At 42.6% G+C, this 288,358-nt stretch overlaps 4 protein-coding genes across 14 annotated transcripts; 3 read left to right on the top strand and 1 right to left on the bottom strand.

Annotated features, from left to right (window-relative positions):
• The first annotated feature begins 10,599 nt into the window (after nt 1–10,599).
• Nucleotides 10,600–13,872, top strand: CKS2 (CDC28 protein kinase regulatory subunit 2). The gene is made up of 3 exons (XM_064140523.1): nt 10,600–10,722; nt 12,108–12,235; nt 13,351–13,872. The coding sequence occupies exons 1-3, from the start codon at nt 10,664–10,666 to the stop codon at nt 13,401–13,403; spliced, it is 240 nt and encodes a 79-aa protein (XP_063996593.1). The 5' UTR covers nt 10,600–10,663; the 3' UTR covers nt 13,404–13,872.
• A 1,748-nt stretch (nt 13,873–15,620) lies between these two features.
• On the top strand, nt 15,621–44,348 carry SECISBP2 (SECIS binding protein 2). The gene is made up of 17 exons (XM_064176351.1): nt 15,621–15,684; nt 15,781–15,950; nt 19,945–20,071; nt 20,457–20,680; nt 22,107–22,194; nt 24,273–24,397; nt 26,250–26,408; nt 29,403–29,504; nt 32,903–33,022; nt 34,198–34,330; nt 36,924–37,093; nt 38,951–39,089; nt 39,534–39,663; nt 40,527–40,747; nt 41,508–41,662; nt 42,061–42,253; nt 42,887–44,348. Exons 1-17 carry the CDS (start codon nt 15,621–15,623, stop codon nt 42,994–42,996), a joined length of 2,430 nt encoding a protein of 809 aa, XP_064032421.1. The 3' UTR covers nt 42,997–44,348.
• A 1,088-nt stretch (nt 44,349–45,436) lies between these two features.
• On the bottom strand, nt 45,437–145,790 carry SEMA4D (semaphorin 4D). 11 transcript variants are annotated; one of them, XM_064140520.1, is made up of 20 exons: nt 144,713–144,908; nt 106,271–106,339; nt 87,647–88,038; nt 84,088–84,233; nt 82,842–82,904; nt 79,739–79,837; nt 78,831–78,924; nt 77,347–77,460; nt 75,843–75,994; nt 72,600–72,775; nt 72,339–72,495; nt 70,985–71,207; nt 70,421–70,536; nt 65,520–65,692; nt 65,257–65,300; nt 63,803–64,129; nt 60,985–61,191; nt 48,115–48,324; nt 46,836–46,933; nt 45,437–46,296 (listed from the first exon to the last, which is right to left on the bottom strand). In XM_064140520.1, the coding sequence occupies exons 3-20, from the start codon at nt 87,738–87,740 to the stop codon at nt 46,270–46,272; spliced, it is 2,520 nt and encodes an 839-aa protein (XP_063996590.1). In that variant the 5' UTR covers nt 87,741–88,038; nt 106,271–106,339; nt 144,713–144,908; the 3' UTR covers nt 45,437–46,269. The 11 variants fall into 11 exon arrangements, 9 of the variants coding, with proteins under 9 accessions (XP_063996590.1, XP_063996592.1, XP_063996589.1 ...); XR_010301369.1 differs by lacking the exons at nt 45,437–46,296; nt 46,836–46,933 and adding exons at nt 51,394–51,415; nt 53,916–54,106 and having other exon boundaries at nt 48,247–48,324; XM_064140522.1 differs by lacking the exon at nt 63,803–64,129.
• A 55,366-nt stretch (nt 145,791–201,156) lies between these two features.
• GADD45G (growth arrest and DNA damage inducible gamma) lies at nt 201,157–202,904 on the top strand. The gene is made up of 4 exons (XM_064176518.1): nt 201,157–201,292; nt 201,464–201,565; nt 201,657–201,870; nt 202,233–202,904. Exons 1-4 carry the CDS (start codon nt 201,240–201,242, stop codon nt 202,341–202,343), a joined length of 480 nt encoding a protein of 159 aa, XP_064032588.1. The 5' UTR covers nt 201,157–201,239; the 3' UTR covers nt 202,344–202,904.
• Nucleotides 202,905–288,358: the final 85,454 nt, after the last annotated feature.

Raw genomic sequence — 288,358 nt, forward strand, 5'->3', positions numbered from 1 at the left:
GCTGACCTGAAACAGCTGGGGGTTGGGCGAGATGGAGGGCCAAGGACAAAAGCGGCGCTGCGGCTGCTGGCCTCCCCCCCCTCCTCCTCCCCCCCCTCTAGCCACCTGTGGAGGGCCCGCGGGGCCCCGTTCCCCCCCCGCCCCTTGTTTCTTTTACTGATTTTTTTTCTGCCGGAGTTATCTCCTCTTACGGATTTTTTTTTCCTTGCTAGGAGGCAGCGAAGCCTCGAAGCTGTTTTGACAACACCAGATGTGAGGAGAGAGCTCTTCACTGAGGGACTGATTGGATACTGGAATGGGCTCCCCGGGGAGGTGGTAGAGTCGCCGTCCCTGGTGCCCTGGAGCTGTTCAAGGCAAGGTTGGACGTGGCGCTTGGTGCCATGGTCTGACCTTGAGCCCCGTGGTGAGGGGTTGGACTTGATGACCTATGAGGTCTCTTCCAACCCTGATGGTAATGTGATACTGTGCTACTGCAGACAGATGTCAGACAGTTTATGGAAATGGTAGCAAGAATGACGAGGATGACTTAGGACCATTTTTGCCCCTGTTACAGGCATGGACACGCACAGGTGTATTTTTTTAGTCACCTGATGATAACAGTTTGCATTCCGGATGATAGCTGATAGTTCCTGGCTGGGGTATTTACCATCGCCTTGCTGGTTAATTCCTTTTGCACCCACTGCTCAGTGGCAAAAAGAAAAAGAGGGAGATTGCTAGGACATAGCAGAGATGCCAGTGCCACTGACCATGGGTGGAAACTTATACAGACACGGAAGGCACCAAGCAGGACGGACTAGAACTCAGATGCATTGCCTCTCATAGCAAGGGTGTAGGCACTGAGATCCACATTGCAAGTCACTAACCAGATTCTGGACTAGGAGCAGGGAATGATAGAGCTTGTAGGCTAATGCCAGTCAGCTCCTTCCCCCAATAACAGATAAAGACAGGACTAGTATAGAAGTTTACTGGAACAGCTGCTAATTGCAATGAAATGAGCCTTGTGACAATTCTGACTTTTCTGAGAATACCATGGTATTGTTATCTTCTTGGATTTTCTTTGCTTTTCTTGAAGTTCCTATAGCTGATAGATTCTTAGGGTAAGATAAGTTAAGACTAAGGGTTTGTAGTTTTGGGAACTTAGGACATAAGGATGTCATGGGATGTTTTTCTTGGGTATATTTAGGCATTATTGAAAAGGGGAATATGGGTTAGAGAACAGTAGGATAGCAGAAGAAATCTTTTCCTTTTCGGGATTTTTTTAATCACAGCATACAGACTAGGCCAGTGGATCTGCTGGCCTAGGCAATGGATATGTCTGCATTTGTTCTTGTATCTGCTTGTGTTTGACCATTTATCTTCACAGGCCTTGATGAAGACCAACCTGATTATGACCAACCTGTTTTTTCCTAAAGTGAGCAGAAGTCTTGCTCAGATGGCAGAACTGTGAAAGGACTTGAAAGAAGCACTGACATGATGATTGTATTTGTATGGATCTTTAAGGTTTGGACCATGGCTAATGAATTTGGGTATTTTTATGAGTTTTCAGTGATGTGGTTTAATGGAATAGGTTTGGTTTAACAGCTTTGTAAAGGCCAAGGCCCACTCAAATTGGCATAAGATGGCAATGTGACTTTTTTCTCTTGCAAGGGCCCTGCAAGAGATAAAAAAACATTGCCCTAAATTCTAAAAGCAGATGAAGAACTGTGGGAAAAGGCCTAAGTAGAATAGACTGATAGTAACATCTAGGGCATATCTTTGTATTGTATTTAGAGGTCTGTAGTTCTTAAGCACAATAGTCAGACACAGCTCATAGCTAAGGAGTGTAATGAGAACATCGAGTGAATCCAGAACTATGGGAGTCTGAGAAGAATACTCGACAGCTGAGTGATCTGCAAGTCTGCAGCGTCGACTGCCACACAGAGCCAGCGCAGATGTGGCACACCTGCACTCTCCTGTGACTGTGATGTTCGTCTGCACTTTTGGGTTTCTGAACGAATGACTTACTGTCGCTTGCAGAAATAGCTTTTGGGATTGTTAGCTAAGCTTGGGTTGTTAGCTTGCCAGACTAATGCTACTGATGAAAGCTCTAACAGGTTTATTCCTTTGATTTTAGCACTGTTGATTTGTAGCTGCACCATTCACCCCTGTGTTAAACAGCCTATGATAACTTCCTTAGCAATGAGGGCGGACACTGCGGTTCAAACGACACTGACAAGGCCCACGTTAGACCTTTAGGTGCTTTTGGAACAAACAAGTGGCGTTATGGTGTTAAAGCATCAAGAAGGGGCCGAGGTCATCTGCTGTGGAACAACAGAACTGCTAAGGCACTTCCCACTGGTGTGTTCCTTATTTGTGGTGATAGAGCCTGGCAAGGCATACCAAGAACTTTTATGGAGGTCCATGTTATCTGGGTAAACTGACAATGTTTGCCCCTCATCTTAGTCAGCTCAGGGACCTAGCCCGACACCGATCTAAGTGATCTTTAAAATTGAGTCCTAATTGCAATGACAACGTTCAATTGTTATCCACAGCTGCTCGTGTTGCCTTAGCTGTATTTCTACCAGGAGGAGCAGCTGGAAAAGCATTAGTACAGCTAGAGAGACTCGCGTGTTGGTCAGCAAAACAAGCCAACGTCACCACAAAGGTTTTAGGACAACTATTGGTTGATCAAAATTGCCTTCGTCATGCCCTATTGCAAAATCGAGCAGCCGTTGATTTTCTTTTGCTAGCCCAAGGACACGGCTGCCAGGACTTCGAAGGGATGTGTTGTTTGAATTTATCAGATCATGGTGAGTCCATTCACAAGAGTATAACCTGGTAGAAAGGCCGTATTGACAAGATCGAAAAGGAAACATCGACTTTTGATGACTGGTTGCAGAACCTGTTTGGGACAATCCCGGGGTGGTTAAGCAGCTTATTAGGAGAAGGCTTACAGCTATTTGTTATTTTCATAATAATTCTGCTATGCGCTTGTATTGTCTTTGCTTGCGTTAAGAAGAGCTTAACTAAGGTAGTTAGCCAGGTGTGGGTTGCTCAAAAAGAAAAAGAGGGAATTGTGGAAGAATTTCTCGCCAGTCGAGGACATAAAGTCATAAACATGGGTAACTGGCGCTGAGAACGTCCTTGGTTCCCAGCGGGGCCAGGAAACCGAGATGTAAACAACTGAGCACCCCACACACAGCTGCAGTGGGCAGAGACTAGATAACCTAGGGGGCTGGAGTGGGTGGTCTGGAGGGCTGACCCTTAGAATGTTGTGATAAGTTAACCTATGCACACCTTACATGTAACTCTGGACCCTCTGACTGTAACCAATCTTAAGCTGAGCACGCCTCTTGCTAGAACACATATAAGTCACTGTATCACGGAAATAAAGGGGATTTGACCATCTAACCATATTGGTGAACAAAGAGTCATCTTCCCATAGCGCTCCACCGAACGTGATTCCCAACACACACCAATTAATTTCTCCCCTCTGCCACAATTGGCATAGGTGGCAGAATTCCCCCTACCGTGACAATTGGTCTTGTTGAACCTCATAAGGTTATCTTGTGCCCACCTCTCCAGTCTGTCCAGGTTCCACTGGATGGCATCCCTCCCCTCCAGCATGTCTGCTATACCACATAGCTTGGCGTCATCAGCAAACTTGAAAGTGCACTCAATGCCCCTGTCCATGTCACTGACAAAGACGTTGAACAAGACTGGTCCCAGAACTGATCCCTGAGGGACTCTGCTTGTCATTGGCCTCCACTTGGACATGGACCCATTGACAGCCACTCTTTGGGTGCAACCATCAAGCCAGTTCTTTGTCCATCTTGTGCTTCATCCATCAAACCCAGGTGTCACCAGCTTGGAGACCAGGATGTGGGGCTGGACAGTGTCAAAGACTTTGCTCAGGTCCAGGTAAATGACATCAGTTGCTCATCCCTCATCTATTAATGTTGTGACTTGTTCATAGAAGGCCACCAGGTTTGTCAGGCAGGATTTGTCCTTGGTGAAGCCATGCTGATTGTAGGCAATCATCTCTTCAGTATTCTACTCTCTCAGTAGTGCCTCCAGGAGGATCTGCTCCATGAGCTTACTGGGCACAGAGGTGAGACTGACTTGCCTGTAGTCGCCCAGCTTCTCCTTCCTACCCTTTTTGAAAATGGGAGTTATGTTTCCCCTTTTTCCAGTCAGTGAGGACTTCACCAGACTGCCAGGACTTCTGCAGTATAATAGAGAGGGGTTTAGCAACCTCATCTGCCAGCTCTCTCAGTACCTGCGAGTATCCCATCAGGTCCCATGGACTTGAACACTTTCAGGTTTTTCAGGTGACCACAAACCTGATCTTCACTTAGGATGGGAAGTTCTTCCTTCCTGTCCCTGACATTATCTTCCATGGCTCCAGGAGTGTGGCTGGAGGCCTTTGCAGTGAAGACTGAGGTAAAGAAGTCATTGAGAACCACAGCCTTTTCCATATCACTTGTGGCCATTTTACCTGTTTCCTTTCTGAGGGGGCCCACACCTTCCCTAGTCTTCTTTTTACCATTCATATATCTGTAGAAATTATTGGTGTATATGTGTAAATAGTAGGGAACCATTTAGTGAAGAGGAGAGTGATTATGCTGCCTGCTGGAAAGGGCATATTTGGCCCTTTAATACCTTTATAAAGGTATTAAAAATTAAGACTGAATAGCAGGATGAAGATCAGAATGGGAGGAGGACTACGGAAAACAAGTGGGATCTTTTAGATTATTTTCCTCCCGCATTCTCCCCTCTACCACTCCCGCCACTGACAGCACCTCCCTTGGTGCCAACCTACAGACCTCCTTCTAAACCAGATCCAGGAGCAAAACCAAGACTCAAAAAGGGAGTTAAGAGTGGAATCAAGAAAAGTTACGGTGCTAAAGCTAGAACAGGAGCCAGATGACAGTTCAGAGAGTGAAGGGGAATCACAGGAGGCTACCATGGGAACTACCCTCCTGGAGAAGAGGAGGCTCAGGGGTGACCTCATTACTGTCTACAACTACCTGAAGGGACATTGTAGCCAGGTGGGGGGTGGCCTCTTCTCCCAGGCAACCAGCAACAGAACAAGGGGACACAGTCTCAAGTTGTGCCGGGGTAGGTCTAGGCTGGATGTTAGGAGGAAGTTCTTGCCAGGGAGAGTGATTTGCCATTGGAATGGGCTGCCCAGGGAGGTGGTGGAGGCACCGTCCCTGGAGGTCTTCAAGAAAAGACTGGATAAGGCACTTAGTGCCATGGTCTGGTTGACTGGATAGGTCTAGGTGCTACGTTGGACTGGATGATCTTGGAGGTCTCTTCCAACCTGGCTGATTCTATGATTCTATGATACTACCCAACTATATCCTCTATGGGAGATGCCACTGGGAGGAAATCAAGGGGTAATAGGCTATGTGAATGTTTCTTTGAAGTCCATAGAGGTACAGGCATTCAAGAAAGAGATGGGAAAACTTCTAGATGATCCTCTAGGAGTATTGCAGAGAGGTTTGAGCCGTTTATAGGTCCAAATACTTACACATGGGAAGAAACACAGTCCATCACAGGGATTCTCTTTAACTCAGAAGAGAGACAAATGATTAGAACAGCTGGGATGAGAATTTGGGAGAGGGAGAATCATCAGGGACTCCCAGGGGATCAAAAAATACCACTTGTTAATCCTAATTGAATCACAACCAAGCAGCTGACCAGCAATAAATAGCAAATTATAGAACATTAATAATAAAGGGGAATAAAAAAGGCAGTCCTTTGAGGACAAAGTAGTGCTAAAGCATTTAACACTAATCAAGAAAAAGAAGAATTCCTCATAGCCTGACTAAAGAGATTTAAAAAGTATATGCAACAGTATTCAGAGTTAGACCCCAACTCCCTGGCAGGTGAGGTAGTGTTAAATTTTGTCAGTCACTCCAACTGGGACATCAGACAAAAGTTACAGAAATTGGAAGGGTGGCAGGAAAAAAGTTTACAGGAATTATTAAGAGAAGCACAGAAGGTGTATGTTAGGAGGGATGAGGAAAAGGCAAAGAATAAGGCCAAGATCTTTGTGGAGGCAGTCAGGGAGACCCAGCAGACGGGGCAGCCAGAGAAAGCACAGCTGTATCTAAACAGTGGTAGGAGTGGACCCTGAACGAGGACCACAAATGCGCAGGCTGGGGAATGCTTTTACTGTGGGAAGCAGGGACACCTGAAGAGGGACTGTCTTAAACAACAGCAAGATCTGAAGACATTCCAAGAGGCAGAACAAGATCAGAGGGGTCAGGGGCTCCTCCTCCTGTGGGTAAATGACAAGACCGAGCCCTTGATAGAAGTAAAAATTGGACTCCAGGAGGACAAATTAATTTCTAGTAGATACGGGAGTGGAAAGATCAAGTATTACACAGATATCCCAGGGGTATAAAGAAGGAAAGAAGACTGTAAGGGTAACTGGGGCTAGCGGGGAAGGGTTTGAAGTACCAGTTATTAAAAACATGAAGATCAGGACTGAGGAGACAATCATTATGCAAAATCTACTTTTTGTACCTGAGGCAGGATGTAACTTACTAGGCAGGATCTCCAGATCCAATTGAGAATTGTAGTGGTGCCCACAGAAAAGGAAACGGTAGCGAAACCAGTGAAGTTAACAACTGAAGATGAGAAATGCATAAACCCAGGGGTGTGGGCCACAGATGGTAATTTTGGAAACCTACATATAGAACCAATTAAAATAAGGACCACAGATCCAGACTACCTGATAAGGATAAAGCAGTATCCCATCTGGTCTGAAGGGAGGAGGGGGCTAAAATCTGTAATAGAGAAATTAATCAGGAAAAGAGACCCTAGAACCTTGCATGTCAGTACATAATACACCACACTCCCAGTACGGAAAGGGGATGGCACCCACAGACTGGTACAAGACTTACCTCCTGTAAACTAGAGAACAGTCACCCAGTTCCCGGTAGTGTCAAATCCTTACACTCTGTTGAGTCATGTACTGCTAGAATATACTTGGTATAGTGTGATAGACATAAAGGATGCATTTTGGACTTGTCCATTGGACAAAGAAAGTAGGGATATTTTTGCATTTGAGTGGGAGGATCCAGACATTTGAAGAAAACCACAATTATGTCGGACTGTATTGCCCCAAAGATTTACAGAATCTCCTAATTTACTTCACCAACCCTGGAGAAATTATTGGAAACATTTGAAATATCTGAAAAGGTGGTTCTGGTTCATATGTGGATGATCTGTTGCTAGCAGGAAAGACTCAGGAATCAGTCAAGGAAAATACAATCAGATTGCCAAATTTCCTTGGAGATAGGGGTTTGTGAGTCTCTAAGCAAAGATTGCAGTTCACCAAAAAGGAGGTGAGATCATTTACTGGAAAAGGGATCAAATAAATCAGACCCGCAGCAGTCCTCAGGAATATTAGCCTTTACATCTCCCTGATCAAAAAGGGCATGAGTTTTGGGTTCACTTGAGTATTGTAGCCTGTGGATTTCAGATTATACTCAGCTGGTAAAATTTATGTATGAAAAACTTGCATCCTATACCATTAAATGGACACAGGAGGATGATGAACAGTTTGGTAAAGTAAAAAAGACACTGGTGACAGTGTCAGTCTTAAGCTTGCCAGATTTGAAATGTCCTTTCCAGTTATCTGTAAATATAGAAAAACAAGTGGCATATGGAGCTCTTACTCAAGACCGGGGAGGTCACCACAAGCCTGTGGTATACTTCTCAGAATTATTAGATTCTGGAAGCCGAGCTGGCCCACTTGCCTCCAGGCCATGGCTGCCAGAGTCTTGCTTGTCGAAGAGGCTCGGAAATTGCTTTGGGGAGCATTTTTACAGTATACATGCCACGGAGTGAGAGAAGTATTCTAGAGCAAAAGGTGGAAGGGTTGTAAACTGATGCTAGAATACTGAAATGTGGGGCCATTCTGTTACATAATGGGAAACTGAAATTGGCCATAACCTCAACAATTAATCCTGCCCAATTCTTGTATGCTAGTCTTGAGGGGACAGGAACATTAGAACATGACTGTCTGAGCCTTATACAAATGCAGACCAAGGTCCAGGAGGACTCAGAAGAAACAGAATTAGAAATAGGAGAAAGACTGTTCATAGATGGATTCTCTAGTTGCAAAGAGGGGAAGTGAAACTCAGGGTATCATGTGATAAATGGGCTAAGCATGGAGGTGATCGAGAGCGGGAAACTGACCTCAGCATGGCCAGCCCAAGCACACGAGCTGTATGCACTCTGGAGGGCTTTGGTGTGGCTAATAATAAGGAGGGAACCATTTATATAGATTCAAAATATGCTTATGGAGTGGTCCATAAGTTTGACAAAATCTGGAAAGAGCAAGGATTCATCAGCACCCAGGGGAAGCGCTTGATCCATAGGGAATTAATCAAATGAATAATGGAATCATGGAAGGGGCCTAGTGCGGTAGCTGTAGTACATGTAAAAGGGGATCAAAAGGGGATGGCCTTACAAATAAGGGGAAATATTCTGGCTGATAAGATAGCAAAGGCAGCAGAGGAAATAAAGATATTTGAAGTTAGGAGGGACACAGGGAAACTAACACCATAATCAGAGGTATTTAATCCCACAGAGTTACAAGTAATGAAGGACTTGGGGGCAAGTGAAATTGAAGGAAAGTGGTTTCTCAACGATGGATGGAAAACGGTTCCCAAGTCTGTAGCAAGGCAGACCTTAAAAGTACCTATGAATGCACTCCTTGGGGAAAACAGCCTCTTTGCGATCAATTTTTGAGACATTCTGCATATATTGGAATTTTTTATTTGGTCAAGCAAATTACCCATGACTGTTTGACTTGCCAGAAGGTAAATAAGAAGGCTGTGCGTCAAGTTCTGGTGGGGGAAGGCAGTTAGCCTACGGAACTTTTTAAAAGATCCAGGTGGATTACACCAAATTGCCTCAAGTAAATTGGTGGAAATATCTCCTCGTGATAATGGATCAGGTAACCCACTAGGTGGAAGCGTACCCTACTGCCAGGGCAACTTCCCAGTTTGTGACCAAAATGCTACTGGAACGAACTGTCCCTTGGTTTGGGGTAGTAAGGGAAATCAACTCAGACAGGGGTATGCACGTTACCTCTAAAATTGTAAGTGATTTGACCTCAGCCTTAGGAATTAGATGGGACTATCATACCCCCTGGCACTCTCAAAGTTCAGGACAGGTAGAGAGAATGAATCAGACCTTAAAGCAAACATTGACTAAACTAATGGTAGAGGCACAACTGTCATGAGTAAAGTGCTTTCCCCTGGTCTTACTCAGTATTAGAACACAACCCTGCACAGACACAGGGTTGTCTGCTTATGAGATGCTATATAGGTGACCCTATCTATTCCAGGAAGGAGGTGCCACACTAGAAATGTCAGATACCACCCTAGTTCAGGAAACTGCTAAAAGATTTGGGGAAATGAGGGTTCAAGGGTTGCTAGCTGCATCAGTTCCTTTGGGGTTTAAGATTCATAAGGTTGAACCAGGAGATTGGGTCTCAATAAAAAAGCTGGAAGGAAAGGGCCCTTGTTGGAAAGGGCCATTCCAGGTTCTCTTGACCACCGGGACAGGTCCCACAGGACCGATTTTTTTTTCTTCCTCATCAGAGCAATTTTCAGACAGATGTATTACACAATGACAGACAATACCTGTATTCCTGGAAGCACCACGAAAACAGAAAAGTAGTGTTTAATTCAGAGGCTCAGTAAGGAGGAGGCAGCAGCAGGCCGTAAGCTTGGGGCAGGACAGAGAATGGAGAGAGGAGAGCGCGATCACCTTTTCGGGCAGCGTTCTTAGTTTGCTTGTTTCATCTGGTGGGGCAGCTGCACCAAGAAGCATGCGGGTTCAGGAAAGCACATTTACTTACCTACCGAAAAAGTCCAATACCAAAACTAACGTTAAAATCCCAAAATACTATCAAGCTATTTGTTTTATCATGGCACACTCAAGTGCTGTGCTCTTCAACTGGGTGAGAACGTAAGCGGAAATCCTACCCACAGACCACAGACAGCTCTCAATACACCTATAACCCACGGCTGCACTGTGAGCGATCAGCACATTCAGAGCCCACAGACGCAGCCCGGCGCGAAGCAAGTTTGCAAACCGTACCCAGGTCCTGGGTATGCAGCAATACACAGTGGCATAGAGGCACAGGACACCTTTAATCTACACGTGAAACTTTATTAAGAGATGCCAGAAGGCCTCCGTACTGCGGCTTGCCATGAGCAACCCCCTCGCCACACGCCACCGCACGGCCGGCGCCAATCAGCCAAGCACAGACGCCGAGTACGACCCAGCAACGGCCCTACCGCCTCACGCACAACCGCCCGCAAGCACCGCCCGGCCCAGAAACCACTAGAACAGAGCCCGTGTGCAATAGCCCCGCCCCACCTCTTACGTAACGCACCCCTGCAGCTCTCCGGCATTGGTGGGAGGACTCGCGCTCCGAATCACGCGGCATCTCGCGAGCGTGGCTGCGCGGCACGCGATTGGCTGGCTGGGCCAGGCCAATAAGAATTGATATGTTAAGATTCAAACTGAGGGAGCGCGGAAGTGGACGGTTAGTTTGCTTTGTGCTGCTCTTTCTGTCGCTTCGTAGGTCAGTCGCCGCTCCTGTCGCCGCTGCTCCTATCGCCGCCGTTTCTGTAGTCGCCTTCTCGCCATGGCCAACAAGCAGATCTACTATTCTGACAAGTACTTTGACGAGCAGTACGAGTACCGGTACGAAGCTGTGGGAAGGCGCGAGGGGGGCAGCTAGAGGGGTGAGGAAGTGGCTTGTATTAGCCGGTTTTGAGCGGGGCCGCTTGAGCAGCTACCTCTCCTGGAGGCTGTGTGATGCCTTCAGGGGGTAAAGTCCGCTAGTGTTGTGACTGGCCTTCATGGGCTAGAGGTACTGAAAACCTGTGGAGAGGAGTTGTGCTTCGCCATGTAGTGGGCTTTTACGTAGCTTTCGACGCGTTGCGGGGAGGGGCGGGGGCGGATGTTTCGGATAATGGTCTCGGTGGGTGCTTCCAGGGCCACCGTTCGGTGCCAGCCCCAGCCAGCAAGCGCTGAGCGGAGTAGCTGAGAGGCGGTGGGCGAAGCCTGCTGCGTCTCCGCGACGCATCCGCTGTGGTAGAGGTGGTCGTGGGTAGCACTTCCGGCAGGGATCTCTCTGGCTCTGTTGGCGAAGCCCGGGTAGGCGGCCGCCTTTCGCCGCCCGTTTAGGTAACACCAGCGCTGACTGCGTCGGCTTGGACGCGGAGGCCTGGGGCCGTCCAGAGGGCGCTGACACCTCGATTTCTGCGCTGCTGTGAGCCGCTGGAGAACTCCAAACCTGTGTTCAGAATGCTCTACATGGGTATTAGTGTAAGTGGAGCTCTGAATGTGGATGGACGTATTTTTATTATCAACGCACTAGCTTTGAAAGCAGCTCCGAATGCCATGTTAAAATACAGTACTAAATAAATAAGGTTCATAAAGCCTCCGAGACGGTGCTCCACCTGCTACTTCTCAAAGCTATGCCGTAGCACCAGACAGTTCTGGATTATAATTGACCCTGCTTCAACTTCAGTTCTCTAACGTTACTTGCATGCACCCCTACAAATCAGTGGGCTTTGTCTAGAAATTTTAAGTATCTCTTTGAGCAGCTGATTCCTCAAAATTTCAAAAACAAGACTTGAATGCTTTGCTTTTGATTAAGTGATAGGAGAACCTGCAAATGTGAAGAGAAGGCGGTATGTTGTTCTTCTGACAGACCAGGCTTTTAATTGTTAGTATTCTGTCTTTCCAAACTATCATTGTAGTCGCTGCAAAAAATGTATTGTTGGTTGTGAAATGCCAGCAATCGTGACTTAATAATTATAAAAGCCCACAATTAATTTTCAAATAGCTAAGTATTACAGCAAGTTGCCAAAACACACTTTCATTAAACTGACATGATTAGAACATACGCAAAAAAAATATTTTAGGAAGCAGGTTGAGTATTTCAATACATAGAGGTTTAGTAGACAAAGTAGTTTTAATGGTTTCTGGGGCAGATGACTCACAGTCAAATTAGTGGTATTAACACCCTAGGCAAATTTTGTGGCATATGCATTGTGTGTGTAATAATTAAACCTTCACAGACATGTGATGCTACCAAAAGAACTTTCAAAGCAAGTGCCAAAATCCCATCTAATGTCTGAAGAGGAGTGGAGACGACTTGGTGTTCAGCAGAGTCTTGGCTGGGTTCACTATATGATCCATGAGCCAGGTAAGCATATCTGAACAGAATTAAGGAGAGTCTAAAATATCAAGAGCCTGTTTTTCAGCTGAACTGTGTAGTGCATGGCTGCTTAAGGTGTGGAATCCGTCTGAACTTCACTACTCAATTTTTTAGACTCATTCTTTACCTGCTGGCTATTTTAGCCATTGTCAACAAATGCAACATAATAACCTTCACATTTTCGCAGCCTTGCCCTTGGTATATATGATCAATTGGTAGGCAAAACAAGCCAAACTGGGAATTGTGCATACTTCTGCTTACAAAAACAGGCTTCTTGTGAGCTCTGGAATAATACTGGTTTATTAGTGACTGAACCAAACTTTATGTAGCAGCATGCCTTTAAACCATAGTTCTGACTTGCCTACTTTTTGTACAAAAAATTACTATTTCTGTCTAGATGCCCCTGTAGACTAGGTGCTGTATTAATGCTCTGAAGTGTAGTTTGAGCTCCACCTATCTAGTCTAGTAAAAGCAGCACTTAAAACTACTTTCAGTTAATGGCGTGAAAAGCTCTAGAAACTGTACCAGGTAGGATGTGCTGAAAACCATCATTCAAGGTAACTTACCATTGACAGGCCTCACTGAAAAAAGTATGGAGTTCCAAGAGTGAAGAAACAAGTGAAAAAATTAACCTTCCAGTATTTTGCTTCCCTTTGATACTTTGGAGGTCTTTACAATTAAGTCAAATCAATAGTAATGTAAGCAGCTGTGTACATTGGGGTCTTGATTGTTGATGCTATGATGCTCAAACACTACCAGCGACAGCATCATTAGGCCGTTAGTTTGTTATAGTAGCCTAATGTACAGACAGTACCAATATGAGTAAAAATAGTTTGTGTTTTTTACAGTACTTACTCCCTGTAAATATGATAAGCTTCTGGAATTGCCGTCATTTGGTATAAAACTTTTAGAAGGGCCTGATTGACTGTTGTAAAGTTACTATGAAGTTAGTCTGTTAATACTACATCTGGGACTGTACTTGTGGCCTTCTTAATCACTTTATTGTTTGACAGGGAGCTACAACTATTGTTTGAGTTCTTAAAGAAATTTTTGTAATAAGACTTGGGGGACTGACTGACAATTTCTCAAATTTCTTTCCACAGAACCACATATTCTTCTCTTCCGAAGACCTCTTCCAAAGGATGTGCAGAAATGAACCCTTGTCTCTACATCTTCTAAGTCTTCTGGAACTATCTATATGAGTGTATATATGTTAGTAGTATTCAGTGAATACTTTGAAAATGTACAAAACAGACATCCATACCTGTGCATGAGCTGTATTATTCACAGCAATAAAGCTCAGTCAAAGGCAATTCTAAGTAGGCTAGTATGGTGTTCAAGGAATGAAATTATCATCTTTACTATTGATGTAAGTGCTTATTTGACTTTTCGGTTAATGTTATTGAAGCTTACTTATGTTCTGACTAGTTGATTACTTCTTACCTATCTTTGGTAACTTTTGCACTCTGCTTTTCTGAAGTTAGCTTGTTTAGATGCAATGCCTCCTCTCTTTAGTAGTAGCAGCTAAAATGAAAACTTATTTTTAATGATCTCTAAAACCTACGTGACTAGCACTCTAATTCACTAAATAAAACTGGTTTTGTCTAACATGCTTCAGAAACAAATTGATTTAGTGAACCTATTTTGTTTCTCTTCAAGTTATTTTTCCCTTACAGGCTGAAGTTCCTAATCTGTTTTGAATTGGGAACTGCAGGCAATCTGAAAAGATGGAAGTGTTAGGAAATACTGACTAGCTTCTGACATGCCTGATTTATGGGATTACCTAGTTGATGTAGGTTACAATGGAATGGATTCTTCTGCAATTGCTGCTTGTCATGATATTGATAGGATGGAAGGAATGGCTTAATGCTTCATCAAGAGGCGTTCATAACAGATATTAGGGAAAAAGTCTTGACTGAGAGGGAGCTCAAGCACTGAAACAAGCTCACTGGAGGAGGGGGTAATGGCTTCAAGCCAGTTGGTATTCAAATGGTATGTGGACAACATGTAGAGATAGTTTGAGGTTGTCCTCTGTGAAGTCAGCACTTGGGCCTGATCCATTTGTTAGGTCCCTTCTAACACAGGATGTTTGGTGATGACTCAGTGTGAACTTACCTTAAGTAGACCTTAATATTTCCTAGGAATATTTTTATGCTTGTTTGATTTACTTTGGCAGTACGAGTTTATCTGCAAACTTCAATCTAAAGTTTCAGCCTGCACTTCTTGTCTTTCCTTTTTCTCCTCAGGATTCTAGCCTGATTTGCCTTTGTGTAGAAAGGAGTGGTTTAGAAATTTTGTCAAAGTAAGCAAAGTACTTTTCATGTGACAGAAATACCTGCTGGTTGTAGGACAGTATCAACTCAGTTTCCTTGCCATACTGATAAGCCAGGGCTGACACTGCGAAATGGGTTGGGCCTGGTGTAGAAAGTTACGCACCAGCAAAGACAAGCTACTGCATCGACTTGAGCTGACATGTAATAAATTGCATCAAAATGGTATTTGTAGCTGCTTGGGCCTCTGTGCCAGTAGCCATAGATCAAATTTCTTACAAAGGTGCTGCAGTATATTTGTTCAAGTAACTGTACTGGACCAGTGGGTGTGTAGTTAATTTCAACCAAGTGATCATTGCACTGGAAAAGCCAACAAAGCCAGAACATCTACATGTAGTAGCAAAAACATGCTGCTAAAGTACACGTCTTCTGTGTGTATTGCCTGCTTGTGCTTAGGTCATTACAATTAGAAATAACTAGCCCAGGGAAAATAACCCTCTGTCCTTAGAACGTTGCTAGAGGTGTCTCAGTGTTACTCTAATGGTCTGTAATAGGCTCTTAGCGCTGAAGTGTAGGACCGGAAGTTTTGCCCCTTTAGGCGCCTGCTTGTGATGCAGTGTCCCACTCTAAATCGGTAAAGATCTCGTTGAGATAACTCTTCCCCGGAACCCTGGAGTCCTGGACGGTGTCTTTATGCCCCATTGCCACTGGGGGTCCTTTAAGGGTTTTGTGTGCTGTCATCTGCAAGACCCTGCCTTTGCCCTCGTGTCCCTTCCGCTGGAGCACGAAGATCTGCATATCGCCGAAGGACGGCTCGGTTGGGCTGAAGCTGTGGATGCGCTATGCCTCTTCTCTCAGCTACTCAGCAATACCGCTTACAGGCCATGCCACGGCACGCTCGCTGACGCCTCCGACTCGCAGCCCCAGACGTTGCTGCTCAGATCCCGCCCCGATCTTGGGAGCCTGCGCCGTGGGGGGAGAACGTGGACCCAGCGCTTTCCGCTGTTTCTCGGCGTTAACGTCATCGCGGTGCGCCGCGGCGCCGAGCGCGGGTGTCTGGGAAGCAGGCTGCGCTGGAGGTGGGGTCCTGAGTCGCCTAAGCTATGTCTGCCGAGAGGTGGTCGGGCTCGGGCCGAGGCGGTGAGGTAAGGGCGGCGGAAGCTTCTGGTATTCCCCAGCTCCTCCCGGCCTGTTGCGTAACGGTGCAGAGCCCCGCCCCGCTTGGGAGCCGCGGCTAACCTGTCCTGGTGCGCTGCGCCTCAGGGCCCGCGGCGAGCTGCCTTCTATCCCTCGCGGCAGCGGAGGCCAGGGTCTGCCGGCGCAGACCTGCCGAGCGCTCCGTGGCCCAGCAGCTACCGCGGAGTGGGACGGGGATTTCCTACCGCACCTCCAATCAGCTTTTGGGTCAGAGCAGGAACCGAGGTGTAGCGCAGGTTAGTGCACGGCGAGCCACGGTGCACCGTCACTTGGGAGAGGAAACCCCAGATGTCACCTTTAGTGAGCTTGAGTAGGAAAGCCACAGCTTAAATCAAAGAGTAAATAGTCTGCTGCAAGAACACGTAGCTGTCCCAGTTGCTCTTAAGATGCGTGCGCAAGTTCAAGCAGCATGCATTGCACACGGGCTTAAGTGCTTGTCGGGCTCAGAGGCCTTGAAAGTTAGTAATTGGCTTGGAATCACAGTCTTCCTACGGGACACAACGGTGTGTTTAGTGAGTAAGGTGTTCTCAATAGTTCTTCCAGAATGCTTTATATGAATTACCTTCCAAGCTTATACTTTTCATAGTTGTTCTTGTAATTAATTCTGCCAGTTTCACGTTTTGCATGTCACTGTCGCAGTGGATATTTGGATCAGCCTGGTGAATTCAGAAGCAGAAGAATTTGCATTTAGGCATTTGCAGTTTGGACTGCCAGAACTCCATTGAGTGTTTATGATAAAAATAACTGCTGAGCCACTGGAAGATGTGGGCTGTTCAGTTTGTATGCTCAAACCTTAAAATTACTGTTCAAATATTTTTTAAGACACTTCTGTACCATTCAGTTATTGACAATGGCTTTGACAAGTGGAGAAAAAAAATCCCAGTTTCTGTGTAGTGTGTTAGAATACACAGTCAGCTGTAGCGTGTGTTAGGGTGAGTGAAGATGTGTGATACTGTAATGGCAGTAAATACTTTGAGTCATATTTCAGTATCTGTCTATATGTACATGTCCACGTTAAGTCAGTAGTAATTCAGAGCGAAAAGAGAATTAATAGATTTGAGTTGTGCAAAAAATGCAAAGCTTGTGTAAACTGAGTGTTCATTTCAGACAGGCAACCTTTGAACGCAAATATACGCAGAACCGTTATTGTTTAATCTTCCTGAGTTTGATTTTACAGTAGAGTTAATATGCATTGTGAGTTTTAGCTTGTATTGTTCAATTCTCAAGTGAAAATTCATATATTAATGGTTACTGCAGCTTGAGCAAGTATCTGTCCTTTCACTGACCAACCTTTATAATAACACTATGTTAAAAAAAAAAACTTACTAGAGCAATCACATTTCTCTTAGAATTTCTTGGATTTTTTTCTCTGTCTTCCTCTGTTTCCTTTTGGTGGGGTTTATTGTTTTGTATATTTTGTCAGAAGAAAGGAAACTACCACTTTTCTATGACAGTTAATCTGAGAAGGATGAGTATTTTTCATGTATGCATGTAGCCAAAAACCATTTCATTTCTCAGGGCATCAGTCACAGGTCTCTTGTTTGATGGCAGAGTTTCTCTGTTATTCATTGTGTGCTCCTTGGCCACTTGGCTTTAAAACTAATCACAGCTTTTTAAGTTGGAATCTCCTTCCCCTGTAATCAAATTTGGATCTTGCATGTGGTTTGTGTACAGAATGTGGAAGGAAACAGTAAGGGAACTTTAAATGCACATGTGGAGGAAGAAGGCAGGCCACAGACAATGTTGTGTTTTTGTAGGCTGTGATGGTTAAATGCAGATCATTCCTGACGTAAACTCTGAAGTGTGTTATACTTTTACATGTTACTATAGCATTTAAAGACAGGATTTAGTCTTTAAGGTTTGTCTTTTTGCAATTGTAATACTTGATGTGTTGTTACGCTGTACTTTCTGTTTGTTTCACAAGAGAAAGCCTACTGAAAATACAAAGAATCTTGATAACTCCAACCAGAAATGAGGACTATAACTGCAAAGCTGGCTAGCTTTGAAATTTGGAAGTGGGTACTGTCTGTGGTTTTGAATATTTGCTAAACCACATATTTTCCCTTAACAAAATTAGTTGTTTTTAAAAGCAGCATATAATGGTAAATACTTTAAAGAAGTGACATAGAATAGTTTTCTTTGAAACAGAGATTTCTTCTTAAACAAATTCTTTGTCAGCCAAGGGATGATATGGTAATCTAGGCAACAAGTATATGCTGCAGATCTGCCCCAGGATGACTTGTCTCTTCCTTGATGTCCATTGCATAGTGTTCTCAGAGATCCTGCCTTCTGTGAATACTCCATCTGCTTTTACTCACTTGATGTTGTTTCAAATGTATGTACAGTATCTGGCTCACAATACCATTCTAACAACTCAACATACTGTAATGGTTCGGGAATAGTCAGTGAATCTTCTGAACAAACATATCCAATCAAACAAGAAAGTAAAAATATTTCAAAGGTGAGCAAAATCAAATTAGATTATCCTTTTAAATTGATCTTTCTAAATGTTGGTTGTCTGTTCTTCTGATTATAATGAATGGCATTTAAAGTGGGTGGTAGTAATGTGCCCACCTTCAGATTTCAAAAATGGTAGGGAATTCTACAGACCAAATTAATACAAGTTTTCAAACAGAATTTTTGGAAACAGCTATTAATTTGTGAAATATCATTATTTTTTTCATTATTTGGGCTTGGCAGGAGGAGCAGCAGGTTATTTTTTGAGCCTAGTGGCAGCTTCCATGAACCTGAGTTAAGAGAAACCTGGTGTCTGTGACCAGGAGTCTGTATCTGTCACTGAGAGATTTCCAGGCCCTGCCACAGGTAGAAAACAATCCACAATAGAGTAGGAACTTATGTTGGTATGGAGAGGGAAAAAACGTTTGTATCAGAAATATTCTCTCTCAATCAAAAGCAAAACACGTATTCTGTAAATATATGTAATTTTTGAGCATGCTTGCTTGGGGATAAATTTCCTGAAACTTGGATAACATTTTCAAGCAGAAAATAGACAGTCCTCAAAATATGAAAACTGGGGGGAACAGGGAGAGGAGGGGAGGTATTTTCAACCCATTTCTCTCTCTGGTGAGACATTGTGTCTCTTTGATTTGTAAGGCGTTTGTTGTTTCTATCAGATTCAAGTAGTCTGTTCTCAGTCACATCTTTCTGGTGGGGCTTACTTCCTAGGCAGAGACCTTGCAACTTCATGGTGTAGAGAGGCCTGTATAGAAGAAATTGTAAGGTCGGTGTCCTAGGCACTCATTACTAGACGTAAGATACAGCAGCTGAAGACTTAAAATTAGTAGTCTTCTTGCTGATAATAAAACTAGCCACTGAAGCTGTCTGGGGAGATTACCTCACTGTTAGCACAGGTGATGCAACATGAAGACGCATACTTTAACTTCTGTAAGGAGTTCTGTAATCTTTTTAGAGGCTTGGACTGAGCTGTGTAACTGTTTGACTTTTTTTTGTCACTGTTTCCTGTCTTTGAAGTTTTGTGTGTGAGCTTGTAGAGAAATGATTGATCTTTACAGCTTTGCATTAATTCAATCACATCTCCTAACGCTTTACTTACCAATGTAATTTTGGAAGTCAGGAAATGCCTTGTCCCCCTACTCAAGAAAATATTGTTGTTGCCAGATGAGCTTTGATTTTTGTTCAACATCTTATAATCAGTTAAACTACTTAACCTATGCTCATACTTCATGTGGACGCAAGCCAAATGCTTGTTCTTTGCCTGATACCCTGATTCCTGAGCCCAGCTGTGATGAACTATGTTTCTTGTGAGAACCACAAGGCTTTTGGGACTTCACAGTATAGGTGAATGTTTTTCCTATACTGGGATCATACAGGTGTATCTTTTCTAATTACTTTCTTTGTGTTTTACACAATTTGGGTATTTTGACATCAGACTTTATTCTAGTTTTCTGCATAATACGTAGTTTAGTTGAAAGACTGAAGTACTTTTGAAGATTTTTATCCGTATTGTAGAAGAAGCTGAGTTGTAGAAAATCAGACTGGATGATTTAAGACCATTTAAGAAGGAAGATAAATTACAAATTTCTAACCAGCTATTCCTGGTTATATTGTTACTTGTGGTTATGGTATGCTAACTGTTTATGTTGCATTGACTTGATAGTTAAACTTGAGATGCAGAGGTAGTTAATTGTAACTCAAAACTGATCACTTTACAAAGTAAAAGTAAAATTAGTATGTCACAAATACTTGCAGCAGAGATCAAAAGATGGAGAGAAAAAAACAGACACCAGAAGGCATGATGGAGATGACTCTTCTGTCAGAATTATGAGCAGGACTTTATACCAGACCTCCTCGTGCAGCAGAGGTTCCATGAAACCAGGTACAAATGTGTTGTTTGATCAGAAATGCATCTAATAGACATAAAATGGTTGACTGTGCTGTTGTCTCCTGTTCGTGGCCATATTTCTAAATCTAGAATAATTAAAGAACATGATTTCTTCCTCGTGTGACTTTTTGAAAAGGGATGATGACGTATGTCCTTTTGATGACGAAAAAATTCATACAAACTGATAATTAAATGTTCCCTAAGCAAGCATCTAAATTTAGAGGTACTTCTCAGTTCAGTGTTGTGCATACACATTGGTTGTAATTGCCAGGTTGGTTGTTCTTGATTACCAGAGTTATGTCAGCTAGTGTACTATAAAACATACTTGGACATGGTCATAACCAAGTTTAATTATTTAGCCTTCACATTCTTTATTCAGACAGGTTCAGTAAAACTACAAACGAGAAGTTGACTCAAGCTCCAAAACCAGAATCTTATCCTGTACTCACATTTGAAGCTACTGTTCTGGACTTCGACAAGTCACAGAGTTTGAGAAGAAGTGAGATACTGAATGTACATCATAGGAGTGGACCACTATGTTCAGCAGAAAGAAACATAACGTGCCTTAGCCAACCGCAGATGTCTCGTTTGTTGAAGACAGAGGTTAGCTGATGCTTTCATGTTGAACTCATAAATAGAGGTTTTACACTTCTTTTTATAGAAGGTGGTGTCTCCTCTTTTTTTCCTTTCTCATTGACTTTTTTTTTCCTTCTCAGTGCTGGCAGTAGATAGGGGAAAACATTTATGAGAATTTGGATTGGTATTATTATGATCTAGACTTCTAGCTTACCTGTACAGGCACATACATTCCTGAGTTTTAACAACTTACTTTCTCTCTCACCTCAAAATAATGGTTAGTAGTCATTTATCCAGTAGTTATGACAGGTTAAAAAGAAGAACAATTTAAAAATCTAGAATATTGTACTTAATTGCTTTGTACCCAAGGGAAAAAAAAAAACAAATAAATTTCTAGAGTTCTTGATTTCCTTGGTACCCTGTTTGTTAACTTTTCTGACACATTCAGCAGATAGGCAGTAATTTTGAATGATCCAAACAGCAATGTACTTCCAGTGCTTCTGAGAGGAAAGCTGTCTGTGATGGAATAAGACCTTTTTGCTTTCTGCTGCATGTGTTTCCTTTTTCATTGCTAGTTTGAATTTGATCATGAACTTTGTTTCTAATTGTGATGATTTGGGCTCTTACCCGCCCCCCCACACTTTGTATTTGCCCCAGCTAACTCAGACGGACCCTGGGAATACAGATGAAGCAATTTATTTACAGCTAGCAGAATTTACAAGCAGCTATTACAATATATACAGTTATATACAATTATATACAGACATATACAAAGGATAAACAATACAAAAGCACAACTCCCCTCCCAGAAACCAAGGTCCCCAGGAGGGGCTTTCAAACCACCCCAACACCTTACCCCGGCCCTCTCAACCTTACCCCAGTTCTCAGGAAGAAGAGAGGTGCGGCCAAGAGGTTAGGGAGCAAGGTTAGTAGGAGCAAGGTTAATGAGATGTGACTAGGTCTGAAGGCAAAGGCAGAAGAAGAGACAAAATGGAGAAAAAGTCTTTCTTCTTCCCAGAGTTCTCAGCGTAACTGTGAGAGAAGTTGACATCAATTGTTTTTCATTTCACTGCCTGTTATCTAGTTCTTTTACCAAAACATTCCAGCTTGCTTCTAACTAGCACACTAATGCTCTTGGAAGATTAGAACATTTTATTATTTGTTCTTAGAATGCAATGGCATGGATGCTTTTGTAAAACGTAAGAGGGTGTCTTCTTGCTTGTACAGCAGTGGAAGGACATCCACCTCCGTTTTGTAATGCTCTAGGGTTGAAATGACAGTTCCACTTAGAAGAGCAGTAAAATTCAGGTTACAGAATTACCCACACCTTTATTTGTGCATGCATTGAGGATTTTTTTTCATTTATGTTTTGGGGTTTTTTTATGTTTAGCTCTGTTTAGATGAGTGATTTTAGTCCTTCTTTTTTTGTGACACTTGACTGTCTATTTCACAGGAAGATACCTTTGGAGAAAGCAAAGCTTCATCAAAAACTTTAGCTGACACTACAGCCAGCTTAATGCCCACTTCTCTTGATAGTAGAGGTAAGTGCTCTAGACACAAATTATTTGCCTGTATGTTAACTGCTTGCATCTCGTCAGTTTGGAAAACCGAAGTGTTCTGAGAAGCAGTGGATGTGTTAAGAAGAGAATTAAAGAGTAAACTCACTGTTAAAAAGAAAATAAAAATAATAACCAAACAAAGAAAGCTGTATCCACTTCTTTCAAGTGAGATGAGCAGTTACAGCTCATTCTTACTTAACAGATGTCGTTAGCAGATCAAAACTAGGATTATTTTATTACTCTGTCTCGTTCATGCACAAGGGCATATGTTCCTGTAGTTGCCTCCCATGTTGTTTGAGAGGAGAGAAAGTAATGTGTATTGATTATTGGAAGTCCATTGAGTAGTCTTCAGATATTTTTTCAGGAATGAATGAGAGGTAAGTATCTAGCCAATCTTGATAAACAAATTTGCTTTCAATTACTGGCAGACTAGAGTCTAGCACACACCTAAAAATTATTCTGTGACATATGTTAATTCTTTCAAGTCTGTTAAGCAAAGAAGGATAGCTGTGGACAACTGTGATGCTGGAAGAGTCCCTTGGTTTGTTTTGTTTACCTGTTGTCTGTTTGTGGGGATGAAGAAGTTTGGTTTTGTTATTTTTTAATTTCCACAGACTACCAAGTGGGTAGTTTCAAGTAAATACTTACATTTAACTGAAATATTAAATCCAGAATTGTGTGAGAAAAATGTTCAGAACTTTTGTCACAGAAGTGTCATGTGTGCTGTGCATTGAATTGTCCAAGTGCCTCTTGCCGGATCGACAGTTTGGTCCTTAGCTTCCCACTGACTTCAGCAGATGAATCTGTCTGTTAGAATTCTTTCTGAAGTACCTTGAAGGGCACTTTAAAGATGAAGTTATTCTAGAAAGATTAAAGTCATCTGATAATGCAGTTTTTTGGTTTTTTTCCTAAACCCTGTCCTCAGTTTCAATCTCCCAGAATTAAGTAACAGTTTGTGGTGAGATGGTCTTGGCTGGCATCCTGACTCCCACCCAGGGTGCTCTCTCCCTCTGGTCATTCTCTACCTCCTCAGGAAGAGAAAATTTAAAAAAAAACATTGTGGGTCAAGATAAGGACTGGAGATTGCTCACCAGTGACCCATCTTAATGAACATCAATTTGTTGCCAATTCAAAATAGGGTAGGATGGTGAGAAACAAAAAAGAAATTAAAACCACTTTTCGTCCCCACCTTCTCTTCTTGCTAGGCTTATCTTCGTTCCTGACTCTTCTACCTCCTCCTCCCTGTCCCAAGCATCACAGAGGAACAGGAGTTGCAATCACTTCAAAACATCTCCTCCCATCCACTTCTTCCTCTGCAGGGGTGCAGGGGTCAGCCTACTCCACCATGGTCATCTCCAGGGTCTTCAGGGGAATCTGTCTTCCAGTGCCTGGAGCACCTTCTCTACCTTCATCACTGACCTTGTTGTCTGTAGAGTTTTCCTTCACATTTTTTCTTACCTCTCCCTTTCACAGCTCCTGCTGTGGTTTTTACCTTTTAAGTATATTGTCACACAGTCACCACCTCAGTTACTGAGCAGGCCAGCTGTGTCTGGCTGTTGGTTTGTTTTGGAGTTGATCAAGGCTGTCTCTTTCAAAACTTTGTTATTTCCAAATGCAAATGCTGATGTAGCGTTGCATGTAAAAGCTGTATGAGTGAGAGGGATAAACATTGAAATAAATATTTATGTTTATGTATATAAACATAGCAGAAGTTGTCATCATAAAGAAAAATACCTTAAAAAATGAGCATGGAATTATTTTTATATAGTTAGTGTGACACAATGTAGATTTCCAGTTATAATTCAGTTGGACTAAATATATGTATATAGTGGTGGATAATATATGGAGTAGTTGCAACTCTAGAAACTTACTGGACAAGTGAAATATGTGTGTCATATTTCAGTCCTTTCTCAGAAGGAATATGGCTCTCAGCTGTATCTGCTGATTCTTGATTAATTACTGATCCTTTTTCTTCTGGATATTTGAGAAATGTTGTTTAAACATCTTTGTATTTTACTACTTCTTTTTTTTCTCAATGGCATTTCCTGAAACGCCTGCAGATGGCTCTGCTCAGCCACATGTGTCTTGGGCCATGGTACTTTCACAGCCTCGGAAGAAAATTGTGTCATCACCAGCATCTGAAGGCCCTTCCACAAGCAAAGGGAGGGAAGATAGTGAAGCAAAGGTACTTGAGAATTGTCTGGTCTAAACTAGTTTCTGTCACTGTCGATTGTGTCTCTTTGTGAAAGACCAACATTTTTATAGGCTCTGTACAGTGCCAGCTTCTTATGTAGCTTTTAAGCAGCTAAAAGGAGGTTGTAGTGAGGTGGGTTTCAGTCTCTTCATGCTAGTAATGAATGGTAGGATGAGAGGAAATGGCTTTATGTTGCTCCAGAGGAGGTTCAGTTTGGATGTTAGAAGCAAACTCTTCACTGAAGGAGTTATTAAACACTGAAATAGGCTTCCAGGAAGGTGGTTGAATCACCATCCCTGGAGGTGTTTAAACAGTACATTGATATGGTGCTAAGGGACATGGTTTAGCACCAGACTTGGTAGAGATAGTGAATGGTTGGGCTCAGTGATCTTGAGGAATGATTCTGTGAATTTAACTAATACAAAGTTACCCTGCCCTTATTGCAGTTTTTATTGTCTTGTAGTGAAAAACCACAACAAGATGTCAAATGCACAGTGCTGCTTCAGCAACACAAATGTCCAATTTCTAGGCTGGCCTTTTTTCAAATTCCTGAGCCTCATAATGAGACATGAAACATGGAACTCTTGCATTATGTGGGTAGATATATCCTACTGAAATCTCAGGAGTCTCAATACATTCTGATGACCGTGCAAATTGCTTCAAACTATGAGTTTTTGCAGGAGCTCTGAAATTCTAAGAAATCTTGAATTTTCCTTGCATACTTAGTATCCTAGACTGGATTGGTTAAGATAGCCCCTTAGACATTTAAGTGTGGTCACTTGTGAAGTACAGAAAGAAAACTCCACAACATGCAAAGTGTTATTAGGTAAGACATGTTTAATCAGCGCTGGGTGACAAGGGGAGGTCATCCACCAAAGCCTTTACACACCTTCACCTTGTTCAGGTGAAATGTTTATACTACAAAATCATACATACTCAGTACAGGGGTAGAATTATTGCAGTTCTGGGAATAGATGGAGTTATTACAATCAGTTCCTGGAACTCATTTCCATAATGTCCCCCTTCTTTACATATGCTCATTGCTACCTGGTGATCACCTTTTGGGGCCTTTGGGAGGAAGGCAAAGCTGGTGAAAGGCCTGTGACACAAACCCTATGAGGAGAGGCTGAGGGAGCTGGGGTTGTTTAGCCTGGAGAAGGGAAGACTCAGGGCTGACCTCATTGCTGTCTACAACTACCTGAAGGGGCGTTGTAGCCATGTGGGAGTTGGTCTCTTCTCCCAGACAACCAGCAATAGAACAAGGCCACACAGTCTCAAGTTGTGGCAAGGGAGGTGTAGGCTGGATGTTAGGAGGAAGTTCTTCACAGAGGGAGTGATTTGCCATTGGAATGGGCTGCCCAGGGAGGTGGTGGAGTCGCCATCCCTGGAGGTGTTCAAGAGAAGACTGGATGAGGCACTTAGTTCCATGGTCTAGTTGTCTGGATAGACTGATGTTGGACTGGCTGATCTTGGAGGTCTCTTCCAACCTGGTTGACTCTGTGATTCTGTGATAAGGCCTATGTCTTCCTCAGTCTGACCTCTCTACCTTTTGTCCACCTGGCATCACTTGTGGGTCACATTCTTGGCTGAAGTCTCCAATGTTCTTATCTTTGAATACAGTATTCTTCTTCTCCATGAGAGTGTTTCAAGACCAAATCAATCTTAACCCACCTCCTTTATGATTATCTGATCGATGATGCTTTATATCAATGCTCATACAGTTAATGATTTGACTAGGTTCATAGACTCTATATTCTATATATATCCTTGTCAGTCGCCTTTATTTTGGTAGGTGGTAATGAAGTAAATCAGTTCCTAATGGTCATGCCTTATGATTTCTCAGCAGTCAGAAACAAAAAACAATGCTAGTGAAACTGAGCCTGAGGAAACATCAGAAAAGAAGAAAAAAAAGAAGAAAAAGAAGAAAAAAACGAAATCACCTGCTGATGCAGAAAAACCTCAAAATGAAGCTAGTATAATACAGGAACCGCCAAGGATCGAGGTACTGGGAAGAGGTTTCAGTTACTCTTTTAAATTGTATAAGTGTATTGGAACAGCTAATGTTAACACAAGTTTGTACAAATTTAAGTTCAGCTTCCTTTGGTAGAGAATATTGGTTCAGATCGTTTCACTTGAGGTGTTTGTCAGAAGTCACTGTTAGGGAACAGTTGGGAACATACTGGGTACCATAATGTGCCACAATTTTAAAGTATGTGGTGCTAGTATTACAATTCTTACAATCTCCTATCTGTAAGCAATTTCTGTGTAACATAGTTGTCAGTGTTTACCTCCTGACTACTCCTGGTGACCTTGTTCTCATCTCAAGGCACTTGAAAGATAAGAAAGTTATCAAGAGTAGTCAGCATGGATTTACCAAGTGGAAGTCATGCTTGACTAACCTGATAGCATTTTTTGATGCCATAACTGAATAGGTAGATTCAGGGAAACCTGAATGTAGTCTACCTTGACCTTAGCAAGGCCTCTGACATCGTCTCCATGGTTGGATCACAGGACGTTAGGGGTTAGAAGGGACCCAAAGAGATCATTGAGTCCAATCCCCCTGCCGGAGCAGGACAATACTATCTAACATAGATCACAGAGGAACAGATCCAGACAGGCCTTGAAAGTCTCCACAGAACGAGCCTGTTCCAGTGCTCTGTGACCCTTACAGTAAAGAATTTTCCCCCTTGTGTTGAGGCAGAACATCTTTTGCTGCAACTTAACTCCCGTTGCTCCTTGTCCTATCACAGGGAGCAAGTGAGCAGAGCCTGGCCCCCTGCTCCTGGCCAGCCTTCAGATACTTGTAAACATTTATCAAATCGCCTCTCAGTCTTCTCTTCTCCAGACTAAAAAGCCCCAGGTCCCTCAGTCTCTCCTCATAAGCCATGCCCTCCAGTCATCCTTGTAGTCCTCCGCTGAACCCTCTCCAGCAGATCCCTCTTAAACTGGGGAGCCCAAATCTGAACACAGTACTCAAGAAGAGGTCTCACCCCTAACATCCTGTGATCCCTTCCTGTCGGTTCCCTTCAAGTATTGAAATCAAGGATCTCCAGCTTCTTCCCCTCAAGTGAGCATCCCTATTTTTACTATATGCTGTCATGCATTCTCTGACCTGTGAATGGCTAATCTAAGCAGAAAGAGAATGGCAGGAGTCATAGAAAAAAGTAGGAAGAAAACGAGAATTAAAACAAAAAGGAGAAAAATGGCATAGAACCATTGAATGGTGGGGGACTATTTTCAGATTCTCCTGGTTTGCTGGGAATGCTTTTGTGCTCATCGGTTTGAAAAATAAGTGAAACACACTTATGTGATGCTCTTGAAATAGAAGAGGGAAGAATCATACATCTGGAACTTAGGAGCATACAGGAGGGTTCTGCTACATGCAGCAGCTCACTGGAGCAATGTATTGGATTGCTTACTAAAAGCAATGCTTGCAAAACATGCTCATTGATAGACTGTTAAAGAGCATGAACAGATGCATTTGGGGAAGAATAATCCTGTTTTTCCAAAAACAAGGATAGGCCATGAGCTAGATACGTGCTGTGGAAGGAAAGAATGGAGGCTGCTGTTGATAATCAGGTCAGCCCTGGTAGCACTATTGATCAAACATGCAAACAGTGCTGAGAATTGTGAAGAAAATAGAAAAAAAAAAGAATTATGACAATGCAGAAATCCAGGACATATCCAATCTAAATATAGTTGGATTTTGTTTTCTTGCCTTACCTCAACTCTTTGGAAAAATAGACATATTTGAACTACAAAAAGACAGACCAAAGGTTCCAATAATAACAAAAGATATGAAGCAGTTTCTGTGGGAGGCAAGGCTGAAAAAAATGGGACTTCTCAGTGTGTAAAACAGATGTCTAAGTGGGAATCAGAAGTGACAAGGAAATAAAAGGGAAATTATTTGATCTTTGTCCTGTTTCTGTTTGATGTACTCTAGTTCTTATAGATGATCAGTTAAAAGCAAATATAAAGAGATGTGACACTGAGTGGTAGATTTTAATTACTCGTTTTGCTCTAGGATATTGCAAATGCTAGAAATTTATTTGACTTTGGGAAGTGATGGAACAAATTGAAATAAAAATTACTCTTGTGATAACTATTTAGATACAAAGGTACTACGTCTAGTTTAAGAAGTCCCTAAGCTGGAGGAGTGTGTGAAACATTTTTTCCCTTTCTTACAGTCACTTTTGGGGCATACGTCTAAGCTTCAAAAGTAGTTTGTGAAGTCTTTACAGCTTCCTAGCTTGGACTGTTTACATAAAGTCTTCCAGGCCGCAGAATTGTTAGTGTTTTTACTAGTGGTTTCTCAGAGAGTGGAAGGAGAAACAAGTGAATGAAAACCAAGCTGATGGACCAAGATCATTATGATGGACATAGTGAATATAAGGTGACCAGTGTAAAGCAAGGTTCAACCTGTCTCTACTGAGTTAATCTGGAATTAAATACCCCCTGTTAGTGAAATTTACTGCTGTGTCCAAACATGCATAATCAGTTGAGAAATTTAACCCTCTATTTCCATACTATAATCAAGAGTTATTACTCTCTTCCCTGCCCTTTTTGTTCTTCATCAGTCACATATTTTAAGGGGGAATTGCACACCTGAAGACTATACTGGAAAAAGAGGAAAGTTGTTTTCAAGGCTGTTAAATCACCTGAAAAACACTCTTTCAAGAGTCCTTTATTTCTGGTTGTTTGTATCAGCAGACAGCTGTAACGAGATGCTGTTGGACCTTTTTCTCTTGAAAGCCCTTTCATCTGCAAATGGAATCAGCTGCCGTATAGGCAGCTTAACCGTTGCAGTGCTGTGCAATGCAGTCAGCACCGTGGAGTAGTTGGTGCCCTGCACTTGGCTTCAGAGGTTTTCTGCAGTGAAACAAATTACAGGGAATGTTTAATAAGCAGGGAGAAAGTAGTTTGAATGTAAGAAAGTTAACTTTGAGAATGTAGACTTGCTAGTTCTTACTAAAATAATCTGATTTTTGGTATTTAGGATGCTGAGGAGTTTCCTGATCTGACAGCTGCTTCTGATAAGAGAAACCGACCAGGATCTCAGAAATCATCATTTGCTCCTGCTTTTAGAAAGCACTCTGAAGTAAGTAATCTTACAACACTATGTGAATGTTAAGAAAATAAGCAGGAAAAGACTGTCAGTTTTAGATGAGACTAGAGATGGAATTCTTTTGACTAAATGCAGATGCTTATGATGTGGAGTTCTGTCTGTAGCAATCCCTTTAGGTCCTATCATAGTATCATAGTATCATCAGGGTTGGAAGAGACCTCACAGATCATCAAGTCCAACCCTTTACCACAGAGCTCAAGGCTAGACCATGGCACCAAGTGCCACGTCCAACCTTGCCTTGAAGTGCCCCAGGGACGGCGACTCCACCACCTCCCCGGGCAGCCCATTCCAGTGTCCAATGACTCTCTCAGTGAAGAACTTTCTCCTCACCTCAAGCCTAAATCTCCCCTGGCGCAGCCTAAGGCTGTGTCCTCTCGTTCTGGTGCTGGCCACCTGAGAGAAGAGAGCAACCTCCTCCTGGCCACAACCACCCCTCAGGCAGTTGTAGACAGCAATAAGGTCACCCCTGAGCCTCCTCTTCTCCAGGCTAAACAATCCCAGATCCCTCAGCCTCTCCTCATAGGGCTGTGCTCAAGGCCTCTCCCCAGCCTCGTCGCCCTTCTCTGGACATGCTCAAGCATCTCAACATCCCTTTTAAACTGGGGAGCCCAAAACTGAACACAATACTCAAGGTGTGGTCTAACCAGTGCAGAGTACAGGGGCAGAATGACCTCCCTGCTCCTGCTGACCACACCATTCCTGATGCAGGCCAGGATGCCACTGGCTCTCTTGGCCACCTGGGCACACTGCTGGCTCATGTTCAGGCGGGTATCAATCAGCACCCCCAGATCCCTCTCTGTCTGGCTGCTCTCCAGCCACTCCGACCCCAGCCTGTATCTCTGCATGGGGTTGTTGTGGCCAAAGTGCAGCACCCTGCACTTAGAGCTATTGAACCCCATCCCATTGGACTCTGCCCATCTGTCCAGGCGGTCACGGTCCCGCTGCAGAGCCCTTCTGCCTTCCAACTCAGTCACATCTGCCCCCAGCTTGGTGTCATCTGCAAACTTGCTGATGACTGACTCGATGCCCTCATCCAGATCATCTATGAAGATGTTAAAGAGGATGGGGCCCAGCACAGATCCCTGAGGGACACCACTAGTGACTGGCCGCCAGCTGGATGAGGTGCCATTCACCACCACTCTCTGGGTCCGGCCCTCCAGCCAGTTCCTAACCCAGCACAGTGTTGCCATCCAAGCCATGGGCTGATAGCTTAGCCAGCAGTTTGCTGTGGGGGACAGTGTCAAAGGCCTTGCTGAAGTCCCGATAGACCACATCCACAGGCCTCCCCACATCCACCAAGCGAGTCACCTGATCATAGAAGGAGATCAGGTTAGAAAGGCAGGATCTGCCCTTCCTAAACCCATACTGGCTGGACCTGAGCCCTTTGCCATCCCTTAGATGCGCTCTTATCACCCCCAAGATAACCTGTTCCATCAGTTTCCCTGGCACTGAGGTCAGGCTGACGGGTCTGTAGTTCCCAGGTTCCTCCATCCGACCCTTCTTGTGGATGGGGACCACGTTGGCCATTTTCCAGTCTCCTGGGACCTCTCCGGTGAGCCAGGACTGCTGGAAAATGATGGAGAGCGGCTTGGCCAGCTCAGCTGCCAGCTCTCTCAGCACCCTGGGATGGATCCCATCTGGTCCCATGGACTTGTGGGTGTCCAGATGGCTCAGCAGGTCCTGAACTAATTCCTCATGAATTCCCAGGGGAACACACCGCTCCTCAACCCCATCCCCCAGTTCAAGAGGCCATTCTTCTCCTCCTCCCTCCTTACTGTTGTAAACTGAGGCGAAGAAGGCATTCAGGACCTCAGCCTTTTCTACATCATCAGTTATAGTCCTGTGTGGACAGTGAAGATATTTGGTGTATTCAGTAGATGATTATCATCATGTCAAAGGAGATACTTTTTTTGGTCTCTGAATTAATTGCTGCCTAAATTCTGAGCTTCTAACATAGGCACCAATGTTGTAGAGACTGAAAGCTAGCTGAGATGAATTGTGTTTATGTAGCTATATTTTCCTACAAGTAGTGTTTAATTTTGCATTTAATATTAAGACTCATTTTTTGCCTTTGTTGTTCGTTTATATAATCAAGTTTCAAGGGCATCTGAAGAGTGTAACACTGTGTTCTCAAGCTGGGTAAAGGTTAAGAATTTGAGTGTAATGTCAATTGTAAATATAAGATTGCACTTATTTTCCTAACATAAGTGAAATAAATCCCAAGGATGATGTTAGAAATTTGTTCCATATAGGAATGAATCCAGGGTATCTCAAGGACTGGAGATATGATTGCTCTTGCAAGGCAAATAGCATAAATAATAAAGGTAAAATTCTAGGTTTCAGTTTTTTTGAAACTAGTTTTGCTGCTAGAAATTTTTTGTCCTTGGTTTTGTTTCACTGATTTTTTGTGGTTTTAAACTCAGGATGCAAAGAACCAAATCCTTTGTTTGCTTTGTTTGAGGCATTAAATTGTGTTAGAGGGAGGAGTGAACAGCGAAAGGCATTGTAATGATCAGATCCAATTTGTTACAAAGGAAGTGCATGTCAATTGACAGAAACCTTTCAGATTTGTAGGCGTAAGTGGGACATAACCTCTCCAAGCTTACATAAGTTGTAGAGACATGATTAAGCCACTGCTCTGTAACAAACATTTGGAGGTGAAGCTGCTGATTTTATTTTTTTTTTTCTCTTCCACATCTGAAAAGAATAAGGAAATCATCACTTGGTATATGGCAACCAGTAAATGGTCATCACACTTTTAGAAGGACACCATTAGGTCTTTAAGACTTCTCTTCTTCAGTCTGAATAATCCCAGTTCTGTTGGCCTTTTATCATAGAAGAGATGTTCCAGTCCTCTTATCATTTCTGTGGATCTCCTCTGGACCTATTCTGTAGGGAGGAGAGTCACATCCCTTGGTCTCCTGGCCATGCTACTTTTCCACACAGCCCAGAAGAACTAGCTTTCTGGACTGCGAGCGCATAATTGTGGCTCACATCCAGTTTTTCAACCACCAATATCCCAAAGTCTTTCTCTGCAGGACTGCCTTCAATCTGTTCATTCTACAGCCTGTAGTGATACTGGGTGCTGCCCCAGCCCAGGTCCAAAACCTTGCACTTGACCTTGTTGAACTTCATGAGATTAATGCAAGCCCACTCCTCATGCTAGTCAAAGTTTCTCTGGATGGCATCCTTTCTCTGAAGTCTGTCAGCTGTGCTACCCAGCTATGTCACTCACAAACTTGCTGAGGATGCACTCAATCCCAATGTCTGTGTTCCACTTGAATTTAATACCATCTGCACTTTACCCATCTCCATGTGTCTTTCAAATGTTTCCCTTCCTCCTTGTCACCTTTTGTCTCTAAATTTCAAAGATCCGTCTCCACGAAGAGCCTTGGGATACTCGTTCTTCCACACTGGATGGAGCTCTTAAAGTGGATGGACTGTCAGGGAAGCAAGTTTCATCTTCTATATTAGCAAGAAAGAAAATTCAGGTAAACAAATCAGTATTTGAAAAGATGTTTACAACTCAAAATGGCAAAGTAAGTTACCATATTTAAATAGAAGATTAAACCCAAACTTATCTGCTATTTTATTTGTACTTTGGCATTCATATTCTGGTAAGTTACAAGATCGTCTTGATTAAAAGCACTGCAGCAACTGCTGACCCCCCACTTCAAGATACAGTGTTTAGTTAGAAGTACTCAATTTTCTCTAATGTCTATGAATTTCAGATATCAGGAATTTCTTTCCTCTGTCTGATTTGATCATGACATAAATCCAGTCCAAACTGATTATTTTAAGGAGCTGATAACCACTTAAAAATGGTTCTGCTAGATATTAGAACGTGGCAAGGAGATCCACCTAGCTTGAGGCAAGAAGGAGAAACACAGAGCAACAGTGGGGTCAGCAAGTAGTTCCATGTTGGTTAGTAGGTTCTAGCATATCTCTGATACAAGTTGAGACCCTATTCTCAGGAGGAGGTCACTAATATTTCTTAACCCTACTGTAACAGAATAGCACTAGAATAAGACTTCTAAAAGTAGAAAATCTGAATTGTTTCCTTAGCATGTTTTGCCTTCCCAGTTTGCCCTTTGATAGTCTTTGACTAGGCTATTCATTCGTAATCTTTGCTTTCTGAATCATTAAAGATGGTGCCAAGAGCAGGACACTGCATTTGCTTTCTCTTCAGAGCAAACAGAAAGGTTACTGCTCAGGAGGTGGTGCTTAAGGATGGTGATGCTGATGACCTCTCTTTTTAATAAGACATTGAAGACAATGATACATGTATATTACAATTACATACTCTGAAAGAGTCAGAGTAGTTTTTCTGTACTTTTAACAAAACTTTCAATTTTGTTAAGTCTTTTATTTCTTTTTCAAAGATAGGTGGCAGTCTGACTAGAGTGGGATTCTGACATGAAGCACCTCCCTTATTAAAGACTTTATACTTCATTCCAGTAGCTATTCAAGAGTTACTCGAAGTGTTTCAGATTTTTTGTTTTTCACATTGAAGTTGCTGGATGTTTAAAGATCAGAATACTTCCATTGGATCAAATTGAGAGCATTGTGGATGAAGATGTAGGAGTGTGTGACACGCTATATACACAGTAACAGTCTTTATATTCTGAAATGGAGAGCATTGCTGATTGGTACTGCACTTGTTCAGGAAACACCCAGGAGCAGTGGTAAGAAGAGTCAGATTCCTGTCCAATTGGATTTAGGTGACATGCTGGCAGTCTTGGAACAGAAGCAGCAAACAGAGAAGTCAAAACAGTCTTCTAAGCCTGTGGTGCTTTCAGGTACTGCTTACAGTGAAATCCCCTTTCTTTCAACTTCAATTGTTTTTAAGTATTTAAATGTTGACTGAGGCCTGATTTCTGATCTGTAATGATGTCTGAATACACAGGCAAGAGTACAGTTCACAATACAGAGGAGAAAATACAGGTTCTTTAAAAAAAAAAGGTACAATGCATGACAGTCAGAGTTCTTTGGAGGAGACTTGAAGAAAGAAAATTCTTGAGGACAATGATTTGTAATAGAGTACCTTATGTAGAAACATGAGAGGTGATTGAAATTTACCTTTGATGAAAGTACTCCTGTTTGCAGAGGTTTTGGCATTTACATAAGTTCATGTGTTTTGTTGTGGTCTGAACCTACAGGAAGAGGCTGTGCTGTAACAAAGGCTTTATTAAGCTCCTTTGATACTAGAAATCTTAGAGCTGAACTTGAGAGAAAGAGCCTCTTTGCAAACAGGAAGGTTATATGAGAGTCAATCAGACCGAGCCAGAGGATGAATTCTGCCATGCCTGATAGTTTCAGAATAACTGCTGCTAACAAAATGCTAGATCTTGGTGATAGAGAAAATCTTCCAGACCTTTTGGATGCATAACCAGGGGGAAGACACAAACAGCTCAATGCCCTTTTCATTGTGGGCAAATTGTAGTATTGGCTGTGTTATTGTAGTGTATTTTGCAAAAGGAAGAACAATGTTAGCTAGAATTTAATAATGGTAAATTTTTTCTCATTTCACTAAAGAATTTTTTTGTGACTATTTCAGAGACCTAATAATGAGAGAATGCATCTCACAATATTTGATATCTCAAAATAGCAAGCATCTCTGAGATTTTCCTTCTCTGAGAGGACTTGTAAGATGCTTTTGAAGATTCCTTTTCTGCAATTGATGTTTTTTCATTTGAGGCAGTCAAAATCAACACTGCTGAGATGCTAACAACCAGTGTTATTTCTCCAAAATTATACAGTGCATAGATTGGTGGAGCACAGAGGTGTGGGTCACAGTACCTGTTTTCTGATATTTAATTGCTTATGTCTGAATCTGCTGCAGAAAACAAATTGATGTATCAAGTCCATATCCTGGAAGTATAAGGCAGATGTTACCTCAGCTTTATATTGATTTTTTTCAACATTCAGTGGTATTGGGGGATCATTGTGTAAGCACTTTGGAAGCAGTAAATGAAGATGGCTTAAGACAAGCTAGTTAGAAGTTTTGGGTGTTTTTTTAGGGGAGAGGGGTTGCTGAAGGCACAAAGGTGTCAAGCTCATTCCACTGACACTTAGATCATCCCTTTTTGACTCACTAGTGTGGCCTGGTTTGTATTGCAGGTAACTGAAGTTTGACAAAGTACTTTCACAGTATACAGCAATTCCTCCTGATAGCTAATTGAAAGGGAGAGTGGTTTTCAGGTTGAGAGTTTGTGGTTGTGATGGTTTGGGTGTTCCCCACCCCCACCACACTTTAGAAATACCCAGACTAGACTCAGCCAGATCTGGGAATATGAATGAAGCTATTTATTTACAGCTAGCACAGTATACAAGCAGATATTTACAGTATATACAGTTATATACAGAAATAGACAAGGTAAAAGTAATACAGAAACACAACTCCCCTCCCAGAAACCTGAGTCCCCAGGAGGGGCTCTCAACCACCCCTACACCTTCACCCTGCCCCTCTCAACCTTACCCTAGTCCTAAAGAAGAATAGAGGTTCAGCCAAGAGGTTATGAAGCAAAGTGGGTTAGGCCAAATGGAAGGTGAGGTTAGGGAGTAAGATGTTGCTCAGCCAGCAGCCCAAGGCAGAGTGTGAGAAAATGGTGAGAGTGTTATCTAATGTTTTCCTTTCCTCTTCCCAAACCCCTTAGCGAGACTGAGGGAAGCAGACATTGTTTTCCTTTCACAGCCTATAATCTCACCAAACATTCTCACCAAATCTCACCTATAATCTCACCAAAACATTCTAGCTAGCTTCAAACTAGCAGAGTGGTTTTTAAGGTCCAGATTCAGTAACCTCACAAGTCATCTAAAGTATCTGCTCTAAATTCTCTGCAAAATGTAGGCAGAGATCTCCTAAGCACTGTGCTGGTTAAGCAAAAGAGACTTAGCTGTAGCTTCACTTTACTCATTACCCATCCCTATCTGTAAATGAACTTCATCCAAGTGCATTAAGGTGTAGGTAGGAATAACTGTCCCAAATTATTTTCAATTTAATTTTTGTACATACATAACTGCAGCTCAATATTTATCTTAATACAGTACAAAATCTGTGGAGTAAAAAGTGCTATTACCACGAAGCATGGATATTTCTGAAGGTCTTCTGAGGAGACAGTGTGGTGTGGTCTTGCGCATACCTTGGAGTGCGGTGTTTTGCCACGTCATGCTTTTGAGAGTTCGGAGACAGAGCTTGTGATTCTACTTATAGAATGAAAGTAAAAGACATGCCAGTCTTTTAGGGAGGGTGTCTTTGTGAGACATAGGACTGCCTACTCTTTAGTAGCAAAACAGTGTGGGTACTAGTTTTAATTCAGTCATTAAACTTGCACTGCATGTTAGTTTAGGTGCTTGTTGCAGTTGTTTGATGCAGACTGTTTTTTATCTCAGTTGGTGGTGCCATGCCATTGCTTTCTAAAGAACCTGCTGCAGCCACAAAAAGTCACCGGTTAAACCAAGGAAAGATGCCGCATAACCCTTTGGATTCCAGCGCTCCTTTGGTAAAGAAAGGGAAACAGAGAGAAGTCCCTAAAGCAAAGAGACCGACACCTCTGAAAAAGGTGCTCATGTTTTTAACCTTAAATAGTACAATACAGGATAATGTCACCTCGGTGTTAATTTGTGAGTCTGTTAAATATTTTGGTCTGGAGATCTGCATCTCAGTGTCCACTTACCTAAACTTAATTTTGAATTTCCATGTTTAAAAAAAAGGACTGGGGGCAGGGAAAAGAGAAGAGTGCTGCTAAGGAGCATGTACAAATGCTGCCTGAGGTAGCGTCATTACAAGAGTGTTCATGCTTTTGGTGAACACTTGGTACAGGGGGCAGCCAAGGAAATGTTAATTGGTTTGGAGAAGATATTCTGCTTTACAGAATTGGGGAGAATGGTTTCAACCAGGGTCACATTTAATGTTTCTGTGCTCTTTGAAGCCCAAACTTCAGCTGATTCTGCAGCAGCTAGTGTTAAGTCAGTGTAGAATGATTTAATATGTATTTTTAATTTACTTTTAAAAAGTGATTTCTCTTGTATCTTCCTCCCTCCTTTCCTATTCATGTTGCTTCTTGTTCTGTCTTCTGTATGGAGGGTTTTGAGATGGCACTCCATTGCTAGGTCACTTCTTGATCTAGTGAAGAATAGTGCAGTGGTCATTTTGTGCTGCTTAGTTGAACTTGAGAACTCTGCAGTGTAAACAACAGATGCAGAAACCTCTGGGAGGTGATACTAATTAGTGTGTCTTCTAGCTATTTTATCCTCTTATCTTGAGAAGACAAAGATTGCTTTGTCTGTGTAAAAGTCTGTGTTCTGAGCATGGTAGGAAGCTTATTGTAGTTCTTTGTTCATCTTTGACAAATTTGAATGGAGACATTTACCTTTGCATTTCAGTTCTGTGGTGTAATTAATTAAAAATTTTGGGTAGATAAGCAAAACTGGTGGTCACATATATAATATTTTTTTAGCAGCTGTGAAAGCAGAGAATGAAGATAACTTTCAGGAGGTATTATTGCTTTCACCTACAGTAGCATGTTTGGATCCAACACTTCTGTTCCTGCTGCTCCTTCTCTTCCCTCCCTTCCATGTATCATACAGCTTAGCTATCCATGGTAATTTCTTCTGGTTTTCTTCAACCAGCAAATTCAAAGACAGTGATTTTTTAGAGAGACTCAAGATTTTTAATAAGGGGGCAAGAGTAACTGTGTGTGTATATTTATATACTTATGTACTTGGATATTTGGCTTAATTGCTATGACTTGATGGTCTGAAGAAGACAGTTGAAGAGGGAGGCCTTTTCACACATTTCTCTGCATCAAAGCAATTTGTTTTAACTTTATTTCTTCTCTTATAGTTGATCCCAGTAATTATTTTCTTCACACAGACACTGTTAATCAAGGGGAAAAATTTTCTACATAGATATAGAGAATAAATTCCTTTCTTTTTATGTGCAAAGTCTTTGCACATAATAGCTGTCTTTGAATAATAGCTGTCTACAAGTACCTGAAAGGATGTTGTGGAGGGGCTACTGCTGGTCTCTTCTCACAGATAAATACTGAGGGAGTGGCCTCAAGCTAGATTTAGACTGGACATTAGGAAACATTTTTTTCACAGTAAGAGTGGTCAGGCTTTGGAATGGACTGCACAGGTTGGTGATTGAGTCACCAAGTCTGGATGTGTTTAAAAGTCATTTAGATGTGGCACTTGAGGGTGTGGTTTAAGGGTGGACTTTGTAGAATAGGGATAACAGTTGGACTTGATGATCCTGGGGGTCTTTTCCGAAAAGAATGTTTCTGTGAGTCTGTGATTTCTTTGATAGTGCTAAACTTTATGAATGATGTGTATGTAAACTCTTGGTAAGAGAAACTGCTTTATTACCTGTGTGACATTGAATTGATTTTGAGGTTTTGGTTTGTTGTTTTTTTTAGATTATTCTCAAAGAAAGAGAACAACGAAAACAGCAGCATCTGCTAGAACAGCTGCCACTGCTGAAAAATGGAGATACTAACTGTCACTCTGCAGAAAATATTACTGAAGCTGAAACCCTTGCACAGGATAGTCAAGCAGGTATCTTTTAAGAGAATGCTGTAATACAGTATGTATATGGATATTTGAGAGTGAGTGCACCTAGTGTTTTCAAAAAAGTGCACCAAATACTGCCAAATAAAAACTGTTTCTAGGATTCAGTGTGAGTTACCTACAGTTCACAGGGTGCCAAACCTGATAGTCAACGTAGTTGAGTAATTTGGATCCTGATTACTATTGCACACCTCTACGCTTTTCGGATTTATTGTTGTCAGAATGTGAGTCCCTGCTTCTCTCTGTCTGGCTGTTTGAAAAGATACACATTAGTGAAAACTGAGAGAAAAAAAATGTACAACTTGTGCCCCTACTATGCAGATTGTTATAATACTGAAGTAACAGCTCTTAAAGAAGTACTCGACAAAGTTGTTACTGTCACAATGATTTTTGGTCTCTCTTTTCAATAAAATTTCTTTATTTACGTGGTAGCTGTTTCTGCAACTCAAGTTGCTGAAGGGATTCTGAGCAGCACAGAGATCAAGGAATCTACAGAAATTTGTGTGACTTCAAAGCAGCCAACCTCCAACCTTCCAAAAATCCATAGCAGGAATTTCAGAGAGTAAGTATTGCATTAATATCTGTTTTCCCACAGTATCATTTATGTGGCATTTCTGAAGCGCGATACTTCACTGCATTTTGTGTAATGCTGCAGTGCAGACTGAAAAATCCATGTGGTTTCTTTCACGTATTTTTCTGTTAAGATGACACAGAGAAATTATATCTGTATAGTTTCTACATTGCAGTAATTCTCACTTCAAAAATGTATCTTCCCCAAATGAAAGAGGATCATGAATCCATTAAAGGCTGACAAGGAAAAGGAGCTACTGTTCAAGTACCTTACTTTAAGTAAATGGAATACCAGCCTGATATGTAAGAGGAAAAGGACTACACTTTAATTATTTCCAGTGTGTCCTTTGGTTTTCTGCTGCCAGAGCACATGCAAAAAAATGTAGATGCAGATGACATTTTCATGTTTTGTCTAGGAAGAGAAATAAAAGGAAGATCTTTGGGTTATGTGCAAACACTTTCAGTTTTGTTTAAACAGATGCATGTATGTGTTTCCTTATGAAGAAACAAATCTGCTACTCATTGATTTATATAAAACAAATGCCTTAAGATAAATCCTTCAGTAGGAAAACATAAGTATGTATTTATTGGTGCAAAGTATATAAATAGGTTTATTGTACATCTGTTATGTATTTTTATTATAATATATGGTGGGGAGCTAGATACTACAAGTAACATTTTTCTCTTAAGTTCTCAGCCACTGAAAAGTAAGGAAATTTTTGTTTTCCTATGTATAGCACAGAAAAAAAGACAAAGACGTGGGGTAGAACTGTTTATATTTTACATACTGCATACCCATATGTTGTATATTTGTAACTGTATGGGTTTTAACATGAAAATTGTTCTCTTTCTCAGTTATTGCAGCCAGGTACTTAGTAAAGAAGTTGACAGTTGTGTGACAGATCTTTTAAAAGAGCTGGTTCGTTTCCAAGATCGCTTGTATCAGAAAGATCCAGTAAAGGCCAAGATAAAACGCAGGCTTGTCATGGGTCTTAGAGAAGTTTTGAAACATCTGAAGCTGAAAAAACTGAAGTGCGTCATCATTTCTCCCAACTGTGAAAAGATTCAGTCAAAAGGTGAGTTTTGTTGGTTGGATTTTTTTGGTGTGTTTTTATTTTGTTCTGTTCTTTTGTTTTATTTATAAAAGAAATGTTTAAAAAAAGGCAGACTCAGTATACTGGCAGCAGTGTTATTGCTGTTGGAGGAACTTGCCTGAGTAGTCCTTGAAACACAGTCAAACAAAGATTCTTCCTTCAGATTGTTTAATGCTGTGCATCTGACGTTACCAGCTGAGTCAAGACATTCCTTGGGTGGGGAAAGTTATCTGAAACTAGGATCTGTTTAGTTATTGATTTGCAGTGCAGCTGCACAACAGCTTGCACTGTCACAGATGAGAAGAGTCAAAAATTACTTATGCCAGCTACAAGAAAAGCAGCTGTACCAGTCTCTTATAGGCCACAGAATGATAAGAAGTTGTTGGTGATAGTTTTTAAAAATTATTTATTTTAATTATTGTCATTATTTTCTATTAACTGTTAAATAATTTCTTAGCAGCTGTGTTTTTAATACTAGTTTAGACTATATTACACATAAAACACAGAATAGTAGCAGTTAAAGGATGTTGCTAATGAAGAATTAAGAACAAAAGTTTTCCCTTTAAAAATTGAGATCTCATGTAGTATTGGGATCCATGTATTTTTTTCCTATAAACTCTTGTGATTTCAAAATAAACCCTTAATGTTAGGTTGTTTTCTGTCATCTTTATACAGTACCAGCCCTTTAGTTATAATCCACCTAAACACTGTAATTCATTGCTAATTCTGTTGTCTGCTCCAGGTGGATTGGATGAAACTCTACACAACATTATTGACACTGCTTGTGAACAGAATATTCCCTTTGTTTTTGCCCTTAATCGCAAGTCCTTAGGCCGCTGTGTGAACAAAGCAGTGCCTGTGAGTGTGGTGGGAATTTTTAGCTATGATGGGGCTCAGGTAAGCTGAAATAAGTAGGCTCTTTTTCTTTTTTTTCTTCTTTTCTGTTTAGCTTTCTTTTGTACTCTGACTTCAAGGTTTTGCTTTTGTGTACTTAGTCTCTTTATCCCAGGTCAGTGCCTTATGTGATTGATTTTAGAAATACAACCCTCACCATTGTTCAAAAAAGTAGTTTGACCATCTCTTCCTGACACCCTCTCCACCTAGAGATCTGTTTCAAAAATATTTTTTCAGTAGAATTGGTGGTTTTAAAGATGGTTTGGCTTTCATATCTACTTAGCTGTTCAACTTCTCTTTGTAAACATAGATGTTCTGGATGAAGAATACTTGTTACAGACTTTCATGGAGATGTTAAATCTGTGTGATTTATGCTCTGCTTGTATTTTGTATTTCCATAGGACCATTTTCATAGAATGGTGCAACTGACAACAGAAGCCAGGAAGGCTTACAAAGATATGATAGCAGCTTTAGAGGAGGAAACTGAAGAACCAAGAGAAACCCAACCCAGCATCTTAACCACTGAATGTGAAAAAAAAGGCTTATCAGAAACTGGTCCTTCCAAGGACTCTGATGAAGATGTACCAAATTACAGTGAGTATTTACTAACTTGGATTTGGTTCAATTCTCACCCAAAGTGCTCTTCATTTCCACAATTTTCACTGAAAATGACAACTGACAATTCAGCTATTGGAAAGGGGGCAAAAATCTTTCTTTTCAGTGATTTCCTTCCACTCTTTTTACTTTGTAAGCCTGAGGTCAGGTCTTGCTGAAAAAGTCTTGAGAAAATTCCTCTGTGAAGTCCACTGGTGGCAGGCAGTACTCATTGCTTTGTCCAAGGAAGCTTAACAGAGTTCCTTATTATGTCTGTTTGCTAAGATATCCTTTAAGTCTTTGTGTAGAAGTGCTTACTGTGTAAGTGTGGACATAATTTTTGTGCTGAAGTTTGTTTGAGTTACATCTTCCTGCCCCAAAGCGTTCGTGTTTTGTAAAGGGCTTCCGCTTCTAGACACTCGTTCCTTCAGCTCTGTTCGTAGTGTCACCAGAGAGCAACAGTCACTGGGGATATCAGACAGCTATCCTATCTCAGCACTTGCTTTGAGGAGGAGGTAGAGAGTCAGTGTGGCCTTTTTTCACTGTAAGATTTAATTCAAGTATTAGAGTAACCTGTTTGCTGTGGGTTTTGTTTTGTTGTTCTATATGTGTTTTTATTCTAATATTCTGCAGTTAAAATCTGGAAGAGAAAACTCGAAGAAGAGTACAACCCATATGCACTGGAACTGGAAAAGAATGCAGCTGCTGGCACTGCGATAGTGAATTCAGAAGAGCATCAGTAAACCCAGATCTCGTTCTAGAGGGCTTCTGATTGTTAATTTATTTCTTCTTTTTCTTTTTTTTTCTTTCTTAAGGAGATCCCTAGGAGGAGGATAGCAAAATAATTTTGAGAAATATCTGAAGTCGGCTAAGTTAACTAAGCTGTTCAGAATCTTTTTAAGCGAAGTGCACACTGAAGCACATGAGACACTGGCTCGTGCTCTCCTACATTCTGTGTATTTGGCTGATGACACAGCAAATTTTCTTAGCCATGAACCACTTGAACAGGCTTTGCACAGTGCATTGGTTTTATGGACTACTATTGACTTGTTAATGATAAAACATACCAAAAGAATTTACTAGGAACACAGTTTTATATGGGAGATGATTCTGTGAGCCAGGTTTGGCCTTGTGAGGAGCTGTTTTCTATTTTTCCACTCTTGCTTAAAGAACTTCAACTGTTTTCTAACTGTGGGTTTGGTTTTAGTTTTTTTCATCTAAATAAACCTGCTCAGGTGGGGAGGCTGGCATAAATGTCGCTTTCAGTTAGTAAGAAATTAATTATGGGCAGGTAGCTTAATTAAAACTAATAAGGAAGGCTAAAGTAACACTCAGAAGAGCTAACTGGGAACTTTGCTATTTTATTTTTTGGGGATCCAACAGCAGGGGCAAAGGAGCATAGACTAATAAGGTCTGAAATTCCTGAAGTAAAAGTGTTATGTTTAGACATTTTATAAAGATGATTAAGTTAATGTTTCTGCTGCTACTGAGACTAGTTTGTGATAGGTCCAAGTTTGAAGATACTGAAGGACAGCAAATATGCTGGCCTGCTATTGTATACTTACCTTCTCCAAGCTGACAGACTACTTATTCCTTCAGTTTGGGGTGTCAGTAGATTATATATATATATAAGGTTTTGATCAATCTCAATTTGTACCTATGGTAGGGAAAAAATATCTGACAGGAAATTAAATTTATATCTCAGAAGAAATGAAATTTTAAAACCAAAATGTGCTTGGTGGTGGAGCACCTTAGAGGGGATGTCCTATACAAATACCATTGTTTACAAGTTGCAGACATAATAAGGACAAGCCTAAAGCAAGTAATTGGAAGATGCACATGTAACTTCTGTCAGCTGTTCTGAAAGATGATATAGCTGCCATGTGCTGCTGCCAGCATGTCTGAAATGTGTCTGTAAGAGCCTCACCACGTTTAACATTTGTAGTGCAATACCTGGGAAAGTAGCTGCCTTGTGAAGTTAGAAGTTACATGAAAACTTTCAGTAATTTTTGGATTCAAACAATTTTGTAGAATGTAAATGGTATTAAAATCTGTTACCAATATATTGATTCTATAAAGTATGGTTGTGACATAAGTAATTTCTGTGGGCTTTTAATAATACTTTAAATGTTTTTTTGAGGAAGAATGTTGGTGAGAGAAGCTAGCCTGAAGCTGAAATGCATGGTTACTAGTTATGATGGCAAACTTTTTGTATGAGTTTCTTCTAACGTTAAATCAAAAGTGGGTGAACGATCCCAATGATTAACACTGGGTTTGGCCAGCAGATATCCTTGATTCCTAGTGGTAAGTTGTGATTTATTTGTAGTTGCACCACTTTGATACATATCTAAAAACTCTGATAAACTTAGTCACTGCCTGGAATAGAGACCAGTTGGTGAAAGTCACATTAACAGCTTATTCTGACCGTATTTACTGGTTTGTTTCACTGTAGAAGAGCATGGAACATTCCTCTGGAAAAAATACAGATTGCTCAAAATCTTAGGGAGTGACTTCCTGTTCTTAAAGCATAGTAGAAAGAAAACCCACCAGAAGGGGTCACAGCTGCCTTCACTCATTCTGTTTACACATTTTGTCACAAAGTTGAGCTAAACAAAAAAAAAAAAGTGGCAATCTTTTTTTGTTTTTCACTACTTGCAGCACTTCACTGTACAGACAAGGCAGAGCTCAACTGTACTTATCTTAAACTCTGACCTCAATCTTACAAAAGCCTTAACTTCCCACTCAGCACCACAGAACTAAACTTCAGTCAGCTCCAGATGTGTTGAAGAAGAGGGGCAATTCAAGGGAAGCCTTTTCATAACTGTCCCTTAGTCATAAAGAGAAACACAGTGGGAAAAAAGTTAACTCTGGAAATCAAAGGCACCAGCATTCAGATTGAAAAATGGGGAGAATGGTTTTTGTATAAAAATTCTTACCTGCCACGTGTGACCACATAAGCCTGATACTGAAAACAGACATTCATCTAGGAAAGTCTTTGAAAAAAGGCACTTTCCTCACTATCTGGGAAATAGTCTAATTGGAGTCTTACCAGTTAGGGGATAACTTGGGGATTCCTAGGAGCGGCTATCCCTGTGGATTCAAGCTCTGGTGACTCTTAGTTGGCAGCTGTTGTTGATCTTCAGTTGTTTTCACATTCTTGAAAGTCATTGAGAAGACAGAAAATTTGAATTATGCCTTAGACTTTTATTAGACAGAGAACAAAAATCTAAGCAGCAGTGCAGTAAAAACAAACTTCACTGTGTATTGAGCAGGTGAATTTTTTAGTTTGCAGTTTTTCACTAGGAATAGTCTCAAAATTTATTCAACATTGAATGTTTTGAAACAAGCACAGTTATCTCAAATGTAGAGGAACAGTTCGCAAAAATTAGTCTGCCTTAACTTGGGCTCTCTGTAATCTGTCTGTATTTTGAACATTAGTCAGGAGTTCTTTACTTAGTACAGAATCTTTATTACCAAAGGAAATATGTTTGAACAAATGAGCTTGCTGACATCAGAAAAAGAATGCTCTTCAAAACAATGGGAACAGAGTATAAAGGGTAAACACATTAAAAGAAAATAAATGGGTGTGTTTAAGTGCCTGTAATAAATGTGATCCACATCTTATTCTTCTCTAAATCCCCTGCCAAGATCCTCAAGCCTGAAATGAACTGGTTTGTTTTATGAACTCAGAGCTGAAGCCATATATTGTATTACATTGTTTGAGCAGAACAAGTCCTATTGAGACCACTTTTGTTCTTCATTAAGCTAAAATAACGGGCATCACAAAACCAGAGATGGTTCCAGCATTGGGTGGGTGGCCTCTTGTAGCACATATTGTAGTTGTTCTTTGATGCAATGATAGCCTCTTCACCTCGAGCTTCAGGTCATTCTGAATGTCATTTTTAATGCCAGTGCTAGCACTCACAAATAACTCCTTGAATGCTGTGATACTAGCAGTATGGGATTACTGTAACTTGCATACATTTGTCCTTCTAGCTCATTTGTTGTTCTGTCCATTAGAGGCTGTTCTTGTTACAGGTGTCCTGAAAAGAAGTTCAGAAAGATGTGTTAATACTGCCTTAAATCAAAATGGGGTTTAAAGCTTGCCTGTACTACCTGTTCCATGTGCAATGAGCATGCATCACATCCAAAAGTTATCAAAAGTAATGTTTGATCTAACTGTTAGAGAAAAACATTAAAAGCTAAGTATGTACTGGTTTGGGTTTTTTGAAGGAATGACAGCTTTGATGGACAGCACCATTTAAGAAGTCCAGTAGTCTCTGCAGTCTGATTAGTCTGCAGATGTGAAGTTAATCTGCTGCATCCATCCAGTACACACAGATTTACTGTCTTGAGCAGGACGAGAATTACTGACTGATTAGCAGTTAGTGGACTGAAGGGGTAAGCCGATGTTACTGCGTTGTGTCATAGATTGAGCAGATTTTAGTGATAAGAGGGTCAATGTGCACAGAAACACTGATCATTTTCTTACATAAACACATTCAGTTGAGAAGCCAAGGATTGGTACTACAGCATGTCACACAGAAAATGCTGGGAGATAACCTTTTCCAAAAATTCTTACCCATGTTTTCCTCCAGTTCTGCATCATTTTGTCATGCTCACTGATAGCAGTTCTCCAGGTATAAAATTCTTTGGTCCACCCATTCTGATCAACACTGTCTGAAAAATAAGATGATTGCATAACTGTAATGATGAATTAGGTTGATACCTGCAGTTGTTCATGTAGAGGATTGGGCTAGAAGGAATAAAAAGCCTTCCCTGTCCTTCATTCTGCTCTACTTCCTCTCATGCTATTTGGAAATAAATTGTATACTAGTGGTCATGTCTGTTCTCTGCAGCAAGCTTCGTAGCCTCAGATTCAGTGCCTTTATCTGTGATTCGAGGTCTAGAAGATGCAACCTACAAGTTAGAGTTCAAACCTATCTTAAGAAGAAGAGGGGTGCTCTAGCTAGTTACCAGGCCTGGGTAGAAGAATTACAGAATTCAGTTGACTCTAGTTTGTAATTTCCTGATTTCTCAGTAATGCTTTTTAGTTGGTTACTTAGTTTTCATTCCACTGAGAACTTAAAGAAGGGCTCTTTTACTGCATCTTCAAAGTAACTGGAGTGATGGCAAGACATCTTTTGCTTTTCTCTGTTACTGAAAAAAAGAAGAGTTGAACTCTTCTTGACAAATTAGTATTTGTTATTAACCAGCTAATTAATATTTCCTTTATCATTCCAAGAAAATCTATACTCTTATCATCTTCATTGTTCCTGCTACTTTTTCAAAGACTATTAAGACCTTATCCAGGCCTAAGTTTACAAAAGTAAGTTGCAAATGATGTGTAAGTTGCATCAGTCAGTCGTGGGTACCCAAAAGATCTTGCACAGCTGACGAAATTACCTGACTGACTTTCTGCCCAGTTAGTGTTCAGATGAAGAGGTAGAAACTACCTTCAGCCAACTACAGGTGGTTTACCAATTACCATATTTTTAAAAGTCCTGGGGGGTGGTGGTTTCTCCTTCCTGTCTGCCTGCCTTGTAGTTTAATTTTTTTTCTCAGTTACCCTGTAGAGTACCTGTTTTTTACGTTATTACTCATCTGACACCCAATTTATGTCCATTAGCTTAGCTCTTTTGGTTTCATTTCTAGACTGTAACTGCCAATTTACAGGTTAGGGGTGGAAGGAGGAGTTTTTACAGATGTAAAACTTCTTCATAAACAGCTGGAGTGAATGCTAAGACAATAAGGAAGGGTTACCATCTTCTGATAACACACAAGTTTTATGGGTGAAAATTACAGAGTGTTACTGGTACCAGGGTCAGGCCAAACATGGTGTACGTTCAAAATCAGCCTACCTTTATCTTCCACTGTGATGAGCACTTTGGACATTGTGTTCCCTGCTTTTGAGATGAATGAACATTTATATTCTGTATTTTCTGATACTAAATCTTTCACCCAACTCAGAACATGCACTCTGCCATCAAACAGCATATGAGATTGCTCAGTGATGCATGCCTTCATCCTCTGACCGTTCTTCTCCCAGACAAAATAGGAATCATCTGGACCTGTAAAAATATGAGTCAGCTTATTTTTATAAGAAAATACATGATAAGTCTTTGAAGAGAAAACAAAAGTGTCAGACCTCAGTATTAGTCTCTAAAGCATAGTGTTTGTAATGTTTCTTAGGTTTTTTTAGGTGAAATTCCAAGAAACAAAACCTACTGTGATAAAAAGGAGCTAGCACTGGTAATTTAGCCAGAGTTGTAAATGAGTCCATACAGATACAGGAATTCAGTCTGGATTTTCATAAGGGTGGGAGGGATGTGGGATATGGCAGGTCGAGGGAGGTGATTCTCCCCCTCTACTCTGCTCTGGTGAGACCCCACCTGGAGTACCACATCCAGTTCCGGAGCCCCCATTACAAGAAGGATGTGGATGTGCTGGAGTGTGTCCAGAGAAGGGCCACAGGGGTGGTCAGAGGGCTGGAGCACCTCTCCTTTGAAGACAGACTGAAAAAGTTGGGGCTGTTCAGTCTGGAGAAGAAGAGGGTCCAAGGTGACCTTATTGTGGCCTTCCAGTATCTGAAGGTGGCCTACAAAAAAGCTGGGGAGGGACTTTTTAGGATATCAGGTAGTGACAGGACTAGGGGGAATGGAGCAAAGCTGGAGGTGGGTAGGTTCAGACTGGGCATGAGGAGGAACTTCTTCAGCATGAGAGTGGTGAGACCCTGGAATGGGTTGCCCAAGGAGGTAGTTGAGGCCCCATCCCTGGAGGTGTTTAAGGCCAAGCTGGATGAAGCTGTGACCAGCCTGATCTAGGCTAGGCTGTCCCTGCCCATGGCAGGGGGGTTAGAATTAGATGATCCTTGTGATCCCTTCCCACCCTGACTGATTCTATGATGAACATCAGCACTGTCTGCCTATATATGATACTGTCCTAGAGGTAGACCATGTTGCCTACTGCTGATCAAACTAGCTTCTGTTAAAAAGCTGAAACCTGAGACATAACCTGTGAAAGCTCAAAAACTGAGTATGTCAAAAGGTGCTGGAACTAATAATGAAAGAAGCAAAGTTGGAAAAAGCACAGAACCATTAGTCACAGCAGGCAGTTAGGCAAGACAGAACTTGGAAGAATCTTGGAGAAACAACAAAGAGCAATCTAATCTTTTAGCCTTGTTACTATTATTTGTCTTAACCTGCAAGGACAGATTTTGAATAAATCAGAGATGGACAGTAGCCCAGAGGACAGAACAGCTGTTCCAGAACAGTTTACCAAGGCTGGCTGAAATCTACGTGGCTGTTTCAGAGCCTTTTCATTTAAAAGAAAAGCATCCAGCCAAACTAAGAACTTTGCAGTAATTCTGATGTTTAAAACATGCTTTCTCCCTTGAGGTCCAGGGTCTAGTCTAGCTGTAGCAAGAGAAGATACAAAGAGAAATTCAAGGTAAAAATTATTTTTGCAAGTACGTCTTCAGCAAACAGGTTACTTAGTGTAGATTTCAGCTTTTTACTCTTAAGTGTTGCTGATTGTAAACCAATTTGGCATTTTTCACTAGAAAGACATTTGATTCTAGGTTAGTGTCTTGAAAACTAAATAAAATTGTAGCTAATTGTGCAAGTGGAATGACAGTAGAAAGTAATTGTTTGTGCTGTTCCTGAGCGTGTAGTGTTACATTTGCAACTCCTTGAGCAATACAACTAAAACTACAGAGACACAGACAAACGTTATTTAAGAGTGAATGATAGAGAACACGATTTAGTTAAAGCATGGTGGAGTTTATCTCTGAAACAAAGGGGGAAGAAGGGAAGTGGCACAATCTGAACAAGAATTGACAACACCTCTGAAAGTGGAAGGGACAAGCATGTGCCGAACTGAAAAACAGCTAACATACAGTTACTTCTTAAACTCTTCAGTTTATTGGTGAATGTTCTGCAGTTAACAGGGGACTTGCTGCTAAAATGAAGAGATATCTGGAGCCAGGGACAAATTATTTCAGTAGCCTAATGCTGAAGCTGGAATTTGGACACATGGGAGGAATACTGAGTAAGCACAAGTACAGCAGAAAGATGGAAAGTTCCAAGCTTTGGGGAGTAGAAACCCATTTTGAAAAACACATAATTTGTAATAAGTGCCTTAATAAATCTGTCATGGCATTAATAGAGAAGCAGAATTTAGCAATGCTGTTTGCAAAGGTCAGCCAACTTGGAAAAGACCCAGTATCACCACTGCTGAAGATAAGTAGGAGGAAGAACTGCAGTGGCACAAGCCTCAGGATGAACTTTTCCAAGTGCAGGAGAGCTACTACTGTAGCACTGTAAAGCTAATAGCTACAAGTTCACAATTTTATGTGCAGCCATTCAAGCCATAACAGGAATACAGAACCATTATCTACAACTGAGCTTTGAAGATGCCATTTTTGGGCCAGGCAGGAAGCGGCATGTTTGGTGCAGGAGACTTCCCTAAACCTACTTCAAACACTACATTTACACCAGAGAATCTTGTTTTCTGATGCTGGAGATCAGAGTTGTTCCAGAAACTTGCCAAAAGCTCAGTTTTCACCAAAAGACAAATACAGCAATTTTTCAAGCTGTGGTGTTCCAGGTTGGCCCCTTAAGATGCAGATGGGCAGTTTTACCCACTTTGGTTTTCCAAAGCACTGGAAATCCCCACAGAGAGAATGCTTATCCCCACTCATACAAGTTAGTCCACAGCAAAGCCTGAGTTCGAGTGCTAGTCACGTTCTTTACTAATCGTGTTTTACTATAATTCTCAGTTTTCAGGCACAGTCAGGTCCATTACTTTCTCTACTTTGGCTTCCTTTGCAGGATGTAGCAATTAAAAACCAAACTGACCAAAACAAATCCCAACAACTAACAAAACAACCAACCAATGCACTATGAAAGAGTTTCAACTGGGCAAAAACTTTTACTCACGTCTGTTAAATACAGATTTTTCTACACCTCTATAGAGTGAGGTAAATCCATGCTCAGATATAATGGCTTAGAGAAGTGGGGTTTGTTTTTTTTTTTTTGAAGATAGGTGCAAACATACATTCTGCATTTTCTATAACACAAATTGATGACATCTAGTGGAAACTTAGAAATTAATGTTTTTAACACATTTGATCTACTTACTTTGGCATCCGTTTTGGGAAAGCTTGAAAGATTTAAAAAAAGCCATCTTACTAAAAAGGTAACAGCATTTAGGCAGAGAATTCAACAACACAGCAGCATAAATACACAGTGGCTACGTTTAAGCAGCAAGGAAAGGCATTTCAGTGAACTTTGAAAACATCAATTGCAGTAAATACATTAACTTCACCACCTTGATGGTTTTACTGGGAGAAAGGTTAACAATTGTAAAAAGTAGAACTCTGGCTGCCCTCTCTGAACTGCTTTTCCATTTTCTCTGTGTTGCATAATTTCCAGTGTCTGTGAACGCTTGAAACTCTCGCACAGATTGCGTTTTCAGTGCCTTTCCCTTCAGCACTTCGAATGACATGACACTGGCCAGGTAGCTTGCACTGGCCTACACCGTCAGGCAGGTCTGCACAAACCCTGTGTTCAACAGCCAGATGATTCTGCCTCAAGATTTTCCTCAAAGACAAACTTCAGCAGCCAGAGACAGCATTAAAAACTTAAAACCACTGGAGCTGCTTGTGAACTGACACCCACAGTGTAACTGCATTTACTGAACTTTTGGTGTACATTTCATCTTGGGTTAAATACATCCATAAATACATTAATCCAGATTTAAAAGAACTCAAGTAAACGGCTACAGATCCAGAGCAGCATGCTGATGTGCCCTGATGGACTACAAAATTAAGTGTTTGCTGTATACGCATCAAATCCTAATAGATCCATGGCTTTCAGGAAAGCTTGGAGATACTAATTTAAACACAAGAGATCATGGATTAAGTAGAGCTCACTGACATAAGGCTGGAGGTGGGGAGCCAGAGGGAGTGGTAGCTAAGCTAGCTCTTTTTGGCAGACTTGGAGAGCTGCGTAGACCCAGTGAAGGTGTATAATGAAACAAATGCTACCCCAGTGCTGCTGGTTCTTTATGTGGTTCTTGAAGGACAACATTAAAACAAGGCTTCCCTATGAATTATTCAGAGAGACACTTCCAAAGGCAGGAGATTACTTGTGTAAAAGCAGAAATTTATCAGCAAGCCTAACCCTCTTAAAGCTTTCCCTAGCTAAGCTAACCTCTGAAAGTTGACAGCAAATTGAAATCCAATGAAGGCAACTGACAGGTATTCCACAGAGAAATTGCAGCAGGATAACAAATAGCCTTTTGCAGGGATTTCTGTAATGTAGACAGAAAGCTCCTACCATAGGCAAGCTGCAGTAACAGGAAGTTTCAGGGGAAATTCCCTGTACTCGCAGTACACATTTAAACAACAACAACAACAAATCAGAACCCTTCCAAAGGCTGATAACATGCAGTAAGTATTAAAAAAAATCCATTTGGATTTAATGCTTGCTGTCAAGCTTACCAGCCAAAGCAGTAAGCTCTGCTACTGAACCAAACATCCTAGCTTGCAGAAAGGCAAGATCATAGAGGGAGCTGTCATCCCTCAGCAGGGATTAAGTTTTAAAAAGAGTATAATCTGAGTGCTGAAAGATTATTTTAAATTGGAGATCAGAGTTAGCACAGGAAGAGGTTAGTCAGCCGTTAATATGTGAAATGGCCAGCGCCACCCAGCGCGGGAAGGACATTTAAGATTTAAGGCAGTCAGGAGGGTAACACATTGGAAAAGTGAGGGGGGAAAAAAATCCTTCACTTGCTTGTCAGTTAATGAGATGAGCATCTGCAGAGTTCTGAAAATAATGTGCTAGGTGAATAGCCTGCATCAGGTAATTGGAAGGGGTTGTAGTGTTGATTTTGGTGGTCAGTTGTCTGGTTTTGAGTAGGGGCAACGTATTCTATATTGTAGTAAACAAAATAGAAATAGCTTCATGACAATTAAAAAAAAAGGCAACCAGCCAACCAAGCAAAAACTCCAAAACCAAACAGAGAAAACACCAAAAAAAAAAAAACCACTTTAAAAAGCCAAGGTAAACAGGGCTGTTGGAATTCCAACAGAGAGCATTACTTTGAATACTAAATAATTCATACTGAGTAATGCACAGTACAGTACTTCAAAACATGGTGCCTTTATTACAACCTTACTCATTCATTTGTGTACCATCAACTGCACAAGCTGATCCAGCCTTATGAAGGCAGAAAGTGCTTCCTGTAAAATGAAAGCCACACAGAAGCTAAGGTAGTCTGTCACCAGAGAAGGCAACACACAGCACATGCAGATGAAAGTAGGGCACAGCATCTGCCGCCTCAGAATGGAATTTAAAAGCGGATTGGGAAAATGGCTGATTTGCCTGTGAGATGAAAATGCAATTCACAATTGTCCACACTTCCCAGCATGAAGACAGGCAGTGGATATTTTGTGTCAAGGTCTAAGAAAAGGGTTTTGCAGTTGGAACCCTGATAGTCAGCTGTGAAGAGTGACTGACTGAAGCACTAGCAAGCCAGGACTAGGGACTGGCAGGAAAGAAAAAGAAGTTGGGTTTACTGACGTTTTTGTGCCTCCTATCAGCTAACGAGGCTGTCATGGTAATTATTAAAATCAAACAATAAATATTGGAGAATGTACCTTAGGGAGTAACATGCTTTCCAGAAATCAGTCCTGCTCTCCAGCCAGTAAAAGCCACTGCTTTTACTCCTTTGTTTGCCAAATAGATCGACCAGAAGGGTAACTAACTGGAAGAGATGGCAATGAGATTTTCATCTCCACTGAGGGGACTGTACACAACACAGTGAAGCAGCTCTGGTGAATAATTCCTCCTGAAATAGTTTTAAAAGCTGAGAGTTAGGTTCTGAATCAGTACTCAGCCATGACAATGAGAGGTTAATTATTACAAGTCTACAAGTTATCTCTGTCACAGGGAAGGTAAGAAAATTAAATGCAATTCAGGTAGCAGGGATAACAAGTTCTGAGGAAAAGAGCACCAAGCTGTGGTTATGCTCCAAAGACTGTTGACACCAGCCCAAACCCATTACATCTCAGTAGGCAGAAGTGAGAGTTGGTACTTTTGTACCACTCCAAGCTGAGACATTACTGAATCAGGGCTGCAAATCAGCAGGAAGAAAACAGTTTAAATATTTATGCTGAACTGCATGAAGAAAGGCTAAGCTACAAGGTCATGTAAAGGCTTGTAGGCAAGTGGTGCATAGAAGCGAATGCACACCAAAGGGAGTCTCTTTCCTGAGGAGAGACACGTGCTGAAAAGAGTTCTTGAATTACATTTGGATCTCAAAGACCTCAATGTGAAGCAGACATCTCCTTTCATACATACACAGACATACCATAAAAGCTGCCATGGATTCTGCAGTACTTTTTCTTGCATCCTTACAGCAACCCATATATTAAATTCAAATGATGAATAATGCCTGCTTTGTGACCAAATCAGTGTGTCTCTGCAAGTGGTTCATGGAGTATCAGATTCCATAAGTAAACTGAAATGCTGAACTAAGCAACCAAGCAGCAGAGTTGCTGCTTCAGAGAGGTGCTCCTCCATAGATGTACCAGCCGTTTTCCTTAGTCTCAAGAGACTTTCTGACAAATTATTTCCTCAAAAGGATGACGTAGTCAAACTGCAGATACCAATCAAAATGGTTTAAAACCATGCTGTGAGCCCTCTGCTAACAAATGATGCAGCTGATAAAATTTACCAAGGAGCAGTGACAGGCATATAGTGACACAGCAACAAGCATAGAGATTGAAACGGTTTAGGCACATTACAACAGTAATAATTATTTGCAGCCTGCAACTGTTAGCACTAAGTGAACTGATTTCTTCACTAGGAGAAAAACAAGTGTCTCATGTTTTAAGCATTAATAAATTATCAGACTGCAGCAGAAGAGGTTAGCTGATAGCCTCTTATGGTTCATTGCATGAGAAAAGTCTGAGTGCAGTCAGCTGCATACTGTGCAAGGTAAGATTCCATTAAGCAAGGGAAAAAAGGGTACTGTTGAGGAAAAATTAGTAAGACACTTTTGATTCTGTTCCTCCCTCTTACTCTCCCCTTTTTTAACTTGTGTGGATTATGCTTAAACTGTGTTTACACCAAGCTTATTCTAGGCCTTAAAAGAAAGCAATGTTAAAAAAAAAAAAAGGGGGGGGGGGGGGGGGGGGGGGGAGGTGTTCTTCCTGCACACCTGTCCAGGTATTTCTCAGCTTGCACCAAACTGCACAAGAAATTTCTACTTCAGTTTTTCAAAATATGTTCTTGATGCCTGAAGGCATCCTCTGTGTCCAAGTCCTTACAGAAATGAATTTTCAGTCATCTTAGAGAAATCTCTGCAAAGGAAACTTTCAAATCCAGGATAATGCCAACACTTAACAGAAATGCTTGCTGCTGTTGTTTTCACTTGCAATTAGATGGCCACAACAGTCTCTGACACTGGGCCGGGGTAGGGAGAAAGGGAAGAAAAAGAAGAAGAAAACTAACTTTATAGCAAGATAACTGCAGCGCTAGGATACTGCAGTCTAAAGTAACAAGGACACTGAACACAAAATAGGGCTAAAATACTACCTTGATATTGTAACCTTAAGAATTCCGAGTCCTTTTCTGCTAATATGTTAGTGGAACAACTCTTTTTTCCCCCTGCATCTTCTCTTCTGGAGTAATCTCAAATAATAAAATAAACAGGTGGCATAACAGCAATCAGCAAAAAGGAACAGTTTTATCGTACTAAGGTCTCTCTTAAGTGATAAATGCTCTGTCGGTGCAGAAATCTCTGAAGGAAGTGATGCAAGACGAAAAAGAAACAGTACAAATTAACATCTACTATCAGATTATGGTAGCCAAAGATGCTGAAACAAGGCATAGGCAGATAGCATGAGACAAAACAACAGAGGTCTGTGGAGAGTGGGATATGGAACTGTTTCCCAAGCAGCACACTCTGCATACTTGTACGAGGACAGAGATAACACAACTATGTATTACTAAGCAACCATACTGATTAAAGTCAAGGAAGCATCACCATGTAGATCTTAAAAGGTACCAAATGAAAATGTCAGATATTCTAGAAAGTTGTAAAATATTTGTGCAGTGGATTTACCTGGGGGATGGAGAAATTTTACCTTCTAGGCTACCAGTTAGGCCATTTTCAAGTTTCAAACACTAATGATGTATGTCCACAGACACGGTTTTCAAAATACACTAAAAAAGGCAGGAAGAGGAGAAAAAAAGAAAAACAAAAGGAGGGGGAAATAAAAAACAGGCTGGAAAACTGCAACACAAGTCCGTGTCCATGGAAAATTGTTATTTGGTATCTGTTCTTGTAGGATTAGAACAAAGGAAAACTGAACTCACATTTTAAGATACTGACATACAGTAATTTAAACACTGTGATTAGTAGTCCTAAATATTTTTTTTTTTGTTGTTGTCTAGCACAAAGCTCTTTCCTATGCAGACTTATTTTGCTTCTATGCTTGTCCTGACTAAACTCTTAACATGTTCTACCAGGCCAACCAGCCAGGCCACCCTGAGGCATCATGGGTGATGAAAGCAGTATAAAAAACTTCACCCATGGATGACTTGCAAGCCCACTTTCAGAGAGGAACTTTATTCATTTAGAGAGGTAAGTCAATATCCACCAGATGAGCTCCTTTTCCCAGAGGCAAATCAGAGACATGGTGAGATGTAAAGACTTCTCTGAGCCTTACTGCTGAGAAGTGTTGCACAAGCATTTGGTGACAGCAGACACTCAGGTATCTGGACACAGACGTGGGCAAGGTCTGTTTTGGACTCGGTCTGCAGGCACTGTGTGTCTAACTTTCCTTGGTCAGCAGCAGCACTTTGTATTTCCTCCTGTTAAGGAGGAGGTTGAATCTGGGTTAGAAGCAAATTGTAATGAGGCCAATGCAAAAGTTATCAAATAGTTTATGAAATATATATAATTAAGAGTTCCCTAAACTTCTGTACAGTTGTCACAGAGAGATTCTATTACGTGGTTGGTAAAACTTTTTTTTTTTTTTTTTTTTTCAGAATGTGCATATACAGACAAGATTAAATTTAAATGGTTTAGAAAAGGGTTAGAAAATCTAAACAACCGGAAAGTCTGGCAGCACGAACTGCTCTTTAGAGGTTAAACATAAACTTCCACGAACTTCAGAAGAGAGAGTGAGTTTACTCACTGGGCAGTCTCAATGTTTGTCATCCTCAAGTATATATAGAAGTACAAAGGAGACCACAATACCGTCCCAGCCACATGGTGGCGGTGGGGCTTTGCTGCTTGTGTAGCTCAGGCTGAGCACGGTGGCCGAGGAGACCCAGGGACGCGAGGCAAATCCTCCGTGGCTGTCGGGAGGTCATGGGAGCGGCCAGCCGCCGGGCGCAGGAGCCGGCCCTCGGGCTGGAGCGGCGGGTCCCCGGGTCACCACTTGCTGCTAGGTCGTCGTCACCCAGACTCGGCCAGAGTTAGACCAGGGTTCGGCTGAGCTCAAGTGGGCAGCTGTGTGCCAGTGCAGGGCAAGCCTTCTCCGTCCCTTGGCTCAGTGCGAAAGACAGGCAGGGTTAAGGTCTGCCGTTCGTGGGGAAGGCAAGTCCCCAGCTACACGCTGCAAGGGCACGCAAGGCAAACTGGTAGTGGACAAAACAAAGGCGGCAGCAGCAAACGAAGAAGTTTGCTAGGTTTATAAGCATCCTGGTGAGCGTCGTTGGCCAATAGCAACAGATAAAAAGACCCCTAGAACCAATCCTCAGTTATGTCACCAAGGGAGATGCACATGCGGAGCATCCTGACCTGCGTTTACCAAAGACAAAGCAGGCTGCAAAAGAAGGCCAAATATTGTGTCTTGGTGATAGAGTGAGCAGTGCCAAGGCTTTTGTCTGCTTTCCCGGGGTTCTTCCACCTGGGAAGAGGGGTGGGGAAGCAAGGTGGGTATTCAGGTAGGATTTTAGGACATGTCATGGATATGTATTCTAGGTTTAATTTGGACCTTCCACCACACCCCACACCCTTCCACATGTCTCTCAGTGTAACCTCCAGCTTCTCTCAAAACACTGAAAACACTCCTGATTATTGCCAGTATAGAGTCTTTTGCCATGTAGACATGGGTCCTTTATTGTGCTCCCTTTGGAAACAACACTGGGACAGGCATTGTACATGGGTGTTACCAGATACCCTTCTCAACTGCTCCACAGGATAAAAATCTCCTTCTTTTAAAGTATATTGTTGAATTTGCAGAACTTAGTTCACAGAGTTTTAATGAAGCTGAAAAAAAGAAATCGCTATGTAAATCTCCAGCTTCAGATGAACTGAAGTAGGAGGCTAGAATTCTTAACCCTAAGTCTGAATTTCTCTGGAAAACATATAAAACAGCATTTTGCATTTGTTTCTGATACTCAGGATACTGTAGTATGTCATTCATCTGTTGAAGTCAAGGACACACTGCTCTAGAAGTAGGGGAGAAAGTGTCAGTAAAACATCTTAAAGCAGAGCTAATAACTGCTAGAGGAAACATTCTTCTATATCTAAAAATTCAACGGAGCACAGCTGGGGCATACATCATCAAGACAGGGCTCTCACCTCCACCAGATGGTAGAGTATTTTGTTCAATTTATTTGAAGCCTGCCTTAAATGTCTTTAGAATTATGTAATGGGAAAGAAAAGTTCTATATGAGAAAGAATCTGTGCAATCTAACATTTGTCAGTGCATACCTAGCAAACAGGTCTTTGGAAAAACGTGAAGATGTGAAACTCTTCAGGAAAGTAGGCAGAGAAACAGGTAGGCAGTCAGTGAAGGAAGACATATTCCTTCCTCTTCAAAAACAAGCAAGAGCACTCCCTTCTTGAAACATTTGTTTCCCAGGAAAAACGATTGAAAAGTGGCTGCTTGTGCTGTATCCACTTTAAGTTAACATTGAAATGAGCTAGTTAAAAGGTCCTAAAATACTGTCCTTGGGCAAGCTCTCAGGTTAAAACATGTGGGATGAGTAAGAGATGGGTAAGAACTCGCCAACATCTGATTAGTTTCCAGACAGCTTGAAACAGACATTTACAATTAAAAAAAAAAAAAAAAAGAGTCAGTAATTCTCACAGCATTAAGAAACTTAGTTCCAGGGTTTTGAGCGGATGATGGCAGCAATCAATGTATTTGCATCATACTTTTGCTGATACCATGTCCTTCATGCAGAAAACCAGGTACTGCATTTAGCACTACCACTCCCATTTAACCATTCCACTCCCTGCAAACACATTTAACCTTATTCTTCATAGCTGGGCAAAATAAAAATCCATTACAGCTATGTTTATATGAAGAAATACCAAAATACACTGAAGGAATTTGCATAAATCCAAAGACAGAACTTCCCCTAGTAGTATCTTCTGCTGAGTCAGGATAAACTTGTGTCCTCAGATGCAGGTCTCAGAAGATACAAAAAGATCTACATGAGTCTGGCAGGCTGGTTTCCACGTAGTTATTTTTACCCCCGAGTCAATAGAATCTAGTTGTAACTCTGGCTAAAAGAAGGCCTCACCAACCAGATGTCTTGTCTCCCAAAGGCAGTAAAACTGCCCCTCTCCCATAACACAAAGCCCAGTCCCTCGCTGCTTTCCAGAAGTCAGATATATATCCACAGCTGGCTCACTTTGCCCACTGCATCTCTTGGATGTCTGATTCTTGTTACAGTTTCTTCTAGCTCCCTACCTCCTCAGGAGTGTATTCCACACGCTGAGGACACTGCAATTACAATACTGACATTTTCTGAAATACCAGCATATGTTATATGTATATTGCTGGACAAAAAGAGTGATGTTAGAATCAATTCCAGATGCGCAGTAAAACCATTACCACACATTTTCCCCCCATGGCAGAAAACAAGTTTCTCAGCTGTCTACAGCAACAGTAAAAAAAAAAAAAAAAAAAATTGCTGAAAGTTCTTTTCCAAGCTTAAATGATTCCATAATTCTCTTTGATGAAAGAATCATGATTCTGCTCTTTATTTTTTAGCCACAGAAATAACAACCATGCCTATTAGGCCTACTGTGATAAAGATCTCTGCATTCTGATCTGATTCCACCGACCAATACAAAACAAAGGCACTTCTAAAAACTAACCTCCATCTCTCATCCCTTTTAAGAAATACAGTTACATTTTAAGACCCATTCAGCTCTATCAAATCTCGTTTAGCTTAAACAAACAACTACTATCCAAAGAAAATCTCATAGGACAGATGCTGCACTTCTATAGAAGAGACAGATTTCTCCTTCCATACAACTGAAATAATGTATTCTTCATTAAATGGAAGTTGTCATTACTATAAGTACTTTTAACATTTGAAATAAGGAGCAACTGACCTGATCCAGAGAACACTAAATTCAGTGAAGCAGAGTTTTCAAAAGCTGCATACATACTGACAGCAAAAACGCTTACCTGCTGAAAACCCACACCTCATCATGGTTCAGTGACTCAGTCAGTGTGCAAGTGATCCTATTAAAATCAATTTAGATACTAAGGTAGGCTGCTAGTCAGAGCCTGCACGTGACCCAACAGTGTTCACAGTGCCAGAGTTTTGGTAATGGTGTGCTGATAATACGTCTTGGAATGGTGGTTTTTATTAGGTATCAAAAAACACAGCATATGCAGTATGTGATAACATATATAGATCTTTAATGCAGGAAACACTGGCTTATTCAGTTGTCCTCCAACTTACCTGTGGCTTGGCAGAAGAGGTGAAAGGGTCCTCCAGCACTAACATGCTGTGCCTGGTCACTTAGCAAAGGTGGCAACAATATGACCTTTACAGGGTCTGTGCTAGACGAAACATCAGTCTGGGTACTGGTGGGTGAAGGAGGTGAATCACTTCCCACACAGGACAAAAAGGAGGTACCAGTAGGAGGGAAAGGTATAGGAGATGAGGCTGTGTGACAGAAAAGGACAGGAAAAAAAAAAAAAGAAAGAAAAAGAAAGAGAAAAAGAGGGTACTAAGGAAAAAAGTTGTAAGAAATACGTCACACATTGAAGAAACAATGCAAAAAAGACAAATGAATTCTAGAATGGTAAAATAAGAGAAGTGTCCTTATGCCCCTAGACAGGAGTGCTTTCCTCCTTCACCCATGCTTCTTATTCCACCTTTCTGATCCCTCCCACCCTGAGCTATAACCCATTCAACTAGAGCTGAGGAGAGAATCTGCTTCAACTTCGCTACAGAAGTTTTTGCTTTCCTCCTTCAAAGGAAACCACAAGGAACATTAGTGCTTGCAGTACAGAAAGCGGTGTTATTGCATCAAGTTTCAAGAAAGTCAAGTTTTAATACAATTTATTTTAATATTTATTCTATGTACATAATTAAAAATAGAAAAATAAAACCAAACTGAATCTTATAAAACATAACCTCTTTACACTAAGATGGTCTAAATTATGTTTTTGTGTAAAAGTCCAAGAGAGAAGCAACCGAGGCGTGCTGCTGTTTACCGTTAAAATGTATTCTACTCCTAGCAATAATTACAGAAAGATGCAGTGAGAGGAACAATTCTTCCAGACTGTACCACACAAAACGCTTTTTGACAGACAAACAGTGCTGCTGTGAACCAAGCTGAGAAATAAATGCACATTTTCACTTTGCAGCCATGATTCACATAAACAGTTCAAATAACTGATTGTTTGAGCAGCTCCAGTTTCAGTCTCCAGTTGCATAGGAGATTGGAAGTTGTCATCCAGAATGGGTGACACCGCAAAGATTTGTCACAAAAAGAAGCTGAGTTGTTTCTGAACTGAAAGGGAAAAAAATACATCCTTTTTTTCTTTTGAAAGGCAAGTTCTTCTGATCAGGCTGTATCCTAACAGTCCATTCCAATCAACCACTGGCTGAAGCATCGTAGTTTGCTCTTCTTGATTCTGGTTTTGTTTCCACAGTGCAGAAAAACTTTCTCCATGCGACTGCTGACAGTTGCTTGCCTGTACTGTTTTGTCGAGCAAAACAAACAAAATACGGAAAGAAAACTAAAAGGCAAAAAAAAAATCAGTTTTGTATAGAAAATTAGAATATGACTTTGTCCAGCTTGCTGCTTAATGGGAGGAAACAAAACAAAACCAAAAAAAGGATGGGGAGGGGGAAAAAAAAGAAAAAAAAAAGGAAAATTATTATTATTTCCTCCTTCTTCCCCAGTTACTCCATGGTTTGTACTGATGCTGTTGTACCTAAACTTCTAGAAAGCAGCAAAGAAAAGATACCTTTACGCAAGATTATCCCTGAGTCTTACACAAATCAAGCCAATGCTATCCCCATTATACCTCAAAATCTTACTTAAAATGCGTTAAAAGAAAGAGAAATTAACTTTAGCCAACTAAAGAGACCTAGTGTTCCAAACACAAACCGTAACAGTAATCACTAGAAACAAAGGAAGGGGGGCAAAAAAAAAAAATGTCCCGTCTGGACAAAAGTCTATAATTTACCAATCTGATAAACTAAACTTAATTTCCAATTTGGAATTAAAATGAAACTAGGTCTTTTTTTTTTTTTTTTTTCCTTTTTTGTGGCAGCTAAAAATATGTGCAGGCTGAAGTACTTTTTAAAGCCAACTGAATCATAACGTTACTCTTATCCTATGGAAGAACAGGGCTGAAGAACAAGCAGGTAGCTGTTTACTAGAGTGATGTGCTAATGAGGGGGAAATCTGGAACGAACAAATGGTGATCTGAAACTGGCCATTTACAAAGGGCGGGTGGGGGAGGGACAAAAAAACCACAAGATGCTATGGTCTGCAGACAAGAACATCACTTTCTCTAATCTTGCGAGATCTGAATGCAAATTGGCTTGCTGTACAGCATAAGTATGTATCCCCACTATGGCTCAGCTGTCACACACACACTCTCTGTGCTCAATTAGCTAGCCACAGAACCACAGCTGATTTTCACCAATGAAATGGATGATTGGGTCCTTCAGTCTCCCTCTGCGTCTGAGTCGGCATACTTGAGCTCACACTTGACATCAAAGGGCTTGTCCTTGGCCTCTCGGGATGCCTGCAAATCTGCAGGCTGCAGCTGGCTGCTCCCACAGTCAGGCTCAGTCTCATAGCCAGTGTCATGTGCCGGCTTTGGCTGCTCTCCGCTCTGGTGGCTGACGCTGCCCTGCTCCACCAGTGTCTCCTTCACACTTTGCTCACAATCAGAAAAATCTGACTTTGTTTTCTTCTTACCGAGCAGCATGACAGAGCGGAATTTCAAGCACTGCCCTGGCAAGTACCCTTTGTAACAGTTGTAGGACAGCAGGCACAAGAAAAGAATGAAAAAGAAGAGGAAGAGGAACATCAGCAGGAAGTTATCATTTGACTTGAGGAACATTGTCTTTTCTGGGACTGCATCAGGAATTGAATTGAAGAGCTCTGTGTTAGAGGCTGCACTTGTTAGGACAGCGCCAATGGGCTTTGTTACTACCCTTGCTGTCGTTACTGGTAACATATGAGTAGTTGAGGTTTGAGCAGTAGACCCCTCGGCTGATACTGCAGAGACTTTTGGCACGTCACTATTACCTTCTGTTGGTACAGCTGCTGCAGTGGGGCCCACCGTGGTATGCTGGATCTTTTTCAGTTCCAAAACATGTTTGGCCAGGACTTGAGAGAATTTCTTATTCTTCACTTTTTCTTCTGACAAACACTGATAAACACCACTGTCTCCTTCTGATAAATTGAAGATGAGTAGTGCCTTTTCCAGCAGGCGGTACTTGGGACTCTCCACTCTCAGCACATCGTCTTTGAACTTCCAAACTACCTGTGCCAGATTGGACTTTTGAGAACACTTGAGTTCTGCTGTGCTCCCATGCTTGAAAGTATGCTGTAGGGAATTCTCGCTTACTTTATCTGGAACATCAAAATAAACGTGCAGAACGTCAGCAATGATTCCCATTTGCTCTGCTCTGTACAGCTTCATGAGACTGTCTTAGTGGAAAAGCAAAGACAAAGGCATTCAGACTACCTCACAAGGTTGAGATGACAGCATGCAAAAATCTCAGTGAAATACCAAGCTACAGCTGCATGCAGGATATCAAGACGGACTAAGAGATAGGGCACATCAAGCTGTAAGAGAGCCTCGACTTCAGAGAGAAAAGAGACCATACTGATTCTCAAGGAAGTGTGCATCTGAGGCAAGTCTTTGTTTGGAGACACGATGCTGAATTTAGTACCCCTTTATATGCAATTAATCTTTTTTAAGTAACTTGGCAACTGCAAATTACCTATAAATTGAACAAAGTGTTGTTAATTAACCTAAACTAAAACTCTTTCTAGAAAAATTACCAGCACTTAGGCCACACTCAGTGCAACACTATACATTAACACAAAAAAATAACAACAAACAAAACTGTCACGGTGGACTATGTCTTGCTTGAATTAGAAATAAAACCAAAATACATCAAACTCTGAAGAGGTTTGTTTACTGCAATACAAATCTCCTGTAACACAACTGTTCTGTAAGATCTGCTTGATCTGGTGGTAGCAGCACATACCGTGAAGAAAGGATTTGTGGTTACTTGCCTTAAAGCACTATGGAGGGTACTTCAGCTGCTCTGTATCATGTTACGAGTCCCCCTCTCACCATAAACCCATCATTTTTAGGATCATTTCACCTGATCCAGCAGCAATAACCACACCCTTAGCTGGCCAGGCTCACAGTAGACTGTCAAATGCTGTATCACAGACAGAGGCCTCTGCACTGTAAGTACTTATGGTAAATACTGCGTTCATTCACAAGTCGCTGTTGAGGTGCCCCTGTTCATTTCAGGGGTTTGTGCACTGCACACTGAAATGTACACAAGCACAGACATTTTAAGACAACATGCAAGCCATACAGATGCTTCAAAAGCAGTATCTCATACCTTTTAACAACTAGCTGAATGTCCAGACAATCACAAAAAACAAGCCAAACGAAATATTAACTCTTTCACTACCACACCTAAACATGTGAAATTGCTCTTCAAGGACTGACTCACCAGAACAAGACGATGCATCTCCACCTATGTTCTGAATCCAGTTCCTGTAAAAGGAAGTCCAAGCATTACAACTACTTCCTACAGGCTGCTCATCTTCTCATACTAGGTAAGATTCATCTTAGCTAACTAGCACAAGCAGACAGGTATGGATAGAAAAAAATCCATATCTGAAAGCCTTTCACTAAGAAAACGTCAGTTATCTGTAGGGGCAAGACTGATGCAATACTGAGTGTAACTCTGAGGATATCAAAGGGCAGCATTACCTTTCAATTTCACTTTCTTTAAATATATCAATGCAGGAAGCTTCAAGGGGTTTCCAAGCGCAGTAAGGATCCCTTGCTAGAACACAGTCAACACAAGTGGTGTACTTGTCACAGAACGCCAGAGGAGACTGAACCACTCCAGAATTTGAGCCAGCATAGAGATATCTTCTGCCCTAAAAGACCCCAAGTGAACAAACAGCAGCCAGTCACTTCCACAAGTCTGTACAACCCAATCCAGAACACTCGAAAATTGAAAACAAAGCAGTGTATACATACAGACATGTTGTAAAAACACTGTGATAAGCTTTCAATTCTAGACAGGAAAGGAAACTTATCCTGAAAATATTCAGCAAGGTTGGAATTGCAAAATCACAGTATCACAGTATCACCAAGGTTGGAAGAGACCTCACAGATCATCAAGTCCAACCCTTTACCACAGAGCTCAAGGCTAGACCATGGCACCAAGTGCCACGTCCAACCTTGCCTTGAACTGCCCCAGGGACGGCGACTCCACCACATCCCCAGGCAGCCCATTCCAGTGTCCAATGACTCTCTCAGTGAAGAACTTTCTCCTCACCTCCAGCCTAAATTTCCCCTGGCACAGCCTGAGGCTGTGTCCTCTCATTCTGGTGCTGGCCACCTGAGAGAAGAGAGCAACCTCCTCCTGGCCACAACCACCCCTCAGGTAGTTGTAGACAGCAATAAGGTCACCCCTGAGCCTCCTCTTCTCCAGGCTAAACAATCCCAGCTCCCTCAGCCTCTCCTCGTAGGGCTGTGCTCAAGGCCTCTCACCAGCCTTGTCGCTCTTCTCTGGACACGCTCAAGCATCTCAGTGTCCTTCCTAAACTGGGGGGCCCAGAACTGAACACAGTACTCAAGGTGTGGTCTAACCAGTGCAGAGTACAGGGGCAGAATGACCTCCCTGCTCCTGTTGGCCACACCATTCCTGATGCAGGCCAGGATGCCACTGGCTCTCTTGGTCACCTGGGCACACTGCTGGCTCATGTTCAGGCAGCCAACATCAAACAGCTGTGGGTAACTCAGAGCACACCCCAGAGTGCTCCCCAGGTGAGAAGGCCTCTGCACAAAAAAATTTATTACATTTATTAAAATGTCAAAAGAACAAAAACCTGAAATAGATACAGTTTATAAGAATGGAAATTAACTGTTTCTAAGCATGACTTGTTCCACAAATACAAATGCACTGACAATCTTTGTATGAGGTAGGGCAAGCCTGTGCTGATGACAAGCCTGCTGCAGGCACATGCAAGCTTGAACAGGCAAGGCTTGCAGTATATAAGATCTGCTCCTGGTTAACTCAAAGCAGCCCTGCTGCCTTCAAGCTGTTTTCCCAGCAGAGGTTCTGAAGGCACGTGAGCAGCAGCTTTACAAGAGTCAAAAGCAGCTGCCTACCTGCTACTTGAAGGAGAAACACTGGACAGTATTGAAAAAGAAATGGTACTGGCATGACATGTAGGAAGAGGGGGCCATAAACGCAATGGCTGCTTGGCCCACTCTTGCTGGGGATCCCAAACAAGTCTCACTGAGCATGGAAAGAAAAGACCACACTCCTCCCAAACATCCCTCTCATGAAAGACAAGTAGCTGCCTTATTTCACTCGTTTCAAAGCTCAAGGAAACTGATGTCTAAAGTACACAGTGAATTTATACATCATGGAAAGGCTCAAGAAAGGGGCCTGTGCTGCTACCCAAGATATCGCCAGCAGCTGACTCTCTAGTCCCTTTGAGAGGCTGTGCATACAGAGCTGAACAGCACATCCCATCTTGACAGTGGCCTGGCCCCATCCTGAGCGGAATAACAAGCAAATTTATCAGCAACCTACCATAGCTGCCAAGGCCAAAGAGCCCAAAACAAGTACAGAGTGGTTCCTCCTGTACTGGAGCCATATGGATCTCGGTGTGCAGAAATGTACTTAGGGGTCATGTCTGCAGCGAGACAGCATGACTTCTGGAGAATGCACTTGGCCACAGAGTAACAGCTGCACAGCCAAGACAGACTTTTGGTTGAGAAACATTCTCCAAAGACCTCATGTTTGTGGTGCAAGACTTTTGCCCTTGACATCTGAAACAGTCTCAACAGGACAACTAACAAGGCACCTAAGGGCTGAAATTTGGTTTGGGGCCTGCTGGCATGCTTTCACTAATGAAATAGGAGGTTTTATCATGAGAACTCTGAACAGGTTAGTCTTTTTAATTCAATGATCATGAACAAAGCCTGCCTCAAGCCAACAAATGATGCATTCTGACTAACAGCATTCTCTAGCAGACAGCAAGAGACAAGACCAAACAGAAATTAATTTGGATCCATCTCATATAAACTGCACAGGTAGCTTTCAAGGAAATTCTTGACACTGGAAGATGAAAGGCAAAAGCTGGTCAAAAAAGAATCTGCTAGCACTTTTGGGAAGACAGACTTTGAAAGAGAATCAAGCTTCAAAGGCATACAATTAAATGCAGTCTTTCCCCCTGAAATTTAAGTTAGTGCTGTAATATGCTGCAGTGTTCACAGAAGGAGGTCTGCAGTGTTGGAAACATACAATTTCTTAGGAAAAGCTTCCCATTCTCCTGGAAAAATCTCCCAATGCACCGAGTGCTGCTCATCTCTTCAGGAATCTACTAGCTAGCATCTAAACAACAGTGCAACACAGCACGTCAGTTGTTTCAGTATGGCTCCCAGCTGGCACATCCATGAGTTCAGAGAACGTGCAGCAAGCCGAGCAGACCATTTACAAGAACTCCAAACACGTATTTCAGTCAAGTGGGAGTTATGAAGATTTACTGTAGGCTTATCTGACTCTGCTCACCACCCTCCAAACAAGTGAAGAAATATGGGCAGGGCCTGGAGACTACAGCAATAACATGTTCAGAAAGGATTCTGACTCCAGAGAGATCTGAAGCTTACTATCAGGGTAAAAGCCATTACTCACTTGTGGTTAATCCACTACTATGGGATGCTGCTACACTCATGACAACTCCAACTGACTGTGATTTCTACTCTCATGTCTGAGGATGCAGACATGTTTTCACACTGGAGTGCAGATGTAATCCCTGCTTGAGTGCAGGTACTAAAACCGCACAGGTCTCATGACTCTTGCACCTGACCCAACCTCCATCGCTGAAAAGAACCACTGCTTTTAGGGGAGTGTAAAAGACTGCACTGCTTTAGGTTTAGGTGTTAGTTTTATGTATCAAAAGTTATTCTAGCAACACGGTAATCTTCCTTCACAGAAGATTTAAGCTGTTAGTCTCCACAGTACCAGGCAGGAAGAAGTGTTTTGTTTCAGTCCTAAGCTCTGAGAGAAGTTTCTGTGTGAAAAGACTCTATTTCCTACTCGGGCCCTACCGCACATCTTGCACCATTCCCTTTCAGAATACTCCTGAGGAACTGAGAATGTGGCATCTGGATTCAGAGCAAATAAATTCAGTGCCACTACTTCTACACTAGCCTTGGCAAACAAGTGGATGCTCAAAATGCTAGATCATGATGTGCCTCTAGCATTAGGCTGTGGTGCCTATCCCTGAGTGAACCCACAATCAGAAGAATGGACTTCAGCATATTTATTAGAAGAGTTTGCCACTGTTATCTTCTATCACAGGGCAAATGCTGAAACCTGCTAAAGCAAGGCACTTGAAGTTTTCTTTGCAGATAAAGCAGAAAAGGCTAGCAATCGGTTATACACACACCCCCCCATCAACATACACACACTATAAACTTACACATGCATGCAGGAAGTTGCTAGTGTGATGCATCACAGGAAAATATTACAAACATCTTTACTGAAATCTGAGCATGGGAGTTTTTAATCACTGCCTTTTGTTTGTCAAAAGTATGTTTTCAAGACTTCTTTCTATTGCAAGCATGAAAAGACAAGTAAGGGCAAAAGATGAGCTTCAAAGAATCACAGCATAAATCTCTCCAACTAAGCTGATCATGTTGGCATACAGTTGTATTAAATGTCACACAAAAATAAAAGCTGCTTCTAAGCTATCTTGGCAGTATTCCTAGATCTCTAGCTACAGAGTATTTATATATCACTAGGTAGCTATGGAATGCCAGTACTACTACCAGATATTCCACAACAGTCATTCTTTCCTTAAAAAACTCCAAAGCTTCACTAGTCGAGCAGGTTGATGCTACAAGCCAGTGTAATAATTCACAGACATTCACAGATCCATAGGGCTGAGAAATAGGGTCAGAAGCCTAAGTGGTGTACAAAGTACATGTAATGATTACCCTTCCACTGTCACAAAACCACTCCAGGATTAAACCAAGTGACTGTTTAATAGTGTAGAACAATGCTGGGCTTGGAGCCTGTGGCAAGTCTTTCATCCCTTGGCTGGAGCTCCATCCTGTGCCCTGCTGGGCAGACAGAACGTCACCAGAGATCCTCAATCCTAGCCACACCAACATGACTGTTCTCACAACACACCTAGCATGCAGGAGCCTCTGAGATTTATGGAATTGTGGGTGTCTCTGCTAGACATGACTGTTCTCTCTTCTGAATCCTTCCACAGAACAGAGACAGCACTCCTCTCCCACACCCTCCAGGGTCTTTTTCCTCACAGATTTGAAATGGCTACAAGGGGCCAGGATTTTTACGTGGCTCCTAACCTGAAATCTGGTCTCTCCAAACACATTACAGCTTTTGGCTTCAGCACATGGTATCCAAGTGAAGACCTGCACTGCCCCCACCTTCCCAATACCAACACACCTTCAATAGTTTGCCACCGAGCAAACACACTGAAATGCAGCAAGCAATACGTGGCACAGCACCTGGCTCTGTGCACAGTGACAGTCCTCTTTTGTCACTGCAAAGTGGTGCTAAAATGCTCTGTGGGACAGCAAAATTAGATGAATACTGTGATGTTTATAGCACTTACTTTTTTGGATGAAAGTAAGAGAGTTTGGACTGGCTCAAAATTTGGAAAAAGCTGTGTTTCTTCAATGATATGCATTCCATTTTCATAACTGATAGCCTTGTGCAAGGCTCCTCGATCTGAAACAGCAAGGCAACGTTTTTAGGTAGATTCTTGAAATAAAAAAAAAAAACACCAGGAAAAAAAACTGGACAGTTTCTATTATTTGTCTCAATAATCTGCTTGCTGTTCATCTGAAGATTTCATGCAACTCTGAAAACATTAAACTTCCACCATAAGGAACTCTGAGTAAGAAATAACATTTTTGGACAAATAATGGCCACTTAAGTATTATTTTGTGTGGTTTTGCTGCGCCCACTGCAGTGTCGGGGTTTTTTTTTCCTGCAATACTTTTTCAAAGCATGTAAGATTCTCTACCTAATCATCATGGCCCTTCTTTTTAAATGAAAACAGCAGCTGGTATCAAAACACTGACATATGGAAATCTCGAGAGTTTGTTAGAACATACTTCAGTGCCTTATAATCAGTGCCTCAAGGAGAGAAAAAAAGAAGTTCTACAGAACTCACCTGTGCTGATGAACATAACATCATATATGGTCCCATTGAGTGCTCTCACTCTGTCTACTACAATCTGAGTATACTTCACATCTCGTTTCACTAGTCGAGGTCTGTCTCCCACTGGTGTCACCGAGTCATCCATTAAAGGATGATCTTTAACAAACTGCAATGTTTTGTCTGGTAAATTCAGAGAACTCACATAATTTGAGGCTCTGGCTTCATTGTTTATACACTAGTTGGGGGAAGAACAAATGAAAAAAACAACCAATATAATTGCATAATTTACTTACACAAACTAGAGATAATTAACATCACCTACATGCATCTTCTCTTCTGCAGTTTGGCCTGTAACCATACATTTACATTATACTCATTCTACCAAGGAACATCCCTCAGGTCCTGTAGCGTTTTGGCTTCTGTGATGTACTACCTTTGTTTGGGCCCCAAATACTTTTCATGAAAAATAGTCTTCCTGGGCTGTCATGCTCTTAACTGTTACTTCATCCAGCAGCAGCAAGGTGGTGATGACAGAGAGCATGAAAAATCAAGGAAGTGTGAAAGAGAACCTGCACTGTGAACATTTTCGTTTCCACTGCACTGGACCACAGAATGGCTTGCATTGCAAGGAACCTAGTTACATCCCTCTTGCCATGGGCAGAGTCACCTTCCAGGATAAACCTGCTAAATCCACTGAGACAATGCCATGATTGCTATATTTCTGTTCATCTGAACTAATAAGTATTGTATTACCTTTGTTTGGGCCCCAAATACTTTTCATGAAAAATAGTCTTCCTGGGCTGTCATGCTCTTAACTGTTACCTCATCCAGCAGCAGCAAGAACGTGATGACAGAGAGCATGAAAAATCAAGGAAGTGTGAAAGAGAACCTGCACTGTGAACATTTTCGTTTCCACTGCACTGGACCACAGAATGGCTTGCATTGGAAGGATCTAGTTACAACCCTCTTGCCATGGGCACAGTCACCTTCCAGGATAAACCTGCTAAATCCACTGAGACAATGCCATGATTGCTGTATTTCTGTTCATCTGAACTAATAAGTATTTTGTGTTGCCTCATGCACACTGACATCTATTTCACGGTTGGAAAATTAATAACAAGATAATGAACATAAAAACCCAGCAAGTAACTCCACTACAAACCAAAAACTCCACTTTGATTCCTAAACACAAAGTTCAGGATAATTCACTACGATGTGTTTCTATAAAATTTTTTACAAAAAAGTCTACCCAGATTAGGGCAAACTAAAATTAAGCTTTAGTAGGTTATCTAATGTTTTTCATTTTCTTTACTCCTATGCACTGAAACAATGACTAGCCATTAGATCCAAGATTACAGAAACTTACTGCACCAGGTCGAGGATTAGGAATTTCGCCGTTGTACCGTACCCACTTTGTATGAGACTGCTCTACTGTAGCGCTCTGCATATACTTCCCTTTTGAGAAAACATCTTCTACAGTGGACAGATTGTATGCACACACTGCTGACAACCCCACATTATTCCTGAAAGTTCATAAAAAAGGAAAAAAAATAGGATCATTGTTTCTTGTAATAAATCAACTTAGATGAAAAGTATTTAATCTAAAGAAAGGATACACCACACTTACAGCTGTGGGGTGAAGACTCCATATATCACTGGTTCCTTCAAAGTTGGAGACTTGAGAATAAAAACATCATTGATAATATTGAAAATTAAATTCTTATCAGGGATGGTACAAATCAATCTGGCCTTAAGAAAGGATGTCCACTTTTTCTGCAAGGTCCTTAATCCTCCTTGGTCCCTCTTTTGATGTTAAAAAATAAAGAAAATAAGTGTTTATGAGGAAACTTAGCAGTAGTTCTTTAATGCAAAAATGCTGCTATGAAATATGAAATTACTGATATTTTCTAACATTTAATCTACAGCAACAGCAATAAATGTTAACATATTTACCAACAGTACAGTAAGAAAGACACAGGAAAATTGAGATGGACAATGCACTCTTCAGAATCATAGAATCAACCAGGTTGGACGAGACTTCCAATATCATCTAGCCAACCTAGCACCCAGCCCTAGCCAGTCAACTAGACCATGGCACTAAGTGTCTCATCCAGTCTGTTCTTGAACACCTCCAGGGACGGTGCCTCCACCACCTCCTTGGGCAGCCCATTCCAATGGCAAATCACTCTCTCTGGGAAGAACTTCCTCCTAACATCCAGCCTACATTTCCCCTGGCACAACTTGAGACTGTGTCCCCTTGTTCTATTGCTGGTTGCCTGGGATAAGAAACCAACCCCCACCTGGCTGCAAGTTATGAGAATAAGATAAGCATGAAGGTATCCTATTGTCCCTTCAGATAAGTACCACTTTCTTTGTCTGTGACAGCTAAACTACAATTTAAATTCTAATTTTGCACTTGAACTTGATTGTGTTAATAATTTTATTAGAAGAAATTGAGCAGTTACCACCTTTATTAAGGATTAAGTATCAAGCTTAAATAACTTAATATATGCTGACTAGAAATCTGTCAATGCATTTGGTACTTAAGCTGTATGCAGCTCTATTACTTTCTTTCAAACAGCAGAGCATATTTGAACATTCTTAATATTTCCCATTCATTATCCAATGACAATAACTAAGTATAAATGCTTATAAATTTGCAACCTGTCACAGATTCCTGTTTCAAACACACCGTAGCAATACAGCTATCATTTTGCACCATACTGCACAGTCAATGAATGCACTAGCTGTCAGTGAGACATAGTAAGAAGTCCCTTGTAAACTTGCCTCCAGCTTATTATACCACAAATCTCGCCATCACTCTCTTGTTCTTGATGCTTTGAAATCCACATTGAAATATAAAAACAGTTAAGTCAAAATCAAATATTTCAAGCTCATCTGAATGAAATTATTAGACACATTTCCTGTTGTATGGGGACAAAAAAAAAATCCTCAGGAGACTGATACATTCCACTTTTTTAAAGTTTGTTAAATCAACATTTTTTAATGGAAAAAACTTTTTCAGCAGCAAGATTTTTTTAACTAAAACTCATGAGCAGCCTAACATACTGAGATGTAAACACAGCACACGTGACAGAATCAGGCTGCCGGTGATCACTTTCCTTGAAGCTCTCACAGCTCTAACAGTTTCATGGAGCTCCCACCTGCTATACCACAGTCAAGAGCTATTCTGCTGTGCACACAGCTATAGTTCTGTCTGTTTAGAATCAGAGATTCAACCAGGTTGGAAGAGAACTCCAAGATCATCCAGTCCAACCTAGCACCCAGCCCTAGCCAGTCAACTAGACCATGGTACCAAGTGCCTCATCCAGTCTTTTCTTCAACACCTCCAGGGACAGTGACTCCACTACCTCCCTGGGCAGCCCATTCCAATGCCAATCACTCTCTCTGGCAAGAACTTACTCCTAACATCCAGCCTATACTTCCTCCAGCACAACTTGAGACTGTGTCCCCTTGTTCTATTGGTGGTTGTCTGGGAGAAGAGATCAACCCCCACCTGGCTACAGCCTCCCTTCAGGTAGTTATAGACAGCCATGAGGTTAGCCCTGAGCCTCCTCTTCTCCAGGCTAAACAACCCCAGCTCCCTCAACCTCTCCTCATAGGGTTTGTGTTCCAGGCCCTTCACCAGCCTTGTTGCCCTTCTCTGGACACAATCCAGCACCTCAACATCTCTCTTGAGTTGAGGAGCCCAGAACTGGACACAGTACTCAAGGTGTGGCCTGACCATGCTGAGTACAGGGGAAGAATAACCTCCCTTGTCCTACTGGCCACACTGTTCCTGATGCAGGCCAGGATGCCATTGGCTCTCTTGGCCACCTGGGCACACTGCTGGCTCATCTTCAGCCTACTATCCACCAGAACCCCCAGGTCTCTTTCTTCCTGGCTGCTCTCCAGCCACTCTGTCCCCAGCCTGTAGTGCTGCTTGGGAATGTTGTGGCCAAAGTGCAGAACCCTGCACTTGGCCTTGTTAAATCTCATCCCATTGGCTTCTGCCCACCTATCCAGCCTGTCCAGGTCCCTCTGCAGGGCTCTTCTACCTTCCAACAGATCAACACCTGCTCCTAGCTTAGTGTCATCTGCAAATTTACTGATGCTGAATTCAATCCCCTCATCCAGATCATCAACAAATATGTTGAACAGGACTGGGCCCAGCACTGATCCTTGGGGAACACCACTAGTGACTGGCTGCCAACTGGATGTGGCACCATTCACCACCACTCTCTGGGCTCAGCCCTCCAGCCAGTTCCTGACCCAGCACAGAATGAATCTGTCCAAGCCACAGGCTGCCAGCTTTGCCAGGAGCTTGTTGTGGCAGACCGTGTCAAAGGCTTTGCTGCCTGGGCCTGATCCCTTAGCCATCCTGGAGGTGCTCTGTGATGGCACTCAAGGTGACCTGTTCCATGACCTTGTCTAGCACTGAGGTCAGGCTGACAGGTCTGTCTGTAGTTTTCTGGCTCCTCCTTTCAACCCTTCTTGTGGATGGGTATCACATTGGCCAGCTTCCAGTCTTTGGAGACCTCTCCAGTGAGACAGGACTGTTGATTAATGATGGAGAGTGGCTTTTTTCTGTTACTGGCTTGTGTGATGGTTGGGTTTTTCCACCAAGAAGTGAGAAGAACCTTCGGATGTAGTTAAGTGTTACCACAGTGCAAAATCAAATCAAGCATTCGTTCCTGAAGCCATAATTATGCTTTCTCAGTTCTGGTGAACTGATTGAAACTGATGGTTCACTAAGTTCAACCACTCCCTAGTCCACAATGTTTATTAGTCTACAATAATAAATGCTTTTAAACACAGGTACACATATAGAGAATTCTAGTTGAATTACTTAAATTGCACTATGTCTCACCTTGCACACTCTAGCAATTCTTGGAATCATCAGTTTTCCAACAAATTCATACTCCACAGACACCTCAGTGAAAAAGAAGTATATCTTGTCATCATCTCCATCTGTGCTGTTTTGCTCTGCTCTTATTACATCAGCAAAAACAAAACTGGGCTCTACAGACACAAAGAGAAGAATTTTAAATTATGTATGAGACTACTAATTTTGATTCCCTCAGAAACTCTCTAGAAGCCTTCTTTAGCCCAAACCTCAAACTACATTTACCTGCTCTCCAGTCACTGACCTGCCTACACAGTTTGCTCTTCATAAAAATAGAGAAAAACACCAAACCAACAAATCTTTACATATCTCAATGATCTGATATTTCATTCTTTTAACATTCTTCAGTCCACACTCAAGTGTAGTTTTCTAATAGGCCTAGAGAGGTACATTCCCAAATCTCTCTCACCTTCATTTCAGCCATTAGCTAAAATACTCAAAATGACAGTAGCGTTACAACTTGTACTACAAATCCTAGTATCCTGTACTTGTTTGGACACAATGCATTTTTCACTATCTGCTAACTTCATGATTCTGGTATTTTTTTGTCAGTATGCCAAAAATCACTGAGCATTCACAAAAGTCAGAGACTTTTGAAATTCAGGCACTGAAAGCATGAAGAACCATCAGCAGCTCTATTTGAAAACCTATTAGGAGACCAAAACCATTCTCTTCCTCCTGCATCTTACGTTGAATTATTTCAAGAACAAGTAGATAGAAAATAAACTGTAGGCCTCTAACACCAAGTTGAAACTTGTGTGACTTGCAGCTGGCTTTATTGCCAATGCTGACAGAACTCCTGAAACTTCAAATAAAAACCTCCTGATGGCACACATTAGACAATTGCCTCACACCGCAGGTAAGGTACCTAAACTCTTTGTCCATCTGCTAGTTTGAAGCAGGATAAAATGTTTTGGTGAGAAAAAGTAGATTACAGGCTGTGAAAGGAAAACAATGGTGATGTCTACTCCCCTCAGACTCTTGCTGAACAAGAAACGAAAACATTAGATAACACTCTCGCCATTCACTCTGCCTCGGGCTACTGATTGAGCAACATCTTACTCCCTAACCTCACCTTCCATTTGGCCTAACTCACCTTTGCTTCATAACCTCTTGGCTGAACCTCTGTTCTTCCCTGGGACTGGGGTAAGGTTGAGAGGGGCAGGGGGAAGGTGCAGGGGTGGTTGAGAGCCCCTCCTGGGGACTCAGGTTTCTGGGAGGGGAGTTGTGTTTCTGTATTACCTTTTACCTTTTATATTTCTGTCTATAACTGTATCTACTGTAAATATCTGCTTGTATATTGTGCTGGCTGTAAATAAATAGCTTCATTTATATTCACAGAGCCAGCTGAGACTAGTCTGGGTGATTTCTAAAGTGTGGGGGGGCAGGGAACACCCAAACCATCACAGTCCATGACACTGAAAAAGGAAGAAAGCATTTAGGTGGGCCAGCTCTCATGACTGCTTACCATTAAGCCAAGGTATCGCATACTCCGTTCTCAGAGGACTCTGGTGAGAGTGCCGTGAAATGATAGGTTCGCTTCCCAGGAAATTGTAAGAAGTACCGGAATAAAGCTCCTCATCTTTAACACAAAACCAAGTGTTTTTAGACTTTCTTATGCATTGGATATCGAAAAAAAAGGATGCATGAATACTTTCAGGGGACTATGTAAGCTTAAACTTCCCACCAGAAAAGATAAATAAGGATTTCCTCCAAATCATTCCAGACATGTCTTCTATGTTTACATTTCTGCTGACTGTTCTGAAGTCTGACACTTCCACACTTGGGCTTATAATTGCTTCCACATAAGAAACTGGTAAAAGTCAGTATTCTTTTTGTGGTACTTTAGAACTTAGCATGTAAATCCACATTTTATGTACAAACATGCGATTTTTCTTTAAGAAATGCCACAGAAGTTTTGAATGCAACTATTTTACTGTTTGGCTATGCCATCATTATTCAAGCTCAACTATTAATAATTTAAGAAATAGAGCAGTGTCTGTTCTCACTTCCTGTTTCATGTTATTTTGAGCTTCTCTTTCATGGTCGTGTGACACTAGGGTACAGCCATGAACTCTGCTTTCACCAAATCAAGATCTAGTGGTGACTAACCACACAATAATATAATTGCAATAAATAGCTTACCCCCCTAGTCTGTCTCACATATGCCTTCAGGACAGCTAAAGAAAAAAAAATCTACTTGTGTCTTGTGGTTTAGGCAGAGCCAGCAACTATGCAGCACATGGCTACTTGCTCACTCCTCCCCAGACATTGTCCCAGTAGGTGGGGAAGAAGAAACAAGAGAAAAAGGCAGAACTTCTGTGGTTAAGGAGAGTTCAATGGAACGACACAAAGACAGAAGAAACAACAATAATGACAATACTACTGACAAAATAATATGTGAAACTAGAGATGTAATACACAACTGCTCACCACCCAGAACCCACCACTACTGCCTGCCCCACTTGCTCCACCTGGTCAAATTGTGTGTGCATTCCCTGGCCAGCTCCCCACATGTACACTGGGCATGAGGAGAGTATGGTATTGAATATCCCATAGGCTGGTTTGGTTTGGCTACCTTGGCTGTGGCCCCTGCCCCTTTCTTTTTGAAAATCAACCCTATGGTACTTGAAACCAGGACATTGTTGAATTTTCTGAAGTGACAGTAGCTAAAACTACAAAGGCTAAATAGGTTAAACACACGAAAGTATAGTTTAAAAATTAGTATTTTGAAAGTCAGTTCCAAAACAAACTAGAGTTTTAACTTCTCCTCTTAAGAAATATGCTGAAGTTGACTAAATATGTATTTTGATGTCTCTCTGCATAAACAGTAAAGATGCAAAAAACATGGATGTAATCTACCATTTTGATACCGAGCAACTGGAGAATGACAGCAGGAAAGATTAAATATTTTTAATATATAATAATGAGGTATGTAAAGTCTGAACTCACCAACCATAACAGATGTGTAGCTTTGAGCAGGATCAAATGGACATCTGCCCTTACCATCTTCAGTTTTACCTCCAAGTTCAAACGAAATCAAGTTCTGAGAAAAGTTAAGTGAAAAATACACAAAAAATAGCACTTTTTCTTTCAACCACTTAACTCATGCAAAGGCAACTGAAAAAATTAACAATAAGTAATGGACCACATCATCAGCTTCAAGTATCAAAAGTGCTTCTTGGTAAAATAGTGTGTTTTCAGAAAATCTTATCAAGTCCAGCCGACAGAGAGGAAATTTGATCCTCTGATTTGTGGGACTGGGAGTAGCAAAGAACAGAATACAAAAAGCTAAATCCAGACAGACCTCAAGAAAGAGCACAAAAAAAAAAAAAAAAAAAAAAAAACAAAAAAAAACCAGACAGGAGGAACAGCAGAAAAGTTAACTGATATATGGAAAGAAGCTGTGGCAAAGCCAGGAGCAGAGACATGCAGAGACAGAAATGTAAGACGTTTCAGGGAGATTCTGTAGCAGATGGAAGTCACAAAGAATGTAATTTCACAGGATCACAGGATATCAGGGGTTGGAATGGCCCCAAAGAGATCAAGTCCAACCCCCAGTTTCAATTTCAGCAATTGTTTTTATGCTAACATACATTACATAAATAATTATGAAAGCTATAGAAAAGTGAATCTTTTTAGTTAAACAAGACCAATGAGTAATTCAGTAAGCTTTGAGAAGGGAACAGTACAGTTTACTTCCACATTCATCATTGATCTGGGACAGAGTAAATGCTCCAAATGCTATATAAACCAGCACTGAAATTACAACTGCCTTTCACAATGGCAATAAACATTGCTTAAATTAGCTGCTTTTAAGTAACAGTTGTTACTAGGTCAAAGCATATGTATATTCTTACCAGGTAGTCACATGCTGGCTGAAATGCATTAGTTCCACACACGTAGAGAAAAGTATCATTCAGCTGCTGCAAGACACGCACATAATTGCGACACTCTGTCTGTAACGGAGGATGAGAAAAGTACCAATGTGAGAAACCAAAGCTTCCATGTTCCAACACAAATATCCAGTTAAGAGTTGTGCTGTCGGCTCCTCTGTTGCTGCTACTTATGCTGCATTAGTAAGGCCTACAATCTCCAGGAGCTCTAGTCCTGCAGCACCTCATTTCCTACAGCCAAGTATGTAGTGCACATCTGCTTCAGTACACCTGGGTAGCATGACCAAGCACCATAGGCTTAGCAGGGTGCATCTCAAGTTGTTCCACAAAAGCCCTAGCTCCAAAGACATCTGACTCGTAGCAACAACTAGCAAAACATGAAGTTTTAGACTTTGTCATTCTTTCTAAGTCTAGATGTAAGTCTCTTCTCTTAGAAGAGAAACCTCTAATACCATTCAAAAGCTTTGTCATCTATGTCGGTGCTTTTTTTTTTCAGTTCTATGTACCAATTGCTCTTTCATCCAAGAAAGCTTCTTAATACTTTTTTAGCTGTGAAACAGAACAAGGAGTTTGAGCAAAGCCTAAATAATAACCAAGAAAAACAACCCTAAACACTTAGAGGGAAAGCCTACTATAAACAACATTTCTTAACTCTTGCTGGTACACAGCCAGAGCCAACCACTGTTCCATAAACTAATGAAAGTATATGCACTATCCTTACTCTTCCTTCTTGTAAATCAAACAAGGTATTTCTGTGGCTATACGGTCACTTCAGTTTGGCAGAAAACTGGCAGTGGAAAAGAATAAAACTAGTTTTCTGCCAGATGAGATCCTCAAACAGCTGCATAAATGCTTTTTGTAGGCACTAGGGTGGGGAAGCAAGAAATAGCAGTAGTGGCTTAATACTTAACTGTTTTGAAAGTACTGTACTACACAAAACATCACACCTACAGTGTAAATGTGACTACTAAACAGTAATGGGAACAATTTAAGAAAAGCAGACCTGGCAATGTATGAATCACTAGAGGCAGGATAAAAGAAAAAAAAAGGTAAAGAAGAGAAGTTCATTAGAGATCTGGTAAAGTACTATTTATGAGGTCTAATATCTCTCTAACAACAGTAACCTCTGCAGAGGACTGGTGGAAACACACACACTGCTCACTAAACCGTACACACATGCAAGAAATCCATATCTCATAGTTCACTGTGGTTGTCCATGAATATTATTAGCAACCCCAGTTGAACCTAGGGAGAACAAATAACATTCCTGAACTCCTGAGCATGCAGATAAGGAAGAAATGGCCCAACACACCTGATGTTAGGATAATGCATTGATGATTGTCAGTCAATAGCTGAGCCAAAGCAGAGTGTGCTCACTCCCACCCGCATGAGCCCCATGAAGTTAGGATGTTTGCCAGCCCTAGATGCAGCACCTAGGAGTTTCCAAGGGTGAATCAAATCTTCACAAGCACACAGCAGGATTGATTTCGGTATTCACAGAGCTTGCAGACTTCCATTTACAAAGCTGTGCTACAAGTCCGACTTGATGACCGACTTTGCCCAGCAAACCCTCACCCTACTGTATCACTAAATAAAGTGCACTACATAGCGGTGTCCTGGTAGGGCACAAATCCTGCTGAGCAGGTTTAACCCTGGCTCTCCTCATCCTGTCGTGCGGGGACCGGGAGCGAATAGATGACCAAACAACAAGAGCTTCGCCTCAGTAAAGCCTTGAGGGTCAGGGGGCTTAGCACTTCGTGTCAGGTGTCCTGTGCCTGCGTAGTCAAAGGAGGCAGGAAGCTTTGAATTCATTGTCCAGAACAATGGTGCCAGTGCCTATCGGCCAGTTTGGTTTCAAAATCAAGTATATAAAGGGGGATGATTTAGAAACCGAGCCTTTCTACCCTCTGCTTTTCTACAGTAGCCTTTCTGCACCGTGCCTTTGTCTGCACGGAGCATCTCCTCGTTTGCGGCTCGTTAACAGGCGGCCACCTGTTTGCAGCTCACACTAGTGGCTTAGCAGCATCTCCTTCCTCCTCTGCCTGAAATATTTGTATTTTACCCCGGGATCATCGCGAGTTTGAAAGCATTTTTCATACAGGAGACTTACTCAGGGACCAAAGGCGTCGTGAGTGAATACCAAGACTCCATTGGCATTAGATAGAATTTCTCCTGTTCTCACGTTATTGTTTTCCAAGTTCTGATTGTTTAAACTGTTTCATTCTATGCAATTGCTTCTTGTCGACCGAAAATCTAAAGAACCTCGGGGAATTTTCCCGACTTTTTAATATTAATAATAAAAATGACTATTCACACAGAAACTAAGTCATAATTCATAACCGATTATTAATTTCTGATACAAGCAGGAAAGGTACATTCACAGAGAGACAACCACCTCAAGTAAAGCAACTTAATAGAAGTGGAAATTGAGCACACCAGCCAGAGCACTGGCTGTTGCAAGTAGTCCATGGCTCCCAAAAACAGTGAAGGATCCCTGGTGTTGATCTGCCAGCGCTGCTGAACTGGCAAGAGATCAGACTGCTCAAGTTGCAAGGAGTTGTCTGAGCAGACACTGATCAGGAAGGTGCTGCTGCCAGGGGCACGCCTGCTGAGCACCACATGTAGTTAGTGACAAATGCACTGGTGGAACAGCACTGGTCAATGCCCTAAAGCAAGGCAAGCAAATCTGTCAGTCGTTTTGCAAAACCAAATGTTGTGTAGCAATTATTGCAATAACAAACTGAGATGTGTGCTATCAATTAGCTCAGTGAAATTAATACTGGTGTAGCATCATTTTAATGGCAGAATCTTGTAACATAAGCACACATCAAGGTGTATGCAGATTTCAAATATTCACCAGCAAGAAATAAGGAACTAAAAATAAAACAAGCAAGCAAATAACCAAAAGCCACTAAGCCTGCTGAAGTTTCTAAAGCTCAAGGTAAAGAATTTACGTGACTATCTGAAAATTTTAACTTCATGTAGCTGGAGTCTTTCAAGAGGAGAAATGTTAAAAGTAGAAGTGAAAGGTGTAACATCTTCCTCAAAGTTCAATAGAAGCACATACCTGTTCTGATTTTCCCTTGACTGCACATTTGGCCCTTTTATCTTCTGTGACCTTCCAGTGTAACTAAGTGGGAAAAAAAAAAGCAACAAAAAGGCACATTCAAAGCGCTATACATTCAATGCCAGGTCTGAAAATCTTGCAATAACGCACCAATAAAAGGCAATCCTAAAATTATATGCAAGTGCAAGCCATTTTCAAATAGCTTTCAAAGATTCAAAGCCATTATTTCCTGCTGAAGTGACACTTCTAAATGCATGTGCCTTAAGTGGGGTTGAACTACTGCCATTACCTTTTGAGTTCATAATGACGTTTTCCTCAAATTGCTAATGAGATGTCTATTACCATATTCATTAAGGAAATGCAACTGTTGCTGTTTTAATCACTTTTTAATTTCATTCAAACTTGAAGGAAAAACACTTGGAGGGAAAGGGGGATCAAAGACCAATTCACACTATACAGAGAAGTGTCTGACAGTCAGAACCAGTGTACTGAGGAGCTGGTGAAATTGCCCACTCCCCATGATCAAGTTCTTCATATTTAAAAACTCTATGAGCATCTTCCAAAATATCCAGAACGGGACTCCATGCCACACCTCTAAATGTCAGCCTGTGCTGCTGATGGGATAAGAAGCAGGAGTCTTAGAAGAACTGGAAACAACACAATGTTAGCATATCTCTGCATGGGCTAATCTCCTCCTAGAAGCTAGCTTCAGCACATCCAGGTTACATCTGAAAGCAAGACGGATCAGACATGTCTGTGCCACCACTTGCTGTGCACACACACAGAGAAACACAGAACAGAAACTGAAACAAAAAGGGCAGGACCTTAATTTCTTTTAATGCATGTCTAAAGTCTGCCACTAAAGTTTTGATCCTGTTCTGGATTACGTTACTTTCTGATTCAGGTTAACAGGAGATGGTCCACTCCTGATACAAAAATTTGTGTAAGAACCACCATTACTGATGATACTCAAAGTCCTTCCAGTATAGCATCCCGTCCCAAAGAAGAAAATACCTACAGAGACCTCTAATTATTTGTTTACATCCAACTTCTCACTTATTCGTCTCATCTGACAGCATGTTTTACTCCATAGCATCTTTTAGAAGTAACATAGGTGTAGCCCATATAGAGTATTTTCTTCTTTAGGTACCTACCACCTAAAGTGCAGTGCACTAGTGACCTCAGAAAATCACATCAAACTTGGATGATGATTTGTACATAGAAGAAAATGCATTAAAATGCATACCTCATGCTGCTTCTCAGCAATATTAACTGCATTTAATGCGAAGATCACCTCTCTGGCTCCAACATATAGAACATCCTTGTCTTCACTTAGCAGCAAGGTTGAATAGTTTGACACTTCTGATTCATGAAAATGTATTAGCTGGACCTCTGTTGAAATGAAAGAAAAGACAGTGACTTAGGGTCAAGTCTATGTCTCCTTTTTCTAAGTTGTTTAACAGCTGCTGTTTATCCTGAAAACAACAAAGGTTAGTTTGGACAACCCATACAACAGACAAGATACCCCTCAGAAGCTTGGTTCAGTACAAACAGCAGCTCACATCGTCAACATCTTATCAGTAAGTGCTGAGGGGTGACCTGCTGGGGAGAAGCTCTGTGGAGAAGAACCTGGGAGTCCTGGTATACAAGAAGTTTACCATGAGACAACAATGTGCCCTTGTGGCCAAGAAAGCAAATGGCATCTTAGGATGCATTAAGAGTGTGGTTAGCAGGCTGTGGGAGGTCTTCTTACATCTCTACTCTGCCCTAATGAGGCCTCATGTCAAATACTGTATCCAACTCTGGGCTCCCCAGTTCAATCACAACAAGGAAACACTCAATAGTATCCAGCAAAGAGCCACTAAGATGATTATGGGACTGAACATCTATCATATGAAGAAAGGCTGAAAGAGCTGAGTGCATTTAGCCTGGAGAAGAGCAGACTTGGCGGTGGGAGGAGGTGTCTCATTAATGATTGATAATATCTAAAGGGCAAGTGTCAGGAGGATGGAGGCAGACTATTCTCGATGGTTTCCAGCAACAGGGCAAGGGCCAATGGATAAAAGCCGGAACACAGGAGGTTCCATGTAAACATAAGAAACAAAACATTCATTTTCAGGCTGGCAGAGCACTGGAACAGGTTTGCTAGCGACTTGGAGTCTCCATTCTGGAGGCATTCAAAACCCACTTGGACATGTTCCTGTGTGATTTCTCTAGGTGATCCTGCTCTAGCAGAGCTACTGGACTAAATTATCTTCAGAGGTCACTTCCAACCCCCTACTCTTCTCTGAGCATCAAAATTACTGGTCCCTTCTTTGTTGTTCAAATTGAAATGCTTAAATATTTCCTCTTGTAGTGATCTCTGTAACCTACATCTTCTTTTTTTTTTTTTTCCCACCTGCTAATTCCCTTTTTTCCAACTTTCCATTTTACACACCCACGTTCAGGTCCTTCCTCATCTTTTCCCTTCCACATATCCACCCACTGCAGACAATTATGTTGGCCTCAATGTCCCTGGCAACATCCCCAAACAAGTCTCTCAAAAAATCCTGCACTTTAGAAGACAAATCTTCATAGAGTAGAATCATAGAATCAACCAGGTTGGAAGAGACCTCCAAGATCATCCAGTCCAACCTACCACCCAGCCCTGTCCAATCAACTAGACCATGGCACTAAGTGCCTCATCCACTCTTTTCTTGAGCACCACCAGGGATCGCGACTCCACCACCTCCCTGGGCAGCCCATTCCAATGCCAATCACCCTCTCTGGCAAGAACTTCCTCCTAACATCCAGCCTATACTTCCCCCGGCACAACTTGAGACTGTGTCCCCTTGTTCTGTTGGTGGTTGTCTGGGAGAAGAGACAAACCCCCACCTGGCTACAACGTCCCTTCAGGTAGTTGTAGACAGCAATGAGGTCATCCCTGAGCCTCCTCTTCTCCAGGCTAAACAATCCCAACTCCCTCAGCCTCTCCTCATAGGGTTTGTGTATTACCACAGGAAAAAGAAGACACAGAAGGCAAAAAGGGTCACTACAATGATTTTGAAGTGGAAATCAGAGTCAAAAAACACGTAATAGTGGAAATCAGAGACAACACACATAGTAGAAAGAAATAACATGAAGACACAAGCGCAGTGGAATGAGGAAGCATCCAGACTGGAACAGAGTAGATTGGAGAAAAATGACACAAAATGACTAATATGCAAGAATATTTTTTTCTGCATGCACAACCACAATGGAAAAATGACTGGAAGCCTGTGAGACTATTTTGTGCAAAGGACCGCCACAAGATACAGGCTTTTTAAGATACAGGCAGAGAACAACATATTGTTTCTCCCAATTCTAACATTGGAAATAGCACATTTTCAACAATAATACTTAAGAAACATTCCATTTTAAACTACAGTCTCAAGCATGTGATTTTATAATATTTTAACTGGCAAGAAAATTTTCCCCAAATGGATGAAGTAGCGCATAAAATTCGACATGTTCATTCCTCCACTAATACAAATACCCCCCTCCTATCCGATATAGGCTTCCCATATTTAAATGCAAGAGTCTTTAGCAAACAGAGTCAGAGAGAAATAAGAAGAACAGAAAATAAATTCAATTTATTTTGAGCAATCTGGACGTGGGTCTGCAGTCCATTAGCATAATACCATCAAAACAGCAACTTGCCAGATTTTAACTATTACACAAGACAGGAGCAACACAGTTTAAGCAGGAACTACAAGCCTTGTCTAGACCATTCTTTCTGAAGAGCTACATCAGCAACTCACTAATTGCTATGCCAATAAACAGGAAAAAAACTTCCTGTGTTGATGACACACTCATCTCATAAATCAGCTTGTTGCTACTATCTCTTCCTACACTATGGCTGCTCCATATTTAACACCCTTATTTCAGTCTACCTACTGCCCATATATTTGTTTGTGTTTGGTTACAGCACACTTGGATAAGTAATCACTGCAAATTAGAAGCAAAGGAGGATCCAAACACAAAACCTTTCAAAAGGCATTTCCAAAGAGCACCAAGTAACTACTCTGAGATCCTTCTCTAGAGGTTTGTTTGGGTGGTTTTTTTTTTTTCAGATTCAGGCTAAATTTTAAACAAAAAGCTAAAGGTTCCTCTGATCCCTGTTACTTTTCTAATACAGCTGCTCACAACTAGAATTCTTCTAGTTGCATTAGGATGTTACAGATATTTGCTGCAACTTCAAATGCAGGGAGAATGGTGTTGTGTGGAGCATTGTTTCAACTCTAAGCACCATATAATGCTTTCAGAAGAGGGTCAATTCTGTATCTTCACCTTGTGATTTGTTTAGTGCCCAGGATAGCTTAGTGTCAAAATACATCTTAGTGTGGCAAAAATATGAGAAAATAGTTTACTAGCTGGAGAGGTACATCTTGCTACTATGTTCAAACTTAGAATAAAAACATTTGATCTAAATAAAATGCACGAATTGAGTTTTTCTCTTGAAGCAAGCTTCAGCTGCAAGACTCTTCAGCTGAGAAATTCAGAATTCCTCCTTTAAAAAGCTATGTTTTCATAACTCTTTGAAGGATCTGAATTAACACAGAGCCTGAGTCACTTTAGAATATTCTGGACTCTTTGAAGGATCTGAATTAACCTAGAGTCTGAGTCACTTCAGAATATTCTGGTCCTAAGCACTTCATAATATGTGCAGCACAGCCAGAAACACCTGACCAAGCTGGAAGAAAGCACAGCCTCAACAAGTTCCAGATCCCACAGAAACCCTGAGGCTGTGGTAATGTCCCATATAGCACTAAGATTTCACATCTTACCTCTGTGTTCCCAAGTGATCCTTGGCACCGGGCCAAACGCTACTGCCACATCTAGTAACAAACCCCAAACTGCAAAAAAAGCACACAGAGCCATTTTCAAGGTCCTTGCTCTTCAGAGTTCCTGGGATAACTGCAGCAGATAGTGTGTCTCCAGCAGAAGAAATGCAAACCCCAAGGAGTATTAGAGAGCAGGCATTTCAGACGTTGAGAGCGGTGAGGCAGGCTGGAACAATTGTACGAGTACGTGCTTTTCAGCAGATTACTTCTTCAAGGGAAGGAGCATTTTCCAGGATGCTGCATACAGTGACAGCCCACACTCTCCACAGGCTTGCAGAGCTGCTGAGAAGTGCAACCAAGCACATCCTTCTGTTTCGTTGCAGAAATAAATGGCCCTGTGGAGAGAGGAGGGGAACAAGAAGTGGAAGAGAAAGTAAACTGAGTAATGCCTAAACCAGCATATCGTATGCACAAATCTTGCAATACATCTACAGCTGTAAATCAAACGAAAATTGACCTCTAATAAATTATACAACAAAGGCAACAATCACTAAGTTCAGAAAGCAAAGGACATAATAAGAGCAGCATTAATCTTAAGCATTTTTTTCACAAACCTGCTGCACTTCCCATCCATTGGGAACAAAAGTGTAAATTTTAGAACAGTCTTTTCATGCTATTAATGTGTGGGTAGGGGGAAATACAGCTACAGAAACAATAAGCTAACACACTGCACACAGAAATAAGGGGAGAAAACGCTTCAAAACTAAAACTACTAGACAGTCCTACGAAATTCAGTGTCTCTGAGCCACCCATTAGTCTCAGGTCCAGGAAGGGCTCTGTCCTTAACAGTCAAAAAAAATGATTCATTACTTTCTACACCATCCTCCATCAGTCTCCACTGCTCCCATCTTCCTACAACCAGTCTTAGGTCAAGACTCCTATGTATCTACCAGGAGAAGCGAGTACATTCATCAACAACTAGGTTAGTGCATAAGGATAAGTATTGAGAGGGCTGCACCGTGGCAGGGTGGAGTGGAGAGAAAAGCATCTTGTTCTCTGCGGCAGGGCACTGAAGGTGCTAAAGTTACACTGTGCATCGACTAAGACACTAATGTGACACTGCTAAGAGACACACCACAATTCAAGAAAATCGTTAACAGCTACAGGCTGTCCAGCATGAGAGCAAGGGAGGGTTACAGAACATTTTAGTGACGTTCAAGAGACCTCACAAGTAGAGTTTCAAAAGTAAAAAAGCAAAGGTGAAGCTGCAGCAAGAATGTCGCTAAGCATGAGTGCGATGCTGATAGGCTCCTTGTGAGGGAGAGACCTCAGCTTCAAGCAGGCAAATGCAAGGCACCTCCAAGATCTGCTAATGGACAAATAAGTATCTGATGGACAAACGTATTAGAAGATTTTTCGCCTGCTTTACTAAATGATCACAGGCAAGGTGAAAAAAAAAATAATTTCCTACAGATCTTTTGTCTACTAAGACAAAACCCACACAAAACCAAATCCTGCTGAGGCTGAACCTGTGAATTAAACATTTTTTTCCTCTTTTTTTTTTTTTTTTTCTTTCCATTTTGGTAAACACTTTGAATTAGATCCAACTGTTCATAACGGATCATATAAACAATTTTGTTGTTTAAAGCACCGTTTTTCAGCTAAGCTTACTAGGCTTGTTTGTCTTGAATCCTTCCTCTATGTTGGTACATCATCAGATACAAGCAATTCCTGCAACACGTGAAGAAGTGCCCACTCCTCAGAGATGAAAGGTACCACACACAAACATGTTCTGAGGCAAGTAGCTTCACAGGTAACATTTAGAGAGTGAACAGCAGCAAAATGATGAAGTTCAAAAGCAGTTTAGCAGTTTTATTTTAATGGAAATATTAGGGCAAAACCAGAAATTTGAAGAATTACCTTTGAGCCATTATTTCTATACACTGACAGGCTCGGGCTTTTTTTCATGCCACCTTTTCTTACCAGAAAAGCTCCACATAGTAATCATAGATTCAATCAGATTGGAAGAGACTTCCAAGATCATCCAGTCCAAACTAGCACCCAGCCCTATCCAGTCAACTAGACCACAGAACTGTCTTTTCTTGAACACCTCCAGAGCTGGTGACTCCACCACCTCCCTGGGCAGCCCATTCCAATGGCAAATCACTCTCTCTGGGAAGAACTTCTTCCTCACATCCAGCCTATACTTCCCCCAGCATAACTTGAGACTGTGTCCCCTTGTTCTGTTTCTGGTTGTCTGGGAGAAGAGACCAACCCCCACCTGGCTACAACCTCCCTTCAGGTAGTTATAGACAGCAATGAGGTCACCCCTGAGCCTCCTCTCCTCCAGGCTAAACAACCCCAGCACCCTCAGCCTCTCCTCATAGGACTTGTGTTCCAGGCCTCTCACCAGTTTTGTTGCCCTTCTCTGGACACATTCCAGTACCTCAACACCTCTCTTGAATTGAGGAACCCAGAACTGGACACAGTACTCAAGGTGTGGCCTCTTCATTTTTTATTCAGTACCTTTTCTAACAATAAGAAATCATTTATGTACAGTACCATACAGCAGTGATGTCTCCAGAGCAGAGAGTCCTGTGGATTTACTCCATATTTTAAAATAGGATTAGCCAATCTATGCCCTTGTAAAGAAAAAGCCTGAGTATCTGGCCTACCTTACCTACCCTAGAAAAAACAAGGACAACAAAATCTGAAACAAATTACACCATTTTCTCAATAAGACAAAATGTTTGCTTGGGTTAGTGTCAGTTTTGCTTTGTGGCCATAGTACTGCTCTGGCTGCACAAAGTAGAAATCTGTTGTTCCATTCCCACTGTAGGGGTTTGCAAGAGAGGCCCTTTTTCACATAGTAAGTTTGACTTGTGGGATATTTTTTGTCTAAAATAGTACGTATGAAAAAAAGGGAGTGAGACAGATTATAGTGCAAGATCCATTTTCATTCTCATTTCTGTTCATTTAAATAGAGATGAAAAAGCAGGCAGGACCACGTTCTTTAATTCAGACTTCCATTTAATTACTCTCACCACCACTTCACTTCCCTGTGCTAAAAATTGTCTGATGTAGGTCCTTCACTGACATCCATGGGAACGCCATACATAATAGAATATGAATCGGGTTTTATATAACACAAGGGGTAGAAGTGGGTGAGGAATAAAGGCCCAAACAATAATCTAATTTTCTAATATTCTCAGTTCTGTCAGTGTTCACTGGCTTCAGATTTGAGTGCTCTGCACATCGGGAAAAGTTAGATCTCCTAACGCTGTACACTGTATTCCTTAAAATGCACCACAGTTCTCTCTCAAAGAGAAGAACATGTAAGAAAAAGAAAGGAACCTGGAATGTTCAGCGACATAACTAAACTCTAATTAAAGTGACCACATATCTGCCTTTCTAACCACTGAAAATTTTCTGAGGTGAATTTAAAACAGTAATTTTAATTTAGGCACTCTGCTGCTGCTGCTGCTGCTGATTTTAAATCTATGTATAGTGACAAACTGGAGCACAATAGCGTGTGCACTATTTGCATGAGTTTCCCAAAATGCCTGTATTTACAGTGACTAAAACCAGGACAATTATAGATGAAGAAACAATCAGAGCTCCTGTCATTTTGGCAGAGCACAGCTGGACGTCCAGAGCTGTGAACATTCCCCTTTAAATGCTTAATTTTAGTGCTCAGGGCAAGAAATGGGAAGAGACAAGTTTCTGCTCTCTTAAAGCACAAGAATATCAGAACTGTTAGAAAAATTTCACGCTGTCCAAGTGCCAATAGGGAACACTAGCACAAATTATGAAAGCCAGGAGTTATGAATGGCGTATCTTGACTGTTACAAAAATGGCAATAGGTCTGGCTCACACATTAGTGAGCATCAAAGGAAGGGTGTTCCAGACCACCTTTTAGAAAAAACACAGAATATTAGCCCTGCCATGTGGGAAAATAAAAACAATAGGAAAAGACACTGCCCTCTTTCTCAATCTCCAGGACACAGAGGCAAAGTTCACAGATGTCAATTTAACAATTCTTATCAGTACCACATTAATCTTTTGACAAGTAATAAAAAACAAGCACAAAAGCCCAGAAGTTAGCATCTTCTTCCCCAGTCCCCATGGTAAAGCTGGATTCAAGTGTCTATCCTGTATGTGCAATACTTGCACAAGCCTATCTGAATTCTGGAATGTCAAAGTTAGGAAACACCCAGTTTTGCAACCCTAGTTTTGAAATATTTTTTTTTTTCTCTTCTAATACATACTTAATTGTATTGTGCAACTTCTGAATTCTGCTCAGTGTTACAGAAATTGCTAAATTGAGCTACCTTTATCTTCTCTATGAAGGTTAAAACTGTTAAGAGAATTTCCTGAGCCAGCCTCAGCCAGCAGCACTCTAAATCGGCTCCCTGCAACACCCAAGAAATGACATCTGGCATCACAGCGTACCCAGCCCCTCTGCAGAAAGCCAGACAGGCCTTGGCTCTCATGGCCTAATCCTGTCACGATTCCTCAGGCATACCTAGCACCCACACTGTTTTCCTCCCATTTTACATTGCACTTCATTCTTCTCTCCAGGATTATCTTCTCTTTCAATCCTTCACCTACTCTGTGTTTATGCTCCCATCCATGCTTCTGCCACTCACTCCTCCTCAACACAAGCAGTGTGCAGTTACATGACCACTGGTGATGCAAGCCTCAAGGAGGCAGCCAGACAAAAGACTACATTCCTTTGTTATCAGGTCCTCCTTCTAGCCATAGATACTTCCCTGCCTCTCCATGAAATCACTTTACACACCACTCAGTGTCCAGATACAGCAAAGGAGGGCCTGGCCTTAAGTGAAAACTGAAAGGCATCGTCCATTACCACCACCAGGAGCAAAAAACCACAGCCGGTCTCCTAGGCAGCCTGCCCTGCGATTTTTAGTTTGGGATTTTGGGTTTGCTTCCGGTTTTGGTTTTCTTTTCTTTCACAAAGCATTTGCAAACTTTTAAGTTACTATGATGAGCGATATGAAGCTCTACACCGAGTTAGGCTAATTTATGAGCTAATTGCTTCCTCCAGCAGAAAAAGGAGGAGGGCTGAAGTATTCATCCATCAGAGGACAAAAACTGCAAGTTCTCCCAAAATGACACTCTTCAAAGGCTTCTGAGAGTTTTAACAGATTATAGACCTGGTTCAGTGCTTATTCATTTGGTAACAAAGATTTTAAGGCTTAATATATGAAAAAACAAACAAACAAACAAACAAACAAAAACCACAGAACTCCAACTATGAATTTGCTTAAGCTTCATCTTTTCAATTTGCCCAAAGTTTTCTCTCCAAAACCAGGAAAAAAGAAACAAAACCAAATCAAACAAAAACCCCAAAACCTGGCAATGCTTGTGTTTTAAGTAATCAAAATTGCATAGTAAGAAGTCCACAATTTACCTTTGATGGCTGAGTTTTATTCAAATGAACTATCATTTATTTATTTTAGACTGGTAAGGACAGGCTGACTATATCCTTTGCTTCAGTGATTACCCTTTCAAAACTATGAACATAATGTCATTTTCAGATTGCCTTATGATAAACATAATTTTATCATCTTTTTCTTATTCTACAATACATATAGGCTCACTTTCTGCTGAGGTAAGTTAAAATCTCAAGCTAGCAGACCATTGGCCATGTATGAGTAACGTAAATGTAGAGCATGGAATCATTTACATTTCAAACTGTGACAAAACTACTTTGTAGTTGCCAGGTACTTACAAATTAGATTAATCTTTTTATGGTCATCTGATGTGGTCTTTACCTCCACCACAAAGCCTGCTGAAGGAAGTGCATGAATACTGTCAGAAGACAAAAAAATTGAGGAAACTGAAATTGTCCCAGCTTTAGGCTGTAATCTTCTATAAAGACAGACATTTCTTTCCTGATTCTGCAAGACAAATACACCATCAAGTAACACTCAGGAAACCAATGCTTTAGCTTTAAGCAGAGAAGATTCATAACCTTCAGTGGGATACTTAGAATTACAGATTGGACATTCAAAAAAATCCTTTATGATGAGGGTAGTGGAGCACTGAAACAGTTTGCTCAGGAAGATGGTGGAGGTTGCCTCCCCAGAGACATTAAAGGTCAGGTTTGATGGGGCTCTGAGCAATGTAATGTAGTTGGAGGATGTTCCAGCTTACTGCTGGACTAGATGATCTCTAGTGGCCCCTTCCAACTCCAGTGCATTCCTGTTCTTTAAAAACATGCACTACTTTTGGGCGCCAAAGAAGACAAATTATAATGCTTACCCCCACAGCAAAGGTTACAAGTCAAATAGGAGATTGAAATTCTTGTTTTTCAGATTATTATGGGTAAATTGTTAGAAATACCAGGCTAGACTTCAAATCCAAAGAGCAATGAAAAAGAGCACATGGGTTGCTTCTGCTTGCTTTATCTTTCTTTAAGAAAACTAACTCTGGCCTGGGACAAGTCAGTTTTTGAACTATCAGTGTTTGTAGTCACTCTCACAGGTCCTCAGCATGACTGCATAGAAGCAAAGTAAATATTAATGTCAAACTACATGGATGATCAGAGGGGGTCAACCACAGCTGCAGTGTCACCATGCCCTTCAGCTAACATGGACGTCAAGCTATCCCAAACTGAGAATCCAAGAGCTGCTCAGAGGAGAGAAGTGGGTTTTAAGATTCCTTTCTCCCTCAATGAACTCCCCTAGATATTGAATGTGGGTTGTGATAGTAACACAACACTGTTCAAGAAATAAAGTCCCTGAAATTCCAAACTCATCTTCCCCTACCACTTACACATACTCTCACAATAAAAAGATACTGTTCCGCTTCTCATTTCTTTTTGGGCTCATATGTTTAAGTCAACAATTCAATGACAATGACAATTTCAAGATGCCTACTGGCAACTAGTGGCACTCATGAAAATACCTCTGTTCCTAAATTAACGAGCGTAGGTGATTTAGAAAAAAAGGTAACCTCGGTGTCCAACAACACTGTCAAAGATTCAAATCTCAATGGACTCAAGCCTAGTAGCCCTTCATACATATCTAACATGTAACACAGGAGAATGCAATCTTTAAGTGGTAGATAAAGCATGGGTAAACATATATCATGTTCCCAAGTCAAAAACATCTTTCTGTGAAGTTTCTTGGGGAGCATTCCAGCCTTGAAGCAAAACAGAGTAATAATTGAGCTTATCATTATTTGTTTTGTTTTTCCATAGGTCCCCAGGGTTCCTGCAGTGTATTTATTTTATTAACAGAGACACCTGTAACACAACTACCATGAAGCCACCATAGCCCACTTGTTTAGGGGAGAGAGGTTGCAGAGGTAGGGTGGTACCCCTGTTTTCACCATGTATGCCTGCCGACCCTCAGGCCTCCCTCACACCCTTGGAGCTGGGGAGCTGTCAGAAACATGCCCTTTCTGTGAAGAGATAAGGTCTGAAATCACCTACGTAAACATGAAGGGCATGTTTTGACACGAGAATTATAATAAATCCTCCCTCCTAAAAGTTTGGCTTTCATTTCCCAGATTACCAGGACAGATTGTTTCTGACAGAAACCAGAACTAATACATTTTTATTCAGTAAGTCAAGATCTTGATGCTGCACTTAAAACAAACAAACAAAACAACAACCATATACACAAAAAACCCCCACTCCAAACAGTTAAACCAGTCCTGATAAAATACATGCACACTATGCTCTTTAAAACTCAGTCCATTTCTTCTGTTCTGAGTCCACCAGTAACTACAAAATCATTCAGCGTTTGTATTGCAGCACTAATGATTGATTCTGGTAAAAATTGGGAGACCCTTTCTGTGCTGGTACTGGACATACAAAGAAAGCTCAGAAAGGTTCCACACCAGCCAGCCCCACAAACAAGTACCTGCAATAATTCAAATACTCTCCTGCCATGCTATGCACAAGTTGTGGACATACAGATATTCTGGGTATTTATAACAAAGCATTGCGTGTTCACATTCATTTTGGTATATCCAAGAACAGCAGACCACTCTGAGCCAGTCACAACCAGACACACAGTGCCTTTGTCCCAGTACTATTCTAGGTAACATACCTGTAGACATGCACACTTATAATACTCTTACATCAGTTTGCATTGAGCATATAAACTTCCTACTGTTCACTTATTTACTTTCAGAAGGCTGGGGGATAACGGATGGGGAAGTGTTTTTAAAATGCAAGTCACTCTTGGTCTGATCTGGATTTCATTAAATCAACAGTATGAGCACTACAGTAACAGTGTCACCACAGAGACACTAAATGAACAGTATGAGTATGGGAAGAGGAAGCATAAAGGGGAAAAAAAAAAAAAAAATATATATATATATATATATATAAATCCTTTATTGCACATTTGAAGGTTTCATTCTTGACCCAGAAGATTATAGTGAAAAGCTTACAAGACTGAAGACCCCAAAACAAACAGAACAGACAAAATCACAAGAACAACTCAGTATTGCAAGTCTCCAAGAAAAGGAAACATCTATGGAGGTTTTTTTTCAAAATGCATTGAGGGCTTCTTCTGCCCTCTCCTTCAACGGCTTTGTGGCTGCCAGTACAGCTGCAGATATCAAACAATTGCAATGAATCCACTAAATAAAGTCTTTTGCGATCTTCTGCATCTTTTGCATTATAGAGAAGGGAATCTAGTCTGATTTACTCCACAACGTTTTTTCAACAAGGATTCAGCAGATTCCATGGAAATCTGTCGTCCATCTATGCTGTTACCCATTTGACATTTTTCAGTAGCAACATATAAATGACTTGTAAAAACAATCACCTACTTTTCATTCTGATGGAGAAAACAGAGTAGGTAAACTGAATCACACAACCAGTTACAAAGTTCTCTGTGAACCAGACTTGGCAGTGCTAGATAGTGGTTAGACTAGATGATCTTAAAAGGTCTTTTATGACTGAAACTGATTCTATGATCTTTATGGCTGTAGCGAGTCAATATGTAAGTGGAGAGTTAAAAATTACAAAAATTGCCACTCATATATTGTGGAGTGGTTGCCACAAGAGGCCATCAATCACCAGAGCCACTATTACTAAGCACAATTTTTATATTCCAATGTGCTTCCTTAGCAGCTCACTGCTTGCAAAGATGATCTGTGAGGTCTCTTCCAATCCTGATAATACTGTGATACTGTGTGTGTGTGAAAGGTATAAGAATCCATTTTAGCTGAAAGTACCTAAGGGGAAAACAAAATTCATTTTTGCCTCTGCTGAGAAAGGACTTCTAGCAGCCTGTGGCTTGTACAAGCACATTCATTACAACAAAGCACTTGCATCTAAATATATAGCTACAGTAGGTGTCAAACTGCACACAAAACCCCTTGCAGCAAATTAGCTGATCTGCAGACTTCAGCAGCTCTCAAAGTGACCTGTCATGGAGATTTCTATGTCTCCACAAGTGGCTCCAGGTTTCTGAGCTAGTGTTTGAGGCCACTGGGGATCCAAAGGCCAGGTGGAGCACAAGCTACCTCTTGGCTGGGATTTCTCCCCAGGTTTCCACAGAGGTAGGATGAGGCAAAGACTTCAACACTGCAGGACCTCAGCTCAAGAAATTAGCTCCCAAAGACAGTGCATTTCTTCTCGGTCTGCCCCTTGGGAAGGGGCTATCAGTCATTTGTGTTTGTGGCACAGAAGCACATAGATGTAGGGCCAAGTGCCAGGGCAATCAGGCTCAGGTAAAAAAGATGGTTTGCAAGCAGGGGCTGATTCTTACCCACTGAACACACTGCCACTGGCTGCCAGTCTGGAAAACACCTGTAGGCCACTGTGCACATGAGTAACTACTCACAGCTTGCCAAAATCTATGAATGACATAATTAAACCTTTTAATCCAGCCAAGGCTCAAGCATGAAATTAAAATCCATGCAAGCACTGCAAGTTAGTAGGTATACTTTTGGTGCTCTTGTTTGACCCAAGCCTCACAAACTGATCTTTTAAAGTGAGCACTGCAGAAACTCCCTAACAAACCTTATACACTGTCAGGTTTTAAGAGTGAAAACTGTATTTCAGTGTAAACTTAAGGAGAAAACAAAACTCTGCCTCTTCTGATAAAATTACTTAGGCATGAGGGAGCGTACAGGAACAATGAAAAAAATTACACTGCAAAAATCTCATTATTTTGATGACTGTGAATAAATCCCCAAAGATTAAAGAAAACACTTAGTGGATTATAAATGAAAGACAGCTGGAACATGTTGTGTAGAATAACATGATAGTCACCCTAAGGAAGTTTTTTTATGAAAGAGCCACAATCCTTAGTAAATCTGTTCACATATATTTTATTTATAGTATTTTCTTCTAATAAAATTCCAAAGCACATTAATCTATTAACAAGGTAATTCCTTCGGCATACTGATTACCATCTAGATCAGAAACATTTATTTAATACTCTATTCAGGTGTACTCCTGCTGTCTGTAGGTCCCAGGGATTCTAAATGAGAAAAAGAAAACTAGCTTAGGCACATTTTAATTACTCAGAGGACGTTCTGAGTTTTATGTTTGGAAACTTTTGTGGTATTACAGCACTATTCACTGACTTAACCAAACTACAATCTCCAGATAAGTATCTTGATGATTTCAACTACAGGCATATTTTTGCTAGTTACCTCAAGGGTGCTAGCTTTCTTAGAAAAACTATTTTAAATCATCCTACAGAAGCCACAGGTAAAACCAACATGTAATGAAGGCTATGTACACGGCTCACTGACAGCACCCTAAAAAGGTTCCTATGAATGCTATGTGTGGTTTTAAAATTTTAAAGTAACTATACAGAAAGGTAGGCTAGACCACAAAATTCAAGAACTGTGCATATTATCAGCACTTTAATAATTGGGTATTTGACATGTTAAAGTAATTGCAGCTGACTGCAGCAATTTCTGTATCTCCCACCCTGTCTTGAGGGGTGATGATACCATCTGCTCATCACCCATGCAAGACTTCTGAGGAAAAGTCAAGTAAACAATTACACTAAAGAATTTATAGTGCAAGCCACAAATGCTTTTCCCCCTTTTCTACTTGTGAAGCTTCACTTTTCATAAAAATGTCTTTATTTCACAGATTCCCTAACTTTGTCTAAATATTATGTTAAAGGAAAGGTAGCTTCACCTTCAGTCTGACCTTATGTGCATGAGCTTTAACCTGCAGTAGAGTCCCATGATATACCAGGGTCCAGAACAACAATGCAGGAAAGCCCTTTATTTCTCAGTCATTTTCATTTAACCCAAATTGGGCTGGGAACTTCAGTTAAAATATTACACAAATACCAGCACAACATTATTTTAACTGCATTTTCATCAAAACCACGGTAGCGCTTCTGAATGAAACTCCAGTAAAGACAAAGGGCACCAGCACAACAACTGTGTGAGACCAGGAGCCACAGAGCACATAAAAACCCAGCAAATATCAGCACACTGGCTTAGACAAAGCTTTTTAAGACACAAGTTTCACGACATACATAGTCATCAATGTGCGTTTGCTTAGAGAAGCAGATGTTCTTTCAGAGGCAGCATTAGAATATTTTGATCAATAAACAACACAGTCTTTGAAGAGTAGAGGATATTGGGAGTATCTGCATGCTCAAGCCACTTCTACTTTAGCAAGGTCAGTATGAAGGAGACAATTACTTCTACTCTCACTATGGAAGTATCATACCCTACTATAGCTCTCCTTCTATCAGAAAAGGAGCAATCCAGAAAATGATTCCCTGATGTTAAAACATGCATAAGAAACAACAGCAGATAAGCTTTCAAACCTCCTCTAAATAATGAAAATTAGAATGTAAACTCCCTGTTATTTGGTTAATGTTCCTTAACAGAATGAATGACAAATACTGCAAGAAAATAAACAGAATAAAAACAAACAAAAAACAAACAAACAAACAAACAAAAAACACAACCACACAAAACCTAAAACACACGATAACCCTCCCCAACACACATACAAAACAAACAAGCTAACAAGCAAAAAGCCAAATCCTAAAACTAACAAACAAAAATACACAAAATACACACACACACAAAACCCCAACCCAACATTCCAGGAAGTCTGTAATACAAGCTTTGGGTTAGACATCTCTGTGATGCAAAAGATTATCAGCTGCCAGTTATGTGAGAATGCCTCCTGATACAAAAAGCAGTGAACGAGTGTCACATATTTCCACATTCACTATGGCAATAGAGCAACCCAAAAGTAGTATAGGTCAGCATGCTCTACGATACTACCTAACCCAGTCTGAAGAGTTTAGACCACATCTTCTGTCACTTTTCAACTGTTACTCTAATTTTGTCTCCCCCCCCCCCTTTTTCTTTCCACTTTCTCTGATTCTATACATAACTGAACTTATCACAGTTTACAGCTGAGTCTTGCAGTATTCAGGGAAGTTACCTTAATATTGAGATTACAAAACACGCACTTGCAACTTCACAATGTTCCATATTTCACATTTTTCAATTCTGTCTTGACACTTCTACTTCCCTCTCTTGCCTTACGAAAACTACATAGCCTCCTTAGAAAAAAGATGGGAAATCAGAAGACATGGAAGTGAATCCTTAAAGTATAAAGAAGAAAGTATTTTACCACCATGATGCTGCAGAAAAGCCCTTTTCAGACTATCACGACAATGTAAAATTATGACTGCTACCCACCAGTACCAGACCCTGTAAGCTGCACGCATTCAGTTTGCCCCACTGAATACACAGAACTTTGGAAGTTATACATACCATCAGACACAGTGAACAGCATGCATTTCTCAGGGGCACAAGCAAGACAGCAAAACGCAGATACACCTTTTGAAGAAACCTTTTAAAGTGTGTCAAAAGCACTTCCTTACTTTTATTCTTTCTTTTGCCTCCTGCCCCCCCCCCCCCCCCCCCAAAAAAAAAAAAAAATCGCATTAGGCAGAGAAGCAAGAAAACTATGAGGAAGACTGAAAATCAGCACTTCTCCAATCTGACAGCAAAACATTCTGCAACTTCAATAAAGAGAAGCCTTGGTAGTGTTTACCTGTCCATCCTGTGCTGAGAGAACAGGCAACTGCAGTTCAAGGAGGGAGAGCTGCCTCCCCGGTTTTCTAAGTCACAGTACAGCCTCCCTGAGGCTGCTGAAGTAGGGAATTTGGGCCAAGTTATTCAAAACAGTGGAGAAATAACAAAAATAAAACTGCACTGTGTTTGACTATATGAAATTCAGAAGTTGAACCTTGCAGCAATGTTTACTATTAAAAAAAGAATTAAAAGTCACAGGTGGAATTTACTCATTTTTTGTACAAACAAAACTGTTCAGGTCAAAACCAAAACAAAGCCAAACCAAACCAGGAGAAGCTATAAAAAGGGATTTCCTCAAGCTTTACAACTTATGTAAGGACATGTCCAACTTATAAACACAGGTAAAATCTGCTGTGCTTCTGTGCTATCCTTATCTAACTAATCATGCATTACAACTGCCTTATCATACACACCCATTTAAAACTCTCTCTTCCTCACTCTGGAGTCTAACTGCACAAAGTCGTAACACAATGAGAATGTCATTAGACTGGTTAGGGTGATACTTTTTATATGTTAAAACCATGTAACACACTCAGGCTGCAGGAAATTAATACATTCCTGAATTCTCCTGTATCACGTTGCCGGTTTCACTTGGGGTAAAGAACTACAGCTTCCAGCTAGAACATGGATCATCAATAATAATCTTGATTTGTTTTCTTTTGGATGCAGTGAGAAGATAGCAGCCCTGGTGCCTCCAGCACTTGAACTGTCACTCCACAGAGCTGCTTCTGCTGCTCACTACACACAGCCAGCTTTGGATTTGTTACAAATCGTGCTGGCTAACAGTAGAAAGCTGTACAATTTTTCCTACATCAGGCATACACTAATTTGAAGATAGTGTAGTGAAGCCCCCCTCTGAAATGCCAAGTTTTTTTCCTTGAATAAGAAAAATATGGATTGCATTTGTACGGCAGATACTGGAAGATTTATCATTAAGCACGGTCAGTTATCTTTCGTAAGGTTTGCGTTGATGCCAGCAGCTCCATGCTGATGCTGTTGTTTTTGTAAGCTGCTTTTTCAGCACTAAGTTTCAACACTCATGTTTCCCTACGAGAAATAGAGGTGTATTGAGTATTCCTTCTTCCCTGTCGACCAGTTATGGGATGCACAACGCACAGGAAACCTCCTCAAACTGAAATCAGCTGAATTTTCAAATTTATTTTCATAAAGAACCTGTTACAGGTTAATGATTAAGCACAGCTCAAAAACTCCACTGAAACTATTTTCCTCAGGTCTACACATGTCTATATTAATGGGGGAACAAATGTAGAAACATCTTCATTTTTCCCTGCCCATTCTCACTCAGTATGATCATCAGATGATGAATGACAAGTTTTATTTTCAGGTACAGTAGCAATAGTACCAAGTAGCAAAGTGATTTTCCCTGCACGGACATCAGCAGAGTTTGACATGTTCAGCTCTGACCTGTTCTGTTACCAAGTCACTGCTGCTTCCCTCCTTCCCCTGCGGTACTCCACTTGTAGTATGTGGTAACTCACTCTTCTATCTATACTTTTATTTGTTTACAGCACGTTTAGGCTGTATTTGCAGCACCTAGGTCCTAGGCACAACTGTGGACTGATGAGAGAACATATGAACATCTTACTTTTAAGACACATACCAGAAATTTATAACTGTGCCAGGGTGAAGAGCTTCAAAATTATCCCCTGGATTCCCAAAACAGAGCTGGAAGAAGCAAACTGGGTAACTGCTCTTCTCCATTACATCTACAAGGGCTCCAGCTTGTTTAGGTTCCCTGCCTACATGCTACCTACTTCTGTGTCCCTTGATGTCCATCCACTCCTTCCTCCCAAGCCAAATTTGTGTGGCTGGGCAACCAGTCAGGGAAATCCACTGATCAACTTCCAGAGGTTATAAACAGCTTCGGGGAGGGGGAAGGATAAGGGTAGTTAAAATTCACCCAAAATGCCACCTCCTGTAGCATTGGAGACATGAAGTCTGAGTCTTCCTTTGGGAAAGAAAAAAAAAAAAAAACAACACACCAAAACACACACACACACAAACAAAAACAACCCCACAACACTAACTTGCAGAGTTACTGCTACGCTCATTCTTAGCCCTCCTAGCCTCACTTCAAGAACAAAATAATAAAAAGTAAGGATAGATGAGGGATCTTTGCCTTAAAAAGAATATTCTATAGGACTGATGGCTGTCTTGGGATTAGGAGACAATGTGGAAGTCACCTCTCCTCTAATGCTGCAGAGCGCCTGCCAGCGTATCAAGCTTTCGACAGGGCTGCTTGCTTGAGGAGAGCTGGGAAAGACAAGTCAGAAGTACCTAAGGGTAGGGCTATGTCGCTGACAATAAACGTTCCTCTTTCTGCTGCAGCATCATTATGAAAGCCATTTATTTTATTTTGCCAGTGGCAAGTAACAAACTACAGTCCCTTCTCATCAGCTAAACCCTGGCCACAAAAAAGGTGTTGCCCTGAATTTACTTGCACATTAAAATATACTTGTCTGCTTCCGAAGAACTGTCAAACAACACGTACCATGGGACAACTGCATATCCCAACCAACCCCACACAAACCAGGATATAACAGGTTTAGGGTCAAAATTCAGAATTCACACCACGCTGCAAAGGTCATTCTAAGCACCAGAGAACTCAACAGGAGATTACTCTGTAACAGCACACTGCAATTCAGGTTTTCTTGGCAAGCACCATGGAAACATAGTAAAATAGCCTTATAACTTAAGAAATTGTTTTACCATACCAAAACGACCTAATGCAAACAGGTTCGGAGGCAAGCACTTTAAAAGATTTGAGGGTTTGCTGTATTTAACGTTATGCTAGCTCAGAAGAGAGGTACTTTGTTTCTTCCCCATGTTAAAACACTGCAGCAACCCTGGTGTTTTTGTTGGTTTGTTAGCTGAAAAGCGACACAATCATTTTTCAAAAGAAACGACCAGTGTTTTTCACAGATACTTATGTTCAGATGACTATACTGTTGTTCACTATCCTTAGCTAATTTTTAAACTACGTTGTACAGTCAGGGACTCTGCTCACTTCTGTAACATATACAAAGAAATCATACATACCAGCAACTTTTTTTAGTTAGTGCAGAGCAAAAAAGTTAGCGCAGAACAAAAGCTTCTTACACATAAGTGTTTCATGGCAGAATTTGGTTAGCAGTAATTCAGCAATGACTAACTCCAGAGTTTGAGGCTTATACAAATACAGCAATTTATCACATACTGCTAAATCCACTCTGTGAGGTTGCTGAGTATCAACTGTTGCAGAGCATCAATCATATACGCTCCTGCCTCAATACAACCCTTGTGTTGATAATAACAACACAAAGGTCATTTGACCTTTAGCTTGTAACAGGGTATCAGTTTGTGCCCATACTACTGCCTTCTGTAAGTTCAAAAACACAGGTGCAGATCTTTCAGTACAAGCGCTTCAGATTTCACATTAAATGATGTGTGAGCATGTCAGGAGCAGGATTAACAGAAGCTTTGCTTGCAGAACATTCTTATGAGCATTACTGGGATTTTAACTCCTGCCAAGCCTAAAACCAGCTTTTTCTTAAGCCAAATGAAATGTGGCAGAGAGAATCATTACTGCACTTGATGATTAACTTTTAAGAATCTTGTTTGCACTATCATTAAAGACATTATGAAAGGGAAAGAACTGCACACTACACAGATTCTGCTTCAGTTTCTCAACAAAGCAGATAGATATTGCTGCAAATTTCAAGCCTTAGAACACTAGACTTGAGGGGGTATAGTATTACAGAAAAGCAGACCTGTAAAACTATATGAAAGCACCAGAAGCAAAACAAGATTTATGTGCTTTCTTCAAGGTTTGGAGCTCAACAGCAAAATGCAAAGCCTTCCTCAGAGAAGCTGACCTCCAGATGCATCAGCAGCCATCCACATCTTAAATCAAACACCCTCATCCTAGAGCACTCGAAGCTACTACATTTCAAATGCCACCATGGAACAATTAGATTAAGTTCAGCCATATGCAAAATTTAATTCCAGCCTAGAGATACACCAAAGAATTATATACCAATTATTGTTACTTGTGAACCAGACTCTGTATAGGTGCTCAAGGTCTTAGCTGTTTCCCTGTTCCTCTTGATAACCTGTCGTTGGCATCTAAAGACATGGCATCATCAAAAGATACACAAAACAAAACCAAAACATACTCACAAAACTGACAAAAACAAACAAAACCCACCAAAACAACCAAGAGCATCCTTGCAACAGCTCTATCACTGTTCCGGCTGCATGACCCCAAACAGGCAGAGACAGGACTCAAGAAGATATTGTCAATGTTTAGAATAAACTCTTACAGTGTCCTTCTGCACTTAACAGAGCAAGAAACAAACCAAAACCCCTGTATGGCCTGTAAAATAAATGCATTGCTTAAAAAAATAAAAGGAAGACAAAAATCAAAGCTATTTTTTTTTCTAAATTTAAGTTTCAACTTTTATGCAGCTCATTTGCTTTGTGTTTTTTTTTCAAATCAGGCAGATTTAATACAGTAAAGAAACCAATGATTATTAAGTATTAGTCTCCTTCTCACTCTTCCTTGACACTTTCTCAACTTTATTCCACTTTTCTCTTAAATGAAAGCAAAATTATGTAACAGCAAGGCAAAAGCAATGCCCCAGAACTAAAATGTGAGCTTAACTAGGTAATGTTATTTATTAACAGAGGAGCTTCTCATATACCATCTTCTTTCCAGCAAGCTAGTCTCTAAACTTCTTTTAAGTCTAGAATTCTTTTCTTCATAATGGAGAAACGCTGTTCTTCACATTTCCTGCTCAATGTGCTGAGCTGCACTGAGAATTTAAGCCTACCAGAAAGACGTTTGGTGGCTCTTTAACAGTTTCTGCAAATCTCTTACAAGTCATCCATGCTACTCAGGAGTATATAGACCACAAGCAGCATATCAGTACTCCAGATTAACAACAATTTATTAGCTGTTTTCCTACAGCTCTTGTACCACTAGACACTCAGTGAGAGTCTTCATTATTTTCTGTTGCTAAAAAACCTCTCTCCTGTTGGACTGTTTGCTGATGCTCCTCACTATGACAGATTTTAAACAGCAAGCTTCAAGCCTTCTCCTTAAAGGCTGCAGACATACTTCTGGCAAAAATGCTTACTGTCTTTAACAATAGATTCACTGTTCAGCGACACAAAAGAAATTGCACTACGGTTTACATAAAACAGCCTGAGCAGTCCACAGGCAAGGTCAGCCAACTGCACACCTCAACGTACAACATAAGCTACACCTACTGAACTAAAAACTTTCTCTGAGAAAGCCCAAAGCTATTAGGTGTTCAGGAGATAAAATATTGGTATCAAATTATCTATAGCTTCTCTATCTTTCCAATCTACTTGCTACGGTATATTTTATCATTAGGTCCTTTGAGCCATTGCACTTCAAAGACATATGAGTAGGATATTAATTTTTCTTAATTCCAAAATACCGTGAAAGTTTGGTGGCAAACTCAACATCTAGGTAACAGCAAACACTTATACCATTTTGCTATATTTGACCCTTACCTCAAGACTTCTAGCAGAACAGTCACACTGCAGGGCCTCTCAGATTGTATGAGCTGACATCACTCTTCACTAGGAAAGAAAAACCACCCTTATCTTTTTGTTCACGTGAAACAAAGAATTCAAACGTTAACATTTGGAAACACTGCTCAAAACTAACTGCTTGCAAGACAATGACAAACTAGTGAGAAACAAAAATCTTTGCTAAAGAGTTACATTAGTGTTATAAAGTACACAAGATACTTAATCTGGTTGACATTCACCTAAGTTCACTACGTCACTCCCAATGCACAGTGCATCGAAGACCTCCTATCCACTGCGATTTCCCAGGGTATGTAAACAACTTGCCTCACTCTCCCTACTAGAGGATTTTTGTGGTAACATTTCCTACAAGAGTCCTTCCTCTCTGGTATCAGGTTTTACAAGACATCTCCTGAGAAAGCATCTCCTAAGGAATCTGGTCAGATCCTGGCCCAAGATGAGCTGCTGACTAATAACCTCTCACTGTTTTGTGGGTGATTCCATCTAAGGCCTAGAAGGTCTCAATGGCATTTATGTCCTGTCTAATACTTTGGATATTTCCAGCTCACACAGACATATGCTAGGTTTAACCTTCTTTGACAAATAGCAGTGCAATTGTCAGTTCCACATCTGGGAAAGAGTACAAAAGCCTGGGATCAACCATTACACCTCCAGTGCACATGCCTGGGAAAAGAGCTGCAGAGCAGAGAAACCCACCACCTTACATGGCACACAAAAGCTCCTGTTGAAAGCCAGGCTCAGAAAGCCACGAGAAATGTCACAACAGACTCAGTAGAGCAACAGGACAACAGCTCATACACAAAAAGAGTCTGCTCAGCAGGAAGAACTGAAGAGAGCCTTCTGCAACTTCAGTGGAAAGAATGTGATAGGACTGCCTACTGAGATCCATAGCACTGTAAAAAGTATTTTCCTGTCACTTATAAATATTATAATTTGCACCACATAGTTTGCACTATCTTCAGCTCAAACACCTTAATGCTTATGTCACTCACTAAAGAGTTTTCTTGTACATCTAAACCACTTTCTAAGTTTTCAGGAGGGAAAATAAGTTTAATAAACATTAGGGTTTTTTGCTTTTTAACAGGCTGAGAAGTCAACACAGCCTACAAGGATCTCCCACCATTCACTCTTCTCCTCTGCAAAGATCTCCTAGCCATTCATAGCCCCCCTCCATGCCTCCCTCGGCTCTCTCACCCTAGCAGACACCTCACCATCAAGGTTTTCCAACTGTAGCAACCCAAGGCTGCCACAAAAGTGCTTCACCACTGAAGTGCGCCTTCAGTATTAAGAAGCAAGGTTGGAAAACACCATCAGAATAAGACTGTAATGCTTCATCTTATGCACATGAATACAGTCAGGTTGGAATTACGTGCCTCTTCTCATGGTATCACCCCACCTGGCCTTTAATAGCTTGCATGCAGGCTACCACTGCACCACATACAAAAATATCACAGCAGCAGCAAATATCAAATTTTCCCTCCACCTTGCAGTATGACACACTTTAAGAGGGGTGGGTAAAGTGGCAGGATATCTGCTTCTCTTCTAAAATGGCATCCTCAGACTTCCCCTGTACCCTAAATAAACCCACCTCCTGAGAGGCACAAGTGCAAACAAGGGCCTCAAGCCAGCTCCAACACTCCCACGCTGCCAGAAAAGCCAAAAGTCAGGTGGGCAACTCTCTCCCACTGCCATACAGGATCCTATTTCATTATTTTGACTCCTGCATGAGTGATAAATTTTAAGGCTGACAAGCAACAAGATGCACTGTCTCTCACACATAAAAGCATCCAGCCTAATCTGGGACACCTGCTGTCATCAACAGGCAAAGATGTACTATTTCAAGAAATAAATGCAGGATCATTTGAATCACCTCGCTGCCCTGAAGCAGGCAAAGGCACTGCAAAATCTAGAGCTGGACAGCAGGTCACAGGTGAAAGGCTCATACTGTAATTCTGTACTACTCCGCTCCTTACCCTCAATAGTTTTAAAATGGAAACTAATAAGATTCTAAGAATTTAGAAGTGATTTATTAAAGAAGATGAAGCAAACACTTCAACTGCAGCAGTTACTGCAGCAAACTCTAAAATGTAACCAAACCAAATTCTGTTTTCCTGGACTGATTAAACCTTCAGAGCTTCAGAGTTTCTTCTGTTGGTCTGTCAAACTTAAATGGAAAATGGCAAATAAAAATGCTTAAGGAAAGCATATTATTGTCAAACTCCATTTCAGTAATGTCAGTAGTTCATGGTACAAAAGATTAAATTCTACTGGATTAGTAAGAGTGACACATCACTTTTAGAAAAGCCTGGCTGTGACAATTATATCCACCAGGCTGCAGAAGGGTGATCACCAGTGAGAGGATGAGGCAAGTCTACAGGACTGAAGCATTAGTCAACTCCTGCAAACACTACTATCATCAGGCCAGAGTTTAGACAGCATCCAGTACAGAGATTCAGACTCTTAACCTACGCAGTAGATGATGTTCATCAAGCAGGACATTAAAGAAGTTAGTATAAAAATGCCTCGGTCTTTTCAGGTGGACAGTAAACAGCTCCTTGCTGACTAGCAGAGTTTGTATTCAGCACTAAAGACAACACCGCCACACAAAATGGAATATAATCATGGCTTGCTTCAGCAAGTAATGCACCACATATCAATGACAACAGGGCATTCTGGAGATAAAAAGTAAAAAAAGAAATAATTAAAAAAAACCCCACACATGCCAACAAACCACAACCACAAAAAAACCCACCCAAGCTATTTCAGTGGGAAGCCATCTCAGAGGAATAAGGTGCTCTACCTACAGTACCATCATAATTAAGATCTCATTGAAGGGAAGCAGCAGCAGCACAGGAGGTCAGGGAAGGAAGGAACAGGACAAAACATGAAAACATCTGTCTGCTTTCCTTTGCTGCATGTTAGGAAAGCTCTGGAAACAAAGCAGACTGTAACTCCCAATGAGGATTATTTATACTCCAGTCTTAGTGGGCATTTTATCTTTTTAACGCAGAGGTCACTGCTACGTGTCCAGCTTCAAGGAAGCTGATCACTTACTTCACCAGCACAGACAAATATCACAATCATCAACAAAAGAAGACATTTTCACATGTTGTGTATTATCTGGTCCAAACAAAGACTGATAGGACATGAGAGGCATATCTGCGATCTATCTGCAGATAGTATTTACTCCTTTTGTACGCCTTATAAAGGGTCTATAGCTATGCCAAAAGCTAAACAGCAGGCACAAAATTAACTCCAAGACTGAATTTTTAAAAATTGACTCCAAAAGTGACAATCATTTTTTGCCTTTATGAGAAAAAAAGCTGACATAACCACATTAAACCATTCATTTCTGTGGCAGAACATCCTGGACTTTGCAGCTAGCATTTCACTATGTGAATGGGTAGAAACATCTGCTCACATAAGCTGGTTAAATGTGATTCAGGCCAGATGTCCAAATGATCTAGCAGCCTTTGTTGTGAGATGTTTGCAAAACATCAAAAAAGAATGACAAACAAGTACATAACCAAGTTCCTGTCCAGTGGACGTGCAGTGCCTGGAGTTTAATGAAACTGGTTTCAGTGGCACATATTGCCAAAATTCACTGATGTACCACCAGCTGTAGCTATACCACGTTCAGTTCTTGTTCAATAGAAAGGGAAAATGGGCTTTAAAAGACACGCCTTTTACCATCTCCTCACCCCCTCTGTAGCACTGCTGCAGCCGTCAGCAACAGGGAGACTGAACATACACAATAAATCACAGGGCAGAGAGAAGTGTTCCACTTAGAGTCTGGAAACAGACCCTCAGGTCTTATGTACCTGCAGAAGTCTGTAAAGTTTGTCTTACAGATAGTGGCAGGTATGAGATAACCAAGGCCAGAAGAATATTTACAGTGGATCTGCTAAATAACAGCTCCTCTTAGTGCCACATGGTCCTGGAAAATGCCAAAACAGATAGTATTTTAAAAGCAAGTACCATAGACATATCAAATTTAATTAAACAAAGGACAAAAGAAAGAAAATCAGTGTGAGACTAACAGGAAAAACCTTGGAATGAGGCCAATAACATGCTAGTAACTCATCCTTCCAAATACAAGGTCATTTTCTTCTCTCATTGTGGAATATATTGATTCTAATTAAACACAAGTTTTCCTGCAGCTATAGGAGTTAATATGGTGTCTGGCTCAGACAGTTTCTGCAACACATGAGTACATTACAGATCTATTCCTAAAAGGCAACTTTGGGAAAAACACATCAGCTTGCTCCATTACATGAGCATGTAAATGCGCACGTACAAATCTCTGTGCAACTACTACACAGAAGTATTTCATTCAATATGGCAAAACAAACTACCACCTCAACCATTTTCATAAACAAAGCCATTCTCATCATTGTCATCTCAAACAAATGCACTTTGATGTCACTGTCCCAGATTACCTCCTGGAGGCACCCTAACAGACTGAAGAGCTGAAACCAGTCAAGCAGCTTGGTTGGAACCTAAGTTTTCCCCAGAATACATCATATTCCATAGAGAGGCCTTAACACAGGAGTTCAGACCTATCAGCAAGAGAGGCTCTGTTGCTAAGACATGGTAATATCTAATTCACAACAAAGAGGCATTTCACAGGCAAAAGAATGAATAGATAATAATCAATGCAGATAAAAGCTACCATTACAGCGAGACACTGTCTTCCATGCTATGAAGTCTATTGCCTTCATCCAAACCTCATACATTTGTTTTTCAATTTCAGGGTGGGGGAAGGGTAGGGAGGAAATAGAGCTTAAAGTATCTAATTACAGCTTAGGTCCAAGCAAATGAAAAGCTTGCTTATGCTGTCCATCCTTAACTTTGATCCACACAAGTACAGTGAAACCCTGAGCAAACAGATGCTTGACACGCTTCTGCCGGAAGTCTTTGTATTCCACAGGAAGAAAACTACCTTTTGCCTACCAGGATTCTTTACAAGTCACTTATAACTACAATTAGTCATAAATGTACCTTGTGTTATCAGAAAAGTAAAATGAACAAACAAACATACAAACAAAAAAGAGAACACCCAAACAAAAACCAAACAAAAGATTTCGTGGCAAAGAACAGAACTATATGAAATGTTCAGGGTTGAGGAAAGAACCCTCCTCAGAGCCTCCCCTACCCCAGATATAAAACATATACAGACATTTTAATGATAGAATATTTTGGTTTATGCTCTAATTTGTACCTATCAGTTCACAGAACAGAGGTATCAGTCTGCTGCACCTATTCCCTGAAGGTAAATGGACCAATTGCTTTACATAGAATTGTTGTAAATATATTCTTGCTACCTGCCACACACTTGGGATTGCAATATGAAAACAGCTGCTCTAGTCAATTTTCTTCCAAAAGCAGCAAATGCTCTCCTTACTCCTAAAGAGAATTTAATGAAGCCATATGCTTATGTTTGAGACTGCTCTAAAAACATCCTGCCATTTCTTACACTCCTTTTGACAGTTCAAAGTTTGGCTAGAGTTCCAAGGCTACAACCTTTGCAAAAAAAGCAAAGGAAAAAATAGAAAGAAAAATAGCTGAAAACATTTTGCTCACACATATGCTAGAAAGGCAGAAGAACAATAAACTGCAACACATGTACAAAATGAGAATCTTGCAATGCTTAGTAAGTATTTACAAATGTTATTTGGTAAAGTAAGCAAATCTCAAGTCAAGGAAGCCATCTAAATGATCCACAATTTAAAAATGCCGTAGTGTTACATCATCATAAAAACAGAACCAAGAAATTAAGATCTTATGTCCACTTGGTTTTGAAAAGCACTGTCCAACCCATCTGTAAAACACCAACCTGGAGATACAGATTTAAAGCAACTGCTGCACAGACTACAGGAAAGGGCCGTCATACAGCTTAACTGCCACAAACCTGCAGCAGTCAGTTTCAGCTATCAGAGTGTTGTCTAGTCTTAAGGGACTGTGCTAGTTTGAAGCAAGCTAGAATGTTTTGTCTAGTCTTAAGAGACTGTGCTAGTTTGAAGCAGGCTAGAATGTTTTGTCTAGTCTTAAGAGACTGTGCTAGTTTGAAGCAGGCTAGAATGTTTTGATGAGGAGAACTAGATTACAGGCTGTAAGAGGAAAACAATGGTGATGTCTGCTTCACTCATAGGCTTGCTGAGATGTATAAAAATATCAGTCAAAACATAGATAACACACTCAGCACCACCCTCGCTGGGGCTGCTGGCTGAGCTGCATCTCTCTAACCTCACCCTCCATTTTGGGCTAATCCACTTTTGCTGCCTAACCCCCTGGCCGAACCTCTATTCTTCCTTGGGACTGGAGTAAGGTTGAGAGGGGTAGGGGAAAGGTCTTCAAATTGAGAGCCCCTCCTGGGGACTCAGGTTTCTGGGAGGGGAGTTGTGCTTCTGTATTACCTTTTACCTTGTATATTTCTGTCTTTAACTATATATACTGTAAATAGCTGCTTGTGTATTGTGCTAGCTATAAATAAATAGCTTCATTCATATTTCCAGAGCCAGCTGAGTCTAGTCTGAGTGATTTCTAAAGTAGGGGGGGGTGGGGGGTGGGGAACACCCAAACCATCACAGGGATCTGTGGAGTACGACTGCTGGAGGAGGCTCAACCTGGTGAGAATGAACACTGAGCACTGGTAGGTCACCTACATGAAGCTGGTGCTTTCACACAGAGATACAGAACATACTGAATTTTAACACTGCTGTACTTAAAGGCACATTTCTCCAATATCCCATCTGTTAGCACCCCCACTGGCAGCAGACTTAAAATACGATTTTTCAAGGAGATATACTGCAGCACAGGATTAAATTCTACTGCAACTGGAAGTATAAATATGCATTAAGTGCACTTTTCCAGATGAAGAACACAATTTTGACTCACAATGCAAAGTTCAAAAAGGTAAAAAACTGTTTCACTGTGTTTCCAGGATGACTCTGAAATTAACATCTAGGAGCAGCACAGTTAATCATAGTGTTATGAGCAAGATGGCATCACCAAAACAAACAAACAAAACCCAAACAAGCAGCATAACAAAAAATGTGAAACTTTATTTGCAGGGGTGCAGAACCTACAGACACCAACCAAGAGCACAAGTCTGAATACTTAACATGCATGTATTGGGTTTCGCTGTATCCACAGCAGGTGAACTGAAGGGGAGAAGAATCTCTCCTCTAAACGTTTTTAAATGGCACAGTTTCACAGTTAGAGCCACATCTAACATACTAAGACCGTATATCCAAAATTTCTGTAATCATATGGTGCCCAGCAGAGTTGCAGCAGTAGCACAGGACAAGCAAAAACCAGACTAAAGCTGCAAAAAAAAAAAAAAAAAAAATCCATCAAAATTCCACACCAAAACTTGTGTGAACAGTTGTGCTGCTCTTGCAGCACTGAGTGACAAAGTCTCAGTTCTGCTCTCACATTTCAGAACATTTTCTCAAACAGCTGCTCATTCACAGAGCCAAGACTCTCACAGTATGAAGAAAAATAAAATTCTCAATTTACAGGTTTTCTCAGATTTCTCTAACAGAAACCAATCTTGTGTTTCTATTGATTTAAAACCATGCACTCCAACTCTAACATTTTCACATTCAGAGAGTAACGAAGGCAAGGCTGTCATTTTTAGATTTTGTAGCAAGAAGCAGCAGAAGTAAAAACAGTACTGCAATGGTACTTTGTTTTTGTTTTTTTTTTTCAGTGCTGCCATTCTCCAAAAGCAAGTGTGCTTCTACTGTTACAGGCATAGCTAACTCATCTGAATGTTTCAGATGTGGCTGGCTGACAGAAACAGCTCACAGACTAGGCCAAAGTTGGCAAAATGACTTCATAAGCTCAAAACTCAACATCTATCAGAAGCCATTACAAACTGCACCCATTTCCTTATTCTGCATGTGTTAAGTGACTGAAATATGAAGTTCAACAAAATCAAAACAGAAAGAACCAGAAGGGTGACACAAGTGTTCAAGACACACAGCATCTCTTGTTTCAAGAAGTGAAACCGCCCCATAATTCTAAGGGAAGTGGTCCAAGTATGCTGTTTGCTACACACACTGATTTAAAACACATGAACACACCCCTCTCCTCCTCTGCACTGGCCTGCAGTGTGCCCTGACTGCAAGTTTTGTTAACTGATCCAATTTAGCCTCAGTCTCTGTGTGGTAAGGCACATCTGGCAGACTGATGGCAGGATGGGCTTCGCTGCAAATTATCTGGACACCAGCACTGCAAATGTGTCCAGCATACTGCACCCTCCATTTCATAGAATCAACCAGGTTGGAAGAGACCTCCAAGATCATCCAGTCCAAACTAGCACCCAGCCCTAGCCAGTCAACTAGACCATGGCACCAAGTGCCTCATCCAGTCTTTTCTTAAGCATCTCCAGGGACGGCGACTCCACCACCTCCCTGGGCAGCCCATTCCAATGGCAAATCTCTCTCTCTGGGAAGAATTTCCTCTTAATATCCAGCCTATACTTCCCCCGGCACAACTTGAGACTGTGTCCCCTTGTTCTATTGCTGGTTGCCTGGGACAAGAGACCAACTCCACCTGGCTACAACCTCCCTTCAGGTAGTTGTAGAAAGCAATGAGGTTAGCCCTGAGCCTCCTCTTCTCCAGGCTAAACAACCCCAGCTCCCTCAGCCTCTCCTCATAGGGTTTGTGTTCCAGGCCCCTCACCAGCTTTGTCACCCTTCCCTGGACACGTTCCAGCACCTCAACATCTCTCTTGAATTGAGTGACCCAGAACTGGACACAGTACCTAAGATGTGGCCTGATCAGTGCTGAGCACAGGGGAAGAATAATCCCCTTCATCCTACTGGCCACACTGTTGCTGATAAAGGCCAGGATGCCATTGGCTCTCTTGGCCACCTGGGCACACTGCTGCCTCATCTTCAGCTACTATCTACCAGTATCCCCAGGTCCCTTTCTTCCTGGCTGCTCTCCAGCCACTCTGTCCCCAGCCTGTAGTGCTGCTTGGGGTTGTTGTGGCCAAAGTGCGGAATCCTGCACTTGGCCTTGTTAAATCTCATCCCATTGGTCTCTGCCCACCCATCCAGCCTGTCTAGGTGCCTCTGCAGGGCTCTCCTACCTTCTGAAATAGTTGATAAACACTCCAGGTTTTGGGCCAGAAAACATATGCCTCATTCTCCCCAAAACAGAAGGAAAAGATGGCATTGAAGGTGCTAAAGGTGGCACATAAGTCTGTGCTTGGTAGTCAGTGCATATTGTACCAGTCTAAGCTACACAAGAGGAAAGCTGTTTTTCTCTACCAACAGAGTAAAAAAAATAAACAGTGCTCCTTGAAACACTTCCTTTTTAACCAACAATGCTATCTGGAATGATTATGGCAGGAATCCTTACTACTACTCATTTTAGCACCTCTCAGACCTTACATGTTCTGAAAAACATCCTTCCCTGATATATAAAAACAAGTTAACCAAAACCATATCTTCCAGGCTAGTGCTAGAATCATATCTGCATATGCAAATGTCTTTTCCCCCCATTTCATGTTTGATCCATGTTATTTATCAAGGATTAAAGAGATTGTGAAAAACCAACTGCCTGAAGTTTGCTCAGTCAGAAAAGCCCCAAAGCTTGTTTGAAGTGCATCAGGCAGGAGACAAGAGAATTTCAACAAGTATTACAGCAGTGCATTAATAGAGAAGCAGAGACTTGCCTGCAGAAGACAGGATCTCCTCTCCACCTCCACAACCAGGAAGAGAATGTCATCACTCAAGGGACCAGAAAAATGGGACCAGGCACACAAACAGAAATTTACAGAATTTATACACCTGGCAGGCTGATACCACCTGGAATGATGCTTCAACAGCAGAGAATTTGTAACTTACATACTAGCAAGAGAGATGCAGAAAGCTATGTGTGCTCATCTCCCTGAAAAATGAAGCCACTTTACTTTTATGAGAAGAAACAGAGGCTGTGACGTGTCACTGTTCAGGCAAATCAGTTCCTGAATGTAGGTCACTGTACAGCCAGACAAGTTTTAATACCAGTGCAGGCAAACAAGTAAGACCTCATTTAACTGCAGGTTTTCCAGAAAGGTATGCTTCATCTCTTTTGCTGTGCAGAACTGCAGTTTTGGAAAGCACTGGTATTTTGACAGAAATTCTCCCAACTTCAGAAGACAGACTGGAAGCCACTGTGAATTGCTGCCATAAAACAAAGCATCTCTAATGTGTTCCTCACAAGTTGAGATTTCCATTGATGCACCTGTCTCTTTAATTTGTACATGTTGTGATGGGCTGGGGCTGGGCTGGCCACTGAATGAGTGACAAGATGCTCTTCATTAACTCCTCTCCCTTCCTAAAGGGAAAGGGAAAAGGAGTAAGGGAGAGAAGCTAATCACTAGAGAATAAAACTAAACCTACTTTAATGAAACTACTAACAATAAAATTAAATATATACAAATACATACAATCAGCAATGCTGAACCAAACCTCCCTTATGGCAATTGTGTCACCATCACTAATGATGCTGTGGTCATAGTCCTAAACAACTCAGCAGCCGACAGGAGCCAGATTCAGGAGCTGGATTCTGAAACTGGGTTCAGGAACTCATAGATGTGGATCTAAGGCAGAATGGACATCCTCAGATGACGGCCACTGAAAAAGAGAGCTTGACCCTCGTGATCTCTCAGTGTTATGCCGAATATGACATGTATAGAATGGAATATCTTGCTAGTCAGTTTAGATCACCTAAAATGTCCACTCCTACCTGAAGACGTACTCTTCTGCTCCGCATCCTCAAGTTACTACACAAGTGTCAGCAGTGATCTTGGTACAGTTCTTGGTACTAACTAGAAACATCAAGTATTATCACTACTAAAGGCAGACACTGTCCGGGAAAACATGCCATTAATTTCAGAAAGTGCAGTTACTCAGTAAAAATCTCTGAACAGAATTAATTCCAGATCAAATCAGCACAATGTATGAGGGCACCTTTTGAGTCTTTTGTATATAATTTTCCTTCTAGCATTTGCACGTAAGAGTTGGCGTGAATTCCAATCCATGCTTCTTCGGCTCACAGCACACACAGTATTAACTGTCTCTCAGGGTGCTCTTGTTAACCAAGTGAGAAAGCACTGCTAAACACCAATCTATTTTATTTGCACTCTGTCAACTTGTTTGAGCTCCAAAAGGTGAGAAGCATACAGAAAGGCTGGACTCCATGCACTCTGAGAGCCCCATTTTGATATCAGAAGTCTTGAATAAAGACAAGTGCGAATGCATAAGTCATGCTTCAGTGTGGCACACAGGAACACACTTCAAAAACACTAACTTGAGAATCCCTGAAGCACATTTATCACACAGCTAAAGGCTTCTGATCTGCCACAGCACTGACAACACTTCAAAGCCTCTTACACAAATCTATGAAAAAAAGCAAGATCTGGAGTTCAGATGAGCAAGACTTAACACAGATCATGCCACCCTTGCCTTTTTCGCATCCTACACCTTCTTTCATCCCTTAATCCAGCAGAGTGTGGGCTTCAGCTGCCTCTTAAAGTCTATCTCTGTGGCCATGCAGGCGGGATGCACAGATTCTGTTTTGTTACTCTGCTCCCTCCCCCAGCCTCAATGTGAGCTGCTTACAGAGGATTACAAAATCGTTGAAGGGCAGCTCCCCACAATGCTTCAGTTCTCCTGCTGATGAAAACTGGAAGCCTGAGGCAGGGACATAATGTGTCAAAATGGACAGTAGCAGGATCCAAAAATGACCACTGAGGACAAAGAGAGTCACCTGTGCTGAAGTCTGTTTATTTCTGTCGTTTAACTTCACCAGCTTCAGAACACCAAAAGCTATCTGAGTGCTGTGAGATACAGAAGATAGGCCCCTGAACTACAAGTTTGGCAAGGACAATTTCTACCATAAGTTGGTTTCACTACTTGGATATCACAAAAAATATGAACAAACATTACCTTCATGTTTAAACTTTACTTGTCACATATTGAAGACTGAGAATGTACAGTATCATTTACAAAACTGGTGCACTCAAACTGTCCACATTATAGTTGGACAAGTCTCACAGCCCTCAGCTTGAAGCAACTTCAGTTGGCAAGCAAAGACTGCAAGAACAGCAATAACAACAACAACAACAAAAAATCAACCTGAAAGACATGGTTCTTTGAAGAAAATAATACTTTCATCTCACTCTGCCAAAATTAGACTGGTATTCTCATTTTCAGATGCAAACCTGCTAGAGGAACAGGTAGTGAAGTCAGTAACTAATGGTTGCCCTCTTCAGATCAATGAACAGTGAATGACTGACCATAACAGAGCAGCCACCACGGCAGCAGACAGAAAATATTGCTTTCTACCAAGGCTATAATCAAAGCTTAGAGCTGCTAAGAAGTTAACGTACAACTAAGAGACCTTCACACATGGGTATTTCATTAACCTTTGCTTTTCATGCTATGTACCCCTGAGTAATGGATACAGGATACTTTGTTTTAAAAGGTATATCTCCCTCACTATAAATGTACACCATCCAGAGATCCCAAAGAGAAAATATTACAGTGAATGAATTTATGTAGGTGGGTAGAACTGAGAGGTCTGCATTTTAAAACAGTAAGGGTGGATGATACCTGTGTACTTCCCTGTCAGAAGAGATGGACACTATACTACGGCTGTCACTCCAAAGTAGAGCTTCAGAGCAGATAAACCATAACTCAGTTATTGGTGTGTCAGACTTTTCTGCACCAGAAGGAGAATACCTTGGAGGAGATGTCCTACACTCCGTCCTCTGCAATTCCGTCCTACAACTTGGGGGGAGAGAAGAGATAACCTGACAACCTGTCATCAGGGAGATGATAATCTCTTGCTAGAGAGAGACATGTGGAATTAAAATAACTTTATTCTTTGGTGCCTGCCAAGGAACATGATCTACAACCTCACACTAGGTAACAACTGAAAGTAAGACAGTATTTAAGAAATATTTTTATCAGCTGAAAAGAAAACTGTCACTTCAGTTAAGTCAGATTTACCCCAAGTTTGCTGATACCTCTTTTCATGCTCTAGCTCACCACAGCATGGATCACACCACAGTTTCACTCTTGCTGGACAAACCAGCTGAAGCAGCTCCTGCCCCCACAGTGGTGCTGCTGCTGCTTCATCACTGGTTGGGCTGTACCACCATGAAGCACCACTGATGGCACAGTGTCAAGGCCTCCAAGCATATCCACTACCACTTCTGAAGAGGCTGCACAGGAGCAAGGAGAGGGAGCAGGAATTGGCAAAAGAAGTCTAAACTGGATTTTCTGGCATACACAGGAGCAGCAGTGCACCAACATTGGGAAGTCCAAGCTTCCGTGAATGCAATGACCATTTGCATCACATAAATTATCATCACTGCTACTCTAGAGACAGTTTAATGTTAAAGCAGCAACAGTAGATATCTACATGTACATTCTAGATTTAAAAAAAGTTTCATAATGCACTTTTCAAGCTACATTTTAACAATACAGATAAATTATGGTAGAGAATAAGGCAACTCTGTTTTTACCCATGGTAAAGATTACCACATAGGCAAGCGTACATTAGGAACAACCACCCTGTCTGGCCAAGGGCTCCAGTTCATGCTTCACATGTGTGCTAGTTAGAAGCAAGCTGGAATGTTTTGGTAAAGGAACTTGATAACAGGCAGTGGAATGAAAACATGGTGTCTCCTTCTCTCACAGTCACGCTGAGAACTCTGGGAAGAAGAAAGACTTTTTTCTCCATTTTGTCTTCTTCTTCTGCCTTTGCCTTCAGACCTGGTCACATTTCATTAACCTTGCTCCTACTAACCTTGCTCCCTAACCTCTTGGCTGCACCTCTCTTCTTCCTGAGAACTGGGGTAAGGTTGAGAGGGCAAGGGGAGGTGCTGGGGTGGTTTGAGAGCCCCTCCTGGGGACTCAGGTTTCTGGGAGGGGAGTTGTGCTTTTGTATTGTTTATCCTTTGTATATTTCTGTATATAATTGTATATAACTGTATATATTGTAAATAGCTGCTTGTAAATTCTGCTAGCTGTAAATAAATTGCTTCATCTATATTCCCAGAGGCCGTCTAAGTTAGCTGGGGCAAATACAAAGTGTGGGGGGGCGGGTAAGAGCCCAAACCATCACAACATGCCTCAAGCCACACTGACATCTATTTTATGCAGGAGTAGGAGAGCATGGACACTGGCATTTGTCCCATGATATGGACATGCCACCTGGCTTGGGCCACTGTGTATTCCCCCTACCCTGCCAATACCACTGTCCCACCACAGCTATGCCTAGATTAGCTCCTCACAAGGTCTTTTTCAGAAAGATGCAGCACCTGTGTGCCCCAAGAGTCACTGAAACACAGAGGTAGCTCAAAGCTCAGCATTTGCTGTAATGTGACAGTTGATCCACCCCAAGGGGCAGGCATTCCTATACACCCCAAAATATAGAGAGGTACATACTACACCAGGGTAGGCAGCTCACCTTTGTGCCTGTGGTACAGTGCTAGGACAAATTATCAATATAATGATATCACTGTAAAAACCTGCAGTGCCTTTTCTTATGGGTTTTCATACACATGTGACTAGTATGCATAAATGGCTACCCCGAGGCAGAGGGCGCACTCTTTGCCTGAGTACTACGTACTAGAGAAACCATAACTGTACTTGAGTGGTCTCTGTAAACTCAAAAAGACTCTTCTGTGTAGACTGTCTGGGGGTTGAGAGTTTTAAATACCTGCTTCAGAGACAAAACACACATTGTAAATACGGAACATGTTTGGTTTTGTTTGTTCAAGTACCACAAGATCCTGTTTCCCCAATTTATACTTAGGACTCCTTTTGTATATAAAGAAACATTTTAAGTAGACTGGAGAGCTGGGCACAGAGGAACCAAATGAGGTTCAACAAGGGCAAGTGCAGAGTCCTGCATCTGAGGAGGAATCATAAACTCCACCAGTAGAGGCTGGGAGGTGATCTGCTGGAAAGCAGTCCTGTGGAGAGGGACCTGGAGTCCTGGTGGATAAGAAGTTACCCATGGCACAGCAATGTGTCCTTGTGGCCAAGAACGCAAATGGGATCCTGGGGTGTATTAGGAAGAGTGTGTCCAGCAGATAAAGGGAGGTTCTCCTCCCCCTCTACTCTGCCCTGGTGAGACCTCATCTTGAATACTGTGTTCAGTTTTGGGCTCCCCAGTTTAAGAGGGACAGGGATCTGCTGAAGAGAGTCCAGCGGAGGCCTACATGGATGATTAGGGGACTGGAGGGCATGGCTTATGAGGAGAGGCTGAGGGACCTGGGGCTTTTTAGTCTGGAGAAGAGAAGACCTAGAGGGGATTTGATAAATGTTTCTAAGTATCTGAAGGCTGGCCAGGAGAGGGGAGACAGGCTCTGCTCACTGCTCCCTGTGATAGGACAAGGAGTAATGGGTGCAAGTTGCAGCACAAGAGGTTCCACCTCAACACAAGGGGGAACTTCTTTACTGTAAGGGTCACAGAGCACTGGAACAGGCTTCCCAGAGAGGTTGTGAGGTCTCCTTCTGTGGAGACTTTCAAGGCCTGTCTGGATGTGTTCCTCTGTGATCTGTGTTAGATAGTATTGCCCTGCTCTGGCAGGGGGGTTGGACTCGGTGATCTCCTTGGGTCCCTTCCAACCCCTAACATCCTGTGACTCCCTCATAACATGTGCACAAGATTACAGATTCCCCACCACCACAAATCAAGTTTTGGATTTGTGGACCAGACCCAAGGAGCTGGTTTCTATGTACTCCTGTGGGATAAAGTGCTATATAAAAGCTTTTTATTTCTGCATGTGCATCCCAGAAGGCCTAACCAATGCAAAAGGAAAGGTAGCAGGCTTCTTCAATAGGGGGAGGGCAGGAAGGGATTAACACATTTCATAGGCAGTGTGTGCAAGTGGGGAGGGCTGAGTAACTCAGTGAGAACAATTAAATGCCATTCTTTTGTAAACCTGGTAAGATAGATAAAATACATTTTTCAACAGAAAACCCTACTGGAGTAAGCATCAAAATAAACTGCACTGAGAAACACACTGCATGCCATTAAGAGCTACTGTGAAAGGGACACTTGAGGGTGCATACATACATCTTCCAAGAATCACCACTTAAGCACATTCATTAAGGGTACAAATAGAGGAGCGTATGTTGTCATTGCAAGTCAGCATCATCTGCATGAACAGTTCCACACACTGCTAGCAATGGCTTCCTTCTCCTAAATCAATATATATATATATGCAAAACTTTTCAAGAACTAACCAAGTCTGGTTCCAGGTACAGACCTCCAGACCAATTTAAAAAAACACAATTAGGATCAAAGCAATTGTTCCCTAAACTAGACATCACAGAAAAAAAAAAATGAATACAAGGTTAGTGCTCCACAATTAGGATATTTGCTGCTCATTCTACTTCCCTGATGAATCACAGAATATATGTGTCCACCATGTATTTGTAGACATCATTCATCAGGCCAAGATTAAGCCACAGTTGTCTGGGAAGTCCCAAAGCGATACAAAAAAATAGTAAGACAAATGATAGATAAATCACAGAATCATACAATGGTCTGAGATGGAAGTCACCTCTGAAGGCCATCTCGTCCAACCACCTCTCCAGTCAGGAGGGGGATCCTCCACTAGATCAGGTTGCCCAGAGCTCTGTCAAGCCTCACCTTGAATATTTGCAGAGATGGGGCCACAACCACCTTCCTGGGAAACCTGTTCCAGTGCTCCACTGCCCTCATGGTAAAAAGCCTGTTCCTAATATCCAATCTATGTCTGCTCTTCTCTAGTTTGAAGCCATTGCCCCTTGTCCTATCACTTCAGGCCTCTCTCTCCATGCCTTTTGCAGGTCCCCTTCAGGTACTGGAAGGTTACTACTAGGTCTCTCCGGAGTGTCTTCTTTTCCAGGCTGTATAATAAAGTGACTGCTTCAGTGGATAAGGGATGACCTGTGGATGTGATCTACCTGAACTTCTGCAAGACCTTTAACATGGTCCCACACAACTTCCTGATCATCAAGTTGGAAGGATACGCATTTGATGGGTGAACTGCTCAGTGGATAAGGAATTCACTGGACAGTTGCATCCAGATGGTGGCGCTCAACGGCTTGAAGTCCACATGGAGAGCAGTGACAAGTGGTGTCCCTAAGAGGCCCCCACTGGGACCTGTGCTGTTTGAAATTTTTACCAATGATACAGACAGTAGGATCAGGTGCACCCATCAGAAAGGCTGCAGATGACACCAAGCTGAGTTGTGTTGTCGATACACCAGAGGGATGGGATGTCTACCAGAGGGACCTGTACAAGCTCTCCAGGTGGGCCCAGGTGAGCCTCATGAGGTTCCAACAAGAGTAAGTGCAGGGTCCCATGCCTGGGCTGGAACAATCCTCATTATCAATACAGACTGTGGAATGAGGTGATAGAAAGCAGCCCTGTGGAAAAGAACTTAGGGATGCTGATGAGGAGAAGCTACAGAGGGGTAGACAGCATGAGCTTGCAGCCCAGAAGACAAATTGCATCCTGGGATGCATCAAAAGAAGAGTTGCCAGCAGATCCAGAGAGGCGATTCTACTGCTTTGCTCTGGTGAAACCTCACCTGGATTACTGAGTCCAGGTGTGGAGCCCTCTACACATGAAGGACATAGACCTGAGGAAGCAGGTCCAGAGGAGGACCACAAAGGTGATCAGAGGGTTGGATTGTTCAGTCTGGAGAATGGAAAGCTCCAGGGAGACCTAATAGCAGCCTTCCACTACCTGGGAGAATAGTAGATTTAGATTATTATCTCCACCCCTGGAGATATTCAAGGTGGGCTCCGACAGAGCTCTGGGCAGCCTGATCTAGTTGAGGAGGATAGATAAGGCAGAGGATGTTGGCCTAGAAGACCTGTGGAGAGCACTTCCAACCCAAACTATTTTACAATTCTATGACAATAAACGCAGACTCTCCAGGCAGAGCAATTAACCACTGGAAATAAGGTGACACAGGGGATTTTCAATCACTAAAAACAAAATAAGGAAAGATCTATTTCTAGATGGGTGAAGTGAAAATAGCGGACCGACTCCAAGGTTCAGTACTGTATTTCACCCAGTCATTCCACAGGTCTCAAGGGCTAAGGTAACACCTTTCTTTTTTCCTCAGAGAAGTCATGGATTATTTTTTCATTATCTTTCCATCTCAGGCAAGATGAAGCTCACTACCCTCTGTCTCCAGTAAGAGAGGGAGAAACGAAGGAGCTGTAAAGATATGAGCTGCTGTAACTCTGGCATGATACAAGGCAAATGTTTTCTCAAGTATTTCCACAAGGCAGCTGTAGCTATAAACTCCAGGAGCAGCAGAAGCATGCATGGCTCTGCAGAGCAGCTCCTTCCCAGGGCAGTTGTCCATTCAACTGCCTTTTGTCCCAACTGCTACTCCCTCAGAAAACTTCACAACTGTATGCTCACTAAGTCTTCACAAATATAACTCTGAGAGAGACAAAGATCAAGGTAACCACCAACCAACCTTCTGTCTTGGATGTATTTATTTTCCACCGGGGACAAAAAAAAAAAAAAAAAAAAAATCATCATTATAGCACAGATTTTTCTTGTTATGACTCTGCCCAAACCATTACCAAGCTGGAAGCTAAACCCAAGCATCAGTATATAAATGTGTTTTGGAAACATCTCATCTAGCCACTACAGAGGAAAGCTCTACTCAGTCACCTATTTGAATACTACTTTGAAAAAGATCTCCTTAATTTCTCTTTGACTGCATATATATCTTTGAAAAATTCCACCTAGATTTTTAGAAGTTTCCTTCACACAGCCACATTCCTCTATGTCTTTCCTTAATTGACATGAATCATTTCAGTACTTTTCCATGTTAACTTCTTCAGCCTTGCACAATATAACTACAAAAGTTCTCTCTGCATATTTGTGCGTGTTTAACTGAAAGACGTTTCATGCTAATGCAAATAAAGTGTCTCAGCACACATCTATTCCATGTTACTCTTACATTGTGCTACGCCATTCTCAGTTTCTAGATAAACTCAAGCAGAGTTCAAGTGTAACTTATAAACACTAATTATAACACAGTATCAGTTCTGACACAAATACACCAGCAGAACATCAGCTGAAGGTAAGGCAAAAGGAACTCCACAAATTGCACATGATAATTAAGAGCCTTTAAGAGAAAAGTATTATGGATAAAAATCTGACTGTAGGCCACTGAAGTGATAAACAGTACAATTAAATTAACAGGAAGGTAAAACTTCTGCCTCAAAACACTCTGTTTTCTGATCACACGAAAATTTCCCCTATCTTGACCTTGGATTTGAAGCTGTCTGGGACAGTCTGGAGTGAAAGGAGACCTGCAGTATGTGATTTGTCTACTGTAGCAACATAGTTTGGAGGAACTCTCACATTCCTCTTCATACCATACATCTGTGCCCAAATTATCAGTCCCTAAAAGCATTTATGTTCCTGCTGTCAGACCCTGAAGATGACACATGGGGTGAGGGATATTGAAAATATACTAGCAGAATCCATCACTCTGAAAATCATCTGCCAGAAGAAAGTCAACAGCATGAGCCAGCACAACATAAGGATCTATCTCCCCCTTCCAGTCTTTCTTTCCACAAGACTGCAAATTCCCAAGCAGAGCTGACCACTGATCTAATGTCTGGTGTGGGAGTACTGCTCTTAACATACAGCTAAACATGCCCCGTAGGAGCCTTTCAACCTTAAGTGTCTGAAGGCACAGGAGGTTTCTTCAGGAAACAACTAATCCCTATCAACTAGAAAGATTCACAATACCCAATCAGATGGCAGAGAGCTTAAGCATTCTCCACTCTTGACTCCTTACAGAAATACTTTGTCTGCTTCTGTCACCCACAAATCCAATGCAAGAAGGTAAGTCCTACATTAATTGCTGTAAGATTACTAAGCTTGCAACTAGTAGCTTCTTAAATCAAAGGAACAGGTATAACTTGTTATTTCTTCTAAGTTCTTTATGCATCCTGAGAACGAAATCTTAACTTCAAGCGAACAGGGCCCTTTACGAGTCAGTCCATCACCAGATTTCCAGACAAAGAAAATATGTATTTACATTATTAATAATGCAATTTATTATAATTATATGTATATATTGTGTGCTCTAATATATATTAATAAAGTAGTATAATTTATTTACCAAATTTAGAAAGGTAGAGACTTTTTCGATTGACCACTGCCTTGAACATTTAAAGCAACATTTAATATAACAGGAGAACATGTAATAAGCATGAAAGTCAGACTCTGCACTCATTCCTTTTGTCTTCCAGGCAAATTTAAGCACCATACTTTAGCTTTTTGAAAGTTTTCCTCACAGTTGTTACATTCAAACCACACATTTATGTTGTCCCTGTAAATTAATTTCACCATCTCGATGCTATTGCCCAAAGTCCCACAGGACTCTTAAAAACAAACTTCTTCATTTTTCATTTGGTAAGCTGCAGCTTTCCCAGAACCTGAATAAAATGTTGCACTTCAGCCACAGCAGCCCTCCTCAGGCCTCTTAATTGTTCGCATCTCTGGAAGCTAACGCAACAGGGCAACTTTGTCGGCATTATTTTTACATGCCATTTTAACAGGGAAAGCCAGCATGCACGACTAGCTCCTGTTCTGGCATGCTGTGCTACACACCCCCTTTAGAAGTTCACAGTGCTAAAGCACTGTCGGACTAATCCTAAACATTTGCGATCCATTCAAAAGAGATCGTTAGTTTCAAGACACTTCTTACGGACATTATTTTACACTGATGGAGGTGAAGAGCAACGACCAGAAGGACAACAGCTACTTTGTTCACACAGTAAAACAACGTGAAATTGACAAACTGCACTATGTTAAGTAAGTGGTCCACAAAGCAAGTCAGGAAACTAATCTTTGATTTTTCCCTCTGATGCTCACCCCGTTTCACAGCAGATGCAAACTACTTGGTTAGCCACATTAATAAGAAAAACACAGTCAACTGATACAGATGTGGTAACCAGAAGCCTAATCATCTGGCTTCTGACAGAATACTAGTAAAAGGAAATCCGAATGCTATCCACTCCAAATCTGCAACTACACTTCAACACAAGTTACAGTTTTACCTAAAACCACACTTCCCAGAACAACTCTGTCACTAAAAAGCAGTAATTCTCGCTACACAAACAAAAGCTGCATCATCAAAACCACTTTGCAAATACAAGGGTTTGAAGGTTAAATATGCTTTGTATAAGAAGAGCAAAACAGTGTTAAGGGGCAGGAATTTAACACAAGGACCACTTTTTGGGTTTGCTGCACCACTGGTAGTTTACTCTCTGGAGCAGTGGGCAGTCTCGTGGATCCCTCTGTGAAGTGTTTTTACCACCTCATTTGCGCGTTTGTGTTCATCAGACCAGCAGTCTGAAGCTAGGCTGGGAGAAGAGGCCATGGGCAGAGAAGGCAGAGGCCTCAGAGAAGCTCCCGCAGTAGTAGCCACTGCCACCAGATCAGCAAAGGTTGGTCTGAGTCACTGGCACCTTTGATTCATGGCTTCAAGATGCATGCAAAGCCTAGAGGAAAACTAATTACTACAAAAGTATAAAAGTAAAGACAGAATAGTCTGTACTTCACTAAATTAATTAGCCAGGTCCTAGAAAGAGTTACACAAGACACCAATCACATGGCATCTGATTAACTTAAAAAAATAAGAGAGAAAGGTAAACAGAGAGAGGAAAAAGCATGCACAGGCACATACTTGGACAGAAAACAGGGAGAGCACCACCGACTGCACAGTGAAACACCAAAGACAGTTATTCTAGATCAGAAGCATCAACTTGCTACTCCCTAAGATAACATCATGTGCCAGGTCATTATCACCTCCAGGCCAAACGCTGCTTTACTGCCTGCACCCATCCTGTATTTGCTGCACCCTGACCACCAATTACTCAATCACAACATTTTCAGGAAAAACTCCCTTCTTCACAAAGCTGTTTTCTCCTCAAGAAAGGGATCAGATTTTTTGTCCGTTCCATGGTCTTACTTGCTGTAAAAACCTTGTGTATTTTGCACTCTACATCTTCAGCTCTTATTTTGTCTGCTATCTGCTTATCTCTTCAGATACAACATATACTTCCTTTTTACAGTAGGAAGAGGAAGTGATTTCAAGACATCAAGCCTCAGACCGTATACATAACTAAATAGCTAGCTCCCACATAACAATCCAAGGTGACAAAGATTGATTCTCTCAGTTCACTTTTTCCCAGTGTGACCATTTGATTTTCCTTTCCTAAACAAATTAAAAAAAAAACCAAACCCACACAACAATGAAGAATCAAAAGATTCACCTAAACCTTGACCAAAATAATTACATATTCCAATAGATTAAAATATAATAAAACTGCTAACTGATCATAAGACAAATTTCTACTTAAATTAGTATCTTCTCAAAATGCTCAGATTCTTCCTTTTGTTTCCTCTGTTTCTTATTATACAAAGCATCCATCTCATTAAAATGTAACAGGGTCCTTTCAGTACTTAGTAGAGTCTTGTCATTAAGGATAACCTTTTGAAGCACAAAATTACATCTCCTGATAGGCAGACTTTATTCTTGGTTTACGCTTTCTTTTGCATGTGTTTTGCAAACAAGACTCTACTCATTGTGGGTTTGCCTGGATTTATCCAAGTGAGCTTCAGTGATGCTGAATATCAATCACAGAATTAATCAGGTTCGAAAAGAACTTAGAGATCATCAAGTCCAACCTATCACCTAACAACTTCTAGTTAACTAAACCACGGCGGTACTAAGGGCCTCACCCAGTCTCCTTCTAAACACCTCCAGGGACGGAGACTCCACTACTTCCCCGGACAATGCATTCCAATGGCCAATCACTCTTTCTATGAAGAACTTCTTCCTAATGTCCACCTAAACCTGCCCTGGCCCAGCTTGAGATTGTGTCTTCTTGTTCTGTCACTAATTGCCTGGGAGAAGAGACTGATCCCCACCTGGCTACAACCTCTTTTCGGGTAGCTGTAGAGAGCAGTTGAAGTCTCCTCTGAGCCTCCTTTTCTTCAAGCTACACAACCCCAGCTCCCTCAGACTCTCCTCAAAGGGCTGGTGCAGTCAAATGTGCAAAACCAGAAAAAGCATATACTAGTTATGCCACGCACAGCCTATGTTCTCATTAAAAAAACCACCACCAAAATAGCGTCCACAACGTCAGGATTTCAAAGTAATAACCACAAAACTCAGTAATACATGCTAGGGCACAATCACAACAGAGGTTTGTCCCTGTCCCCACCATCATTTCTGCCTGCCCCTCTGCCCCAATTAATTTTTCTAATTTGAGCATGGCTGTTCAAGAAAAATACACTGACACTTAACTGTCAGTTACTTATATAAATACAGATATACCCCGGATACACTAACACAGATCACTTCAAAATCTGATGTCTTCGGAGTCTTACATCTTCAAAATGGATGTCAATATTCAAACTAGAGCACAGAATAGAGTAGATACCTGTCATATTGCAATAATACTGAAGCACTTGTCTTAGGCATTACTGTTTGCAGAGACTACACGTGTGTATGAGTGAGACACAGAGAGAGAGAACTCTCAAGCTGAAACAAAGCTATTACAGAAATTATGTCTACTCAGAGAAGGAGATCGCTCTCCAACGTACACATAAACATAAGATCATTTACAATTAATCTCTACACAGCCAATATGACTCACAGTCAGTTTAAGAAACCTCAGTCTGATGAGTAATTCAGACAGCTTCATTGTTAGTTACGATGTAATGAAATCAGTCACTCAACAGTGACAACACTACATAAACCTCTCATTTGGAGACTAGATTACATCATTTTACAAGTTAAGGCAATTGTGTTCTGCTACTACTAAATTTTTTCCTATTGTGACAACTAATTTACTTGACAAAGGATCTTTAAATGAGCTTTCAATTTGTGTTGCCTTACAAAATATCTAAAAAATTAATTTCTTACCTACATCTCAGGCTGCATGGCTGTTCTCACAGCTCTCTCACAAGGACCACAGCAAAATGTTGCCTCAAGCAGCTGGCAATGGCCTGAATTTTGTCATCAAGTAATGAGCCTACCACAAAAATAATGACCACACGGCAGCAGCCTGCTGGATATAAATCCCTTTGCTGCTTAAAACTAGATTTTGGATCAATATTAAAACAAAAAACCTTCATCATATTTTTGAAGAGTAGCAAGTATATAAAGCATCTGTGCTGGTCTTATGATAGGATATAAATTAATTATCACTAACTTGTTTTAAATCTAAGCAAACGTGTTGTTTTTTTTTTGTTTGTTTTTTGGTTTTTTTTTTTTTTTAAGAACAAAAACCAGAACACTCAGCTCTGCGCAGTCAGACATAAGCACTAAATGCCTCACCATGCAAACGGTGAAAGCTTTCTAAAGAGACACCGATACTTAAAAGCAACAAAATAAATGCCACATGTTTTTGTACTGCCTCCCTCCCCAGCCTTGCTCACTCTTTCCTCTCCTAAGGCTCCGGCTGAAAATAATTATCTGCCTTGGAAAAGCATCTCAGACAGTGTCACTCTTTAATCAGCAGGAGGACAGTTGAGTGATGTGAAGCATTTCTACCTTGTCCCTGGAGTAATCGCATCATATCCACAAGGCACTACTGCAACACCAAGAACTAAAATGACTTTAAATCTGGGGCTCTCTTTTAATGACAGCCATATTTCAGTAAGGCCACCCTCCAAAAACCTACTTGACACTATTACACCAGCTGCCTGCTAGGACTTAGCTGATCAATACAGCTATCACTAAGGATCAATCAATGCAGCCTTCATGCAAACCTCAGGGTACGAAATCAACTCACAACATGTTTTGTGTACCTAACTACATATGCAGAAGCAATAATCAATTGTGTTATCCTTATATTTATATCACAGCATGAACACAGTTACAAGCAGCAGCAGACTTGCAAGTTCTATGTGCCTTGGCAGAGAAAGAATACCAGTAAAATTACACCGGATTTACAAAATGAGATGAATTTAAGTCTCTGCACAAATGCCTTAGAAAATAAAACTAGATATGCTTTTCTCAATAAAGTGGAGAACCGAGAGGAAAAAAACAAAACAAAACACAACAAACAAATGCTTTGCTAATACACTTTCTATAAGTATACCACAAAGGAAATGTGTGATTGACAGCACTACAAATTTCAGCTTTTGTCAGCAGCACATGAGGTAGTTTCAGTCCAGAACGAAAAAGCAGGATCTAGAATTGGCACAGGTGTCTTTTTTCAAAACAAGTCAGTTTTTCTTCATGCAACGCACATTTACTTGAAAAAGGGAATCTACACATGGCCCTCACCATCCTCAAAGAGCCACCAAAATCACGTTCTTTGTGAGGACAAATAAAATCCTGCAACTGTTTCTCTTTATCAAGCCTTCCATCGCTCCTAACTGCTCCCTTGCTCAGACCTATTGCTGATGCCAGTATTTCCTGCCCCACACCCACTTCATCTTGTAGCTTCCTCAAGCTGTCAGCTACTGCCCCCTTTCTCTCCCCCAAGCATTGGCGAGCCACATTTGTAGCAAGACTTTAAGGAAATAATTTTAATATACAACAGCCAAAGGCACAAGAACTGGATGCAGCAGAACCACACACGTTATTCTCAACCCACTCTTAAAAATTCTGCTGCTTCTCATTCTATGAGGCTCAGTTTATTCTTGTTTCTATCTACGCTGTAAACTTACCAGGGAAAGGGCTGTCTCCCACAGGTGTTTATACACCATAAACTCTTAATACACCAAAGTCCCAGTTGGGGCCCTCAACGTGCTATCAGAATACCACAGCTCCTGTAGCACCTGAGTCCAGTGTATTCTAATTTTTTGCTGGAAATGGAAATCAACAACTGAGAGAGAACGACAAACACTGTTCTTTTCCAACTCTTAAGTCCATCTTCTCCACACAAAGGGAGCTACATGATTTGTCATATTAGACAGTCTCTGACTATTGGGATGAAAGTTTCAGCGACCACCCTCTTCCTGCCAGCAACACTGTTGCCAGGACGCCATTGACTTACTTGGCCACTTGAGCACACCGCTGACTCACCTTTAGTCGACTGTCAACCAATACACTCAGCTCCCTCTTTGAGTCACAGCTTTCCAACCACACATCCCCCACATCTGTAGCTTACCATGGGGTTGCTGTGACTCAGATGCAGGACCTGGCACTTGAGCCTTGGCCCATTGTTCTAACCTGTCCAGACCCGATTGTAAAGCTTCCCTGCTCTCTAGCAGATCAACATGGCCACTCAGCTTGGTGTCATCTGCAAACTTACCGAGGGTGCACTCAACTCCCTCACCCAGATGATTGATAAAGATATGAAAGAGGACAGGCCCCAGTACTAATCCCTGTGAGACACCACTAGAGACTGAGTACCAGTCATATTTAGCTCCATTCACCAGCACTCTTTCACCCCAGCCATGCAGGCAGTTTTTAATCCAATGCATTTAAGTCAAAGAAACCTTTAAATCTCTTCACACAAAGTTTGAAAAATAAGTATAATTAGGTATTTAAAGTAAAGCAAGGATTTTTGAAAGCAGAGAAAGCAGTCCTGGCTTTAGGAGATCCAAAATAAGTGCTATAAAACCTTAAAATGATCAAAGGTACCTCAGAACTAGTTAAATAGATACGGAAGCAAGTTAAATACAGAAAGTTTGACTACACATAAGTTTTGCTCAGTGTTTAAAACATTCAAGTCAGGAAGCAAAGACACTGGATTATTTCAGTAGACAGTGCCAACAGGGAAGGGGAAGTGCTACTGAAAGCCCATGTTTTCAAACAGTTTCCTGTTCACACTGGAACACTTCCTTGATTAATCAATGCATTCCTGTATGATGCACATGTACATGACCCCCACGTACAAAGACAGCCCTTAACAGACACCATTTAAGCTCACAAACAAGTTGTTGACTCTGTAGATAGCCACAACAAAAACCTTAAAGCATTATTAATGACCTTTACTGCTATCACAGTTCCTTCCCTTTTACCATCTTCAGAGTCAGGCTGTTCCACAGACCTTTCAGAGACAGAAAAACCTGAGTGGCAGACCCGGGGCTCTAGACCAGATTGCTCTGTCGTCCTGCCAAGGAGCTGAAAGTTATTTACAGCCAAAGTCCAGAAGCATGCCACAAGTGCAACAAGCACTTAACTTTTTCAATGAACTCCCAATTTCCACTTGCTACAAAAAATTGTTCTAAAACAAGCAAAAGTAGAACTTTAGTCCTGCGAGTAACCCACTGGCTAACAACTGGGGTAACAAGACAGTCTCTGCTGAATTTTGCAGTTTGCCAAGCGTTTTATGAAAGCAAACAGCTTTCACCCTCCCACTCCCTGCCTCTGCCACAAACTCAGGCACTGAAAGTAGTAACACAAATTCAGGACTGTTGCACAAACTGCACAAAGCACAACGGAGCCTGCAGAAACAACAATCATTACAATGCTGGATAGGCCTGCCTGCCTGCCTCTTATTCTGCACACTTAACTCTCTGGCATACATCCCACTGTTGGTTCAGCATAATGAGTCCAGACAATCTGTGCCAATGTGGCTATCTCTAGCACATCATTTGCAAAAAGATTGGATGGCTATGTATGCATTTATTGTAAAGGACAGCATCAGAAAATTCAGGCAGCTAGGAAGCAAATTATTTTGTTCAATCAATGCATTTTCAAACAAAAATAATTGAAGAAATAAGTGCAGTGGCTCAAAATTCTGTATTTTCCCTCTCTGAATGTTAAAAAACTATAGTCAGCATTGTCAGCATCTAAGCAATAAACCTTCATTTTTTTCTTGCTTTCTACAAAGATCTTACTATATGCCAGTATTAGATAGTATGGCCTATAAAATGCTTATGGATTTACTATCAATATTTGATTAATTTTAACCCTCAAAGGGTCCTCTGCTTGTGAAGGGAAAGCACACTCACAGGTGGCAATGTGCAAAGAAACACAGTAAGAGCATATTGCCTGCATAACTAAACACAGAATCTTGCCCAGATAACTAAACACGGCATTTCAGTATTAATATTTTTTTACAATTTTTAAATATATAAAACCTATATAAAAATATAAAATCTTGAAACTCAGTTTTGCACCTCTATACATCTGCCTTTTGTGAAGTTTCAAGTAATACTATCTGGGGCTTGCTTGTTGCTACTCTCAGTAATGGAACAAGACATAAACACTCAACCAAGCTCCTAAACAATTTTTCAGGACCCTAGAAGCATCATTATAATATTAGTTGTAAATTACACAAAAGCAAGCCAATAAATAAGATTTCCTCTCCTCAAGCATTGACTCAACCCACTTTCTGTACAACTGCTATGGCAGTGCTCTCCCATTTCACTGCGGGAGCTAAAGAAAACCTCACATCTTTCTTTCTCTGGAGAGAAAGAAAATTGCCTCAGGAAAGAGGTTTGTGACTTCAGATTTTCACTGACATCATTCTTCCATCACAAGAGAAATGACCACCCTCTTCATAGGTGTAACTGGATACACCAGGTACTCAGGTGGTAAAGCAACTCAATCCAATAGGTGGTCCAGCTTTAAAATGCAGAGTTTGAACTCAGTCTAAAAGCAAAGTTTCACTTTCTGTCAAAAAAAGAGACTGACCCCAAACCCCATCTTTCTGACTCATAAAAGTGTTGGGAAATGCTGTAGCTATTACAGAACTGTTTGACAGTGCTCACATCAGGATGATTTCTGTGTGGTGTTGTCTTTTTAGATTCCAAGCAGGCAACAGTTATTTCTTATTTTCAGAGGGGAGCCAGAAGTACTTACTGATATCACAACAGCTACTGAAAACCATTACCAACCCAAAACTGCATCAATATTCATAGTCAGCCTGGATGGAAAAACTAAAAAAAAAACCAAAACTAAAAAAACTAAAAAAAAAAAAAAAATTCCACTATGCCTTTTATTTTTTCCTCCACTTCTTTTCTTTCTTTTACAGTGGAGGACGTCCTTATAAATATCCCAGCGTTGTAAACTTCCCAGTTGTGTTTGCGTAGTTCTCACAAACTTTTCACAGTAACCAACCAGGTCATTCAGTGTTAGAAACTTTCTTGATAAATGTAAAACATTTGTACAAGAGCAACACGAAGAACCCTTTGTGGTCATAGGTGAAGCACCATTTGAAGTAGCTCATAACAATGGAGTGTGCTCAGCCTTAGAAATTCAGATAGAACAACACTTCTGTAGCAATAAAACTCCCTGGTTTTGACAACCATTGCCAGCCCTGTCTATTTAAACTACCAATTGCCTGCCATTAGGCTTAGCAGTTTCTATACATCTCTTCCTTCTGAAAGAAATTATGATCAAATGCTCATGAAATTCAGCATGCACTGCTAGCTAAACAGCCCTTTACATTTGTCATGTTCTCTCACTGAGTCAGTTATGGCCAGCTACTTCTGCCCTCATCTGTAGTCAATACCAATCAGTCCAAAGCAACCTCAAATTTCAGGTGCCCAAAATAAAGGCATGGAAGATTTCATCCATCCTAAGAGCTCCCACTGTACACCCTGACATTGTTATATCTCTTTTGGTAGCACAACCATGAAGTCCACAAGCAAATTGAGTGAAAGTTTCCTCCATCTCCCCAGGGGTGATTCAAAAATAATGGCAGGTGCCAAACAGAAATAAAAACAAAACAAACATTTGGAAAAATGTAATAGAATCAGTCAATTTGCCTCCCAAATTCCACCACTGAGAAATTCCCCAGAAAACACAACATGATGCATCTGAGCACTAGACACAAGAATACCTAACCTGAATAGAAAACACTCCCTTCACAGCACTAAAACCTGGCCACCATAGCATGAAGTAAAATACTTTCAAGAAGCAGAGAAGGGAGAGATGGAAAGATGTACCAAACACAAACACTCCCTTCCACACAGTTTTCAAGTCATCAGCAAGACTCGGTTTCTGCAGGAACAGCTTGCTCTCCCCACTGGCACAGGGCTTTCATGTATCAGCTATTATACTGCTTAAAAGACTACAATTTATGGTATACCTCAGGTTTCTCCTCTTTAAAAATATTTTTTGTTTGACATGGAATTAGGATTTTTCCTCAAAATCATTTATCGGAGACACACATCTCCTTGCATAATACATTTCAGTATAATCGTGGTTCAAAATACACTAATGTAAATAAAGAGCAACTAAATCCATGATGTCAGTGTGGCTACGATCAAAGTCAGAGACCTGTCTTCGAAACATCACATTCGCCCTGAAATGTCATCTTGAAGTCTACCAAATGGGGATAGGACAGCTGTGCTTCTTATAAAACCTCCACTCTCCAAGGAATGTAAATTAGAGACACTGTTAAAAGATCAAGTTAAAGTGTTACATTTGTAACATTTAAGAGACTTTCTCTTCCTTCTTGTATCTTTAATCAAAGGTTGTAAATGTGTAAGTGACAGCAGTTGCCATGGAAATAAGCAGGCCAAGATCTCTCTGTGGAAACCTCAAAGCTCCCTTCACCACTGAGCACCCGGTAATGACAGGGTCACATTCACACCTTTGACTCCCAAAGCCAATTTATGGAATAGAAATTAGCACAGCTGACTCCATTCACCTTCTGCAGACAAACATTAACTACTCCTGCTCAAGGGATTTTCTGCTGCACTTGCCACTTCCCCGGGACATGCTCCCAGACCTATTTCAGCACCATGCTTCACGCTGCAGCAAACTGATGGTCAACGTGTACAGCCTTCTCAGCAAACACTAAGCAGAAAACAGAGTTAAAAGGCCATCAGATGCTTCAATTGATGAAAAGCATCACTTCATAATCTGTGCAGAAATTTCTTTTTCCAAAGCAATTGATATGTAATAAAACTGCATCCTATTCCAGAAATCTAAGACATAACAATGCAGACATGCAGCAACAGGAATTGAACTCTCATAATAGCCAACAATTAAATTAGAAAACAGAAGACAGGCTCTGAATAATGGTTACTGTTTCCTCTGGTGACTGTCAGTACTAAAGGAGGAAAGAGAAGTTTTCAGAGACTTCAGAGGAATTCCTGAATATAAGCATGTAGCATTCGATGCAAAAGCAATTTATGCACACAGGAGGCCTATTTCAGAGCAGATGCAAGCAGATCTTTTTCTTGTGGGGGTGGGGCAGGGGAATAAAAGGCTAATTCAAACATTTGAGAATGTCTCCTTATCAGCACCTTAATTCTGTGAGCAAATACAAATACACACATTTAATCTATGCAGCCATATGTGTTTGCATGAAATAAGATTTGTGTCACACACTCTCTGCCACTGCACTAATAAATCCCTTAGACATATGAGATTCAAGATATGCAAATATCTGAGATAATTCTAAGTGTATCTGAAGGCAGAACAGTTTCAGTTGTACCCACTCTTATTGAAAATAGCTAGTAAAAAAAATTAACAACATGCTGTGAATGTATACACATGGAGTGGCTGGGCATTTTTTAAATTCTTCAGGGAGACAGAATTGCAGAGAGAGGAAAGCTCTTAAGCCTATGAGGAGTTTCATCTTACATTTATCATATAATCTCCTAGAACTAATTCCTGTGCAGAAGTAGTGAAATTAAAAAGCCATTATATGTCTCACTTGCCTAGCAGATAATCAGGATAACCTTTAAAGGCAGTTCATCAATTTCACTGACGTGGAGCAAAACCTAGTCAGATTCAGAACAGTAAACACACTTGAACAGGGCAAAGCACTATTACAATAGTGCACAAAGCAAACAACTTCACCACAGATTTTTAACAATTCAAATAATTTCAAGAAGAAATAGACGATATTTAAAGTGCCTTCCAACCCAAATCATTCTATAACACCTTAAGTACTGCATCCAATTCTGGGCTTCTCAATTCAAGAGATGTTGAGATACTGGAATGTGTGATTCTATGATTCTAAGGGCAACAAAGCTGGTGAGAGGCCTGGAACACAAACCCTATGAGGAGAGGCTGAGGGAGCTGGGGTTGTTTAACTTGGAGAAGAGGAGGCTCAGGGCTGACCTCACTGCTGTCTACAATCACCTGAAGGGAGGCTGTAGCTACGTGGGGGTTGGTCTCTTCTCCCAGGCAACCAGCAACAGAACAAGGGGACACAGTCTGAAGTTGTGTCGGGGACAGTATAGGCTTGATATTAGGAGGAAGTTCTTCACAGAGTGATTTGCCATTGGAATGGGCTGCCCAGGGAGGTGGTGGAGTCGCCGTCCCTGGAGGTGTTCAAAAGAGACTGGATGGGGCACTTAGTGCCATGGTCTAGTTGATTGCATAGGGCTGGGTGCTAGGTTGGACTGGATGATCCTGCAGGTCTTTTCCAACCTAGTTGATTCTATGAGTAAGGCAGATATTCTCTCATCTAAATTTTAACAGGGGGAAAAATACTACTTTACAGCATAAGACAGATACTTCTTATTGGCTTTGCAGTGCTTGGTGGGTTTTTTTTTTTTTTTTTTTTTTTTTTTTTTGGGTGGGTTTTTCTTTGTTTGGTTTGGACTCTTGGTGGGGAAAGGGGGATATTAGCTCTACCAACCTTTTTTCTTTACACCTAAAGTTTTAATAGACAACTTATTTTCTAACAAATGAACACTTCATGTAGAGCACATCTATAGCCCAACACAGAAGAGGATGCGTGTGTGCATACACATGTATCTCTACTACGTTCTTAGTAATTATGCAATTGCTGAGTGGAAACAGGAATGCCTAATTTCTTCCCTCTAGCCATTTTATGCACTTTTTGTTAAAAGAAACAGAGTCGAGAGAGTGGAAAAACAGCTTTGAGCACAACTTCTATATACAGAAAAAGGCTGTGAGCATGCTGCTGTAAGCAAAGTGACAAACTAAAGCACTACTACCCTGTTACTACTACAATTCTGTTTGTTGTTTTTTGGGTTTTTTTTTTTGAGAGGTCAGGGTAGTAACCTTGTGCAGGGTTCCTGTCCTACAAGCAAACATCTGCAGGCATATTCCCCACTTCAGATATACTCCACTCACACAAAGCCTCTAGCACCATTAAGGCCTTGACTATTTCAACTTTGGTGTGAAGAACACAATTCTTAACATACTCAAAGTACAGATTTGCACACTCAGGTATCTCATGGCCCACACTACAATGCTCAGCATAGTGCAGAGCCTAGCAAGATCCAAGATAGGGCTTATGGAAAAGAGTGATAAATATTTTATTACCTTAGGCTGAGGAAAGATAATTCAAAGGCCTGTCTACGTTCCCACCACTTCGCTAATTATATCAGTACAGCCACTTTCCACAAACTCTCTCTCCTTACATCTCTAGTTGAACAAGAAGAATCTCATCTGGTTTCACTGAACAAGAAACTGGTCTGCTTGTGGTAACAAATGAGGAGTTTGTTTCTTAAATGTGATTAAGGAAATGTCTTCTGAATAAATTCAAGCATTACTGAAGGAGGCAAAAGCACAGAGAAGGGTATCTGTAAAATGTCGTACTGTTACACATTCTTACACATTACTGTAACTCCATCAAACAAACCTGTTCCAAACATCACAAGGCAGAGTCAGGTTTTTCTTTCCTACTGCCATAAGAGGTGACTTTCAAAGCAGGAAGGCACAACAATGCATTTTATTGAGAAAAATTACCTATTTACTGTCCTCACACAAATTCTATGCTAAACAATGTAAGTGACAGCTAGCTCCTGAATATTTCAAACTTTGTAGTTTAAGGATAACAAATCTAATCAAAGCCAAGCACAACATCAATGACCCCATTCAGTTAAGAGAGAAACTCACAGCACAGTGGTTGTTTTGTGTTGTTTGGTTGTTAAAAAAAAAGTCTGCATTGTTTCATTCTCCCAGTACATATCAAATTTACAGAGAGAATTCAATTACAAATCCAAGAACTTTCAGGTTTCTAGGTCTCTTCCCTACATTCTGCACTGTTTTTCCAGTAAAATGACCACATCACATGCATTCTTTCAGTGGAAATGAGAACAAAGATATTAAAAGAAAACTAAAATAGCCTTCCCTTTTCTGTGCAGTTCTTTGTATACACGATAACAAAGCTCATTGAGCATCACTTGTTTATTAAAAAGAAAAATAAATTTAAACTGCAAAACCGAGCATATAGATATTATAAAAAACACCATTTGGAGCAAGAAGAATGTCTGCTTTATACTGAGGGAAGAAGTAACAACTCAGGATAAACTGTTAAAGCCTGCCCTTGAAAACTACTCTTGAACAAAGCAGGAACTATAATCATGTTTCATGCATTTTTTCCCCCTTTTCCTTCCCACTTTGCAATTTGCAATGCATGCAAATCTCTTCAGACCTCGCAGGCCATATTCAAGCATGGGGGAAACCAACCTCCCTCCTCATCTCACCTTGCTGCACTTGTGTCAGACCTGGTTTAGCTTCCAGACACCAGTTGGTCTTTCTCTTGCATACCAGAATATAGGCTAAAAAACTTCTCAAACGTTTCTACTCTCCTGTCTGTTTCCCAGTAGAAGTCTGTCTCTATAAACTTTCCCCCTGCTTTGCATATCCTTTTCTGCCTCCCAGCTCAGTCAAGTAATCAGATGCACTGAGGACGTGAAGACTTTCCAGTCTGCTAATTCCATACATGTCCTAGGCACTTCCATATCAGTGCTCCATCATCTACACATCTATTCAGCATGCACTACCCTGCACAGAAACACACAAATCAAGTTCATCACAAAGCATGATCACCTATTCTCCTCAAATCCACACCATGCCACAGTGTCAAAAGCACTCCTCAGAGTTCTTGCAATGAGGCCAACAGGTACTAATTTTGCAGCACAGTGTTCAATCCTCTTTGGCCTGCCTCATATATAGGCTAATACTAATTTTTTAAGAGGATCAATGCAGAAAATGCCTCATGGATTATGTACATGAACAGAGAGAAAAAGAAACAGGTGGAAGACAGGAAAATGGGTATTACTCCCAGGTTATCAACAAATTTGTTCTAAACTTGACACATAGGCTTCAGTTAAATTTATTTATTGTCCTTAGAAATGCTCTCTCTATCAGCTTATATCTGTAGTCCATTTTGATTAATTTGCCACCTGTTCTGGTTCCCTCTCAGGCACTGTAAAAACATACTCTTGAAAGAAAAGCTGCTGTTTAGCACTTTGAAACACTTGTCAAAATCTCAGAACTGCAGCAGTACAAATAACATGCATGTCTCCTCACAAAAAACAAAAACAGGAAAAGCAGACTGGAGCAGCATCTCCAAAGAGCTCAGCAGGTTCCTGCAACTTTACAGGTAGATAAAAGACAGAATATAAAAGCTCTTTGGCCAGAACACAAATGCAAGACCTTGTTAATCCAGTTCTAGACAGATAGATGCATAACTGCCCCATCCAAGATGGGGAGACATTTGCCTCAAACATGAGGTGCTACTTTTTGATTTTTAGCTGAACAGTTAGAACAGAAAATACAATTTTCATTAATTCATCCAAGAAATGGATGAAATCGTCACATTGGGAGGAAAACAATGAAGAAAGATTCCACCCAGCCTGCAGAGCTACATCAATACAGAGGTGAGTTAATTCTCCAAATGACAGCTAAATTAGCCTCCTTTTGGTTTCCACTTTTTGGTACACTTGTGCTACACTGAAAAGCAACTCCACAATCACTTAACTTTCACAAAATTCAAGACTCCAGTAAAGTAAGTGGGACCTTTCTCATACTTTTCATCAGTATACTCCCACATATCTTCCTAGACACTCAAATACTGGACTGTGTAAAGCCACATGAAGAAGGCTTTATAAACTGCTGCTTTATCATCTGAGAAATGACCAGTTAGACAGGATGGGGAAAGCTCCAGGGAAAGAAAAATCAAATAAAGCAGCCAAAAGTACTTCCTAGCTCCTTGTTTATTATACAGCCTCCCAAATGAGCATACCTTTCTTCAGCTAACTAAATTAATATCACATAAAACAGCTGAGCACTGGGTACAACAAAGAACACCCAAAACTGTTTTAATATTACCATAATAAGGAAGAATCCTAACTCCCATTTTAAACTTCCAACACAGTAATTTATATACAGTTTAAAAAAAAAAAAGAAAAAAAAAAAGAAAAAAAGGTTTCTTTAAAGTAACTCAGGGAAGTTTATGACCTGCTTTGCTTCTTTTTATAGTCACCTTTAAGTCTCCATCCGTATTGTCACATGCCACCTGGAATACATTTACTGCTTTGTGCATTTTTCTAGAATTATAACATTTTGAAAAATTCTCTCAGTAGCATCTGCAAGTAATTAAACCTCAATTTAGTGAGAAGATTAGCAGATCACCACCCATTCATGAATAACACTTCCATGGTCATACACCTCAGCTCATTTAAATTATAGGATAACATGAATATTTACAAGATCCAACACTCAGAAGCACTGAAGGCTTACAAGAAATGTTACCCAAGCTTGGCAATTATGTCTTTCCTTCCCTGTCAATACTCATTCCAAGTTAACTTTGCACAGCAAAAACCATGATAACCTCATCCCTGAGCATTCAGGGAGAATACCTTATTCTCTTATGGGCTATGAAGTCCCTATTGTAATAACTGTGGCTTGAGACTGTTATTCCTGAAGAAAAGTAAAACAAAATATTAGAGGAATTCAGAGATAACATAAAAAACTTGGGAGATTTTCTGTCATATTTATTTCTGATTATTTCAATAAAGTGTCCCACTTTGGAAAGTCATAGAACCAGAGTACAGCATATCTACCTACCAATTCATCCAGTATTGTAAAAATACTCACAAAAATCTGATCTAATGCTAGCAGTTCAGATCAATAATTGATTTTCACATGACTGAGAGACCTCTGCTTACTTCACTGCAGGAAAAATCCAAGAGAACAGATTTTCACATGAAAATGTTCATTGAAAATACACCCTCTAAGATGGCTGGGAGAAAGCAGGAGAGCAGGCGGCACAGCACAATCTCCAACTCCAGCCAAGTGGCCCTGGGGAGATTACAGATCCTCTCAAGAAGCCTCCAGTTTCTCATTAGCAAGAGGCTGCACAAAGCAGGCAACTCTGAAGCTCAGCTGCTCAGAAGGCATGCCAGTGAAAGAAGCACTAGGGGTTCCTTGCAGGACCTCCAAGTGGCATAAACCCATACACTTTTGGCAGAGCACAGCTGCATCCATGCCAGCAGGTTTACAAAAGGTTATCAAGTGGTTAATGTAATAGCTGTTTATACCAAGAGAGGAAAGGGGACTGAATCATAACATTAGCAAGGAGAGGGCAACACAGCACATTAAACAAAGTCTCCAGGCATGCCTCTACTCAGTGTCCAGAAAAATCTATGGATCAGTCTTACAGATTTGAAATAAATGCATTCATCTCAAATGCCTCTTTCACTGTAGAAGGAGCTACTGCCCTCCCCATTAGCACAATGACTTTTGTTTCTTTAATTAAAACAAAAAGTCTACACAAAAATCCAGTTATAAACCCATTTTGGTAGGTATGAGTGCAAGCAGCTTTTGTCAGCATACTCTGTAACAATCTCTGATCACAGGAATCGCTGTGTACACCGAAGTATACACAGTAATTGCCGGGGGTTGGGGGGCGAGGCTGGCGTGTGAATTGTTTCCTCTCTAGGCCAAGAAATCCAGTAGAGAGAAAGAGACTTCATTTGTCAAGCCAGCTCCACAATTACTTCTTTTTAAACTCGATGAACACGCACAGAAACCTATTCCCTTGTCACTCATTTCCCTTCAGTGGAAAAGGGCCACCTGCATCTCGTCTCTACTACCTGCAAGAACAAGTGCCCATTCACAGCCTGCTCCTCCAGACAACACACTGTGCTGATACGTTTCTGCACAGCAGGGAACATGGCACGTACAGTGTCTCACCCTGTATTAGCTACTCCTTCTCTCTCTTAAAATTCCCCTTTCTAACCCAATGTGTAAGACACTCCTATTCTGGCACACCATAGCCGCCACGCACGCTGACCGCATAGACGGGCAGGCAGCAGGGCTTCCTTTAGGTGCACTTCCGTAACCACCTCAGCTTTGCACTCCTAATGGAAGTCATTAACTGTTCTCCAACAAAACCTCTGCGTAGGTATACAAAAGGAGTATGAGATCAGGCGCTGTTTTTGAGCCTGATGGTCATAATAAAAGTCTACAATCTCGTGATAATTACTATAGGAATTTTTAATGTTAAAAAAATAAATAAATAAAGGGAGGGTTTATTCCTGCATTGATACCCAGAGACCACTGGAAATACTCGAGTGTCACAGACTTAATGGTGATGTTTCACATTGTTCACAGCTCTCAATGCAAGAGTTATGCAATAATAAAGGCAGCAGGAAAGTGGAAGGCAGGAAAGCGTTCCAGCACGAAACCAAACAAGAGACATGAAATACCTTTTCAACCTGCAGGATCCATCAGGCTCCCTCTCACAGCAAAGCAGGTCCTGTTCCCTTCCCTACTTACGGCAATCATTTAACAGAAACGAGCCTCAACAATAAACTTTAAATCACTGCATTTATCCACTCCTCCTCCGCTAAACACTGATGCTGCACGGTTTCATATAGGCACAAAACAATGGCAAACAGTTCACTCCGCCACGAAGCAGCAGCAGCCACCCCCTAATAAACTAGCTGGAGGGCAAACAGGCACAGACAGGAAACTAATGTCACCTCACCCATTCCCTGCAAACTCAGCATCTCTCTGCAGACCTGGTTTAAACTCTCCTGACAGATAAAAAATAAAACGCAACCGGCTTCCCAAAAGCAAGCGCCGGCATTGCGTCCTCCTAATCATCGAGTAAAGGACCAGCGGTTCGTGGCTGGCAAGGCACTCCATCAAGTGCCCAGGCACGCTAAGGGTAAACTGTGCTGACACCTGGAAACGACCAGGCCAGCTCCTGGCTGAAAACGCCTCGTATCTGTACCCACCACCCCAAAAGACAGCCGCGACCCCCATCCATCCCGGCCACCACGGCAGGTGCAAGCAGAACCAGCAGCGGGGGCCCAGGCGCTGTGCTCTTGCCCTGGGACGCACCTGCGTAGCCGCCGCGGACTAAATCGGACTGGGGGCAGCCAGAGAACTGCCGCTGGGGTCAGGGGAGCTGGGGACGGTGGGACAAAAAGCGCATTTATAGACCCGTCAGTCCGCGCTCATTTGCTGCAGGAGGCTCCTCCTCTCCGCCCCACTCCAGCCTCGCCGCTCGCGGGGGGTGACACCGCCCGCGCCCCCTTTCCGGAGCCGGCGGCGGGCCCGGCCCCGCCGAGCGTAAGGCCCCGCTCCGCAGGTGTGCCGGCACCGGGCGCCCGCGCTTCCCGGCCCCGGCCCCGGCGCAGACCGAACCCCGCCGCCTTCCCCCACATGGAGACCCTGCCCGCCACCATGGCAGCCCCCGCACCCACCTCGGCGGGAGAAGGCACAACCAGACGCTCGCCCCAGCGACAAACGCCCTGCCTCTGCCTCCGCCTCCACCACCAGCGCCGCCGCCGCCTCCTCCTCCCGCCGCGCCGTCGCCTCCGCCTCCCCTGGCCTCAGACGGTGCGCAGCCCGCCCACCAGTCGTCCCTACCTGCGAGGGTCTGCCAGAGCTCCCCTGGCACTGACCCCAGCCCCCGCCTGCCTCGGCGCCTTCCCTTCAGCAGGCTGTGCCAGCACAGCCCCCTCCTCCCCTCGCCGGCAGGGGCAGGGCGGCGGCAGGAGGAGGAGTTGGTGCTCGTGTGTAACAAGTTTGGGTTGCCCCGCAGTATGGCGGCCGAGAACCGGCGGGGGGCGGGCGTGCGGGGCCGCAGGGCTTGGCCGGACCGGGGCCGCAGCAGCTCGGCGCCAGAAGGCGGGCCTGGGGCGGCTGCCGCCACACCGGCGAAGCTCTGCCAGAGAGGCTGCTCCGCCCTCTTTTCAAGAAACTCCTTTTTCCCCCTCCACTGGCCCCTTCGCAGACCCCGCTAACGGCAGCGCGCCCACAGGGGTAGCGGGGAAGGGTAACGGCTTGGCGGTGCCCATTCGTTGACATCCCTGGTACCAACAAACCGGCTTCACCTCTAACGATTTAGGACTCTTTAGCCTGAGGAGGTGTCGAGGCCCTTCTGCCGAAGCAGATGCGGTGCTCCCGCAATTTAATGAGACGGTGCAGAAGCCGCCTCGCACCTATCGCTGCTGCTCCTTACGTTCCTACTTTCCGGCTCCGACTCCTGTCGGGCGGGATGGATTCGCGCACTGCAGACCGCAAGCAGATCGCATCCGGGATGCAGCCTCTGAACGCCACGGAAATAGGATTTATACTGGAATTGCTATGCCTCGAAGTTCAGGCACAGCACCGCGTAGGTGTCTGCCTGGTAATGTTAAAAGGAGGAGCAGCTGGCAAGGAAAAGAAAATAAGTCAATGATTGCACAGGTCTAATCCGGCATGTTTCTGCTGAGTCACTACTGATGAGTTATTGATTTCCATCGTGTCCATGCATGCCATGCATGAACCAGCACATGGACAACGGGAGTTTATTTTATTTCTTCAGAATATGTGAAATCCAATGTCATTTGATTGTTATAGTTTAACTGGAGTAATCTAAGCAAAAGTGAACAAAATACTTCGTTTATTGAATGCTGCTACTTGCTTTACTATCTGATCTTCTAATTCCAGAATTACAATATGCATATATTGGTACAATAACACAGCAGTCAGTTTCTGATATTTACATTTCACTTTAGCGATAGCTGAGAAATAGTGTCAAAATGAAATTATTGAGGAAATAGAGGCTAGTAACAACACAGTCATGATGATTACCTCAGATGAAGAAAGCTTAAGGCAAAACCTGGCCACCTTGATACTTCAGGGTGTTTGAAGCTAGGGCTTGAAGCAGGATATTAGCACAGCCAGTGAACGGCTTGTTGTTGCCTGGAAACACTGAGTGGAAAATCCACTTCCCCTCATTACATCTTCAAAATGGTGATTTAATTTGGACTGGATTAACACAGGCCCACCAGTGTCCATCACAGATCATAACTTTAGACCCGAGGCAAAAAGAAGCAAGTAGTCATGCTCTCATCTAGGAAGCAAGAACAGAAGGTGCTGAGGACAACGGTTTTATATGAGTGGGGGGACCACGATTTACCCGCATTTTCCAGAAGCATGAAAAAGGATCCAGTGCTGTACTCATGCTGTAAAATTGCTAGTGCAAATAGAGTAGAAGGATAAAAAATTCATATCATATTGCATTTGGGGAATTCTGTAATTTATACCAGCAGAAGAGTAAGCCACATCTCCTCTGGGACTGGTTGCTGGTAGTACTATACCAGTAAAACCTTCCTAGTATAGACAAAACTGTAAGTCCTGATGGATGCAGCTGTAAAATGATACTCCAAGCAAAGAAACAAAGATGCTTTTTTAGTCTCTTTTGCGCTATATGAATCCTTGGCTAGGGCAGTTCTTAGCATAGATTAGGAAAATCACATGGGTTTTTTTTTTCAAGTTTCTCCAAGCAGCCAACAGTCTGCACAAGCTTTCAAAAAAATCAGAGCAGCACAAAGGAACCAGAGCAAGGGCTAGGAGGAGGACAAAATGTACGTTACTTCTGCTGTCTCTATCCAGATTAGATTTTGTGGCCTGTAAAAATTACACTCTTCATTTGTATAGCATAGTTTTCAGTCTGTTCTCTGTAAAACCTGTGGAGTGTTGCAGTCTGGAAGGTCAGAGGTAAACCAAGTAATTCATCTTTGGACCTTGTCAAATACCAGAATCTCAGTCACATTCAGGTTCTTTTTCCAAGCAGAATGTATTACCATCAGGGACTTTCTGAGAAAACAGAAATATCCTAATAAGAAAAGTTCTGGGAACATACGTAGCATAAACTGCACCACTGAAAATTCCTGACAATTCCCATTTTGAGTGATGCCTTTCACAGAATTTAAAAACATGTGTCTTCTGAGGTGCGATAGATGCAAATATGGGAGGTTTTCTGAAGGTCTGTAGCATTGGACTGGATTCCATGTCGCCTAGTGCTCCTCGTGTTAATTTAAACTGAGTTTTCCTTGCTAAAAATTGCTGTTACCTTTCCAATACTACATGCTGCAGCAATGGAATCATATAATGAACAACTATTAGTATATGTGTCCACAGCAATTCCATATGGGTATTCCAAAGACACGCAGGAAAGGTACTTTTAAAAGTCTCTGTTATAAGCATAATAAAGTACACATAATGTAAGCTATGAAATAATGGTATGTAAAAACTGACTCAGTCATAATACCTCTAGTTCAGAAATCATGTTGAGGGATGAATATACACACACATGGATATTTTTAAGTGTAGACAAGCTGTTTCAAACCTGCATTGAGGGAGGGGAAACAAAGAAACAAACAAACAGCAACAACAATAAACCCTAACAGAAAGCTCTGACAACTCACGGTGCTCTTAATCTTGAAGTCCTTAATTAAACTTAGGCAGAAATAACCTGCAAGGTGGAAGACACCAGAGAAGAGTAGGGAGTGAGAGGAGAACTGAGGCTGGTTTGCAAGCCAGGTCTGAGGTTAAGGGCAGATCAGTCCAAGAGTGAGTGAGAGAACAGGTGGTAGGTACTTAGTAAGGCAGTGAAAGGGCAGTGAACATGCCTGAAGGCTTGCAGATGAATATATAATGCAATGAATAGGTCAGTAGCAGAGTGCACAAGTGAATGAATGGTTAAGAGGATAAAAGAAAAACATCTGGGTTGAGTGTGATTTTGTGAAAAATTCTAAACAAAGTCAGAAGTTCCAAGCTATGCTGGTTTGTTGCTATACTACTATGATCACATGGCTTTTTAGATGATTTGCCATTGATACCAATCAGTGCTGGAGCCAAAATAAAATAAAATAAAATAAAATAAAATAAAATAAAATAAAATAAAATAAAATAAAATAAAATAAAATAAAATAAAATAAAATAAAATAAAAGGAAATCTTTCCAGCTAGCAATGGCATGATAAAAATATAGACATTAAATGCATTTTACAGTTGTGACAGTAAGGTTTTGAAGCGTTAATCTTTAAAAATAATCGCACAAATAAAGCATTTAAAAGCACTGTCCAGTAAATTCATGTTAAATGATATTATTAAAATACTAAAATTAACATAGATTTAAAATAATTTACAGTGTAAGGAAATAACATTAACTCTTTATCCAAGCCAACAACATGATGCATAATAGCTCAAAAGTGATTTGTACAAGATCATACAGTAAGTCAGTAGAAGAACAGATAAATAAAACCTTGACCTTTTACTTCTGTATCATCCCCATCAGAGAAAATGCACTGCCTTCACTTTCTCAATTACTTAGAGAAAGGAACTAAATTATAGTAGTCAAGGGGTGTTATCTCCTAACTCTGTGGGTTTGGCTTTTTTTAGTCGGAACACTTCCTATATCATTATGGGTAAACACAGCAATTATGTTGCAAATACACTTAAAGACTTTAAAACTGTCCCTGTATTTACCATGTATCTATTTGTATGTCTAAAACAGATGGAGAGGGAGCTAAGTAGGCACTGCACAGACATCTGCATTTAGATTTTGTAGTGCAGAGGAAGTGCATGGCTGGATAATATAGGAAATGAGAGGCTCTTTTCCATTCTTCTGATATATCTAGTGGCCAAGAGCCTTGTAAAGGCCACAGATAATACTTTCCTTCTTTTAACTTCCTAATCTGTAATAATGGATGTATCAGAGCCACACTGTAGAGTAGCATCTAAGTAACTGGCAAAAGAGTTACCTGTGGCCCAGTCCTCACTGAATCTCACTGCAAAGCTTGTTAAAATGTTTGCTAAAGGGGTGAGGGATGGAGTGTGTTTAGGAAAGGGTGACAAAAACTGTAGGAATTCCCCTCATTCTCACTCTCTGTAAGCGTTCATATTTCACACTGAGAACTCACTAGCAAGTTACATTACCGACCTGCTTTGCTTGTAGACAACATAACAAAAACTATAAACAAACATTTTGTATTAATAGTTTTCAGTTATCATTGTCCAAGTTTGCAGCCTATAAATCTTATTCAAGACAACAAAGTTGCATGCATGGGTACATAATGAAGACTCTAACCATTCAAGTGGTCTTTTCATAGGAATCTGGCATACAAAGATGTAAGATCAACAGTCAGTGAATGATAAAAGACTCTATCCACTCTACATAGTGGAAGAAGTGCATGGGCTAGTGAAGGAGGCATGACATGATTATTAATGAGAAAAATAATAAAAAAGGTGTCAACAGTGCCTTCCTCAAGGGACACGGTCAATGAGGCAACATTAATAATGTAGTATGTGAAGAATTATGAAGAAACTAAGAGTCAGTGTATTGTTTCCATGTTTTCTGAAAAATGCAATTACATTTCCAGAAAAATCAAAGTTAATGAAAAGAAAATGAAGTAATTACCAATCACAATATTTTTTATTACATATTTCTTTTTCACACAAATCAAGAGCCAACTACTTATGTGGATTAAGTATGAAACCAGAAAGGTTACAAAGATATTCTGTTGTTAATGCAATGAAAACAAATGTAGCATTCAACAGTAACTGATTGAGACATTTGTTAACTTTATACTCAGCTTGAAGTGTTCCCGTATGAACATTGTGTTTAATGCCTGTGCTATTACAGTACCTCACGTCTCTCTAGTATTTTCCACAATTATGTTTATGGACCAGTAGCTTCATATGACACTTCACAAATATAAATTAAGAAATGGTGTTATAAGGGGTTTGTATGGTGACAAACTTGACTGTGAAAGTTAATAGCCACAGACCTGTCTACCGTATGTAGCAAGAGAAGAATTTGCCCTTTCGCCATTCAGCATAGCTTCTTAATCTAATTTCTTTCCCCATGTGCCAGTTTATTCAGAGCCAATCACAAGACTGGTCAGATTCTTTGTCTGGTGTGCTAGTTTGAAGCTAGCTAGAATGTTTTGGTGAGAAGAGCTAGGTTACAGGCTGTGAAAGGGAAACGATGGTGATGTCCACTTCACTCATATGCTTGCTGGGAGGTATAAGAGCAAGAATCCAAACACAGATAAGATAGTTGCTCTCTGTCCAGGCTCTGGGCTGCATCTGACTAACCTCACCTTCCATCTCTTTGATTAACCCATCTGCTTCCTAACCCCCCTGGCTGACCCTCCATTCTTCCTTGGGCCCAAGGCAACATATGGAGTAAGGTAGAGAGGGGTGGGAGAAGGTGGAAGGGTGCTTGGGAGCCCCTCCTGGGGACTCAGGTTTCTGGGAGGGTTGTTGTGTTTCTGCGTTACCTTTTACCTTGTAGATTTCTGTATATAACTGTATATACTGTAAATATCTGCTTGTATATTGTGCTAAGATGTAAATATAAGCTTTGTTCAATTTCCAGAGCTGGCTGAGTCTAGTCTGGGTGATTTCTAAAGTGGGATGGGGGGGTGGGGTGGGTTGTGAGGGGGTGGGTAAAACCCAAACCATCACAGACTGGTACCCAGCTCAAACCTGTAGACTCCGAATTTGGACCTCAGTAAGATGAGAATACTGGTTTTTTTTTAAATATATCAAATAATTGCTGATGTTCTTATAGTAGACATCTGCTTCAACTAATGCACAAGCAAAATAACTCCTGTCAGCACTCAGACAACTTCCAACCCACAAAATGAGGCATCAGCAATGGAAATGTGCCATAAATAAAATGTGAAAACAGACTCCTCTCCTTGTGTGCCCTCTTCTTTTATCAGTGTTTTTTGGTTGGTTGGATTGCTTTGATTTTGTTTGACTGGGTTTGGTTGATTGTTGTCAGTGTGCTAGCACCTCTTGTCCTTCTTACTGCAAAGAATACAAAAAACCTGATGTAACTTGCTGCTTGAACTAAGTTGCTCAAATAACCACTCCTTTGCTGAAGCTAAACCAGGTCATGATTCCCCAGAGTGATGTTACAGGGACATTTCTTTCCTCCCCTAGGGTAAAGTTTTCCTTTTCACTGTTTGCTCCTATTAGATTTCTGTTATTTCATATTGAGAACAAAAGCAAAGGATCCAATTGTTTCACTATTATAAATCAAATAAAAGGACATACAGTACAGGAAAAGATGGGATTTTCTAAGATGATATGAGCAATTTGCAACTAACAAAACCCCCTTGGAAACACGGCTCTCTGTTCCAGAGAATAAAAAAGCAAATAAAGGGTGGAATGGGCCAAGTCTTTGACAAGAGGCTCACAAAGACATAAAAGATTAATTTAAGTGTGCAGAAATTGGGAGCATTTTATAGCTATTTCATGGCTTGCACAACAGTGTAAGTGACTAACAGTGCACAACATCAAAATTCATATCTGTATCAGTCTTTCCCCTTGTGGAAAGACCACAAGTGCAAAGGCTTACGGTTACTGCATTTAATCTGCACTGAGTGGTCTGCCTATCTGCAAAATGTATCTCTTAGCTGTCTAAATCATCATCCTATCAAAAGTTGTTTATTCATGTTTCTGCAGAACTGCCAGATCGTACAGAGATTTTTTTTTTTTTTTAAACATAGACGATCAGGAAATAAAACCTTTATTGTAGGTCAAGTTGGGATTTTTTTTTTTTTTTAATATATAATTTGGAAATTCTCCTTTGGTTAACATCAAAACAATTTACAAGGAAGTGGCTTCATTTATTGTGATTAAACGCTTGTTCTGTGCTCAAAATTATGAAGGTGTCTTTAGCCAATTTATTTTTAGCCTGAACAACTTCTTGTTTTGAAACTTTCATTTTTTGTTAATTAACACTGAAAAAAAATGCAATTACAAATGAAGCAATTTGATTAATCATTTGTCCAAAAATTATTTCTATGGAATTTTTGGGGGTTTGAGTTGGTAAGACTATAGAATCTAGGAAAATTTTCTAGGACAAAGTAGGAAGTATCTGAAATTCTTAGTAGTCTTACGGGTAATACAACATGATAGATAGCAAATAATAGAAATAGAAGTCTGATGGTCACTCACATTTGCATCTCATATAATTCCATGTTAATATCATAGAATCACAGAATGTTAGTGGTTGGAAGAGACTTGCAGAGATCCAAAGATCACTGAGTCCAACCCTGCTGCCACAAGCAGGGTCACCTAGGGCAGTCTGAACAGGAACAGACTCAGGCTGCTCTTGAAACTCTGGTGTTGAAAGTCTCCAGAAAAGGAGGCTCCGCAACCTCTGGGCAGCCTGTTTCAGTGCTCTGTCACCCTCACTGTAAAGAAGTTTCTCCTCATGTTGAGGTGAAGCCTTCTATGTTCAAGTTTGTACCTGTTGTTCCTTGTCCTATTTCTGTGCAAAAGTGATTGTCTCTATCCACTTGACACCTACCCCTCACACATTTATAGACATTGATCAGATCTGCTCTCAGTCTTCTCAAGACTAAACAGCCCCAGATCACTCAATCTCTCTTCATAAGGGAGATGTTCAAGTCCCCTCATCATCCTCATGGCTCTTTGTTGGACTCTCTTCAGCAGATCCCTGTCTCTCTTGAACTGGGGAGCCCAGAACTGGGCATGATCCTCCAGGTAAGGTCTCACCAGGGCAGAGTAGAGGGGGTGAAGAACCCCCCTAGACCTGCTGGACACACATTATCTTGGTGTACTCCAGGATACCATTTGCCCTCTTGGCCTCAAGGGCACATTGCTGTCCCACGGTGAACTTGCTGTCTGCTAGGACTCTGAGGTCTTTCTCTGTGAAGCTGCTCTCTAGTAGGGCATCCCCTAACCTATATTAATGCCTGTTGTTATTTCTCCCCAGCTGCAGGAACCTGACCTTGTCTTTATTGAACTTCATAACAGCTTCAATGCCTTCACCCAGCTCTCTAGCCTGTCCAGATCTCACTGGATAGCAGCACAGCCTGACAGACTGTCAGCTGCCACCACCCAGTTTTGTATAATTGGCAAATTTGATCCAACTATGTGGCAAATTACATTAAAGATGTAGAGTGTGTTCACTTAGCACGTTGCCATCCATCAGCTGGGTCATGGTAACTGACGTAATTGTGCTGAGCCTGGCAAAACTGTTGGGTAAAATCTGTTAGCTCTGATCTTGGTTCAACATTCTGCACACCTTTTATATGACATTCAAAGTGGTTTGTTATTCAAACAGCTGGTCCTTTCTTCCCTGTGCATCTTTCTCCTGATGCCTCTCATATGATGGCACACATATGGAAGGCTGTATGGCAGCTCAGATTAAGGAACTGAAATCTGTCTGAAAAATCTTCTTGTCTGAAAATGTAGGTTGATTTCCAGATGGATGCCAAAAGGAGCATGGGAGATATATACTGCATCTTTGGGGTTATTTCCTGGACAGTAGTGGACTGCCTTAAACCTCATTGGTGAGGCACCATGACTCTTTTGAATTCAGTCAGGTGCTTTCAGCTGTAAGGACCTCATGACTAACCTAGAGGGAGGGGTGACATTATTTACTCTTTTCTTTTCATCTGATTAATATTTAAAATTTCTAATTATTCTAGGACAACAGAGGTAAGAAAAAGGCTAAGAAAAATGTCAACAGAGGAATGATGAAGTGTATTTTCAGTTGGTAATCGCTGCTATTTGTTTTGGCTTAGCAATAAAATTAAGTAGAAAAAGAAAAGTCAGCATCTTTAATAAGAAAGAATAAAAAATAACAATGAGAAAAAAAGATCAGGGCTGGGGAGAGGGGGAGGAAAACGGAGAAAACTGTTCACAGGATCACAGGATGTCAGAGATTGAAAGGGACCCAAAGAGATCACCAAGTCCAACACCCCTGCCAGAGCAGGACCATACAACCTCTCTGTGTTAGAAAAATATAGTGACTCAGGAAGGCCTTTTATATAACTCATATTTAAAATATTTTTTCTTGTGCACTGAGATAAATAGAAAGATAAGGAACATTCTGTAATTAGGAACAATAAAGAAAATTCATTCCCAGACTTCCTAGGGTTTTGAGGTTGCTTTCATGGCCCATTGTTTCTGGTTATTATAACTGACTCCAGCGTTAGGGCAGGGTTGGAGTTTCCACCTTCTGGGATTTGTTGTGTGATAAGCCTAGGGATGGGCATTTTAAACCAAAGGTTTTTAGAGTTACTGGTAGTAACTCTACTGTAGGTGTACTCTACTGTAACTGGTAGTGAATACACAACACTGCTTGTGTTGTGTATTCAGTCTGTATCTGTTGTGTACACTCCTTTATTGGAAAAAAATGCACCACCCTATAACAAAGGGTGAGAAATGGTATTTGTTGCTTTCTATGATCATTTTTTCTTTGATCTTGCAGCTAAACAAATAGCTCAGTTAAAGAAAATCTGAACTGGTTTTAGGGATCAGTATCATATCAGCCCTGCCCAGTCACTGTCACAATTTATACAGAACCTCCTGCCTCTTTCCACATGAAATCTCACTGTTATGAGGCATGGTGTGCAGTACTGGGCTCCCTGTCTGTCTCTTGCTTATCAGGTCCAGAGCCCTACCTCATCTATTTGCCTGTGAGTTAATCACTTGAAAATTGTTTTGTGCATAATAACCAAGTGCAGTAGTATGAAATTGATGGATAGTATGAAATTATGAGAAGGCAAGCAGCATCAGAAGAGCCACTCACAATTTTCTATGTGAAGCAAAGGAAGAAACAAGCCAAGCCCAAGTCCAAACATGTTGCTTGCTGTTTTTTTTTTTTTTTTTTTTTTTTTTTTTTCTGAGAACAGCAGGTATTTCACAAATGTTAAGTGACAGGACTTTGTGGCCTACTAGTGGTAGGAAGTCAGGAGCATTCCTATTGTAATTCAGTGATAGTATGCATTTGTACCACCTATCACCAAAGTTTTGTGCGATCTAATTATTTGATACATTTTTAAATGGTATAACCAACTGCTTTTGCAAAGGTTGTATCATGTCGTGGTTGGAGAGTGTTATGGTATACGTTACTGGCTTGAGAGTCTTTTCTTAAATACTTGCTGAGTCTTCCCCAATTGTTTTCTTTTCAATTAATTGGATAGGGCAACTACTAGCAGTATTTTACAGGGCCTCTTTCTGGGCCTTGTAACAGCACTTGCTGATCTCTTTAGCAGAGAATTTACCTTCACGTCTACATTACCCTGGCCAACGGTTTCTGTAGGATAATTTCATCTCTTTTCACCTCTGCTGAGGGGAATGGTGCAAGGCAACCTGCCTCTGTCATACTGAGATTCACAGATGTGAGGGAGACCCTTCTATCCCTCACGGTTGTTACCTTTCTTCCTATTTCTCATGATTTCAGGGCATCATAGCTCCTCTCCTCTTTTGCCAGACCATCAGCAGAGTGCTGTCAGCTCTATGCTGCACCAGAGCATGATGAGTAAAATCCTGCCCTGACACAGAGGAACGAAGTCTCAGGTCAGATTATTTCACCTCTGACAAAAATGACAGATATGGAGGACAACCTGTTCCTCCTGGGCGACCCATCCCTTCTCAGCAGGATTTGCTAAAGTTCCTGCAAAGACAGCTTTCTTCACCAAGGTTTTCCACAGAAAGAAATTACACAAGACAAAGCCATTTTGCAAAAAGTTTTTGCCTTAATTTTGTCAGTTCCTCTTCTGTCCTGTCTGGACTTTATTGATAATTCTTGACTGGTATCCAGACACTTTGCAAGAAACATGTGCAATAAGGACCTTAGCAGAATTTGATCTTCAAAAGACTAGCTAGAGCTCTACCTAGGAAAAAAGAGAGTGATTTTAAAATGTATATTTAAATTCTGACAAATCAGAATAAGATTTTTATCCATGTAATTAGCACTCCTTTTTATGTTTCAGACCAAGGAAATCAAAATAAGAAATCACATAATAATTTTTTCCTGTGTTCTGCAGTCTGCTGTGGTCAGTGACCTACAGGAGGTAGTACATGAAGAATTAAAGGTAGTTTTGGAGTACCAATTAATGATAATTCTAATCTGATGGATTTTAGATATAATCCTTGGTTTAAAGAAAAAGTAAATGCATTGCTGTCACCAATGTATAGAGTAGTAGACTGACAGGAGAGCCCAGGCAACCTGTCCACACACGCTGTCCCCTGAGAACCTTTGTGCAAAATATGGGCCTCTGTGCTTCCCCCTTTCTTCTGTCCTCAGATATGCATTTGACCTTTCCAGGACCAGATGTCTCAAACAACCAAACGCAATAGAGATACTCAATCAATAGGCATGTTTGTTGTGCTTGTTTCATAATCTGAATGGAGGTAGGAGATGCTCTCAAACTCAAAAACTACCTAAATGTATCCATCAACCAGAACTAATTCAGAGTATGAATTAATTAACAAGAAGTAAAAGCTAGAGAAGGGGAAAACCGACATGATTTTTCACCCTTTATTGTATAGTGCTCCTCCCTGTTCTAAGAACAGCTCAAAAGGAGTTGCAGGAACTGTGATTTGCATTGCTTGGTCTTGTATATACATGTTGTTAAACCACTTTCTATCCTCCTTTAGTTACACCCAGTACTGACACTCATTACAAGTGCAGTATTTTGTAAAGCAGTTTAGGAAGCACAGGGCCTTATGTACTAGGGCTTGAACCATAGGTAACAGAACAGCTCATATGACACAGAGCTGCTCACGTCCCTCTCTCTGTTCGTAGATTTTAAGGGTTAAAGATGATCGATCATTTAGTTGCATCCTTTGTATCACCAGAGGCCAGAAGATTACAGCCACGGTTTCCTGCAGCTAGTGCAATTCATAAGCAGCATGTTTCTTTTCCCTGTAGCATAGTACAGGTAATCTTCTTTGGAGACAGTAAAGACTTTGGGATTTGTCTCTCTCCTCCAGGTTTAAAATGAAAATAATATGTTCTACAGCTTGGGAAGCTTGTCCAGCTGGTATTCAAAGTGTATGTAATTGCTTCTCACGATACTCCTTTAATGGAATGGCTGTCAAGTTTTCATGATTATCTGTCCGGCACAGTTCACACACATGAAAGTGTATGCATACCCACTATACGAGACTGCTACTCATCTTACTGTCTTACTTTCAAAGTCCCAGGAAAAACAAACAAACAAACAAACAAACAACAAAACAAAACAGGAAATGCTGTACTGGTTCTTATGGCCTTGTGAAAAAAGGAAGGGGGAAGGAAAAAAAAGATAAAAGAGGGAGAGAGAAGGAAGCTGCATGCAGTAAAATAACGCAGCACAGAGCTCAAGGGAATAATGGTTTTCCCTCTACTCTGCCATGGAGCCTCCGAGTCTGAAAACCAGATACATGTGGGAATCAGATTTCTTTTATGGATGGTAATTTTGCAGGAGTTAGTCTAGCCTAAGCGCTAACCAGCATATATTCAGGATCTCAGTAGCACATGATCTGTTTAAACTGTACAGTGCTCATCTAATGAGCAACTGGCCACTTTTTAAACACACTTGAGAAAATTGTAGCAACCTTCACAACCTTTCACATCTTTCCACTGCAGAACTGCTGTACTGCAAGCCAACGTGCTTTTGCTGAAGGTAGCAATAATCTTAGGCAACTTATACCAGCCACAGTAATGAAATTACATGTCGCAGCTCGGTTCAGCCGGTCAGTGCCCTCAGCATCCATTTGGAGAATAATTTTCCTGAAAGCAGCTGTCCTCAGAGCTTGCTAATGCCAATTCTTGCCTCCTGCTAATCTTTGTAGAAATAAACGCCCTTATCTCCCCTTTCCCACTAGATACAGTATCTCACAAAGCCAAAAGGCTAGTGCTGTAATGGTACTTAAAAAAAAAGAGAAGGCTCTAACCTCAGGCGCAAAAATGCCAGTCAGACTTGAGAGTGGTGAATAAAAAGGAAGGTGCACTGATAAGTCTTTCAGCATGAAGTTACCTTAGGCATGTGGTCACTTGCTGAACCCAGATGTAAATGCATCTTCTCTAATGAAAGCGTTATCACACTCCATAGCTGTTTCGTTGCTAGCCATGCTGGTGATCTCCTGGCACACAGAACACAGTGAATGCTCCCGGAAGAGAAACCTCCCTGAGCATTCCTTTGTATAACGCTGAGTGTTTGGTGACAACCCAAGCCTGAGGCAGCGCTGCTAGTGGGTCTCTCCCCTGAAATTAGCTGTTCATTCCCACTCTCTCCCATGCTCTTTTAAAAGTTGAGGCGTTTTCTCAGGCAGCAAGGCTTCTGGAGTGGTCCTGTCTTCCATGCACACATCCCCCCCCCCCCCCCCACATCAGCTCTCCACCGTTGGAGCAAATGGTGGAGAGGCAAGGGGACCAGGAACACTTTCAGGCAGAGTTGCCACCAAATGCTCCAGCTCATGAAACAGCAACCCAAGTAATTATACTTTTGTCAGCACTTCTCTTGATTTCATGGGTTAGTACAAGGAAGACAGGCCATACTAGAAAGATCAAGGGCTGTAATGACTAAGGAGTTAATTAGGGCGGTCTGAAGCTCTCAGTACCTTCCTGGCTCTTGATGCTGTGCTAGGGATGTGAACAAGGCCATACAGAGAAGGCCGGAAGGTGAAGCTGGCTGTGAAATCAGTGCCCTGCTGATGTTGTGGCGATCAGGGCCCAGAAAAAGATGCTCGCTGAAAAGCTTTCCAGAAAGCCAAAGTCTGCTCCTGTGTTCCTCTGACAGCCCTTCTGCATTACCATGCCGACTCAGCTGCCCTGTTTATGCATTCCTGGGTGCCTTTATCCTGCTCTGCAAGGGCTTGGGTTGCTTCTTATCAAACTAATTTACCATCTTTTAGAAGCTGTTATTCATTAGTAATGCAGTAAAGTTTCCCATGCAGACTTGTAAAAGGAATTGGCACTGACAGCAGTAAATGCTTTATAATATTCACTTCCCAGGAAGCTGGTGTGTCACCCCACTGCCACTTTTCAGAGACATCTTCATTTTTCAAGTGAATTATTGTAGTAAGATGCAGACTGAGCTTTAAAAAAAAAAAAAAAAATCAAAGCCTGATGATAACTATGCTACTCCTCTGGGAACTTCGTGTATGAACGAGCACCACGACAACCTGAGGGAGATGATCTGTGATCAGCATTGTGAGAGAATAGCAGTATTATAATACTACTTACTATCCATGCAGCACCATAAAATGGTGAGAATAACTTGCCCCTGCACAAAGTATGTTGGCATAATTTCCGTTGTCCTCAGCATGCTTGTGTGGATAATTACTGCTTAGACCAGAATTAACATTATAGTAGTCTCTTTTTACTGATTGTCTGTTATGGTCTAGTCTAAAATACTTTCTTTCCTAATTTATTTATAATCATTCTTGATTGGTTTTGCTCCACTTTAAAATAAGTGTTCTGCCTTACTCCATCTTCATTACTTCATACAGTGGCAAGCTTCTGTCCTACATGTGCACTGTAAACACACAGCAACTCCTAGCCTGGCTATCCAGTCCCCACTGGGTTAACTACACAAATTGTCAGTAAGTGGTAAGCAGGCAAAAAATGCTTTAACCCTTGCTAGAGATTCATGAGTGTGTTCCTTTAAGAAGGAATATGATTATTCACTGATAAATAGTTGTATTTTTAATTTGTTACATGCTCGGTGGAGCCTAGTGTCAGTTATAGTGGAGAAAAATGGTTTCTACACGAAGCTTAGATTGTTAAGGAGGCACTGCAGCAAACAGATAACACTGCGCTAGGCGGTGCTGGTTTTTGAAAGAAGGATGTAGCAAAAAGTAGCTTTTCCTACCATCTAAAAAGTGTAACATTTTGGTCTTGAGGGTTTTCTTTTTTGGAACGAGGGTGCAACACAGAAAAATTGTATTTCTACGGAGGCATCCCGACGGCCTGGTGCAGTGCCCTTTCATTTGTGAAACACATTTTCTTTGTAGGCAAAATTTAAAAGAAACATATCCAAGACAAACGCGCACTGCGTTGTGCCGCTGTGCTCTGGCTGCCATACAGAGGTACATGTTAGTCGATCGAGAAGAGTAGAAAGACTTCTTTTTTCCCTCAAAGAACTTCATCTCTGCCAGAGATCAAGCTGCACAGACAAATTAAATTTGTGGCACTTCCAGAGGGTGGATTGCCCAGAAGGCTCCCCAGAATTTCCTCTGTCAGTTTTTGCACTGTCTGAATGTTGGCACTTCTACTTTTTGGGTTTTGTTGTTGTTGTTGTTTGGTTGTTGTTGTTTTTTTCCTTTCCCCATTCCCCTAAATTATCTTTTGTTGTAATTGTAATTTTCAGGATTTTGCTGCCTCTGGCCACTTTCAAAAAAGGCGTAAGGAAATACAAACGGCAGCAACACGGATTACCACCTGCCCAGTTTTAGTTAGACCTCCCACTAGCTGCTATCGGAATAATCAGGTAGAACTGAAACGCTGAATTTTAATGAAGCTTTAGACTAGACAACAATGCTGTAAGGAATGCGATGGCCAAAAGTCTTCCACTGCTGTGGCTTGTGTAAGCATCGGTACTTAACTTTCGGCTGTTAAAACAAACAAACAAGCAAACAATCTCAACAACAACCAACCAACCAACAAAAAAACAACCAACCAACCAGCCAACCAACCAAAAAACCCAAAAAAGCCACAAGCCAAAACACCAAAACCAAAACCCAAACCCGAATGCTAGAGGCTGATAACAGCGATGTCCTCCCCACTTTAAAGTGATATTTGCATGTATCTGAAGATGTGTGCTGCTTGTCTGCTTGCATGTGAAAAGGCAACTTGCTCTAGCACTTTAGGTTAACGGTTTTGGGTTGTGCATATTCTGCACCAAATTAGGCACTGATTTACCCAATTTCTCAGGTGCAGCCTGAACTCTCAGGACACATTGCAGTTAACTCCTCTTTTTGGACGAGATAACAGAGAAAAAAATCTCAACTACATAAATGTGACGCTGGGGAGGAGGGGTGAGGAAGAAAGGAAGAAAGGAAGAAAGGAAGGGAGAAAGGGAGAAAGGGAGAAAGGGAGAAAGGGAGAAAGGGAGAAAGGGAGAAAGGGAGAAAGGGAGAAAGGGAGAAAGGGAGAAAGGGAGAAAGGGAGAAAGGGAGAAAGGGAGAAAGGGAGAAAGGGAGAAAGGGAGAAAGAAAGAAAGAAAGAAAGAAAGAAAGAAAGAAAGAAAGAAAGAAAGAAAGAAAGAAAGAAAGAAAGAAAGAAAGAAAGAAAGAAAGAAAGAAAGAAAGAAAGAAAGAAAGAAAGAAAGAAAAGAAGAGAAAAGAAGGGAAGGGAAGGGAAGGGAAAGGAAGGGAAGGGAAGGGAAGGGAAGGGAAGGGAAGGGAAGGGAAGGGAAGGGAAGGGAAGGGAAGGGAAGGGAAGGGAAGGGAAGGGAAGGGAAGGGAAGGGAAGGGAAGGGAAGGGAAGGGAAGGGAAGGGAAGGGAAGGGAAGGGAAGGGAAGGGAAGGGAAGGGAAGGGAAGGGAAGGGAAGGGAAGGGAAGGGAAGGGAAGGGAAGGGAAGGGAAGGGAAGGGAAGGGAAGGGAAGGGAAGGGAAGGGAAGGGAAGGGAAGGGAAGGGAAGGGAAGGGAGGAAGGAAGGAAGGAAGGAAGGAAGGAAGGAAGGAAGGAAGGAAGGAAGGAAGGAAGGAAGGAAGGAAGGAAGGAAGGAAGAGAAAGAAAGTCAGGCTACATCCTTAACCACTTCACTTTGCTAAAAAAAAAAAAAAGAAATCTGATTTCCCCCCCCATAGTGAGTCTATGTATATAGCAGGGATGAGTCACGTGTTAGCCGGCATGTTAGCTGAAAACTTTTTCATCTCGAGGTTCTTTGTGTTCACAGTTGGCCTCGAGTTTCAGGGAGCAGAGCCACAAAAACATATCAGAAGCAAAGAGGGGTTTGAAGTGCTGAGTGCAGCCACCAATAAAACTAAATCTATACAAAACCTGGGGAAATGCAGGAGATTTCCTAAACTAAATTGTGCAAACCAAGCACCCTACGTCTGGGGAAGCCTTTGCCGTACTGGCAAATTAGAAATCTGCAAGTATTATCTGCTCCTGATGAGCGCAAACGTAAGTATAACCACTGAGAAATACTGTTGGTGTTCAGAAACAAAAACTCGGAGTGAAACAAAAAACTTTACCTCTCCTTTCACAGGACCTGTCTGGACAGGCTGCCAAAATCCTGGCTGCACCCGACATAGTCCTGACCTGCCTCATCATAGGTGGGAGCCCAGACACCTGACCCGTCTTCAATGATTCTCTCTATACCAGCACTCGAGGAGGAAGTGGATGCTGGAGGGAGGGATCGGGCGGTGCCTTTTCTTCCTCTAGTATCTGCTGGTTAAGAGCAGAGTATATGTACTTTTTTGATTCCTCCTGCGTGATAGCCCTGCTGTCTGTCCTTTAAGGGAAGTTATTAATTTCTGCCTTCAAATGTTACTTATTTATTTACCACGCATGTTATTACTGTTAACTTATGGGATACTTGAAAAAGTCCCATATTCTGAGTGCTTTCTTTTGTACACTGAGGAAATGTCACTTTGCAGTTTACTCACCGTTCCTACAGCTGACTGGAGTTTGCTCTCCAAGATGATGCAAGTTGTCCTTTCTGCTCAAAGTATTCCTGTAGATGGTTGCATGGTGCATGCAAGGACACTGCCACCTTGTCCCTTTTTCCCCCCTCTATATTTTCCCATGATGTGGCAATAAGTTGAAAGAACATTTTTCTTGTTTTCTGCTATGTCTGCCAAAATGACTCATATAATCCCTGCATCTAAAGATGGTGCTTTCATCATCCCCTATGTAGGACATTCCTGACAACCCCTCTCCTTCTGACGACAGACCACTGTGCTAAGCAGCAGTCTGTCATCTGCTGCTTCGGGCAGCCGTTCTGAAGAAGTGCCCTTGCACACACTGAGAGCAAGGCTGATGGTGTGCAACTTTTGGGCTGTGTCCTACGCAGGGTCTGTCTCAGGTGCAGATCCCTTCTGTGCTTGCACATTTCTGAGATGTCTGGGATGTGCTGGCCCTGCTGGGAAAAGCAGGGAGTACTGGAGCTGCTGTTCTCGGCTTGCCAGGGTTGATGGGTCTGGTCTGTCAAGGAGATGCAATCAGTGTGGACAGGAAATGAGGTGCATGAGCCTGCCAAAATGCTCAAGAAACCTGCAGCTCGTGCTAGAAGACAACCTCAACTCTGAGCACTGCACTAATGGCTTAAACCACAGAGAGACTGAAAATCAGACATGACCTCACCTGGAAATGTGTATGGTATATAAAGAACTAATTTCTGTCCAATACCTCTTCTGCGACTGTGGCCCAATGCCTGTGCTTTTCGATTCTAAAAAAACTCTACAACTGCCCAGCCACATCAGCACGTCTGTCTTTATGCACTATTAGGGCTCTGCAAGGACAAAGCTCTCTCTCTCACTATTAATTTATTGCACAGTTTTGATAGAGTTAAAACCGTATGTTCACAGAGATCTAGTTACAAACAAAAATAATTTGACTATATTGTTAAATGAAAGACATACACCGTACACCCCCCCCCCCCCCCCCATTTTATAATTTTCTACATCTGATGCACCTATTTTTCAAGTCTGTCTGTTTCATTTTAGTTTTTCTTTACTATGTGACAATTAAACTGAGAACAAAATGTACCTCAGGCTGCCTACCCTTATTAAAAATCAGTCCATTTTTTCACCCACACTTTTCTCCCTTCGCTTATCAGCAGAGCAGATGCAGACCTATTTGCTTAAATCAAGGCTTGTGATTCACTGGCAAATCAAAAGAGCAGCCCCTACGATATCGTCTTTATTATTGCACCTTGTCTCTGTGATCTCCACTGCATCGGTGCTGCAAAAGGAGGTCTCTTTATCACTTCCCATCCTTTCCTTCTGCTTTTAGTGGAATCTGAGTTAGCAATCAGAATAATAATGATTTAGCTCCAAGGGAATGTGAATGCATGCCAAGTTCCTTTGGTACACAGGGAAATCAGTTTGGTATTGTTTACTCATCCCCTGTGGATTCACCAGATGGCATCAGACAGCATAGTTTGAAGCCTGAGCTCAAAAGAGAGGCAAGGCTGGAACTACAGGAATCGATTGCATGAACTTACCGGGAATCTTTTGCTCTTTTCTTGAGGATATGACAGGTCTTTCATCTTTGTTGTAAAACATGTGAGGAACCAGACTGTATCGTAGCACACTTAGCCCCCTAACATGTTAAGTAAAACATTTTTAACATAGTCAATCACAAATGATTTTCATTACCCTTCTAATAACTGCATCTCCTGGAGCTGATGCTCTCCCTGAGTTGGGGTGAAGGTCCTGATCGGGTCATCAGAGAGGAGGCAATGGGAAATGAGACATTGCAGCTATTTCCTTCTAGGCTAGCTCTGCTTGAATTCAGTAGACGATTTGGATTTCTGTTCCTTAAATATCCCAAGCACAAATTGTTCACTCAAAATACATTTGTCAAAGCACACTGAAAACAAAAGTGGAAAGCCTTAAAGTCTGAACCAGCTACAGCTTTACTGACCACAGCACAAAGCACTCAGTATGGCCTGATGGCCCTGCCCTGAGGGCTGAAGGAGATGATCTAATCACTATTTTCCATCTCTTTGCTGCAATTCTATGATCTGAATTGTTTTCGGGACAGATTCTAAACCTACATAAGATTTCTTGTAATGAATACTGCTGGATTGATTTATAGCAGCTGAGTGCCAGGCCTTTGAAGACTGTTTTAACCTTTAGAATATTGATTTCTCGTCTTTTTTTCCCTAGTGCTGGAAGCAAGCCCCTTGGTTGTGCAAGATGCAGAAGTGCTGTGATTTGTAAAAATGAGTGACCATAGAGGTGAAAAGTTCAGCAGTCTCCCCAGCAGTACTGTATAATCACGGTAAAAGGGGCCACAGCCTCCTGGAAGGAGACGAGGTCTCAGACAATCACCTGACAATGATGCTCAGTGGGTGGGACCTGTCCTGCTGTGGGTGAGGGGCGGAGATGGAGGAAGGAGTCAGACATGCTTTTACTTAATTTCAGTGCTAAGTGGTCACTCTTGAAAGGCTTGTAATGCAGAAAAGAAAATAATTGAAGACCTTACAGATTCTAACCTGTTTCTGACATATTTATTAGGCATACAGGGACATAGATATTTTATATATCTATATAGATAGAGATACAGATATAGATACAGATATGAGCACAGTATATATTTGGATATTTAGCTTCCAGGGAAAGGGTGTGGTTTTGTTCTCATGAAACTCTTGTCCCACATATCAACATCTGAATTTAGGCAATGGACCATCGTGATGACTTTGAGAGATCTACACAGTGCCTACAGCTCAGTTAAACATCAGAGAAAACCTGCTCCTCTCTGCCCTGGAAGGAGAGCATGACAAGGGTGCACAGCTCCCACAGCTTTCAGACAGTTTTTCTGCTGTGTTTTCTTCAACTCCCACTCTGTCCTGGTGGTCCCACAAGGGTGGTGTCTGTGTTGAAGTTAACGCAGGGACGATTGTTGCCACTGACTGAACCGGACCTCTGACACAGCCAGGAGAAGTGGGTGGAGGGGCAACGATTTCGTTTCCTGCCGCTGTGCTTTCCACGGTTGGCAGGTTGGCTTGGAGTGCCTAGTTTCACAAGACAAAACGTGGCGAGTCTGAAGAGCAGCACTGCAGCACTGGTGGCTGGGGCTTGATAGTCTGGCTCAGCATATTACAGCTGGCCCAGTTGTGGAGGCTTGGATCAGACCATCACCAGCCAAATTGCGGGCACTGCCTATGTCTTCCTGTGTTACTTTTCAGGTCCCTCTATCACAGAATCAACCAGGTTGGAAGAGAGCTCCAAGATCATCCAATCCAAGCTATCACCCAGCCCTAGCCAGTCAACTAGACCATGGCACCAAGTGCCTCATCCAGGCTTTTCTTCAACACCTCCAGGGACGGTGCCTCCACCACCTCTCTGGGCAGCCCTTTCCAATGGCAAATCACTCTCTCTGGGAAGAATTTGCCCTCCCCTCATTGGGCTTTTGGGTGTCTGGGCACGCTTAACTGCATCTTTTTTTTTACACCTTTGGGGTAGAGGGTTTCTCTTCCGCAGGGCAGAGCCATGCTTGGTCTGTTCTGGCACACTTACGCTCTTGACATGTTAAGTGAGTAGTGTAGTCGGTGAGCCGTAGGCACTGGCCATTGTGCTGGGGTGAGCTTTGGCTGCACGGCGCCAGTTCAGGTCTGACTTGTAACTGCAGGGAAGTCTGCAGAGCCGCTTCAGTGCTCAACACCTGGAGCTCTTCCCAGAGCAGCAGATTTTAGTTTGCAAAGGGCTCCTTGGTTTAGGAATAACCTGGAGCGATGCCTTGAAATGTCACATGCAGATGCTTCCTTTCAGTGCTTTGAAATGCCCATTTTCTCACAGAAGCCAATTGCTTGTAACACAATGCAGTTGGGAATCAGGAACGAAGTCCTCTCATCTCTTCCTTATTCTAATGTGCTCCTTAGCAGAAGAAAGTCCAGAGAGGCAGGAATCAAAAGTGAACATGCCAGTTGTACACTCCCCAGAAATTGCCCACTCCTTCTTTTACCTTTTACAACAGCTTTCTGGGCTTTCAATGTTGTGAGATTAAGTGACCCTCTTTCTTGTCTGCTTTGAAGTCTGTGGGGGTTTTGCTTTATTATAGAATCCCACTGTAATTTATCCAGATTCCCCCCCCCCCCCCACCCCAACCCCCATCACTGTTACTACCTATAGTCCTGTCCTGTACCATTAATTGCAGCTTACATTTAGTAACTTGTAGGCTGGCGGGCAGGTGGTATTGGCTAGATGTTTGTCTAGTTGTGTTCTCACCAACAAAAAATGGCATGAAGATGATGAAGTTTACACAGCAGAAAGACTTATGTATTTTTTTTTTTAATTGTTGCCCATTAAATTATCTTTACACCAAAGCTAAGTGCGTGTTTCTTCTCCTAGTCTGAGGTGTCAGGTCCCCTCTCAGGAAAGCAGTCATCCACATAAGCTCAAAACATGCACAGCCTACTGTGAGCATGCTGGTTTTCTACTGCAGGTACATTATTACACTGCTGCTTCCACGCAGAATGAAGTCATCAAGTGCCTCCGGAAAGACACGTTGACGTTTTAGACTAGCAAAGGGATACAACACTGCCAGAAGTTGGTTTCACTCGGTATTAAGTTATTACCTTGCAGTATTACAGGAAACCTTTCCTATAATAAGACCTTTTCTATGACTTTTCCTATAATAAAATGTATTATTATATACTTCATTTGTTCTAAAATGCAAAGATTTTTAGTTTATAACAGTTGTGGCAACCTTTAATTATGTCTCCCAAAAGCATTACTGGTCTGTTTGTATACCCGGGATTGCAGAACACCTTACTAACACAGGCAATAATCTGTTCATCAGCAAAAAGTTAATATCCAAGTCTGAAATCAGAAGAAGGAAGCCTACTCATCAGGTTGGTTTAGTGGCTTCAAGATCATCTTAATTATTTCAAGCCTAACCCTTAAAAAGCCTGAGGATTTTCAGCTTGCATTACAATCACTGAGAAGTCAGTCCTCAGGGCTCTGCAAGAGCAGACCTGAGAAAAGAAAAAAAATTCAGTTGCTACTTGCCAAATCCATCACTGCAATGGTTGATCTGGAATTGAACCTGCTTGCACTATGCATTGGTTTGGCTCCAAGACAGTAAAGCAAGACAGCTTGTCAAGACAAAATTGCACCAACATGCTGTGTGAGAGAGGCCAAAGTACAAGTTAAAACACATCCTTCTGGCTGCCAGGAGCACTGCATAATTATTTGAGAGCACTGCTGTTCAATCTCACTAAACGAATCTCTTTCATTTTACTTATTAAATATGGCAAGCCCCAGGACTTGAATGGTTGGTGCTTTGTAAAATGCAGGGCCTGTTTGTGAAATCTGATTTCTCCTCTCTTTCTTGCCTCTAGACTGTGCTCTTTTCATGTTCTGAATCAAATATACATAGCCAATCTTATGTTATTTATAATTACTGAATGCCCTGCTCCTGTGAAATTAGCATCTCTGACTACAGTTCTGCATTCATCTGACATCCCAGGCATTTCATAGGATGTATCAGTAGACAGAGGTACGTGGCTCTTTGAGACACCTCTGCTATCTATGTAAGAGCAATTGGATACGCTGGAAGAGCAGTCTTCAACTTTAAAGTCAAAAGCAGGCTGCAGTATCCCTTCAAAGTGTTCAGGTCGCCCACAGGGCTGTAGCTTCTCTACTGGCAACATTTTTTCCCCTCCCTTGGTTTCACTTTTCACTCTTGCAGTGATCTGGCTGTCTTGGATGAAAAATACAATTTAGTTTTGACATCAGTGTCTAAACCAGACAAGAATGAGAGGGAAAGAATTAAAGAGCGGACATAACATCAGCCTACCAGCAAGGGAACCAGGCAACTCCATATCCTGGTCCTATGTTTAACATCATCTGGAGCAAGGTCCAGGGTGCAGGTTTCCAGTCTCCCAGGTTTTATTTCTAGCCTTTGCTTTTGCATTGCTTTCTGTGCTCTAATTCATTCCAATATTACATGAAGAGACATTATGTTGAACTGTTTTTTCCAGAAGAGGATTTGGTATGGTGGATTCTGGCAGCCCTGACCCAGATTTACCCTGTGAAGTGGGATGAGATTTCACATGTTTACAGTGCTTACTGTTCGCTCTTTGTGATGTTGGTGTTTTGTGTTGCAAGTCTGAGGCACCAATGATTTCCAGCTCCTTCTACCAGCAGGCACAAGACATCACATAAAACTATTTGGTTTCTTAAAATCATTGCAGAATGCAACTTCAATGCATGCCTTTGTGAATCTAACCCAGAGCCTTGTCTTTGCAGATCTACAGTTTGCAGAAAATTACTTAATTTCTTATGTTAATTATTTAATAAATCACAACTTGATTCCTACAGTCACAGCAGTCTATTGAAAAAACTCAGACTGAAATGTGCTTGGGGAAATCCTACTTTTCTGTAGGTGCCAGTTTTCCAGTTTGCATAGGGTGAAGTAATTGCAAACACAAACTTCCTGCAGTACAGCTCTGCTGGAGTCTAGGGCTGAGCATCTATGCCACAGGGGAAAGAATTTAAACCAAAAAGTGGGTTTTTTTAATATAATTCTTAGTAGTCTACTCAGTTTTCTCTAGTTGCACCACTGAAGTGTGAAGTGATATAAACCTCAAACATTTCAAATTTGCATCAAAGTATGAAAGGGAAAATCTGCCCTCAAAGCTACATGTCCTTGCATTAAGTACTTGTGCTTCTATGTCTTGCTTACATGTCGCAGGCTTCTGGAAGAAACTTCCAGAAGTTACTTTATTTCAGGTGTTTTCTTGAAAAGTCTGTCCTCAGTGTAGTAATGTAAGGTTTCCTTAATCTATTGTTTTGGGAATGAGGGGACCATGTTCTGCCCAAATCACTGACAACTTCGTGCCTGGAAGCTTGGTTATAATTGCTACCACAATGCCCAGGGACTGCAGGGACACATAACATGGAGAGCTGGAGAATTCTCTCTGCTGTATGAGACCAAGAATTGTGAAACTAGTGGACATCCTGCTATCAAGAGTGTCAGCAGCAAGCACTATTTTCTATCTCTTTTACTGTATGGACAGTGTCCAACTTTCAGGCCACTTTGTGGACGTGAATGCATTTTACATCATCAGCTCCCCATACTGTGTGTCAGCAGTATGCTGCCTTGAGCTTGTCAGATCCAGCCTTAGGATTCACAGATTGCCTCGATTTGAAGGGTTTTATTGTCCAATCCCCCCAACAGCGAGCACAGACACCTTCAACTAGATCAGGCTGCCCAGGACCACACCAAGACGGATCTTGATTGTTTCCAGGGACAGCATTTCAACTATATCCTTGGGCAACATGATCCAATATTTTACCATTATCATTATAATAAAGCTTCCTCCTTATGTCTAACCTAAATCTACTCTGCTCCAGTTTAAAACCATTGGCCCTTTTGGCCCTTGTCCTATCACTACAGGCTTCTTTAAACAGCCCTTCTCTAGCCTTCCTGTAGATCCCCTTCAGACACTGAAAACCACTCTAAGGCCTCGCCTGAACCTTCTTTTCTCCAGGCTGAACAGCCCCAACTCTCTCAGCCTATCTTTGTAGGAGAGGTGCTCCAGCCCTCTGATTATTTTTGTGGCCCTTCTCTTGGACATGCTCCAGCAGGTCCATGTCTCTCATGTGTTTTGGGTCCTATAGCTGTATGAAGTAGTTCAAGTGAGGTCTCACCAGAACAGACTAGAGTGACAGAATCATGTCTTTCAATGTGCCTGTCACGATTCTTTTGATGCAGCCCAGGATGCAGTTGTCTTCTGGGATGCAAGTATATAGATCATAGGTTCGCAGGACCACAGGATGTTAGGGATTGGAAGGGACCTCCAGAGATCTTTGAATCCAACCCCCCTGCCAAAGCAAGACCAGAGAATCTATCTCAGGTCACACAGGAACGCATCCAGACAGGGCTGGAAAGAGACTCCACAATCTCTCTGGGCAGCATATGCCAGTGCTCCATCACTCTTAAAGTCAAGAAGCTCTTCTTCATGTTGAAATGGAACTTCCTGTGCTATAGTTTATACCCATTGCCCCTTGTCCTGCACAATGTTGGTTCACGCCCAGCTTTTCATCTATCCATCCATCCGTCCATCCATCCATCCATCCATCCATCCATCCATCCATGTCCTTTTCTGCAGAGCTGCTCTTACTTTCATACCCCAGCCTGTACTGATATTGAAGTTTGCCCTGACCTAGGCACAGGACCTTGCACTTAATGAATTTCATGAGGTTCTCCTCAGCCCACTTCTCCAGCCTGTCCAGGTCCCTGCCACAAACAGCTTTGAAAATGTGTATCAGTAGGCCTGAAATTAGTGTAACTAACAGTAAAAGATTATCTCTCTTTCATGGGGTGGTAGAATCGTAGAATGGTAGGAGTTGGAAGGGACCTACAGCAATCACTGAGCTCAACCACTTTGCCAAAACAGGATCACCTAGGGCAGGACACACAGGATTGCATCCAGCTAGATCTTGAAAGTCTCCAGGAAAGGATACTCCATAACCTCTCTAGGCAGATTTTCAAAAACAAGCTGAATAAAATGGATGCTCAGACACTGTTGTGAAGTCTGTAGATCTCCAGGGCAACTTTGATGGATGTTTAAATCCTCTCCGTTAGACTGAGTGGAAGAACACAGCTCTCATAGACTTTTACACAGAGAGACAGTAAAAAATGGACTGCATTAAAACCCCTACTGATTTCCCCTGTTTGTTGGTGACTCACTCCTGTGGCTTTGAACTGTCAACTAGGAAACGAGTTTCTGCAAATAAGTGTTACTTCTGTAGGTAGGTTAGTGGTCAGAACATCTGACTGGAAATTAGATCACTAACTGCCTCTGTCTCTTGCCAAATGTGTGACCGTAAACCTCTCAGCCTCTCCCTACTGCAGTTTGTCCCTCTGTAAAATAGTAATAATGATGTTTACCTCCTCTGTAAAGGCCATTTAAATTCAATGATGAAAGCCACCGTGCAACGTTAGAGGTATTTGCTTATTGGTGTCTGAGGGCAATAGCATTTCTTTATAGCTTGGGAGAATAAGTACCTTTGTAGCTCAGGGGAATCGACTTCAGATAGAAATCCTCTTGTTTCCAATACTCTTTTTCAAAGTGTGTCTGCATCTTGGTGACAGAAGCCAGGGCACATTTGAGGGTATGTCTAATTTCAGCCTGTGTCTGATCCAAGTTTGTCTGTTTCAAAATCTGGTGTTTTGGAGGATTGGTGTTTTGAGGGAAATAGTCAAGACCTCAGACATGCAAGAAAGGAGGAAGAAGTATCAAATGCAGCTTTAGGCCGTGTCATACAGTTTCGACCTGCTGCTTCCTGGAAGTCTCCTGATATTATTCTTTGCTGTCCTTAGATCACTTTTGACCAGGCTTAGGAAAGTATCTGCAACAAGGTGAGTCTTGAATAGTTCATTACTCCTCATGGCTGCAGGGAACCGTGTTGGTGAGGCTGGCGGGTCAGACCCAGCTGGGGTCTGCTGCTCCTGTCTGGGACAAGCGCCACACTCACTTCCTAATCCAGCACTCAGTGCAGTGCTTCCTGGACCCATGAGTGGGCTCCTGGAAAGATAACAAGGTAATGGTAAAAATTCCATCCAAGAGTGAGAATCATAGAATTTGTAAGGATATTGACTTGTTCCCTGGTGTTAAAACAAGTCTCTGTGTGGCAGGATGTGTGCGTCCCTCCTTGGATGACAAGGAGGCACTGCAGCAAGAAAAGGGAATGCAGGAAATAGTACAAGAAAAAAAAGTGAAATAAGCTGGTCTGAAGCATAAGGATTTCTCTCCTGTGGGATTTCAAAGTGTCAGCTTGGCATGTCATCAGCCCTGCCTTCATGCTTCCTCAGGCAGCTGGTGGGAAGACTCACCAATGGAAACAAGGGATCTGAAATAGATTCTCTGAGGAAAAAAAAACATGTGTGACTTTGATAGATGTGTGAAAGCTATAAGAATATAGTGATGATTACCTTCAGTGACTTCCATTAGTGAGTGACTAGGGAGGGTATCAAATGGCAGATATTAAAGTTAAGCATTTAAAAGTCTGGAGGGTTGGATAACTTCCAGGAACTATCCATAGATCTCTCAGAACCATTGATGTCAACACATAAAAAATAAAAAATGGAGCAGTGTCCAGTGAGTTCTTGGGGCCAGGGAATGTTCTCACACATGGGTCCCCTCTCTGAGTACAGCTTCAATACTTTATTACAGCTTAAACACTAAAACCGTAACAAGCAAGGTATACTGGAAACCACAATATATATGGCTCACATGCTACAGCCACAGGGAGAAACTACAGTGATGAATAAGATACACCAAATAACCCCAATTAGCCCTATTGATTGAAGGGCAGGCTATACTCACCCTGTGCCACTGGCCAGCAAAGCTCCTGAGATGCATAGATAGCAGAGCTGGTCAGCTGCTGTCTTGAAAGGTAGGCATCCCTACCATGGACCACTACCTGTTATGCCAGTGAGATGGGTGCTGCGCCAGCCGTGCCACCTACGCTCTCAGTTTATACGTGTTCAGCATTCGTGATGTGTGACCACTATGTCCCAGGAGGCTGAACCAAGAAGAACCAAGATCCTCCCTTATTTCATAATTTCTTACATAAGGACTTTCCCTACTGCCCATGCACATTGCTGATTTCGGTGGTCGCATGGCCCCCTAGCAAGGGGGGCATTCCTCATCTTCAGCTTCCTCTGCAGCTGGTTGTCCTCTGCGGAGCCTTTCAAGGTCATTGCTGGTTCCACATACTGTTTAGCCAGCACTGCATTAGGGCCTCTGATTACAGAGATGGTACTGCAGACTCTGTTTGTCATTTCAGAGCTCCAAGACCTTGTAGTTCCCAGATCTTATCTTCTGGTAATCTGGCAACTATTTGGCCTTTTGTCCTGTTCTCATCAGTTGCATACTAATCCTTCCCTCTTAGGAGCAGTGAAGATGGGAAAAAAAGCCAATCTTTTACAGGAGTAAATGGGATGAATGGGGCACTAAATGCTCTTGAACCTGACATTCATTACAGGAGGGAATGAAGCGGCTGATACAGGATGCAACTGGCTGAGTGAAGAGTCTTAGCTGCCCCCACATGATGGTTAAAAATTGTTAGTGATTGGCATCCTACAAAATAACTGCAGCCCCCTGCTGAATGAATTAAAAACTAGGTAAGCAAGGAGTGCAAAAGGAACTGTACACAGGCAACTATTGTCCACTGACAGTATTTTGCAACTGAACTGGAGAAGGGTCTGCTGTATATTTGGTGCCCTTCAAAATGAAACCTTCTTTAAAATGAAACCTGAATTTATGTGAAATGTAGGGCAGCACTTGGGATAACACAAAGCCATGGTGAGAACAGGTCAGTTAAATTTGCTGCACTGGGCTGTTTATTTATCAGTGAAACATATATTTCATAGCCATCAACTGGCAGATCTTAAAAAAAGGAATATAGGCCACCATGGAGGCTGAAAGTTGCAGAGCACTGTGGTTCCCAAAAGAACAGGGGAACTCTGTGAATAAGCCTAATTGCATGTAGACTCCCTGCACCATGCTCTGCTTGGAATAGCAAGTACACTCCTCAGAGATACAAAGCATTACGTTCCTACATACAAGCCTGTCTGGTCTCATGCATTAAGCAGAAGACTAGTTCAGTTAGGTCCTGCCTCCCACTACTCAGCATGTAAGCATGTATTTTGTGTGTTTAGAACTATGCAGCTGCTGGTACGTGTTTAACATTGTTCTCTAGATTGTGTGAGTCAGCCTAAACTGTTTTAAATTGAGTTAGGAGATTAATTTGTTTATTCCCATGATGTTATTCCATTTGTATTTTCAAGAGCAACAGCAAATTAAAAAAATCAAAGCTAAAAAACCTCTCCTGTTATGCCTCAAATTTGAGATGAAGTTGCTAGTGGGTTACTTTTTATTTGTCTTCTGTATCATAATAAGATAAACACTGTGGTTTGGTTTTGTGTGTCTTCCTCAGAAGCTATGTTTTTCTCTTTGTCATATGCATGTTTTCCTTGTTTTGAGCTGTTCTAAGCAGCTATGAAATAGTTGAGTCAGGCTCTTACAAAACTATTACCAAGTTTAGTGCATGTCCTTGGGCTGTCTACCATTCCAGCTAAACAAGATAATCGGAACTCATTAGAAAAAGAAGAGTTGAAACATTCTGTGAAGGCTGCTGCATCTGGGAGGTTGTGGGCACTGCTGATTGTGGATCAGATTTCCAGCCATCGGTTGCCTAAAATAAACCCAGCATCTTGTACATTACCATATGGCGTCCCCAAAACTTTCCAACAGGCAAAGTCAGTCTGCGTGCATGTGATGTCCATTTTATGTTGTCCAGCTGCAGACATTAAATTAGATAAGTGACTGAGAATTCGGCTCTTGCTCTTTGTTTTGTCATCGGGGAACTCTGCTGTGCAGGCTTGTGGGGGCCGCTGCAATGCAATGACACAAGTTCTCCTCTCTCAACATCTTTCTCGTGGCCAGCACTGTCTAGGACTGTGGCAGAAGGAATGCAAGCAAAGCAGCTCGTTCCTTCTGCTTTGCAAGTTCACAAGCATCCCTGAAAGTACCCCAAATTATCATGAGTTTCTTTTCCCTTTTGCACTGGGAATGCAGTGCAAAAGCATTACAGGCTTTGGTGTGGCAGCAAATGACCAGAAGAATTAATGGTGATTCCTCACAGACTTCTGGAGGTTTCTTTGTGAAATAATGGTGTGAAATGCTGAAGTTAGTGCATTAATGGTATTAATTTGGGGGTATATGGCAAAGATGTTCAGTAGGACCTCCATACAACCTGTGCATAGCCTCTGGGATACACTGTACAATGAATGCAGGAGTGAGTCCATGTTTTGTCATGCACACAGGGCTTATGCTGCCTCAGGTCTGCAAAACCAGAACCTGATGTGCTTTGTTTCTGTTCTGCTGCCTGGCAGCCTTGAGTGAGAAAGTAAAAGACAAGTCTTCACACCATTCATATAAAAAGCTTTTTCCCTCTTGGGTTTCAGGAGACTTTTTTTTTTTTTTTTTTTTTTTTTTTTTTTTTTTAATGGTCAAACCACAAACAATTCTGAGATTCCTGAATGCTGATTTGAAGTCTGTGTCTTGCAAGTGGAACATTTACAGTGTGTCAGCCAGATGTGCAGGAGAACTAAGGACATGCACAGGGTGAGTTACCAAGGAAGTCAGGGTGAAGATTACTGCAGTGTTTCTCCAGGGAATGGAGTGACTCCGGGAAGAGCATGGTGACTTCGGGAAGAGGCAGCTGGGCATCACTGTGTGTGCTGAGGGAACTGGTGTGAGCAGAGGTGGAAGGAAGAGTGAGAGACCCAAGGGAGTGTGTCTATTGCAGAGGTGAGGGTGTGGAACTTATTTTCTCAATTTTCACTTCAAGTGTTGCAGATGTTTTTCCACTGAGTTTTGATGCTGGGAAATGGTGCAATGTGCAAAACCTTTAGTGTATTATTACTGTCATTACTGTCATCATCTAACTGTTGTGTAAAATGACAAATATTTATTCAGCTTTTACTCTAGTGCAATTTTAAGCAGACTTACAAGTTTGCAAATGAATGAAATCATAGGATCCTTCAGACATTTTACAAGCACAAATGCAATGATAACATCTAATTGCTGGTATCTGGGACTGTCTGACTGCAAATGGGATGCTATTAACCACTTTCTGTCTGTAATGGATGTGTCAGAAAATTGTCAGGACAGTGCTAAACACTGTCCAAGTCTATGAGACAGAATAAACATTTAGGACCTGAGTATTCAAAAATTGAATCAGCATTTAGGCTGCTGAATTTGCAAACAGTACTTTGAAATTACTTTCACGTATGACCTAAACCATGGCAGAAATGACTGAAAAAGCAGTGTCCTGAAAAGTAACAATAACTTTAATGCATCTCATTACAACATGGACAGGGTGTCAGGTTCTGGAATGCTAACTGCGTTTGATTCTAAATTGTGGTGGGAGGATATAGTATTAAACCAGGTCGATGTCTGGTGGCTGATTTGTTGCACAGCTGTTGTTTGCACTTTTGTCATGGTCATGGTCAGTTTTATGCTTCCTAGGTCCTAGCTACTTTCAAAAGTAATGCTTTCTATAGTTGTCAGAGTTACCCTCATCATAGGCTCTGCTCTCTGAAAGCTTGGGGCTTTATACACATTTCCTCCTAGTTGTGTGAAGCATTGTACTAGGCACAGGTACGTAAAATCTATCCTATTTTGAGCACGTTGTATGCAGATGCTAAATGAATAAGATTAAACAGAAAGGTCTGTAATTAACATTCAGTTTCAGAAAGTGATGACAGTTGAAATTTGCTAGGCTCACTCAGCATGGCAGTGACCAGTAAGTGTACGTTTCGTCTTGCTCCGCTGCGAGACCTGGATGACTCGGCTAGCCGCTGGTGGGAGGATTTCCACGGGTTTCCAAACGCCACACAAACAGCTGTGTTCAGCAAATCTTCGAGAGTGCAATCCGCGGGTGACATCTTGTGAGCAGTGCTGTGGAAGTCACTGCTGTGCAGTTCCTCATCCGCACGTAGCCGAAGGGGAGCGAGGCTGCCTCCTCCTCCCGGCTGCCCACGGCCGCCATCACCGCGGGCAGCACCCACGGACAGAAAGCAGAGCAAGAACAGCAAGGAGCAGATCCCAGCCTTTCTTCGAGGCATAGGTTTCTGAGGAAGGAGACAAAGCTGCCTTGGCACTCGGCGGGACCTGGGAGGGTGCAGCTACCTCGGGAGGGAGCGGGGGGGCAGCACCGGGCCCCCAGCACTGAGCATCGTGCCCCAAGCACCAAGAGCAGCGCACTGAGTGCAGCGCCCTACACCCAAGGGCTTGGGCGCCTCTCTGCTTGAGCATCATGCCTATGTTTGCAGATGACACCAAGCTAGGAGCAGATGTTGATCTGTTGGAAGGTAGGAGAGCCCTGCAGAGGGACCTGGACAGGCTGGATGGGTGGGCAGAGGCCAACAGGATGAGATTTAACAAGGCCAAGTGCAGGGTTCTGCACTTGGGCCACAACAACCCCAAGCAGCACTACAGGCTGGGGACAGAGTGGCTGGAGAGCAGCCAGGAGGAAAGGGACCTGGGGGTACTGATAGATAGTAAGCTGAAGATGAGGCAGCAGTGTGCCCAGGTGGCCAAGAGAGCCAATGGCATCCTGGCCTGCATCAGGAACAGTGTAGCCAGTAGGACAAGGGAGGTTATTCTTCCCCTGTACTCAGCATGGTCAGGCCACACCTTGAGTACTGTGTCCAGTTCTGGGCCCCTCAATTCAAGAGAGATGTTGAGGTGCTGGAACGTGTCCAGAGAAGGGCAACAAAGCTGGTGAGGGGCCTGGAACACAAACCCTATGAGGAGAGGTTGAGGGAGCTGGGGTTGTTTAGCCTGGAGAAGAGGAGGCTCAGGGGTGATCTTATTACTGTCTACAGCTACCTGAAGGGACATTGTAGCCAGGTAGGGGGTGGCCTCTTCTCCCAGGCAACCAGCAACAGAACAAGGGGACACAGTCTCAAGTTGTGCCAGGGGAGGTATAGGCTGGATGTTAGGAGGAAGTTCTTGACAGAGAGAGTGATTGGCTTTGGAATGGGCTGCCCAGGGAGGTGGTGGAGTCACTGTCCCTGGGGGTCTTCAAGCAAAGACTGGATGAGGCACTTAGTGCCATGGTCTAGTTGATTGGTTAGGGCTGGGTGCTAGGTTGGACTGGATGATCTTGGAGGTCTCTTCCAACCTGGTTGATTCTATGATTCTATGATTCTATGATTCTATAAGCCCATCTTTGGTTAGCATCACCCTCAGCTTTGCTGAGGAGTCGACTGACTGGCAGTGGTCTTGGGTGCATGAGGGAATGAGGTCAGGTCCTGCCAAGACAGTAACAGTGTCCATCACCCTTCCCTAGTGATGCTGTGAATTGCTGATGTTCACAATGACAGATATTTGGTCTGTTTTACCAAACGTGCTTCTTTTTAAGTTATTTTTCTATATTGTTAGTCAGCAAAGCTTTGCTCATTTGCAGATTATATAAAATAGAGACGTTGATAATGTAGTTGTTTAAAGCCAAAGCTGATGTCCTGCAATTAAAGCAGCAGAGAGGTGTTGAGCTCTGATGTTTCGTGTTTCCCATTGATAGTAAAAATTGATATATTCATCTATTTTTAACAGACAGCATGTCCATTTTGTTAAAATATATGAGGAAAGGCTGAGCAACTTGGGATTTTTCAGCCTGGAGAAGGCTCGGGGTGGAGGAATCTCATCTACGCATATGAAAACCTGAAGGCAGGGTCCAAAAAACAGGGAACTGGGTTCTTTCCAATGGTACCCAGTAAGAGGACCAGAGCCAGTGGGTATAAACCAGAACAGAGGATCACATATCACAGGATGTTCAAAATTGGAAGACACCCCTGGAGATCATCGAGTCCAACACTCCTGCCAGAGCAGGACCATAGTCTAGTGCAGGTCACAGAGGAATGCATCCAGATGGGTCTTGAAAGTGTCCACAGGAGACTCCACAATCTGTCTGGGAAGTGGGTTCCAGTGCATTTCTTTACCTTACAGTAAAGAAGTTCTTTCAGATGTTGAGGTGGAACTTCCTGTGATGTAGTTTACACCCATTACCTCTAGTCCTATTACAGGGTGCAACTGAGAAGCAACTGTCCCTTTCTTCTTGACACTCAGCCTTTGTACATTTATAAACATTTATTAGATTCCCCTTTCAGTCTTCTCTTCACCAGACCAAAAAGCCCCAGGTTCCTCAGCCTCTCCTCACAGGGCACATGCTCCAGCCCCTTAATCATCTTTTTAGCCCAATGTTGGGCTCTTTCAAGTAGATCCCTGTCTCTCCTGAACTGGACAGCCCAAAACTGAACACAATAGTCCATGTGAGGTTTCACCAGGGCAGAGTAGGAGAACTTCCCTCAATCTGCTGGCCACACTCCTCTTAATGGACCCCAGGATCCCATTGGCCTTCTTGGCCACAAGAGTACATTGCTGTCCCATGGATAGCTTGTTGTCCACCAGGACTCCCAGGTCCTTTATCCACAAGGCTGCTTTCCAGCACATCACCTCCCAGATTGTACTGGTGCAGTTTATTGTTCCTTCCTAGCCAAGCCTCCCAGTTTGGTACCCCAGGAGGTTCGTTCTGGACACCAGGAAACAGTTTTGTACTGTGATGATGGTGTGGCACTGACAGAGGTTACCTATAGAGCTGCTGGAGTCTCCATCCTGGGAAGCTTGCTGGAATATATGTTTGGGCCAGATAACCTTCAGAGGTCCCTTCTGACCTCAGCTACATGGGGATTCTGTAAATCTGAAAACAAAGATCCAAGTAACTGCTGCTGGTGGTAATCAATAATCACAGACTCACAGAATAACAGAAGGCTGGGGCTGGAAGTGACCTCAGAAGATCTTCTAGTCCAACCCCTCTGCCAGAGCAGGATCACCTAGACCAGATCACACAGGAATCCATCCAGATGAGTTTTGAATACCTCCAGAGAGGGAGGCTACACAACCTCCCTGAGCAGCCTGTTCCAGTGTTCTGACACCCTCCCAGTTCTCATGTTTACATGGAACTTCCTATGCCCAGCTTCTACCCTTTGCCCTTTGTCCTGTTACAGAATCACAGAATCACAGAATTCATCAGGTTGGAAAAGACCTCTAAGATCATTGAGTCCAACCTATCACCTAACCCTTCTAATTAACTAACCCATGGCACTAAGTGCCTCATCCAGCCTCCTCTTAAACACCTCCATTTCCTCTTGTCCTCTTGTTAATTGGGACTTGGGAAAAGAGGCCAATACTAACCTCATTACTACCTCTTTTTAGGTAGCTCTAGAGAGATAATAGGGAAAATAAAACATAGATGAAAGCTGCATTAAATCTCTCAGCCATGACAGTTTCTAAGCACAGAATAGAAAGTACTAGAATATAGAATTCCGTAGAATGTAGAATATAGAATCAATCAGGTTGGAAGATACCTCCAAGATCATCCAGTCCAACCTATGCCTCAGCCCTATCCAGTCAACTAGACCATGGCACTAAGTGCCTCATCCAGTCTTTTCTTGAACACCTCCAGGGACGATGACTCCAGCACCTCCCTGGGCAGCCCACTCCAATGCCAATCACTCTCTCTGGCAAGAACTTCCTCCTAACATCCAGCCTAGACTTCCCCAGCACAACTTGAGACTGTGTCCCCTTGTTCTATTGCTGGTTGCCTGGGAGAAGAGGCCACCCCCACCTGGCTACAATGCCCCTTCAGGTAGTTGTAGACAGCAATGAGGTCACCCCTGAGCCTCCTCCTCTCCAGGCTAAACAATCCCAGCTCCCTCAGCCTCTCCTCATAGGATTTGTGCTCCAGGCCCCTCACCAGCTTTGTTGCCCTTCTCTGGACACATTCCAGTACCTCAACATCTCTCTTGAATTGAGGAGCCCAGAACTGGACACAGTATTCAAGGTGTGGCCTGACCAGTGCTGAGTACAGGGGAAGAATAACCTCCCTTGTCCTACTGGCCACACTGTTCCTGATGCAGGCCAGGATGCCACCTGGGCACACTGCTGGCTCATCTTCAGCCTACTACCAGTACCCCCAACTCACTTTCTTCCTGGCTGCTCTCCAGCCACTTTGTCCCCAGCCTGTAGTGCTGCTTGGGGTTGTTGTGGCCCAAGTGCAGAACTCTGCACTTGGCCTTGTTAAATCTCATCCTGTTGGCCTCTGCCCACCTATCCAGCCTGTCCAGGTCCCTCTGCAGGGCTCTCCTACCTTCCAACAGATCAACACCTGCTCCTAGCTTGGTGTCATCTGCAAATTTACTGATGCTGGACTCAATCCCCTCATCCAGATCATCAATAAAGATATTGAACAGGACTGGGCCCAGCACTGATCCTTGGGGAACACCACTAGTGACTGGCTGCCAACTGGATGTGGCACCATTCACCACCACTCTCTGGGCTCTGCCATCCAGCCAGTTCTTGACCCAGCACAGAATGAATCTGTCCAAGCCACAGGCTGCCAGCTTGGCCAGGAGCTTGTTGTGGCAGACAGTGTCAAAGGCTTTGCTGAAGTCCAGGTAGACTACATCCACAGCCTGCCCCACATTCACCAGGTGGGTAACCTGATCATAAAAGGAGATCAGGTTGGTGAGACAGGACCTGCCCTTCCTAAACCCATGCTGTCTGGGCCTGATCCCTTGGCCATCCTGGAGGTGCTTTGTGATGGCACTGTTGCTGGACAATAGCAAGAAGAGCCTGACTCAATCCTTTTGGCACTCACCCTTTACATGTTTATAAACATAAATGAGGTCACCCTTCACTCTCCTCCTCTCCAAACTCAAGAGCCCAAACTCCCTTAGCCTCTACTTGTAAGGAAGATGCTCCATTCCCTTAGTCATTTTTGTAGCTCTGTGCTGGACGCTTTCAAGCAGTTCCCTGTTCTTCTTGAACTGAGGGGCCCAGAACTGGACATAATATTCCAAATCTTAATTTGACTTAACTCCTCTGGTTTTACAGGTTGCCCAGAGATTTCAGTGTTTTTCTGTTACCAACAGAAAAAAAACAGAACAGGTTGCAGAAGAGCAACCGAGAAGCCTGGCTTCTTCTTCTTCTTAATAATATCTGTAAAAGATTTTCAAGTCTCTGTGTGAGAAAGCCAAAATGAAAACAAAACCCATTTGAAAAGTTGAAATTTTTAATATGGGATATTAGGTAGACACATTATGAAGGCTTTTAAAAAAAAAAATTATTTACTATTTTATTTATTAATTTAATTACGATTTTTTTGAGAGGAAAACTTAATGTCATGGAGTAACTGCTTCTTTTTATGTAGAAGTTAAGCAGCTGATCTTAGAAAATGAAGGCTGAGATATACCCTGAGCTTGGCAGCCAACAGTACGTCACAGTACAAGGGAAGGTCTGGTTATATCATAAAAAGCTGTTTCTATTCACGGGTTTGATATTTCAAGCTCAAGTGATAAAATGATTAATAACTCATTGTGATGATTTTAGGCTAATTGGAATATTTTACTGAGAGGAATTAAGTCCTTAGCTGTGAGAAGAAAGAAAAAAACAACACTACCCTGTATCACTCATTTTTCTGCTGAGAAACACAACTAGTCAAAATGTAGATAAGAGACTCACTTCTCACGTGCTTCTCAGGTCTCATTTCCGTTCCTTCTCTCTGGCAGTCTGGTATCTGTGGTTGCCTCTGCCTTAGCTGTTTAGTCTGACCTAACCCTTTTTTCCTCTAACCTCCATATTGTCTTTTTGGCACCTCACCTAAGATCTCTCCAGATTTATCATGTGAGATATACAGAAATTGATCTGGTTATTTCTGAAGGGAGAGAAAGAGGGAGGGAGGAGGAGGCTTGGATCAGGAGCCTCCTGGGGACTCTGATTTTCTGGGAGGGGTATTGTGTTTCTGTATTACTTTTAACTTGTATATAACTGTAAATATTGTGTGTATATATATATATATATATACTTGTAAATTGTGCTAAGCTGTAAATATAGCTTCATTCCTTAACTTCCAGCCATCTGAGTCTAGTCTGGCTGATTTCATTGTGTGTGGGAGTAGACAACTCCCAAACCATCACACTGATGAGTCAGGCTCATCAAACAAACCAAACAAACAAACAAACAGTAATTTAAAATTACAGAAAACATGGAGAGATTCAGCCAGTTTGCTAATCCTGCTTTGTGTATTTGGAACTAGGCCAGGCACAGGGAGAGTTACTATTTTGCAGAGGGCTATATATCATCTTGGATAGAGTTAGATGTTCTGATGCCCAGACTTCCAAGCAAATGTTCCTTTTCTGAGAACAGAGATGACCAAATTCCACAGCCAGTTCCTCATTTTGAATACAGCACTCCTGCTAACCCTGGCTAGCATACATCCACTACAGGGATAATTTCTGGGGTTCCCTCCTTCCCTCCCCCTTTTTAGGAGAGGCTTTGCAGTTGCTTTTGTATTCTGAATGAGCACTGCTTGTTGCACAGCACCGTGCAGTGGAAGAAGACCTCTGTTGCAAATTCAGTCTCATTATTGGTTTATAAATGTTGGTACCAATATCTCCAGAGTTCCTTAATCATCTTGGAGCAGGCCAAATCTCCAAACGTGGGTATCCTAAACATGTGTGATGGTTTGGGTGTTCCCCGCCCCCCCCCCCCCCCCACTTTAGAAATCACCTGGACTAGACTCAGCTGGCTCTGGGAATATGAATGAAGCTATTTATTTATAGCTAGCACAGTATACAAGCAGATATTTACAGTATATACAGTTATATACAGAAATATACAAGGTAAAAATACAGCAACACAACTCTCCTCCCAGAAACCTGAGTCCCCAGGAGGGGTTCTCAACCACTCCTGCACATTCCCTCTGCCCCTCTCAACCTTACCCCAGTCCTAAAGAAGAAATAGAGGTTCAGCCAAGAGGTTATGAAGCAAAGATGGGTTAGTCCAAATGGAAGGTGAGGTTAGGGAGATGAAGTTCAGTCAGAAGCCCAAGGCAGAGAGCAAGCCAAAATGGTGAGAGTGTTATCTAATGTTTTAATTTCTTCTTCAGCAGGACTCTGAGGGGAGTAGACATCACCATTGTTTTCCTTTCACAGCCTATGATCTGGTTCTTCTCACCAAAACATTCTAGCCTGCTTCAAACTAGCACAACATGGAATAGAAACAGAGTTAGAGTGACTTATATGTGATATTGATATTTTCCTCCTGTTAGAGCCACACAAATGGGAGCAAAGTGAAATTACATTTCTAAAAAGAACTTATGCAACTCTTACATTTTGAAACATCCTGAAACCAGGATCCTGAATGGGGGATTTTCCCAAAAAGTACGGGATGCAGTACTTGGAGCAGGGAGGGTTTGAAGAAATGCCCATCTTAACCACTAGAGGTCTGCTTCAGACCATTTTTTTGCAGAGTATTGGGCGATGTAAATGCCACCAAAATGTTACGGTCTTGCATGCAAAAGCCAATATTTTGCTTTAAGTATGAGAACATCACCCTGAATTTTAATAAGTATTCTTTTCCCTTCTGGCTGTTCTTGTAGTATTATTACTATATGAGAGAGGTGATCTGTGTGTGTCTGCTGATAGTTTTACTCCTTCTTCACCCCTAAATACAGAGAATGAAGTCATTGTGTGAGATAATTTATGAAAGCCTATTTTAGCACCCTTGTGTTCTTCCCAGAAAGTTTGGAGGCACAAGCCAAAGGAGCTTGCTAGTAGCTGCTTTTCCTGGTATTAAACAAACTACAGTGCTAGAGCTGCATGCTGGGAAATGAGCTACTCTGACCTCAAATGAATGATCAAATGCAGAGTTGTAAGGAGAGAAGTCACTGTTCAATCAACTTGTCTGGGACTTTGAAGAACCACTGACCTTCTAGTTAATGGTATTATGCATGGCTTTAGGCAGAGAACTATGGAAAAACTCACGCAGACTTGCTGGGTGCAAGTTAAAGAGCAAAATGCTTACCCCACCAGTCTCTCTGTGCATGTGCACCTCAGCTTTCATTAGGGATATTCCCCTAACCAAATTCTTGTCTATGTCAACGTCCAGAGCAATATCAGACTTTTCTTGCTGCTTCTCCACAGCTTAGCCAAATCTGTCTCCTATTACTAAGCCCTGAGAATCCAGGGTGCACAGCCTGTGTCTCTTAAGCTGGACATGGCATCAAATGTAGCTGTTCTGCCTGGGCAGAAGCAGGGATGGTGGTGTAGCTGTTGTTGTTTATTGCTGTTGCTGCCCTTGTTTGTTCCTCTGGGCATAAAAAGCTTTGCTTGATGGTCTCATATGCCCCACTTTCCATTTCCAGGGCTGCCAGAGTCACTTCGTAGACATGTAGCTTTCACTCAAGCTACATGCTGCATTGTCATGGGTAGTATTTGACTGCCTCTCTTGTCAGTCTAAACAAGTGGGCAGTAGCAGCCCCACCCTCTACCAAATTCCACTATATGCTGGGCTTTGGAGAGTCTTGCTCAGAGACTCTGTTGCCTACTGCTTAGAGGAAATAGCTGGGACTAAGGAAAAACCTACATTCTGGTCTCCATATGGAAGACCACTGCATCTTTCACTTAAGGCTTGTTTACTATGAACATAAGTGATCCTCAGAGCAGGTATCAGGGACCAGGCATAAATCACAGCTGCTGGAGCTTATGCTGTGGATACTGAATTTTTAATAAGAGCAATTACTGGTGCTGCTGTGCTACCCCTCCATCATGTCCAAGGTCATACACGAACTGAATGGAATTGGAGAGGTTATCTCATTTCACATAAGCAGTGTAACAGCCATGTCTCAAATAGTAACTGATCACAACACGTGTTTCAAGAGAATTCTACTCATCACTCCTTACATGCACACATCTGTGTCTCTGAATGCTCTTTCCCACTGGCAAATGTAAAACTAATGCATGGAGAGAATGACACAATTTATGTGTGGTCCAAACCCCCATACTCAGTCGATGGGGTATAGATCCACATGAGAAAATGACAAGGAGTCACAGATTGGAACATGAGAAGGCTGAAAAGTAAAAAGCAACAGAGAAACAATGCTAATGCAGCCAGCTGGCATGCACTTATTTAATTAAATTAACTATCTCAGCGAATTTCAAGATGAACTGACTAAAAACCTGCATTAGTAAAATGTGATTGCCAGAAATAATAGCCTTACTGTACTAATTTAATAATCAATAGCTCTCAATTGGCCTTCTACTATAGAGTGCAAAACTGAATCTAAATGTTAGGTTATATTTCTACACATTTGCCAGCTGTCATCACTTGCCTATTGCAACCTTATGCACTAAAGGGTGCAACTGAATTTCATTTTATGGAGGTCATTGATGGTTCATATCTCACTATGATGTTTGGAGCACTTCACAGGATATTAGGGGTTGGAAGGAACCCAAAGAGATCATGGAATCTAACCCCTCTGCCAGAGCAGGACCACACAATCTACCACGGATCACAGAGGAACACATCCAGACAGGTCTTGAAAGTCTCCACAGATGGAGACTCCACAACCTCATTGGGGAGCCTGTTCCAGTGCTCTGTGACCCTTACAGTAAAGAAGTTCCCCCTTCTGTTGAAGTAGAAGCTCTTAAGCTGCAACTTACACCCATGGCTCCTTGTCCTATCACAGGGAGCAAGTGAGCAGAGCCTGTCCCCCAGCTCATGAACAGCCCTCAGATGTTTAAAAACATTTATTAAATTCCCTCTAAGTCTTCTCCTCTCCAGACTAAAAAGCCCCAGGTCCCTCAGCCTCTCCTCATAAGCCATGCCCTCCAGTCCCCTAACCATCCTTGTAGCTCTCCTCTGGACCCTCTCCAGCAGACCCCTGTCCCTCTTAAACTGGGGAGCCCAAAACTAAATGCTGTACTCAAGATGAGGTCTCACCAGAACACAGTAGAGGGGGAGGAGAACCTCCCTTGATCTGCTGGACACACTCTTCCTTATACACCCCAAGATTCCATTTGCCTTCTTGGCCACAAGGGCACATTGCTGTGCCATGGGTAACTTCTTATCCACCAGCACTCCCAGGTCATTCTCCACAGGACTGCTTTCCAGCAGATCACCTCCCAGCCTGTACTGGTGTAGTTTGTTATTCCTTCCCAGGTGCAATTTATTATTCCTTCCCAGGTGCAGGACTCTGCACTTGTCCCTGTTGAACCTCATTTGGTTCCTCTGTGCCCAGCTCTCCAGTCTGTCCAGGTCTTGCTGGATGACCACACAGCCTTCGGCTGTATCAGCCATGCTTCCCAGCTTGGTGTCATCAGCAAACTTGCTGAGCAGACACTGTGCCTTCATCAATGTCACTGATGAAGATGTTGAACAGGACTGGCCCCAGCACTGCTCCCTGGGGATCACTTGATTAATAAGGCTTCAAAGAGGAAATATGAACTTCTAAAGAGCATTAAGTAGTAGCTTAATTAATGTACTTCCTTTTGTCTAAAGAAAGTGTTTATGTTTCTCCTGAGTGGGGGGAAAGGAAAGAGAAAACTTGTCCATTTTCTAACTTTAGGCTGTTTTTTTATTTACTGTGACAAAAACAAGATGACACAAATGTTCTCTGTGACCAAAGAAAATTGGCATGTACAGAGGTGTCTCAGCAAATAACTGAGATTGGTAAAGATTTTTGCTGTTCTTACCTTTCAGTTTGTTTTAAAGAAAAATGTCAAGATAAAATAACTGTCTCCATGAGTTCTCATGTCTAAATGGTTTAAGTGTGAGCAGCCTCATCAATTGTTTTTTTTTTAAAGGTAGAATGTGCAGATGATGGAAAAGCTCAGTTACACATTCAAGGTCTAGGCTGACCATCTGAGTTGTTATTCTCAGGTTCTCTGTTCTGTTATGAGAGGAGACAAGGAAGAACTAATGAAGGATCAAATTATTTTGCTCAGCTAGGCACATTTTTGCAATGAAGGTCCGTTACGCAGTTTTATGCTGAGATATAAGAGGTGCTTGACATAGGGCAATACATCTGCCCTCTCTGTGAATTACATAACTGCAGAATCATCCAGTGAAATGAATATTCTGGCAGCATCTGGGCTAAGGAAAGATTGTTCTTCTTTCATTACAACACACAGACAGCTGTTCAGTGATCTTCTTAAGCATTTGATTTCTAGCTTTTGATGTCTCTAAGAAAGTTCAGTGCACAACAAAATAAAAATGAGATTCTTTAATGTTGTGCTGATCAAGTTGTGTTCAGCTGTTCAGAAATTCTCTTTGGCTTTGTATGGAGCCATCAAAACTGGGAAAGCCAACATCATAACTCAAAGCAGTCTTTAATGTCATTTGGCTGGATTGGGAAGCTAGCAAAACAAGACTGTATTTCAGTAGTTCTATTCTGCTGGTGTAGAGAAGCTGTTGTGAAGCACATTAATAGATACAGCAGAAAATATATGTGATGGAACTAAGTTAAGTATGGATCAAAGCCAGCTGTATCACAAGAAGTTCCCAGTTTTATTTGTAACCAACCCTCGCTTGAGACTATAATTGGCAGCAGCTGGAGGTTTGAAGTGCTGAGTAGATGAAGTCAGAACCTGTGATTTTTGATGCTTGGATTTGCCCTTGTTCTTCTGGCTGAATTATTAGCAAGTAAAATTTTTAGTGTCACTGATGTAATTTTCTAACCTTGAGTGTCATACTCTTAAGTGAGATTTCCAGGCATTCCTGAGCAAAGGTGTGTGCTTGAGGACAGTAAATCTGACACTGCAGGCTTCCTGGCACTCAGGCTTCAATTGAACATGCAGGCACAATCTGTCCAATTCGGCCTGAAAACATTGGATTTACAGAGCTGGGTGTTATGCAGCCTTGGTGCATATGGACTGTGAATGTGTCTAGGATTTCCAGTTGTATAGCAGCCAGTCAGAGCTGCTTTGAATGCACAATAAGGTTTCAGTTGCTAGGCCTACAGACACACAGGAATCCCAGGAGTAGATCTCAAAAAAAAACCCCCAAAAAACCACTGATAAATTTCTGGTCTGAAAGAAAGCAACAACCATTGCCAAGACAATCTGTCTTTCAGTAGTTCTTAACTAAAACAACAACAACAACAACAACAGCAACAACAAAAAAAGGAAAAAAAAAAAAAAGAAGAAAAAAAAAGAAAATCATGCCTCCCAGTGCTTCTGAGGGACTCCTGAGCTGTGGTGTAGCAGAAGACTTCCTGATGTATTATCAGCTACTCTCCATAAACTACCTCAGGCTGCTCTTGTTAGTTCCCAGTAGGATGTTGGTTTTGCACATTTTGGAATTGGGTTGGGGAGAGGAGGATGCTGATTGTCCCAGACACAGCTTTTGTACACTTGCAGCTCAGTGCAGTCTAAATACAGAATAAGCAAAGCAGGCTGGGATGTTTTTTAGTTTTTTTTTGTTGTTGTTGTTTTTTTTTTTAATGGCACACCGGAGTGGGTGTCTCTCAGGAGGATCTGTACTGTCCCACTGAAGAAAAGCATGAAAAGCTAAACTCATTTCTGTAGCTCTATTAGTCACGCTTGGTGGATGCAGATGAGCAGATGTATGTCTTGTTTAAAACACGAAACACAAATATGCAATGATATATTCAAAATCTTACATGTACCTGTCTTTAATTGAAGCACGACATAGCTAGATAAATGCAGTAGAGAAATCTAAGCAGGTGTGTAAATTAATTGTGAAGAGAAAAAAAACGCTTGCACTTGCTTTGTACTTCCATTTAAATGTATCAATGAGAATAGCACTGTTTTTTGAGGTGAGAAGGGGATAAAGGAGCCTTTTCAAACAACCAGAGTCAGGAGCGGTCAGATGTGCCATGAAGCCAAACATTCAGCTTGCATTGCCTGGCTGAGGCTTTCACTCTGATGCTAGACCACAAAAAGTTGCAGACAGTGATATCCACTTAGATTATCAGGTCGAGGTTTCCATCTACTGAAGCAAGCTAAGGGAGAGCTGCTGGGTGCAGTATTTCTCCCTTTCCTTTGACCTCTGCTATACTTGCCTCTTTGTATATGATGGCTCTACTCTGCCTTGGTGACACCACACCTGGGATACTGTATCCTGTTTTGGGGTCCCTAATTCAAGACCAACAAGGATCTTTTGGAGTGAGTTCATTGAGGGCCTATGAGGAAATTGAATATCTCTCCTATGGAATGAGTAGAGTCTTCTTCTCTGGAGACTTTAAATATGTTCCTGTGCAGCCTGCTCTAGGTGACCCTGCTTTGGCAGGGGGTTTGGACTTGATGCTCACTAGAAGGCTCTTCCAAAACCTAGCATTCTATGACTCTTACCTGCTGCAGGTATGTGTTTCCAAAATTACCTCTTTCAACCTCCTGCCTACATAAAAGGAAAGAATTGAATGAAACCAGTCATGCCTATTGTGAGAATCTCTCCTCAATGTAAATCACCCTGTGAACGTGATGATTACATTAAGAATGTGAGAAGTGTCTCAACAAAGACAAGCTACCGGCCTATTGTTTCAGGTCTGGCCACCAAGGTAGCACACCTGGATGCATTGTAATCTGACAAGGCTATGGGCCTGGTGGAGCTATGACAAATGAACCAGGGACAGTATAAAAGTCCTGAGCTATGCCATCTTAGCGGAGGAGCATCACCTGGGACATCTCAGGCTGGAGGCAGCAGCCCAGGAACATTTCTTCCTCCTCCCTGGCAAGGAAATTGGGTGGTAATTATCATTCTGTTATCTCTCTCTCTTTCCTTCTTTTCTTTCTTTCCTTCTTTTCTTTCTTTCCTTCCTTCTTTTCTTTCTTTCCTTCTTTTCTTTCCTTCCTTCCTTCCTTCCTTCCTTCCTTCCTTCCTTCCTTCCTTCCTTCCTTCCTTCCTTCCTTCCTTCCTTCCTTCCTTCCTTCCTTCCTTCCTTCCTTCCTTCCTTCCTTCCTTCCTTCCTTCCTTCCTTCCTTCCTTCCTTCCTTCCTTCCTTCCTTCCTTCCTTCCTTCCTTCCTTCCTTCCTTCCTTCCTTCCTTCCTTCCTGTGGTGGAGGGGCAGCAGCCCCAAAACTGAGGCTTCACCATGCCTCTACATGCCCAGACATGTTTTTCTGCCAGGACCCACGAGGCAGCAAACAAAGTGTGTAACACACACACACCCAGCCCATGTACCCCTGAGGTCTGGGCAGGTAATCCCCTATTGGGAGGTCCAGGCATGTCTCTGCTGCCTATTGGGGCAAGGTTTGGCTTACTGCCAACCTGATTGGTCATTTTAGATGTCCAATGAGCCACGAATCTCGGCCAGAGCCTATAAAGAGGGGTGCACAGCAGCACCACATGGTCAGTCCGTTCAGACCGTTCAGAGGTTCAAACCATTCAGAAGCTTAGAGCATTTAGACTCAGTTCTGATCCACAGCAGCATCCTGCTGCACTGACCTGCTTGCATGGCCTAGACAAAAGATCAGGCCTTACTCACTTGCAAGCATTACAGAGGCTCAGACCTCATGCATTGATCTCAAGGCGCAGTCAAGCTACCTGTGAATCCTTTGAGAAGCAGAGCACATTCATGCCTGCACACCATACATAAGTCCAGAGCTATCTTGATTAATCTACGGAGCTCGTCTCCATGCAGCACGGCATAGACCTTGCTTGCCCAGCATAGATATCGCTTGCCAGCTATTCTGTAACTCTGGAAAGACCCAGAGCCAGCAGACCCCTTTCCAGACGGTCTGCAAACCTGCAAACACAGCCTGCTAGCTGTGAGACCGTGTCAGAAGCTGCACGGACAAATCCTTCTCCTGCATAGGGAAATTCCTGCCAGCTGATCATCCCTGGACACGCGCAGCATCCAGAAGCCGCAGTACCAAGGCAGAGACTACTTCACCCCAGGAGAGAAGGTTAGAGAAACTCTGTTTACCCCAGAGACTGGGAAGACTGGGAAACTTTATCATCCCTTGCAAGCCGGGACAGACTCCAGCTGCAAAGACCCCAAGTACTGGGCACACGCTGAGACAGAATCCCGGGAGGGTGATTAATGATTAATACTCAAGAGCATCACACCTAAGTAAGCTTCAATTCCTTTGTAATATAAGTTATCTCTATCTGAAGAGCACACACAGTTTCAGCCCTTGCTGGGCAGACACTAGAGTTGTTAAGAGGCATTAAGCCAAAGAAAATATTTCTCTCTGCCAATAATTGTTAATAATTTGATATTTCCATTTAATAATCAATCCCTGTAAATATATCCCAAAGCTATTTTCATGACTTTGCAAACGAATTTGGATTTCATAGTGGTTGGGAGTGGTATAAATTTGTAAATATTAAATTTTAATAAATAATTTTATAAAAAATCAAAACCACCTCAAATTAATTTCTCACCTCCCCCTAACAGGGGAGGAATAGAGAAAACCCCTCCATGACACTTCCTTCCTTCCTTCCTTCCTTCCTCCCTTTCTTTCTTTCTTTCTTTCTTTCTTTCTTTCTTTCTTTCTTTCTTTCTTTCTTTCTTTCTTTCTTTCTTTCTTTCTTTCTTTCTTTCTTTCTTTCTTTCTTTCTCTCTTTCTTTCTCTCTTTCTTTCTCTCTTTCTCTCTCTCTGACTTCTCTCTCTCTTGCTCTCTCTCTTTCTCTCTCTCTTTCTCTCTTTCTCTCTCTCTTTCTTTCTTTCTTTCTTTCTTTCTTTCTTTCTTTCTTTCTTTCTCTCTCTCTTTCTCTCTGTCTCCCTTCTCTCTCTTCCTCTCTTTCTCTCTTTCCTTCTTTCTTTCTCTTTTTCTTTTTTCTTTGTCTCTCTCTTTCTTTCTTTCTCTCTTTCTCTCTTTCTCTCTTTCTCTCTTTCTCTCTTTCTCTCTTTCTCTCTTTCTCTCTTTCTCTCTTTCTTTCTTTCTTTCTTTCTTTCTTTCTTTCTTTCTTTCTTTCTTTCTTTCTTTCTTTCTTTCTTTCTTTCTTTCTTCTTTTATTTGCAAGTAATAAATAGTCTTCTTTCAATATACAACCTTGTTTCACTCATGGGGATGTTCAAAAGAACTGTGTCTCCTTCCTGAATTCTGGATTGAGACACCTGTAAAATCCCTAAAAGTTTGAGGGACCTGGACAAGCTTGAGAAGTAGGCACACACGAACACCATGAGGTTTAATAAGGCCAAGTGCAAGGTCCTGCACCTAGAGCAGGGCAACTCACAGTATCAATACAGGCTTAAGGATTGGAGGCAGGGCTTGGGGGTACTGGTGGATGAAAAGCTGGATATGAGCTAGCAATGTGCACTCACATCCCAGAAAGCCAAAAGTATCAGGGACTGCACCAAGAAGCATCGTCAGCAGATTGAGCAAGACATTGTGCCCCTCTGCTCCACTCTCATGCCACCCCACTGGGAGCACTGTGTCCAGCTCAGGGGCCTGCAGCAAAAGGAAGACAAAGACCAGGTCCAGAGGAAGGCCACAAAAATGATTAGAGGGTGAAATACTTCTGTGAGGAGAGTCTGAGAGTGTTAAGCCTGAGAGTGTCAAGGTTGTTCAGACTGGAGAAGGGTCCAGGAAAATTTTATTGTGGCCTTTCAGTACTTAAAGGAAGATGGAGACATGTTTTTTAGCAGGGCCTCATGTGATAGGTTAAGGGCAATGGTTTTAAACTAAAAAAGGAAGATTTTTTTTATGGTAAGGGTCATGTAACTCTAGAATTGGTTGCCCAGAGAGAGGTGGAAGAAGCCTCTTGGAAACACTTGACAACAGGTTGGACAGAGCTATGAACAATGTGGTCACTGCAGGGGTGTTGGACTAGATCCCTAGATTAGAGATTCCCCTCCAACCCAGACTCTTCTATGACTTCTTTATGAAATTCTAAAGCAATCTTTTTTTCTTTGTCCAGTACAGAAACACTCATCCATTATTAGAAATGTATTTTTCTGTTATTAGATCAGCAATTCTAATTTTTTGTTTTAAGAATAGTTTTGTTTTAGAGTAGTTTAAGAATAGCGTGTCCAGAGAAGGGCGACGAGGCTGGTGAGAGGCCTTGAGCACAGCCCTACGAGGAGAGGCTGAGGGAGCTGGGATTGTTTAGCCTGGAGAAGAGGAGGCTCAGGGGTGACCTTATTGCTGTCTACAACTACCTGAGGGGTGGTTGTGGCCAGGAGGAGGTTGCTCTCTTCTCTCAGGTGGCCAGCACCAGAACGAGAGGACACAGCCTCAGGCTGCGCCAGGGGAAATTTAGGCTGGAGGTGAGGAGAAAGTTCTTCACTGAGAGAGTCATTGGACACTGGAATGGGCTGCCCGGGGAGGTGGTGGAGTCGCCGTCCCTGGGGCTGTTCAAGGCAGGATTGGATGTGGCACTTGGTGCCATGGTCTAGCCTTGAGAATTGTGGTAAAGGGTTGGACTTGATGATCTGTGAGGTCTCTTCCAACCTTGATGATACTGTGATACTGTGATACTGTGATACCTGCAGGCAGGAAAATGCACCAGAAGTGTGAACTCAGCGATGCTTACAAACAAACTTTTATGGTTGCTTGATATGGTGTGCCATTGTCCACACAAAAATTCCAACAGCAAAAGTTAATGCAAGAAGTGCATTTTGCCTTTTTTAGCACAAAATCTGAATGCATGACAGAAAGGGAGCTGTGCTCACCTGCATAACATTCTATAACAATCATGTCTGCGCAAGCAAATGAAGGGTTGTCCATCCTGTAACACTGCAGTTGTATTTGTGGGAACACTCTATTTTTTAAAAAGCAAAACAGTAAATCACTTAATTCTGAAGACTACTGCTTCTATTCTCACAGCATCATTTTCAATGGAAGCTTTAAATATGATTTTTAAAATTTGTTTTATTTTGTGGGGATTTAAAAAATTTGTTTCTTGTTGCAGTTGCTTTGTTTTTGTAGAAGATGCTACAAAAAGTCTTATTTCACTGCTTTCTGAGTAAGTTACATATCCCTTTGTTTACAGGTTGTGGATGTTCGGTCTTGGCTGGTGACATTTCCATAGCTAAAGTGCCATAGAGCAAAACGTACGAGGAGAGGGAACTGTCTGGTTTACCAGGAAAGAGTATCAGCAGCATCTGTGCCAGGTTCAGTCAAAAGAAATTGTATGAAGTTTAGGTGGGTCTGATAAAAACACAAAACCAATTTAAGTTAGACAGGATACATAAAGGAAGCTGGGAATAGAGTCTTGCTTCTTAAAACATCTAAATTATGTAGAAATAGTTTTTATTTGGTTTTTATTTTGTGAGATTATCTGGAGAAAGAAGCTTGGTGGGTGGAGGAGATAGCCCTGCAAAGGTGGAGGTCGGAATGGGGCACTAGAATGGGAAGAGGAGGCATTCAGATGGCTTTGGAAAGGCTTGAAGTTAGAAATACTCCCCTGAAGGATTGGTACATCTCGGTAAAAAGCATCTTTTTGACAGGAACTTTGAGTATGCAGCACAAGCCAGTAAAGTGCCAGACAGGTTAGGCCACTGTGAGAGTCCTGCAGCTGGGGTGGCTGTTAGCACTGCTTGTATGCCTATGCTGATGTAGCAGGCTCCAATGCCCTCTCACGACAAAATGTGATGTCTGTGTCTAGTGCTCTTCAGATGGAGATGCAGTACCTACTTTCCTGAGAAAATAACAAAAGTCATGTTTATTACCTTCTACCAGAGGTGTAATCTAGCTGCTGTTCTGTTATGTTCTGCAAGGTTACTCACCTTCACTGTGATTTAATATGCTACTATTTCCCTGTTACTCTGCATCTGACTTTTAGGAGCATGGGAGATTTTAGGGGACTTAACAGAATCATAGAATGGTCTAGATTGGAAGGGATAGACCTTCAAAGGTCACCTAGTCCTACCCCCTCTGCAGTAAGCGGGGACACCCTCAGCTAGATCAAATTGCCCGGAGCCCTGTCAAGCCTTGCCATGAATATCTCCAGGGATGTGGCCTCAACTACCTCCATGGGCAACCTGATCCAGTGTTCCACTATTTTCATGGTAAAGAACTTATTTCTAGCATCTAATTTAAATCTGCTCTTCTCTACTGTGAAGCCATTGCCCCACATCCTATCACTACAGGCTTTTGTAAATAGTCTCTCTCCATCCTTCTTGTAGGCCTTCTTCAGGTACTGGAAAATATTTATTAGGTCTTCCTGGAGCCTTCTCTTCTCCAGGATGAACAACTCCACCTCTATCACCCTATCTCTGTAGCAGAGGTGCTCCAATTCCCTGATCTTTTTTGTGGCTCTCTTCTGGACCTGTTCCTTCAGGTCCATATGCTCTGAGTGAGGTCTCACCAAAGCAGACAGCTTCATGTAGGGATTGCCAATTCATTTTCTTTTTTAAAAAATTTTTTAACAACTATATTTTCGGTGAAAACACTGAAAAAAGGAACAGAATGTTGGTACTGTTTGCCAGCGGGTGGTTAATCTATTATTTTAGGTAGCGGTTATATTTTAGATGTCCACCAGAGGTCAGGGCAGGCTACAGGATGGCTTCAAGGACTCAGCAACTGAACCACCAGCAGCCTGATGCCTAACAGTTTTCCATCCAGTACATAGATTATACTGAGTTGCACTTCCAAATACCAGTGTTCAGTCTGGCACATAAGCATGCGAAGAACACTTAAGTACACACAAGTGTACAGGAGCAGCTTTCTTCCATGTCAGAGGTGCCTGGTGTTGATACCATTGTCTACTCTGCCCTAGTGAGAGCTCATCTTGAGTACTGCATTTAGTTTTGGGCTCCTCAGTTTAAAAGGGATAGAGATCTGCGAGAGAGTGTCCAACAGAGAGCTACAAGGATGATTAGGGGACTGGGCAAGTGTAGAGTCTTACACCAGGGAAGGAATAGTAAACTGCACCAGTACAGGCTGGGAGGTGATCTGCTGGAAAGCAGTCCTGTGGAGAGGGACCTGGGAGTGCTGGTGGATAAGAAGTTACCCATGGCACAGAAATGTGCCCTTGTGGCCAAGAACGCAAATGGGATCCTGGGGTGTATTAGGAAGAGTGTGTCCAGCAGACCAAGGGAGGTTCTCCTCCCCCTCTACTGTGTTCTGGTGAGACCTCATCTTGAGTACAGCATTTAGTTTTGGGCTCCCCAGTTTAAGAGGGACAGGGATCTGCCGGAGAGGGTCCAGCAAAGAGTTACAAGGATGGTTAGGGGACTGGAGGGCATGGCTCATGAGGAGAGGCTGAGGGACCTGGGGCTTTTTAGTCTGGAGAGGAGAAGACTTAGAGGGAATTTAATAAATGTTTTTAAACATCTGAGGGCTGTTCATGAGCTGGGGGACAGACTCTGCTCATTTGCTCCTTGTGATAGGACAAGGAGCCATGGGTGTAAGTTGCAGCAGAAGAGGTTCCACCTCAACAGAAGGGGGAACTTCTTTACTGTAAGGGTTCCCAGAGAGGTTGTGGAGTCTCCTTCTGTGGAGACTTTCAAGGCCTGTCTGGATGTGTTCCTCTGTGATCTGTGGTAGATTGTGTGGTCCTGCTCTGGCAGGGGGGTTGACTCAATGATCTCCTTGGGTCCCTTCCAACCCCTAATATCCTGTGATCCTGTGATCTGAAATACACTGCATTGTGTGTCTGTCAATGATTTGTGGCCTTCAGCACCAGGAGACCTGGAAATAACAGAGCAAATTAAAAAGTGTGAAGACAAAAAGTCCAGAATATAGTTATATTAAGCCAAAACTGAAAGCCTGAATTTGAAAGGATTAATGTGTTAATATGATTCTATGTATTAGTTTATTATTTAGGTATTTATATATGTCATACTACTATATGTGCTCTGTTATCCAGTATGAAACACTTTGGCCAACTAATTTTGATCTATTTTAAGTAAGTTTAACTTCCACTGTAATAGGAAACTCACCAAAGTTACAGTTAATATCATCATCTTTCAAAGTACTGAGTCAGTCCTCTAGTTTCCACCTATTTCATCATGCACTGAAATAGCAGTACATCAAATATATGCCCTTCAGTACTTCTTAGCGATACACCATTTTGCTTTAAAGACAATGAACTAACAATTTATGCTCTGCTTAAATAAACTCAGTGTACCAAGTCACTGGTGTGGGCTCACAAGTCAAGAATGTCTTTGCACATTAGTAGGGTGAAGAAGTTGTTTAGGCTTGAGAACTGGCAGTCACAGTGGAGAGTTTTGTCCCCAGTCCTGAGAGCTATGAGGATATCACCCAAGAAATGTTTTCAAAGAAGCTGATGTATCTGGCAGATCCTGCTGCTGTAATCAGTTTTAAATGGAGGCTTGCTAAAAGATTACTGCAGGGTCCAGCGCTGTCATCTGTAGAGATAGTAGAGACACTAACTAGAAACAACTGGAAGCAGTAACACAGCAAGCCACTGACGTGATTCAGTTTGACGAGCCCTTCTGAAATTATGGTGTTCAAAGAGGCTGAAACTACTGAGCAGAGTATATCATACAAAGAGCTACAGAGGAGCTGTGCTTCATGTAGGCAAAGTACTGGAAAGGACATTCACAAGGTCTGGGTTTGAACACATTTGAAAGCAGACTGTGACCAAAGTCAAGTGAGACAGGTTACAGAGTTCTGCCTGTGCAACCAGCTGGACTCGGTGTGCTAGTTTGAGCCTAGCTAGAATGTTTTGGTGAGAACGACTAGATTATAGGCTGTGAGAAGAAAACCGCCACACTCGGTCTAGTGCAGGCTTGCAGTATACGTAGCTCAACCTCAAGGTGGCTCTCCACAGCCTCTACGAAAATTATGTGGTCCTGAGGAAGTTACTCTCTGGACAAGTACTAACTGATTGCCTAAGCTGGAATGTCTGAAATCGAAAGGACTCATAAAGTGACTTGTATTTTAATGTTTGGACCATACTGGTTCACAGCAGCAAAAATTACTTTACTGTTGCTTGGTTTGCTGACAAACAGGTTCAGGTTTGAGTTTGGCAATCATACACATTTTACACTGAATCAATCTTAAGAGACATACTCAAGCTCATGCTATTGTCTAGATCAGATCTACTTTTAGTAAGGTTCATAGGAACCCGACCAGTCAACCAACCCTGTTCACTGGGAAACAAAACCCAAAACCCAACAAACCAAAACAAAAAAATCTGGGATCATAGGGCAACACACCCCAGAAGGGACCTCAGGAAGTCTCCTGCTTGCAGCATAGTCACCAGGAAGCCCAGATGAGGTCTCATAAGGATTTGTCCTGCAGTGACTTGCAGCCGTGCAAGGCTGGAGCTTGCACAGACTCTTTGGGCTGTAAGCCTCCTTCACTGCTTCACTCCCTCTTTCTCTGGGGAAATGGAGTTTCCTTACATGCCATCTGAAATGTTTGATTTAATTTATGCCTATCGTCTCTTGTCTCTGCTTGAGGCATTCTGGTGAAGGCTCTGGCCCTGTCTCCTTGATAACAGACCCACAAGTTTTGAGGGTTTGTTTGGTGACCCCTAAACTGTGCCTCCTCCAGGCTGCACTTGCTCCGGTTTACTGATGTTTCCTCTGCTGTGGGATGCCACAATTGGGCAAACTATATAGCTGCTGTCTCTTGAGTGCTGAACAGAGGGGGATTATCACCTCCTTCGACCAATTGGTTGTGCTCCTCTTCATACAGCCCACGATATGGGGGCCCTTGGCTGCAGCCGGGCCCAGTGTTGGCTATGTCCCCCACTCCCACCCCTGCCACTGCCCAGCATGGACCCAAGGCTTTCTCCACAAAGCTGCTTCCCAGCCCAGGTAGCTGAAAGGTCCATCCTTTCCCAGGAGCAGCAGGACTTGGCATCTCCGTTTGCTCAGATCATGTGGATGAACTTTTTTTCTTCGCAGCACCTGGATTGTCAGTTTCGAGATCCAGCCAGGACCTGCCACGGCGCGACCCGGGGCGACCCAGCACGACGGAGCGAGCCACCCGCCGCCGCTCCTTTCCCTTTTTCTTTTCCCTTTACCAGTCTCTCTCCCTCCCCCCGCTGCCCTCACGAGCATACGCCGATTAGCATAATAAAGCCCCCCCCTTTCTCCCTCTGTGGCCAATGGGATGCGAGGAGGCGCCGCCAGCTGCCGGCTCCGCAGCCACTCGGCCTATAAATAAGGGCGGCCGGCGGCAGTCGCCTTAGAACTCGCGGTAGCGCTGTGGCAGAGCTCTTGTCTTAGCTATCGCTGTCGTCTGTGCGTTGGAACCTGCTGCTATGACTCTGGAGGAGATCCACGGACAGGAGCCTGTGCCTGCAAGCCACGACTGGTACGTGTGGCCGAGGGGCTGCTGCGGTGGGAGGTGAGGGGAAGCGGGGCAGTTGCTGCGATGGGAGGTGGGGGGGAAGCGGGGCGGCTGCCGCGATGGGAAGCGAGGGAAGCGGGACGGCCGTTGCGGGTGGTTGCAGTGCTGCCCTAACTGTTCGTTCCCGGCGCGCAGGATGCAAGGAGCCGGGAAGGCCCTCCACGAGCTGCTGGTGTCGGCGCAGCGCCGCGGCTGCCTCACCGCCGGCGTCTACGAGTCGGCCAAGCTCATGAATGTGTAAGTACGGCGAGCCGGGGCCTCGGCCCGGCGGGAGGGCTTCGGGGCTTGCTAGCGCCGGACTCGAAACTCACCGCTCCGCTCTTTGCAGCGATCCCGACAACGTTGCTTTCTGTGTGCTGGCCGCGGATGAGGAAGACGAGGGGGACATTGCTCTCCAGATACACTTCACTCTGATCCAGGCCTTTTGCTGCGAGAATGCCATTGACATTGTGCGAGTGAACGACGTGGGCAAGCTGGCTGCCATCGTGGGGCCCAGCGAGGACTCCGGGGAGCCGCGGGATCTCCACTGCATTCTCATCACGGTGGGTGTCCCGAGCGAGGCGAACCGGTGCTCGGTGCGCTGTATTCGGGGCTGTTGCCGGCCTCTTTACGGGATGGCAGAGCACCTTTTGAGGGGACCCCATCTACTGCTGGTAGTCAGACTCTCTTCTGGGCAAAGAAAGAGGGCTTGGCACACACAGCACAGAAAGTCAGCTGAGTAGTAGTAATAGGCTGCATTTCTTGTAACTGGATTTCCCCTATTGTCCACGAGGGTAACATCTCTATTTCCTACTTTGTCAGGACAGAAACTGTGTCTTGCTTCCTGAGCTGATGTAAATACTCTGATGACCTCAGCTGGCAGGCAGTACTCATGACGTGCAACTTTTTTTTTTCTTTCTGGCAGAACCCAAATGAAGATGGCTGGAAGGACCCAGCACTGGAAAAGCTGAACTCGTTTTGTGAAGAGAGACGAAATGTCAATGACTGGGTGCCAACTATCACCCTGCCTGAGTGATGGTGACTCAGTTCACTGGGGAGGCTGAAACCTTTGTTGCATTCTCAACGTGGTGTAGGTTCACTGAAGCATGCAACAAGCTGCTGATTCCATGGATTAGCCTGGTCAAGAGACTGGATTAAAGTCACCCAGAATGGCATGTGGTGGGTTCTTACAGAGGAGAAAGAAGAGAGCAGCTTACCTTACCAGTGAGCCTCAGCAGGCTGCAGCCGTGGAGAGGCTGACATACCATGGAACCGAAAGAAGTCTTGCAAGTTGCCTGGTCAAGTGGAGCTGTTTTGGAAAGCAGAAAGTTGGGGGAGGTGGGCCAAAACTTTCTAGAAGTACTGGACAGAGTATTATAACTAGGAGCTGTTGGTGCTGTCTACAAAACACAGAAGGAAGTTTCAGTATTTGATGGACTACCAGGGTCTGGTTACTAAGACAAATGTAGAGACTCCAGAGTGGACAGACTTCAACAGGCCTCTTGAGTCACTCTGCTGAACTGGTTTAATAAGACAATATTTTTTATTGAAATATTTGCTGCTGTTGAAGCTTTCATAATAAATTTTTGACAATTAATTTTGCAAGTGTTTTGCTTACTGGGTGGGGAGGAATGTCCCTGAAATGCCACTGATGTTTTGCTTGTGTACTGTGGTCAACGTTATACTCCACAGTTGTGGAGCTATTGCTGAAACACTTTCTCTTCTGGGCTAGCTGAATGAAGAGCTGTGCTATCCAAGTTGATAATTCAACCTTTCACCCTCTTGCAACAGCTGCTTATCTCAACAGCTTGCTAGACTAAGGAGCTGCATGCTTAATAAGCTTGCTTATTGTAATGGGTGGTCTTTGTAGTCTACTGAAGGAACACAATACATATTAGAAACATAGATTTTTGGAATACAGACCTGCATTAAATTGCATCATTACTTTTTATATATAGCTTAGACTAATTCAGAACTGCAGTGTTTCCACTTGACAGAAGTAGCTTAAACAAGTTTGGGGGGTGGGGGCTACAAAACTCCTCAGATGCCAAATGTATCTAACATTTGCTTTGATTAGAATGACATCATTAAATCTAAAACTAGCTGATAGTGAATAAACATCACATCTGCCACAAGCTGCTCTCTGATTGCCATATGCTGTAACAATAGAAGCTGTCACTCCAGAAGCCAATTTTGCAAAATCTAATTGTGTGACACCACCAAATTGAGTCCAAAACAATTTAAGATGGTGTGGCCTTTTTTTAAGAGATCCTGTCATGGTAAGTTAATATGAGCAGGATGATTTGAGCAGGATGATTTGGCCCTGTATTGAAATGGGAGATAGCAGCCCTTTTTTGTGCAGAATCTACATGGGTCCTTCAGGATTTGACATTAAAATGGCATAGTAATGATCCCTTCTCCAGAGAGCAAAAAAGCTAAACTACTCACTTCCTCTATAGATGCTAAAAATACTCAAGTTATCACAATTACATTTCCTCCAGGCTGGCTTGCAGTGATTGACAGTAGCACTTGCTGAAAAGTGATCATTTCTACATGGAGTGTCTTGAACAGTTGCAGTTTCTAGGAAGCTGCTTGCTCTCATTTTCATTGTTCCTGATAAGGGCAGTTCAAATTCAGCTCCAGCATTCCTGGAATACACTCCCTTCTACAGGACTTATCTAGCACTGCTTGGCCTTTGTTAACGTGTTGTGAAAGGCTGTAGGATGGTGACATAACTGAAGTTTAGGCTGAAGCAAAAACTGTTGGGGCCTCAGACCTCTGCAAGGGTTCCTTCTTGCACTTAAGATACAGGAGTTTCTGTGCAGCCTGTTTTTCTACTTAACCTGCACTGATCAACTGGTGTCTGCTCTAGGACTTTGAGAAGAGTCACATGGAGGAATTAAGAGAATAAACAGCCTTGGCAGCTGTGATAACAGAAACTGCCTTTAAGGCAATTACCTTGATGCATAGAAGTTATCAACTCTGGATGCTTCATTATTTTTTTTTTTTACCCTTAGTAAATGCAGATTTCCTAATTTTCAATAGTTTTACAGCTGAGAACCATTTACCTGGTCTTTTCTTGGGGCCTAATGAATGCTTAGAGTAAAAAACAGATTAAAGTGAAATGTCCTGAAATCAGTTTTCACATAAAGTTTGATCAGTACTTTTGCAGGCTTGAGTGGTTTAAATAAAAGCCTGAGAAATTGAAAGGAATTTCCCAAGCACATACACAATAACATATATGATTACATGTACAGCTGAAGTATAGCAGAGAGAAAGTGTGACTGATCTATTGGCTGAGACAATAGGCATAGTTGGTTGTACCTGGTAGGAAGTTTAACTTCTCAGCTTTTATGGAAGAAACATCCTTTTAAGGATGTTGCCTTCAGTCCCTCCGAAGATGTGAGGCTGACCTTAGTAATGCTGTGAGGTTAAAAGCTGTGACTCATGAGATGTACACGATTTCTTATTTTAGTGACACACACAGTTATCCTGAAATCCTTTCTGGATCAATGCAGATACACTGTAATGTGAATAGTATTAAACTGAGCTACCCTGAAAATGTTATTAATAAGGACTTGCAACGGAAGGCAGCTGTGAGTTGCAAGCTGTGTGCTGCTACAAATATCTTCAGTGATCAACACTACTTAATGTAGCAAAAATCCAGCAGCTCTGCCTATTGATACAAGTAGTCTTTATGTGCTCAGACATACAACTACTCAAGGAGCAACTATACAATAGTTACAGACAGACAAGTAAACATGGCTATTACTGACTGTGGTGAGGGCAGATGGCCAGGAGATGTTGATTGGCTCACAGATGTCCAGGGTGTTTTGTCAGGTATCTGGGAGAGCTGGAGCACGACAGCAGCCTCTTGCGTCTGCAAGCAACATGTACCTTGCCTTCCCAGGAAACAGAAACGTTCAGGATGTGGTCACTACTGGCTGGCAGGGTTGGCAAGGACTGCTAGGAGCTCTGCCAAGGTGCTTGCATTCCATTTTTGCTGCATGATCTTCACAGGCTGGCTTGCTTTGCACCGCGGTAGATTACATCAGGGAGCTTTGGGGAAGAGACTAAGTTTAATAGTTATTAGTAACAAAGGTGGTTCTCCAGAACATGGGCCAGCATAATAACACAGCAGGAGATGCAGAACACTGAGTAGAGTCACAGAGAGGTGCTGCTTCTTGCTCTGCTCCTGAAGGCTTGCTTTCCATCGAACCCTTCACTTGTGTTTCTCTAGGTGGTCAAAACTACATATTTGAATATTGTTATCATAGACATTTGTGTTGTGCTATCTATACTTCTAAACCATTTTTAAAAGATTAATTAATGCATAACATTTCAGTCAACACCTTCTGAGTGAATATTTCTCTGTCCAGCTATCTATTTCACTACCTAATATTGCTGACTGGCATGAACTTCCCCTTCTATACCATCTGCTTTTACATTTCTGTGCATCACTTCATTGCTGTCTACAGCTACCTGAAGGGAGGCTGTAGCCACATGAGGGTCGATCTCTTTTCCCAGGCAACCAGCAGCAAAACAAGGGGACACAGTCCCAAGTTGTGCTGGAGGAGGTATAGGCTGGATGTTAGGAGGAAGTTTTTCCCAGAGAGAGTGATTGGCATTGGAATGGGCTGCCCAGGGAGGTGGTGGAGTTGCTGTCCCTGGAGGTGTTCAAGAAAAGGCTGGATGAGGCAGTTAGTGCCATGGTCTAGTTGATTGGCTAGGGCTGGTTGCTAGGTTGGACTGGATGATCTTGGAGGTCTCTTCTAACCTGGCTGATTCTATGATTCTGTCTTGTGGTTACAGATCTCTTTAGATGCCTGGTTCTTTTTGCATAGGTTATATTGAGTTAACTGCCTTATTGTGTTATCAGCATATATATGTGCATAATGGCACACATTGTAAACAATGCTTTCTCTTTGCTACTAAGTAGGAACTACAAAAAGCAAGATATTATTGAGTGTATTAGAAAGAGGCAGGCAAACTGCTGCACAGAGCAATGTCTGTATAAAATCCATGCATGTGTTAGACAGTCTGCTTAAGCAGTGTTTATAGCAGTGGACACTCAGGGAAGGAGTGCTGACATGCCCTCTCTGCAGCCTTAGAGTTCTGCAGACCAGTGGAGTTGTAGATAGAGGTTGTTCTGCAAAGAGAACATCCCAATGAGAACATTAGTGGCAGAAACATAACATATCACTACTGATTAACATTTAAGGGATACCTGTCTCATGTCAGTGTATCTATTAACTCCAGCTCTCTGATACCCTGTCATTAAGTGCAGTGTGTGGCCAGGTTAAACCATGACAAGTATACAGAGGGTATATAGCTAGTAGAAGTAAATGTTAACACATGTGTGAGCAAGAGAGCAAGAGATATCTGTGGAGTAGAATGTGTGAATATTGCATTCCTTGCAGGGACACACATGGTGGACAGCTGTGCTCATGCTGCTGCATCCACGGGACTTCATTCATTGGAAAGCAGCAGTGCCAGAAAATGAATTTGGTGGAGAGACAGAACTGCACAGACAGTACATAAGCCTCATCAGAGTAATTTTTTTTCTCCTTTATTGAAAATTGTTTCTCATTCCTGCTCATTCCTTATCCATTTCATCATAGCAGGTATGATTTATTCATTTTGTGAAGACTGAACATTCAATGGTAGGACATTGGAAAAGCTGAGTTAATACTTATGTAATTAATTATTTCATGCTGAATGAGTGCATACTCTTAATATTCTTTATTGTCCTGCAGTAAGATATTCTTACAGACAACACTCAGAATGTTGGAGCCTATATGAAGTATTAAAGTATTCAGAGTATAAATAGGTAGTTGTAGGGGCTATAAAATCTCATGCTGCATTGGCATATGATTATTTTGCCAGGCTTATTCTCTGATTTTTATACGTGGAAAGAACACAGAATTATTTTATTCTTCTTTGTAGTGCTGCCAATTCTTTGGAATCATGGCTTTGAAAACCTGTGCACACTGCTGGTTCAAAACCAGTTTGTGCAACTGTTTTTTGTTTGTTTGTTTTTCCTGTCTTGAAGAGATAGATGCAGAGATATTATGAGAGGTTTATTTTTACTTGAGCAATTTCATATTTCCTATGTGCTACAACTGATGAGAAAAAGAGAATTTAAAAAACGTATTTATTTGTTTATTAGTAATAGCTGTTGTAACTCCTTGTAGAAAGGCCCACGTGCTGTAGTCTGTTGCAGAACAGTGATAAAATTTAGCAAAGAACACCAAAGACGAATTTTAATACTGGAAATAACTTTTGGTTGTGCCATCACATTATGGAATTGAGAATTTTCAGAGAGGCAGATCTAAGGTTTGCTTTCTACTCTGTGTTTTGGAGCACTGAAGTTATAGCACCCTACTGAGGCCAGTAGGAAGCAATGGTGCTTAGTAAATTCTATTTAAATTCATATAAAAGTAACTAAGACACAAAGTTCCAGATCTGTCTTCCAGAAATAAGGCACCCCAGTTAAATACCTACTAGGAACAATCACATTCCTATATGCCTAACTGGAAGCCCAGAGTCAAAACTCTCCAACCATAAAGACTGGATGAGGCACTTAGTGCCATGGTCCAGATGACTGGATAGGGATGGATGCTAGGTTGGACTGGATGATCTTCAAGGTCTCTTCCAACCTGGTTGACTCTATGATTCTATGATTCTATAATGCTTATTTAACTGTGTAGCCATAAGCTTACATATCAGACTTCAGTCTTTTCTCATCTGATTAAGAATGTGCAGTGGAGGGGACAGTTGCATAGGTGTTTTGGCTTGGTTCAGTTGAGTGGCTGAAATGAACCTGTAGATCTTCACCTGGTAGCCTGCTTTGGTTCACATGGAAGCACAGGGGTGGAGTAGACAGACATCGAAAGAAACCAAACATGAAGACATACAGTAAGAGGATGGAGAGTTATTTCTAGCTGCTGTCTGGCATTCAGTTTGTGGGACCACACGAGGTACATACAGCACAATTATTTGCTGATTAAGAATACATTGTCAAGTCTTGACAATAAAGAAGATAAATACATTGGCCAACTTTTCACAAAAGAAGATATTTTAGTGTAATACACATACCAGTACATTTTAAGCAATTGTATGCTCTTGAATTCTGGCTACACAGCTGGTGTCACACTAAGGATTCTGGCTTATACGATATTGTGACTTTCTGTTTGGACTATAGCCTTCTAGGAGGGGATGGAATCCACCTGTCTAAAAGCAGCAGGGGAGTCTTTAGCAGCAAGATGGCCAACCTGATGAGGCAGGCTTTAAAACTGAAGGACTAGAGGGAGAGATCCAAAATGGCAACATTGAAGCCACCATCACCACTACAACCTACTGGGAAATTAACCAGGCCAACCAGAGCAGTGTAAAATCTGTCTCCCTACATGGAAAACAAACGCCCAACCACCTAAGGTGTAGGTATACTAACATATTAAGTCTGGGAAACAAACAAGAGGAACTAGGCCCCCCTGCTCAGTCAGGAAGCCATGACATCACAGGAATAACTGAAACTTGGTGGTACAAGTGGTGGTAAACAACTGGATGGTCATGATAGATGGCTATAGGCTGCTTTGTAAAGGAAGGTGGTGGAGCTGCACTCTATATTAAAGAGAACCTTGAAAGTATTGAAGTCAACTATGGAAACCCTATTGAATGCCTCTGGGTCAAAATCAGAGTGTTGTCTCCAAGGGAGATCTGACAGTAGGCGCCCTCCATGGAGGACAAAGTTGCTAGTGAGCACTAGGAGTTTCTCAAGAACACTCTTCTAGGCACATAAAAGCAGTGCATCCCCTCTAAAGGCAAGGAAAGCAGGTGGAACAGGAGACTCCCCAGGCTTAACCTAGAGCCCTGGGTATGCTCAAAGCCAAGAGAGAAAGGTACCAGAGATGGAAGAGGGGAACATTACCTATTAAGGTTACAAGGGCATTGGCAAGGCATGCAGAGATGCAGTTAGGAAGGCAAAACCTCAGCTTCAATTGGAATCAGCCAATGATGTCAAACATTTCAAGAAAGTTTCTTCAGATACATTCACAAGCAGAAACAGAAAGACTCTACAGGCCCACTATTAAATAGGAGAGGTGAACTAGTCACCAACAATGATGAAATGGCACAGGTCCTCAACACCTTCTTCACCTCTCTCTTTACTGATGCTGTTGGGTCCCAAGCTATAAGACCAAAAATCCAGGCTGACACAGACACAGACCTGCCTGCCCTGAAGGAAGAGTTGGTCTGTCAACTATTACAGGAGCTTGGTCCATACAAATCCGTGGGACCAGATGCCATCTGTCTGAGGGTGCCAGGAGAGCTGGCTGATGTTGTCACAAGGCTGCTTGCTCTCCATAGTCTATCAGAAGATATGGAGATCCAGAGTCATCCCTGAAGACTGGAAGAAGGCCAGTGTCTCCCCTATCTACAAGAAGGGTTCTAAGGAGAACCCAGGTGATTATAGACTCATTATCCTAATTTCAAACCCTGGGAAAGTTATGGAACAAAGGGACTATCACAAGTCAACTGAAGCATGTGTCTGGGAAAAAACATGGATTCACCACGGGCAAATTGTGCTTTATGCATCTGATCATCTGCTATGACAGAGTAACTCACTCAAGTCAGTGCAGTGTGAGCAGCTGACATTGTCTGCCTTGACTTGTCCAAGGCTTTTGACATGGTGCCCCCTCCTCCCAGCAACACTGACACATTATGGCCTAGATAAGTGCTCTGTGTGGTGGGTGGGAATGGGCTGACAGGCCATACCCAAGGGGTGATAGTAAATAGTACTTCCTCAACCTGGCAACCAGTCAGAAGTGGGGTGCCCCAGGGCCCAACACTGTCAAATGTCTTCCTAAGTGATCTGGATGTTGGGATTAAGAGCATCCTGATGAAACTTGCAGATGACACCAAAATGAATGGGGAGGCTAATGCTCCAAAAGGGAGAGCTGCCTTCCAGGAAGACCATGACAGGCTGAATGAGTGAGCCACCAAGAACCTTTTGAAGTTGACTGGGGACAAATGTAGTGTCTTGCACCTGGGAGTACACAACCCAGGAATGCAGCTCAGATTGGGACCCATCTGACTGGAAAACAGCCCTGTGGAAAAGGACCTGGGGGTCATGGTGGATAACGAGCTCAACATGAATGAACAGTGTGCTGCAGTGGCAAAGAAAACCTACAGGATGCAGGTCTACATCAACAAAGTCATTACTAACAGAGATAAAGAAGTCTTTGTCCCACTCCACTCAGTGCTTGTCAGGCCACACTCAGAGAACTGCCTGCAGTTTTTGTCACCCTCACACAAACCAACATGGATAGGCTTGAAAACGTCCAGAGAAGGGCCATGAAAATGGTCAGAGGACTGGAAGACCTGACATGTGAGGGAAGGCTGAGGGAACTGGGTTTGTTCAGCCTTGAGAAAGGATGGCTTAAGGGAGGACTTGTTACCACATTTCGATACATAAAGTGTGGTTATGAGGACAATGGTGTCTCCATTATTGCAGAAGTCACCAGGAAAAGACAAGAGGTAGCGGGTACGAGGGGTAACCAGTAGTCTTCTGGGGAGATTCTGACTGGAATTCGGAAGAATTTCTTTTCACAATGAGAACAGTTAGACATTTGAATCATCTCCCAAGAGAAGCAGAGAATTCTCCTACACTGGTCAGTTTTAAGACTCACCTTGACAGGGTGCTGGGCCTCCTCATTTAAACTATACTATCCCCTAGAAAGACTGGACCAGGTGATTCTTGGTGTACCTCCTGTCCTGGCATTTTGTGATTCTGTGAAGTAACAGGGTTGAAAATCTGCTTTGGAAGCAGCTTGATGAAGTTAATTGTTTCTGAGGCAAGAAGAATGTGTAGGACTGTTTCCAGAAGTGGTTCCCAAAGGGTTTTGTTTGTTTGTTTGTTTGTTTGTTTTTAAATAATAAAGCAGTTCTGCCCAACTGGCAGCATCAGGACAGATATGTCTGGCCTGTTCCTTTTGTGCATAAGAAGCAGGTGGTTCTGGACCATATGTGGTGATCCTGTCACAGTCATGCCACCTTGTAGGACAGCCAGGACAATATAGGAGTAGTGTGCCAGCCAAAGCAGGGGCTGCTCCCAGTGTGGAATCTCTGCTTTTCTGTTGTCACTCCCTGTGTGGCCAGGCCCTTACAGCTACAAAGGCACACAATACTTGCAGATGATATAAGAATGAACAGGATTGTACACCAAGAGAAAATATTACATTGAGACCTGGATCACTGTATTAAATCATTACTGTGCCACAAAGAATGATTTAATGTAAATAACCATAAGGTAATACATCTTCTTCATGGCAAGAGATGCTAGCTATTGAATGGGAGACTATGAAATCTTACATGAGTGACAGTATCTATTGCTGGCACACCATATTTCCGTGCTTTAAGTATTCCTATCTTAGTAACAAACTCCTGACTGTAGGCTGGTACTCTGCGTGTAGGAGTTAATATATCAAAAAAATACATATTGTCATTAAAGGTGGTTTCACACTGCTGAAGGCACATTTATGGAAAGTAAGTAATAAAGTGAAGCTAGTTAGATGCAGTTAAAACACCAAGGATGATGAAGCACTTTACTTTTGCCAAAGTATCACTTGCATCATTCACTAATAAAGATGCTCTCTTTCGTACGTACTGCCCAGTAGTTGCAGTGCTATAAAGTCCTTCCAATAAACTGCTGAAGAAGAAAGCAACAACAAGCTGGCCTGCATCAGGAACAGTGTGGCCAGTAGGACAAGGGAGGTTATTCTTCCCCTGGAGTCAGCACTGGTAAGGCCACACCTTGAGTACTGTGTCCAGTTCTGGGCCCCTCAATTCAAGAGAGATATTGAGGTGCTGGAATGTGTCCAGAGAAGGGCAACAAAGCTGGTGAGGGGCCCGGAGCACAAATCCTATGAGGAGAGGTTGAGGGAGCTGGGCCTGTTTAGCCTGGAGAAGAGGAGGCTCAGGGGTGATCTTATTACTGTCTACAACTACCTGAAGGGACATAGTAGCCAGGTGGGGGGTGGCCTCTTCTCCCAGGCAACCAGCAATAGAACAAGGGGACACAGTCTCAAGTTGTGCCAGGGTAGGTATAGGCTGGATATTAGGAAGAAGTTCTTCACAGAGAGAGTGATTTCCCATTGGAATGGGCTGCCCAGGGAGGTGGTGGAGGCACCGTCCCTGAGGGTCTTCAAGCAAAGACTGGATGAGGCACTTAGTGCCATGGTCTAGTTGATTGGTTAGGGCTGGGTGATAGGTTGGACTGGATGATCTTGGAGGTCTCTTCCAACCTGGTTGATTCTATGATTCTATGATTCTATGATTCTATGAGGTCACCCCTGAACATCCTTTTCTCCAGGATAAACCCCAGCTCCCTCAACCTTTCCTCATAGGGCTTGTGTTCCAGGCCTCTCACCAAAGAGCCAAAGTTCTTAAAAATAACTGAGCCTTACATGGTCTAAAAAAAAAAAATGGTGACCGTTAAATTTGAGCAATTCAGTGCCCCAACAGGTGCCAAGCCTAATGTGCTGGTTTGAGGCCAATTGGAATATTTTAATGAGAGAAAATAGATCATTAGCCATTGGTTTTGCTTAGAGATATAAAACAAAACCATAAACAAAGATATGTCAGTCTCTACCTGGCTGCCATCTTCTTTACTATCTCTGCCTGAACCTATATAACTCAAATTAATCATTCTTCTTCTAATACCTTTTTCTGACCTTTCACAGCTTTCTCTGCATGTAAGGGGGATTCTGAGATAAGTCATTGGGTGGAAAGAAGGTGGAAGGTTAGTCGGGAGCCCTCCTTGGGCAGTCTTCTGTTCAGGAGGGGTTTTGTACCTCTGTATTACTTTAAAATTGTGTATAATGGAAATATCTGTATATACTGTATATACATGCCTGTAAATTGTGCCACACTAAATATACTGCTTCATCCCTTAACTTCCAGATGACTGAGTTAGTCTGGTGAATTCCTAGCTGTGTATGGGGGTGGCTAACTGCCAAACTTGCACACCTGCTAGGTCTGCCCATAACTTACTATGCACTCCATAGAACCAACCAGATTGGAAGAGAGCTCCAAGATCATCCAGTCCAACCTAGCACCCAGCCCTATCCAATCAACCAGACCATGGCACTAAGTGCCTCATCCAGGCTTTTCTTCAACACCTCCAGGGACAGTGCCTCCACCACCTCCCTGGGCAGCCCATTCCAATGGCAAATCACTCTCTCTGGGAAGAACTTCCTCCTAACATTCAGCCTATACTTCCTCCAGCACAACTTGAGACTGTGTCCCCTTGTTCTATTGCTGGGAGAAGAGGCCACCCCCCACCTGGCTACAACCTCTCTTCAGGTAGTTGTAGACAGCAATGAGGTCACCCCTGAGCCTCCTCTTCTCCAGGCTAAACAGGCCCAGCTCCCTCAACCTCTCCTCATAGGATTTGTGTTCCAGGCCTCTCACCAGCTTTGTTGCCCTTCTCTGGATACATTGCAGCACCTCAGCATCTCTCTTGAATTGAGGAGCCCAGAACTGGACACAGTACTCTAGGTGTGGCCTGACCTGTGTTGAGTACAGGGTAAGAGTAACCTCCTTGTCCAGAAGATCATCTTTGGAGAAAGAATTTCTAATTGCTTCAGATGTAGAAACAGTATCAGGCAGCACGCACGAACATCCAGAGAAAACCAGGCTTCAGAGTCTGTGGATGATGTAACAGCCCTGCTGCATCACCTAAGTTAGAGGTGATCGTCCACGTGAAACTGAAGGGTAATATGATGCTTTAGTTGTGAGGTAAACATTTGACTGGCCTTGCTGTACCTTCACCTGAATTGTTAATAACTTACTGTGGTGTGTTGTTTAAAGCAAATTGCAGTGTTAATTATGATAATAAACTCATGCAGGCCAGGTCCAGGAGGACACTGTGGAGAAGTTGCTGGAGCATGCTCTGCTCCCACAGCTGTTGACATTACAGCTCAAGCCTTGGCCGGTTAAGGACATTTTGCAAGAATTGGTTCCCCACCTCCCAGACCTGCATTTCTTCCTCTTAGGCTTACTTCTTGTATTACTGCTTCTGCAGAGCCCACAGCTGCAGATAAATTTGTGCATCTTCACTGTGCAGGAGCAGGCTGCTCCAGGCTTCTCAGGGTTACCTTATTCAGTTTTCTGCAGAGTTCCTTTGACAGGAACTGAAGTAGAAGCAGGACAAGACAACATATCTGTCACTGTCACTTTCTGAGATGCCAAATGTGCAGCAGCTGCAGGGGTTTCAGCCCTGGGGATCTGGAAGTGGCCAAGCCACCCATCCCGCCCCTGCCTAAGGGCATGGGGCTTACTTGCTGATCTTCGCAGAGCTCCCCATAGCTCAGCTGATTCACCTACACTGAGCCAACAACTTACCAACTGAAAACATATCTATGACAGGCTGCCCACAACTGCCTGCAGCTATAGGGAACTTCAGAAGACTAGAGGAAAACTTAAGCTACATTTCTTTCCACAAGCTGGAGATAAAATTTTCTTTTTTACTAACTGCAGAAGAAAGAAGCCACCTGATCCAGCCATGGTAGCAATATTCTAATCTAAACCAGGCATATTGTTTACTGAAATGAAAACTGTATAGCCCACAATTGAGGTTACCAAATATGCTTATGTAAAGCCTTTCAGAGTAACAGCACATCAGCTGGTAGGGGCTGCTACTAGAAACTAAGGTTTCTTTGTTTCTTAGCAGCAGATGATTTCCTCTCCTATGGCAATTACGTAGCCTAATCGCCTGTAATAATCATCCCTGCTGAAAGTGTACTAAAGCCTGCCCTTCCCCTTTTTGCAGTGTCTCTTTACCAACTTTCTGCTTCCAAGTAGCAGAGATACAGAAATCATAGGTAATGTTGAAGAACTTTTAACATCTGAAGCCCTTCACTGACACTGTTATTAGTGCTTAAGCTGCTCTTAAAACAAAAAACAAAACATAAAAACCCAAACAAACCAAACATTAAAAAAAAAAATACAGAAAATATAATATTATCTCTGAAATATAACTGTTCTAAAAGATTAATTTTCTTTCAAGATATTTACAGTTGTTTGGGGTGTATTTTTTTTTTTTTAGCAGTTCTTTGCATTTATTCCTTTTATAAGGCACCAAAGCTAGACTGCTGCACTACACTACAGCATTTAAAATAATAAAAAAGCCATCAGGTATCCTGTGCATCAGCTGGATAGACTAGATGATATAACCATGTATTTGTCACTGCTGACTTCTGTGGTTTCATTTAGGTGTTATCAGTGCTTTCCTCCTAGCAGACAACGCTGCAGCAACACAGTAACATGCAAAAATACGTTTTCCAGCATTCAAGTATGTGAACAGTGAGAAACATAGCTTGATTTTTGGACAAAGGACAGCGAAATACATAACCATTCAGTTTCAGAACAAAGGCCATACAGTCTTTTATGTATATATATATATATATATATATATATATAATATATACATATACATATATATATATATATATATATATATATATATATATATATATATATATATACACATATCAGTAGCCAAGAGCAGATACATAGAGAAGGGTATCAGAAAAGAGCAAGAACATAGTGATCCCTCCCCTACGTGATAATCCTAAGGAACTTGGATTTCTGGGGCTTTCTAGCAATGTTGCATCAGTATTATTTTCAACATAAACTGCTTAGAGGCTGAACACTTGCAATCCAGGTACGGACATTAGGTACATGGTAAGTGCACAAGCACATCAAAACTAGATTAGAAAGGTCCCTGAAGTGTAACCTTACTAATGGAGAAAAGGTTTTTTTCCCAGAAGTTAGAGGTGGAGTATATAATAGGAAGTTGTTCTGCTCCCCGCATTTTGCTTCCACAGATCTCTTCCCATGAGAAAAGTGGGAGGAGGAGCTACATACTTTGTTGCTTTTAAAGGGAGAGATATTGTTGCGGGGGTCAAATGATCACATCTACGAGCGCGCCTTTTCGATAGGGGACTGCAAGACTTCATTGTTAATTTGGTCTGGAAGGACCAAATTATTATTCTGAATAAGTGGTATTTGAGAACTCAGGAAGGGCTATTTTGCTTACTACAGGAAAATGACAGCAGTTCAATGTAAGCATTTGATAGTAGTACTTTGATAATCATTTAATGACTGTTATTGTCAATGAATTAAAAAAAAGGTAGGCATAAGGTGGAAGATCAATAAAGTTTGGTGGCTTCCAATTAATACCTTTTATTATAACTTAAAATATAGGAAGAGAGACATGGGTTTAGGAAGGGCAGGTCCTGTCTCACCAACCTGATCTCCTTTTATGATCAGGTTACCTGCCTGGTGAATGTGGGGAAGGCTGTGGATGAAGTCTACCTGGACTTCAGCAAAGCCTTTGACACTGTCTGCCACAACAAGCTCCTGGCCAAGCTGGCAGCTCGTGGCTTGGAGAGATTCACTGTGATATGGGTCAAAAACTGGCTGGCCAAGCCCAGAGAGTGGTGGTGAATGATGCCACATCCAGTTGGCAGCTGTCACTAGTGGTGTTCCCCAGGGATCAGTGCTGGGCCCAGTCCTGTTCAACATCTTTACTGATGATATGGACGAGGGGATTGAGTCCAGCATCAGTAAGTTTGCGCCTTGAGATCAATGCAAGAGGTCTGAGCCTCAGTAATGTTTGCAAGAGTGTAAGTAGGGGCCTGACTCTGTGTCTAGGCCGAGATTCATGGCTCATTTGGACATCTAAAGTGACCAATCAGGCTGGCAGTAAGCCAAACCTTACCTTAATAAGCAGTAGCTGTTTGCCTGGACCCTCCCAATAGGGGATTACCTGGGTGGACCCCAGGGGTACACGGACTGGGTGTGTGTGTGTTTACCTGTTTACTGCCATAGGTCCCTGGCAGAAAAACATGTCCAGGCATGTAGAGACATAGAGAAGCCTCAGTTTTGGGGCTGCTGCCCCTCCACCACAGATGTTGAGGTGCTGAAACGTGTTCAGAGACAGGCAACAAAGCTGGTGAGAGGCCTGGAACACAAACCCTATGAGGAGAGGCTGAGGCAGCTGGGGTTGTTTAGCCTAGAGGAGGCTCAGGAGTGACCTCATTGCTGTCTACAGCTACCTGAAGAGAGGTTGTAGCCAGGTGGGGGGTGGCCTCTTCTCCCAGGCAACCACCAATAAAGCAAGGGGACACAGTCTCAAGTTGTGCTGGGGGAAGTATAGGCTGGATGTTAGGAGGAAGTTCTTGCCAGAGAGAGTGATTGGCATTGGAATGGGCTGCCCAGGGAGGTGGTGGAGTCCCCATCCCTGGAGGTGTTCAGGAAAAGATTAGATGAGACATTCAGTGCCATGGTCTAGATGACTGGCTAGGGCTGGGTGCTAGGTTGGCCTGGATGATCTTGGAGGTCTCTTCCAACCTGCTTGATTCTGTGATTCTATGAAATAAACTTCAGAGGAATGTGTTTGATGACAGTAGAAGTTACAAACGCAGCTCTTTAGAGACACTGAAAGTGAAGTTCTGTGTTTGAGTCAGAAAGAGGTTCTTTCTGGTATGATTGGGCAGGGGCAGCTCAGTTTGAAAAGCTGTATACCATGACCAAGATGTGGGTGTGCTTGATGAATACATACAAATTCACTGCAATTTGGAAACTGGACTAAAATAAGAGATTGCAGTTCTTGAGGTCCCAGTCCCATCAATGTGCCTTCCAGTATCAGAATGATAATGTGTTGCTTCCAGAATCATCTCACTATAGCTGTATTCATAGAAGTGTGAGTACCTTTGATGGTAACAAGACGAATGTCAGAGAATTTAAAGGCAAAGGCTGCATCTTGTTTCGTGAATTCTGAGCTGCACCTGTGGACCTGAGCAAAGACACAGGAGGAAGCCACTTCCAGAATTGAAACCAAGAGTTACCTGCAGCAGGATGTCATCTCTGCTAGCTACGGTGGAATGCGCTCATCGTTGTTTTATACAGCCTAGATTCTGGTAAGTAAAGAAGAAGCCCTGAGTATTCAAGAATTCCAAGCTGAGGAGCCAGCAGCCGATAAATTAATGTTAAATAAAGTTTTCTAAACCTGAAGGACTCCCCATTCAAATCACACAATGGAGGCAATATTATTTTGGGCCTTATCACTTCACAAGTACATGAGCACTGGTCGTGTTAGTCATTGCTATGCGGCTTGAAGAGAGACGTGGATGAAACTGCATAGAAGTTAAGTCTAAATTGAGTTTTTCTGTGATGAGTGCCAGTTTTATGTCGCCCTAGATTCTCACAGAAATACTCTTGCCCTTTCTTCTCAAAGTTTTCATTGCCTGACCATTATTTTTCAGGCAAGAATAGAACAAGCCTGGACGTTGAGACCACTGACTTCTGCATCCTCCTGAGAGGAGGAGAAGAAACACACTACAGATTAGGTGAACCTTCCCTTTTCACATGCTGCTGCTCATTATCAGGAGCATGTAATGGCACTGGAGAAATACTAAATTTTGCAGAAGCTGAGGTTTCTGTTTATGAATGCATTTATATAGCAAGACACTGTTACAATTTGAAAACTCAGAAAGAAAAAGCAGACACTGAACACAGTTTTGCAAGCTACTATCCTTACATAATTCACAGAGAATATGCTGTTGTGGAAAGAGAGTGACACTGTGCTTAACTTTAACAGGAAACTGCAAGCAATGAGCAAAACTACTTTGACTGCAGCTCTGTCCATTTAAATGGAATGAGATGAGAGCTAAATTTGGCATCTTGCAACTGTCTGCCTTGGGAGGCTGCATGGATGCTTTGGAGTCCTGCAAGATTTATCATACTCTTAACTCTCCCTGCTCCTTCTATGATAATAAGAACTGCAACCTCCAGAGTGTATTTAAAGCATCATACCTGTGCAGTTCATGTTGCTGAAGGATCTGATGAAGGACATGGTACCTGTGCTTAGCTGGATACCTTTTTGCAAGGTGTGAGCATGGTGTAGCTAAGATAACGTCTCCTAATTGGGTAAGATAAAACATCTCAGGCTGTGTTATCTTACGGCTTAGTTATCTTCAGCTTTGCTTAGTTTCTACTCCTCCTGCAAATTGTTTCTGTGTTTACTTTGGCCATGTACTTTTAATTACAGACAGCACTTAGTTCTTAATGTTGAAATATGGATTTTCTTGTGGAAACATTGTGTGCAACAACCAAAAAACCCAGGAAAATCCACCTTTGTTGGCACCTGCTGATTTTTTTTCTACACAATGCATGAAAGAGGAAATAGGGAAGCTGTTTTCTGATTCTACAGCTGGACCTACACACACCTTCTTGTAGGAGAAGGAATACTGCTCTTCTAAGACATATATTTCGCACTTTCTACCTTAATGAGGATTGCACTGCATGCTCGTACAGCTGTTCAAGCATGCATGTAGGACTGAAACTCAGCATGCCATCAGTGCTGAGTACTCTGCATTCCTGCGCAGTTACCTCAGCCTCTGTCCTCTCTCTCCTCAGCAAGGATGATTAGCCAACAAGTGTATCTATCTTGTAAGCATGTGGGTTGTCACTCCAAGCATGCACACTCACCCACGCATAGAGTCGTGCAGGCTGAAAAAGACAAAGGCATGTTTTGATGGCATGGCAGTAATGCAGCCAAAAAAACCCCAACAAAACCACCACCAAAAACCCAAACCCAAAAACAAAACTGGGAGGAGACCTAAAACTGAAACATAACCACTTTGTGTGTGACTGCAGTTCACAATTTTCTTCAAAGAACTTGCAAGCTCTTTAACAGACCTGCCCCCAACAAGCCCTGTAAATTCTGTTTACTCTTCACAACAGAAGAGTCTCATGCAGACCTGCCCTGTACAGTACATGCAGTGCAAGGGCTGAGGACTGAGTGAAGAGCACAGGTTTCAGCAGATGCCAAGGGCAGTCAGAAGAGTCTGACAGCCAGGGTGAGCCACTCAGCTGTGAGGTGATGTCCACTTGTTTAGATCTCTTTAAATCGGGGCACACTGGAAAGGCTCACAGAGTTTATTATCATTAGTTCCCTGCCCAGAATCTGGCCCTTCTGTTACTTATTAGCTGTGTGCAGAGGGATGTTTTACCCCCACAAAAAGAACTTTGTTCTCTGAAGCTTTTACAAGACCTGGCAAGGCAGCAACATCCTGGGAAATGCTAGGAAAATGTAGACAATTTGAATTCCACTATTGTGATTTCCTAATGATAATTCTGGGGTTGTTTTTGGTTTTGTTTCTTTTTTTTTTCCCCTGTGAAAGACTGGATATGATATCTTTCTCTAGAACTTTGTGAGAGAGCTGTAGTGAGTGATACTTGTGTCTGATTTCCCCCCAGAGTGCCGACACCTTGAAAAGAGCATCTGCATTCAGGTTGACTTTAGCTTTCTGAGCATTCCCAAAAACTCTCTGGGTCATCACAACCTTTTCTGCAGAAACAGAGTTTTGTGGGCCAAAAAACACCGGCAAAATTCTCTTAAGACTAAGTGGAAGCTGAAGGCAAGGTGACCCTTCTTGCCTGCAGGTCAAGATCTGGAACTCGTTCCCATTTTGCTTTTCATCTCTAGATTTGAGGCCTTGTGTTAAAGTGAAGAGAGCATTTCAGAGGAACAGCAGGCTTGCAGAGCCTGACACCCTTCAGCAGCCATGCTCTGTGAAAAGTAATGAAGCCTTTTGCCTTAGGGAGTGGTGGATTTGCAGTTATTTTGAGGATTGCTCTGATTCAGTATTTCATCTTAAGGAGGGAGAAATGATGAAAATAACTTCTTTGTGCTTTTTGACATGTTGAGGTCCATGACACATTACTGTTTCAAACTAGCTGGGGGGAGAGAGGGGAGGAAGGGAAGGAAGGGGGAGAGATGGCAGGGGAAGCTATTTGGTGTAGTTAGGAATTGATTTTGTTTACAGGTTGATTTCACCCATGCTAAATTTGCTAAAATTGCTAAAAAATGAGAGATGATAGAAAGAGCTGCACAACACTGGATGAAACCAGCCAATAGAAAACTACATCTGTCTGTGGGACGCTGTGCTTTGAAGGAAAGAAGAGCAGTAAGCAATCAATTTTTATTTTACTAATGAGAAATTCGAAAGGGAAATTTTAATGCTATGTGTAATGAAAATCCTCAGAGTATCAAGTAAATTTATAAAACTGGCAGAAAATATTTTCTAGGAATCATTTACTAGTGAAAAATGCATAAATAATAAACCCACTACAGTGAAAGTTGAAAGCATTGTGGACTTACCAGAAATTAGTCTGAAAATTCTCGAGAACCCCTGCATCATGTTTGGGAACAGCCTCCATAAAGCAATTCTTGTAAAGAAGAAAATTAATTTTATGATGACAAATTCTCCTTTCCTTTGCCTTCAAAGGAGGGCCTAGTCTGCAGTTGCTACATATTGAAGTGATATACAAAAACAGTGGAAGTGTAGCTGATCTGATTTCCACCATCCAAGGGCTTAGCCATTTGTCCCACTGTTGGCCATGTGTGGGATGCTGGGGGCTGGAGCTAATGTGAACCCCCTGATGGCAATAACTGCAAAATCTGTCATTTAGGATGGAATAACCTCCTGAAACTGTGTGGGATGGGCTCTGCCCAGTCAAAGCTATGTCTGTGCAGAAGAAGTGACAAGGGTCCTGGTGGCTGTCAGCCTGAGTATACTGGCCAGCATGCATGGCACACTCTGCTCTGCACTGAAGAGCATTGGCTATTTGGTCATTTCGCAGTAATAGTGAGACTGCAGCTGAAGCCCTGTCTTCATGAGAGATACCAATAACTTGGAGTGAGTCCAGATGCTGAGGGGACTGGAGCACTTGATGTATTGCTGTCTCAACTCCTTAGTGGGTGGCTGTGTTAGAGATGGGACCCAGGCTCCTCTGGATCTTGCAGAGCACAAGGTTGACAGGCAAACTGCTGCAAATTTCAGCAAAGGGAACTGGACAAGCTATAAATAAAAAAGAGCTTTTCCCTGAGAAGGTCAAACACTGGGGCAGGCTGGGTGCCCCCATCTCTGGAGATGCTTTAAATGTGGCAGAAAACTGTCCTGGTCTCTTTTCCAAGACAGTTATCTCTGGTTTGGAGCAGGAAGGTGTATCAGCTATCTTTTCCAATCTTTTTAACCCATGATTCCTTTCTGCTTTTGTGGGTGCTCTCAGGCCCTGCTTATTTCTGGGCCTTCACCTTCAAGGAAGATTAAGCTGCTTGATCACCACTTAGAATGGATGGAGGAGGAAAAGTGCTGCTGGATGACATCATCCTTTACCGACTTTCTAGGGCTTCTTCAAGTTAATCCACCTTTTTCACACCTAAGTTCCCAGCTGGCTCACAAGAACAGATTTAATCATAGAGACACAAATCACCTCTCAGTGTCCCTAAGTATGTAAAGAATAGGTAGAAGTGGCTAGACATCTCGAAAATTATTTCAGGCATGTACCCATGACAGATACACTTCTGCTGGCATATGCTGCTCTCACTGATTGACTGGTGGGAAAGTCCTTTTGGTGAGGAGCCTGTAGTGCCTAGACTGCAGATGTGCAGAGAACTCTACACTGCTCTTGCCTCTGACCCTAGCCAGTGCCCGGAATTTCATGCTGAAAGATGTCTGTGCCTTCAGCATTCACACTTGATTAAAGGCATCTTGGCTTCATGTGAAACCCATATTCACTCAATAATGTTTTGATTAGGGCCTTCTCCTCCCTGCCTGGCCATTGTCTGCTGATGCTGGCTTCTGCCAATGCTTGTCTGGCTCCAGAACTTGCTTCAATTGGCAGAGTCCCTGCAAATGCAGACAACAGAGCTTTGGCAGCACCTCAACTGTTCCTCCTTTCTTTTTTCTTTCATGCACAATGTAGAAAGGCATGCCTTACTCCTACATGGTTTCACACATTCATGGATGGTGTTAGTACTAAACAGTACAGTGATGCTCACAGTACATGTCACAGTCTAGGTATTCCCAAGAAGCATTCAAAAACCTGCTCTATATGTTGCCTTCTGTGAACTGACTTCTCAAATGATGATGGTTCAGTTCAGGGTTTTTTGTGGTTTTTTTTTTTTTGTCTTGTCACAGCACTAGACTCCATTGTAGAAATCTCCACTTTTTAATTAAGTAATTGCTCACAAATGAGCTCAAATAATTTGCTTTTTCAACAGCAAGACATACCAAGCTGTGATAGAACTGTCCAAATCACAAAAAAAAAAGTGATTTGTAAAACATTTTTGTGAATAAACTCACATACTATTTGTCCACAAATGTTTTCACAAAGTTCCCAAAAATATCTGCAGTTCTCAAATGTCAGCCAGACAGATGTGTCTTGCAGTGCTCTCCCTGAGTTCACGGTCCCTTGGTCAGGTGATGTGTTACTCTCTATGGCTGTGCCCCTGTTCTTTACAAATTAGCAGTTGTACAATCATGGATCAAAGACAGCCTATCCATTTGAAGTAAATGCAAATCATTAATGTAAATAATTTGAGAGCAAATGCAAGGCTAAAGCTTGGTCACATGTACCTGTTACCAAACATTCCTGAATTACTGTTGCAAGCTTGTAAGTTGTGCTAGTTCGAAGCTAGCTAGAATGTTTTAGTGAGAAGGATTAGATAACAGTGCTGATGTCTACTTCATTCATAGTCTTGATGAGATGTATAAGAAGAAGAATCCAAGCATAGATAAGGCACTACTTCTTCTTCTTGGGGCATTGCCTGAGTTGCATTTCTCTCTGGCCTCTCTGCCGTCTCTCTGATTAATTCACCTTGCCTCCTAACCCCCTGGCCGAGCCTCCATTCTTCATTGGGATTGGGGTAAGGTTGAGAGGGGTGGGGAGAAGGTGGAAGGGTGGTTGGGAGCCCCCTCCTGAGAACTCAGGTTTCTGGGAGGGCTGCTGTGTTTCTGTATTACCTTTTTACCTTGTGTATTTCTGCATATAACTGTATATAGAACCATTGAATCACAGAATCAACCAGGTTGGAAGAGACCTCCAAGATCATCCAATCCAACCTAGCACCCAGCCCTATCCAGTCAACTAGACCATGGCACTAAGTGCCTCATGCAGGCTTTTCTTGAACACCTCCAGGGACGGTGACTCCACCACCTCCCTGGGCAGCCCATTCCAATGCCAATCACTCTCTCTGGCAAGAACTTCCTCCTAACATCCAGCCTATACTTCCCCTGGCACAACTTGAGACTGCGTCCCCTTGTTCTATTGCTGGTTGTCTGGCAGAAGAGACCAACCTTCGCCTGGCTACAATGTCCCTTCAGGTAGCTGTAGACAGCAATGAGGTCACCCCTGAGTCTCTTCTTCTCCAGGCTAAACAACCCCAGCTCCCTCAGCCTCTCCTCATATGGTTTGTGTTCCAGGCCCCTCATCGGCTTTGTTGCCCTTCTCTGGACACATTCCAGCACCTCAACATCTCTCTTGAATTGAGGAGCCCAGAACTGGACACAGGACTCAAGGTGTGGCCTGACCAGTGCTGAGTACAGGGGAAGAATAACCTTCCTTGTCCTACTGGCCTGATGCAGGCCAGGATGCCATTGGCTCTCTTGGCCACCTGGGCACACTGCTGGCTCATCTTCAGCCTACTGTCTATCAGTACCCCCAACTCATTTTCTTCCTGGCTGCTCTCCAGCCACTCTGTTGCCAGCCTGTAGTACTGCTTGGGGTTGTTGTGGCCAAAGTGCAGAATCCTGCACTTGGCCTTCTTAAATCTCATCCCATTGGCCTCTGCCCACCTATCCAGCCTGTCTAGGTCCCTCTGCAGGGTTCTTCTACCTTCCAATAGATCAACACCTGCTCCTAGCTTGGTGTCATCTGCAATATACTGTAAATATCTGCTTGTATATTGAGCTAAGCTGTAATTAATAAGCTTCATTCAAATTTCCAGAGCTGCCTGAGCAGACTTTTAGACTTACAACATGCCTTATTGACTGTAAAATGCAATCTGCCCATCTCAATGAGAAATATATGTGTAAGGGAGGAAAAACCCACAGCTGTTGTCTCAGCTTACTGCAGTTCACTCACTGGTGCTGCAAGTCTATGGATTCATTTGCTGCTTGGTTTTATAGTAAGCTACAGGAGTTCAGGCTATACCTTTGTATCATCCCTCACTCCCATATTTCCAAATAAGCTGCCATTTCGTTGTTATTGAGAAGTCTTCCAGGTTTCTAGAGTAGCATGTTATGCTGGAAACTCCACAGATTTGATGTCCTATTCTGCAGCACTATGTTGGGTCATTTATTTATATCCCTGCTCATTGTGCTAGGAGTGAGAATAGCGCACACCACAGTGTGATGTGACAGCACTTCATGCTGACAAGCATACAAGAAAACCCTCACTGTGATGGTTTGGGAGTTATCTGCCCCCTCCTCCCCCCCCCCCCCCCCCCCCCCATTTAAGAAAATCACCTAGACTAGACTCAGCCATCTGGAAGTTAAAGAACAAAGCTATATTTACAGCTTAAGCACAATATACAAACATGTATGCACAAATATATATAATTATATACAAGTTAAAAGTAATACAGAAACACAATACCCCTCCCAGAAACAGTCAGATTCCCCAGGAGTCCCGACCCAAAGACCCTTTCCCACTCCTTCTCTCCCTCCCTTCAGAAATAACCAGATCAACCTACGTATATCTCACATGATAAATCTGGAGATCTGAGGTGAGATGTCAAAAAGATGACAAAGAGATTAGAGGAAAAAGGGTTATGTGGATTAGAGAGTTAATGCAGAGACAGCCACAGAGACCAGACCAGAAGTGAGTATCTTATCTGTATTTGGGCTAGTTGTGTTTCTCAGCAGAAGAATAAGTGATATAGGGCACATATTGTTTTCTTTCTTTCTTCTCACAGCCAAGGATTTAATTTCTCTCAGTAAAATATTCCAATTAGTCCAAACCAGTATGCTGGCAGGAACATCAGACAACAGATTTCATTGCACTTCTGGCCTATGCTCTCTGTGTCTTAATTTATACAGCCTGAGCCTGTGCAAAAATATGAGTAATATTGTAATGCTGAGGCTGTGAGGCTTATATAAAAATAAAACTTCTCTCAAGTGTGAGATTTACTCTGTTTAGGTGGGCAGTTGGAGCCTATTCACAATTTGCATTTCACTTAAACTCTTTAATAAAGTTTGTTTAATTGTCATCAAAATGGGGTGCAGACATGAAACTGCTCCTCTGCAAGTTGTAAACTGTAAGCATGCAGGAGCAGGGTCCAGAGGCAGGATTTCTGGTGTCACTTGCTTGATTTTGAACTCCCCTGACTGTCTTACTCTTGTGTCAGTGCTGACCTATCTTTGGGTCAGAGGTGAAAAAGTGTGGAATGTGGAAAGCGATACTCTGGAGGAGGCTCCCTCCTTGTTCCTGCTTCCTGCTGGGATTTTCTGCCGGACAAGACCAAGCACGTTTCCACACGCAGGATGACTTCTCTGAATATGTGGGCTGCTGAGGAGTGCAGACCTGCTCCACCACTCCAGACTCTGCTGAGGCCTCCTCTCCATGCAGCAGCAGCACAGCCCCTTGCATGCCTGCACTGCAGTGGCAGCCACCACACTGAGAGAGGAGTGGTTTCTTTATTTTGAGGAATAAAAAGGCTGGATCTAGGCACACGACAAGAACGATGCATATACAATATCTGCAATTATTTAGGTGACTCCCATTCCCAGAGCTGAGCATAAATGCATATTAGAGCAAAGCCAGACTGTTAGTTTGGTTACTTTTTCCATCTCTTGGACAGAGAGTCAGCAGTGTCTCCTTTTGGACTATGCGTCCTCAGCATTCCCGCAATCAGTCATCGGACTGGCATCTTGGAACAAGTGGTTAGCTGAAGCAAGCTTTGTGGAAAGCTGCCAGTTTCTCTTCCTTGATGTTGTTATTTCAGCCATAGCTCTTTTCTGAGGAGCCTTCCCTTCAAATGTGTGTCTGAGGGGTGATGGCTGAATGCCTAAACCCTAAAGTGCACATGCAGGTTTACACTCGTGGGTGTCTAGAGGGCATTTGAACCAGAGATCCATAGCAAATATTTTCCACCCTTTTCTGCTTGTGTTAGAAGTTTCAGGACACAAATTTACCTCCTCTTATTGACAAGTTTAATTCCATGAAGATGTGTCCTATCAGGTTTATCTTGCTCTGTGATTCCATTGGAAAAAACAGCTCCCATGGCTTGTTATTTCAAAGAAAGGCCAGAACACAGAGTGTAATCTTAGAGAATGGGGTGGGTTGGAAGTGACTTGCAAAGCTCACCCAATCCTACATTCCTGCAGTATGCAGGGATATCCTCCATTAGATTGGGCTGATCAGAGCCCTGTCAAGCCTCACCTTTAATATCTCCGAGGATAGGGGCTCAACTATCTCCCTGGGCAACCTGTTCCAGTGCTCCACTACCTTCAGGGTAAAGAACTTCCTAACATCCAATCTAAATCTGCTCCTCTCTAGTCTAAAGCCACTGCCCCTCATCCTATCAGTACAGGCCTTTGTAAACAGTCTCTCTCCAGACTCTTGTAGGCCTCTTCCAGGTACTGGAAGGCCTCTGTTAGGTATCCCTGAAGCCTTCTCTTCTCCAGGCTGAACAACTCCAGCTCACTCAGCCTCTCCTTGTAGGAGAGGTGTTCCAGCCCCCAGTCATCTTTGCGACCCTCCTCTGGACCTGCTCCATCAGGTCCATGTCCCTCATGTATTTTCAATACACTTAGTGCCTATATTTCACTGCAACTATCTTACTTTGCAGAAAGGAAATAAAATTATTTAAACCAAAAAGTCCCAAATAATTTCCCTGCCTTTGAAATGTATTTGGGTCAATCTACCACTGTGTGTCCACTGTGGAAAGACTTGTGGTTGCAGTGGGTGCCCATTGGCCCAAAGACTGTGGGTGGCATGGAGCCAAACCAGGGGCAGACATGTGGGGCTAGTGCCAGCACCAGTAAGGGGGCTGCATGCCAAACACCATTGGCTCTTGCTCTGAGTCCTGTCCTGGGCTCCTGACTAGTGTCATCCTCTGCAGGACTCTTGGACTTGGCCAAACCTGGCTTTGAACACTTCTTGCAGAGCTCCAACTCTTGCTTCTAGCAACATCTTTACAGCAGATTTTAGAAAGTGGCTGTAAATGGTTTGTGTTGAGTGAAGACACACAACAAGGTGAGGAAGGATCCAATACAATGGGGGTCTTTGAACTAGGTCCCAATCCCTGTGTGCTCCCCTGTGTCTCTGAGCCACTGCTGGGCTGGCTTGATGTTGTCAGGGCACCACAGCTGTCTGCAAGGGCTTTTTTCTTTTCCTCCTTAAGCTTTTCCTGCTTTTCCTGTGATTTTCTCTGTTTTTCCAGTCCTCTTGGTACCTTAGAAAGCCTCTCTGAATCCTTCATGAACACTCAGCGTTACCCTTTGCAGCACATGTAAGGACAGGGCTTCTGCTTTGTGCAAATGATAGTTTAGTGCTGTCAAAGTAGTTCGAGGGTGGAGCCAACTGGATGTGCAGAAAAGTCTTCACCAGAAGATGCTCTATTTCTTTTCTGTAGTTTGCAGTGGGAGTAGCACTACTGCAAGTGTTCTTTTACCTAAATTTAAGATCTTGTACATATCCCAAGCATTAATTAGTACCTTTAATTGTAACCCACAGAGCATGACACATTTGACCTCTTTACAGCTCTTAGAATCATAGAATCAACCAGTTAGGAAGAGACTTCCAAGATCATCCAGTCCAACCTATCACCCAGCTCTATCCAGTCAACTAAGTGCCTCATCCAGTCTCTTCTTGAAACCTCCAGGGACATCACCTCCCTGGGCACCTGGAGCACACTGTTGGAGGAGGCAGTGAAGGCTCTCCTTTCTGTTGCCTGGCTGCTGCACACTCATGTGAGTGGTTGCCTGAGAAGAGGATGCAGTTCCATCATCCCTGTGGTGCTAGCACAGCAGCTGTTGCACACAATGCAGACAAAAGCCCCCAGGAAGACCCCTGCCTCAGGGAGGTCCATTGAGGTGCTGGGGGGGAATTATGAGGTGTGTGCTAGTTGCCTGTGAGTTTTAGCCTTCAGTGTTGATGGAAACTTGCCCAGCAGCTACTGTCTGAGCCTGCATGTCCGTTTATATTTATTTGCAGTGGCTTACTATGGATATATATCATCTAGGCAGGTGTCTTCAAGAATAACCTCATTAAAGACAACTTGGAAAATCTCTCAGTGACTCTAGCAGGCATTGAGTCATACCAACAGCCACCTCCTCCTCCAGGCATCTTACCTATGCTTGAAAGCCTGCTAAAGAGAATGAGGATGGTTATCTTTCAGCATCCATTTGAGTGGCCCACAAGAAAAAATAGCAGGGAAAGGACCTAGGCCTACCATTGGAGCTAGAAGCAGGTTCATTGTCCAAGCTTCCTCTCTTGTCTATGGACATAGCAGAGAGTGAAAACACCTCCACAGTGTGTTGATCTGTTCCTATAGATTGGCCCATTTACACAAGGTCAGCTCGGCCCAGAGGAGGTGAAGATGATCTTTAGAAGTCATGTTTAGGTAAATGTAAAGACAACAAAGGGGATAAAAAAAGAGCTAATGAGTCTTATTTTCATTACAGTACGATGCGTGAGCGTGTCCAGAGTAGGGCGACGAGGCTGGTGAGAGACCTTGAGCACAAGTCCTGCAAGGAGAGGCTGAGGGAGCTGGGATTGTTTAGCCTGGAGAAGAGGAGGCTCAGGGGTGACCTCATTGCTGTCTACAACTACCTGAGGGGTGGTTGTGGCCAGGAGGAGGTTGCTCTCTTCTCTCAGGTGGCCAGCACCAGAACAAGAGGACACAGCCTCAGGCTGTGCCAGGGGAGATTTAGGCTGGAGGTGAGGAGAAAGTTCTTCACTGAGAGAGTCACTGGACACTGGAATGGGCTGCCTGGGGAGGTGGTGGAGTCACCATCCCTGGGGCTGTTCAAGGCAGGATTGGACGTGGCACTTGGTGCCATGGTCTAGCCTTGAGCTCTGTGGTAAAGGATTGGACTTGAGGATCTGTGAGGTCTCTTCCAACCCTGATGATACTGTGATACTGTGAACAATGAGCACAATGAGTAAGTGAGACAATTCATACATGGCTACTCAGACTTTTATTTTACAGAAGCTTTACCGTTTGCTTCCTGAAGTCGAGCCTTTGTGTTGGTGAAAACAGCAAACATCTCAATTCTACCTATATCAGAGTAACATAATGGAGAGATGAATCACATGCTTCATAGAAACAAAATGATGTGGTGTGCAGGTAGACAGTAAAGTTTCTTAAAGCAGTTGTTTTTATACTTGTTTTCTTCCTACTGGAGACCAACAATTTTCTGGTAGATATACCAAGTATTTGGTTTGATTTAATTTTTTTATTTTGTTATCATCAAACTGCCAGAGAGGTTAAAATCTGACCCAAAGTGAAATTGCATTTCATTTTCCTTGCAGAAAAGAGAAAAATAATTTAAAAACACCTAGCCTAGGTCAAGCAAAACCCAAATTCTGATCCAGAACATATGTATCCTGCCCACTTGGGGAATTTCTTATGAGATGACATAAATCAATGTTTAAAAATCATTCACAAAAGCGTGGGCTTGTGTCTCGGTTCTAATTTAAATTCCCAGAGACTCAAATAAATGTGATAGAACCAAATAACAATTTATAGAGTGCCCTTCCCTCTTCCCCCATCTTTCCCAAAATAAAGGAATTAGACGTAGAGAGAGGAAAAGGTAAGCACACACAAATAAATAAATCTCACTCGATTTGGAAGTCAAGAAGAAAAGTTTAACAATAAAATTAAAAGGTATCTGAGATGGGGAAGTTACAAAGGTATAGGGAAGAGATAAGAAGATACAAAATGTGTAGATACAACCAGATTTTTATGTCGATGGGTTTGTCCACCTCGTGGGTGATGGCCACGTGGTAAAACAAGGAGAACCAGGAACAGGATGGTGATGTTGGTAAGCAGGGAGGCAGGGAGTGCAGAGACAGAGAGAACAAGAAGTCCCCCTGATTTTATGGACCTTTAGACAGGAAGGGGGAGTGGGCTAACCATCACCTGGTAGTGTTCAGACCCACCCCTGGGGAGGGGTCAGGACCACCTAGGGTCAGGTTCAAGGTCACTCCCGCTGGAGGGTTAACCCTGTTCAGCTTGCTTCTCTTCTGTTACCAATGAATGTTCAGTGTATTATAGGCTGCCCTTCAGGAGACCGTCTCAGACTCTTCTGTCAAGCCCCAGTTTCTCTTCCATTCAGTTCTTTGAGGCATTCTCTCTTTGAAACTCATTCAAAGCTTTAGTTGCTAAAGTACCCAGTGCTTCAGGATCCCAACACAGCACTGGTTACAAGTTAACAGTATCCACACACTGTGTACCTTTGGTTATCCATTTGATCCAATGGTTATTAAAAGGATTTAGAAATGCTTTGAAAGACAGACATTATTACCATTACTTGCTGGCAGAAAATGCAAATCAGTGTGAGAAGCCAGGAAATGTGTTAAGTGAAGATACACAAACTTTCATTAGGTGACCTCAATCAGCACAGCAAAATAGTCCATCAGTATCTATGTGCAGTTAATCTTCAAAGCATTATATCCTTCCCTGGCATGCAGCAAAGACATATGTTATGTTCAGCACATGTGGCTGTACAAGAGGTGTCACAGATTTCACCATGTCTTCTAGCATGCTCACAAAGCTCACCAGTACCAATAGGTCAAAGTGAGACATTAAATGTGTGGTCACTTATTGAAAAGGTCAAAGCTTTTCTTTGCAAACTCATAGGTGAGAGGCATATCATACCCTGTAATTTCATAAAGAGTGGTACTTATTATTCTCATGTCCTTCAGAGCACAAGCAGTGTTGTCTGGTTTTGATTGCAGTAATGCTGCCACTATTTCTTATCAGTTGTAACCTACTATTTGGTATCCATTGTGAATGGTTATATTTACAAATGTTGAATGCATGTCTTGCTAATATGAACCTCAAAACCCCACAGATTCTGCCCTTTCAGCCAAGTAGCTGGGAATTACAATCTTGAGAAATGAAGTGCAAAGAGGAGGTAGTTCCCTTCCTTTCTTGAGTAGGTAGTGTGGGTACTGCTGAGAGTCATTGCTCACTTTCTGACCCAAAGCAATGTTATCAACCTCAATTTTCTGATACCAGCATCCCCATTTAGGTTTTCTGGTGTCTTTGGTGCCAAAACAAAGGCTGAATCATTAAACGTTTTGCACGCTGGCCTTGCTGTGAGGTCTGCTTGGCTCACTGTGTGCTACTAGACTGTGACATCCTCCACCTTGCTTGATATACCCAGCAAGACTGGCTTATCTCAGCTATGATGGGCTCTTCCTTCAGCTGCTAGAAAAAGAGAAACATGCTTCTGCAGTGCTGTTCAGCTCTAAGCTGAATACCTGTCACAAGCTGCCTAACTTTTTCTGTTCAGTTCAGATGTAAATAACTATGTTGGAGCAGTCATTTATGGAGTAAGACTGGATCATTACTTCATTTTAGCCATTGACTAACATTCTGATCTTTTTTTTTTCATTTACACCCAGAGAAACCAAACACTTTGTAGGTCGCTCAGTTAATACACAATAATGTTTGCTTGTTCCCTCATATCTGGCTTTGGTCAAAGCTAGCAAATGCTCCTTTTCTCTCACATGTCAACTACTAGCATCAGGCAGGGCCTTCATGCAGGTTTTATCGAACATATGTGGAACTTAGGCTGATCTAATCTGAGATACTCACTAAGCCATACACATCCCATTTGGTAAGGGTCACTACTATTCAAGGAGATTTCCCAAAGTATATTTCATAGAGAAGAATATGCAAATACATGCAACTATCCCTCTGCTATAAGAACATGTCTGTGAATCAATGCAAATATAGCTCAGTGGTGACCGTAATTTCATTCTGTAGCAACAAGTCTGATGTGAAGAGGTTTCAGCTACATATATCTGACAATTGGATGATAAATTAATTTTCAAGATTTCTAGTTATGTAGTGTCGTAAGAGGAACATTGAACTCCTCTGATTTGGTGCCTTTAATGAGCTGACTGGTAATATCACGAAAACTTTGAGCAATGTGCAAGCATGCAAAAGCACTTGGAGGAGAAAGCAGAGGGTCTTTTAAAAGGTAACTTACAGCTACTGTGTGAGGTCGTGATTTTTCTGCAGTTCCATTGCTGAAGCAAGAAAACACTAGGACAAAGAGAATGTTAATGCTCTGGAGTTCTGTGTGTCTTTTCCTGGTGTAAGCCGAGAGTATAATAATTGCAGAGTAGGCAACAAGACACATTGCTGTTAACCCACACCTCATACTCAGTTTTTAGGTGCAATTCTTCCTTTAACCTGTGAATATAACCCCATTAGTTGGAACAAAATAGTAGCGTGCACTGTCACCTGCTTGCACTTTCTATTCCCCCAGAGGTCTGTCTGTACAAACGATCTAGTGCAAAGACTGCTAACATGATCCTTGCCATGTACTCAACTACAAAGAAGCTGCACCCTCCATCCATATATGAACTTTAAGGGCACAGATGAAAACGGACCACTGGCAGCCTCTCCTTTGGGACAAAGGATGATTTTTCCCTCGTGCAACCATTCCTGTGGTTCCCGCAGCTGTTACCTGACTATTTATGGAGGCAGTGTAGCATTTGCTATGTGTACAGTTTGTCCTTTGATAAGTCTGGTAAACAGCAACGTGCTGACTTTTACTGGCAGGAGTTTTCTTTTCAGGCATTTCTAGTTGTTACTGAGGGACAGATCGTTGTTATAACTTGAATTTTGTACACTTCAGGCATGTTTTCAAGTGACAGAAAAACAAGCCTCTTCACCTGTTTTGAGGGCCAAGACTCAATTAGCTGTGCTAACCTTAAGAGACACAAGCATATTTGCCACTTAAACATTTCTTCTTATGGGTTGTGAAATCTTTTTGGGTAGCAAAATTAGGTTGATATTTCTTTACACAGAGGAACACAAATTTTATGGCACTTCTAGCACCACAGTCTCACCAACTGTTCTCACCTGGCTGCCACATTTGAGTGTTGGACATCTCTCAGCTTGTATGACTGCTTATGGTGTGCAAATCTAAGACTGCATTAGAAGGCAGGAATGTCCCTGATGTCTGACTCATTTTGAATAGGTATGAATGGCAGCTTACTCAGTATGGTGACAGAGCACCTGACTGTAAGGTTCTAAGGAAGTACTGCTGTTTCTGTGTGCCCTTGTCACCACGGAGAGCCTCTATGGTTTACTTATAACCATCCTGAAGAGGGTAAGGTGGCAATAGCACATGCATGTTCAAATGGATTCAATGCACACAACCAGAGAATCAGTCAGGGTTGGAAGGGACCACAAGGATCACCTACTTCCAGTCCCCCCAGCCATGGACAGGGACACCCTACCCTAGATCAGCCTGGCCACAGCCTCATCCAGCCTGGCCTTAAACACCTCCAGGGGCAGGGCCTCAACCACCTCCCTGTGCAACCCATTCCAGCCTCTCACCACTCTCATGCTCAACAACTTCCTCCTCACATCCAGCCTGAACCTACCCATCTCCAGCTTTGCTCCATTCCCCCTAGTCCCCCTGATATCCTGAAAAGTTCCTCCCCAGCTTATTTGTAGGCCCCCTTCAGATACACAATAAGGTCACCTTGGAACCTCCTCTTCTCCAGATGGAGCAGCCCCAACTCTTTCAGTCTGTTCTCATAGGAGAGGTGCTCCAGCCCCCTGTTTATCATGGCCCTTCTCTGGACACACTCCAGCATGTCCACATCCTTCTCGTAATGGGAGGTCCAGAACTGGATGCAGTACTCCAGGTGAGGTCTCACCAGAGTGGAGTAGAAGGGGAGAATCACCTTCCTCAACCTGCTGGCCACGCTTGTCCTGATGCAGCCCAGGATCTAGTTGGCTCTCCAGGCTGCAAGTGCACACTGCTGGCTCGTGCTGAGCCTCTCGTCCACCAGCACCCCCAAGTCCCTCTCCTCAGGGCTGCTCTCCAGCCAGTCACTGCCCAGCCTAGATTTGTCCTTGGGATTGCCCCGACCCAGACACAGGACCTTGTACTAGAGTGTTAGAAGGAAGCATAAATGCAACTACTATTAGAAAAATGAGGGAGAGCTACTAGATCTGTTTTCAAATAGGGAGATATCTGCATGCTACAGTAACATATCCATTAGGAAATGTAAGCTAATAAAAGCCATGAGAGAAAAACAAACCCAGGAAAACTGATGTTCTAAGTAAGTTCTTTATATGACATTAGCATCTAAGATGGGAAAGCAGAAAATAACAAGCAGGCTAGTAAATAAAGAGTCTTGAAACATGTTTTAAAACATCACAGGGGTATCTCACAGTGTAAGTGGCCAGCATAAAAAGTGGATGTGGTTTCACTGAGAAGAGCTAATACAAGGTAGAAAAGAATAATGTTTGCACAAGTGCAGGGAGTCCATGACCATGCAGATTCACAAGGCAAATTTCCCAATGTCTTGAGAACAGCGCTGAGAAATGGCACCACTTAGGTGTGACTTCAGCAAGACTTTTGCACCTGTCACATCATAAAAAACTACTGACTTAGGCATTGCACTGTTTGCTTGCAGGGAAGTGTGAAAGTGATGCTGGTGTCAAACCTCTGCAAGATCTCCATGTTACCTGTGAGACTACCAAAGGTGTCATCTGCCCTCAGGAGTACCACTGAGATGCGACTTGGACACCTGCAGTCCAGCAATGCTACTCATCTCTTGCCATGCACTGTCTACTCCCCTCTTTCTCCACCCTCCTTTTCCTACAGTTCCATGTTCTTATGTGATCTTTTTAGCAGCTTTCTTTTTTTCCCCCTAGTTGTCCTTGACCACTGGGTGCAGCATCTGGTCACACAAGAGCAACTGTTTAAAACTAGAAAAGCCTAGTCTTAGCATTGACTTGTGAAGCTTGTTTTATTCTTGCTTCTAATTACATAAAACATAAACATCTTTACAAAGGGGAAGAATGCCACACCTTCTAGGAAGTTGTCCACTAGGCAACTGTCCACTAGCTCATATTCCTAGTGGACTCCTTAAGCCAAATCCTGTTTCCTTTCCTTTCCTTTCCTTTCCTTTCCTTTCCTTTCCTTTCCTTTCCTTTCCTTTCCTTTCCTTTCCTTTCCTTTCCTTTCCTTTCCTTTCCTTTCCTTTCCTTTCCTTTCCTTTCCTTTCCTTTCCTTTCCTTTCCTTTCCTTTCCTTTCCTTTCCTTTCTCCTTTCCTTTCCTTTCTCCTTTCCTTTCCTTTCTCCTTTCCTTTCCTTTCTCCTTTCCTTTCCTTTCTCCTTTCCTTTCCTTTCTCCTTTCCTTTCCTTTCTCCTTTCCTTTCCTTTCTCCTTTCCTTTCCTTTCTCCTTTCCTTTCCTTTCTCCTTTCCTTTCCTTTCTCCTTTCCTTTCCTTTCTCCTTTCCTTTCCTTTCTCCTTTCCTTTCCTTTCTCCTTTCCTTTCCTTTCTCCTTTCCTTTCCTTTCTCCTTTCCTTTCCTTTCTCCTTTCCTTTCCTTTCTCCTTTCCTTTCCTTTCTCCTTTCCTTTCCTTTCTCCTTTCCTTTCCTTTCTCCTTTCCTTTCCTTTCTCCTTTCCTTTCCTTTCTCCTTTCCTTTCCTTTCTCCTTTCCTTTCCTTTCTCCTTTCCTTTCCTTTCTCCTTTCCTTTCCTTTCTCCTTTCCTTTCCTTTCTCCTTTCCTTTCCTTTCTCCTTTCCTTTCCTTTCTCCTTTCCTTTCCTTTCTCCTTTCCTTTCCTTTCTCCTTTCCTTTCCTTTCTCCTTTCCTTTCCTTTCTCCTTTCCTTTCCTTTCTCCTTTCCTTTCCTTTCTCCTTTCCTTTCCTTTCTCCTTTCCTTTCCTTTCTCCTTCCCTTCCCTCCAATATGCTTCTATTATAGGTTGGTGAGTGAGGAATTATGACAGAAAAATAGGGAATGCATTATGATATCGGGATCTGTAAGGAAAAGAGAAGGCATCAGTGCCCATTTTGCTGAGAGGCTCTTTACTGAGCAGCACTTGAGAAATACACCTCCTGTGCTTTCTCTTCTTGCTTTACTACCTCACTCATGGACCAGCCCTCCAGCGTTGCTCCAGAGTCAGCCCTTTGTGAAAGATTATGCTCTTTTGTTATTTTTTTCCCACCATTAAAGCGTAGAGGACAAGGGTTGCATTTTATTTTTTTTTTTTTTTCCTCAGTGGCTTCCTGCTCTTCCAGAATTGCATTCTGTGCTGCTGCTGCTGGCAGGACATCATGTTGTTGCTACAGCAGCCCAAATGCAACCTCTCCAATGCTGTTTTTCAGTTCGTCAAACTGAGCGCATTCAGCATTTGTGAAGTGTTCTGGGAAATTTACATTTATTACTCTTCAGTAATTTGGAAAACGTTTGAAGCTGAACGTATCTTTCGGCTTGTAAAGAGTTAACACTGTACTCTTTTACTTTCGTGAAGTCTCTAATAGGCTCTCCCTGGGTCGATGCCCGCCCCAGGCAAATACTTTGGCTAAAGAAGAAGGGTGGTGTGCTCCGAGGAAGGGGGGACTGGAGGGGAAGCTACGTTAGGACAGTGTCCTGATAGCCAGAGGACAGTAACAGTCCTTTCCAAGAGCTTCTTAGTCCTTGGTACAAAGTGCTTATAAATAAACTCCCAATAGCAGCAACGCTTGCAGAAAGAAAACATCCTCCCGCCTCCCACACTAGCTGACGACTAGGACGGCATCTAGTTATGAAATTCAGCTCGGCTTTTGCTCATCTAACGCTGCTGCACAACCCTGTTTATGTACAAACTGTCCTCTGTTGTTGCTTTCTCTTTAGAGCAAAAGGGGTTTCAGGTAGCTGAGGGGGACAACAGAAGGAATACTGTGAAAATTGCACAATCTGCACTGTTGTTTGTCCCTTTACTCGAGATCACTGTGAAAACAGTGTCTGCTGCTAATCATGAGAGGAAGAAAATAAATCTTGGTTTCCCTTTCTGCAGGGACCCAAGGAAGCTGCTTTTGTTTTGTAACATGCTCTCTGCAGGGCAATTACAGAAGGCACGGGCCACAGAAACTGCAGCTCAGGGTACTGTGACATGGGGCCATCATGATTTACTTCCCAATAATTGTTTTTAGTGTTGACTTATCATAGAATCACATAGCTACAGAATGTTAGAAGTTGTAAGGGATCTTTAGAGATCATAGAGTCCAATCCCCCTGCCAAAAGCAGGATCACCCAGGATAGTTCACACAGGAATGCATCCAGCGGGGTTTTGATAGTCTCCAAAGATGAAGACGCCGTAATCCCCCTGGGCAGCCTGCTCCAGGGCTCCAGCACCCTCACTGTGAAGAGGTTCTCCTCGCCTTCTATGTTCAAGTTTGTATCCATTGTTCCTTGTCTTATTACTGTGCTCCAGTGAGAAGAGATTGCCACCATCCACTTAGAATCATAGAATCATAGAACCATAGAATCAAGCAGGTTGGAAGAGACCTCCAAGATCATCCAGTCCAACCTATCCCCCAGCCCTAGCCAGTCAACACTTGACACCCACCTCTCAGATATTTATAGATATGGATCAGATCCTCTTTCAGTCTTCTCTCCTCAACACTAAATAGCTCCAACTCTCTCGGTCTCTAGCCATGAGGGAAATGCTGAAGTCTTCGTGGGTCTCTGTTGGACTCTTTCCAGCAGATCCCTGTCTCTCTTGAACTGGGGAGCCCAGAAGCGGACACAATACTCCAGTGTGGTCTCACAAGGGCAGAGTACAGAGGGAGAAGAACCTTCCCTAGACCTGCTGGATACACTTTTGTTAATGCACCCCAGGATTCCATCGGCTCTTAACCTCAAGGGCACATTGCTGTCCGATGGTGAACTTGCTGTCCACCAGGACTCCAAGGACCCACTTTCCAACAGGACAGCTCCTAACCTGTACTATTGCCTGCTGTTACTCCTCCCCAGGTGCAGGAACCTACACTTGTTCTTATTGAACTTCATGGTTTGTCTTCACCCAGCTCTCCAGCCTGTCCAGTTCTCAATGGATGGCAGCACAGCCTGACAGGCTGTCAGCTACCACCCTCTAGTTTTGTATCATCAGCGAACTTGCTGAGGGGGCACTAAATGTCCTGATCCAGGTTGTTAGCAAAGATATTTAACAAGACTGGACCCAGTACTGATCCACAGGCCTCGACTTGACTCTGTGCTACCAATTACAACCCTCTGAACTCTGTTTTTGAGTCAATTTTCAATCCACCCCATGGACCAGCCACATCTCCTGAGCCTTTCTATGAGGATGTTATGTGAACCAGTATCAAAAACCTCATGGATGTCAAGGTATATGACATACACTGGTCTTCTTTCACCTACTCACTTGGTCATGGTTTCACAGAAACCGTTATCAAGCATCACAAGGATGAGATTCCAGAGTACAACGGATTGTTTCTGAGCATTTGTTTTAAAGGATTTCTGTTTTAAAGCCTTCTCAGTTTATCACCCTCGTATTAGGCAGTAGGTGCTTAACCCAACGTGTAAGCTGCATGATTACTATTTGCTGGGGAGCTGTTTGTAAATGACAATTTGGCAGTTAATCCCTCAACAGCTACAATGACACCTTGTTGCAGTTCTGTGGTATTAACTGTAATGCTGCCACTTTGTGCACTGTAAAAGTCCATTTAACTTTGGGTTAAACTGTACTTGTTTGACCGAGGCTTGCCAAAGCAGGTCACCGGAGACAGGAGGCACCTGTAGTCCTCCTGACTGACCTCTGCTTGGGGAAAGCAGGGTAGACCAATGGCAAGGAGGAAAGCAAAATTATTTTTAAGGAGCTCTGTGCAAGCAAAGATCTCTTAGGTTTGAGAACACTCAGGTGTACTCTAACAAAATTAAAAAAAAAAAACAAATTGCAATCATTTAGGCACACATTTGACACAGGCAGTCAGTCAGCTTCCCAGGGCCTTACCAACATAAATCTTTCACCTGCACACAATGTGCTTTGTGAGGAGCCTTCACTGACTGCATAGTGACGTTGACTAGCCTACAGATGCACAAGCTGATTTTATGGCTGCATATACATGCGTATTTACAGACGTCAGGTTATTAAAGACTGTCTGCAGGTATTGCAGGTGTTGCAGAGAAGGCACAGGTGTGCACGCAGTGATTCTTTCCAAATGCAGACGCTGAAACCTGTTTGAAAATGTACAGCTGCTTGCAGGTCACACTAGGATTATGGTCCACGCTGTTCTCAACTACAGAGAAATAGATGCACAGTGCTTTCTCTTAAGATTCACAGATTGTTCTGCAGGGAAAAAAAAAAATCTAAGTACCTGTCTTTTAGGAAATGGCATTATTTCTGCAAATTGTGCAGAATTATCAGAACTTATTTTCTTGGAAACAAGTAGTCTTCTTATCGTGGAAATGGGTTGAGGATACATGTGACTTTTGCTCCAAGAAGAGGATAGTAGTATGACTTGTCATTTGGAAACTAGGGTCAGAACATACTCATATCCCCTTTATCACTAAAGGGTCTGAAAAACAAAAACATGACAACAATTATCTCAAATGAGGTACTGCATAGCAAGGCTGTATTTCTGGCTTTACATTCTAAATACCACTGGTAAAAATGAAGTGGACTTTATTTCCCCTGTGAACAGACTCACGTAAAAAGGGCACTACAGAATTGATGCTTATGTTGATCTTGTTACTTTATTAATGAGCACAGAGGGTCAAAGTAACCTTTTGCAAAGGACAAAAAACTCCCACATTGAAAAACCATGTACAGTGGGTGATCTCAGTGCAGTGACCTAGGACTGTGTTTTCAAAAATGAACACCAAGTCCCATAAACAAAAACACATGTGAAAGGTGTGCTTTCATCTGCTGTACCTGTGTCCCAGAGATGCAAGTGCTATTCATTTACATGCACAAACAGGGAACTAGAGGAACACTTAACTGGTGCATAAGACCATGGCTGTTTTGGTGGACAGATCTCTGTAGACCTTGATTTCTATGAAACAAACCATAAAAAACGTGACAGAAGCTTTCCAGGGTTATAAGAACAGCATGATCTTAGACACCTCTCAGTGTTTTTAAGATGTGCCACATGGATCTGTGCACAAACACATGTGCATGAGGTCATTGAACTTACTCTGTGCTTTCAAGAAAAAATCACAGGGCTGTGAGATGTTCCTGCTCTCCTACCCTGTCAGTATTTCTGCTCCTTGCTCTCCAAAAAGGTGATGTAGAGTATGTATGTATGGCTGCTAGCACCTCTGGCAGACCACACAGACTAAAGGTTTGCTCAGGAAAAGAGTAACATAATCCTATAGTCAATGTTTCCATCTTGGAAAGAGGCTCTGTATCGACATCACATATGTGTGCTTTGACTTTGCCCTGTCTCTTATGTTTGCTGGCGTTTGGGAATCTGCTGTGGTGTCAGTGAGCTGTCACTGAAGTCATGAACTTGCCCTCAGTGAAGGACAGCAAGATTTGTGCCAGGAACAAAGTATCAGAGACGGATGCTTACTTTTTCACTATTCCCTACATGCTGCAAATTTCCACTGGCAATCAAAGTGTTTGCCCTTCGGCTTTCCAATTGCACTGTTCAGGGAATGAATGTTGACATGAAATGATAAGATGGGGGAATGTGAGTACAAGGCTGTTTAAGGAGCCTACAGTTCCTGGCAGTGATGGTTTGAATCCCCAAGTTACAATATGGGCAGCAATACACATCCTAGATTCCAATAGAAAAGACAAAACTACCTTCAAGAACTCTTCCCCAAAGTGCTTGAAACCAAGTGGATGACTGCAAAAAATTCCTTTTAAAAGACTGCAACAACTTACAATAATAATTCCTTCCTTCCTTTTTTCCCACGGGCTTTGCAAATGGTAAGCAGAACATTTTGAAACCACTAGGACAGACAAATGCCACTAATCTTGGACCAGGACAAATGCTCCACAGATCTATGTATGAAAGCTTTGCTATACCTGCTCACACTGCACCTGATTCTGGAATTAAATTTACTTGTTTGCACTTTCTAAACTACTGAGGTACCTGAGAATGACCTTAATAAACAGCTGTTTCTGCCTAGGTAACTAGAAAGGATTTTTTTGTCCTCCTACCTTGGGAGAGGTGCAATGCCTGTAGACAATCTTACACATGATCAGCTCTCAGAAATTAAATCTCATTAAAGTGACCAATTTTCTCCTTCTATAGGTGGAGAATAACTCTGTTTGCAAGTAAGAGGTTAGACATGGCCATTCCTGTATCTGTAAAAATTTATCTCACTCAGAGATGTACTCCATGATTGGTGTCTGAGTACAGACTCCAAATGGTGTTTGTGACCTATCCTATCCGTGAGTCTCAATCAGCTCTGATGTCTTCAGTGGCAAAGTCAGTGCAAGCAACCATCAGCTTCTACTCTTGTTTTTTTGCGACTAGCCACCTCGTGCCACACTCCAACAGCTCACTACCAGCTGTGCAGCTGCAGCTACTTGAGAGTGAGCACCCCGTGCTGAAGGACCAGACTGATCTTTGTTGGATACACAAGAAATTAAAATAAAAACAATAGCTCAGCAGTGGCCATAATAAAAGGAATCAAATTAATTTTCATACTTACTTCCAATGCATTCTTTCTATGGAAATTAACTTAAGATAACGTACTATGATAATTTTAAATAATGTGTGAATAGGAAATTTAGGCAGGACAAAAGAATTAAGGTGCAAGCAGTACAGCGCAGAGAAGGAAAATGTGTTTGAAGAAAAAGACCTCAGCAGTGTTCCTCTGAATACTGAGAATTCTTTCTGCATACTGTGCTGCAGCTGTCATCTTTAATAACCCCACTGGTCCCAAAAAGCATTTTATGCAGAGTGCCTGAGGACAGTCTACACAGTCACCTGCTCACAGGACTTCCTATCCTTGTTTCTACCTCTGCAACTGAAAGTGCTCTGTGTTTTCCTAAAATTACTTTTCCATGGAAGATACTGTACTTGCCGTTTGATCAGGACTGATGCATAACTAGAAGTGAACATAGACCATAAAGAGAAGAGGACATAAGGTTGTTAAAGACACAGTGCCTGCTCTGGGTGTCCAGCACTCACTTGGGACCATGACAAGTTGCTTAGCCATAAGTTCACTTCATGTTGTGTGAGTTTTTCTTCCAAAGACTGAACAACTTAGAACTGCACAAAAGCATTGTAGACAACGTTTGGAAAATCAAACCATAATATGATGCTTGCTTTAAAAAGTTATGAGTTCTGTTAAGATGTCCAGCAACATCTTCTGGCTGACATTTCCTGGAGGGTCAGGGGAATGGCTGTAAAACTCAAATTAGTTGCTCCATCCAGCTGCTCCCGTATCACATCTGGGGAGAGGGAACTGTTTGTACCTCTTCTGGTAGCTTTCAGTGCCAGAACCATTATTTCACAAGCTCTAGGAGTTGAGATAATGGCAAAACTGGAAGACAAAAATTACTTTTTCACCAACTCAGGTAAGAAAAAAACAAACCAAACCAAACCAAACCAAAACCTCCGCTCTGTGACGCTTTCCAAGGCATTTATTTAGGCATGCTTCCCTCCTACTCTCCATGAGCAGAGGGAACGGAGGGGTATGGGTGGTGGGGGTTGTCAAGGAGCCACAGAGGTTGTTTTACCGGGTGATGACACATGCTGCAGCACCTGGCAGACTTAAAGCTTAGACTTTTGCCTGTGTTTTAGCCTCTGCTTTAAGGTACGATGTGTATGAATTCAAACATATAAAGGAAAAGTAAAACCTCAGCATAAGGTACGGTATTTCCTCTGAAGTCAGCAAAGCTGGTGACTTTCAAAAAGTGAGGAGTTAGATGAACCTCTTGGGTGCCTGTGTCTAACGATCTGACTCCAAACCAGCATCATTTTTGCACAGCCACCAAGTATCTGCAGCTGTTTGCCCTTGGTGAGGATGCCATGTCTGCATAGACTGACATGACCACGAGTAGGAGAAGGCAGGGAGACAGGGTACTTTCTGCACCATCCTGATGCCATTGGCATTTCTGCTTAGCAGAGTTCAGGGGTTCCTGCAAGGAGGAAGAGGCAGGAGGGGTAAAAGGGAACCCGTTTTGGGTTTTTTTGCTTGTGTTGATGGAGGTTGCAGTCTCCATCCACCTGTTGTTTTTCGGGCAGGTGGGCTGGGGGTGCAGTGGGGAGGGGGGCACTGCAGTGGGGGTGCGGCGGGGTAGGGGTGCAGTGAGGTGCAATGCGGGTGCAGAGGCGGCGGTGCGATGCTGGGGAGCCGCCGCCAGCTGCCAGCCCCGACTCTGCCCAGCAACCCGGCCACGCTCCATCTGCCGCTCCCGTAATGAGCTGAGCCGGCCTCTGGCACAAGCCAGCTCTCGTTCCCCCATTCAGCCGCATCCCCCTTTCAGCGCCCTATTGTTCTTCCCTAATGGCCTTACAATAGCCCTGCCTGTTGCCTTTACAGCCGCAGTGAGGCCAACCGGGGAAAGTCTTAATCTCTGCTTCAAATTAAAGGGACTCCTCTGAATTAATAATGTTGCCAGGAATGCATTGCCAGATACGAGGGGATGTATAGCACTCTTCAGCCCTCGGCAGCTGTGATTAGCCAGGGCTTGAAGTGTCCTGTCACAATATTTCATCCTGCTCCCCCGCTTCCCCCTCCCAGTCAGCAGGGTTGCCACATGGCCCGTCTTGTGCTGCCTTTTCAAGCCCTGTGCCAATCATGCGGCAAAGATGTCCCAGATAGGGTGACAGATGGGACCTGGGTAGTTCGAGGCTAGACTGGGGCCTGGGGCACTCGCTGATAGTTCAATTCGCCACAGATTACCATATGGAGGCGCAAGGTAGGAGAAAGACCTCCCGGTTGTGCTCTGCGAGGAGCTGCCTCTGCATCGAGCTGAACAGCCCACCTGTATGCCAGCCGTGGGCACTGGACGATGCCGATGGCTTTGCAGTTGGAGGTGCTTTGCTTTCTGCTTTCCCCACCAATGCAAAGGGCTGGATAAAAGCTGTGGAGAGGGAATGGGTTTCGTGGCATGAAGAGAAGCTCCTGGAAACAGGCCTCAGTGGTGCTGTGGAGAAGAGCCTGCGCAGCAGGGCTGCAGTTTGGCTTCGGTGTGCTTGGTAGGTTTGCAGACGTGCCAGGAAAAACATATCCTTGCTACAGGGTCACGAGCCTAAGCAATCATAGGATCTTTCCAGCAATGAAGATAAAGGCAGTGTCAGCTTGACAACTTCTTTCCAGACAGATTTTTTTTTCTTTCCAGTGACAGGAGAAACAGCTACAAATGAAAGAACAGAATAGCTCTGTGCTTTGCTTGGTAACATTCCAGCATGAGGATGTAAGGATCACTGACAAATTTATTTCAGATAGGTTAATCAAGGCATACTGTTGAGAGGGAGCACATCAGAAAATGGAAATCTAAACTGGACAATTCCAAAGTGAAAGAAAGCCTACAGTGTTCCCTCCCATGGTGGTTGACATTGCAGCTAGCACTATCGCTGTATGAGGTCAGAACATTGCTCCTCCACAGCCAGCTAGTGACAGCCTGGGACACTACTAGGAGCGTGCCACCCTGTTTGGCAAAAGCACTTGTTTGCTGGTCACATGCATGATAAATTTTCCTCCTTGAGCAGTGTGACTGGCACAAAATCTTTTGGCTGGCCCATTTTTGTGTTTGTCCTGCTGCCCAGTGCTAAAGGTCAGAGCTCCCACATGGGCAGTTAAGATGTCTCCTGCCTTTTGCTGGATACCAGATCACTTTGACAAAGGCAGCTGCTTCTACCAGAAGAATAATATATCACTTAATGATAGTATCTCTTAATACTTCTGCATGCTGTTCCTCCATAAATCTCACAGAATTTTGTTAAAAAAAAAAAAAAAAAAAAAAAAAAAAAAAAGGAGGGGGGGCTTTGGGCCACAATTTGCATTTCAGGAAAGGCAATCATAGGCAATGAAAGGGCAGATCTTGTAGGCCATTCTGGAGGCACATACTTCCTAAACCATTCTGAGTCTTAAGGTTGTGTCCATTTGCTTTCTACTTGATGCTGACTAACTTCATTCTGAAATGCCTGGTTTTGACTATGTTGCTTCCCGTATGTGTCCTTGGTGGCTTTGTGCAAGGCTTAGGATGGCATTTGTATTTGCCAAACTGCCAGCAAAAGTGACACGATGACCTGCTTAGTGGATGAGAGAAAGGCTGTGGATGTTGTTTACCCAGACTGTAGCAAGGTCTTTGACACTGTCTCCCAAAGCATTTTCCTGCAGAAAGTGGCTGCATGTCAGAATTTAAAAACTGCCTGGGTGGCTGGGCCCAGAGAGTGGTAGTGAATGGAGTTAAATCCAATTGGAAAACAATCACAGGTAGTGTTCCCCAGGGCTCCATTCTGGGGTCAGTTCTCTTTAATATCTTTAACAGGTACATGTTTGAGGGGATTGAAAACACTCCCAGTCGGCTTGCAGACAAAATCAAATTGTGTGTGAGTGTTGATCTGCTCAAAGGCTGGAAGGCTCTGCAGAGGGATCTGGACAGGATGCATTGATAGGCCAAGGTCAGTTGTATGAGGCTTAACAAGGCCACGTGTCTGGGTCCTGCACTTGGGTCACAACAACTCCATGCAACGCTACAGGCTTGGAGGAGAGCAGATGGAAAGTTGCCAGTCACAAAAAGATCTGTGGGTGTTGATCAGCAGCTGGCAGTCTGCTCAGGTGGCCAAGGATAACAGCATCCTTGTCTGTATCAGTAATAGTGTAGCCAGAAGTAGGGAAGCGCTGCTGCCCCTATACTCGTCACTGCTGAGGCTGCACTTCAAATAACTGTGTTCAGTTTTGGGTCACTCACTAGAAGAAGCACACTAAGGTGCTGGAGTCTGTCCTCAGAAGGGTAACAAAGTTGGTGAAGGGCCTGCAGAACAAATAATCTGTGGAATTGTGATTGTTCAGTCTGGAGAAGAGTAGGCTGAGGGAGGGCTTCATTGCTCTCCACAATTACCTGAAGGGAGGTTGTAGTGAGGTGGGTGTTGGTCTTTTCTCCCTAGTATCAAATGCTAGAAGAAATGATAAGACTTAGATTGTCTGTCAGGCAAAATTTCTTTACTGAAAGAGTGGCCGACCAATGTAATGGGCTGCTCAAGGAACTGGCAGAATCACCACTCCTGGAAGTATTCAAAAGACATGTAGGCTCTGGGACATAGTTTAATGGCCATAGTAGTCTTAAACTGATGTTTGGACTCAAGAATCTCAGAGGTCTTCAATCCAGAAAAATCATGCTATGATTCTATGAACACATATCCCTTTGTGATTTCCCTGAGTACTTCAGGTAAACTGCATCCAAATGATTAATGCTCACTCTTCCCACCCAGTGCAAGTTACCATTTGTTGGAGATTCTGGTTCACCAGTAAAATGTTATTAGGACCCCCAAAGTGTCTATGTGTACGTAGGTCTCTGTTACGTGGCATCTCCTTTGTAGATTAAAACCATGCTTTCTACAGATGTGCTAATCTTGAAAGCACTCACAGGCTGCTATGTCAGATCCACTCACAACCAAGGCACGTGGCCTCCATCCATGCAAATGCGTGGAAATGTTTTTGCCCTCTGGCCAGGAGTCTGTACCAGGCAGCCTGACACCCACAGTGTGCTCAGCAGGTGCTAAGCATGGGGCAGGTGTACCATATGCCATATGGCTCACTTAGCATAGTCCTTTAAATTACAGGCGGGGTGAGATAAAGCAAGTAAAAACACATGTATGGAGCAAGCTGGGGACTATGCACTGATAACACAGGATCACAGAATTAACCAGGTTGGAAGAGATCTCTAGGATCATGTTCCTTAACATGTACACTGACTGAGCGAAGTAAACCCAGAATTGTCTGCTTGAGTGCAAAATGGTAATGGCAAAGAAAAATTTAGATGGGAGGCTCGTTTGTTCCCTTTCCTTGAGAGGGAACCACGCAACATGCAAAAAGCTACAGATGACACAGCCACGTTTTGAATGCCTAATCTGTGGAACAACCGCATGTAGAAATGAATCAAATTGCCATTTAATGATTAGCCAGAAGGCTGGTGAGAAGAATATAGACATACACTTTAAAACAATCTGCACAGGAAAAGGAAATGAAACAGTTTTAAATGTATGAGGTTTTTAGCTATCCTCACCACAAGACATGAGTTTGCGAGAATCTCCTTAAGAAATTTTCTCTGTGTTCTGTCTGGTGCTAATGTGGCAGAAACAAGTGCAATTTTTGTACAGTTACGTGCAGCATGGTACACGAGAAGAGGCAAGCACATTACATGACCAATTGTGGTCTGCAGCTACTATGCTTGCAAGCTTACCTGTGACAGCTGCACTGGCAAATGATTGCAGTGTTCTGTGATTTGTAATTTGTGTGCACGCTTGCCACCGTTGCAGGTAAAGATCTGACATGCTAATGTGCATGTGCGTTTGCCCAGGTGCAGTTATGCCTTTCATTTTTCTGGTCCTAAATATTGACCACCCTTTTCTTCATCTTGATGCAAAGCAACCGTTGCTTGCACATTACTGTAGCCACATCACCAGCCCAGTCACACATACTCATATCCTTCCCTGCTTTACTTTAAAATTCTGGTCCCCTTCGCCAGCCAGGGGAAACGAAAGACCGTGATGTATACGTCTTTTCTCCCACTCCAGATTGCTTATGCTGCTCTGCCTCCAGGACAAACCGTGCAAATGCCTGGCGAGTGAAAGCACAGAACGCGCGAACCACGCGCCGGGCGACCGGGGGCCTGTCCCTTTCACACCCTGCAATTTCGCAGAGGATTGTTCCCTCAGTGAAGGCACAAAGCAGCTATCCGGGGAGTCCTGCCCTTTGAAGCCGGGCGTTTTGTTGCCAAATCAGCCAGAGTTCAAGCTCAAGCGTGTGCGGAGCCGCCGCAGAGAAAGGCAGGGGTGGGCGCCCCGGCAGCGCCGCATTGCGCAGCACGTGCTGCCAACTGTTGCCAGCGGCTCGCATGTGCGGAGGCTGCCGCGGCGCGGCCCCGGCGCTGCGCCCCTCTTTGTGCGGCCGGAGCAGGCGGCGGGCCCCAGCTGACAGCTGTGCGTTGCGTGTATCACTAACAGCTGCCTTTTCCTGCAGGGAAATTAAAAGATTAAGGGGATGTGGGCACGTGCTGGCTTCTGGAGCTGGGGACAATGCTTGATTTAGGGTGGAACTTGTCTGCAGCGGCCGACAAAGGAGGCAGGCTGGAGGGAGGCGAAGGGTCAGAGAGGCGCTTGCTTTGGGGGAGACAAAAGGAGGGAGGAAGGGGAGGAGGAGGAGGAGAAGTGAAAAGTGGCTGCAGCAGGGCTCTGAAAAGGCCGCCACGGTCCAGCAACAGCTGCTCCCGCACAAGAAATTTGAGACGATTCTTTCACAAACACAACGGCTGGCAGAAGAATAGGGAGGCCACACTTCACCAAAAATGAATCATTTGCAATTGAAAAGGGGGACTGAGAGCTCCTAGTGTTTTTAAAGGTCTGCACCTAGAGAACTAAGAAATGATTAGTCAAAGTACATCACAGAACAGGAGAAAAGTGTGCCACGGACCAGAGTGGGAAGTAAATACCTGCTTTGCTATTAAAAGTTTAAGTAACGGCTATTGTCTGCGATAAGCAATGCAGAAGAAAGCATCTATACAAATATGCATGTATGTGTGCAGCCACTGTGGTGCTTTGCCAGACTACTGACCTCCAGCTGAAATCTAGTTTGTTGGTACAGTTGGAGCAGTTTGTTTGAAATTATGATGAGTTGCACCTGCTTGAGGAATTACAAGACCACTCACATCAGAAATAAGCAAGAGCTGCGCTGAACGTGCTGGTGACCTGCCTGCCCATAAAATTGTTGCCCTAGATACTGCTTGTGAAAGTCCCCACCAGGGAGGGCTGCTCAAAGACAAATAAATATGAGTGTCAACTTTTTCCAGAACTTGTCCCAGCTAGGCAGAAAAAAAAAAGGCAGATACCCATTTTTACCACCACCCTCTCCCACACTGCTTTTGGGCAAGATGGTGCTTGAATGCCACATTGGAATCTGTAAGTATGTGTTTACTGAATTTCTGAAGACTGTGGTGCAGATCTTTTAAGGTAAAAATCTAAAGCCTTCAGCAGCAGAGTCAGCAGGATTTGCACAATGTTGTGGCAAAACTGTTGCGTGGTTGACTTCATGATGGATCGTACTATGGTCAAAGAAAGAGGTAACTGAAGCAGACAGAGGAATTTGAAAAATATGGGCCAAGCAGTAAGATGACAAAAATGGTGTGGAACTTTAAAAAGTGCTTTACACTCTTAAGATGACTTTGCAAACTGACAAATATAGTAGGAAAAAAAACCAGCACAGAAATGGCTGATGTTGGCCCTTCAGTCACTGATGCAACTTGAGGTAGTCGAGGTACTTCACTTTGATAAGTCTGTGGTACTTTGAGTATGAAAACAAGTGGCTGATCTGGTGTGAGATCTCTGTGGCCCATGTTCATGGGCTAGTCGCTGATAGGGACATCTCCTTAGCTCTGAGTAGTGCCATGCAGAGAAGAAGTTTTGGCTTCTAAGGCATCCCATCCTCCCCCCAGAATAATTTTTTACTCTCTTTTGAAAGAAGGACATTGGGCTAGTTTGATCTGACTGGATGACACAGATAAAAATAACCCTTTCTATAGAGCATGTTGGATTATCTTCAATGTGACATAATGTGACATTCTTCAAGGCATATTTCTACTGCATAGAACAGAATTCCAGCCCTGTCTGGAATGTATAGAAAATACTAGAGTAGGGATGGTTGTCCTGGATATCATATAACCCCCTCCTAAGTCAAGATAAGTGTCTTTTTGTTTCCTGAGGTTACTGGCACCTTCTTTCTTATTATATAGAAACACTAGCATTATTTACAGCATACATTTAAGCTGTTGCACTTACATTTTAGACTTTGGAGTTTTCTGTGAAAATACTCAGTGTATGTCAACTTAATAAAAACATGTTTGTTTGTTTGTTTTTTTCCCATTAGCATTATCCTTTTTTTTTTTTTTTCTTTTTTTTCTGTTCCTTGATTGATTTTGGACTTGAACAAAGGTAAAAAGTTGGATTGGTGCTAAATATATCAGTAGAACCATATTCTACCTAAGCATTATCTTCCCAGAAAACAAAGACAGACGTTTGGATGATGAAACATTGTGGGACTACATCTGAAAAATTTAATACAGAGTGCAGAGAGAATGTGCAAATGATGAAATAGTGATGCTCTGGGAAACACTGTTAATGAAAGGATACACATTTTGATCTTGTTTGAATTAGAGATGCCCTTATCAAAGGAATGTCCTTTGATAATTATATAGCACAGGCTTCTCTTTGGCAAAAAAATTACAGCTGATGAGACACCAGTGGTGGTTGTCCAAGCAATCTGATGTAAAACAGGTGTAAAATGCTAGTCACTGTGCAGTAAAACTGGAATCATTCTTGAGTATACAACACAGGTGTCACATTAATCCATCAAACTTTGCCAAAGTCAGATTGTTGTCATAAAGAATAAGGGGGCATAAGCTACAGTTTCAAATAAACAACAACAAAGTAGTTTCAATAACTTAAGTGTTAATCTTCATGTTTAGGAGACTACCAAGCTTACTAGCTTTCTTAGTGTTCTTTATATCCATCAAGGGCTGAGGCTGGACTGTGCTCTCCCAGCTGTTTACACAGTGTTCGTGTGCTTGCCTGTTCAAAGTACAGACAGGCAGCTTCTCGAAAGCTTGAAGTGATAGGTCTGCCTTGTGCAGAGCTCTATGAAGTGCAAAAGGACCTGCATGAGCAGTGCAAGCTACAGAGACAGGGACTGAGGATACTGTGCCTTGTGCAAATGGTTTAAGCAGTGAATGTAAAAAATGCAGTTAATCTAGTAACTTTTTCTGTTCTCAAGAGACATTCCAGTCTGGCACCTTTTGTCCCAGCCACATCAGCTCTGGTCACAGCAACAAACCAAACCAAACACCAAGCAAAACAAAAACTCCCCCAAAACAACACCCCCCTTCCCCCCCCCCCCCCCCCCCCCCCCCCACTCCCCACTCCCCAGTGTAAGTGAAGAATTTGCTGAGAATAGAATGGAGAATAACAAATATTACTGGCATTTATGAGGTTTCTCTCTTAGAGGAAAAGAAGTTGTAATACAATGTTTTCTAAACAAGAAGAGTGAGTGGTGATAGCAGTTCCTAAGACAGCATCTTTTCATTCTTCACATGCTAGATTTTTTGGCATGATATTCCGCACAACTTGAAACTTATTCCCTTTGTTCAGTGTGGAGGGGCATTAAGTGCCAGCTCAAAGCCTCAGAACAATTTAGTTTTGAAATGGGAATGAGGGAGATCTCTGTGCTGTCTGTCCATACACAAGAAGTTACACCCTCAGTGAAAGCTTCCCATATTCAGCAGGGAAGGAGGGTGAGAAGTGAAAAATGGTGACTAAATAGTGCTTTAGAATTACTGACTATTCAGTGTTCTTTTCAGAGGACAAAAAGTGTCCAAATAAGTGGATGAGGATTGGAACCAATATACATGTTGTGCAACTACATTTTGTGGCTCATCTCCAGAAGTGTGTTCAGCTACTTAACTCTGAAATATGAGACGTAAGTCCCCAAGTAATTTGTCTGCTTTATTCGCAGGGCTGACCATCATCTGCAACAGAACCTCTGCTCTGGTATCTTCAAATGTACTTTTGAATACTTAATTGTAATTTTCCCATCTCTAGTGGTTTCAGATCTAAGGAGTCTGAGATGAAAACTGCAGTCACCATACAAATTTTTCTCCATATGTTAGTAAGTGAAAAAGGTAGTGAAGGCTTTGTTTAATGTAAAGTTAATTTTCCTATGGACTAGATGACATTACCACATTACTGTTACAAAAAGCCAAAGTCCTGGTAATTAAGAGCAGACAGTTCTTTACAATGTGCTGCAGAGACAGCAACAATTCATCAGTGACATTTGCAAATTGTGGCACTGTGTGCTTCTCGCACAAAAGGCACAGCTGCTTGCAGATAACATCAGTTCAGCAGCGATAGGGTCCCATTTGTTTTCTCCCTGCCTCTTGCGGCCTCATTTGGGGAGCAGGTGACTATCAGCTGGCTCAATCTGCTTGACCTTAGGAGCTGGTCTTCTGGGAGGCACAGCTCATGTGGCTGAGCAGTAACACACTTGCTTACCTAGCTTGATTTAGGCAAGCTTAGTCCAAAGGGTAGGCTGCTCACCTACATTTTGACTCCAAGACCTGGGAAAATAATTGTACACATATGTACAGACCTTTCATCAGAGCCTGGTGGTTCACACTATTCGTGCTTGCAAATACTTGCAGCCCTAGGCTGAGCGTTTGTAAGGGGTAGGGATGTAAACACTATATCCTCCAATGGCGACTGCCAAAGCAGTGAGAATTACTTCATGGGTGGTCTTCCCTGCCTTTGTGTCTTAATGTATGACAAGTGTGCATCATTATGTGGACTTCCTTTGGTACTGTGTGGGTAGTTATGCTGGCCACATCTGTGAAGATGCTTGCATGTTATCTGTGTTCTTTCCAGCTTGAGTTTGGCATAGAAAGGAAGATCGTGGTAGGAAAGCAGGTTGCAACATGTGTGTTATTGTCAGTAAAAAAATATTATTTTCTCCATCTGGATTAGTACATGTGTGGCATGACACGTTGTCCTCGTGATAAGACAGCACTGAATAGTTGGAGTAATCTCTACAGAATGGGAAGTCCCAACCTTGCTGTGAGTTTATCCTTGTGCTACAATGACCACCATAGGCAACAGGAAAGAGTGCAATTCCCTCACAATTCCCATTTTCTGCTGCAGGGAGGGAACAGATGGTGAGTGGGGACGCAGGGAGCAGATGAGCACATTTCCCCTGTACTGAGTCTACTTGATGCTGAAAACATGCATTACTTGGCATAAAATGTTACTGTGTATTTTAACACTGGTAGTTTCTTTCTTCAAATATTTAGAAGGCAGAACTTGGCCTGGGGGCAGAGCTAATGAGCCCTGAGGGTGTGATACTGTCTACCAGAGCTTGGTACCTCCAGAGCAGCAGAAGGCATAAGACAAGGGCGGGCACAGGACAAGAGCTGGCCCAGGACAGCTGCTGTCTCACAGCCATCCGCCTACCACAGCCATGCTGTTTCATTGCATGTTTGTAAGCTGCAAACTTAGTCAGGCACTTCTGGTTGAGCAGTGTGGCATCCTGTGCTTTGAACACCCACTGTCAGTAATACTTTGTCAGTGACTCCACAGGAGTTCCAGTGACTCAGTTTCAGTGGAAACAGCTAGCTAACTGTTGTAACTATGACAAGCATCGTTATATATGCAGCATGTGCTTGAACTTGCCACAGGTAGAACCATCCACCTCTGCTCAACCAAGAACAAGAAAAGAACCCTCACAGATGAAACAGTGAACAGCACTCACCTTGTAAAATGCAAATGGCAATTACAACGTGTGCATTACTATTGTGTGTGGAAGTGATAAACCGTTCTGTGTGAGGCATGCATTTTGAATGAATTTCCCCACAAACACCCACACTTAACTATAGGATAATGAAAAAAAAAATCAACAACAAGATCTAAAGAACTAAGTTTCCTACCTCTAGGTCATGTAGTTTATATGTTTTATGGCTGTCCTGGAAGGCTAATGGGCCTATTAGATGTCCTGGCTTGCCCCACTCTTCTGCCGATGGGGGGAGCAAGGGTGGGAGAAAGATAAAGGCTTGGGTCCTGTCCCCTCCCAAAGTGATAAACAGGTGCCCACAGGTGTTTGTTGATGTCTTACCCAAATAAGGGTGAGCAAGCCCTGGTTTCACTAATATGGTCAGTTTTTGCAAATGCCATTTTGATTGGTGAATCTCTGTGGCCAAAAGAGCCATTATACATGGGCAAGTAATATAAATTGAGCTAAGTTAAAAGCAGTTGTGCTGCTTCTGCCTTGCTGCCACTGCCTCACTGCTTCATGTTCTTCTCTGCTTCAGACCAGCTTAGCGCTGATGTTTTGGGCTTGAACCACTTGGAAACTTAAGTGCCTCAAGTTTCCCAGGAGAAGGCATTTAAGTGCCTCTCAGTGTGGCAGTTGCCACTGACATCATGCTCTCTGCACATGTGCAAGAGACCCTGCCTGTACCTCTGCAAAACTTCATGCCAAGAGGAACCAGGATCAGGTCAGAGATCATCTGCTTTTTTTCCCAGCACCCTGGGGAGATCTAGAAGCCTCTCAATGGCCGAGCAGTTCCAACTCAGCCACAAAGGAGCCAGGGGCTATCTTGAAATTTCTACTCCACCACAGTGAGTAGAACAGACTTTACCTAGGGCTGCAGGCTACCTATTATTAAGTGGGACAAAGACATTTTGTGGCTAATTTTTTCCAATTTTCTGATTCTCCTGAATGAATGAATTGCCCATAAGCATCCTTGTGAAGATCTACCCCACTGAATTAGAACCCAAATTTAACTAATTCGTATATAGTTGTGGGTGAGGCTTTCTGGAAATAAAATTAGGTATATATTTTATAATTCCTGCCACATTAATTGCACCAACTAAATCAATGGCAATGTGAGAATAATCTCTAGGTAGTCTGCCTTTCAGTACAGAAAAAAATGGCACTGGGTTGTCTTGTTTCTTTGTTCTCAAGTATAGCAAACCCGTGTTGCTTGAGGACATGGGCTTTGTGTTGGCTGCTATTCTCTAGGTGACATTTGTGACAGACATGCTTTTGACAAAGAACTGAAGAAGTGCAAATGTTGTCTTGAAATTCCCCACATTTTGAATGAGGAGGGGTAACTGGTTTGAGTAGCTGCAGGCATGAATTCTTTCTGAGCTCTACAGACACTCTGGACAGGAGGAAAACTCTGCTACCCACCCGGGGAAAACAGCACTGGAGTAAGAAAATAGTTTTCTTGGTAGTTAACTATTCTAGTCTCAGTCCTCCCATTGCATATTTAGTCTGAGCCATCGACTGGGGATGCCTCAGATAGCATGATTCACAGCATGAACTTGGCAATGCCCCTGGCAGCATGCTGAAGTGAAAGACACCTTAATTTTTTCAGGGTGAGAGGGAACTCCCAGGCTTGTAACAGGAAATGATTAGTCCCCAAGGCCAGTATTAGAGATAGTGAAAGCAAAAATATTCAAAGAGGAACTCAAAAGCTGGTGGAAGGATGCGTGGTGGAATGCCACCTTGCAAAAGTCTGTGTTAATCTCCGTAAAGAAGATGCTTATTCTGTCATAGAAGATGGTTACAATTAATATTTGAATCTTATTGCTGAAAAATACAGTATCTCTCAAGTGTGGGCCAGATGTACTGGGAAACACTAAACAACTGTTTTTCATCACTTTCTTGTGCTGCAGAAAGGGATTTGGCATGGCACACATCCTGAACAATGCAAGGCTTTGGGTGAACTGTATGTGCTGTGGCTGCAATTGAGTTAGCTCCACAAAGAGCTGCTGGAAAATCCTGATTCCTATCCTGAATTAGATCTGACTCCTTGGATGAGCCTGAGCACTTGGCATGGACTCAAGGGACTTCCCACGGGAAGAGACAAACACTGCCTGGGTGCTGCCAGGCTGGGGACTTGCTTGGGATATTCTAACCTCATTTTATATGAGTGTATATCCTAATAAATACATGTGCATATCCTAATCTGCCCCACCCTCACTGCCATGTGCCAATTTAAATGCTTTTTAGAGGCAATGTTGACAATGTCTTTGTAAGCACCAAAACTAAAGCTTTTCTTCCTGCAAGGTTGTTCTAATTTCTCTGGAAATCAGGGTGAAAGAGGAAAAGTTAAAAGGAAAAAAAAAAAAAAAAGGTGCCAGTTCAGAGTTCTGCCAATCTTGCTTGGAAGGAAATTTCTCTCCTTGCTGGTTTTGTCAGAAGCAAGAACTTTCGTCTCCATTGTCCCAACTCTGCCAACATGGTGTTTGGTTTTTTGTGGGGTTTTTTTTTTTTGGTGTTTTTTAAACCTTTTGTATATATTTTCTCTGCAGTAGCATTAGCACAGCTAGCAGAAACTGTACATTAGTGAATAAATTGAGGTGTAAGTGAAGGGCAGGAAGAGGGAAGGTGGGGAAAGGGCAAAATGGAAGACAGACTCTGGCCTGGGCCCTTCGCTGCTTATCCTGTCATTTGCAGTGGGCTGCAGTGATGAAGCACATCGACTGCATTTCACAGAAATAATTTTGCCCTTTCCCTATTTTTGCATCTCACTGTGGTGCAGTTGGACTCTAAATGATAGCTTCTTTGTCTCTGATGTTATTGACGTATGTATGCAGGCAGGCAGAGAGAGTTTTTATGTATTGAGTGAAGTGGTGCCTGCAGCTGAGCAGAGAAAGGAAGGAGGAAGGTCTTAGGGTTGTGTACTAACACTCACAAGAGGCTTGCTTTGCTGCTGCTCAACCTTACACTGTGTGCCCTGATTCAGAAGAGCTTTCACAAGAGTCTTTTGCCTATCATGTGTACTGGCTTATACCTCTGCTCTACAAAAATGTTTCAGCCTGCTGCTGGGTTTATCCCAATGAGAAATGCAGTTAATGACACTGCAGCACCTGCAGGGTGGATGTGTGGGAGCCACCTTGCTGCCTTGGGGCTGTGGTGGCAGTCCCAGCTAGAGCATAGGAGGAAGGAAGAGAGTAATATGGGCTGCTGTGAGGATGGGGTGGGTGTGTACCCTAAAGGTGCTTATATACACCCTGGAGGAGTGGAAGAATAACAACTCTGCAGAAACAGTGGTAATGAGTAAGGGATGAGAAATTGTTTGGGGAATATCAAGTACAGAAGCTGCAATAGTATCTGAGTACAGCTACATAAGTATATTATACCTTAAAACAACATGAGCAATGATTTTTCATTACTTACCTTCACAGAGCTAGCCAACTTCACTTCAACCTTATCAGTCTTTCTTTTACAAATGAACAACTGTATCTATCTGGGAATTCCCTTTTTTTCTCCACAGCTGTACAGACATTTCTTTCAGCAGCTCAGCATGCTCCTCCTTCAGTTGCTCCCTGTACTTTTCTGTGAACTTGAAAGTCTCGCTTGGCAGTAGCTCTCTCTGATTGAGCAAGGCCACTCTCCAGAGCCTCAGGCCTTGCAGTGGTAGAGTTTTGTAGTTTGCTGGGTGGTGCTTTCTGTGATGGGTGCTTTAGCTATTTCTGTAGCACCACACCCTGTCTAGTCCAGTGGGGATAGTCAAAGCTGGGGGCCTAGAGCAGCAGCTTCTGACACTGCAGCAATTTCTGTTACTCAGGACACAGGTGAGGTTGCATTAATTTGTGGGCTTTCATTAGGCAGTGAGTGCAAGCCCATCCCATTGCAGTTGTGCAGCGTATTGATATTTGTGTTCTCAATTATTTTCTTCACTTGAAGATCTGCTATTTTTAAGCTCAGTGGTAGAAGCCCTCTTTAAATATGAGTAATACCAATTCTCACCAGGCTTTGCTGGGATTTCCAGATTAGCATTAATACTTTTCTCAGGGAGTGTTGTTTCCCAAGGCGGATGGCAGAAGATCTGTAAGCACAGAATTTTTATTAGTCACTTTCAGAAGGCAGGGTAGAAAGTAGGTGAAGGTCACACTTGCCCCAAACCATTGTGGCTGAATCTCTTCTCTTGTGGTGTCTCTGAGGGCAAGTCATTGCTTCAGTGATGCATCACCTGCCATCAGGGCAGCATCTTGGATGGACACAGATTTGCCTACAGGTGAACCTGAATCCTGCCCAAGTAGATGAGAGGAATTTATAGCCACTCTGCTGGTCCCTTGAAGAGAAAGACCAGTTGCAGGGAAATCTGAGGATGATGAGGAACTTCTGCTGGCCAAGAACTGACCCTTGGTATGGGGGCTACAGAGTGCAGCAAAGACCCTGTCTGCTCCATGGGGGGAGCATGGGCATTCCTTTTCTCCTTTTTTGCAGGTGCTGTGAGGGCAGCAAAGAGATGGTTTGGTCTGGGTTCCATTTGCTTCTGGGAAGACAGATCTGTGAGGCAGAGATACAACTTGTTCTGGATTTTAAAGCAACTTATATCCGTTCCTGAGTACTTTGTGTTTAGTCATAGTGAAGTGGCTAGAGAACTGAAGAGATGCTTGAGGAGAGGACCTGCGAAAGGACAAGGTCAAACAGGGCAAGGTCAAAGGCAGAGACATTGATCAAAAAGCAAATGCTTGCAGTGGAGTAGCTGTGGGCATGCACAAACAAGGAGACATCCATGCCTGATTTGGACAATATAGAAATGTCTTGCTTTCCTCTGCTCCTGAGCCTTCCCATTTCTACAGTGAACTCAAAACCAGTTTGGGAATGGTGGCCAGTATTGTCCCCCTGACAGGGATCACAGCAGGAGATGAAGGAAGGACAGCCTTCAGGGACAAACAGACTTCGATCTTCAGTAGTTGGTAGGTGGAAGCCTGGGGTGGATAAAAGGAGTTGCAAAAGGTAGAAGAGTACTCTGCTGTTAGGTGACAGGTGAGGAAAAGAAGTGCAGCATCTGTGTTTTTCCATAGAGGTAAGCAGAGGTGATAGGGGAATCAGAGAGGCCTGTGATGGAGATGGGGAAGAAAGAGAGCCTAGATAGAAGACTTAGTAACAGAGCATTTCCCTGCTGAAGTTACATCAGTGACAAAACCCCTCAGGGAAAAGAGTTTTGGGAAGGAAGGTGAGGCAGATTGATGAGTCTTCAATATAGCAATGACAGATGACAGAAAAGATTCCCTAATCCCACTCAGGACAGCATTTGCCTTGACCTTGGCATTTCCCCTCCTAGCTAAGTTTGCCCCACTGCCATGGGCAGCTGGTGCCCAGGGGACTTTTCCTCCTGGAAAATGGCTGTGTACCTGGGATGAGTGGAAGCAGGAAACTGCTGACTGTCCATCCCAGAGTACTCCACACTGGTTTCCGTGGCTTGAGGAGCTTGCATGTGCACTAGATGTATAGATGTAATGGGTTGGGGAAGGAGCTGGTCATGGCCAGCCAGGGAGTTTCAACCTCTCCCAGTCTGTGTCCTGATCTCTTCTTTATCAGGCTACAGGCATTTTCTTTCTTTTTTGGTTGTTACAATTCTGTGAAACAATTTACTTGGATGGTAGGATTGTGTAGTCTCTAATTTACCCCTCTCAGGGAGAGATCTGCTTTACACCAGCAAGGCAGTTTGATAACTTCAAGGCCTCCTCCATGCAAGTGTTGGGCTCTGCAAATTTCTGTGAAAAGTAAGCACTGAAGAGACGGTTGTGTGCAGGGTGTGGTAGCAGGCTATGTTCAGAGTTGCTGAAAGTGTCTTCATCATCATCAGTTTTGCAAATTTTTTCTTTTCATGGCTGTTTCATGAGTTAATGCAATGGTATTTTTTGTTGTTGTTGGGGTTTTGTTTGTTTGTTTTGAGCAGATGAGGACAAATTTGTTTAATCTCCAGTGTTCACATTGCTCTGCCAGCTGTCGTGTGCTGTGAGGCACCAGAGTGACCTGAACATCAGGCAACAGCCTTCTATTATCTGACATATTAATCATAAATAAACCTGAAGAAAGAGGGCATAGCTGGCAAGAAGTAGCTCTAGTTTGGTCACATCTTTGTCCTACCATTTCACCAGCAATGGTATGAGTTGAGGGCATTAATAAAACAGGTAACCTCCACTACTTTGTGCTCAAAATGTTAGCACACCACAAGCATCTTTTATGCAAAATGCCAGTTCAAGCCGCAGCTCCAACAGGCAGGCATTCATCATCTGGGTTTGCTCTGAGGTACTATTAGTTACAGCTGGAAACACTAGCAATTTAATAATAAATAAGGGTCTCTGTGACCAAATTCTAAACAGCATTGTAATTTTCTCTGCAATACTTGGGTGAAACACTATTTCCCATCAATAGTTTCCTACATCTTTTCATTTTCCTTGTTTCCAGGTGATAAAGCTGTAAAAAAATTAACAAATACTTCATGTGTAGGTGTGCCTGACTGTAGCCAGCATTTTACACAGTCACTACAGAAGAGCAGAGATGAACTTCTACCTGTTTGCAAATGATGGCTTGATGAAACCATCAACCAAATGTTCGGTGCTAAGAAGTGTCAGTCAAAGGACTGATTTTAAGACCTAGCTTCTTATGTAATTACTTTAATAAGAGGAAACTAGGGGTTTCAGCTGTGCACTAAGTTTTAGACAACACTAGACAACATTGGAGTATTGTCTTCAGTATTAAAGGCTGCTCAGTTTAGTGCTGCCAAACATTCCAGAAGTGCTAAAGGTGATCTTGAGCTGCTTTGTTCAAGATTTGGGATTACCTTAAAATGGGCCTACCTGGGAACCTCAGTGATAACTCAGACAAAAACCAATAAAAATTCCAAGGAGGCCAGTTAATTGATAATCTGAAGACATTAAATAATGTTTCTTTAGAAGGATGCTTTATTCCCCCTGCAGTGGTAGAGGAACAAGTTATCAGTGTGGAATCACAGATTTTGTTATTCCATGGAAACTCCAGTTGTCACCCATAAAAAGGGGAAAAGTGATATAATGTAGTACTGACACTGAATTAGTTGTAAATATATATTGTTGTAATTTGTTATAGTGTGTACTGTATGGTATATACTGCACAGTAGTACATAATATGTAGTATATATGTAAGTGTGTGTGGTATGTACTATATAATAGAAGGCATCTTTAAAACTAATGTATCCATCCTTTACTGAGGTTCTAAATTCTGAATTTCAGAGAAGACTGCAAAACATCAGTAATAGAGCTCCCATTTCCCTTCTTGGAACACCTGCTAAATGTTTTGAGGTTACGTGAATCATAGGGAGTGCACATCTCTCAAGCTGTTGTTACAGGTTATTTACTCAGATCTGGCCATAACTACACCATTGACGTGTTCCCTCTTCTTCCCTTAAGCTTTATATAAGTGAAAGCTTAATTTCCAGAATAGAGTATGTTATTTATTAGAAAACCATCACAAGTGTTTTGCCAGTGAATTATCTTACTGCAGGCCTTTGGAATGTATAGATGTATGGAAGCAAAATGCACTTGTGCCTTTGTTTTCAGCAACAAAGGCATCGTAACCAACCTCTCTTCTGCAAATCACAAAATCCACAACAGTGGAGTAAACAGCAGAGGTATTAACCCTGTCTGGAGAATATGAATGTATCTATCTGAACTCCTGTAGTTTATGGATCTGTGTTTATTACTGAAAATCTTGCAAAAATTCCTCATCTAGGTCAGGCTTGAAGTAGTGTGCTGCATTAAAACTTTTTATTCTCTTCTCTACTTACATATTTTTCCATAAAGCTTTCTTTTACAGACTCTGTATAGTGGTACCTGCACTACTTTTCCTCTGAGGTAAGCCATGGCAGTACTTCCCACTTACCTACTTTGTTCAAACGCCTTGATAATATGGTATGGAGATAGTGTCAGGGGGCACTCTTTTCCAGGCAAGTATTTCACAGATATAAAAACTGTTTACATAACTGATTTCAAGTCAATGTGCAATTATGGCTCTAATAAAAATGATGGATTATTCTGCCTGATTATCAAAGGGCTGTTAATTTACAAAGAAAATCTGCCTGGCATTGTACTTACACTCCACCTTTGAATTCAGATTTCGGCTATGATGCTAACTAGTTAAATGCCCAAAGACCTGCTGAAACATCCCTAATGGTGCAAGTAAAGATCTGACTCATTTTGAGATTGGGAGTTAAAATGTTGTATCTATAACAGTGCTCTTGATCCCACTTCTATATACAGTCTGGGGTACAGTTTCTAGCCTCCAGTGCTGTAGGACTGCAGTAGGGGCAGTGTGTTTTGCTGGCAGAGCTCCAGGTGAACTCTGCCAGTTATCAGGGTGTGCTTCTGGAGTAGTGTGGGAGCAGTATTTTAATCCTACATTCCTGCATTTCTCAATGACTGGTTGAAATTCTGTCATACTCTTCATTCATGCTTGTGGTTATATAAACACTGTTTCTCCATGCCTGACATTTCATGTAGCTGTAGAGCAGCAAAGGGTACAACAGTGTCAGCCACCCACAATCCCTGTACAATCTGTATTTAAGTATCATTTCACCTTTGAGCAAGTATCTGCTCTTTCCTAGTGGTTCATCTGTGTTGCTCCAGAACAAGGCAGAAGCTGGCTCCCAGTGAGTTTCCACTTTTCATTGTTTTTCCTCTTGGAGCTTGATGTGTAGACGTTGGTCTTTCTTACTTGTCTGCTTTTCTACTTGTGTTTCAAGAAACAATGAATTGGTGCTCAATAATCACCAAGAAAAAAAAAAACAACAAACCTGTGTGATTTTCCTTCACCTGAAAGAATTGAAACCTCATAAAATGTAGTACTGCATAGATAATTTGCATGCATTTTAATCCCAAAGTCTTTTAAAAATGGGTTTTTAGGCCCTAGGTCCCCATCTTCTTAGAATTGTAGAATTGTAGAGTTGTAGGGTTGGAAGGGACCACAAGGATCATCTCCTTCCTACTCTCCTGCCATGGGCAGGGACACCCTACCCTAGATCAGGCTGGCCAGAGCCCCATCCAGCCTGGCCTTAAACACCTCCAGGGATGAGGCCTCAACCACCTCCCTGGGCCACCCATTCCAGGCTCTCGCCACTCTCATGCTGAACAACTTCCTCCTCATGTCCCATCTGAACCCACCCATTTCCAGCTTTAGTGCTTCACTACCTGATATCCTGAAAAGTTCTTGTGCAAACTGGCTGGAGAGCAGCCCTGGGGGGAGGGACTTGAGGGTGCTGGTGGACGAGAGGCTCAGCATGAGCCAGCAGTGTGCACTTGCAGCCTGGAGAGCCAACCAGATCCCACCTGGAGTACTGCATCCAATTCTGGAGCCCCCATTACAAGAAGGATGTGGACATGATGGAGCATGTCCAGAGAAGGACCATGATGATCAGGGGGCTGGAGCACCTCTCCTATGAGGACAGACTGAAAGAGGTGGGGCTGCTCCATCTGGAGAAGAGGAGGCTCCAAGGTGACCTTCTTGTGGCCTTTCAGTATCTGAAGGAGGCCTACAAAAAAGCTGGGGAGGGACGTTTCAGGATTATCAGGGAGTGACAGGACTAGGGGGAATGGAGCAGAGCTGGAGGTGGGTAGGTTCAGACTGGACGTGAGGAGGAAGTTGTTCAGCATGAGAGTGGTGAGAGCCTGGAATGGGTTGCCCAGGGAGGTGGTTGAGGCCATGTCCCTAGAGGTGTTTAAGGCCAGGCTTGATCTAGGGTAGGGTGTCCCTGTCCATGGCAGGTGGGTTGGAACTAGATGATCCTTGTGGTCCCTTCCAACCCTGACTGATTCTGTGATTCTAAACTGGGTGTGTATCCCTGGTGCAGCCTTGCTGACTGCAGCTGGAGGTAGCAGTAACTGCTTGGGAGGTTTTACTGTGGTAGGGCCATTGTATTTGTCATGCTCAGGTGCTGGGATGCTTTTTAATGGCCCTCTGCTTCCTGGATAGGTAGTAGGGAAGCTGCTGCGAAAAGCTGGAGTGCCCTGCTGACAGTCAGAGTCCCTGCAGAAGGGAAGTTAACAACTTTTAACGGAGTATCTCCTCAGAGGCAATTTTTTAATCCTTGCTTATTGCTAAACAGTTGCTGCTTGCTTGCAAAACCAGCTTGGGGTGTATAGGGGTGGATGTGTTTGACCTTGGGTGAGATTGACAGGGCCTGGAACATGGTGTCTTGCTTAATAATAGTTCCTTTCATGTCCTGATGAAAAGAAGTACTTATGATTGCTTGTGGCTGGTTCTTCTTAATTTATGCCTGTGGCCTGCAGTGTGAGAAAATCTGGTGGCATCTTCAGTTATTAAAGCATAATACTTTCAACGATTGAAGTGAACAGCTTTTACTCAGAGTTTGCTAGAGAGAAGTACTAAGAGCCCTTATGTGAAGGAAAAACCTTTCCAATCATTAAAGGAAAGAAAGAAGGAAACAGTTTTAAAATAATCTCCTGTAAGGGTGGGAAAATAAAATTCAACTCTGAACTTGATGTGCTCATTAGAAATTATAAGTAACACTAATGGGAAAATGAGGGATGTGCCGTACAGTGCATCATGTAACTCCTTTCAGCAGACAGGTTAGTAATGCCTATTTCCTCTTTTTGAGTGGTCTGTTGGGGAATAGTTTACTTGATGGTGAGTGAACTTCAGCAGAAGGTGAGAACTGAGAAAGCAAACGTGCTGAGATCCCTCTCTAAGGCATGCTTGAATTGTGCTATCACAGGATCAGGCTCACAGGATGTTAGGGGTTGGAAGTGACCCAAGGAGATCACTGAGTCTAACCCCCCTGTCAGAGCAGGGCAATACTATCTAACACAGAGCACAGAGGAACACATCCAGACAGGCCTCGAAAGTCTTCACAGAAGGAGATTCCACAACCTCTCTGGGAAGCCTCTTCCAGTGCTCTGTGACCTTACAGTAAATAAGTTCCCCCTTGTGTTGAGGTGTAACATCTTTTGCTGCAATTTACACCCATTGCTCCTTGTTCTACCCCAGTGTAGTGGTTTGGGTGTTACCTGTTGTCCCCTTCCTCCCCCCCCCCCCCCTATTAAGTCACCCAGACTAGACTCAGCCAGCTCTGAAAATTGAATGAAGCCTATATTTACAGCTTATCACAATATACAAGCAGATATTTACAGTATATACAGTTATATACAGAAATATATAAGTTGAAAGGTAATGCAGAAGCACAACAGCTCTCCCAGAAACCTGAGTCCCCAGGTGGGGCTCCCAACCACCCTTCCACCTTCTCCCACCACTCCACCTTACACTAGATGTTGCCTTGGGCCCAGGGAAGAATGGAGGGTTGGACAGGGGGGTTAAAAAGCAGATGGATTAATCAGGTTAGGTTAGAGAGAGAGAGAGAGAGAGAGAGAAATGCAGCTTACAGCCCGGATGGAGAGTGACTCCTTTATCTATGTTTGGATTCTTGCTCTTATACCTCTCAACAAGCCCATGAGTGAAGTAGATATGACCATTGTTTCCCTTTCACAGCCTGTAATCTGGTTCTTCTCACCAAAACATTCTAGTTAGCTTCAAACTGGTACACCCAGGGAGCAAGTGAAAAAAGCCTGTCCCCCTCCTCCTGGCCAGCCTTCAGATACTTATAAATATCTATCAAATCCCCTCTAAGTCTTCTCCTCTCCAGACTAAAAAGCCCCAGGTCTCTCATCCTCTCCTCATAAGCCATGCCCTCCAGACCTCTAATGATCCTCGTAGCCCTCTGCTGCATTGTCTCCAGCAGATTCCTGTCCCTCTTAAACTGGGGAGCCCAAAACTGAACACAGTATTCAAGATGAGGTCTCACCAGGGCAGAGTAGAGGGGGAGGAGAACCTCCCTTGATCTGCTGGACACACTCTTCCTAATGCACCCCAGGATCCCATTGGCCTTCTTGGCCACAAGGACACATTGCTGTGCCATGGGTAACTTCTTATCCACCAGGACCCCAGGTCCCTCTCCACAGGGCTGCTTTCCAGCAGATCACCTCCCAGCCTCTACTGGTGCAGTTTGTTATTCCTCCCCAGGTGCAGCACTCTGCACTTGTCCTTGTTGAACCTCATTTGGTTCCTCTGTGCCCAGCTCTCCAGTCTGTCCAGGTGTCTCTGGATGGCTGCACAGCCTTCAGCTGTATCAGCCCAGCCTCCCAGCTTGGTGTCATCAGCAAACTTGCTGAGCAGACACTCTGTGCCCTCATCAATGTCATTGATGACGATGTTGAACAGGACTGGCCCCAGCACTGATCCCTGGGGGACTCCACTGCTTACAACAATCTAGCTTGACCTGGCACTATTGATTACCACCCTCTGAACTCTATCTTGTAATCATTTCCTAACCCACCTTACTGTCTGCTCTTCCATCCCACACTTCTTCAGCTTGCTCACTAAAATGTCATGGTAGACAGTGTCAAAGGTCATGCTGAGGTCAAGGTAGACTACATCCACTGCTATATTTGAATTTTGGTACAAGAAAGAGAACCAAAGAAGCATCATCAGTGAAATAAAACTACTCCACTTCATCACTGAAACCTGTGATGAAGGGGACTGATAATCTGTCCCTTGCTTTGCTGTTAAAGAGGTTATGCAGCTCAGTCTGGAGGATTGTCCTGGGGTAGGGCAGTGGAGACATCATGAGAACTAGCAAGAACAGAGCAGGGCTGTACATGACAACTTATCTCTTCCTGGAGACTGTAAGGCTCTTCCAAGGTTTTGCCCATTGGAAAGGGCTTCCATTTGCAGGTGCTACAGCAACAACTTTTGCAAATTTTGGCAGCCTCTTGCTGTAGGAGGTCTAGGTGAGATTGAATTCAACTGCTGGTGTGCTTTGGCACAGACAAAGACCCAAGCAATTCCTGTTTTTTTCTTTGCCAGCCCCCCTGTGTGTCTGAGCCTGAAAATGACTTTTTTTTTTTTTTTTTCCTTTTCCCTGTGCCCTCCTTGATTAAGCTTTGCTCTTTCAACAGCCAGTCTGGCTTTCAGCTTTATCTGTAAAGAGCTTTTGATGTCTGCCTGAAAATATACCTATAGGCATCTCAGAGTTCCTTGTAGAACAAATGGCAGAAAAAGTGAACCCTCAGCTGGAGTGAATCAGCACATTTTCCTTGGTTCAAGTGGATGTCAGTCATTTAATGCTAGCTGAAGGAATTGCTTTGCTTTTGGTCTCCACGTGAGTTCATCTGTCTTTATTCGTTGCTTGTGACAAGTAATGGGCAAATGCCAACAGCAAAGAGACCGAAGGTAACAGCGATGCTTCAGCTGCATTATACTATGAAGAAGTGCAGCACACACTGTAGCAGCTCTTCCTAGGGTACATCTTCTAAGGAAAAAGGATTCTTCACCTGTAATTTTGCTCTTGCATAGGTGATGGTTTTCCACACAAAAGGAAGCACACAAAATGAAGAAACCTCTGGTCTGATTGCTGGGGAGGAACACCAAGTGATGTTGCTAGAAACCTAGTGAGAGAGTACAGCAGAATAGTAGAGGGCTGAGAGAGATTATTCAGTGATATGCTGTTTTTTACCATTTCATTGAGTGTAATGGCACCTTGCCAGGCCACACTCATCTCTGTAGTGTCTTTGTGTTTCTCTTTGCCCCTTCTGTGAGCCTGGGAGAGTCCCTCTGTGAGAAGGGGAGTTTTGCTATGACTATTAGTATTGACTGAATGTGAAAGGAAAGAAGCACATGAAATCTTTCCAGGGTTACTTCTCTGGGCTGGAGGCTGGTGCAAGCTCAGTAGCATTACTGCAGTGAAAGGTGTTTTACTCTGCAGCACCTTCCACGCTAGGCACAATTTATGCAGATCAGGTAGAAGGCTGTGGTTCTTGTGAATCACTGACTTGTGAAAAGGATTTGGCCTGGGTATTGTATTTATTTTTTAAACTGTAAATAGCTGTGGCTGTATTAGGGCTGCGTGAGCTTCGTCATATTTCTCTGTTCTGTAAAAATCAGTTCCCTTGGCTTGTGTGTCTGCAGCTGTTAGGAAGGCACTCTTTGCCGTGGATTTGGTAGTTTGCTTGAATAAACCAGCAAGTCAGGACATAGTTGTTCTCAGCAGTGCTTTACTGATTGTGAATGCTGTGGATAAGAAGAGAGGAGTTAAGAGGCAAAATTTTCAGAGGTTTCCTTCCTGCATAGGACCAAACAAGTGTGTAGTTTTAGGCTGATGCTCTTGTAGCACAGGATTTGCTTTGCTAACAGACAGTTTTAAAACCTGTAGCAGAGGATGTCACACAATCTCTGAATATAACTCTTTTAGAACAGATTTCATGTTGTTTTCTTGGAATCAAAGAATCGTCAAGATGGGAAGAGACCTTTAAGGTCATTGACTCCAACAGTAACCCGACTCACATGGCTACTAAACTACGTTCTGAAGCTCCACACCTACATGCTTCTTGAACACCTTCATTACTTTTCAAAAGTAAAAGTAAGGGACGTGCCACAGTCTCATCCCAAGCCAGGGGACCTTTTGAGCTTAGATTCAGAAGCGAAACCTTGAAAAATGTTGATTTGAGCACAGAGGCTGAAAATCCAACCCAGATATAATTTCTGCAGACCTCAAAGAATTTTGCATCGATTGATAATTTCTGTTTATGTGACAGGAGGTTGAGCCCAATGAATTCTTGTTAAACCTTGGGACTGAGAAGATCTGCTGTTCCAACACAAGTCTTGTTTCCTGTGTTTCTTTCTTTCCTAGAGGCTTCCCTAAGGGCTTGTCTCCATTTTAATTTGTTTCCTTAATTGTCTTGAAGTTTTCTAAACCGTGAATGGTCTCATCCTGTAGCAGAAGAAACGAAGTCTTCCCAAGGTTACAAAGTCAGTGCCAGAGCTGACCCTGTGTGAAACTGACCTCACACACCACCTCTTGTGGTAAGGATGGCCAAGCAGAGATGGCATCTGTATGTCAGGAGTGACATACTTTTACAGCAGCAGGGCTGGAATGTGGCCTGAGTATGTGCGAGTAATGCACTGTGTTTCAGGCCTGTTTTGCCAGAGGCCAAGTTTCCTTGCTACCATGACCACCTCTCTTCTGACTGACATTTCTTTTAAATCAAAAGAGGGAAGAATGAAGTTTTTCTCATTGCACAGAGAAGCAAGGTTTAAAACTTGACACAAAATGCCTTGCACTTCAAACTCTACTTAATTTTGCAGCTGTATCAAAAAGTTAGAGGTAATGATTTCTGGGAATAAATGCCTCTTAAGTGTGGTGCTTCACTTGGAACCTAGAGAGTCTTCTTTGACTATTTTGTGTTTTGTGTTCTGCTCTGGAAAATGTAGTTTCTCAGCAGTGTAATCTGCAATTACATGAAAATCACTGGAGTGATTTTGACCTACATTTATTGAAGATACCTGGATTGGAATTTATGGAGTTGCTGAAAATGTGGCTTGCTTTGTTTTATTATGGTCTATATGGATAAGGTTTGCCTGGATAGCTACATCTGCATATTTGATTGAGTATGTGTTCAAAGGTACATTTTTCTTATATCTTAAATGAGGGAAAAAAACCCCACCTACAATGGCCAAGCATGATTTGTCATTATCTAGCTGTAATAAACCAGACCTTTTCCTATTATGGGATCACAATCATCATAAATCACTTCCTTGCTGACATGATGGCACTGGCAACATTTTGATGCACAGTGTAGATCTGGTCTTTGTTTTCCCTTGTCCACTGTCTGTGTGAAGCAATAGATCAGCTAACGTGACAGTGAAGCCACTCAGACCCTTGTAGGGGCAGCTGTCAGACTGTACATGTTTTACTGGATTCAGCTGTCAGATAAGGGCAATTAATTATTATTAAGTGGCTAAATGACAACTGTAGCAATTTGTCCCACCTGCTGTATGAGGTTTTATCTTTCAGAAAAATAGTATATTTTTTTTCTGTACAGCTTACATAAATCAGGCTGGAAAGTACTGCTGTGCTGCATGTCTAACATAGTACTGATGGTCCTTACTGGCAAGAACATGTCGTGGAAGACAGAAGTAGTTGGGTGGAGATGCCTTAGCTTATCTGTTATTTTCTAATATAGGCACAGAAAACCATGTTGGAAACCTTCATTGAGTATGAAAGGTGTAGTCTTTTCAGAAAATATGAGTAACAGGATCACCCAGCCTGTTGCTGAACCAGGGCAGCAAGTCTAATACAATTCATGCATGTTTTGTGGGGACTTTCCTAAAAGGCAAAAATCGATGGGTAGTGATTTCCTGTCGTGTACTGCCAGTAGCTGAATATTTGAGGATTATTTAGAAACTTGCCCTCAGAAATGACATTGCAGTTGAGTTTTTCTGTCTGACCTGCAGGTACTTGTTCCCATCTGTTTTCTTTCTCTGTAACACAGCCATCTATATAACCTCTGGGCAGGGTTAGATGTCAGATTTTTTTCTCCTAACAGCACAAATGTAATATGTTTGCTGTTAGCTCTCAGCTGAATCCTCCTGCCCACTGGGTGGAAGTAACAAATATGGTAATGAACCTTGCTGTAGGAAATGTGTAGCTGTGGTGGTGCCAGACAGTTTGCGCTCTTGCTGGTTTTTTTTTTTGGCAAATACCAGTTCCAAGTAGCTTCCTGCTACCTCCTTTGTTTTCTGAACCCTTACATGGAGTGTAACATATGTTATTTTTTCTTGTCAGAGGCTGGTTAAAAGCCTTACTCTTTATCGGAACAGGGTGAAACAGGATCTCTTCCTGTGGAGCATTTCAGTTCAGACCTGTCAGTATTGGATAGGTTTCCTACATGGAAATTCTGCTGCTTTGGAAAAGGACAGCTGTGAGGTACCTTGGGCCCTGAGGGACCACCTCTTCTTATTTGCAGAAGCAGGTGTGGCAGACTGTACTTCTTGTTGGAGCATCTCAGACAGGGCAGGGAATGAGAATCCTCTCCCTTTGCATGCAGCTCTCTGAGGAAGGCAGAGGGTTGTTGTTCCCTGTTTCTTTTTTGTTGCGGTGAGATCTTGACATAGGGGAATGGAAGTAGAAAGGAAGATTCAGAAATAAAAAAAAAATTAAAAGAATCCCTTAGATCCCCCAGTCTTTCTCTTTTAATATTACCAAAGATGCCATAGTTGTATTTCCTGCGTTGTGGGACATGACTGGTGTTTTCACTATTACAGCTCTTGGTAATGTTTCAGTATGGTTTCTACTGTTCTTTATGGTGTACAGTAAATAATTCATAGTGATTGACATGGGTTAGGAACCTTGCCCCTCACTATTGGAATTTACCAGAGTAGCTCAGGTGGCTTGGAAGTAAGATGAATTTTATATTTACAGCATGGCAAAATTTGCAAGCATGTATACACTGTATATTTACAAGTATTTACAATTGTATACAAATTAGAAATAATGCAGGAATCCAAACTCCCTCCCAGACAAAGAAAATGCCCAGAAGGACTCAAAGCTACCCCCTCTTTCTCACTTTCTATATCCCATCTCACACAAGGAAGCAAAAACAAAATCAGCAAAGCTTACGTTGTTTTTTGTTAGTGGAAAGATTAGAGCAGAGTGAATAGGGAACTGTCTCAGGACAGAGTGAGGGAAGATTATTTACATTTTAGCTTTTTATCCCTCTCAGCAAGCCAGTGAGTGATAAAGACTTCACCATTATTTTCTTTTCACAACTAGTGATCTAATTTCTGTCATTGGGATGGCATTCAATAGCTTCAAGTGCAGGGTGCTGCACTTTGGCCACAACAACCCCATGCAGAGATACAGGCTGGGGTCGGAGTGGCTGGAGAGCAGCCAGACAGAGAGGGATCTGGGGGTGCTGATTGATACCCGCCTGAACATGAGCCAGCAGTGTGCCCAGGTGGCCAAGAGAGCCAGTGGCATCCTGGCCTGCATCAGGAATGGTGTGGTCAGCAGGAGCAGGGAGGTCATTCTGCCCCTGTACTCTGCACTGGTTAGACCTCACCTTGAGTACTGTGTTCAGTTCTGGGCCCCCCAGTTTAGGAGGGACATTGAGATGCTTGAGCGTGTCCAGAGAAGGGCGACGAGGCTGGGGAGAGGCCTCGAGCACAGCCCTACGAGGAGAGGCTGAGGGAGCTGGGATTGTTTAGCCTGGAGAAGAGGAGGCTCAGGGGTGACCTTATTGCTGTCTACAACTACCTGAAGGGTGGTTGTGGCCAGGAGGAGGTTGCTCTCTTCTCTCAGGTGGCCAGTGCCAGAATGAGAGGACACAGCCTCAGGCTGCGCCAGGGGAGGTTTAGGCTGGAAGTGAGGAGAAAGTTCTTCACTGAGAGAGTCATTGGGCACTGGAATGGGCTGCCCGGGGAGGTGGTGGAGTCGCTGTCCCTGGAGCTGTTCAAGGCAGGGTTGGACGTGGCACTTGGTGCCATGGTCTAGCCTTGAGCTCTGTGGTAAAGGGTTGGACTTGATGATCTGTGAGGTCTCTTCCAACCTTGGTGATACTGTGAAATATTCCAGTTAGCTTCAAGCCAGCAAAAGTGATGATGTTTTCAGTTATAACCCTCTTCTTTTTACACTGATTAATCAAGCTATCTGCACTTGTATAGAATCATAGAATCAACCAGTTTGGAAGAGACCTCCAAGATCATCCAGTCCAACCTATCACCCCGCCCCATCCAGTCAACTAGACCATGGCATTAAGTGCCTCATCCAGTCTTTTCTTGAAGACCCCCAGGGACGGTGCCTCCACCACCTCCCTGGGCAGCCCATTCCAATGGCAAATCAGTCTCTCTGGCAAGAACTTCCTCCTAACATCCAGCCTAGACCTACCCCAGCACAACTTGAGACTGTGTCCCCTTGTTCTATTGGTGGTTGCCTGGGAGAAGGCACATTGGTACATTTCAGGTCTCTTCCAGAAACATATGCATATTATTCAGGATATAGGCTGGGTTATGTCCTGGTGGCATTAAAAGAAAAACTAGTTTGTTGCAATTTCCCATCCAAGCAGAACTGAATAAGACCTGTGGGAAACAAACAAACAAACAAACAAAAACCCCAAACCAAACAAAACCAACCAACAAAACAAACCAACCAAACAAAAGAGAGTAGCTTTTAGCTCCTACGGAATGCAGTCTAAAATAATACGTGTGCAATTAAGATCAGCAGTGATTCATCCTTGAAAGCTGTGATGCCCTGTGTTTTGCAGAGTGTAGACCCATGCTAGTCCTTTCTGTAGCTGCCAAGCTGTGCTCATGTGGGTGTGAGGGCAGTGCATAGTTATGCATGCTGTTTGTGTCTATATTTGTAACCCGTACAGTGTAAGGAATGTTTCCAAGGTGCTGGAACTTGACTATCTATGCTCTTTAATTGTTAAAACCTTCCTGGTCACAGTTTCAGCTCCTGCCAACGAGACCTCTCCTAAACATTTGCCAGGCACTTATTTGGAAGTTAACGCTGGCTAGGGCTTGTATCCAGCAGTCAGTTTGCATCCAGCCATCCTCTTATGGGAATAAGGGATGTTTAATAATATGGATCCAGGCTACCCTGTGCCAGAGAATGGTCATTCACATGCTCGGTTTACTCGAGTAGCTGTCTATCTTTTGCCTGTTCCCAATGAACAGGGAAGCTTGATAAGCCAGCAGAGTGAGTCAGGAGATTTAATGCCTCCTCCCCATAGCATGTTCCTTAGTAGCAATGCATGCATCACAGCTCTCTAATTAGTCACCGAAGTTAAAGAAAAGCATCTTAACTTCCTCATAAAATGCAAAATAGATTTTATGCATAGACAGCAGGTGGGAGCAGGGGAGTGCTTCTTACCATTATAGTCACTGCACCATTGCCATAGGGCCTGGTAGGACACAGCAGACCTTTGGCAGATGCAGGGAGTATCCAGTGGAGAGGCTGCCTCATGGGCTCTGTGTGCAGTGCAGAGCACAGTGGACACCTTTCTGCAAGGCTCTCTTTAACCAGCCTGTTAGGGCACAGTGGCAGTGGACAGGCGAATGGGATAACTTCATTAAAGCTGATTATTGCCATGATGGACATCCAGCAGGGGGAATGGGAATGTCACAGAGTTTTAATTGCATCACTACCATAATTTCCCATTACCAAACTCCCTGCCTGTGAGGGAACTCACTGTCCTTTCTCCTTGTGATGTCTGCTGACAATTTGTTGACAGCGGTCCCTAATCACACAATGTGTTTATAGTTGGTCTGCTTTAATTGACGTTGCTGCAGACCATCCTCCTCTGTCCTTTTCTGAACACATAAATCAAACTATTTCCCATAGGTGAAATGGCTTTCTTACAGGTTTTTTCTTGCTCATCAGGTGAGGGAGGATCTGTGCAGACCCCTGAGCCGGCAGATAGGAATAGGGAGCAGAATGAAGCCCCCAAAATCTAAGCGAACCTGCTGCACCACTTAGGTATACACAAGTCTATGGGGCCAGATGGCATACACATAATACTAATTAGGTGAGCTGGCAGAAGTGCTCACCAAGCCACTTTCCATCATTTACCAGCAGTCCTGGTTAAGTGATGAGGTCTCAGCTGACTGGGGATTGGAAAATGTCACATTCACTTACAAGAAGGGCAAGAAGAAGGATCTTGGTAACTACAGACCTATCATCCTAATCTCAATTCCAGGGAAGGTCATGAAGCAGATCATATTCAGTGCCATTATGCAGCATGTGCAAAGAAAACAGGTAATCAGGCCCAGTTAGCAAGGATTCATGGAGGACAGGTCCTGCTTGACCAACTTCATCTCCTTCTACAAAGGGATGACTTGCTTAGTGGACGAGGGAAAGGCTGGTGGTGATGTTTGCCCAGAGTGATGGGGAAAAAGTTAAATCCAGCTGTCAGATGGTCACAAGTGATGTTTCCCAGGGCTCAATTTTGAGGCCAGTTCTCTTTAATATCTTTAGCAATGATGTCGATGAGGGGATTGAGTGAACCCTCAGTAAGTTTGCAGATGCAAACAGGCTGGGAGAGAGTGTTGGTCTGCTCGAAGGCAGGAAGGCCCTGCAGAGGGATCTGGACAGGATGCGTTGATGGGTCAAGGTCAGTTGTATGAGGTTTAACAAGGCCAAATATTGGGTCCTTCATTTGGGTCACAGCAACTCCATGCAGGCTTGAGGGAGAGTGGCTGGAAAACTGCCTGGCAGAAAAGAACTTGGTAGTGTTGTTTGACAGCCTGAACAGTGCTGTTTGACAGCAGTGTGCCCAGGTGGCCAAGGCAGCCAACAGCATCCTGACCTGTGTCAGGAACAGTATGGCCAGCAGGACCAGGGAAATGATTGTGCCTCTACACTCCTCATTGATGAAGCTGCACCTTGAATACTGTGTTCAGTTTTGGGCCACTCACTACAAGAAAGACATTATGTTGCTGGACCAGGTCCAGAGAAGGGCAACAAAGATGGTGAAAGGCCTGGAGAACAGATGTTATGAGGAGCAGCTTAGGGATCTGGGAAGAAGTGGAATCTGAGGAGAAACTTCATCGTTCTCCACAACTACCTGAAAGGAGGTTTTAGTGAAGTGGGTATTGGTCTCTTCTCCCTAGCATTGAGTGATAGAATGAGAAGAAATGGCCCAAAACTGCACTGTTGGAGGTTTAGATTGGATATTAGGAAAATTCCTTTACTGAAAGGGTGGCCAGGTATTGGAATGGGCTTCTCAGGGAAGTGGTGAAATCACCATCCTTGGATCTGTTCAAGTAACTTGTAGATGTGGCACTCTGGGACATGGTTTAATGGCCATGGTAGTGTTAGGCATAACAGCTGGACTCACTGATCTTAGAGGTCTTTTCCATCTGAAACAATTCTACAATTCAGGCTTCTATGTACCATATTCCCATCAGTTTCCAAGTGAAATGTGAGGACTACTGAAAATGCTCTGCCTTGCAGAAGTTCATTGTGCAGGAATTAATACATGAAAGTACTGAAAAGCTTAATGGCACAGTTTTTATTTGTCTCTTGCCTATTACAGAGTTTATAACTGGTGCAATAATGAAAGTGGTGACATCAAGAGTCATCAATGCATGGTACACCTTGTATTGGAATTCACAGAATCGTAGAATCACTACTAGTCACTCACAGAATCACAGCATGTCAGGAGCTGGAAGGGACCTCAAAAGACTGTCTAGTCAAATCCCCCTTGCCAGAGCAGGATAACCTATACCAGATCACACAGGAACACATCCAGGTGGGTTTTGGGTATCTCCAGAGAGGGAGACTCCACACTCACCCTAGGCAGCCTGTTCCAGTGTCCTGTCACCCTCACAGTGAAAAAAATTACTCTTCATGTTTAAATGAAACTTCCTGTGCCTCAACTTCCACTCATTGCTCCTTGTCCTGTCATTGGGCCTGGCTCCATCCTCTTGGCGTTCACCCTTTACATATTTATCAAAATTAATGAGGTCACCTCTCAGTCTGCTCCTTTCCAAGCTAAAGATCCTCAGCTCCCTCAGTCTCTCCTCATAAGAGAGACGTTCCATTCTCTTAATCATCCTTGTGGCTCTGTGCTGGACACTCTCAAGCAGCTCTATGTCCCTCTTGAACTGGGGCGGGGGTGCAGAACTGGACACAGTATGCCAGATAGGGCTTTACTAGGGCAGAGTAGAGGGGCAGGAGAACTTCTCTTGACCTACTATCTAGACCCCTTCTAATACACCCCAGAATGGCATTGCCTCTCCTGGCCAGGAGTGCACATTGCTGGCTCATAGCCAAATTTACAGTATTTCCATTTTGTTTGAGAAGCTATGATAAAAGAAGAAGAAGAAGGCTGTTTTGAGTATTCAATTATAACTTGAAAAATATATACCATTCTCAGTTCCTACCCCAAACAAACAAAAGACCTTCGAAAACTCAAGGGGTTTTCTATGGGATACCACCCTTGCACCAATCTAACTTTTTGGAGGTTGAGCTATTGAAGTCACATTGCTTTTGACAGTGTCATAGCCATGTATGTAAATGACAGTGAAAATAAATCCTAAATGGACTTTACTTGTATAAAGTTTGTAAACACAAATAATAGTTTGAATTTCAAAGCTCTCCTGATGTCCATTCAAGAGAGATGTTGACATACTGGAATGTGTCCAGAGAAGGGCAACAAGCTGGCGAGAAGCCTGAAGCACAAACCCTATGAGGAGAGGCTGAGGGAGCTGGGGTTGTTTAGCCTGGAGAAGAGGAGGCTCAGGGGTGACCTCATTGCTGTCTACAACTACCTGAAGGGAGGCTGTAGCCAGATGGTCTCTTCTCCCAGGCAACCAGCAATAGAACAAGGGGACACAGTCTCAAGTTGTGCTGGGGAAAGTCTAGGCTGGATGTTAGGAGGAAGTTCTTGACAGAGAGAGTGATTGGCATTGGAATGGGCTGCCCAGGGAGGTGGTGGAGTCACCGTCCCTGGAGATGTTAAAAAAAAAGAGTGGATGAGGCACTTAGTGCCATGGTCTGGTTGGTTGGATAGGACTGGGTGCTAGGTTGGACTGGATGATCTTGGAGGTCTCTTCCCACATGGATGATTCTACGATTCCTCAGTACACAGAACTTATTTTAGTTGCAGACATATATTTAAACCATAACTGTTATTTTGTGTAATGCAAACTTCCATATAAGTGTAAAATCTCATTTTTCTGTAATACTTTGCTCTAGGAACATATTCTTCATAAAGTGACATCTTTATAATAACTGACTTGTGACTTTTTGTAATAGAATTATGGTGCACTTAGAATTGGCTTAAAGCATTGGTAAGCTTTGACAGAACTTGTTTTTTTTAAAAAAAATCCCATCCATTGTTTTTTTTTTTTTTTCTGATTCATCAAAGTAATCTGATTTTCCCTATAGAAGTACTCAGTCTCCTGAAAGTTGGAGAAATTACAAATAAACTCTGCTGGAAGTAATAGCCTGTGGACACCTTCATTATTAGGAAGGGAATGTGAATCTTCTCTTTTATTGAATTGAAAGAAGGTACCTTCCAACTCTGTGGTTTATTACAGCCTGATCTTTCATAAAAGGATTTATTGGGCCTAACCTGTTGTTTGTCTCCTTATGTTTTTCTTTTATCTTTTTTATTTTTCAGAGAATTAAAAAAAAAAAAAAAAGATGGAATGTTTTATTTCATGTGTGTTATTGGTAGCCCCAACACCAGATTCAGGTTTTCAATGCTTGTCTTGCAGGTGCTGATGATGACAGAGGTTTTGTTTTGATTAAAACCCAAACAAACACAACTTTGGTAGATCTGGGTGTTTCCTGTTGAGCAGAGGGCGTCGCTTCATTGTTAGCATATATACTGCTGAAGCACTGGTATCATCCAAACACCATCTCAGGATGTATCCACTTATCATTTAGTCTTTATAGTATTTAGCTTCTTGAGTCATCTTCTGTAGATAGAGAGTTAACCTGTCTGTTAACCTGTCTCTCTGTCCAGGGAATCCAGATACAATGTCATACAGATTCATCAGCCATGAAATAGTAAGGTCAAGGACAAATGAGAGCAGAAAGTTCACAGAGGGTGTCATGTAACAACTGGGGCAACACGTTTGTTGGTTTTCTTTTTCTTGGAACAACTATGTTTTCATTTGTTTGTTGACAGCTCTAGTCCAAGTAAAACTGTTTGAAGTCTTCTGAAAAATATATTAGACTAATATTCCAGAGGGTATTCATTCATAGCTTCCTAAAACCCTTAGGATGGAACTGTCAGAAGCTACTGATGAACTACCTGAACTACATGAAGGGACATTGTAGCCAGGTGGTGGGTGGCCTTTTCTCCCAGGCAACCAGCAATAGAACAAGGGGACACAGTCTCAAGTTATGCCGGGGAAGGTATAGGCTGGATGTTAGGAGGAAGTTGTTGCCAGAGAGAGTGATTGGCATTGGAATGGGCTGCCCGGGGAGGTGGTGGAGTCACTGTCCCTGGAGGTCTTTGGGAAAAGACTGGATGAGGCACTTAGTGCCATGGTCTAGTTGACTGGCTAGGGCTGGGTGCTAGGTTGGACTGGATGATCTTGGAGGTCTCTTCCAACCTGGTTGATTCTATGATTCTATGATTCTGTGACTTTCCAGAAGCCTCATGCGGCTTCTTTTATTTTTTACCCCTGTGCAACAGGCTATTCAGGGAAATCTGCTTCAAGCTACTGCCTTACCACATGAGCAATCAGCTCATGAAAGCTGGGGAAGAACACCAATGCTCCTTGTTTGTGCTGTACTGCAGCCTGTCACCTCTGGAGGAGCATTTCTGCAGGTGATGACACAAAGACATGGTGTCTTGCATTCTCGTTTAAGTGTCATAATGTACAGAGTGATGTCCCAGTGTTGGAGTGCTCTGTATAGAAAGCAGGGAAACTCTGCTGAGTTTTGCCCTTTCATGATGATTGTTGTCTTATGGTGTCCCTTTTACACTTGGGGAAGACAGAATAGTGCACTTACTTATGAATTAGTTCACTGCTGATTGAACAGAGGAAGAGGAAAGATGGTGAAAGGGAGCACTTCCAGCATGGATAATTTGAGTCATTTGTAACCATTCCATGAGCAGTTAAGGGAAAGAGCTCAGTAAGGCCCTGAAAGATTGCTCCAGGTGCTGTGATAATACAACCCCAAACAGGATATGGGGCAGATACAGGAAAAAGAAATCATCTGGGAGAAAAAAAGACAAAAATATACATTTAAGAGGTAGTAGTTCCTGCCAGAAGAGATGACAGTGCACAAAATCCATTTAGAGAACAGATTTTATGGACTGGAAAAAGCTTTGAAGGAAACATTAAAAAGGGGGGGAAAAAAAAGGAAGACTTGTTTGAATGCTGAGTCCCCCAAGCAGTAACCACATCCTCTCTCCCCAGCTGCTTTTCTTTAGCTGTTCAGCCAGTGCAGCTCATATGAGCAGCGCTCACACTGGGAGTGAGAATCTGTCACTTGGCCATGATGAGGAAGCACTTCCTCCTGACCTCTCTTTTTGTGTGCTTTCATAATTTATGACTGCAAAGTTTGTTCAGCTGCTAGGCTGGAGTCCGTGTGCCACCTTCCAGCCCTGTTATGTCTTAAATCTGGCAGACCAAGGATAGGCCTGATGTGTATCACAGAAAGCAGCCAGGACACGGAACATGGCTCTCCCCTTCCACCCACACAATACTACAGCATTCTGGGGATAAGGCAGAGGAGTTAGGCTGTGTGCTGGCCTTGACTAGTAAGGGCATATGAAGAGGTTTCTCACTGGCAGAATTATTTAAAGGCAGTATAGCATCCTTTCTGCTTCCTTAGAAATGGTTGAGTACTGGAAAGGAGCTGGGGCCACATCCAGGCCCTAGGTGCAAGTGGCCTCAGGTCACAGCAAGTCCTTCAAGGACAAAAGTCTGGTCCTGGGAAGGGAGGGCCTGCTGGAGGCCCCAGCTTGCCCTAGCATTCTAGCATCCATCCTGGAAGCAGCAGTGCAAATGTTGGGGTTTGTACTTATTGGGACTGTCAGGGATTTTGTCGCAGGTATGCGAGACATCAGTTGTAGTCCACAGGATGGACAGTACCCAGAACAAGTACAGTAACAGCAACTTCTTTCTGTTGAAGCTGGGGCTTGCTCCAGAACTGGTGACAGGCAATAGCAGAAGCCAGTGTCATTTTCCCACCTTGCAGTCTGTAACTCTTCATCGAGTGATCACAGAATCACAGAACTGTTCAGGCTGGAACAGACCTTGATATCATCAAGTCTGACTGCTTGCCTAGAGCTTCAGGGGTGGTGACTCCACCACCTCCCCGGACAGCCTGTTCCAATGCCTGATAACCCTTTATGTGAAGAAATTTTCCTTAATACCCAACCTGAACGGCCCTGACACAACCTGAGGCCATTTCCTCTTGTCCTGTCACTTGTTGCATGTGAGAAGAGACTGACCCCCACCTTGCACCAACCTCCTTTGAGGTGGTTGTAGAGGGTGATGGAGTCTTGCCTCAGATTCCCCTTGACTTGTGTTCAAGGTCCTCCACCAGCCTGGTTGTTCTTCTTTGGACACACTCCAGCACCTCAATGTCATCCTTGCAGTGAGGGGCCCAAAACTGAGCTATAGCCTTGAACTATCACATCTCTAGATCTGCTGTGTATTTATCCAGCAGCTGCTCCACAGTGTTGACCTTTAAGTTCAAGCATCATAACACAGTGGACAAGGATGATAACATGCTGAAGTCCACTGGAGAAACAAAGTCAGTCCTCTAAGACAAACTACTGCTGTACCTTTGGTCCTTCAATGGAAATAATGATCTGGGCAGGGATCTGAATCCAAGGCTCTCCTTCAGCTTGAACTGAAATGGTCTTTGGGAGTGTCACATGGAAATATGAGCCTTGGGCTATGTAGATTCCTAACAGGAAACCACCTTGGATTTGGCCCAGCTAGAGAGTAGGTGTTTTGCATCTGAGTAATCTAAAATTCTCCCATTCTTTGCTCTGCTGAGAACTGATTTGGCTATCCTACTGTAAATAATATTTACTGGTGTTGCACAAGCGTGAAACCATGCAGTCATGTGAATTGTCTCAGAGGTGACAAAGTTAGATGACATATTTGTTCACAAGACTGTATGGGAACCCGCACCTTATGGCATCGTTCAGGTGGAAAAAAGCTCCTTTAAGTTTCCACTTAACTTTTCTTTCTTCCTTATTTTTTCTTTCTACCTCCTTGTAATTTCCCCCTCTCCTTACTTCTATCTTATCATCTTCTTACATAATAGTTTTAAATACACAAATAAATAAAACTTATTCCATAGCTGTAAAAAGATAGATAAAGTTGGAATCAAGCTATCCAGGAATCAAATTAAGCAAGATAAGTGTTTCCCAAGGTTGCCTTCATGGTTGTCAGTGTAATTACATCTAAGTGTTAATTTCAGGAGCTTCTGTGTGCATATATTGCCAGCGTTTGTAGGAAAAGGGAGGGGTGCTCTTGCTCAGAGCCAATTCATTGGACAATGTGTGCTGAAAAACCACCATGCAACATCTATTTTCCTCTCATCCAGGAAAACTGCTCAAAGAGCTGGCAAGTTTACAAAGATGAGGAGGAAGGAGTTACCACAGATATCAAAGAAGGAACTTGCTGCTTATATGAGACTAAAGAGAACCATCTGGGAAGCTGGAGCTTGAAGGATGTAAGCAGCAGATCTAATTGATGTGGCATTGCAAAAAAGCGGAGTGCCTGCCGGAACAATGACTTGTGTCTTGATTGATGTCAGAAGAGCTGCACTGATATTAGCACCAGTGGGAAACATATAGCCAATTTCTTTCATTGAGAGACCTACAGAAGGGTGGACTGTCAATCCAGAGAAAATGGCGTTTTTTGAAGAGGTGCAACAGAGAGCATGAAAGCTTAGCCATGTCTGCACAGGTTACCCCATCACTGCCAACAGAATAAGTCACTGTCACTCCCTCTGTGCAAGGTAACCATTTTCTTACATACATTTTTGCTAGAAGATATTACACGATAAAAAAAAAAACCAAAAGAAAACAACCTTGCATTCTCCTCTCTCTACCTATTGATTCTGTTGCATGCCTGAACAGGTAGAACAGTGCTTAGCAAGCTGTCTGCACTTTGCAGTTCACTGTGCTTATCCAGGATCCAAGAAAACATGCAGCACTTGTGACTGCAAGAGCTTGTTTGCTTATTTCTGGGAATGCTGCCTCTGTTGTAAAATGCATTCTTTCCAAGAAGGCCAAGTGAAAATATTTTTGATGGGTCTAGTTATTGGCAAACATGTCTGTGATTAGAACTGACCTGCTGCAATTTGATGTTTTGAATAAAGTCTGCGTGGCACACAATTTGGGAAAACTAATGCATACTTTGGAAGATCTCCAATATAAGGAATACTTCTGACATGAAATTATTGTGCTGTTGTTTTTTGTTGTGAGAGGTTTACTTGCCTAGTAAAATTCTAGTTAAATTTCAAAATGAGATCAAGCTTCACAAATGAATAACATCCTGTAAACTTTGGCTTCTCACTGAGTCACCTTTTCTTTTTTTTTTTTTTTTTTGGTGTGTAGCAAGCTCCTCTTTGATATTTGCAATAAAACCCACAAGACTCAACTAATATTTAGCCCTTCTGAATAATCTTCCCACATAAAAGGGGATTTTTTTTTCATGTGGTTTTTCAGTAGATACTCAGCCTGTTTTGCTTAAGTACCTCTGTAAGTTTTTTCTTTTAAGTCTAAGGCTTTTTCATGAGCTTGCAGGTGGCTCAGAAAACAGTGCTCTGCTTTTAACTTTCTTTTTCTGGTCTTTGATAAAAGAAACTCTAGAATCTTTTCTAACTAGTTTTCTTATAGCTAAGAAGAGAGTTGTGTGAGAAGTGAAGAACATCAAAGGCAAGAGGAAGTTAATTCAGGTGCATTACTGGCAGATTGTTTTAAATATGGAAATTCCAAACTACACTACCAGTTGAAAAGTTTTCCCCCTAATTTCCCTAAGATAAATAAAATGAAACTGCCTAAGCTCTAGAAAATGTTGTCATGATGTTATATTGACCTTAGAATTGCAGTTTGAGGAAGTTCACTTGGGCACAGGGGTCAAGTGAGCTACAAATTCTGGGATTCATTTAGTCTTAGAAACAATATGTGTAATTTGGGAATAAAGGTGGAGCAAGAACACGAAATGTTCTGAAGCTCCACAGGAACTGCTGTGGGGCCATATTGATTTGTTTACCTTGCTGCTCAATGTCAGCCTACCTGCTCTTGCATTTTTTGTGTGCCTTGGAGATGTGTCTGACTGTCACTAGCACTTAAGATACGCTTCTCAGTGCACAGAAGTATTTATGTAGTTCATTTTAAAAGGGAAAGCCCTGGCAAAACCATGCAAACTTTGGTCAAGCTATGACTGCATGCTCACTCCCAAACTGTGAATTACCAAGTTATTGCTTGCAAACATAATTTCTTTAAAATAGTGTTTTCAGGCTGACCAGGATTTATATATGCTCTTTCTTTAATGATATATGTGTTACACGGATTTGTGCATTCCCTGTTTCTGTGAAATGGCTAACTTTGTGTAATTTGAGGATTTCATTTAATGATGTGAATTGATTTTGTTTGTGAAATGATCACAGGCAGAAAAGCCATTCCTGTGACCTGCAGCGCTGATACTTCATCCTCTCAGGAGTTACAAAGCTCGGAAGTATGAAAGCAGCAAGGAGCTGGTTATGCCTCAGCTCTTGTGAATCCTCAGATGTTTTCGATGGATGGATGTCCCTGAGGCAAAATAAAGTGACCTGCTGGGAAAGCAGGCTGCAGTCTTCAGGGTGCGATAATGTAACAAAGTCGTTTAGATAGCCCTTGGCTTTTTCAGGACCTCTACCCCTTCCCCAGCACTCAGAAGAAGACCAAATTTCAGAGTAATACCGCTTCAGTGGCTCCCATATGAAGGAGTAGGGGAAGTGAGGTCAGGGAATTTCCTCACTCACTGATCTGTGCATGTATGGTGTCCTGCTTCGCTGGTCTCCCAGTCTGACTCTCCTGTGCAGTTAAAGTCTGCTGCTTCAATAGCTAGAAGAGTCTGCCCGGAGTGTCACTGGAGCAGATCACGTCTGTAGATACCCACCGCTTACCTGGCACTGTGGCAAGTCGTGCGTTCTTCTGTGTGACTTTAGTCTGTTAAAATATGAGGGTTACTTGGTCTTGTTACAGATATCCTCATGCGGTGCTCATTTTCAGGGCTTTGAGCTAGTGACTTTAGCTGAAACAGTGGGATATGTTTCTGGGGGTCATGCAAAGTCAACAGCACATGCTGCATTAAGCATAGGTGTATTCTGCAGAACCTGGATGACCCCGAGCAGTGAGTCCTCAGCTTTTGCATACACTGAGCTCAGTCGTGTGACTTCATTCTGCTGAACTGTGCAAAGCCCCAGCACTGGTTGCGCCACTCACTCCTTGCTCCAAGTGTCATTCAGAATAACTACAGTATTTGCACCTTGCTCCAGGATTATATTAGCTGTGCTTAGTGATGGCAGATGCCCATCTGCAGCTTCCTGCTTTCTCAAATTAAAATGCCTGTGCAAATATAAAAGAAAACAACTGCATTAAGAAATGTACAGTGTTTTTCAAGTATTAGAGTACTAAAGAGATTAAGTATCTGTCCTTTTTACAAATTAGATTAAAAAAAAAAAGAGGTATTTTTCTGGCAAGATTCTAATTAGAGCCCTTTGCTTCACAATCTGTAGTGCCCTGTGATGTCATCTGGTATTTTGCCATGGTCACAAAATTTGATTTGTCCTTCTTAATTCAGTGTTCAAGGACCAAAAAAAAAAAAAAAAAAAAAAAAAAAAAAAAAAAAAAAAAAGAAGAGTAGAATTTCTTGGTTTCATAGATCCCTGGAAGAAAAAAAGTACTTTACTTTGAAAACTAAAAGGATACCTGGTCTTTTGGGAGTTGTTTTCAGGGTGTTGCATATTGCAGATGTACAGCTAGAAGCAAATTAATTTCTCTGTAGTTAGTAGCATAAGTAAACTTTTTAAATGACCTGTATTAATAAAATGTCAAAGCCGTGTCTTAGGAAAAAAAATTTCCATTGATCATAATTTTCAGAGACAGGAAATTCAAATATTATGCCTGCTTCTGTAATTGAATTAATTTTCTGGAGTGAAGTTTGAAGAACAATGCCTAGTCCTAGCTAGAACATTTTAGTGCATCATTCCAGGGGCTAACTCACTAACTTCAGTAGCAAAGAGTCAAATATTACTCTTCCAAGAAGTGCATTTAAGTTGTTTGATCTGTGGCTTGTTCAGCTCAAAGAACATCTGTAGCAGAAGTGACCCTGTCTGCTTTGTACCTTCAGAAGACAGCAGTTGAGTAAATCAAGTTCCTGAAGTGAGTCTAGCATTTCTAAGAGCTGATTCTCTAGTGTTGATGGTTACATGTGTATTCTATTAGTGTAGTACTTATCCATTCATTAATTGATATGGTATTAGTAACTACTTGGTTAAGATCATCCCAGTCTTTCAATTTTAAATCCTGCCACACTTTGTTATAGCCTTTTTCTTAAATGATGTGGTTGGGTTTCCTTCCTTTGGCTGCAAGGGAAAGCTGATGCTGTCAAATTTCAAGGATTAGAAATTAGAGTTCTAGTATCTGTATGTTTGTGAGACTCTTAAAACACCTGAGCTTTTCAAATTTAACTGTTTATTTTCCCAGTCTGCATGAAGGCAGAATACTGCAAACCCATACTGAATGCACAGAGGTAAGGTTACCACTTGTTAAGAAAGAAGTGGGGGCCAAAGGAAGCCAAGTTTTGTAAAACAGGGAAACAAAACTTATCTCATGTTTAAAGTAATTCTTCAAAAGGCTAAAGTAGTATCCAACTGATAAAAATGAAAGAGATCATGAATGCTAGGAAAATTAGGTGTGTGACTATAACTTGACTGTCCAAAAAATATTTTGAGGAATAGCTTACAGAAGTAATAAATCATTCCTCAAAAAGCTTTAAGAACAGCAAGCCTACCAGAGACTTTGTAGGGTCAATAGAGGATACAGATGTCAAAGATTCACTTAGATAAGATAAACCTGTGCAGAACAAACAAATAAAGACTTTTTAGAGCAGAAGGACCCAGGGAGGTTCCCATCTTGGAGCTTTTCTTTGTGAGAGGCTCATCAGAAGATTAGCTCAAAACTGAACTGGTTAAAAAAAAAAATTAGTACAGCAAATGAAAAATAGCACAGTCCTAGAAGCAGATGGCATTAATTTATGATCTTTAGAGGATTTTGGAGGTGAAACGTCTGAATGATTAACATTGGTCTGTAACCCCTAGCTTTACACTGCTTTGATAGCTGGTAAAAGTGACACTAGAGTTTAAAACACTGCTCATCTTGGTACATAGGGCATCTGAGAATAATGCCCATAGTAGGAAAATTCATAGGAATGTTAAAGAAGGAATAGTGAACACACAGATAAAAAATGTGTGTTTGGAGAAAGTTGTTAGTAGCTTGTGCAAAAGGATGTCCTACGTCACTAACCTGTTCATTCTTTGAAGTGGTTTTCCAAAGCATGTTAGCTGTGAGAAACCATTTGATATGGGATACCTGGATTTCTGAAAGGTTTTTGGCAAGTTTTCTTCACCAAAGACTTTCAAGTAGCTATAAAAACAGTCTAGGTGTACTAGGGAAGGCACAGAAAAAATAGTAAGATGAAAGGTGGAAAAGTGGGAAGGGGGGCAGGGGATATGAGGATAATGGTCAGCTTTCATACTGGAGCAGGAACCACCATGGAGCTGCATAAGGGTCTGTACTGTGATGGGGGATATCTATATTCAGTGGTACTCATGACTGTCCTTAGAAAAGTAATGACTATGAGTAGAAAAAGAATCTGCTACATGAAGTTCTTACCTTACTACAATTTCTGCTATGTTAGGTTAGGAGGAAGCTCTTAATTGCAATTCTAGGGAGTTTTAACTGCTAATATAAGTATCTAAATTAGATGTCTAAAGAAAAATGTTGTGAGCAGCTTGACCTGCTGCTCTCCAACAGAGAAGGGCTGGTAGGAGATGTGGCAGTGGGAGGCTGCCTGGGGTGTAGTGATCACGAGATAGTGGAGTTTTCAATATGCAGGGAGATAGGGAGGCACTACAACAAAACCTACACCTTGGACTTTCAGAGGGCAAACTTTAATTTGCTTAAGAAACTTATTTGCAAAGTCCCCTGGGCAGCAGTCCTTAAGAACAAGGGGGTCCAGGATGGTTGGACCTACTTTAAACAGGAGGTCTTGAAGGCACAGGAACTGGCAGTTCCCACGTGCCGAAAGATGAGCCGGCAGGGAAGGCGACCAGCCTGGATGAGCAAACAGCTCCTGAAGGAATTGGG

This window comes from Pogoniulus pusillus, chromosome Z (genome assembly GCF_015220805.1).
Source record: "Pogoniulus pusillus isolate bPogPus1 chromosome Z, bPogPus1.pri, whole genome shotgun sequence".
In the NCBI taxonomy this organism is placed as follows: domain Eukaryota; kingdom Metazoa; phylum Chordata; class Aves; order Piciformes; family Lybiidae; genus Pogoniulus; species Pogoniulus pusillus.

Excerpts from the sequence above, each read along its gene's own strand:
- GADD45G (XM_064176518.1), top strand. The coding sequence starts at position 201,240 with ATGACTCTGGAGGAGATCCACGGACAGGAGCCTGTGCCTGCAAGCCAC. Across the intron at positions 201,293-201,463 it reads GTGCCTGCAAGCCACGACTG|GATGCAAGGAGCCGGGAAGG; the intron begins GTACGTGTGGCC and ends CCCGGCGCGCAG. Across the intron at positions 201,871-202,232 it reads TCCACTGCATTCTCATCACG|AACCCAAATGAAGATGGCTG; the intron begins GTGGGTGTCCCG and ends TCTTTCTGGCAG.
- CKS2 (XM_064140523.1), top strand. The coding sequence starts at position 10,664 with ATGGCCAACAAGCAGATCTACTATTCTGACAAGTACTTTGACGAGCAG. Across the intron at positions 10,723-12,107 it reads GACGAGCAGTACGAGTACCG|ACATGTGATGCTACCAAAAG; the intron begins GTACGAAGCTGT and ends AAACCTTCACAG. Across the intron at positions 12,236-13,350 it reads CTATATGATCCATGAGCCAG|AACCACATATTCTTCTCTTC; the intron begins GTAAGCATATCT and ends TTCTTTCCACAG.
- SEMA4D (XM_064140515.1), bottom strand. The coding sequence starts at position 87,740 with ATGGCTCTGTGTGCTTTTTTTGCAGTTTGGGGTTTGTTACTAGATGTG. Across the intron at positions 77,461-78,830 it reads CTACACATCTGTTATGGTTG|ATGAGGAGCTTTATTCCGGT; the intron begins GTGAGTTCAGAC and ends TTTGTGTTAAAG. Across the intron at positions 71,208-72,338 it reads CTAATCCTCGACCTGGTGCA|TGTATAAACAATGAAGCCAG; the intron begins GTAAGTTTCTGT and ends TCCCCCAACTAG.
- SECISBP2 (XM_064176351.1), top strand. The coding sequence starts at position 15,621 with ATGTCTGCCGAGAGGTGGTCGGGCTCGGGCCGAGGCGGTGAGGTAAGG. Across the intron at positions 39,664-40,526 it reads CATAGCAGGAATTTCAGAGA|TTATTGCAGCCAGGTACTTA; the intron begins GTAAGTATTGCA and ends TCTCTTTCTCAG. Across the intron at positions 42,254-42,886 it reads TGAAGATGTACCAAATTACA|TTAAAATCTGGAAGAGAAAA; the intron begins GTGAGTATTTAC and ends AATATTCTGCAG.